Source organism: Aquarana catesbeiana, linkage group LG04 (genome assembly GCF_042186555.1).
Source record: "Aquarana catesbeiana isolate 2022-GZ linkage group LG04, ASM4218655v1, whole genome shotgun sequence".
NCBI lineage: Eukaryota > Metazoa > Chordata > Amphibia > Anura > Ranidae > Aquarana > Aquarana catesbeiana.
In genome coordinates, this window is record NC_133327.1 from 659,461,418 (window position 1) to 659,705,210 (window position 243,793).

The 243,793-nt window shown below is 44.4% G+C and overlaps 2 protein-coding genes and 1 long non-coding RNA gene across 3 annotated transcripts; 2 read left to right on the forward strand and 1 right to left on the reverse strand.

Annotated features, from left to right (window-relative positions):
- Positions 1-34,356: 34,356 nt before the first annotated feature.
- On the forward strand, positions 34,357-49,566 carry EPCAM (epithelial cell adhesion molecule). Its single transcript, XM_073628512.1, has 9 exons — positions 34,357-34,774; positions 41,272-41,385; positions 42,028-42,271; positions 43,957-44,019; positions 44,105-44,168; positions 45,780-45,881; positions 46,357-46,554; positions 47,687-47,728; positions 49,053-49,566. The coding sequence occupies exons 1-9, from the start codon at positions 34,699-34,701 to the stop codon at positions 49,092-49,094; spliced, it is 945 nt and encodes a 314-aa protein (XP_073484613.1). The 5' UTR covers positions 34,357-34,698; the 3' UTR covers positions 49,095-49,566.
- Positions 49,567-62,798: 13,232 nt separating this feature from the next.
- Positions 62,799-240,372, forward strand: MSH2 (mutS homolog 2). The gene is made up of 16 exons (XM_073628513.1): positions 62,799-63,094; positions 68,739-68,887; positions 71,098-71,376; positions 74,146-74,292; positions 75,329-75,478; positions 85,603-85,736; positions 117,890-118,089; positions 134,029-134,138; positions 153,447-153,570; positions 162,282-162,432; positions 179,140-179,237; positions 196,918-197,163; positions 204,798-205,002; positions 217,070-217,317; positions 232,091-232,263; positions 240,070-240,372. The coding sequence occupies exons 1-16, from the start codon at positions 62,887-62,889 to the stop codon at positions 240,238-240,240; spliced, it is 2,793 nt and encodes a 930-aa protein (XP_073484614.1). The 5' UTR covers positions 62,799-62,886; the 3' UTR covers positions 240,241-240,372.
- On the reverse strand, positions 90,156-92,908 carry LOC141141621 (uncharacterized). Its single transcript, XR_012244171.1, has 3 exons — positions 92,527-92,908; positions 92,363-92,387; positions 90,156-90,354 (listed from the first exon to the last, which is right to left on the reverse strand). It is a non-coding gene; the product is annotated as an uncharacterized lncRNA (long non-coding RNA).
- Positions 240,373-243,793: the final 3,421 nt, after the last annotated feature.

Sequence of the window (243,793 nt, forward strand, 5' to 3'; positions counted from 1 at the left end):
GGTAAAATCGCCGCATGACGATCTACAAAATGTCCAGTCCCCCGCCCCCCCCCCCCCCCCCGCTGCCTTCTGGGACACTAAGAGGTTCCAAAAAGCAGGACCATTCAGAGAGCGCAGCGCAACTCCCACATGCGCAGTAGGAAACAGGCTGTGAAGCCACAAGGCTTCACTTTCTGTTTCCCTTACTACAGAGCACCACTGAGCGGGAGGGTGGGAAGTTTATCCCTCATCCTCTGCTTTCACATTGCTGGAAGTTTTCTCAATCCCTCCTTGGCATCATTGAAGAAAATTAAGCCCCTCTTTATTCCCATCATATCCAGGTAAGTAACCTCATATCTCCTGATTCCAGATGTTAATCCCATATATCCTTGCTTCCACTGTTCACCTAGACATGTCTACCCTTTGCCTTTTTTTTTTTTGGCTTCGGGTCTATTACAATGGCAGCTGAAGGCATCCACTGTGTCCCCATACCAAATCCAGCAAGCAAACTATAGAAGAATGGCAACCACCCCAATTTATAACTAGCTTTTGAAGTAAGATACTTCCCGATACTTCCCCGAACGCTTACCAATTAGTCCGCAAAAAAATAATATATATATATATATATATATATATATATATATATATATATATATATATATATATATATAAAACTGGCAATGTCTTACAATTACAGTACAGTCTTCTAGAATTTGACCTTCTGGAAGGTTAGGACTTTTTCCAGGTAATCAAATTTACAGTAATCGATCTCTTTCAGCAGATAAGATATTTAAAGCATCAGTTGTGAATTAGTCTACACTATCAGAAAGCTACACAAGGAATATTTTTCCACCTCTAGAGATGAATGATGAAACATTTAGCCACTTATTGTTTTTTGCTAACATGTCTTCTATTTGATTTAAAGCGACTGTAACCCTGAAGTGTGTCTTTTTTTTTGTTTTTGAAAAAAAAAAAAAACACGTCATTTGTACATGCTCTGTGCAATAGTTTTGCACAGAGCAGGCCAAATCTTCCTCTTTTCTGGTTCCCTGCTGGCACTCTTGGCACCGGCAGGCTCAATCCCAAGCCACACTCTGTGTGTCCACTGACACATAGGGATTGATTTACTAAAGATAAATAGGCAGTTGCTCCAGAGCTCAGTAAGCAAGCAGAGGCTCTGCTGACTTCCATCATCCAATCACGTGCAAGAAAAAAAATCAGTTTTTTTTTATTTTCCTTGCATGTGATTGGGTATTCTTTGCAAAGTGAAGCTTTACCTTATTTACTAAGCTCTGGAGCAACTTTGCAAAGTGCACTGCCTATTTGCCTTTAGTAAATCAACCCCATAGTAAAGGTGAATGCCTTAGTGTTGGGACACAGACAGCAATGGAAAAATAACAAGGATTTTAACACTTCCACACTCTATCCAAAAGTTTTGCTTTAGATACGCTTTAAAGTATATAATGATTAGTATTCAGTATATACTGTAAATTCCCAGATTTGTATCACACATGTGTAATTTGAAATTTTTCCACATTTACATGCAGGCCAAGCTGTCCAAACAAAGTGACAGGGGTTGAGAAAATCTAGAACACTTTGAGGGGTGCTTAGAATGATTATCTTCTATTCTTATCAATAAAACCTTCTTTAAAAACAAAATGGTTTTCGCCTGAACTGTTTAGGTATCCCTAGTAGTATTATAGTTTGTCCTAACCTTGTCACTTTTACTGGATCTCCAGGAAACTGTGAAAAAAATGAAAGCCTAAATTACTTTTTTTTTTTTTTTTTTTTATTAAATCAGCACAAGGGATGGTACCTACATTCAATGAGAAGTGTCCCTTGTGCTGGTGGCTGCTGTCCTAAGCCTCGTACACACGATCGGACTTTACGACGGGAAATGTTCGATGACAGGCTGTTGGCGGTAAATCCGACCGTTTGTACGCTCCAGACAATTGTTGTCAGACTTTCCACAGATAAATGTTGGATGGCAGGCCTTAAAATTTTCCGCGGACAAATGTCTGTTGTCGGATTTTCCGATCGTGTGTACACAAATCCGTCGGACAAAAGTCCAAAGTATAAACACGCATGCTCAGAAACAAGGACGAGCCGGAAGCGGCCAGTCTTGTAAACTAGCGTTTGTAATGGTGAATTAACATTCGTGACGCACCAAATTATGAAATCTCGAACTGCAGCGCACAATTCTCTTCTTTAATGGGATAATAATGAAGCTGCTTTGCTGGTGTTACTGATGGAGTTATTGCAAACAAATTTTCAAAGGCTTTTTTTTTTCTAGTGATATCAAGAATAATATTATTATGTTTTTTTGGGGGGGGCAAGTTACCACAACACCATTATCTTGTAGTTTTTAAGGTCAAAGATTCAACTATGTTGGTGTCCCTTGTCAATTTTACATTGTATTTTTTAAAATGTAACTGTCTACTCCCAAACTGTCATTTGAAGTAAAACACATAGCCAAGTATTATTCTCCACAATTTTTTATTGTGCATTAAAAAAAGAAAACAAATAAAATTAGACATGATATCTGCAAATAGAACTTAACCAAAAAGTGCATTCTATGCATCCAAAAATATAGAAAATATACCAAATCAAATCATTATTCATCCAAAAAAATAATGTCAAAGCAATAACTCCAAGGCCAATAATAAATAACAAGTTATCTCCTCCGATTCCGCAACATGTCTGGTTGACGAACGGCCATTCATAAACGAACTGAAAAACACGAAATGAAAAGTGCGAATCGACACTCACCAAACTTCTACTACCGGTAACACAAAATTAGCAGAAGGAGCCCAAAGGGTGGCGCTAAAGAGCTGAAAAACAACATAGTAGGTCACCGTGTTTGTATTTGTTGGCCAACAATTGTGTGGCCGTGTGTATGCAAGACAAGTTTGGGCCAACGCCCTTTGGACAAAATTCCACGGTTTTGTTGGCCAACAATCCGATCATGTGTACGAGGCTTTAGTTTAAATCTTCTGTCCATACCCCCACAGTAGGGGTTAGTAAAATTCCTAGACCTGTCATAGGATCTCATCCAGAATGCTGGCTGTGCCTGCCCTGTCCACCCCCCTCCTCCATGTATAGAATCTGTACTATAGCTTCCAGCAATACAAAGCTCTTGGAGCATGGGTGGATAAATGAAAGGTCTGCTTCCTTCATTCATAGATTACTTTTTATTGACGCTATAGTACAGCTTCTATGAATTGAGGAGGGTGGTGAAAAGGGCGGGCATAGTTGGCACTCTTGATGAGTGCATATGACAGGTCCAGCAGCTGTATGAACCCCCCACAACACCAGAAGAATACTGCTGCGAGGGTATAGGGTGGCAGAGGATAGAAGATTTCAACTAAGACAGCAGCCACCAGCACAAAGGATGCTCACTGAATGCAAGTACCGTCCTTTGTTGCATTAAAAAAAAAAAAAAACTTATTTTAGACTTTAACCCTTTCATGCCTAAGCCTATTTCTGACATTTGTTGCTTACAAGTTAAAATTCGTAGTTTTTGCTAGAAAATTACTTAGAATAGAACCCTCAAACATTATATATAGTTCTTTTAGCAGAGACCCTATAGAATAAAATGGCAATCGTTGCAATATTTTATGTCACACGGTATTTGTGCAGCGGTCTTTCAAACGCAATTTTTTGGGAAAAAAAGACATTTTCATAAATTAAAAAAAAACAAAACCGTAAATTTAGCCCAATTTTTTGTATAATGTGAAAGAGGCTGTTATGCCGAGTAAGTACCCAACATGTCATGCTTTGGAATTGCACACACTTGTGGAATGGCGACAAACTATGGTACCTAAAAATTATCATAGGCGGCGCATTAAAAAAATGTAACAGTTACCAGGTTAGAGTTACAAGGGAATTATTTTGCTAGAATGTTTGCTCTCACTCTGACGATTGCAGTGATACCTCACATGTGTGATTTGAACACTGTTTACATATGCGGGCGTGACTTATGCATGCTTTTTCTTTGCTGCGTGAGCGCGGGGACACAAAAAAAAAAAAACATTTTTTTTCTTATTTATTTTTATTTTTTAATTTTCTTTACATTGTCCCTTTAAAAAAAAAATTCTGATCACTTTTATTGCTGTCACAAGGAATGTAAACATCCCTTGTGACAGTAATAGGTGGTGACAGGTGCTCTTTATGGAGGGATCGGTCCAAATCTGTCCTTTGCAGTATTCAAATCAGGCAAAAATGCAGATTATGAATACTGTCATTTTTTTTTAAATCGGCGCCATTGGCAGCCAAGTAAACCGGAAGTGACGTTGTGGCGTCGCTTCCGTGTTTTTACATAGGAGACTGGAACGCAGTGGCGGACTGACCATTTGGGCACTTGGGCACTGCCCGAGGGCCCTATGCCACTAAGGGGCCCCATCAGGGTTGCCAGCCTCAATAAAACTAAGGACAGTGTGTAAAAAAATGTGTTTTTTTAAAAATCCCAAGATTATAGCTGCCCCGCCTCTCCAGTACCTTTTCAGTGTGTGTATGTGTATTCTGTGTGTGTATACTGTGTGTATATTGTGTATTCTGTGTGTGTATACTGTGTGTATATTGTGTATTCTGTGTGTGTATACTGTGTGTATATTGTGTATTCTGTGTGTGTGTGTGTATACTGTGTGACCCCATAATCTATTGCCCGGGGGCCCCATAATCTTCTCCTATTGCCCGGGGGCCCCATAATCTTCTCCTATTGCCCGGGGGCCCCATGAGTTGTCAGTCCACCCCTGCTGGAACTAAGCTGTTTCTGGCTTTGTTGCGGTCTCAGCCTAGCCAGCGGAAGTGCCGGATTGTCTCACCGGGAGACCCGGGAAGAGTGGTGGAAGGTGGCGGGAAACGTCCCCTCCTGCCGCTTTAGGATAACAGCCTTGCGGCTTTTAGTTGTTGTCACTAAAAAAGCTGACCGCAGCTGCAGGCATCACCCCGGTATAACCCCTTCAAGCCGAGGCTGCATATGTGCATACGGTCAGCGCTAAGGGCTAAAGTGGTTGTACACCCTCTCATATACCCAGTGAAATGACTGGTCTCAGGTGATACACAGAGATGAAACAAATCCTCCTACATAAGTTGTACCTGTTTAGCTATAACCGTATTTCCCCTACATCCATTCAAAGTACAGAATTTACACAGGATCTCCCAGCTCTGAAAAGCAGGGGGCGGAGAGCTGAAGTTACACCAGTGAGGAGAGCTCTGAGAGCTGATTGGAGGGAAGGGGAGGGACACACCCCCCCCACCCACCCTTTACACAGTGCACAGGAACAAAGCAGCAGCTGTCAATCAGCTATTGATCCCTCCCCTGTCACTTTTTTTCTTTCTGTGTCAGGAAAACCTGTCAGAAGTGATTAATGCTGATATCAGAGGAACAAAGCAGCAGACAGAAATGGGGATATGCTTTGTTCATATTTCATTTCTGAGGTTTACAACTGGAAACAAAAAAAAAAAAAAAAAAAGAAGGAAACTAATATACAGAATACTTTCACTAAATGTATTGACCAGCTTGTTAATACCAAATAATTTAGTTCAGATACTGTAAGGGGGTTGATGAAGGGCCTGTTCACACATAAATGTGCATTAAAATGCATGAAAATGTTTTAAAAATTATTATTATTATATTATTATTATTTTATTATATAATTATAATATATTATATTATTATTATATTTTAAAAATGGAAGTGCATTGCCTTCCATTGGTCGTGCATTTTTATGTGCATTGACTTATTGCGCGTTGACATGCGTTTTTATGCACATTAAATTGCTATGAGTCCTTGTAAGGACAAAATCCTATAAAGCTTTTTTCATTAGTAGATTTGCATAGGATTGATGTGCATTTACATGCATTAACATACATTGTAACGTATACGTAGCATTTTAACTCACTGCACATGACACCAGCGTTGTGGCGTGAGCCGGACACGCGGAAATCTATTTTTTTCTGTGTCCTTGCGGTGACCTGTGTTCTTCCAGTTCAGTAAAACGCAGGTCACTGCAGTATATGTGAGCAGGGCCTACTGAAGGAGTACATGTTTATTGTGCCTCAGTGAAGCTGTATTTTCTTCTATGATCCAGTTATGTTCAGTTGAAATTCCTGTTTGTTTGTTTTTTTATGTTTTTTTTTTCTATTGATTGTGTTCAGATCACTTAAAAACAAAACAGGTTCTCCTGGCTACATCAAAAATGTACTTCTTTAGTAAGTTTCTTCGGAGGCATCCAATATTTGCAGTTTTATTCAAAGGTGTGGAATACATGAATATAAAATATATTGGGGGTTATTTACTAAAGCTGGAGAGTGTAAAATCTGGTACAGCTCTGCATAGAAACCAATCAGCTTCCAGGTTTTATTGTCAAAGCTTCATTGAACAAGCTGAAGTCAGAAGCTGATTGGTTACCAGATTCTCAGTGCACCAGTTTTAGTAAATCTCCCCCCATTGCGTTTTACTAAAATACTATAATTTGTTCTAATTTTAAAAATACTTAAAAATCTAATTAAAGTATCAAGCATTATCTGATTAAACCACAAGAACTCTTAGTGCACTCCTGTTAACATTTTTTTTTTCATTTAATGAGGTGGAATGTACAGTATATAAAAGTGCTCTGTACTGTGCCAGCACTATATAAAATGCCTGTAACAAATATAAAAAATAATAAATCTATTCCATATATCAATTCATCTGTAGAAATGATCACACAATCACAGAGTTGCATTAATGATGAAGCACACAACAAATATAGAGGAACATTTGTCAGAGTATATCAGACACAGATCACAAAGGTCCAGTACTTCTGCAAGCTTTATCTGATGTGCTTGCTGGTGACAATGACAAACATCCTCCGATTTTCAATTATTGATGAAGCTCTGAGTGATCACATGATAAGGAATCTCCCAGCGCAGATCTGACACACAAGTCTGAGGATTTATTACTGCTGCTGCCTCAAGAAAAGGTATTATATAACAACAAAGGGTTGGTTTTGGTTAGTTTTGCGATAAGCAGACCATACATTAAACAATTCTCTTTCCTTCGACCACAGGTTGAATGAATGAAAATTGCTCAATTCCCCCATCAACACAGTCAGTGCTGATAAGGTAATCCCTCCCGCAGTGCTATTAAAGTGTTTGTTACCCCAACACTTCATATTCCTGATATGTGGCTGCTGTACCAGGTACTTGTATGAGAAAGTCTCCTGTTCTCTTTGTATTGCTACCTTTGTGTGACATCCCCGGTGTTCCTGCCAGTCCCTCTGCTTTCCTATTCAAAACTGACCACACTAAGCATGAGAGCACAGCGTGGTCAGTTCGCTAGCTGTGCTGGGAACTCAGCCTGCTCACTTCCAATGATCAGACTTGCCCTGACACCCAACACCCCACCGACCCCCCCCCCCGCTAACAACCATCCACTGGGATGCTCAGTGTGCTGCACTTTCTCCTCCCCTAGCTTTTATGCAGCTGAGTAGAGAGGGAATGTGATCACTTTTTAAAAAGAGAAAAAAAAAAGAAGGTATTTATAAGTGGCGGCTGGTGATATATGCACCCACAGGGAAGCTGTGGGTGCAGTGTTCCTAAAAAAAAAAAAAAAAACTACCAGCCGCCACGGATAAATACCTTTTTTTTTTTTTATTATCTCTTTTTATAAGCGACCCCAGTTGGTCACTATCCCCACACTTACTCATCTAGGTCGCAGGCAGCGCTTCTTCCGGTCGGCGGCTTCCCCTGCGTCTCCTCCTCCTTGGCATCACGGTGACTTCCGTCATGAGTCTCCTTCCTCCTCCTCCCTTTTCCTAGGCGGCCAATAGAATCGCTTCATCTCTCGGCCAATCGGATGGTGGGTCTCAGGACCCACTTCCTGATTGGCTGGGAGGAGAATCAGGAAGACAATAGCGAATATTAATTCGCTATTGTTACACAACTGGGCGGGCTCTGCGCCCCAAGCCCACCCTTTGTTGAAGGCTATTAGAGCCTCTGGCTCTAATCATGTGCTTAACAAAAAAAAAACTATTGAAATCCATGCGCCTGCGCCCTGTATGTGGATTAGAGGCGCATGGATTAGTGGCCCCTGTGGAAGGGCCACCAATGATATGTACAATGTATTTTTATATATAAACCAAAAAGGTTTTGCCTTTCATTTCTATTTTAAACTAAATGGGTTGTTTTACAAGGTGATCGTTTACAATCACTTTAAGTTCTTCCAGCAAGGAGCATGGGGCGCCTTCCCCACTGGCAGAATACAATGATCCCTGCCGGAAGCTAAAGCCGCTAGGTCAGATCGCATGAAAAAAAAATCTGACAGGCTGGTTGTACTGAGGTCAATCGACAACCAGCCTGCCCATAGATGGATTGAAATTCAGCCAGTTCCTGTTGAACCAGATGAATTTCGATCCGTTTATGGCTAGCTTTGAGACTGTAGCTCGTCATACACAAGTGAAATTTCGTTTGAATGTTTGGACAAAAATTACGAAAAGTCATTCATTTTTTAAGAGTATTCAATACCCTGTTTCCTCGAAAATAAGACCTAGTGTGATTGTTGGTGATGGCTGCAATATAAGCCCTACCCCCCAAATAAGCCCTAGTTAAAGTCCTTGTAGGTCTTATTTTCAGGGTAGCGCTTATTTTCTGGGAAACAGGGTAGGGCTTATTTGGGGGGTAGGGCTTATATTGCAGCCATCACTGACAATCACGCTAGGTCTTAATCCCAGGGAAACAGGGTAGTACCATTGTGATCTCTGTCAGCCAAGCCAGAATTCAGGGATCAAAGTAGTGGAACAGCAAGCAGGATCTGGAGCCAGAAGGGATGTCAGCAAAGCCAGTCTTTAAACAGGAACGCAGGAGAATGTTTCTTGTGATGTGACCAAGGCGAAGGGAGAGCTCCTCTGGACTGGACGGCTTAAGGGTCCTTTCACACGGAACAAGTCCGTGATGATCCGCCCCGTGAACATCCGCTTGCTCAGCGGGGATCGCTCCGTGGATCCCCCCTGAGCAGGCAGATGACAGGTCCATCGCTGCACACTGTGCAGCAACGGACCTGTCAGAGTGCCGCTCTCCCCTATGGGGGATCGGATGATGACGGACCGTAGAGTCCGTCGTCACCCAATCCGATCCAAAAACAGATGGAAAAGTAGGTTTTTTCCTCCGTTACAGTTTTTCGGATCGGAGCGGGTCAGATGTCAGCGGACATGTCACCGCTGACATCCGACGCTCCATAGAGGTCTATGGAGGGTCCATTTAGGTCCACCTAAAAAACTGACAGGCGGACCTGAACGGATCCTTCATGTGAAAGAGGCCTAAGTAGGCAGGACTGACGAGCAGGATCATCAACAGCTGAGTAATGGTGGAGTGAGATGGGAGCTGGCAATTAGCGGAGGAGAGGAGAGTAAGGAAGCCAGCAGCACTACTGGTGAGGAGAGGGGCACACAGGGGGGGGTTGACAGCAGGGGAGTGGGGGTGCAGATACCAATCCCAGTGCAGCCAGTGGAAGAAAAAGGAGGCAAAGGTGGCAGAGCTGTAAGGGGAGGGGGGGTGTCACGAACGTATGTCCCGTTCCAGAAGGCGTACGCCTAGGCGCATGCGCGAGTCACGGACCGCTCGTACGAACGTACGCATGCGCGTTCGTTAAGACGCGCTTTGGCGCCCAATAGCCTTTAAAAGATGCTCAGTGGCGCTGCCTCCTTGCGGTTTGATCTGCTTCTGTTCTCTGTGTTCCTGTTCATACCAGTACTCTGTTCCTGTATTCTGACCCGGCTTCCTGACCCTGCTTTTGTCTCCAATCCTGACCTCGGCTAGTTTGACCCAGCTCTGTTACCTGCCTGATTGCCTGTTGCCAAGACCCAGCCTGGACTTTGACTACTCTCTGCTTGCCGTTTCTGCTGTATTCCTTGATGTGTATGACCCGGCTCGTCTGACTCCGCTTCTGTCTGCAAACCTGCATCTGCTGACCTGCATCTGCTGATCTGCAAACCTGCCCCTGCTAACCTGCATTTGCTGCTCTGCAAACCTGTACCGGCTGACCTGCATCTACGACCACTCCTTTGCCTGTAATCACCTTTGTGGATCATAAGGAACTTCTGAGCCTGAATGCTATTTCCTCTCCTCTGTTTCCAGTCATCCTTGGCTTACCTTGGCTGCAGGCACACAATCCCCAGATTGATTGGGGAACCGGAAGTGTTAGATTCCAGTCACCTTACTGTCTACACCATTGCGTGCCATCATGCCCCAGTACCTCTGGTCCATTGTTATGCCTGGAACCAGATCCTGAAACTTGCTCTGCTGTGCCCAAACATTACCATGAGTTCTTGGACGTTTTCAGTAAACGTGGGGCCGAAGTTCTTCCACCTCATCGTCCATACGACTGTCCAATCGAGCTTCTTCCCGGTGCTGAGATCCCTTTTGGACGTATCTTTCCCTTATCTGAACGGGAACTAGGGGTACTGAAGGAATACGTTGATGAGAATCTTAAGAGGGGCTTCATCCGCCCTTCCACCTCTCCAGCAGGAGCAGGAATCTTTTTTGTGGAAAAGAAGGACCACTCTCTCCGACCTTGTGTGGACTACCGGGAACTGAATAAGATTACGGTTAAAAACCGTTACCCTTTACCCCTGGTACCTGAACTCTTTCAAAGACTTAGAACCGCTTCTGTATTTACCAAGTTAGACCTGCGGGGGGCTTACAACTTGGTACGCATCCGTGCAGGGGATGAGTGGAAGACTGCCTTTCGTACTAGGTTTGGCCATTACGAATATCTAGTAATGCCTTTTGGGTTATGTAACGCCCCAGCCACATTTCAGCACCTGATTAATGATGTTTTTAGAGACTGTCTGGACATTTATGTAGTTGTCTATCTAGACGATATTTTGATTTTTTCTTCTTCCCTCGAGCAGCATCGAGTTCATGTCAAGAGTGTACTCTGTCGCCTTCGTCAACACGGACTATACGCAAAACCAGAAAAATGCGAGTTTGAGCAACAGAGTATCCAGTTCCTTGGTCTCGTGATATCAACAGAGGGATTCAAGATGGATCCTCAAAAAGTTGCAGCCGTTCTGGATTGGCCTGCACCTTCAGACAAGAAAGGGGTGCAGCGGTTTGTTGGTTTCGCAAACTTTTATCGGAGATTCTTTAAGGGCTTCTCTGCTATCATCTCCCCAATCACGCAGCTGACCAAGCAGAATGCCCGGTTCCAGTGGACCCCCGAGGCACAGACCGCCTTCACAGACTTAAAAAGACTTTTCACATCAGCTCCTATTCTGAGTCATCCTGACCCTGCGCTCCCTTACCTACTTGAAGTAGATGCCTCCGAGACAGCGGTTGGAGCTGTCATCTCCCAACGCCAGGGTCTCAAGGACTTGATGCACCCCATAGCTTTCTTCTCTCGGAAGCTTACCCCATCTGAAAAGAACTATGACGTTGGGGACAGGGAACTACTGGCCATTAAATCAGCTCTTGAGGAGTGGAGGTATTTGTTGGAAGGAGCAGCGCACCCCATACTCATTTATACAGATCATAAGAATTTAGAGTATCTGAGAGCTGCCAAACGTCTGAGACCCCGCCAGGCACGATGGGCATTGTTTTTCTCTAGGTTCTCATTTCATATAACTTACCGGCCTGGCTCCAAGAACACCAAACCAAACGCTCGAGCAATATCTCCGATGCTTTACCTCCTTTGTTCAGGACGACTGGGTGTCATTACTACCTCTGGCAGAATTTGCCTTTAATAATGCCAGTCATTCAGCTACAGGTCAGTCGCCATTCTTTGCCAATTACGGGTACCATCCAACCTTCCTACCTGATCTCATCCCGGATTCAACAGTACCGGCAGTCCAGAGTACTGTCGATTTCCTGACCCGTAATAGCAAGATATTACAGGAAGCCATGACCAGGGCACAGGCAACCAATAAGAAGATGTTTGACAGGAAGAGGAGGGGGGAGTTATGTCTGCAACAGGGCGATCAAGTATGGTTATCCACCACTAATCTTAAAATGGCTTGCCCTGCAAGGAAATTGGCACCCAAATTCATTGGTCCTTTTCCAGTAAAACGGAAATTAAATGATGTTTCCTATGAACTTGTCTTACCGGAGTCTTTGAAAATCCATCCGGTATTTCATGTCTCATTATTGAAACCCACAGTGCCGGACCCCTTTCCTGACAGAGGATCAAGACCACCCGAACCTGTGATCATTAACGGAGATGAGGAGTTTGAAGTAGAGGCCGTGTTAGACTGCCGAAGAAGAAGGAATCAGCTACAGTTCCTGATCAAATGGAAAGGTTACGGCCTGGAAGAAAATTCCTGGGAACCCCAGCGAAACATTCACGCTCAAGAATTGATCCAGGCCTTTTTCCGTAATCATCCCCAGAAAAGAGTTCTCTTGGGCACCCGGAGGTTGCCCTTAAGGGGGGGGCACTGTCACGAACGTATGTCCCGTTCCAGAAGGCGTACGCCTAGGCGCATGCGCGAGTCACGGACCGCTCGTACGAACGTACGCATGCGCGTTCGTTAAGACGCGCTTTGGCGCCCAATAGCCTTTAAAAGATGCTCAGTGGCGCTGCCTCCTTGCGGTTTGATCTGCTTCTGTTCTCTGTGTTCCTGTTCATACCAGTACTCTGTTCCTGTATTCTGACCCGGCTTCCTGACCCTGCTTTTGTCTCCAATCCTGACCTCGGCTAGTTTGACCCAGCTCTGTTACCTGCCTGATTGCCTGTTGCCAAGACCCAGCCTGGACTTTGACTACTCTCTGCTTGCCGTTTCTGCTGTATTCCTTGATGTGTATGACCCGGCTCGTCTGACTCCGCTTCTGTCTGCAAACCTGCATCTGCTGACCTGCATCTGCTGATCTGCAAACCTGCCCCTGCTAACCTGCATTTGCTGCTCTGCAAACCTGTACCGGCTGACCTGCATCTACGACCACTCCAGACTGTAAGGACTCAGGCACCTTTACCCCGCTGTGCTCTTACCGCCACTGTTCCCACTCCAGTGGTCTCCGAGCCAGGGTGGTACGGGAGGTCTACCTCCACACGTCAGGCTCACATCCCAGGTACGTTACAGGGGGACAGACACAATAGTTGGCAATAAGGCAGGGCAGTGCAGCCATTGCTCCTGCTCAGGAGGGATCTGGGCCCCCCTTTTGAACTGATGGGGCCTGGGCCAGGTACAGGAGGGCTGGTTGTACTGCCTTATCTTCAGCCCTGGGCCCCATGGTTTCCAACAACAGCATTGCTCATTTACACCAGGTGTATTGGGACTTGGCTGGGCAGCCTTACCCTGCACAGTCCCAATGCAAGACAAGGCAAAAAGGTTTATCCCCTATGAGGTCAGTTCATACCACTTTGTTTTTTTGGCACAGCTCGGTGTGATACAGTCCTCCACCTCACAGTGCCTTATCACCAACAGAACTGAATAAATTGTCATGTAGCACTAGGGCTGGGGAAAAAATCGATTTAAATCTTGAATCGAGTTGAGAGGTCAAATCGATTCAAAATTTAAGCAAATCGATTTTTAAATTTTTTTTTTCACCGCGCCGGTCCTGAGGCGCTGCGGGCATGAGTTTTTAGGCGAGGCTGTGGCTTTGGCCTAGTCCGCGGCGTCGGCCGGATGCCGCGGACTAGGCCGAAGCCGCGGCCTCACCTAAAAACTCATGCCCGCAGCGCCTCAGGACCGGCGCTGACACCGCCCCGGTGCACTGCCCTGCCTTAGTGGTAGGGCTCTCCTTTGGCCATGGCTGCAACACTAGCCCACATAGATTTTTCTTGCATTATATATTTTTTTGCATTGTGTCATATATTCTTATATTTTTCTTGCATTATATATTTTTTTGCATTGTGTCATTATTCATCCTATTTGTGTTAGTATATGCATTTTTGCTTTGCTATATTCAAGCAGTCACTGTTTCACAATTACCGTTATATATTAGGCTTTGTCTGCCCGCAACATTATAGTCATGTTGATCAGCTACATTGCACTGCACTGCATCCCCACCATGTTCTTTTAGCATGTAGGATCCATTCATGCATTGGCCCGTTTCTGCTTTTTTTAGTTCACTTTGCCACTTTAGTCATCTTTGTAGCTTCCCCCCCCCCCCTTCATCACAGCGCAACTACCATCTTCCCCCACTTTTGCAACAGCAGCCTGTCGCAGTCTCTGGCCATCTCTCTCTCTCTCTCCTCCCCACTTCCCATGAAGCCACCCCACACGATCGTGGCAGGGAAGTTGGGTGGCTATGCAATCTGTCACAGGCTGATTCAGGCGGCTGTGGCTCAGGAGCGCTGCAGACTGGGGTTATAGTCACTCGTAACATTTCAACTAAGTTCTAACAAAATAAAAAAGAAACTTTGCAATGTTCTGGGATCAGAAAATTGTACGAAAAATACATCTTTTGAAGCAATTGTACGACAATCTGATTGTTAGTACACCTTTCGAGGCCTGATCACAACAGTTCATCCAATATTAACCGATGGGACAAGCAGGACAAATTTTTCTCGTCCGAACCCCTATGCGTTCAGCTCATCACTTCCAAATAATTATAATGAATCTTTTTTTTTATCATTCTAACATTGGGGGTGGAGATCAGCTATCAGGTTTAAGGGCGTGGCAACCCATTTTTATTAAAAGAAACAAAATAAAAGTTTATACACAGGATCGCCCATAGGGGTTCTTCTCCAACAAATGCAACAAATGAGAAAATGCCAAGCCACCTGGCTCCTGGGCCTACTTTGCCTTGACTTGTAGTTCCTCGCTGAACCGGCCTACTCCTGGCTCTAACAGAATTCTCCAGCCCCCCTGGGTTTGCTCACTGTCCCCAAGACTTCAGGACTTCCTTCAGCCCCCTTGGACTTGCTAGTAGCCTCGGCTCTCCCAGCCTCCCAGACCCTTTTCTGGTTTCCTAGGCTCCTGTAGCAAGGGCCGTCTTAATATCATCATAGGTACCTGGGCAAAGTAATGCTCTGGGGCCCCTACAATGGAGACAGTGCAGGTAAACAGACATCAGGTAGGTAGGAAGCAGACAAGCGGAGGGGTGGAGCTCCGCTTTACCTACATAAACAATCATTCTGTACAGCAAAGAAACAGTGGAAAAACACTACATACATAAAGTAACAAAGCTGTCCTGTGCATATAATATATCTGCTAGAATGATGCTCAGGACAGTTGTAAGAAGTATAGACACGGCCGCCAAGAAAAATCATGAGGCACCATCCAGCCTGACAGGGCCTCAGATACCCCCAACATTGTAACCCCTCTACATCTTATATACATCCAGCACTCCTAACTCCAACCCCCCCCCCACACACACACACGCACCAGGTTTCCCCCTACCATTGTTATCCTGTTACCACCTCCATGCCCCCTGGATTCTCAACCCCAAATACCTCCCCAGCACTATGGCCCCTCTACCCCAGATATCCCCCCAGCATTCTGACCCCTCTACACCTCAGATATCCCCCAGCACTCTGACCTCTCTACACCCCAGATATCCCCCCAGTACTCTGACCCCTCTACACCCCAGATATCCCCCCAGCACTCTGACCCCTCTACACCCTAGATATCCCCCCAACACTCTGACCTCTCTACACCCCAGATATCCCCCCAGCACTCTGATCCCTCTACATCCCAGATATCCCCCCAGCACTCTGACCCCTCTACACCCTAGATATCCCCCCAGCACTCTGACCCCTCTACACCCCAGATATCCCCCCAGCACTCTGACCCTTCTTCATCCCAGATATCCACCCAGCACTCTGATCCCTCTACATCCCAGATATCCCCCCAGCACTCTGACCCCTCTACACCCCAGATATCCCCCCAGCACTCTGACCCCTCTACACCCCAGATATCCCCCCAGCACTCTAACCCCTCTACACCCCAGATATCCCCCCAGCGCTCTGACACTTCTACACCCCAGATATCCCCCCAGCACTCTCATCCCTCTACATCCCAGATATCCCCCCAGCACTCTGATCCCTCTACATCCCAGATATCCCCCCAGCACTCTGATCCCTCTACACCCCAGATACCCCCCCCAGCACTCTGACCCCTCTACATCCCAGATATCCCCCCCAGGACTCTGACCCCTCTACACCCTAGATATCCCCCAGTACTCTGACCCCTCTACACCCCCGATATCCCCCAGTACTCTGACCCCTCTACACCCCCATATATCCCCCCAGCACTCTGATCCCTCTACATCCCAGATATCCCCCCAGCACTCTGACCCTTCTACATCCCAGATATCCCCCCCAGCACTCTGACCCCTCTACACCCTAGATATCCCCCCAGCACTCTGACCCCTCTACACACTAGATATCCCCCCCCCCAGCACTCTGATCCCTCTACATCCCAGATATCCCCCCAGCACTCTGATCCCTCTACACCCCAGATATCTCCCCAGCACTCTGACCCCTCTACACCCTAGCTATCCTCCCAGCACTCTGACCCCTCTACACCCCAGATATCCCCCAGAGCATCAATGGCTCTCCGGCCCCGCCCCTCCCTGCTGCCTGTGAAATAATAGGTATCGTTCTGCACAGCACAGCTCACCGCTGCCAGCCTGCCTTCCCTGTGTATCCATCACCCTCAGTGCCAACATGGTCATGGGGTCCCCAAATTTTGGGCAGCGTGGGCTCAAGGATCAGCTTCCTTGGGGAAAGTTCAGGGGCCCCCCCATGCAGCTGGGGCCCCTGGGCAGTGCCCAGGTATGCCCGCTTATTAAGCCGGCCCTGCTTGTAACCATCCAGACCTTCCCTGTCCTTCAGACAAGAAGTCCCCCCTCAGCAGGGATGTAGTCTCTCACAGGGCAGACAGTTTTCCTGACAAGGGTCTGTCTTTCAACAGCAGCAAGCTGCTCACACTCCACCTTCACCTCCTACTGCTCTCACCAGCCCCTCATTATATGGGCTGTGTGCACCTGGGCACACACCCTGCTGGCTGTCCACAAGACCTGGAAACAGATCTTGTTCCACCCAGGACTCTTAAGAAACTCCAAACTACAGAGCCCCATCCGGCGATAGCAAAATCCAGAGAAAACTGCCAGGCAGTTTTCTCCATTTCAAATCTGTGCTCTAGTTTTGCTGTCAGCAGACATGCAAACTCTGTGACCTTTTCCAACCTATTTCCATAGGGACAGAGCCTCACTCTGTCACATCATACATAGTGTTATGCAAAAGAGTATACACCAATCAGCCAGAACATTGTGACCACCGACTATAACCTGTTGAGGTATGGACTCCACTAGAATAAAAGAAAAAGAACTTTTGCGCTAACCAGACAAATTAAATTAGATAAAATATTAGGTGCAGCTGCTAGTGTTAGTCAAAAAAATACAAAAGACCCTAATACAGTACATATATAGTGACAAGCGCGCATCCTAACACAGTGTATATTATACAGTGTATGTAATCCATAGTGGTTTGAACCCTATAGGTGTGATATTGAATAATAAATATCCAAAATAATTTATGTGAAAAAAACTTATTTGAAGAAATTGCTATAGTTCCTCTGAATATTAAATTAACGTGCTCCAAACAATATTGTGAAAATAATATAGTAAAATATAGTGGTATAGTGACACCAGCCACAATGTTGCTAAAAAAACTTTTTAGTCAGCAACAATGTAGCATCCACTCATTACTCAAAAAATAATATTGTGAACATCAAATAGTGAAATATAGTGGTATAGTGACATCAGCCACAATGTTGCAAAAAAAAAGGACTTTTTAGTCAGCAACAATGTAATATTACCTCAACACCTCAAAAATAGTGCTAGAAAAAAACAGTCTGTCAGTGGGAACTTCTCCCCCCTGAATATCCTGTGTAAAAACTTAAACAGTAAAAAAATATGTAATCAAGCTCAGTCCTCATAGAAACATATATTATGCTGCCGATGAAATAAATCTTCTACTGGAATACAGCGATGATCTTCCCATTCAGAAATATAGTATGCCCCGTACACACGGTCGGATTTTCCGATGGAAAATGTCCGATCGGAGCGTGTTGTCGGAAATTCCGACCGTGTGTGGGCTCCATCGGACATTTTCCATCGGATTTTCCAACACACAAAGTTGGAGAGCAGGAGATAAAATTTTCCGACAACAAAATCCGTTGTCGGAAATTCCGATCGGGTGTGAACAAATCCGACGGACAAAGTGCCACGCATGCTCAGAATAAATAAAGAGATGAAAGCTATTGGCCACTGCCCCGTTTATAGTCCCGACGTACGTGTTTTACGTCACCGCGTTTAGAACGATCGGATTTTCTGACAACTTTGTGCGACCGTGTGTAGACAAAACAAGTTTGAGCCAACATCCGTCGTAAAAAATCCTAGGATTTTGTTGTCGGAATGTCCGATCAATGTCCGACTGTGTGTACGCCCTAGTAGAAGAGGCCCCTTACCGGATCAGATGGATCTCTGGTTAGGGAGATCAAACAAGTTTGTTGCATTAGCCTGCCGGCTTCCTTGATTACCACCTGGATGTCAGTCGCAGAATCTTCATCCACTTAACCCGATCCACAGAACAGGTATCCTCTGTTTTTGGTATGAAAGATTTCCACAGCTCCAGAATAATTTAAATCTTTGATTTATCCATAATATAAGCCGAACACCTCAGTGGGAACAAAGCGGGAGAAACTCCATAGTGCAGATGTGTATTTCAACAAAATTTATTTAAAAAACTTTTTCACAGTCACTTCAACAAATTCCACTGCAGTTGATCACAGCAATGACACACAGCACTCTCGGATCCGCAAATCAACAACTTCAAAGGTGCACAGCAAACGGGAACCAGATAAAAAACAGCTAAAAAGTTCAACTGCAGATTTTAGCAGACATGCAGCGAGGGAGCAAACCGACTGACTGCATGGGGAAAAAACTAAAAAAACGTGATGGCATCACAGCCTCTAGCTCCACCCGACGCGTTTCCCCTAAACAGGTTTCCACTGGGAACGGAGACATGGCTGGATATTGACACATCACATTTATATACTCACAAGGCAGGAGAGACACCGGAAGTAACATTTCCACACTTCCTTCTTGTTGTCATTTAGTATATGGTCATTTTCTTTCCAGATTTACTTTAAAAACTAAAAAATTATTATACCTCATCATCTCATATGAGGAAAAAGGGGAAGATGAAACTAAAAATTACTATTAAAAAAAGAAAAAAAAATTTCCTCAAAAAACATTTTTTCAAAAAAAATCTCTTTTTTAAAATGGGTTACCACAAATAGAATATTACATATATATATATATATATATATATATATATATATATATATATATATACGTATATCTAGGTATATTAGTGTTCTTGATTTGCGTTTCCAATTATTATATACATACATATAAATTCAACTTATTATATTCTTCATAGGGGTTTTTCATAGGGAATACTACATTGTTGCTGACTAAAAAGTCCTTTTTTTTGCAACATTGTGGCTGATGTCACTATACCACTATATTTCACTATTTGATGTTCACAATATTATTTTGAGTAATGAGTGGATGCTACATTGATGCTGACTAAAACGTTTTTTTAGTAACATTGTGGTTGGTGTCACTATACCACTATATTTTACTATATTATTTTCACAATATTGTTTGGAGCACGTTAATTTAATATTCAGAGGAACTATAGCAATTTCTTCAAATAAGTTTTTTTCACATAAATTATTTTGGATATTTATTATTCAATATCACACCTATAGGGTTCAAACCACTATGGATTACACACACTGTATAATATACACTGTGTTAGGATGCGCGCTTGTCACTATATATGGACTCCACTAGACCTCTAAAGGTATTCTGTGGTATCTGGCACCAAGCAGTCAGTAGCAGATCCTTTAAGTCCTATAAGCTGTGAGGTGGGGCCTCCATGGATTAGATTTGTTTTTTCAGCACATCCTGAAAGGATTTGGTAGAGACCCTTTTATATTCACCTCGCTTTGTGCTCTAAATGTGACTTAAAGGAGAAGTCCAGCCTGGGCTTGTTTGGCTGGGTTTCTCCTAAGGGTCACAGGAGTGCAATTAGTTTTGTACTCCTGTGACACATTTTCAGCAGAGAACAGTCTGAAGTCCGCTCTCTGCTGACGTCACCAAGATGAGTCCAGGCCATGCAACATCCCGACTTTGGAAGTCTGGATCCGTCAGATGCCTGGACTGATAGCCGTCTCAGCCTCTCAGCGAGCCACTGAGAGGCTGAGATGGCCGCTCCCCGCCCCTCCACAGCTCAGCGCTCCAGTGAACGTGGAGGAGCAGAGCAGGAGAGTTGCTGATTGACAGTCAGCTGCTCTCCTCTTCAGAAGCCAAGAGAACCGAGCCATCGGCAGTGTTCGATGGCTCGGTTCTCAGTGCAGAGACGCCGGGGGACCGATGCTGCATTGACCTAGGAAAGTATGATTATGGGGAAAAAGCCAAACCCAAACTTCTCCTTTAACAGAGAAACATTTTAACATACTGTAGGTTTAGTTAAAATATTAAGCAATAAATGTCTAAAGAAAAGAGGAAGTTAAGGTACTGAGCAGTAATGTGGTGAGATGCCTAGAAGCTGTGGTCTGTCTGAAGTAACACAAAGCTTGTGATATGTGTTTATAACATATTTGGGGGTGTATAAGACAGGCCCATGTAGAAGGGTCTGTCCCCTATTAGTGGTAAAATTATACGTGGACAATCTCTATTGGTTTAACATTGCCCGGTCATATCCTGTTTTTGACATTGTATTTACTGTAATAATGTACCATGTCAGAAAATAAACAAATGGTGTATCAATTATGAAAAAAACAATCAGTGCCATAATAAATTACCTCCTCCTATAACAGGGTAAATGTATAAAATCCCCAATATATGTGACTGCACAGCTGCTGAACACTAATGCTGCGTACACACGGTCGGAATTTCGGCTCGCAAAAGACCAATGAGATTTTTTCGTCGGAAAATGCGACCGTGTGTATGCTCCATCTGTCTTTTGCTGGCAGAATTCCAGCCAGCAAAAGATTGAGAGCATGCTCTCAATTTTTCGGTTGGGAAAAGTTTCTATCCGAAAATGCGATCGTCTGTGGCAATTCCGACACGCAAAATCCCTACACATGCTCGGAAACAACTCGACGCATGTTCGGAAGCATTGAACTTCATTTTCTCGGCTCGTCGTAGTGTTGTACCTCTTGAATGTCGTAATTTCAGCGAACTTTTGTGTGACCGTGTGTATGCAAGGCAAACTTGAGCGGAATCCCGTCAGAAAAGCTGTCATACCTTTTTCCGACAAGAAAGCCGATCGTGTGTACGCGGCATTACAGTGATACACCACACCAAATTCCATATTGTTTTCTAAATAGTGCAGCGCTGTGTCTCATTAAATAATGTGCATACAAAATTTATATTAAACATTTCATGATCAAAAAATATTTTAAATTAACAAATGAAAATGTCAAAAAATTAGAAAAAAAAAAGTTCATCTGTGTCAATGCTTCCAAAACAATCACTGCTGTGTGTGTTCGTCCTCAAAAGGACCAATATCCAGTGCACACCTTCACCAGCTAAAGTGCCTGCTCACCTCAAAGATGAATGTAAAAGCATAAACAAATCACTCCTCGTGTCCACCACAATGGATAATTTTTCACTCTCCAATGGTAATCCTACAGTCTCCAGAATGCTCCTCTGTGTGGGTAATCAGCGTTTGTGTTGCCGTCAGACAAACCTTCCTTCACTTTCTCATAAGTGCTTAATCACGCTATTACTTCCGTAGGTTATAGACATAAAACAACAAACACAAGTACCATAGGGTACTCTGTTTGCATATTTATTAAAAGCCCCCAAAACAAATCCACTTACAAGATAAAAACTTTAAAACAGCATGTCTCAAATCATCACTTCATTCACCGCAAATCTACACTCACGATGCTTCACAGATTCGGCTCCTCCCCTCTATAGAATGGTGAATGAGGTGATGATTGATGCCCCATCATCAATTCTGCCCCCCCCCCCTCCCCGGGCCGCAGTTTGGTGACCACTGCAATAAAGGCCCTGTGGGATGTGAAATCAACTATTTCTACTTATACCTCCACATCTTACATTATACAATACTGACCTTTGCAGGTGTTCTGTCAAAGTAGCCAATTCATCGAGATCTCCAATCACATCACTTGTGGTTACTGTAAAGCAGGGATCCTCAAACTACGGCCCTCCAGCTGTTGCAGAACTACACTTCCCATGAGGCATTGTAAAACTCTGACATTCACAGACATGACTAGGCATGATGGGAATTGAAGTTCCTGAACAACTGGAGGGCTGCAGTTTGAAGACCCCTGCTGTAAAGCATCAGTAATTGTAGATTTAGACGAGTTGTTTTTTTGGCAAAACACTGACAAGCGTATGCTTTGCAGTACACGATATTATGAGCAGACATTGTTAGTCCGCCTGATACTAACCAAAAACATGGCTGCCCCCAAGGCGGCGACAACTTTTTCCTCCTTAGTTGCTGTTCTGTCAAAACAGCAAACGCTTCATGTACCTGAGTGTACAAGCTTGCCAGTGTTGTGTCAAAACAGCAACTCGTCTAAATCTCCAATTACTGTTGCTTTACAGTAACCAGAAGTGACGTGATTGGAGACCAATGACACCAATGGGACCCAGAGGCATCACCAGGGTGGGGCCACAGGGGGCCCTGACCCCCCCAACATCACACTGGGCCCCCCCATGTGCCCCCCCCAAAAAAACGATCGGCACAGCAATTACAGAGCGATTCTTTGTAGGCTCTTAGCTGCTGGAGGGGGAGACACACAGAGGGCATCACTATGTAATTGCCGTCCTGTTGTGTAAACTTTACTGTCCGGGTCTCCTGCTTGTCATAATGACAGAAGACAGAGCCAGCTCCAGCAGCAGTGCTTCGACCTCTAAGCCCGCCCCTGTGTGTGCAAAACAACATCTCCGACTCCAACCTGTAATGTGTGGAGAAGTGCACACAGCAGTAAGATGCAGGGCTGCATGATATCAGTGTCCCGACTCCCGACCATCACAGGGAGAGGAGATATTTGCATCTCATCTCGTCAGCCAATAATGCATTGTCCGTGCTGCAGGCCCTCCCTCTTCCGCTACCACCCGCCACATTTTGACTACAGTTCCAGGAAGAAGAAGCCAGAATCAATCCTCAGCTTGCCTGCACCCATGTGCGTTTTTTTTTCTTTATGTTTACTTCAGGGAGGGGGAGAAGGAAGTTCTGGCACTACCACCTAGCCTGCCACTACCACCTAACCTGGCACTATTGTATATCACCTAATTTGGCACTATCACCTAACCTGGCACTATTGTATATCACCCTAACCTGTCACTATGTCACCCCAATCTTCCAGTATACTACCCTAACATCACTTGACATCGATGTACGGTGAGCTGCCTGTCCGCCTGGGGGGAGCGATGGCAGATATAGGATCCGCCCCAGGTGCCAATTTTGAAAACCATTTATCATTTTCCTTCCACTTCACAATTATGTGCCTCTTTGTGTTGGTCTATCACATAAAATCCCAATAAAATACATTTACGTTTTTGGTTGTAACATGACAAAATGTGGAGAATTTCAAGGGGTGTGAATGCTTTTTCAAGGCACTGTATGTGTGTGTATATATATATATATATATATATATATACACATACTGTATATATATATATATATATATATATATATATATATATATATTTTTTTTATAGTTGGCCCCCCTACTTTTTTCCCTGTACCCCTATGTGCCCCCCCTAAATATGAAAGCTGGAGACGCCACTGGTGGGACCAATCGCACCAATGATAGGGCACAATTCCTCCCAATGACACCAATGATGGGGCACAATTCCTCCCATTGACACCAAGGATGGGGCATTGTTTATTCTTACTGACATCAGGACCTCTTCTGCTACCAATGACCACAGTCTGGCCCCCCTTAAGTCTGAAGGACAATAAACTGGCCTTTTGTTTAGAAAGTTTGGAAACCCCTGGTCTAGACGACTGGGTCAGAGCAACTCCAAAAGTGCAGCTCTTGTGGGTTGTTCCCGGTCTTCAGTGGTCAGGACCGACCAAAAATGGTCTAAGGAAGGAAAACCAGCAAAGCAGCGACTGGGTCATGGGAGGCCAAGGCTCAATGATGTACGAGGGGAACGAAGGCTGGCCTGTATAGTAAATCCAATGGAAGAGCTACTGTAGCTTAGATTTCTAAAAAAGGTAATGCTGGTTCAGATAGAAAGGTGTCAGAATGCCATGGTCTGTAGACCCCCCCCCCCCCCCCAGGATCCATGAGGCCCAGGCTCATTGATGTACATGAGGAACGAAGGTTGGTCACAGTAGTTCAGTCCAATAGAAGAGCAACTGTAGCTCAGGTTGCTAAAAAAGTTAAATCTGGTTTCAATAGAAAGGTGTCAGAATGCCATGCTCTGTAGACCCCCAGGCCACCCATGGATCCATGTCATGGTCTGTAGACCCCCTAGACCACCCTTGGATCCATGCCATGGTCTGTAGACAACCCTAGGCTAACCATGGACCCATACCATGATCTGTAGACCACCCCCTCTCAGGCTACTCATGGATCCATGCCATGGTCTGTAGACCCCCGTCCCAGGCTAGCCATGGATTCATGCCATAGTCTGTAGCCCCCCCCCCAGGCTACCCATGAGGCCAAGCCAATGACAGCTGATCATGTGATGTAAACAGAGCCGGTAATCGGCTATTTTTTCTCCTCACGCTGACGATCACCGGCGGCCATCAGTCCCGATCACGGCGATCATCTGTGCCCCCTGCCAGTGTCACAGCAATAGGCAGCAGTGCCGCCTACCAGTGCCCACCAGCGTCACCCATCAGTGCCCACAGTGCCATCCATCAGTGCCCACAGTGCCATCCATCAGTGCCCACAGTGCCACCCATCAGCGCCCACAGTGCCACCCATCAGCGCCCACAGTGCCACCCATCAGCGCCCACATCAATGCCACAACAACAGTGCTGCACATCAGTGCCACCCATCAGTGCCCATCAGTGTCACCTACCAGTGCCCATCAGTGCCGCCCATCACTGCCCATCAGTGCCACCCATCAGTGCCGCCCATCAGTGCCCCCCATCAGTGGTACCTATCAGTGCCCATAAGTGCCACCTATCCGTGCCTGTGCCTATCAGTGCCGCCTTAACTGTGCCTATCGGTGCTGCCTTAACTGTGCCTATCCGTGCCCATCAGTGCAGCCTATCAGTGCCCACCAGTGCCGCCTCATCAGCGCATATCAATGAAGGAGAAAAATTACCTGTTTGCAAAATTTTATAAAACTATGAAACATGATTTTTTTTTTTTTTTCAAAATGTTCCACCTTTTTTTGTTTGTTTAGCAAAAAATAAAAATCCCAGCTGTGATTAAATACCACCAAAAGAAAGCTCTATTTGTGGGAAAAAAATGATAAAAATTTCATTTGGGTACAGTGTTGTATGACCGCGCAATTGTCATTAAAAGTGCGACAGCGCTGAAAGCTGAAAATTGGGCTGGGCAGGAGGGGGGTTTAAGTGCCCAGTAAGCAAGTGGTTAATGCACAATAAAAAAAATTGTGTAGAATAATACTTGGCTATGTGTTTTACTTCAAATGACAGTTTGGGAGTCGGCAGTTACATTTATAAAAATACAATGTAAAATTGACAAGGGACACCAACATAGTTGTATCTTTGATCTTAAAAACTACGGGATAATGGTGTTGTGGTAACTTGCACAAATAAAATAAAAAAAAAACATAATAATATTATTCTTGATATCACTAAAAAAAAAAGCCTTTGAAAATGTGTTTGCAATAACTCCATCAGTATCACCAGCAAAGCAGCTTCATTATTATCCCATTAAAGAAGAAGAGAATTGTGCGCTGCATTTGGAGATTTCATAATTTGCCGCGTCACGAATGTTAATTCTCCGATACGAATGCTAGTTTACAAGACCGACCGCTTCTGCTTCCGAGCATGCGTGTTTGTACGTTGGACTTTTGTCCGACGGACTTGTGTACACAGGCTTGGAAACACACATTTGTTGGCGGAAAATTTGAGAACATGCTAGCCAACATTTGTTGGCGGAAAGTCCGACAACAATTGTCCGATGGAGTGTACACACGGTCGGATTTACCGCCAACAACCTCACATCCAACATTTCCTGTCGTAAAGTCCGATTGTGTGTACGGGGCTTAATCCACTCCATTTCTCACCCCTTGTGAACCAATTTCTGACCCACATATATAATGTAAAGTCATACAAAAAAAATGCGCCCCCTTTAAATGGGATCCTCTGGGCTCCAGCTCCTATTTTTCTCCACCAAAAACCACATTTTTCTCCACCACTCCATTCCTTTGTATAGCAGGCTCCTTATATTTTACACTCCCCCAGGGTTATAGCATTAGAGCAAAGACAAAAGCTACATAGTGCTGTAAACTTTTAGAACAAGAGTCTCCAAACGTTCTAAACAAAAGGCCAGTTTACTGTGCTCCAGACTTCACGGGGGCCGGACTGTGGCCATTGGGAGTAGAAATTATCCTGGTGTCAGTGGGATTAAACAATGCATCTTTGGTATTAAGGGGAGGAATAGTGCCCTATTGCTGGTGTCAGTAGGAGAAATAGTGCCCCATCATTGGTGTCAGTGAGAGGAATAATACCCCACCATTGGTGTCAGTGGGAGAAATAGTGCCCCATCATTGGTGTCAGTGAGAGGAATAATACCCCACCATTGGTGTCAGTGGGAGAAATAGTGCCCCATCATTGGTGTCAGTGAGTGTAATAGTGCCCCATCATTGATGTCAGTTTGAGGAATAGTGCCCCATCATTGGTGTCAGTGAGAGGAATAGTTCCCCATCATTGATGTCAGTGGGAGAAATGGAGCCCCATCATTAGCGTCAGTGGGAGGAATAGTGCTCCATCATTGGTGTCAGTGGGAAAAATAGAGCCCCATCATTAGCGTCAGTGGGAGGAATAGTGCCCCATCATTGCTGTCAGTGGGAAAAATAGTACCCCATCTTTGATGTCAGTTTGAGGAATAGCGCTCCATCACTGGTGTCAGTGGGAAAAATAGTGCCCCATCATTAGTGTCAGTGGGAGGAATATTGCCCCATTGTTGGTGACAGGCGGACGAATTGTGCCCCATCATTGGTGTCAGTATGAGGAATGGTACCCCATCATTGATTTCAGTGGGAGGAATAGTGCCTCATCATTGGTGTCAGTGGGAGGAATAGTGCCCCATCATTGGTGTCAGTGAGTGGAATAGTACCCCATCATTTGTTTCAGTGGGAGAAATAGTGCCCCATCCTTGGTGTCAGTAGGAGGAATAGTGCCCCATCCTTGGTGTCAGTGGGAGGAATAGTGCCCCCATTTTTAGTGTCAGTTTGAGGAATAGTGCCCCATCGTTGGCGTCAATTGGAGAAATTGTGCCCCATTGTTGATGTCAGTGGAAGGAATAATGCAGGGGTCTCAAACTGGCGGCCCTCCAGCTGTTGCAAAACTACAAGTCCCATCATGCCTCTGCCTGTGGGAGTCATGCTTGTAACTGTCAGGCTTGCAATGTCTCATGGGACTTGTAGTTTCGCAACAGCTGGAGGGCCATCAGTTTGAGACCCCTGGAATAATGTCTTGTATCAGTAGAAGGAAAAGTGGATAAAGGCAAGCAAAGGGTCGCATCTGGCCCCCCGAGCCGCAGTTTGGATTCCTTGTTTGGAGACTCAAATCCTTACGCTTGCCAATTTCTTCTGCGTTTAGCACATTAACTTCAGGGACAACATGTTCATTTGCTGCCTAATATATCCTACCCACTTTATGTGCCATTGTAAGGAGATAATCAATGGTATTCACTTTACCTATCTGATTGGTGTACCTCTTGTATTATCCACTTGCCAACCAGTCACATACCTGGTACATCAAGTGGTTATACCGGGATGATGCCTGCTGCTGCTGGCAGGTTCTCTTGTAAAACAATCCTAGCAACTAACTAGCTGCTGGATTGCTTTCCGTGGTTTTACTGAGATCTCCCATCCCCCTGGAAGCCCCGATCAACCAGCCGGCGCTTCCAATGACTGAATGGAGAGCCGACCAAAGTCCGGATCGGCTTTGTTTGCCTCTGGGCTATGGTAACCCAAAAGCGATGACCTGAAATCACTTCCAGTTTCTCTGGATGTAAACGGCACCATTTTCAAAAATCAAAAGCATTTAACCTCTTGCCTACCGCCTCACGCAGATATACTGCAGCAGAAGGGCATGTACAGGCAAAACCACATACCTGTACGTTCCCCTTTAAGAGGCGGTCAGTGGGCGCACGCCCGCGGCAAGCTCCGTGAGTCAGGTCGCGGGTCCCGCGGACTCGATCCCTGCGGGGATACCCGCGATCGCCTCATGGGGAGGAAGAACGGGGAGATGCTAATGTAAGCAAGCATCTCCCCGTTCTGCCTAGTGACAGTGTCACTGTTCTCTGCTCCCTGTCATCGGAGCAGAGATCAATGACGTTTCACACACAGCCCATCCCCCTGACAGTTAGAAACATTTCCCAGGACATACTTAACCCCTCCCCGCCCCCTAGTGGTTAACCCCTTCGCTGCCAGTGTCATTTACACAGTAATCAGAGCATTTTTTTTTAGCACTGATCGCTGTATAAATGACAATGGTCCCAAAAATGTGTCAAAAATGTCCAATGTGTCCGCCATAATGTCGCAGTCACAATAAAAATCGCTGATCGCTGCCATTTAAAAAAGAAAAAAAATTATTAATAAAAATGCCATAAAACTATCCCCTATTTTGTAAACGCTATAACTTTTACGCAAACCGATCAATAATCGCTTATTGCGATTTTTTTAACCAAAAATATGTAGAAGAATACGTATCAGCCTAAACTGAGAAAAAAAATTGTTTTTTTTATATATATTTTTGGGGGATATTTATTAAAGCAAAAAGTAAAAAATAATGCGTTTTTTTTTCTAAATTGACTCTCTATTTTTGTTTATAGCGCAAAAAATAAAAAGCGCAGGGGTGATCAAATACCACCAAAAGAAATCTCTATTAGTGGGAAAAAAAGGACGTCAATTTTGTTTGGGAGCCACGTCGCACGACCGCGTAATTGTCAGTTAAAGCGACGCAGTGCCTTCTTTGTGAAAAAAAAAAAAGCGACGCAGTGCCGAATCGCAAAAAGTGCTCTGGTCAGGAAGGGGGTAAATTCTTCCGGGGCTGAAGTGGTTAAACACACAAATCTTGGTGTGATCAAATGCTATTAAGTGCAGAGGAGGTATTTGGGGTCTTATAGACCCCAGATCTTTCCATACAGAGTACCTGTCACATGCCTATTACTGTCATAAAGGATGTTTACATTCCTTGTGACAGCAATAAAAGTGACCGAAAATTTTTTTTAAAGCGTCGGTGTAAAAATAAAAATAAATTAAAGTGCCCCCGTTGCCCAGGCTCACACGCAAAGGTGAACGTGTGTGTCGGTCTCACAGGCATGCAAACAGCAATCGTCCCCACACGTGAGGTATCACATGTACATATATCACCGTAAACGTCAGATCATTGTCAGCGATTCTAACACCAGATCTCCTCTGTAAATCTAAAGTGATAACCTGTAAAGGCTTTTAAAGTGTTGCCTATGGATAGTAAAATATAGCTTTTTTGTCACCATTGCACAGGCGTGCGCAATTTTAAAGCGTGACATATTTGATATCTATTTACTTGGCGTGACATCAGATTTTATATTTTACCAAAAAATTGGGTTATGTATTGGTTTTCTTTTTGCATTAAGATTCAAAAAAGTGTATTTTTTGCCCCAAAAAATTGCTTTTGAAAAACTACTGCGCAAATACTGTGTGACATAAAAAAATTGCAAAACCCACCAATTCATTCTCTAGGGCCTTTGCTTTAAAAAAATATATAATGTTTGGGGGTTCTAAGAAATTATCTTGTCAAAACATACTGATTGTAATGTGTAAACAAAAAGTGACAGAAATACCCTGAAGGTCACCAGTGTCTCTGATCGCCAGTTATATGATGACACTGTACAGCTCTGGTGACAGTATGTAAAAAATAAATAAATAAATAAATAATAATAATAAAAAATAATACTTTATTTAACCACCTCCGGAAGATTTACCACCCTTCATGACCAGGCCATTTTTTACGATACGGCACATCGTTATTTTTAACTGACAATTGCGCGGTTGTGCGACGCTGTATCCAAACAAAATTGACGTCCTTTTTTTACCCACAAATAGAGGTTTCTTTTGGTGCCATTTGATCACCTCTGCATCTTTGTTTTTGTTTTTTGCGCTATAAACAAAAAAAAGAGCGACAATTTTGGAAAAAAAAAATAATATTTATTACTTTCTGCTATAAAACATATCCAATAAAAAAATGTAAAAAAAAAAATCAAATTTCTTGATAAATTTAGGCCAATATGTATTCTGCTACATATTTTTGGTAAAAAAAAAATCCCATTAGGCGAATATTGATTGGTTTGCGCAAAAGTTATAGCGTCTGCAAACTATGGTGTATATACTGGAATTTTTATTTATTTATTTATTACTAGTAATGGCGGCATTTAGCAACTTATAGCAGGACTGCGATATTGCGGCAAACAATCGGACACTAACTGACACTTTTGACACTTTGTGGGAACCAGTGACACCAATACATTGATCAGTGCTAAAAAATATGCACTGTCGCTGTACTAGTGACACTGGCTGGGAAGGGGGTAAACATCTAGGGAAATCAAAGGGTTAAATGTGTGCCTAGCCAGTGTTTATGTGTACTATGTGTGCTGCTTTTACTAAGGGATGTGATGGATTTTATTCCCTGCATTGTGGGGAAAGAAAATCAATGACTTCCCTGCTGACAGGACACGGCTGTGCCTTGTTTACATAGGCAGGGCTCTATCCTGTGTAAACTCCAGACGATCGGCACGTGCTGGCGGTAATCCATTGGCTGGCACTTGCTGATCTGATCGACATCTGCTGTGTCTAATCACAGCATGGCCGCGTCGCCGGCAGCATGCGTGCCCCCCTACCCGGAGGTGCCAGATCATGTACCTAGTGTACTTAGTACCCAATGGTGGCCCTTTTATACGGGGCGCAGGGGCGCAGCCCCCTAATCCATGCGCCCGGACCCTAATTTACATGCAGGGTGCCAGACGCATGGATTCCAATTGTTTTTTTTTCTTTTGTGATTAGACGAGTCGGAGGCTTCAAAAAGGGTGGACTTGGGGTGCAGAGCCCCCCCACTTGTGTGACAGTAGCGAATGAATATTCGCTATTTTCTTCCTGATTCTCCTCCCAGGCCAATCGGGAAGCAAGTCCTGAGACACGTTTGGCTGAGAGGAGAAGCACAGGCTTCCATTCTCCTTCCTCCCTCGTCATCCAGGTGAGCCTGGCTTCGGCTCGACTCCCCTGGTCTCCAGTCCCACTTCCCGCAGGGGTAAGTGCGGGGCTGGTGGGGCAGACGAACGAACGAGCAAGCGACAGGGGGAGAGGGTTTGGTGGGGGACTGACCGGGGTGGGGGGGTGGGGGTGGTTTGTTTGCCGCCCCCCCAAAATGGAGCACCAGCCACCACTACTAATATGTGTTCTGGCGCAGCAGAGGTATATCAATGTTATTCGATCAGCAAGCGGTTAAAGTAGATCTATAAGCCAAACATTTTCTTCATTCTGGATAGAGTAAGGGAGGGTTGTAACCCCTGCCAGATTTTTTTTTTCGCCTTCTGTGTCTGATTGTGAAGATTTCCTGTCCCATAGCCAAACAGCAAGTGAGAGGAAATCCCTGCAAATTAAGGGAATCTCTCTGGGTCCCCCAGGTCACCAGATCTAGTGTCCCCTCTAGATCTGGGTCCCCAGATTGGAAGATTTCTCCCTCTATTACTTTTCTGGGGACAACCCAAAATGTGGGATTTTCTTTTACTTTCAAAGATAATGGTAAATAGGACAAATAGAGAGGGTGAATCTTCCTAACAGGGTACCGGACACAGGGCCGGATTTGCCACAAGGCCACCGAGGCCAGGCCTCGGGGCAGCAGTGGTGCAGGGGCGGCGCCGCTCCTGCGGTGACTTCGCGGCCGCCCCCCCCTTCAGGCTGCCCGTTAATGTCGATTAAGGGCACCGGTGCCCTTAGAAATGATGGCCGCGAGCCGCCCACTACTGCGCATGCGCCGTTCCGAAGCCGGCCGGGCTCGGGAAAGCTCGTATGCGCTCGGCTGGGCGGCGCATGCGCAGTAGCGTGATTGCGCTGCCCGGCGCCATTTTTGAAAAGATCGAGGAGTAATGTCAGCGGTGCGGTGGTGGGGGGAGAAAGATGACATCTCTCATTGCCCGCACCGCTGTTCCACCCTCCTCCATCTGGTGGCAGCCAGGCAGCATGGCAAGTGACATCAACATGTGGTGGCTGCCAGGCAGCATGGCAAGTGACATCTCCATCTGGTGGCAGCATGGCAAGTGACATCCCCATCTGGTGGCAGGCAGCGTGGCAAGTGGCATCTCCATCTGGTGGCAGCGTGGCAAGTGACATCCCCATCTGGTGGCAGGCAGCGTGGCAAGTGGCATCTCCATCTGGTGGCAGCGTGGCAAGTGACATCCCCATCTGGTGGCAGCGTGGCAAGTGGCATCTCTATCTGGTGGCAGCGTGGCAAGTGACATCCCCATCTGGTGGCAGCGTGGCAAGTGGCATCTCCATCTGGTGGCAGCGTGGCAAGTGACATCCCCATCTGGTGGCAGCGTGGCAAGTGACATCCCCATCTGGTGGCAGGCAGCGTGGCAAGTGGCATCTCCATCTGGTGGCAGCGTGGCAAATGACATCTCCATCTGGTGGCAGCGTGGCAAGTGGCATCTCCATCTGGTGGCAGCGTGGCAAGTGACATCTCCATCTGGTGGCAGCGTGGCAAGTGACATCCCCATCTGGTGGCAGGCAGCGTGGCAAGTGAAATCCCCATCTGGTGGCAGGCAGCGTAGCAAGTGACATCTCCATCTGGTGGCAAGTGACATCTCCATCTGGTGGCAGGCATAGTGGCAAGTGGCATCTCCATCTGGTGGCAGCGTGGCAAGTGACATCTCCATCTGGTGGCAGCGTGGCAAGTGGCATCTCCATCTGGTGGCAGCGTGGCAAGTGACATCTCCATCTGGTGGCAGCGTGGCAAGTGACATCCCCATCTGGTGGCAGGCAGCGTAGCAAGTGACATCTCCATCTGGTGGCAAGTGACATCTCCATCTGGTGGCAGGCATAGTGGCAAGTGACACGCTCAGGGCTCCCGATGATTCTGCATTATGGTGAATTGAACTATTTCATTTTACATTACAATGTAATGATAGAAGTAATGTGTTTCAATTATCCTGACACCATAACAACCATGGTGCCGGTGTTCTGCCATATAGTGTCCTCGTATCAGATAGTGTCCGCCTCGTACTGCGCAGGCGCAGCGCCTGCGCAGTACGGAGGAGCAGGAGATGCCGAAAATGCCCGAAGTTGATCAGCTGACCATCAGCTGTACACGGCGCTCGGGCACCTGTTAGCGATGGCAGTGTAAGAGGGCCCCTCGCGGGCTCGCTTCGCTCGCCACGCTTCGGGCACGGCCTCGCTGCGCTCGGCAAATATTTATTCTAACTCTATGTCCACTTGGATAGTAGGGAATGATCCTGGACATAGGGTAAGAATAAATGCGCAGGCGCCGTGTACAGCTGACGATCAGCTGTTGAACTTCGGAGACTTTCGGAGTCTCTTTTGTCCTCCGTACTGCGCCTGCGCAGTACAGGGAGGACACTATATGATAGGGGACTGAATTCGATAAGACACCGGGGATGATTGAAGCACTAACACCAGCCATTGCCCTGAAAAATTGCCAGCGAAAAATCCTTACCCCTCGCGCGCTTACCCTGAAGTATTTTTAGTCTGTACAATTAAAGTCAGTTATTTTCAGTGTTCTCGTGTGTGGAGATATGTTTTTAACTGATCTATTGTAGCAGTCATCGATAAAGGACAAGACTGGTGGTGTGTGTGTGTGTGGGGGGGGGGGCGGCTTTGAAGGACCTGGCCTTGGGGCGGCAAAGGGAGTAAATCCGGGCCTGACCGGACAGCAATATAAACTGACAGGGGGTCTAATCCCTCTCCACTATAATGTTTTCATTTTCCAAAAAATTGTGACACAGAAGAAGACATTCTAGGAGGTTTGTCATAGAGAGATCTAAGATTGGGACTTCCCATGAATTTGGATCTAGTTGTATAAATTGCAGAAACTGAGACTTCCTAATGAGTGACAGTCCCAGTTTCCCTCTCGGTGGGCGGGGTCATGACATCACCCAGCACAGGATCTCTATGACAAAGCCAGGTTAGTACCCGCCCCCCTGCCCCAGGTGTGTCACTAAGTTTCGCTGGGTAATAAGTGACGTCACTCCGCCCTTGTATATATAACTCGTGGGGGAGAAGGAGAAGAGCTTCACATTGCACCTCCAGCCAGGGATCATTGAGGACATCGATCGGGAGGATCGGAGAGTCTGTGTGTGATTCGGGAGTTTTTATCGTCTGCTCGGTCTCCTGTGCACGGCGCTGGTTTCGGGGGGGAGGGGGCTGTGCTCGGTATCCAGGTGTAACCAGAGAGTCGTCCTTGTTTGTGAATAAGGCAAGGACCTGTCCGACCGGTCTGACCTGGTCTAGGGGGAGGAGGAAAAAGGAAGTGACTTAGGTGAGGACTGCTGAACAGAGGAGCACATCGAGGAGAAGTCCACCGATCGCTCCATGAAGACCTTCACCATGCTGAGCCTGGCCGCTGCCCTGATCTGCTTCACCCTCCTGGGACAAGCTCTGAGCCAAAGTAAGTGTCTCCAGACCTGGGAGGAGGATCTATGGGGGCTTCTCTTTATTGTACAGGGTCACTAATGATTCATGGGGGTCACTGGTCACCTACAGGTCATGGCTTGTCTTTGATAAGTTCAGGAAGAGAGAGAGATAAATATTGGTCTCGTGAAACTACAAGTCCCAGCGTGTCCACCCATGTCAGAAGCTGTGGTGTGTGTGTGTGTGGTTTTTTTTTTTTTATATATATATATATATATATATATATATTGGTTCATATTGACCGATCTGTCCAATTTTAGGGTTTCCAGTCATAGAAAGTCTGTCTTGGGTTGTGGTTCCAAATGGAACCACAAGTGCCAGCATGCCCTGGCTACTCGATCTGTTAGAGGTAGAAAGGTGTCTTTAGGAGACAGAGACCCAACCATGCTCAAATTATTGATCCACGGGTAGCTTTGGGGGGGGGGGGTCTGCAGACCTTGGCATGGATTCATGGGTAAGCTGGGCTTCAGACTATGCCACAGATCCATAGTTGGTTGGGGGGGGGGGTCTACAGACCACGGCATTGATCCTTACTTTTTTTTTTTTAGGCTGGACTTCAAAGACCATGGCATGGTTCCATGGGTGGCTTGGGGGTCTACAGACCACGGCATTGGTAGCCTGGTCTTCAAATACCATGAAATAGATTCATGGGTATACCTTGGGGGGGGGGGGGGGGGAATCTAAAGATGTAGTTACATAGTAGGTGAGGTCAAAAAAAGACCCAAGTCCAACCAATGTATGACATGGCATAGTTCAATTGATAGACTGGGCTCTAAAGACTGACATGGGCAGGCTTGGGTCCACAGACCGTGCCATGGCGTTGATTAATTTTTAGGCTGGGCTTCGAAGACCATGGCATGGTTCCATGGGTGGGCTTGGTGGTCTACAGACCAGACCCTGCCATGGATCAGTTTCAGAATACTTTATTATTCTCAAAGGAAAAAATGAATCCATGTGTTCTCCTGGGCTTCAAAGACCATGGCGTGGACCATGGGTGGCCTGGGGGTCTACAGACTGGTAATGTCGAAAGATGTAAAGCCCAATCCAGAAACTGGCTGGCACCTATACAGTGCTCCTGGTAGGCAGACTGTTATGTGTTCTATGGCGATTGTTTAGGATGTGATTGTTTCATTGTTTCTGTAATCAGAGATACGTTATCGGGCGATAAGGTGATTTATGTGTAGGTGCGGTATCACAAGGCCAACACAATCTCTGATAAGGACTTTACCTGATGGAAGGTCAGGGCTGAATATTCCGCTATTCGAAGAGATGCAGTGGGATCTGTAGAGTGCTCTTCAGAGGAGGTCACCACTGGATGGGTACTTCTGATAGGAGTGGGGGTGCTGGTAGGGGGCGCACCCGGTACTCCCCAATGTCCGATCACCATCGGATCTCCTGCTGGGACCTGTAGTGCTGATAGAAGGGACACCTGGAGGTCTCAGGATGGGGTCCGCTCTAGGGGGAGACTCCAATCAGCAGATGTGGGGTGTAGACTAGAGAAGTCCTTGTGATTGGGGTTCAGAATTTGTTATAAGCGGACTGATTGTGACGTTGTACCTGTGGACATTGTTATCAGAGGATACATTGTATTTTATTGTGAGTTGTATCTCGGTGGATACAATGTAGCAGCTTCTCTTAGAAGTATATCTGAGGATACATTGTATAGAAGTTTTATCTCTCGGATATACATTATGTACCTGTTTGGTAGAAGTATCTCTCGGCGCATACATTGTATAGAGGTAGTTTCTGTCGGTGGATACATTGTATAGAGGTAGCTTCTCTGTGCATACATTGTATAGAGGTAGTTTCGGTGGATACATTGTATAGAGGTAGTTTCTGTCGGTGGATACGTTGTATAGAGGTAGTTTCGGTGGATACGTTGTATAGAGGTAGTTTCGGTGGATACATTGTATAGAGGTAGTTTCTGTCGGTGGATACGTTGTATAGAGGTAGTTTCGGTGGATACATTGTATAGAGGTAGTTTCTGTCGGTGGATACATTGTATAGAGGTAGTTTCGGTGGATACATTGTATAGAGGTAGTTTCGGTGGATACATTGTATCGGTGTGCGGGGAGTTGTATAATGGAGTTCTTCCCGCTCTCTATGGAGGGTGAGGCGCGGCTCTGTGACAAGATGGCGCCGGGGTGGGCTGTCCTCACCTGTCCCTCTACACACCTGAGTGACGTAACAGGGCGTGGCCGTGACACCGGGGAGCCGTTTTCCTCCGTCATTGCTTTAGTTTGCGTGAGGGGCCATTTCTGGGAAAATGGAGGGCAGACCTGTAATGGGAAGGGAGGGGGGCCTCAATGTACTTCACCTCAGGAAAAACCTTGCTTGTACAAGTGCTTCTACCAAATGTGCCCTTTTGTGAGGGGGGGTTTCCAAATGTAGTGCCCTTTTGTTTGGTGCCCCTCCCAATGTAGTGCCCTTTTCTGTGGTTTCCTGTAATGTATCACTATTGGGAGTCCCCCTTCCTGTATGGACATCTGTCATGAAATAAAGAGAACTGCCCAGAGGATCTAACTCTTCCCCATGTTGTGTATAGGAGGATTAGCTGGAATAGGGCTCTCATGACTTATAGTAAAAAGTGTACTAAGCCGCTGATATGAACTAGTAAATAAGTGACAAATAGAAGATGACCAAATAATAATATAGCTGCAATTTACTGTGTATGTGAACTAATGTCTCAGTGTTTGTGTGTGTCAGTGTGTATATATTCAAAATGTATAATGCGCTAATATTAACCTCCCAATATAACACGGTGTGATCTCTTAATGATTGATCAGTGAATCCTGTGCAAAATAATCAAATAGAGCCGATTATAAATAACATCCTTCACCATAACAAAATCCTATAACTAAATATCAGAATAAATCACATATGGTAAGGTCGGTTGCATACAGCTAAGTGACCTTACCATATGCGATTTTATTCTGCTGAAAAGTGAGTGAATTTTTTACCCTTATTATATAGGGATTACATATCGCACTGCCTGTGCAATGGTCTTTCTTTGTTTCATGCTGCGGAAGTTCTTTGAAAGCCAGAAGCCAGCCCATACTAATGAGCAGCTGAATATATGAGCAAGCCAGCTATCACTGGGGATAACTCATTGAAATCTGTCTATATTCATCAAATCACCAAAGACGTTATATTCATTTCACAGCTGTATGCTGTCCTATTGAGATACCTGTGCACTGTGGTTCATCACATTAATATCTTTATTTTTCTCTTTTTAATTGTGTTCAATAATCACATTGATATTTAGTTATAGGATTTTGTTATGGTGAAGGATGTTATGTTATTTATAATAGGCTCTATTTGATTATTTTGCATATGATTCACTGATCATTAAAAGATCACACCTTGTTATATTGGGAGGTTAATATTAGCGCATTATACATTTTGAATATATACAACTCTCATGACTTTATGTAGTCCTTGTCCTGGGCCAGACGTGTTTTCCATGGTTTGGGTTTTTATCCCTCACTGGGTGCATGCTTGTCCCAGGTCCTTGAGATGAAAGGTATTAAATCAGAATGATGGGGGGGGCAGAATGTAGGTGAGCTGTTCTGGCCATCCAAATGTGCCTTCACAAATGTTCAGCAGAAGGGAGTTTCTTCTGATACAGGGGTGGATTTTGGGAGAACCTGTCAGGATAGAAGCTTGGGAGTTGTTGGGTCTGAGCTTTGTAGTGGTCACTTTTATCAATCTACACTCATCAGCCATAACATGACCAGTAAAGTGAATAACCTTGACCACCTCTGCATATGCAACTGAAAGTAGGCGGAATATATTGGGCAGCAAGTGAACATGTCCCGGAAGTTGATGTGTGGGAAATATTGGCAAGTGTAATGATTTAAGTGATGTCTTGGGCCAATCTGGAATGACTGGGTCAGAGCAACTCCAAATCTGCAGCTCCTTGTGTGATATTTCTGTTCTGCAGTGATCAGCACCGACAAGTGGTTTAAAGACGAAAAAATGGAAACTGGTCAGGGCTCACTGATGCAGGTGGGCTTGTGCAGTCCAAACCAGAGCTGCTGTAGCTCCAATTTCTGAAAGGTAATGCTGGTTCTGATAGGTGTCAGAACAAAGTGCATAGCGGTTGTGCATGGGACTGTGTAGCCATGGACCGGTCAGGGTACCCATGCTGACCCGTGTCTACAGCCAAGTGCTGATGATAGGCACGTAAGCATCAGAACTGGACCACAGCAATTTTAATATGGCTGGGTTTGTGTCTTACCTATGGAAGAGATGGCACCAGGATGAAGCCTTGCGGCTTCACGCCAAGAACCCTGCTGTGCATGTGCAAGGCTCCGCTCCTCTTACTGGCCCAGTGATAGGAGGAAGCTGAGCGGTGACATCAATAGCCGCAGCTGTGGATCCTGGAAGTGGGAACAGGATACCTGACAAATGTGGCACTGGAGGGGGGGGGAATCCCTGGTCTCTTCAGAACTTGGCCCTAAAATGTGAAACTTGTGAGCTGGAAGGAGTTTATTACAGAAGAGATGCTAGGTCTCTAACTCAGAATCTGGTGCAGCTGTGCATGGTAGCCATTCATATTTATAATATTCTACACAGTATACAATGCAGGCAGTGTACTGAAGTGGTTAAGGGGAACCCTGCGCCAAAATGTAAAGGCATGGGGGCCCACCAAAATCAATGCCAGACCTTTAGCAGAGTATGCAACCTGGCAGGCCCCAGGAAGGGGGATGAGAACGGCCCCCCCCCCTCCTGAACTGTATCGGACCACATGCCATCAACATGGGGAGGGTGCTTTGGGGCCTAAGTAAAAAACAGACAGGTTTTTGACAATTCCTTAAAGGTGTCCCGCAAAGTAAATCAATCTTCAATCACGGTGCCAGCGGTCCCGGGGGAAAAAAACTCCGCCTCCACGGGAGGCATCCCACCAACTGCAGCTTTTTTGCGGTGACAGCTGTTATATAGCCAAGGGCAGGGCCACCCAGTAATGTCACCTGGTGGCCCCGCCCTTGCCTATATAACAGCTGTCAAGTTGGCAGGATGGCCTGTGGAGGCGGAGTTTTTTTTTTTTTTGGGCTGTCAGTGCCACGCTTGACAATGGATTTACATTATGGACACTTCCTTTTTAAAGTCAAACTGTCACATTACTTTTTTGACACTTTTTTGGTGAATGGGTAGGGGTACAGTGTACTCCTACCCATTTACATGGGGGGGGCAGCTGGGGGCCACCTTGTTAAAGGGAGCTTCCAGATTCCGATAAGCCTCCCTGCCCACAGACCCCCACAACCACTGGGCAAGGGTTGTGCAGATGAGGCCCTTGTCACCATCAGCATGGGGACAAGGTGCTTTGGGGGGACCACAAAGAATCCTCATGTTGAGGGCATGTGGCCTGCTATGGTTCAGGAGGTACAGTAGGGCTCTTTTGTCCCCCTTTTCCTGTTGCATGCTCGGATAAGGGTCTGGTATGAATTTTGGGGGACTCCACGCTTTTTTTTTTTTTTTTTTTTTTTTTTTTTTTTTTTGTATTGGTTACCCTCAATATCCATACCCCAATGGACTGGGTGGCAACAACCCACACTGTTCAATGTTTTTTTTATGTATATTATGGGAGTTGGCAATACATTTAAATTACAGCCGCAAGCAATTTGAAAGTACATTTTCCTTTAGAAATGTCATTTTTGCTGTGGTACTCGCCTAAACATGGTAGAGGCGCTACTTTACAGGCAGATTAAGAGGGCCCCCAAGACATGATATTTAAAGGAATATTTAATTTTTTTTATTTCAGTTTAAGCATTATTAAAATCACTGCTCTGGAACCCGGGGGTGTTCAGCTCAACCCTAATCATCATTAGCTTGTTCACTTAAGATTTCACAGTAAAACCTAGAAGCTGATTGGTTTCTATATAGAGTTGCACCAAATTTTGCACTCCAGCTTCAGTAAATAAAATCCACGGTGTCCGCATGAATGAACTTCCATGTGCAAATAGTGTTCAGTTCTGCTGTAGGCCTCATGCAAGCAGGTGCCTGGGGCTGTATGATGTACACTTCCCTACTCAGGAGTCACAGGTGCTATACACAGCCACCCAGAGAGATCAGTGGCTGCATAATGTGCAAATGCATAGAGGTGCAACCCTGAGTGCAGACATGATGGATGCAGATTGTTTACCCCTGTACAGCCATTGACGGCTGTTATGGAGCACCTGTGCCTCCCGGGAGGGGGATATTGCCCTCCCCAAACTTTACATTTTATGGCCCCTTTAGGCCTAAAGAATGTTGGCCTTGATCTTGCACCTACCAAGTCAGTTTGGCAATGGCAGTTATCATATTACTCTGCTGATATCAACACATAAAGGCTTGTCATCACTAGGTACTACATGGCTTTTTGATTGGCTCTCCCTGGCTTTAAGCCCTACCTACACATGTATGGTAGGTGCTCATAACTAAGTTGTGTTCTGTCATCTTGGGTGTTAATTTTGCATCTGTCTTTTCTCCTAGGTTGCAACTGCAAGAACCTTGTAAATGCAAAGTGTGAACCAGATGGTACTGGACAAAACTGCCAATGTTCCATTCAACTAGGTACAGACTTGAAGCCGGTGGACTGTAACAAATGTGAGTGTACCAAAAAACAATTATATATATATTTTTTTTGAACAATAGCTTTGTAAAAGTACACCCAGGCTGTTTTGATTTGCTTTGTGAGAAGTGATAAACCATAGATTGTTTTAAGATTTTCTGTAAGGGCTTCCCCAGTATAGAAGTGCAACAACTGTGACAGCACTAGAATTAACTTTTATTATAGTGCTGTCACAATTTTGGCACCTCATGCTTTTAGTGACTGCAGCTGGTGATTGGAGAAGGTTTTCGTATAATATGTTTAAGAACCAAAGTAGTCTTAAGTCTTCTTTCCAAAGAGTTTAAAACAAAATGCACAGTGCTGCTAATCTGGGAACTAAAGTGAAACCTAAACTCCTACCGGAGTTCCCTGGACTAAACTACTGTTTTGTATGTTTTTGGAGGAGTTTCCAAGTCAGTTGATGCTGTCGGACACATCTACATGTATTGGCTTGAAATGGCTTCTGAGCTGCTTAGAATAAAGCATACAATGCTTGTATACCACCAGCTCATCCTGTTGCCTTTCTGTATCCCTTACCTCCTATTTTAGCATGTATGGTGCTGTATTTTGGTCAACCCCCCCCCCCCCTTAGTTAATGTCTGCTTTGTGTGTTTTGACACTTTACTTGCATTTTCCAGTGGTACCCAAATGCTGGCTAATGAAGAGAGAGAGCATTCCAACCAAGGCTGGAAAAAGACAGAAACCTGCAAGTGCTCTAGTTGATAATGATGGGCTGTACAATCCAGACTGTGAGGATAATGGCACCTTTAAAGCAAGGCAGTGCAACAACACAGACACATGCTGGTGTGTTAACTCAGCTGGAGTTAGAAGAACCGACAAAGGAGACAAAAACTGGAAGTGCTCTGAGCTGGTTAGAACATAGTAAGTAATGGGTCTTGAGGGGGGGTTTACATAGCCTACATAAACATTTTAGCCTGGGTTCACACTTGTGTGGCAGGCACTGCATGTGATTGGCAAAAGAATCGCTGCATTCCTGTTAAAATCACATGCAATGTCTGTGCAGTACAATTTGAGCCATTCAGTTTGTGGTTCAAATCGCACAGCATCTGCACCAAAATTATACAGGGCCGATTTAATTTTCCACACCTGAATCGGGTCGCATGGGTTTCAACTCGCACAATCAGATTCTGGCAATTGCACAGCATTTTGAGAACTGTTTCAGAGTGGTGTTGAACATTGACACCTGCAACAGATCACATAAACAGTGTGCTTTTCAAAGTGCTGCGGGATTTGCCTTTTCCCACATTGCATCAGTGTGACCCTAGGCTTCCAAACTTTGAACTCAGATGTTTTCAAGATCACTAGTTTAAAATTTGGAAGCCTCCATTACCCTCTTGTATGTAAAGGTGCAGGATTTGGTGGTTCTTTCCCTTTCTCCTTCGTGGACTCTGTAGTCTGAAGGTGCAACTTGTGATCTGTATTCATGTCAAGGATTTTATAACTGAACTACTCTGCATTTGTGCACCACAAACCGAAAAGGTTCTAAAGCTGTAAACCATGTCCAGGATTACCCCCAGTTCCACCCTACACTTGAACCTAACTGATCCTGTGCTGTGCACAAGAGCAGTGGCTCTCTGCGTGCTCCCTCCTCACAGGGAAGATTGGCAGTGGGAGCCATTGGCTCCCGCTGCTGTCAGTCAAATCCTATGACAGGAGGGCAAAGCCTTGCTGTCAGTCTATGGATGCAGGGCTTGGGAGCAAGTCCTAGCAAGTGACTTGTTAGTGGTACTCGGAAGGCGGGAGTGCTGGAAGGGATCACTGAAGAGGTGGATGGGGGCTTCTCTGTGCAAAACCATCACAGAGCAGGTAAATGGAACAAGTTATAAACCAAAAGTTTTTGAATCCCTTTTTATTTTTATTTATTTTTTTTTAATAAAAGCAAACTCTCAAATTCATCCATCTCTCTGCCTTTTTTTTTTTTTTTTTTTTTTTTTTTCCCTGAGAAATCACTTTACCCCACACACTGCTTTCCTGGGAGAGGCCATCTTGGGTAAGAACAGATAATTCATGTAGCATTTACTTCCTGGAATCCATCTGTCCTTTAGCCTCAGGCATGTAGGCAGAAGGGTGTGGTTAGCTGAGAACCCCTCCTGAAGACTCCTGGGACATAGGACATAATTTACCTATGCCTAGAATGTAACTGATGTGGTGTGTGTAAATATAATCTACCTTCCTTTACAAATGCTAACAGCATAAGGATTAAAAAGCAGTCAATGTTAAGTCATTATGCTTTAAAAGCCAAAGCATGAGGAGTCACAAATGTAGTGAGAGGCCGTGTTGTAGCAAGGTGCTGATTCTTGGTTTTAACGAAAATATTTGGGGTCCACCCCAAGTTATAATACTTGAAGGCGGCATATGTAATCAGACTGTACGATGACTTTGTAGCAGACTGTTCCTGGTCTGTTAAGTTGTAGGATTTATTTTTGCAGTACCAGGTAACTGCTCCCCAAATTTGTCTAAATCCAGCCCTCACTGGGCAATTTGTTATACTTTTATTTTATTTTTTTTTTTCCCATTTTGTAACATTTAATGTAATCTCTTTACAGCTGGGTGATGGTTGAGATGAAACGCAATGACACTGATAAAGTGGCAGATGGTGCTATTAAAGGGTAAGTACTGCAGTCATGTGGGAGATTTATTTATTTATTCCATAAACATGAAAAACTTACAAAAATTTGTTCCCCTCCCAAACAGGGCTCTGGAAAGCCTGATTACTTCCAGATATAACCTGCCTGCAAAATACATTGATGCCATTGAGGTAAGCTGCTATTCATACTTTGACTGACCTTAATCCTACAACTGTACCGTGACTGTTATCCTCATTTCAACCATAGCTTTGTGATTGCTTTTGTAGTAAACTTTCTGGTTTACCTTATTGGCTTCTGGAACCACTTGAGTGGCTGTTAACTGTTGCTTCAAGATTTTAAAATGTAAAAAAGTTAACCTCCTATAGTTTTGCAGCAGTTAACCTTGAGGGCCCATTCACATTGCTTTGCAATAATGCATGCTACAGGCATTTGTCATTAAGGACACACCAGTGTACCTTAATGTGTTGCACTGTGGCATGCTGCCAGAAGTGGTACCTGAACCATGCTTGGTGCATTAGTAAGCCTATGAGCATCCTTACTACTGCAGTAGTGTGAATGGGCCCTTAAACAAAATGTACTACAGTCCTATGTAGTGTTTAGTGCTATGCTGCAGTTACATTGGAGCTGAGCCATCTATTCTGAGGGGTGCTTCACAGCATGACATGTGGCTTTACCCTAACATGATATGCTACACAAATGCTTTCAAGGAATAGGCAGCCTTAACTTAACATGTGGCCCAGCCTGCATGAACCCAGCTGGGCAGGATGAAACTTGGCTAAACTACAAAATGCAAGTCTGATTATTGGAGAGCAGATTAATGTCCCAGAATAGCTAGAGAATTGACCACAATGTGTGTGTTCTCCATAGTGTGGTCAGTTTTTAACAGGAAAGCAGAGGTACTGGCAGGAACCCCAGGGATTTCACACAAATGAAGCAAAACAAGAACAGGATCATTTCTCATTGAATGCCCTTGTATATCCTCCCCATCCTATATTACATGTATTTATATAGTACTGTCAATTTAAACAGCACTTTACATATATTGAACATTTCACATCAGTCCCTGCCCTCAAGGAGCTTACAATCCGAAGGTCCTTAACTTGCATTTATGCATACCGGGGCCAATTGACATAACAGTATATATATTTGGAGTGAGAGGAAACTGGAGTACCCAGAGAACCCACACAAGCAGAAAACGCAGACTCCATGCAAGTAGCACTGCAGTTGGGATTTGAACTGACAATCCTAGTGCTGCTAGGCAGAAATGCTAACCACTTGGCCACTGTGCAACCCCATCCTATATAGATACTTATTTTATTCTAAACCCTAATAAACTTCCTTAAAGAAACAGGCAGGAAAGACTGACACAATTAGGAGGCACATTGCACTGTTCCAACCTAATCAACCTTTGAGCATAAAGCTTTAAATTAAAGGTCCCAAAATCCTCTGGTTCCATATGATCCAATGGGTCCACCTGAAGCAAAATACCTCATGTCTATCATAAGGTAGCAACCTTATCTATCTTTCTCAAAATTGCTCATTTCTATTACACATTCCTCAATCGTTGATCAGATAGACTGCTAGTGTCTTGGGAATAAAGCTCTGGCCATGCTAACAAAACTGAGTACTTAATTGCGAAATTGTACCAGGAATTACTGAGTGGTACCATCTTGGGTGTCTGCTAAATGACTTGCTTAACCCACCCATTTGTTTGTTCGCATGCTAATGTTCACATATGTAGATGGGCTGAGCTAGTATTATCATTCTAATGCTTTTTGTAGGTTGAAGACAACTTCATCTACATCGATCTAAAGCAGAATTCTTCATCAAAACAAGCCAACGATGTGGACATTGCTGATGTTGGCTACTACATGGAGAAAGATGTAAGTATAGACCTAGGGTAGGTAATTTCCACAATGGAGAAATACCACAATAGTTAAACCCAAGTTTTTACATCTTAAAGCCCAATGGAATACTCTAGAACTGTAATGTTGTGAAGCTGAATATACATAAAAACACTGCTCTGTTTCCTGAGTGCTGCAGAATGGATTGATGCCTGGCGCTGGAAGCACCTTGTATGACTATAATTGCAGTGGCCTGTCATCAGTGGTCCCAATGCACACCCCTGTTCTAGGCAACAGTGTTAAGGGAACTAGAAAAGCAGTTGAGGCAGTATGCAGGAGAAGTGTTGGGCTTGCTGGAGCCTTATTGTATTATACGAGAGAATATTTCTTAGCAACTGTTACTTTGCTTCACTAATCCTGATTTGTGTCAGATCCAAAAATGGTATTTCTCTAGTTTCACACTACACTATAAGCCAAGGCTGAGTTTTTGGGGTTTTTTCTCTCCATTATACAGATCAAAGGAGATCCCATCATTTCGTCAGATGTGCCATTTCAACTCACTGTCAATGGCAAGAACTTTGGTGTAAAAGAGCCTGTCATCTATTACATTGATGAGAAGCCCCATGAAATCAGCATGAAGCATCTGACCCCCGGTGTGATTGCAGTCATTGTGGTGGTGATCGTGGCGATTATTGCAGGAATAGTAGTCTTGGTGAGTTTTTGAAACTGGAAAAATCAGGCTAGTCTTTCTTTCTGAAGAGAGAAGTATAGTTTATTCTTCCAGTTGGGACAAATTATACTTTTTTTTTTTCTGCAAATATTCCAGCTATATTAAAATTAACGTATCTTCCAGCTTGGCCATTGAGATCAACTGTATTTAGATTCCGGTCATGTGGATTTGGGTCTTGTCCTAGTATTGCAATCACTAGTACAGTGAATTCTGGCCTGTTACATCAAACCTAGAAATAAAGCTCAACTCTAGACTATGCAACATGCACATGTGCTGATGGATGCCTGAATGAGATGCTGCTCCTCCACTGTTGGTCAGCAAAGATTTGCGGTCTAAGATGCGGCTGTCGAGCAAGGATAATGCCCTTGTGTATAAAGCATGCAATGTAGAATAAACTCTTTATGAATGGGTCGCCTTTGACTTTTCAAAAATCTTGTTGCTTGGCTGCCATTGCTGACTTTGGCTTCATCCCTGACCCATGTATTCTGGGTCAGTGACTCAAGAAGCCAAATTGAAGTGCTAATATTTACCAAGAGGTTTTCACTCGCCTCATTTGTCATCTCCATCCCACAACACTGGTCCTTTTCATGCAGATAGTCACCAACCAGGTGAGGACGATTAAGTTTTTCCCAAGGAGTAAATATTCCAAACCCAATGCATTTCTGCCTATGAAGGCCTTGCACTTCTAATACTGGTTGCCAACTTTATCTACATAGGACTCTTAACCATTGATCGTGGTTCCCAGATCTTATGAACTTTACTTTGCAATCCCTTTCAAGAATTTCCAGCACTGTCCAGGCGCCTGACCTGTAATTCAGAAAAACTTGGTTGTACAAGAAATAGCCAGTGCTACTTTTAGGCCCTCTACAGTGTTCAGCTTGTCTATCCCTTTATCAGTGCTAATGTCATGTATGCCACAGCATATCCTGTGAAATAGACTGCTTTTCCCAGGTAATCAAGCCAAACTAAATCATAGTACCACAGGTCTTTAGGTAAACCTTTACCAGTCTGAATACAACTTTCTGGGTAACCCATGCCAATTCTCCACTCAATGTACTGATATGGGTTTACAAAGCTTTAACTTTTTTTTTTTTTTTTTTTTTTTTTTCCCCAGGTTCTGACCAGGAGAAAGAGGGGTCGCTATGAAAAGGCTGAAGTAAGTAATTTAGATTTTACCATAGTTAAAATTTTAAGCTTTGTCTATGGATAGTAAAACTCATCAAATCCGCATAAAACAAAGGGGTAACATTTGAATAGAAATAAGGGAGTTGACATGCATCGCTGGATTGTTATCATTCACTAAATGAAATTGGCTTGTACTCATTGGGCATCGTAACACATCACTGGCTTATGATTTGAGTTAAAGCAGAGCTCCAGGCTCCTTCAGAAAAGTTGGAAACTGCAAATACTGTCCAGGTATCCAGCGGTGTCACCCATGGTGATTGGGTGCTGCTGCCACCGCCATCTCATCTAAGGGAAACAAGCAGTGAAGCTTTGTGGCTTCACAGCCAGCTCCCTGCTGCCCCCCCTCCCCGGTGCCAAATGACAGCAAGGTGGGGAGGAGGCAGACAAGTGGAGTCTCCCATTATGGATGGAGCTCTACTTTAAAGTGGTTGTAAACCCTCATATTAACCAGTGAAGTGACGATCCTCAGGTGATTGAGATTAAACCAATCCTACAGAAGTTGTATATCTGCAGTCTTCATCAATTTTTAAGCTTGAGGCAGGGAGCTGATGTTACTCTGCAGAGCTCAGTGAGTAGAGCTGATTGGAGGGAAGGCGCTGCCCTTTCACACGCACAGCCAAGGCGGTCAATCACTTGGAGATCCCTCCCTTGTCACCATTTTTCTCAGTGTCAGGGAAATTTCGTCAGAAGTGACTTGTGCAAATGGCAGAGGAAGGAGGCAGCAGACAAAAATGACACTTGGACACTAGGTTTTGTTCAGTGTCTGAGGTTTACAACCACTTTAAGTGGTGACACAAGAATTAAGTGATTGCTTCGGAATTCTGTTTAAAACTACTTTATGGACCACTACTCTAAATATCAGTTTATATCTACTGATGGGAAATGTCCTTGAATGACTATATGCAGTTTGGATCAAATGGCTCCATATATCTTATAATTTTGGAGGCATTGTTGGCCAGGGGAAAAACGATTTGTAGGACTCTACTCACTAATCTAACATAAAATAAACTCATTTTCAAGGTTTCTGATAAGTGAGACACGGTTATCTTCTATAGAAGGTTCTACTGTGCATTGCTTCTGTTCATCGGAAAGAGATAGATAGAGAGATAGATATATATATATATATATATATATATATATATATATATATATATATATATATATATATATATATATATATATATATATATATATCTCTCTCTATTATATAATCTGCTAAAACTCGTATGTATTTAATTTGCATAAATTTCTAGTTAACATGTTGGCAGTCCTAACATCTGTTTTTCTTTTTTCAGATGAAGGAGATGAATGAAATGCAAAAAGAACTCAACTCGTAGATCTGAAGGTTCAACTAAATCAAATCTTTCAGGGACCCATGTGACTGGTGTGCTGAACACTTGCATACTAGGTTCATTATGAAAGCAAGCTGTGTAACTGGATTTAAGAACTGAATGTATAGAGCTTTGGAGACTATTTATACCAGGAGACTTCATCTTGCACCTGCATATGTTGACTGTTTTTGTTCTCGTTTCTTGTAGTATGTGAGCCTGTCAAGTATGAGTTAGTTTTTTGTAATAGAAAGTTATAGGACTGAGTCCTTTTCAACAGTTCTATTTTATCAGATCAAGATTCATCTCTTCAAGCAACTGGCTGAAGATTCTCCAAAGGGCTTTTGTAAAAGGGGGTGGGGGGGTGGGAGGGGAATGTTTAAGATGCAACTTTTTTTTAAGACTTGTAAATATTCTGTATTGAGTGGATTTTTTTTAATGTAACATTGAATTCAATAAAAGAGGAAAACTTTTAAATTTGGACATTGAGTGGTGTGAGAACCATTTTAGATCAAACTATTCCATTCAGCTAATGTGGAGAGGGTATAATACAGCTGATTATAAACCCAAATGTGAGTTCATAATTGGGCTGCCACACACTGCAATGGGACAAATTCCTAGGTTCTCCCATGAATGGGTAAGGCTGGCCATACTTTTTTTTTTTTTTTTTTTTTTTTTTTTTTTCTTGTACAATTTATGTTTTTGGTAAATCTAAAGGAAAAGATGATTTCAAAATGAAACCACTTCCAATTAAACTGGCCCTTGCACTACATATTTTAAGGTAAATCTAAAGGGAAAACTGTACAAGAAAATTGAACATGTATGGCCAGCATAGCACTTTTGAAGAATTTGTAACACCTGTCTGATTATGCATCAGATTATCCTGCTATATAAAGTGCTCAGTTAAAATCTTAACAAAAGCCTGGAGCTAAACAAGTGTAACGACAGGGTTGGAATGGTGCTGGGCCCACGGGTTTGAGGCCTGATTGGAGCCAAATCTCAAGGGGAGGCTGCAAAGGACTTTTTTTTTTTTTTTTTTTTTTTTTTTTTTTTTTTTTGAAGGACACTAATTCGAAAGTGGCACCCACCCCCTTTTGGCTCTCCATAAAGCATCTGAAGGCACTCCTCTTCCTCTAGCTGCTTTCATGGAAAGCCATAGAGGTGCTTGTAATTGCCCCCCTGCTCATTCCTGCAGCCCCCTTGTTCTTCTCCCCCCCCCCCCCCCCCCCCCCCCTTTCCTGCTGGCTGCTGCAGGGGATGCCAGGATAGGGAACAGGGAAGGGTTGGTAAATGTCATTTACCAGCTCCTTCATTGTCTGAACAGTCAGCGATCTGTTACAATCACTGACTGTTTATAGCTGAAGCACCGAAAACTGTTTACTATGCTATTTATGCATGGACAGGAGCCTCTGTCTCCTGTTTGTTCATCTGCAGTGCAGCTGAGTATTTAGAGACTAAGGGAAGATGTTGGTCCCTTTCTGTTTCTGTTTAGACCCCTGATATCTCACTTGTAAAATAAATAAAACTGATAGCATCCACTGTTGCACAAAGACTGTAAAATCTTCTGTGAGCAACAGTAGACCCCTGCAACAAAATGCACCCCAGCAACAAATAAACATCCCCCCCCCCCCCCCCCCCCCCCCCCCCCCGGCAACACATTTCCCAGCTTCAATAGATCCCCACCAGCAACAACAATACTCTCCTAGCAACCAGGATTAAGATTCTCAGCACACCATGTCATTGCATACGTTTGTTGCTAGTGGTGCCGGAACTAAATTCTCACTGAAGAAAAAGCCCTCTGCAGAAGTCTAACAGAGGCTGCACACAGGGCCGGAGCACTTGCACGAACCTGTACACCAGGCTGACACCCTACAGCATCCAACAGAGGTGGCTGGAAGGCAGGCCACAATAGGTACTGGGAAAAAGGGAGGCTACTATCAAGCACATAATGTCAGTCCCTATTCGGTCTTTCCTCCCTAAACCCCCCCCCCCTTCACAGGGACCTGACCATTTGCAAAAAAATGCACCTACTGAAGGATAGTCCTATTTGTTGTAGTGCCCACAATAAAGATGGCTGCCAAGGGTCAACCAGGGCAGCAGCATCCAATTGGACAGCTAGTCCTCTGAACACCTAAGGAGGCCTCAGGAACATGGCTTCCTCCCCTCCCTCTACATGGTGGCTGCTGTACAGCACCTCCTTTGCATGCAGGCCACACTGCACCTACTTACAATGTTTTCCAGGCACACTATAGAAATCTTTCTGATTACGTGATGGTACAAACAAAACTAAAGACCACCTCCTGAAGTATCAAGATACAGCATTACTTTGCTAATTAGTAGGTATTTAAATGTCGTCAAGGCCCAAAAACAAAAAGCTCAGTCTTTATGGGTCAGCAGTTTGAGTCATGCAAATCAGTCCTTTTAGCCACCTGTATATAGCAATAGTCTTGGTTATTGTAGCCGCATTAATGTTTTTGTTGCACGTACAGTTTTGATACTTTGTGCCAACATCCAAATTTTTAAGACATCTCTAGTTAGAGATGTGTTCTGTGTGGGGGTTTTTTTTTTTTTTTCTTTTTTTCTTCTGTCTATAAATTGTCCCTGTAAGTTTTGCTGCTGTCTGCCCCTATTAAAGAGATTCACTTTTTTTTTTTTTTTTTGTCCTACTTACCATTAGTAAAGGTAAAAAAAATCCCAAATTTTGGGGTTGTCCCAAGAAGATTAATAGATGGGGAATCTTCCAATTGGGAACCCACCAAGTACTGTGAGATATAGAATTAATGTGCTCACCAAGTCCTCACTTCCAGCACAGAACCCCAAAAAGCTCAGTCCTTGCTTATGGATAAGCGGTTGTAGCCATGCAATGCATTCCTGTTTGCCCATTTTAGCCATCTGTGCATCCAGAACTACTGGTGTATAGCACTGAAATGGCCATTTTACAGAGCCCTCATTGGTGCAAGTTATGGCTTCACTGGCTCTATGGCGTAGGGCTTGTAAGTCCAGGATAACCACCATTAAAGTGGTTGTAAACCCTGCTTTGTGATTTTTACCTACAGGTAAGGCTTACCTGTAGGTAAAATGAATACAGGGCTGGTGCAAGGATTTTTGACACCCTAGATGAAATCTCATTTTGCTGCGCCCCCCCCCCCCCCCATTGGCTCCTGCCCATGTATACCCCACCTTTTTAATGAAGCGTCCATTAAATGCAGTCTCGCCAGCGCCCCTCAAACGCAGCCTACCAGTGCCCATCAATGAATGTTTGCATTCATTCGGGGGGTCGGTGGGCACAAGTGGCTGCATTTGATGGGCACAGTGAGGCTGCAATTGATGGTGGGGGGGGGGGAGGGGGTTTCAGTATTTTTCAGTTTGTTTGCGCCCCCCAAACATTTTGAGCACCAGCCGCCACTGATTCACAGCCTTTGTTCAATACTTTGGTGAAGCACCTTTGGCACCAATTACAGCCTCAAGTCTTTTTGAGTATGATGCTACAAGCATTTTTTTTCTTACAGCTAGAATAAAGCCTCGTACTCACAATCAGATTTTTGGACGACCGTTCGTCCGTTTTTTTTGTTGCATGCTAGTCTCATGTCGAAAGTGAAGAGGTTACTCGTACGTAGGGTTGCCACCTGTCCGGGATTCACCCGGACAGTATGGGTTTTGAAACATGTGCCCGGGTCTCTGTCTGCCTGAGACCCGGGCACATTATTCATTTCAGACCCGCCAGTGGCTCCCTGTGCCAAACTGTGTCGTGTCTCTTAGATTTCTGCTCTTGCTCAGCTGTCTGAGTGCGGGATAGGAGTCAGGACACAGATGCAGAGGCGGAGCATCCATTTTGCCAGCCGGGTACTCTCCTCAAATCCTCTGGCTGCCTGTAGAAGGGACAAGGAGGTGGGCGGAGCCTCCCCATTCCCTGCTGTTCTGCTGGAATGTGTGCAGAGATGGCGCTGGGACTGGAGCCCAGCTTGAAAGGTAAGTTTTTGCCATGTTAGGATTTCAAAGTACTCTCACCTCTCCTCCCCCCACCATACACTATACATACAGTTCTGCCGCCCCCCTCCCATATACCATCTATATATATCTATATATATATATATATATATATATATATCAGTCCTCCCCCATATATACAGTCCCCCCCATACACCATCCATATATACAGTCCCCCCCATACACCATCCATATATACAGTTCTCCCCCCTCCATATATACAGTTCTCCAGCCCCCCCATATACCATCCATATATACAGTTCCCTCCCCCATACACCCTCCATATATACAGTTCTCACCGGGTGACACCATCCACTGCCCTACTGACACCGTCCACTGCCCTACTGACACCATCCACTGCTCTACTGACATCATCCACTGCTCTACTGATACCGTCCTCTGCTTTACTGACACCGTCCACTGCTCTACTGACATCCACTGCTCTACTGACACTGTCCACTGCTCTACTGACATCATCCACTGCTCTACTGACACCGTCCACTGCCCTACTGACACTGAACACTGCTCTACTGGCTGACAGTGTCCACTTTTAAGGTAGGCTATTTTCATTTTTTAACTGACATTTCTTTTATTAATCGAATCATATTTTATGGGTACACTAATGCTTTTGTTTTATTTAACCATGCCCCTTTAAGCCCCCCCCCCCCCACTGTTAATGCAATTTGGTCACAGCCACTGTTCACCATAGCACACCTCATTACTACTCTCTTTGGGTAACCCAAGGTATTTTACAATCCTATAGCGTGTACTACAAAAAAATTGCCGTGCACCGCGAAAGTGTTCGGGTTTGGCTTGAAGAAAAGGTGGCAACCCTACTCGTGCGACAGAACACAACTTCAGAAGTGATGTAATGTGTTCACTAGTTTTGTGTGTTCTTGCATTTCTGAGCATGCGTAGTCTTGCTCTTACGATTTTGTTTCATACGAAAACCGTACTAATTAACCACTTAAGGACCAAGCCTCTTTCTGAGATTTGGTGTTTACAAGTTAAAAACAGGTTTTTTTGGTAGAGCATTACTTAGAACCCCCGAACATTATATATAGGGTTGTCCCGATACCGATACTAGTATCGGTATCGGCACCGATACCGAGCATTTGCCCAAGTACTTGTACTCGGGCAAATGCTCCCGATGCTTCCCCCGATACCTTGAGAGTCAGCAGTGTTCGGCGCGTGGGGGAGTTACAAGCTTCTCCCCCCGCGGCTTTCAGCTGCTACAGCGGTGATCGGTGCTTGTAACTCCCCCACACGCGATCACTGCTCACTGTCACCGCATCCTCCATGCCCCCTCCATTCCGCTGTCCCCCTCCGTTCCTCTGTCCCCCTCCGTTCCTCTGTCCCTCTCCGTTCTGCTGTCCCCCTCCGTTCCGCTGTCCCTCACTCTTTCTCTGTCCCTCTCCATTCTGCTGTCCCCCTCCGTTGTGCTGTCCCTCTCCGCTGTCCCCCTCCGCTGTGCTGTCCCCCTCCGTTGTGCTGTCCCTCTCCGCTGTCACCCTCCGTTGTGCTGTTCCTCTCCGCTGTCCCTCTCCGTTCTGCTGTCCCCCTCCGTTCCGCTGTCCCTCACTCTTTCTCTGTCCCTCTCCATTCTGCTGTCCCCCTCCGTTGTGCTGTTCCTCTCCGCTGTCCCCCTCCGCTGTGCTGTCCCTCTCCGCTGTCCCCCTCCGTTGTGCTGTCCCTCTCCGCTGTCACCCTCCGTTGTGCTGTTCCTCTCCGCTGTCCCTCTCCGTTCTGCTGTCTCTCTCTCTTTCCATGTCCTCCTTTGTGAATGGACAGAGTCAGCTGAGTCAGTTTATGAATGGATAGGAGCCACTGTCTTCTCTCCATCCATTCTCAGTGCAGCTGAGGCTGCAGAGAAAGGGACTGGGGAATCTCTATCCTCGGTCTCTTTCTCTGTCTCAAGGGGGAGATATCAGGGGTCTGTTAAGACCCCTGATATCTCACCAAAGCCCCCCAACAGGGCTGATTAAAAAAAAAAAAAAAAAACACATATTGCAATAAATAATAAAAAAAATATTATTGTAAAAAATAATAAAAATGTAAATAAAAAAAACACACATGACATTAAAAAAAAAAGTATCGGTATCGGCGAGTGCTTGAAAAAAAGTATCGGTACTTGTACTCGGTCCTAAAAAAGTGGTATCGGGACAACCCTAATTATATATATATTTTTTTTTCTAACACCCTAGAGAATAAAATTTGTTGCAATACTTTTTGTCACACCGTATTTGCGCAGCGGTCTTACAAGTGCACTTTTTTGGAAAAAAAAATCACTTTTTTGAATTAAAAAATAAGACAGCAGTAAAGTTAGCCCATTTTTTTAAATATTTATATTATAAAAGATAATGTTACGCCGAGTAAATTGATACCCAACATGTCACGCTTCAAAGTTGCGCCGCTCGTGGAATGGCGACAAACTTTTACCCTTAAAAATCTCCATAGGTGACGTTTAAAAAAATTTTACAGGTTGCATGTTTTGAGTTACAGAGGAGGTCTAGGGCCAGAATGATTGCTCTCATTCTAACGATCGCAGCGACACCTCACATGTGTGGTTTGAACATAGTTTTCATATGTGTTCGCTTCTGCACGCGAGCTTGGCGGGACAGGGCACGTTTAAAAATTTTTTTTCTTATTTATTTTACCTTTTATTTTTAATTTTTACACTGTTTTAAAATAAAATTGGGTCACTTTTATTCCTAATACAAGGAATGTAAACATTCTTTGTAATAGAAAAAAAGCATGACAGGACCTCTTAAAGCGATAGTAAACCCGCTGATTTTTTTTTTGCCCTACACCTGTAACCGCATACTAGCTCATTATGAAATACTTACCTTAGAACGAGACGTCGGTATCTCACCCGGAAGACATGGCGAGGCAAAATGTCAGCTCCCTCGGCGCGTCTTCCGGGTTTTGCGGCTCCGGCGCTGTGAGTGGCTGGAGCTACGATGTCGTCACTCCCGCGCATGCGTGGGGGAGACTTCTTTCCGGCAAGGTCCAAGAATCCCTGGAGCACATGCGCCGCTGAAGTCAGCGGCTCATTGCATGGGGAGTAACCGTACAGGTAAGTAAAAGTTAAAAAATGACTATACAACCACTTTAAATATGAGATCTAGGGTCAAAAAGACCTCAGATCTCATATTTACACTAAAATGCAAAAAACATTTTTTTTTTAATGTCATTTAAAAAAAAAAAAGTCCATTTAAGAGCATTGGGTGGAAGTGACATTTTGACGTCGCTTCCACCCTGCAATGATATGGAGACGGGTGGGGGCCATCTTCCTCTCACTCCATGTCAGGCTAGAGAGAGGATCCGATCGCCTCCGCCGCTACCGACGGCTCCGGTAAGCGGTGGAGAGCGGCGGATAGCACCGGAGAGCAGCGGGAGGGGGGCCCCCTCTCCCGCCGCCGATAAAAGTGATCTCGCTGTGAATACGCTGCAGAGACCACTTTCATCTTGAAGCGGACCGCCCGCTGAAGAAGAGGATACCGGGGTTATGGTAGTTAGCCGCTACCATAACAACGGTTTTCCTCTTCAAAATAGCGACGTAAAATGATGGTGGGCGGTCTGGAAGTGGTTGAATGAAAATCAGACATTGAGTTCACATACAAAATTTTTTTTATAGTCTGCACATTCAGCTTTTGTCTGACGAAAAACCGGAATCGGCTGTCGAAAGTACCATACTAACTATCCGAAAATCGGCAGACCGTTCGTCGGACCAAATTTTACTTCCGATTTTCGTATCGTGTGTACGGGCCTTTAGGCTCCAAAGTTGCGCTGACTTTGGAGTGCAACTTTGGATGGGTTCGACTTGGATATGACTGGGGCTTTGACCAGTGATCATGGACAAATGTTGCACACAAGTTGCATTGTATAACATTCAGGTACGAGTTTCATGCAACTTCTGAGGGTTGACATTGAAGTCTATGGCCCTCAAGTTGCATGAAACTTGGGCCAAAGTAGTGCATGAACTACTTTGAAGTTGCTGCAACTTTAAGTTGCGCATATGTAGCGGTGTAGTTGCACACTAGTAACAGACAATCCACCAATTCACCCCGCTGCCAGACTTCATACATCACTTTCAGAGACAATGAACAGTCTTTTGCTAGTTTTGTTTTTGTTTTATTGGGAGATACAACTTCGTTGGGGAAAAGGGTATATGGGATGCTCATAGAATAGTTCAATTGCCATCATATTTTAGAATATTGTAATAGTCAGCACATTGTTAGAGCCAGAAGAGATGATGTGCATTTATAATTGCTATGATTCTTCTTCCTGCATCACCCTGCAGACATATTGCTCCTCCTCTGCTTAACTCCTGCAGAGTATTGCTTCTAAGAATTCCCCATCCATTACCGTGTAAAGAATGAGGACATTACCCTTGACCGTGTAAGAAGAATGTTCCCAGAACTTCTTTCCTCCTGCACAAAACGTATCCTGAAGTAAAGTAATGTCACATCCTCTTCTGTGAGTTTGAAGAACCCACTCTGAATAAGTCTTTTCGCAGGCTCTGGCTGCTCGCTACTACTAGGCCAGAGGCCTGCAGCACCTCTCCCTGGAGGCCTAGTAGGTTAAAAGCAACTGATGGATAGTAGACTACTGTTCCATAGTTGCCAACATTGTAAAAAAAAAATGTGGGACACTTTTGTGGCTGTAGGCGGAGCCATACAATAATTAGGGGTGGGGCATTTGTTTGTAGGCGTGGTTTAGGAAAAGTATACAAGTGCAGCGCGTGAAGCGCACCGCGGTGAAAGATGAGCGTGGTTTACGCGACATAGTGGGCGTGGCTTAACTGGGCGTGGCTCAAGAGGGTGTGGTTAGAGTCTGAGATGAATGAGGGATGGAGAGGGAAAGGGGGAGAGGGGGAGAGGGGGAAAGGGGGAGAGGGAAATGACGGGACAGCAGCCCTGGATCCTACACAATAAAAATATGTGTATTCTAGAAAGTTTAACAATCAGCAGATAAAGATACTCCAAGCACCTGGTGTTAGCACTTCAATCATCCCGGCACCATGGTTGTTATGGTGTCAGGATGGCGAAAAATGGGCGTGGTTTACGTGACATGGTGGGCGTGGCTTAAATGGGCATGGCTCAAGAGGGTGTGGTTAGAGTCTGAGATAAATGAGGGATGGAGAGGGAGAGGGGGAAAGGGGGAGAGGGGGAAAGGGGGAGAGGGAAATGACGGGACAGCAGCCCTAGATCCTACACAATAAAAATATGTATATTCTAGAAAGTTTAACAATCAGCAGATAAAGATACTCCAAGCACCTGGTGTTAGCACTTCAATCATCCCGGCACCATGGTTGTTATGGTGTCAGGATGATTGAAGTGCATTATTTCTATTATTACATTGTAATATAAAATGAAATCATTCAACTCACCATAATGCAGAATCAGTGGGATCCCTGAGCGTGTCACTAGCCACGTCGCCTGCCACCAGCCGTCCATCCTTGCGTCAGATGTCCCAGCAGAGTCCCTCCTTGCATCAGGTGTCCCAGCAGAGTCCGTCCTTGCATCGGGTGTCCCAGCAGAGTCCGTCCTTGCATCAGGTGCCCCCAGCGGAGCCCCCCTTACATCAGATGTCCCCAGCGGAGCCCCCCTTACATCAGATGTCCCCAGCGGAGCCCCCCTCACACCAGGAGTCCCCAGCGGAGCCCCCCCTCACACCAGGAGTCCCCGGCGGAGCCCCCCCTCACACCAGGAGTCCCCGGCGGAGCCCCCTCGCACACCAGGAGTCCCCGGCGGAGCTCCCCCTCACACCAGGAGTCCCCGGCGGAGCCCCCCCTCACACCAGGAGTCCCCGGCGGAGCCCCCCCTCACACCAGGAGTCCCCGACGGAGCCCCCCCTCACATCAGCTGTCCCCGGCGGAGCCCCCCTCACATCAGGAGTCCCCGGTGGAGCCCCCCTCACATCAGGAGTCCCCAGCAGTGCCCCCCCTCACATCAGGTGTCCCCGGCGGAGCCCCCCTTCACATCAGGAGTCCCCGGCAGAGCCCCCCTCACATCAGGAGTCCCCGGCGGAGCCCCCCCTCACATCAGGAGTCCCCGGCGGAGCCCCCCCTCACATCAGGTGTCCCCGACGGAGCCCCCCTCACATCAGGTGTCCCCGACGGAGCCCCCCTCACATCAGGTGTCCCCAGGGGAGCCCCCCTCACATCAGGTGTCCCCAGTGGAGCCCCCCCTCACATCAGGTGTCCCCCAGTGGAGCCCCCCTCACATCAGGTGTCCCCAGTGGAGCCCCCCCTCACATCAGGTGTCCCCAGCGGAGCTCCCCCTCACATCAGGTGCCCCCGGCAGAGCCCCCCCTCACATCAGGTGTCACCAGTGGAGCCCCCCTCACATTAGGTGTCCCCGGCAGATCCCCCCCTCACATCAGGTGTCCCCGGCAGATCCCCCCCTCACATCAGGTGTCCCCGGCAGATCCCCCCCTCACATCAGGTGTCCCCAGTGGAGCCCCCCCCTCACATCAGGTGTCCCCAGTGGAGCCCCCCTTACATCAGATTCCCACAGTGGTGCACCCCCCCCCACCTCAGAGGTGTCCTAGTGTAGTAGACAGTGTCTGCTGGCTGCATGGCTAGAACCCCCGCCCCTTTCCATAACAGACTGGCAGCGTGGCGGGGGGGTAGGCAGGGCGAGGTGGAGCGGGACGGAGGGTGGGCGGCGACGCAGGAGTGAAGAACCGGATTTCTCGGGACATTTACCGGGACATCACAAATTCGGGAATGGAGTCTAAATCCCGGGCATGTCTGGGGAAATCCGGGACAGTTGGCAACTATGCTGTTCCCAGGCAGCTCAGCTTGCAAATCCTGTGCCCTCAAGGCCACATCGATTTGACACATATCCCCACAGTCTCTCCTCTTATCCACGACTCCTCATCATTCGCCGTGTGAATGATGAAGACTTTGCTAATGACCGTGTAGAAGCAAAGTTCCCTCTCAGACTTCCTGGCACATCCAGCCCTCCACTGTGGTAACACTCACCGACCTTTCTCTGCCCTGAGTCCTTGATGGAGAACTTGACTGGACCGTACGTTCTGACAGCTTCACCTGCCCCTCTGCTCCAGGAGTTCTTTACCAACGACCGTGTGATGATAAAGACATAATATCACCAAAATTGTCCTCTCCGCTCTTCTCAAGACCTCCTACTCTCAAGCTCTCTCGTCTCCTCCTCTCATGCTCGTCTCCAGGATTTCTCCAGAGCCTCTCCCATCCTCTGGAACTCGCTACCTCCAGGCGATCCCTGAAAACTCATCTCTTCAGGAAAGCCTATCACGCCTCTAATCTTTCACCACTTCCATGAGCTCATTCCCCACAATTACAACCTTTTGTACCACCTGCCACACCCTATTAGATTGTAAGCTCTTCTGAGCAGGGCCCTCTTAATCCTCTTGTATTTTATTGTATTATATCTGTATTGTCTCCCTTTTATATTGTAAAGCGCTGCGTAAACTGTTGGCGCTATATAAATCCCGTATAATAATAATAATAATAATAATTGCAAATGACCGTGTAATGGAAAAGTTCCCTCACAGCTCTCCCTGGGCCTCCTCCTGCGATCGGCGCACTCCCCCCAGATGGGGATGCCCTCCTGCTGCTGCCTAGTATGCCATCCTCCACTTCACTCAGCCGACAACCCCCACAGTGGCATGTTACCTCAGCTTATACATACCTCGCAACATTTTGAGATGGGAATGAGGGACACCTACTAGCAAATGTATGTAGTCATAGGACACACCCCCTGTCACACCCCCTTAAAGGAGAATTAAGCAAAAAAAATGTTCATTAAATCCACAAGGGCTTTTTTTACCACTACTTTTCCTTTATATTGGCTTTTAAAATGTACAAATGCAGCAATTTAGAATTTGGATTAAAGGTTTAGCGCTGGGAAACACTTTTTGAAAGATTAAAAAGTGCATTTTATATACAACTATATAGATCAGACCAGAATGAGGGACAAATGAGGAGGAAAGGGACAGAGGGACATTGCTCCAAATCAGGGACAGTTGGGAGCTATGCTTATATAGGAGGCCTGCCCCCTGCCAATACCAGTTGGGGATTGGTCAGGGCTCCCACGTGAGCTGCCTGCCACTCCAGTTCTAGGCCCAGCCCCTTTTCCAGAACATTCTCCCTGGAAGCAGGGCAGGCGCCCCAGAACTGGAGCACAGGTGGTCACAACTACTGCTACTCTGACCAATCCCAGGCCCCAGATCAAAACAGACAGGCCTAGCTTGCAGCATAGGCCTGCATAAATTTGCCTGTGCTGACATTTCCTAGCAAAAATCCATTACTAGCACCTACCTATTGGTAGAGGGTGCTACACATATATGAATGGTTATCATTGAAAAACATAGGGAACAACTTGTGATGCAACTTTGATGTCCAAAGTTGCTTGACAAGTCGCAAAAGTGTGAATGGAGTCTAAATGAATATTCAGCCAATAGAGTTCATGTTTAAATGCTTCTAAACACCATATGCATGTAAACGCATATAAATATAAATGCACCTATATCCTGCACACGTCTACACAGAGAAGCCGCCGCTGACAGCTCAGCGTGGGACTGGACCGGAGCGGCTGCAGAACAGGTAAGTACAGCGATTTCCTCTTTACAGGGCTAGATAGGTTAATCTTAGCTTGTGGCTGCGAGTAGATTTAGACCCCTTTCACACTGAGGTGTTTTTCAGGCGCCACAGCGCTAAAAATAGCGCCTGCATAGCGCCTGAAAAAAGCCTAAAAATAGCTCCGCTTTACCGCCGACGCCCGGGGTGCCTCCGTGTGAAAGGGGTCTTAGAGTTATTTTTGGTTTAGTTTGGTTTTGGCTGAACTTCCAGTTTAAAGCGGAGTTTTACCCAAAAGTGGAACTTCCGCTTTAACTACTCCACACCCCCTTACATGCCACATTTGGCATGTCATTTTTGTTTAGGGGGGAGGGGGAGTGGGTACCCAGTTTTGACAGGTACCCAGCTCCCACTTCCGCTCGGGCTGCCTAGGCAACTCGGCGGAAGTACTCCTCTTTCCCTCCCTTCCTGCAATCTTCTGGGACATGTCAAAGGTCCCAGAAGATTGCCTGGCCATTGAGGCGCAGCACGACTCGCGCAAGCGCACGCGGCTGTGAAGCCGCAAGCTGTCACAGCTGGGTGCCCACACTTGAGATGCCGGCGGTGGAGGAGAGAGCCGAGGCTTTGGGTGGCCGCATCGCAGGATCCTGGGACAGGTGACTGTGTGTTTATTAAAAGTAAGGAGCTACACTCCGCTTTAGGAAAAAAAATGATGCTCAGCTGCACAATATCACTGGTTGCTAAGATGCAAGTGCTCCGGAGGCTGCCAGCACCCTAGCAACCAATGAAACTTGAGGGCACAGAGTCCTTGAGACCTGATATTAGATGGGGTGGGGGGGGGGGGGGTGCAGACACTACTCTTTATGAATTCCAAGGATGGCACGTCTCACATAATTGCCATTTTTAAACTTATGATGTAAAGTTTTAGTTTAAAATCAAGTTAATTTATTATAATAGGTATGCTTTTTAACATGCTGGTCAAATATTTGACTTTAACACAAAAACTGGCCAACTGTCATTGATATTTTAAACCTTTCCAGGGGCAAATATTTAAAACTCAGATCTGGTTATAGAAATAAACGGCGTTTATTTTGTGGGGAGCCACCTGCACTGCCCTTACACAACATGGCGCCCTAGCATCCCTGCCTCACACGCTGCCCTTTTCCTGCGTGCTGACGCCGTCACGCAAGCCGCGGCGTGTTGTCATCCTGTGTTGTGGCTGCTGCACTGTTGGCGGGAGATTCCAGCATGGCCGTGCAACCGAAGGAGAAGCTGTCTATGGACAGCGGGGCGGAGAGCGGCTTCCTCAGCTTCTACTTCTCCATGCCGGACAAGCCGGAGACCACCGTGCGGGTGTTCGACAGGAGCGACTACTACACGGTGCACGGCAGCGATGCCACCTTCGCCGCCAAGGAGGTCTTCAAGACTAACGGGGTCATCAAGTACCTGGGATCAGGTGCGGCCCTCGCTCCTGTCTGTCTATAGGACCCTAGACCGCGTGTGAGACTACAATTCCCAGCATGCCCTGCACAGAACAAGCCTGGTGGGATGCTGGGACTTGTAGTTCTGTCATAGAGATGCAGCCTGTGCTGGCTGCGTGTGTTTATATGGCTGAGATGAGGAATCCTCCATCCTCCATCATTCACATTCATTCCTTGTATTGGTGGGCTCTACACATCTGGGGACATTGTTATTGCAAATGATGTGACCTTTACTCCATACAATACAAGGCACGATTGCAACCCCCCCCCCACTAATCTAACATGGCTAGAAAAGGTTTTGTATTTATTTTTTTTTCTTATTTATTTAACTTTTTCTTTTTTTCACACTGTCCCTTTAAAAAAAAAAAAATAAATAAATAAAATTGATCACTTTTTATTCCTATTACAAGGAATCTGAACTTTTCTTGTAATAAAAGTTAGACTCCTTTCACACTGGAGGCGTTTTTCAGGCGCTTTAGCACAAAAAATAGCGCCTGTAAAAAGCCTCAGCTGCCATCCCAGTGTGAAAGCCCGAGTACTTTCACACTGGGGCGCTGCGCTGGCAGGGCGTCACAAAAAGTCCTGCCAGCAGCTTCTTTGCAGCGGTGTAGGGGCGGTGATTACACCACGCCTTCACCGCTCCTGCCCATTGAAAACAATGGGGCAGCGCCGGCAAAGCCTAGCCACGGAAGTAACGTCAGACATCGCTCTGGTCCTCCAAGGGCATAGAGTTGATTGGGGCCCATCTCTTGCCCTCACTCGACTTCCTGCGCCCATAAACAAAAAGACTGACAATTTATAAAAATTAAAAAAAAAAAAAATTAATATTTTTTACCTTTTGCGGCGGACAGATCGGACACATTTTTGGGACCATTGACATTTATACAGCGATCAGTGCTACAAAAATTTGCTGTGTAATTGTCACTGGCAGGGAAGAGGTTAACACTAGGGGGCGATCAAGGGGTTAAATGTGTTCCCTGGGAGGTGTTTCTAACTGTGTGAGATGTGACCTACTAGAGGATGAGCCAGTTTGCTGTTCCTACTTGGTAGGAACACACAATCTGTCTCTCCTCTCCTGACAATGGGGATTTGTGTTTACACACACACCTCTGTTCTGTGCCCGCGATCGCGCATGGCCGGCGGACATCGCGGCCGCACGCATCATGTCCCCCGCCATGCAACGGGCGCGCGCATGCTAGAGCTGTTTAAAGGGCAGCTACGGCGATTCGTGGGAACCTTCTGACCTGCTGCAATATGACAGTGGCTGGTCGGCAAGTGGTTAAAAAAAACGGGGTTATGGGAGGTAGCTGCTGCCATAACCGCGGTATAAAACGTCAAAGTAATGGTATGTGTGTGTATATGTGTATATGTGTATGTATATATATATATATATATATATATATATATATATATACACACACACACACACACACACACACACACACACACACACACACACACAGTGGGCGGTCAAGGAGTGAGGAAAATATAAAGGTTTAGGGTTGCACCAATATCGGTGCCGATACTAAGCATTTGCACGAGTACTTGTGCAAATACTCCGATACCTTTGCAGTGTGATTTTAGCCCAGTCAAAATGGGCTCAAATCGCACTGCCAAGAATCTGATGTGATTTGAACAGGCATGCAGTGTGATTCCAACCAGAATCGCATGCGGTTTCCCCCACTGCTCCTGTGTGAACCCAGGCCGAAGCGAGGGGTAAACTGCATGTGATTCGGACATGAATCGCAAATCCATTCCTGTTTAAATCACATCAGATTCTTTGCAGTGCGATTTGAGCCCATTCATTTCGTATGGGCTCCACTCACACCACAAAGATATTGGTAATTGGTATCGGCGAGTACTTGCTCTCTAGGGATGCACCGATACCTGTGTGTTTTTTTTTTTTTTTTTTTTTTTTTAGAGTACTCGCCGATACTGTGCGGTGCAATTTGAGCTCATACAAAATGAATGGGCGCAAATCGCACTGCAAAGAATCGCATGTGATTTGAACAGGAATACAGTGCGATTCCTGTCGGAATGTGCATGTGTTTTGCCGCTCCTGTGGGAACCCGGGCTTGTCATAGTGACTTCAGCCTGGGCTTACACAGGAGCGGTGCAGGAAGCGGCATGTGATTCGGACAGGAATCGCACCGCATTCCTGTTCAAATCACATACGATTCTTTGCAGCGCGATTTGAGCCCATTCATTTTGTATGGGCTCAAATCGCACCACACGGTATCAGTAATCGATATCCGCAAATACTTGAGAACAAGTTTCGGTACTAGTACTCTTAAAAAACAGGTATTGATGCATCTCTATGTAAAACTTTGCAGGGTGGGTTAGAGTGGGCGGGGGGGGGGGGGGGGGGGCTCACATTTTGCTCGTAGTAGGGCTTTAATGTTCATTTAACATTTTGAATGTTTGGTCCACTTTGCTTGGGTGCCGCTCTCTCATCATGGAAATGTAATGGGTTTAGCTTTGTGTTTATTGCTCGATTATGCAGCTGTTTATCCCCAAGCCACTTAACTGCCTTGTGATCTTCCCTTTTATCCTACCCATAGGTGTATTTATAAGCTGTACGCTGCAATGTAATGCTAATATCTCCAAGCACTAAATGGAATAAGCACAGACTCTTTGCATATTATGATGCTATGATTTGTATAATGTACTGCAATGCACGTCATTTATTTGTAAGATTTGTGTAAACAGTGCAGCTTAGGACAGCATTTCTCCCATCCTTAAAGCAGAGTTCCACCCATTTCTGTGTTTATTAAGTCAGCTTCAAAAAGTGTAGCTGCTGACTTTAAATAAACACACACTCGCCTGTCCCACGGTCCAGCGATGCGGCCGCCCGAAGCCTCGCTTCTCTCCTTCTCTCTACGGCGCCGGCATTGCAAGTGTGGGCACCCGTCTGTGACAGCTTGTGGCTTCACACAGCCGGGTGCGCACTGCGCATGCGCGAGTTGCGCTACACGTTCTGACTGGCCGGTAAATCTTCCGGGACCTGAGACATGTCCCAGAAGATTGCAGGGAGAGGAGGACTTTCGCTCTGTGCCACAGCGCCATGAGCGGAAGTGAGAGCTGGGTACCTGTCAAAACTAGGTACCCCACACACACAAATCTAACATGCTGAATGTGGCATCTAAGGGGGGTCAGAAATGCTTAAAGCGGAAGCTTCACTTTTGGGTGGAACTCCGCTTTAACAGCAGCAGTGTTTCACAACCCCCTCCCTTCCCCATCATGGAATCCTCTCATCAAATCAGAACCCTTACCCATGAGGTCACCTCTTCCCATCAGAGCCCTGCACATATGCCAACAGCATGGCAGAAAGTGGGAGGCAGACCACTCCACCCTCTTTTGTATGCTGGGGGCCACCCTGCATGCTATCTGCCTTGGAGCAGCATCATGCAATTCAGAGGTGCAGGTAGGACACTGTGAGGGTTGATTTTCATCTAGGCATCCTGGATCGCGGGCGGAATCGCCGCGATTCTGCCTGCGATCCCGAATCACGGGACGCCCTTGCGATCCCAGTCATTTCCAAAGGCACCCTGATTGCGGGCCAATTTTCGCCCGACGAATCGCAGTAAGATCGTGCAAACAGAATCGCGGTACACCTGTTTTGGGCGACAGGCATACCGAGATTTTGTTTGTGCAATTTTACCGCTATTCGGCGGGTGACAATCGTGGCAAAAACGTGCCGCAATCATGGTGCCAATGAAAGTGACGGGGATCGCAAGGGTGCATCCATGATTTGCCTCGATCTGCATGTGGTGTGAACTGATCCTCACTAAAACTGGAGAGTGCAAAATCTGGTGCAGCTGTGCATGGTAGCTAATCTGCTTCTAACTTCAGCTTGTTCAATTAAGCTTTGACAAAAATAAACCTGGAAGCTGATTGGCTACCATGCACAGCTGCACCATATTTTGCGCACTCTAGTTTTTAGTGAGGATCAGTTCACACCACATGCAGTCCAGTATTTTTTTTTTTCTGCATCAAAAGGCATTGAAAGTAGGTTATATTATTATTATTATACAGGTTTTATATAGCGCCAACAATTTGCGCAGCGCTTAACAAAATAAAGGCAGACATTACAGTTACATTACAATTTGGTACAAGAGGAATCAGAGGGCCCTGCTTGTTAGAGCTTAAAGTCTAAAAGGAAGGGTCAATTGATACAAAAGGTAATAGCTGTGGGGGGATGAGCTGATGGAGGAAGTAGAACAGCGTTAGTTAGAAGCAGGATAGGCTTCTTTAAAGAGAAGGGTTTTCATTGATCATTTAAAGATTGATAGGTTAGGGGACAGTCAGACACATTGGGTTAGGGAGTTCCAAAGGATGGGAGAAATTCTGGAGAAATCCTGAAGGCGAGCATGGGAGGAGGTGACAAGGGAGCTAGAGAGCAGGAGGTCTTGGGAGGACCGAAGAGAGCGGCTTGGTTGGTATTTTGGGACTAGGTTAGTGATGTAGCTGGTGGCAGAGTTATGGATGGCTTTGTAAATTATTGTTAATACTTTGAATTTTATTTGTTGGGTGAGCGGAAGCCAGTGGAGGGATTGGCAGAGAGGGGTGGAGGACACTGAACGGTTGGTAAGGTGGATGAGTCTTGCAGCGGCATTCATTATGGACTGAAGGGGGGATAGTCTATGTAAAGGTAATCCAATGAGGAGGGAGTTGCAGTAGTCGAGGCGAGAGATGACCAGGGAGTGAATTAGAAGCTTTATGGTGTCATTGGTTTAAAAGGGGCATATTCTGGAAATGTTGCGGAGGTTGAGGCGGCATGATTTGGACAGGGATTGTATGTGGGCCTGAAAGGACAGTTCAGAGTGTAAGGCTACCCCTAACACCCTGGTATGTGGGGACGGACTGAGAGATGTGCCATTGATCTTGACAGAGAAGTCAGGGGAGGGGGCACGTAGGGGAGGAAATAGATTCAGTTTGAGGAAGTGGTTTGACATCCAGGTTGATATGTCTGTTAGTAAATCAGTGATGCGTGAGGAGATTGATGGGGTGAGCTGAGGGGCAGAGAGATAGATTTTGGGTGTCATCAGCATATAAATGGTAGTGGAAGCCATGGGAGGCCATCAGCTGACCCAGGGAGGACGTGTAAATATGTTATATGGTTTCAAATGGCATAGTTCACACCAGTGCGGTCAGTTTCAGGGCATTCCAGTTTAAGGGAAAAAAGTAGAACATGCAGTGCATCAAAAACACACCACACCTCAGTACAGGGGAAAAAAGCATCCGGAAACACACAAAAAACACACCAGAACGTGTCAAACACACATGCAGAAACGCATCCAGAACGGATCTGGAGTGTGATTTTTGTGGCGTGAACTACGGTAAATCAACCCCAGTGTGTCTTGGCCTAGAGCATTAGTTGTTATGGATCTGGTGGCCTGCCTGTGTCATGGTAGCGCATGATGGTGATCAGGGCAACCTGTTTGAGAGACGCTGGTATAGGAAATGTCTGTTTTGCCCATAACAACCAATTGGAATCCACCTGTAGTTTCTGTTGCATCTTAGACAAATAGAAGGAATGTTCCAATGCTTCATGTCTCTTTATCTAGTATTTTTATTTATAGTGAATTTTCTTTTTTTCTTTTTTTTTCTTTTTTCCAGGGAACAAGAAATTGGAGAGCGTGGTACTCAGTAAAATGAACTTTGAGTCTGTTGTGAGAGATCTGCTTCTTGTTCGTCAGTATCGGGTGGAAGTTTACAAAAATAAGTCTTCAAGCAAATCCTCCAATGACTGGCACCTGGCATTTAAGGTAAAGGTTATTTTTCCCTGGAGATATGTGAAAGATACCAGTTCAAATGGGAGGATAATCAGTGTTAGGAGAAGGGCATCCTATGCCCAGGGAAAAGATGCCTCTTGCTATGGGGGCACTTGAGTAGGCTTGCTCCAGAGTCGTATACAACTTTAAGAAGTGCAGCGCTGGACTAACTGATATAAACAAATAGTGATAAATTCTGTTGATCAATGTAACAAAATGCAGTGACAAAATTCCAATCATTTGTGATTAAACAATATATAAGGTGCTCTCAAGTTTTAACTTTAAAGACACATAAAAACAAAAAAAAATGTTTTTATATAAAAAAGTGAATGAAATCATAAAAGTCCAAAAAAAGTTCGTTATGTAAATAACCATTCAGTGTTGCCCACCACCGGATAGTAAAAATGAAGGCTTACCGAAAAGCCTGTGACCGCCCTTATTCAGGGGGGTCAAAACAAGCTTAGTAGATGGAAATAGACCACCACAAGGATACTTCAAAGGGCACCGCTGAGCCGATACACCGGATTCCTTCCTGGATAGCCAGCCGACAACAGCTATGGATGCCTCCCACGATCTTATCCCGGGATGTCCTCTCATAAGGCAATTCGTGATGACTCCCACAGATCCAGCACAAAAATTATGTTAGGTGCTAAATTGTGTTGCTTTTCTCAGTGCAGGTTATATAAAAAAGGAACCATAAACCACTCCGTCCAGTGGGGCCGCTCATTGCATGGTGCACACAGTGGGGGGAGGAGTGCGGGATCTCCCGGTGACGTGGTGTGTCTGGTCTCGGAGTACAGGCCACGATGACACGTAGACTGGGCGCTCCAGAGTCGTGCTTCTGTTAATGGACATTGTCCATTTACTCACACAGCATGGCTCGCCCCCCCCCCCCCCACTTTCTTCTCATTGGCCTTCTGGCTGTGATTGACAGCAGCGGGAGCTAGTGGCCAATGAACCAATGGGGAGAGACAGCAAGAGACCCGGGAGGCCTGCTGCTTTTATGCACATAGCTGGATCAGGTAACGATAAGGAGGGTTTGGGAGAGGAGCTGTACCCAGAAGTTTTTTTTTTTTTTTGTCTTAATGCATAGAATGCATTAAGGTAAAAAACGTCTGCCTTTTTAGAATGTGTTATATGTACTTGCTCTGTATAATGGTTTTGCACAGCAGCCCAGATCCTTCTCTTCTGATGCTCCTGCCTTCCGAGTGTCGTCCTAGCAAGCTGTATGCTAGGCGTGCACTCATGCGGGCTTGATCCAGAGCCACGCTGTGTGCGTTTGTTGACACATAGTGGCACTCAGAGGGCCCTGCCCCTCACCACCTTGTCACTGGATTTGAGTGACAGAAGCAGGGGCCAATGCAGTAAGAACAGGGAGAGAGAGCAGTGCTGGATCAAGGTCGGGTCCAGGTAAATATTTAAGGGGGGCATAAGGGGAGCTGCACCCAAACAAAAAAAAAAAAAAAACACACCTTTTTTTTTTCCCTAATGCTGAGAATGCATTTGGGGTAAAAAAAAACATTTAGCCCTTACAACCACTTTAACTAAGGGGTCCTATGTGGCCCTAGGGAAGGGGAGGAGAGCTGAAGGGCTCTGAGGGAGGTAAGACAGCTATGAGATTCTTTTTTTCTTTTGAAGAGGAGAGGGAGGTCTGGGGTTCATTTGCTCCCTCCACCCATTTTATAACTGACCTTTCAGATCTTCTTCTCGTAGCGTCTGCCCTGGAATGAAGGCACTCCCAGTGGAAGCATGTATCAGGGTTTCCTCTGAGCATGACCCTTCCCTCCCTATTTTGCTCTCTTCTGCCCACTATAGGCTGCTATTGGAGGGACGAGAGAACAGAATCCTCCCTCCAGGAGCTATTGGGACCTCTGCTTTTGGCTGACAGGAGTGGCTCTGCCATTAGGCAGCTGGGGAACAGCACACTTTTGTATAGACTAGGGTTCCTGCAGAGGTTGTAAGGGGTTCCTTGACCAATGAACAAAATAAGTTCCTATTGATCTTTTTAGCTATCTGTAAGGGGGGTAGTTCTTCCCACTGACCATCACACTAATGTATCATGAATGGTAGATTTAGTTTGTTTTTAGCCAGGGTTTCCTGAGAACGATTATTTCTAGAGTTTCTCTGTGTTGGGAAAGGCTGGTATAAAATGATTGTCATTGTGCTTTCTGTACAAAGTGTGTATATTTACATTTTTGTTCCAGGCCTCTCCAGGAAACCTCACTCAGTTTGAAGAGATCTTGTTTGGCAATAATGACATGTCCTCTGCAGTTGGCGTTGTTGGTGTCCGTCTGGTCAGCTCTGAAGGTCAGAGAGTGGTCGGTGTGGGTTATGTGGATTCCACGCTGAGGCGGCTGGGAGTTTGTGAATTCTCGGATAACGATCAGTTCTCCAATCTGGAATCCTTGCTGGTTCAGATCGGGCCTAAAGAGTGTGTGATGCCTGGAGGAGATAGTGCCGGAGACATGGCAAAATTGAGACAGGTAAATGTATATCGGAGCAACAAAAACTTTTGACAGATATGGGAATACTTTGCGGATGTATAATAGTTTGTGTGGTCTTGTACTTGCCAAGGGTAAGCTATCAGTTTTGTGTCGAATTACTGCTAAAGGTAAGCCATACACTGCTCAGTTTTTCTCTTATTCAGCCTGCGGGCTGAACGAGAGAAGATCATGTGATTTCCCCATCCACGCTAAATGGCACAAATGGAGGAATGCCCACTGCTGGCTATTGTATTGATGCACCTGTGGCTGCCTGAATACAGTGGCACTCGTGAGCAGTGACTGCATCTGATAGACCAAGGGTTGTTATCCTTGGCTCACCCAGTGTGTTGCTGATCTGAAACAAGCATGTAGTCTACTGTCACACAAAGGAGGTTTATTATTCAGTGACTTCCTGATTATCATACTTTTGAACATTTCATCTCATTTTGGAAGAAGCTGACAGGGATTAGAACCCCTTTCACGTTTTTATTGCTGTCTGTACCCGCTAGGGAGATTTTTTTCCTCTTTGTCAATGGAACAGAAAGTGAGGGTCAATCCACGATTTTACAATTGTCCTTAAAGGTGGCCCAACTGGAACCCTCGCCTCCTGTTCTGGTAACAATAACTGTCATTTAAGCCAACCATAGATGGTTACAATCTTGGCGGGTTCTGCAGGGACCGGCCGAGATTCTAATCATTTATAAGCAGGCTGATTGTACCCAGATCAATCCATCAATCGACTTGGGTACAACAAGCATGTTGACTTTCTAGCAAGCGATTATTGCCAGCGGCTACAGCTGCTAGAAGTAATCGCTGTGTTCTCCTGGGTAGCAGGGCCAGTGTAGACAGGCGCATGTTGCTTTATAGCAACTTCTCTCCACATACGAGTATTTAGGAAAGCCGCTTAAAGTGGTTGTAAACCCACTTTTTGGACTTTTACCTATAGGTAAGCCTAGAATAAGGGTTACCTATAGGTAGTGGAAATATCTCCTAAACGTGCGCCATTTAGGAGATATTTCACTTGTCCGCTGGAAATTCCAACGGCGCATGCGCGCGGAAGAAACAATACTAAGTGCTGTTCCTTCCCTAGCCTATGCCGTTAATCGCGGCTCCCGTGTGCATGCGCGGGAGTGACTTCACGCGGCTCCGGCGAATCACAGAGCCGGAAGGAAAGGGGCCAGAAGATGGACGCTGCCCACACAGGGGACATCGGTGGATTCTTTTGCAGGTAAGTGGCACATAATGGGGTAGTATGCGATGCATACTACCCCATCATGCTTTTCATTTGCAGGCTGCAGCAGCGAGCAAAAGAGGAAGTAAAACCCATCAGGGTTTACTTCCTCTTTAAAGCAAGTCAAATGTATTTGCATTGATTTTGGTCTGATGCATCTCAAATGAAGGCTTGGCCATACATTGTACAATTTTTGTGTACAACTTTCCTTTAGATTTAACCAAACCATATATTGAGGTTAAACCTAAACTCTTTTAGCGTGTATGCAATCAGGCAGGCTCTTGCACTACATAGTCTAAGGTAAATCTAAAGGAAACCAAATAAAACATTGTATAGTGTATGGCCTGCTTAAAGTGGATGTAAACCCTCTTCTATATCCAGTGAAGTGAACAGCCTCAGATGATACACAGGGATGAAACAAATCTCCCTAAATAAGTTTTTTTTTTTTTTTTTTTTTTTTTTTTTTTTTTTTTTTTTTTACATGTATATCTGCTGTCTGCTATATACTGTTTAGAAAGTGCACGTCCTGTTAGAATTTTCTCTTCCTGATTCACTTGTGGGTGTGGATTCTTGCCATACACTGTGAGACAGCTGATTGGAGGAAAAGCACACACTCCCTCTACATATAGGCAGAGCTGTGCTGTGAATTGACCAGCTCTCTGCTATTTATAGCACCCACCCTGACACAAAATTCAGTCTGGTTTTATCAGTTCACAGAGAACTTGTCAGAAGTTGTCACGCTGAAACAGAACATCAGAGCAGCGAAAAGCCATGGGACACAGTGCTTTGAAGAGCACTAAAACACTGCAGTCATATGTGCCCAGCTCAAATTTCATGAATCGGGTTTACATCCACTTTAAGCCTTTAAAGCCTATCCACACAGGCCATTACTGCGTTTTTTTTTTTTTAGGCCAGTTCAGCGTGTTCTGTTATCAGTGGTGTGGGCAGAATTTGGGGGGGGCGGCAGGGAGTAGGGGGGTGGTGAAATCCAAATCCCCAGGCACTTGCTGAGAGTGTGATCAGAGTGGAGGGATCCAGGGATGTGACCAGAGTGGAGGGATGGGGCGGGGGATCTCGGGGTGTAAGCAGAGTTAGAGATGGGCTTGGCCGTGTTCGGTATCCTAGTCTTAACCCACCTGCTGCCCGATCCAGCCAGGAAGCGGACACTGCACACCACTAATCACAGGCCGTGAGACACTTCCCAGTCCGCAGCAGCACAAACCAGGAAAGGTGTCGCTGCCTGTGATTAGCGGTGTGCAGTGTCGGCTTCCTGGCTGCATCGGGCAGGTGGGTTGAGACTAGGATCCCGAACATGGCCGAGCCCATCTCTAATCAGAGGGGAGGAAGCTGGTTGGGGTTCTGGGGGTGTGGTCAGAGTGGAGGGAATCTGATCAGGGTGGGGATATTTAAAAGCCCGAAGGTTAGGGGGTGCAAATTACTTGCCTTGACCCGGGTGCTGACAACCCACTTTACGCCACTGTCTTTTGTTTAGGATTGGGGTCATAGTTACTCGGTAACCATTGTGTTGAATTGTACAGATTGTCCAGAGAGGTGGGATTCTGATCACAGACAGGAAGAAGGCAGAGTTCACTACAAAGGACAGCGTCCAGGATCTTAACCGTTTGTTGAAAGCCAAGAAAGGAGAACAAGTCAATAGTGCTGCATTACCAGAGATGGAGAAGCAGGTATGACCTATATTTACTGTTTTGGAACGTCTGCAGAAGTGTTTCCCCCACATGGCATTGCTCTGGCTTGGTGAGAGAACACTTAAGCACCAAGCGTTACATTTGGCTAGCCCTTTTCTTCTATCCAGTAGTCCGGTTTTGAAGGAAGTTTATGTAACCCTTTATGGTACCTGCTATCTATTTCCCCACTTGGTTTATATAGTTGTATTGACATTTGTTTACGCCGTAAAGTGTGCTGTCCCAAGGCAGATTTCTGCTTTCAGCAGGTTAATCAAGTCAGATCATTGAGAGTCCATTCATATTTGTGCATTGTGACTTTGCATGCTTTCAAAATGCATGGCAATACACCTGCTCTATCTGCAGTGCTTTTGTAGTGTCATATATTTTATTTTTTTTTTTTTTTTTTTTTTTACAGTAGAACATAATGCACTACAGTACATACCATGCACTTCGCTGCCAACAGGGGTCATGTGGTTTTCACTCATGGTGCGGTGTGAGGAGCTTGTAAAGCATTGCACCGGCAATCACCAGATAGTGGGTGTAATGCCATGCTCCTGCAGATTGTCTGTGTAGCTCTCACCTACCTACCCTACCTCCGATATTGGCAGGCAGTTACTGAATGACAGGAAACTCAGTGAGCGACCTAGAGCTCTCATCAGCGCTCTGGTAGGTCATTGAGAACTACAAGCTGACAGCTGCAAAGGCTGACGGTACTTGTATTTAATTAGTTTGCATAGATCTGTGAATCAATGACTTAGCTGTGTGGGCGGAGCCCCACTCGGCCACACTCTTTGAATTGTAACAGCGAGTATGGGGAGAAGATCCGCAGCTCATTTTCGCAAGGAAGTTGGGGACGGGGGAGAAAGGTCAGATGCTGAACGTGTTACGCTCTCTATATAGGGTTGTAACATGTTCAGAAAGGTGAACTTTATCCTTTTAGGCACCACACTTCTTACTCCCCTCTTTCTCTTAATTTACTTTTATTGTTTCTCCTTCAATATATATAATTGTTGGCACTGATCTCCCGTTTTTCTAGGTTGCAATGTCTTCTCTCTCAGCCGTTTCGAAGTATCTAGAGCTGTTGTCAGATGAATCCAACTTTGGCCAGTTTGTAATGACCAGCTTTGACCTGAGCCAGTACATGAAGCTGGATAACGCAGCAGTTGGTGCCTTAAACCTTTTCCCGGTGAGTGTTTACTAAATACACGAAGTACTGGGGTCTGGTTGGCTCAAATCCTATCCACGACACCACCTGGCTGGATGTTCTTCCTGTGCTTGCTTGGTTTTCCTCCGGGTACTCCAGTTTCCTCCCACACTCCAAAGACATGCTGGTAGGTTAATTGGCTCCTGTCTAAATTGGCCCTAGTATGTGTATGTATGAATGTGAGTTAGGGACCTTAGAGCAGGGGTCTCCAAACTTTCTAAACAAAGGGCCAGTTTACTGTTTTTCAGGCTGTAAGGGGGCCAGTGGAAATAAAAAATGCCCCAGCGTCAGTCAGAGGCAGAAAATTACTTTGTGCCAGTAATCGGTAGGGGGAGGAATAGTGCCCCTCTCATTGCCATTAGTGGGAGGAATTATGCCCCATTTCTGGTATCAGTGGGAGGAATTGTGTCCCATTATTGGTGTCAGTGGAAGGAATGGTGTCACTGGGAGGAATAGTGCCCCGAGGGCCAGATAAAGGCAAGCAAATGGTGGTATGTGGCCCACGGGCTGCAGTTTGGAGACCCCTGGCTTAGAGAGTAGGCTCCATGAGGGTGGGGACAGATGTAAATGTACAATATACTATATGTAAAGTGTTGTGAAAAATTGTCAGCGCTATACAAGTACAAGTTATATAAAAATTTCTAGCTCTGACTATTTCCCCCCTTTTTTTATTTATGTGTCTAATTCATATTTAGTCATCTTAGTGTGTGTGTGTGTGTGTGTGTGTGTGTGTGTGTGTGTGTGTGTGTTTTTGTATGGAGTATCTATTAAGCAGTAATTTACTTTAACCACGTCCCACCCATAAGCCGTCATATGACGTCCTGGACTCTGAGTGGAGACATCTGAATGCTACAGGCATCATCCAGATATCTCCTTTTTCAGCCGGCGATTCTGTGCACCGTAAGAACAATCATAGGGGCAGTTCAGCCTCCGGTGCTTCTCCCGGCTTGCCCCTGCAATTGGCGAGTCGGAGAATGAACCGTTCGCCGTCAGAAATTTACAATAGAGATTTCTGGTGACCAGCTGGTCCCCAGTCACCTCTGTGACCCTCGGAGTCCCCGGCGCGACGTTATGACATCTCGTCCGGGCCGGTGGAAGTAAACAAAGCCGAGGACACAGCTGGAAGGCCAAGAGTTTTATTTTTTGGATCTCAGCCTTTCCAGCCCATAGGAGAGATGTGAGGTTTTATTGACCCACATCTCTCCATAAGGAGGACCTGTCACGCACTATTCCTATGTTTACATTTATAGTAATAAGAATAAAAGTGATAAAAATCATTTTTTTTTTAAAGATAAAGTGTAAAAATAAAAGTAAAATAGATAATGAATAAAAAAAAATTAAAGAGCTTGCGCACAGAAGCGAACGCATACGTATGTTGCGCTCACATATGTAACAAATCACACATGAGGTATTGCTGCATTCGTTAAAGCAACAATTCTAGCCCAAGACCTCCTCTGTTACTCTAAACATGTAACCTGTAAATAATTTTTAAAGTGTAGATGTTTAAGTACTGAAGTTTGGCGCCATTCCACGAGTGCGCGCAATTTTAAAGCATGACATGTTGGGTATCTATTTACTCGGCGTAACATCTCACATTCTACAAAAACAATTGGGCTAACTTTACTGTTGTGTGTGTTTTTCTGTTTTTTTTATTCATGAAACCATTTTTTTTCCAAAAAGAAAACACGTTTAAAAAATCGCTGCGCAAATACCACGTGACATAAAGTTGCAACGACCATCATTTTTTATTCCCTAGGGTCTCTACTAAAAAAAATATAATGTTTGGGGGTTCTGAGTAATTTTCTAGAAATAAAATTATGATTTTTACATGTAGGAGCGAAGTGCCAGAATTGGCCTGGATGGGAAGTGGTTAAATTGTAAGTGGATAAAGGGAGAAAAAAAAAAACATGTTTAGCATACTGTGACGCTGCAAAACATGCACAATTTCCTAAAGTATATCCCCCCCCCCCCATAAATGCCACTTATAAAGAAAAATACTTGTGTATCTGTCAGAAATCCAGTGTGCTTCTAACTTCCTGTTTGAGCTGACAGCACAGTACCTCTGCTGCACTGACATCCCAAGCAGTGTTGTCAGTAGTCTTGCTGCTGTGCTTAACGTTTTAACCCCTTCCTGCCGAACGTACGCAGATGTGAGTACTCGGCTTTCTGGGGTTATACCGGGATGATGCCCGCAGCTGCAGGCATCATCCCCGTACTGTTTTGTAGAGCGGGCGATCGGCTTTCCTGGTATAACAACCGATGCAGCTAAAAGCTGCTTGGCTGTTATACCGGAGGAGCGGGAGGAGACGTCACCCCCACTCTTGCCGGGCCTCCCGTTCCATGGGGAGGCCCGATAACCAATCGGCCACCTCCGGCGGCTGGGGGCGGGCTGTAACCAAGCCGTGGGTGGCTTCGTTCCAGCCTCCTAATCGTAAACACGGAAGCGACGTCATGACGTCACTTCCCGTTTACTCGGCTGCCAATGGCGCCGGTTTAAAAAAAAATGCACAGTATTCAGAATCGCCAAAAACGGCGATCTGAATACTTTGAAGTGCAAAGGAGGGATCGGGGGGTCTTTTAGACCCCCGATCCCTCCATAAAGAGGACCTGTCACCACCTATTGCTGTCACAAGGGATGTTTACATTCCCTGTGACAGCAATAGAAGTCGTCAAAATTTTATTTTTTAAACACAATTTCTAAATATATAATTAAATAAAATAAATAAGAAGAAAAAAAAAAATTCAAAGCGCCCTCGTCCCCGCGAGCTTGCGCAGCAAAGAAAACGCATATGGAAGTAGCGCCCGCATATGTAAACGGTGTTCAAATCACACATGTGAGGTATCGCTGCGATCATCAGAGCGAGAGCAATAATTATAGCACCTCCTCTGTATCTCTAACCTGGTAACCGTAAAAAAAAATTTAAAACGTCGCCTATGGAGATTTTTAGGTACCGTAGTTTGTCGTCATTCCACGAGTGCGTGCAATTAGAAAGCGTGACATGTTTGGTATCTATTTACTCGGCATAACATCATCTTTCACATTATACAAAAAAATTGGGGTAACTTTACTGTTTTTTTTTTTTTGTTTTTTTGTTTTTTTTTTAAATTTATGAAAGTGTCCCTTTTCCCAAAAATTAGCGTTTAAAACACCGCTGCACAAATACCGTGTGATATAAAATATTGCAACAATCGCCATTTCTAGATTCTCTGCTAAAAAAAAATATATATATATGTATATGTGTGTGTGTGTATGTATGTATGTATGTATATATATATATATATATATATATATATATATATATATATATATATATATATATATATATATATATATATATATATATATATATATATATATATATATATATATATATATATATATATGTGTTTGGGGGCTCTAAGTAATTTTCTAGCAAAAAATACGGTTTTTAACTTGTAAACCCCAAACTTCAAAAATAGGCTTAGTCATGAAATGGTTAAAATGGTAGAAGCCGCCTCTGCTAGTGCTATTCTTAGCCTGGGTCCTTGCAGGGCTTCTATGATGCCTAAGACTTTCACCTGCTGGACCTGCTGTCACAGTTGTCCTATATGGAGACTGAGATAAATCCTGACAGGTTTTTGTCGCCCGACAGTACAGGACTTCTTGTGTTCCCCATTCAGCTTTAAGGAAATGATTTTATAGAAGGAAGAAAAACCTTATTTTTAGTTTTCCTGACATTGCGAAACACTGATCTACATCTCTCCGTGCCCCAGGAATTTCTCACCGTTGAGCCTTGTTGTCTTCTATATTGAAAGCAGCCATACAATATAAGAATGCTTTGATATGCGTCTTGTTCATGTGTAGACACAGTTCTCTGTACAAGTTTCATCAGGTCTGTTTATTCACAAAGCGATCCAACCGTGTTATGTTCTGGAATTTATGCAGCTCCTCTTCCTATTCTACAATGTATATGCCCAAAAACGCAAAGTACTATATAGATTTTTTTTTTTTTTTTTTTTTCTATTTAAAGCGGAACTTCAGTAATTTTATATATATATAGATATATATATATTTATCTTTCCATCTAAAATCTTCTGCCTTTTTTGTTTTAACTTTGGATAGTAAAACATATTTTTTTTTCTGCCAGTAAATACCTTTATACAGCCCACTTCCTGTTTCTTGTCTGGTAAAAAGCCTAGACTAATGACATCATGCCCAGCTCTCACTAATGAGTTCTCCAGGAAGGGAGGGGGGATGAGTCACACGAGGGCCAATAATAGCTGCAGAGCTGGACGTGTGACTCTGTGTAAATCCAGGAAGTGAACAGGCAGCAGCTTCAGCTGCCCACAGTTAAAAATTATTGCAGCCAGACTTGGTGGAGGGAGATTTCTGCAGCATTTTTTGGCAAGTACAGAATCGCAGTATATATAAAATAATATGCAATGTGGTTGGAGGGAAGCTTCAGAATGGCAAAGATGTATTCGTTACAAATTATGTGAGCAGACTGCAGTTCCTCTTTAAAGGGCAACTCCACTTTCATAGGGAAGAAAATGGCAAAAAAAAAAAAATCGCTTATATAATTGCAACACAAGTCATATTGTAATTGAATGTTGTTAAAAATTACGCTTTCAATCTGCAGCGCTGTAAATTTCTGCAAAATGCAGTATAGCAACCTGGAGGTGTTCTGTACACAGATGGTGTACAGAACGCCCCCCGAGAAATGTAATTTCCTGCTTGTGTGATTGGTTCACCGACTCTCCCAGAAGTCTGCACTAAGATGCAAAGCAGAATTTGGGCACCCCCTGCAACAAACATTTCATTTTGGTGAGATATTCCCAAAGGGAAATCACGTCTATAGGGATGCTAACTCTACAACTTTCCTCATTAGGTCCCTGCAAGTGCAGCAGCTGATTGATCATTCTAAAGTCGCTCTCATTCACTTTGCACATGGACACAAACTGATATTTCTTCAGAATAAGGTTGGAAACTGCAAAAAAGTTTGTAAAAAAAACTTCCAGTGTACAAAGATCACCTAGAGGGGAATGTTTTGTTCTTAACAAAAGTGGAGTTACAAATTTAAAAAGTGTTTCTGTAGTGCTTTTCTCCCTGGGGACACCTTTAATGGCTTTCACACCGAGCCGCGGTGGCCGTCGGCGGTAAAGCGGCGCTATTTTTTTTAGCGCCACTTTACTGTCGTTTTAGCAGCCCTATTCGGCTGCTAGCGGGGTGGTTTTAACCCCCCCCCCCCCGCTGGTGGCCGAAAAGGGGTTAAATCCGCCCGCAAAACGTTGGCGGTATCGCAGCGCTGCCCCATTGATTTCAATAGAGTTCACCGCTCCAAAGAAGCTGCTGGCAGGACTTTTTGTGACGCCCTGCCAGCACACCACTTCAGTTTGAAAGCCCTCGGGCTTTCACACTGGAGTGAATGGAGCCGCTTTTTTCAGCCTCTTCTTTTTTTTTCAGGCTCTTTTTTTTCAGGCGCTATACAGATGCTATTTTTAGCGCTGTAGTGCCTGAAAAACGATGGCGGTGTGAAAGGGGTGTTAGGAGGTGAGGCAGCCATCGCAGGTGCATTCAATTGAGCCAATTACCTACCAGCATGTCTTTTCAGTGTAAAAGGAAATCGGAGTACCTGGAGGAGACCCCTGCACACTCCATGCAGTAGCGTCCTGGTTGGGATTTGAGCCGAGGATCCTAGTGCTGAACCACTGTGTATAGAGGGTTATAATGTCCCATCATGCAAAGTTTATACAGTTTGATGAAATCTTTCCATATTTTAACCAGATTTATTTTTGGTAAACCATCTGTTCATTTATTCCCTTCTACATACAAATAGAACAAAAGCCTATCTGAAATCTATTAGAAGCATTTGGCTCTATTTCTTGGTGATTCTCTCAGCAGAATTAATGACATTACTGCTAGAAAGCAAAGTGTACCCAGAGAAATGAAGTAAAATGGCTATAGAAATGAAAGCTGTTCTTGTTCTCTCAGGTTATCCCTGATTGCTGCCAATGACACGTTGGTGCTGCAGACAGGTCCATTGATAGAAGCTTATAGTGGTCCTATCCATATAGCATCTTTTTAGCCCATTGGCTCGGATCAATTGGTGGGGTGCATGCAGGAGAGGGTGGGGAGGCGAGGCAGAAATTGGGCTTTACTCAATGTAATACACAAAGGAAAAAGGTCTGCTATAGAGCCAATGCAAATTGCATATTCGTTACTTTTTATGCGTATCACTTCATACTATCTACATGTTTTAACGCATTAAGGATAATTAAAGCCAAGAATACAAATGTAGACATGGAACATATTTCAGCTTACAAGTTCTTAGATAATGGTGACTGCTTTTGTTTTTAATACGTGGGGCGGAGAACAATTTTGGCAAATACATCAAACCATATTACTAATTCACCCTCCCCCAGGGGCGGACTGACCATTGAGCCACTCAGGCACTGCCCGAGGGCCCTGGGCCACTAGGGGGCCCCATCAGGGTTGCCAGCCTCAGTAAAACCAGGGACAGTATGTATACATTTTTTACATCTGTCTGTGTATACTGTGTGGCCCCATAATCTCTGACTGGGGGCCCCATAATCTCCTATTGCCCGGGGGCCCCATGAGTTATCAGTCCGCCCCTGCCCTCCCCCCTACTCCTCCCATGTAATGCAGAGGAACAATGGTAGATATTCTTGAAGGGCTGCCTCCATAGATGCAGTGGAAGAATGAGTGAAGCCACCTGGGGACAGGAAGTTTATCCTCTTCACGAATGCGCTATAGCTGAATGATGGCTACAGCGTGGTCGCACATTGCCAGGAGGGCATCATATGACATCCTCTCGTGACCGTGCTGCTCGTGTGCCCCCTGCGACGCAGATCCGCAGGCATCTGTGATTGCTGTGTCCTTGAAACACAGCTGATCACAGATCATGGTAAAGAGCCAATCACAGTGGCTGTTTACCACCTGATCAGCTGTGTCCATTCACAGCTGATCAGTGTAAACAGAATTTGCAGGTTATTAGCATTCTTCTCACACCAAAAGCGCGTGAGGAGAGCCGATAACTGGCAAACCCACATGGGACATCTACACCGATAATCGGGGCACAGATCTTCAGTGCAACTGCATCCCCAACAGTGCCAACCAGTGCTGCCTGTCAGTGCCATGTCCGCTGTGCTATGCAGACTGAACAGACACAATCCTGTTCTGCTCTATATGGAAATCAGATGGAAATGGACTGCATGTCTTTTTTTTTCCATCCGTTTGTCATCTAATCCGACCCGCTGGTCGGATGGCAAACGTATCTGCTTACGCTTTCAGCAGATTTTGTCGGATCGGATGCCCGGCGGATGTCAGAGGACAATGAGTGGCCCAATCGGGTCCCTCTGAAAAACAGGCAGGTGGACCCGATTGGTCTGCTGATGTGAAAGGGGCCTTAATGTGGTCTGTTTAACCAAAGCTTCCTGGTTCTTGCGTTTTTTTTTTTTTTTTTTTTTTTTTTTTTTCTTTTTTTCTTTTTTTCTTTTTTTCTTTTGAATTTTAGCTTTTTAAAAAAAATTTTTTACCACAATAGCCACGCTTAAGTAGAGTGGGTTGGCACCCAACCTGCTTAAAGCCCTGTTTGAAGATTTTTATTGGGTAATTAATTGCAGGATAACTAGGTGAAAAAAAAAGAATCGAGCCAGAAAAAAAAAGGCAACCAAGTACTCTTTCACGCGGATACCCAGAAGGCAGTAAAAACAGATGGTTCAGCTGCGGTTTTACCGCCAACCCTAAGCTTTACCCGAAGGCTGGAGGTAGCTGGTCACATGCCGTGGTCACACATTTAATGCAGCATGTCCGTAGCACAGCGCTGTACCTCCTTGGCTCACATTTGCAGCACATTAGTGCCATTGAAAATTGTCATGGGGGGGGGGGGGCAGGAATTGGCAGCATTAACAAACAAGGTGCATAAATATTCCTACTACAGTAAGAACTGGGTGGCATAGCGGTAAAAAAAAAAAACTTTTATGTGCTCCTTTTCATGTAGCCATTGGGAGGAAATGTATGTGCTGCACTAAACCTATATAACACACTTGTGCTGGAATGACTTTCATGCTACCTTTGACTGCGTGTCTAGCACACTTAATGTTATAACACATAGATGACAGTTTGTATGCAGTGTTCATGATCGGGCTGTAAAATTAAAGTAGCACTAAAGTCCACAGACACTTGTTGCTCAAACAACCCAATGTACGCGGCTTCTTACTGGAGCTGGTTCTTCAGCCATCTTGATTGGCCAGCGTGGGATGACTTAACCTTCTACTCATGTGCATGGGAAAATTTTAAAGTGATATTAAAGCCTTGGTTATTTAAAAAAAAAAAAATAACAAACATGTTATACTTGCCTGCTCTGTGTGGTGGTTTTGCGCAGAGCAGCCCAGATCCTCCTCTTCTCAGGTCCCACGCCGGCGCTCCTGCTGGGTGCACTCCTGACCTGCGGCTCTGTGTCCATTCACACGTGGAGCTGTGTCTCGGCCCTGCCCCCTCTCTCGGATCACCGACTGTGATTGACAGCAGTGTGAGCCAATGGTTTAGGAGTGAGAGTCCTCAAGGACATCGCTGGATCGAGAGGGGCCTCAGGCAAAAAAAAACCTTGTGCGTTTTGCATCCACTTTAGGGAGTATGTCAAGAATGTATAATGAGCTGTGCAGCTTGGTGTACATTCCAAAGAATGTGAGCAGGCAGGAAAGTTTTGTTGCAGAACAGACCTATATTGTCTCTTCCCAATATATATTATAGAGAAGACAGCCTACCTGCTCAGGACTTCAATCTGGTGATGTAGAAACACCGTTTTTTTTTTGTTTGTTTTTTTTTTATAGTGCAGGAGGCTTCTTCTCAATCATACCCACTGCAGGATCTTTACTTTTTCACATGCAAAAAATCTAATGGATTAATGTTAAACACCTTTTACTAATCTTGCAAAGGAAGCGCCCCCCCCAACCCTAAATAACAAATCTATAATTACCTGCTAAATGCCTGATGTTGACAGACGTTAGTCCAAGCTTGGGAAAGATCCCGACCGCATTTTTGGGATCCACCCAGATGCCTGGACTGGCACCTGGCTGAGTCTCTCAGTGATCCACTGAAAGCCTGAGCCACCTGCTTCCTCCACAGCCCAGCGCTCCAGCAAGCTCTGGGGGGTGGGTGGTGAGAGACGGTGACAGCCAGTTACTGACAGTCTTGGCTCTCTGCTCAGAGCGGAGGGGAGAACTGAGCAGTCAACAGTGTTTAATCACTCAGTTCTCACTGCAGACACAGCGAGGGACGGATACTGCATCCACCAAGTATAAATATTTTTTAAATGAAAAAAACAACCAACCTGTTACCTGCACTGCGCAGTGGTTTTGCACAGAGCAGCCCCGATCTTATTTTCTGGCCCCTCCCTCTTGTCAAGTGCCCCCACAGCAAGCAGCTTGCTGTGGGGACACCTGAGCCGAACCGCCGCTCTGTGTGTCCATTTAGACACAGAGCCGTGGTTTGGCCCTACCCCCTCTTTCTCCTTAATGGCTCACTGACTTTTATTGACAGCAGCTGAAGCCAATGGCGTCGCGCTGTTGTCAGCCAATGAGGAGGGGGGAGAGTCCCAGGCAGCCGAGTCTCTCCTCCAACATCACTGGATAGAGATGGTGCTCAGGTAACTATTAGGGGGGCTGCTGCGCACAGTAGGTTTTTTTTTTTTTTTTTTTTTTTGTATCTTAATGTATAAAGAGAAAAAAAAAAAACCTTCTGACTTTACAATCGCTTTTTAGTAAATTGGACGGCAACTTTTCCATTTCTGTCCAAAAGGCACACAGTTGTAGACAATATAATATGTTACAAAAAAGTGTGAGATATATATATGTGTGTGTGTGTGTGTGTGTATATATATATATATATATATATATATATATATATATATATATATATATATATATATATATATATATATATATATATATATATATATATATATATATATATATATATAATTTTTTTTTGTGTGTCTATATTATAGAGCAATATGGTAAACTTTATCATACTAATACAGATGTTTGGTGTCTAAAATATATATTACATTATTTTATTTTTCGCTTTTCTTTTGCGTTTCCCAAAGGGGACGGCTGAAGACACAAGTGGCACACAGTCTCTAGCTGGCCTATTAAACAAATGCAAAACTCCCCAAGGCCAAAGATTGGTCAATCAGTGGATCAAGCAGCCCCTTATGGACAAGAACCGAATTGAAGAGAGGTAAGGATCTTTTTAACCTAACTTGAAAATGAGATCTGGCTAGAAAAGTGGATACTTCCCAACCTTTGCTGTGGACTTGCCTAAAAAAACAAAACAAAAAAATCCCCCTCCAAAAAAACTTTCCTTTTTAAACCTTCCTTTTGCAGACCCAGTGGCGGCCCTTGCATGAATTGCAGTAATGTTGGCATGAATAACCAAAGAGGGTGTGGTTTGGGCATCCTGCAGTGAGGATTGAGTGTGGGGTAGCTTGTTTGTTTACGTGACCAGTAAGCAAACTCTTGTACATGTTTGCTCTTTTCAAGTGTAAAAATTGTGAGTCTCTTTTCCAGTTTATTAGTGAAAGAAGGAGGTCAAAGTCTGCCATGGTGTTGACTTGAGGCCTTGTAAACGCCAATCAGGTTTGAAGCAGGGCCGGGGTTTCTGTTTAAGGCGCTCTGTGTTTTATTACACTTGGCTTGCACTCTCTCCTGTATAGTGTCACACCCAGTTACAAGCAGTGGTGTGAAGGAATTAAACACATCTGAAAAGTAGGTTGTAACGATGCCTCACCGTTCATTCGAGCTGTTTATAGCTGTCGAGGGCCTTTGAGCTTCTTTTGCTGGTGTCATTATAAGATAATTCTGAAATCGTTTTCGAATTCATTGACAGGTGCATTTGACTGCTTCAAGTTGGTTTTGCATTCCTATAGGTTTGTATGGGAATGCAAAACCGGCTTGAAGCCTACAAAAGCTGGGGTCCTTAATCTTTTGGATTATAGTGCTATTTAGAATAACCTGTAATAAGGCTGCAGTCTGGGCTGCTTCCATTTAAAGTGATTGTAAGCTCCCTTTTAGATTGTAAGTTCTATCAAGCAGGGCCCTCTGATTCCCCATGTATTATATGGAAACTGTACTGTCTGCCCTAATGTTGTAAAGCACTGTGCAAACTGTTGGCACTATATAAATCCTGTATAATAATATTAAAGAGTTCCTTTAAAAAAAAAAAAGTTATACTTACAGTATCTGCCCTGTGCAACGATATTGCACAGAGGGGTCCCTTACTACTTCTTTTGTAGTCTTCTTCAACTGCTTCTTCCTCTAGGTACCCCTATAGCAACTCATGTGCTGAGGGGGCACTCATGAGGGTGTACACCTGAACAAGGCTGTGTGTAACAATAGGCGCACACAGCGCGGTTCGCCCAAACTCCCTTCTCACAGGATTTGACTGTATCAAGAGCCTATGACTCCCGCTGCTGCTTATCTCTCCCCGGCAAGTGATACTGCAGATAGGATAGCGTTGGATGGGCAGAGGAGTCAGGTAAGTGTTTAGGGATAGGGGGAGAAAAGCTGCCATTTTTAGTTTCTAAACATACTAGTTTGTCCGTTTGTGCTGATCCAATGGCTTTAAAGTGACATTAAAGCTTCATTTTGTTTTTTTTTTGTTTTTGTTTTTTTTTTTCTTAACCTCTTTAAGCCAGTGCCTCACTGCCTTTTTAAGGGATTTAGGATGCTGGGAGGCAGGGCGGGGTTTATGATCATGTGACCGCCGTAAATTGGTTGTCACGGTGGTCACATGATCGGAAAACTCCTGATCGCAAGCAGCGACTGGGAGCTTTCTGTTAGCCGCCGGTAACTGCCAGGAGCGTGCAGGGCGCGCTCGCTTGGCACAACTGTATTTACACTAATGAATGCAAATATGCGGGCGCCAAGGCCCACCCGCTGAGAGGCCACGTATTTGCGTGTGGCAGGCACCAAGAGGTTCAAATAACAAATGTCATACTTGCCTGCTCTGTGCAATGGTTTTGCACTGAGCAGCCCCGATCCTCCTCTTCTGGAGTCCCCCGCCGGGGCTCCAGGCTCCTCCTCTTCTGAACTATTTTACTTGGTGTAAGTGCAAGTTTAATCCTTAATCTTATTAAATCTAATGTACACTATCAGAGGCTCCTCTTTCTCTGTATCAGCTGGTGCTCATTCGGTCATGTGGGGGGGGAGAGGAGACACACAGCAGACAGACCTGACCATGGACGCTACCTTGCCATCTTTAGACTGAACCATTACTCCTACTACGAGCAGCTCCCAATACAGATATATATATATATATATATATATATATATATATATATATACACACACACACACACACACACACACACACACACACACACACACACACACACACACACACACACACACACACACACATATATAATTATATACACACATCAATTACCTTTTTTTTTTTTTTTTTTTTTTTTATATAATATTTTTCCACTTGGGGGGGGGGGGGGGGGGGGGGGATTTTATTCAGATCAGTTTAAAGGGGTTGTAAAGGTAATTTTATTTTTTTTTAAAAATAACTAACATGTTATACTTACCTTCACTGTGCAGCTCGTTCTGCACAGAGTGGCCCTGAACCTGGTCTTCTGGGGTCCCTCGGCGGCTGTTTCAGCTCCTCCCCGCAATAAATAACCACCTTAATGCGAGCTCCCTCGCATGGTGGTTAGTTGTTGCGGGCGCGCTCCCGTGATACAGCCGGCGGCTATAGCCGCTCGCTGTATCACTCGGCCCCGCCCCCCGGCGCGCCGCGTCATCGGATGTGATTGACAGCAGCGCGAGCCAATGGCTGCGCTGCTTTCAATCCATCCACTGCAGCCAATCAGCGACCAGGCTGAGCTGCAATAGAGATGACGAGAACGAGCAGCGGAGATTCGAGGCGTCAGGTAAGTAAAATGGGGGGGCTGGGGGCGGCGGTATTGTCAAAAGTTTTTTCACCTTAATGCATATAATGCATTAAGGTGAAAACATTTTTACCTTTACAACCCCTTTAAAGAAGCGTGTATTTTTATTGGCCAGAAAAGGGTTTTTTTTTTTTTTTTTTTTTAAAGGATGTATGACGATTATGTGAAAAAAACACAAATTGTACAAAACATGTGCGTGTTTTCAGTTACTAGTTAAGACGTAGCATATCCTCCTCTGCCTTTATATGGTACTAAAACTGTTTGTGACTTCCGCCGTCTGTTTGAACATATAAAACTATACATAAAGCCAATTGATGTCTCCCTCTAGTGGAGCTCAAGTGGAAGGGCAGAAAGCTCTGGAATTACGCTATTAGCTGAAAGCTTTGCCAAAAGACAGGCTGATTAGGTTGTGTGTACACGGGCTTTGTACGTCACTTCTATGACTTGTGCTGCCCGTAATAATAAATGACCAATTCTGTGAGGGCTCATTCACACCATGTCAGTTGAGCGGTGGTGTTTTGCATAGATCAACGCATGTGCAACACAAGGGCACATAGAAAACATTTGTTTTCTGTCTGCTCTGTCTTCACCCTGTTCTGCATCGAGGTGGGTTGTGTTGTGCTACGTAAACATGCAGACACATTGTACTGCATTGTATTTATGTACTGCATGTCACTGCAGCACAACACTCCACAGTGCGTAGATTCAAAAGAATTTTCATTTTGCTTAAACAAACAAATGACAGACAAAACCAAAAGAAAAAGTGCGTTGTGTTGTGACCTCACATTGCACTGCCCCTACACAACGTACACCAGCACCCACGCGTTTTAGCTATGCAGGCTGGTGTGAACGAGCCCTAAAACTTCAGGTAGCCTATACTGAACTTGTGCAAGGTAGAAAAAGAAAATTAGAATTAGAAGTAATGCCCCCATACAAAACCAACAGAGTGGGCTATGAAATAAACCAATAAATGTTTGACAAGTTCATTAAAAGTCCATGCGTAAAATGTGCCAGAACACATAGGGGTTTAACCAAGCTTCCTCTATATACACCTCTGTTACAGCTCCTATCGTGAGATCTTGGGTAATCTCCAACCCTCTGTTGTCTTCTCCCCTGAAGCTGTGCATAATCCAGGCAGGGTAAATCCTAGTCACTTTAATGCAAACCTCCCCAGAAGCAAATTGGTTTTCTTTCTTTTGCTCCCCCACCAACATAAGTGACAAGGAAAGCTTTGAGTAAGATGGCGGCTCATGCGTACAGCAGAGGAATGGTTGTGGACATCAGGCATAATACAGTGGATGGGGCTTAGAAGTGAGCATGGCTTGTCATCGCAAAACTGCCTTTTCATTGAAATATTGCATGACAATTCACGCTGTTCTCTATGGGGTGGTCGGATGCAGTCAGGGCAGTTGACTGTCATCTGATCTCCCAGACAGATGGGGAACAGATCCCCCATTTCTGTTTTTAGCAGACAGGATTGAATCGGATTTCAGCGGTCACATGTCAGCTGACATCCGCCGCTCCATAGCAATGCGTGGTCCGAATCAGGTCTCCCTTAAAATCTGACAGGGGTACCCGATCGGTCCGTTGTTCTGAAAGGTCTAAAAAAGAACCATCAAGCTAGACAAGAAGGTTGCCAACATCCCCAAGAGGAAAAAATAAAGATACCCCCAAAGGAAATGGGACTTTAACGGCAACACCGATATGTTAAAAAAGGCAATTTATTGGTACAAACTGACATATACAAACACATCAAATCATATAGAAAAAATAATTGTACAAAATATAGAACCATTTAAAACATGGCAGTGATACTTTGAAAGAACTCCAACGCGGCCCTACGCGTTTCAGGACTTGACAAAACGTCCCTTCATCAGGGACAATTTGTGAAGAAGAGTCACACTGTGTAGTAAAGTTAGAATGAAGAGAATATAACAATGAGTAATTGAATAAATACATTAAACAGTTGCTATTGCGTTACAGAACATTCTGCATAGTGATTCCATAAAAGAAAACATACCTAAACATATCAAATTGAAAATCCTAGCACTGGAGTCGTGGCGGTCGTTCTGAAAGGGGCCTTTTGTCTTTTGGCAAATCATCATAATAGAGTGGGACACATTTATTGAACTTACAAAAACCTCCCCTGAAGTAGCAGCCAAGTCGCAAAGAAACCACTTCCTTGTGACTTTAAAATTGCAGTCTATGGCACTCATGTTGCAAGGAATATATAGAAAACTATTGCAGGAACTATTTTTATTTTGGCTCTGCGTCGCAAAAATGAAGACTGCATCCATTGAAATTTGTTTTGACTTGTCTTGTGTCACTTGTCACTGCAGTGTGAACAGGGCTTAAAGTGCATGTAAAGACAATGTTTTAGAATTGCATGAAGGTAAAAAAAAATGTACGGCTCCCCCCAGCCCCCCCCTAATGCTTATCTGAGCCCCATCATGATCCAGTGATGTGCACGAGAACATCTGCTCACCGGGGTCTCTGCCTTTTCATTGGCTGAGACGACAGCAGGAGCCATTCAATCATAGCCAGTGAGCCAATAAGGAGAGAGTGGGGTCTGGGCCGAGCCATGCTCTGCGTCTGAATGGAGAGACAGAGCAGCGGCTTGGAAGCGAACCTGCTCAGGAGCCTCCAAAACAAGCTGCTTGCTGGAGGGCCGGCGTGGAACCAAGGAACCGAAGAAGAGGAGGATGTGGGCTTCTCTGTGCAAAACCACTACACAGAGCAGGTAACTAGAACATATACATCATCCCCATCAAATCATTCTCTGCAGCTGTTACCTTTTTGTACCACCACCCCCTCCCTTTTAGAATGTAAGCTCTACGAGCTGGGCCCTCCTGTACCTTTTGTATTGAACTGTACTGTAATTGTGTTGTCCCCCCTATACATTGTAAAGCGCTGCATAAACTGTTGGCGCCATATAAATCGCGTATAATTATAATATACAGGCATACCCCACTTTTGAGTACACAATGGGACCAGTGCATGCATGTAAAACGAAAATGTACTTTAAAGTGAAGCAATACCTTTTTTTTTTTACTTCTTAATGCATGTAAATACACTAGCTCTATGGAAAATCTTGGTCAGCTTGACATGACAGGGACACCAAACTTGGAGCACGTTAAGTGGACCCACGACTACGACATGGTAGATTACCTAGGAAAGCTGGCCGGCCCCAAAATCTGATATGCTGTAGTCCTGGGTTCCCCCTCACGGTGCGCCCCAAGTTTGGTGTCCCTGTCACTTATGGTTCGGGAGCAGTGCCATGTCAAGCTGACCAAAATTTAACAGACGCCATTGGTAAAAACTGAGAACTGTGCCAAGCTGACCAAGATTTAACATGGAGGCCAATGTGTCCGTACTTGTGAGGTGCTTTACGTACACCCGTAGGTATGTCTGTACTTGCGAGTGTACATAAAGCAGGGTATGCCTGTATTTGGCTTTTTTTTTTTTTTTTTTAAAGAAAAAAACTCTGCCTTTTAATTTAATAAAGTGTAATTAGTAGAGTAAGCTCTCGGCTATTAAAGGCAGAAAACTCGTTGGATTCCACTCGCTTGCTGACCTCTGTCCTTGGTTATTGGTTGCCCATGCAAACTAGTAAGGAGCCCAAATGATTGCTGCCCGGGTTGAAATAAATATCAGCCTTGTCTCTGCCAGACTGCTGATTTCCTAGTATTTATCACTAACTGAGTATTTAAAGCTGAGCAAATCGGCTGAAAAAAAAGCGCTAGCAAAAATATCTACATTGTCACTATCCTGGCGTCTTGTCTCCATAGCTGGGACCTCAGACGCACCGCGTGGTGCCTTGGGGTGTGATGGGTGTAGAGAACTGAAGCGTTGTGACGCTTGTATTCTAACAGAAGTTCTGTAGAATAATCTTGTAGGTACAGGCCCTTACCTGCAAGGACGACGTGCTGGTAAACCTATAATTAAAAAAACACAAAAAAAAGAAGCAATCAGAAAATAATTTCATAATTCAATTTTATAATTAGATGTTTAGTCTCTTCCCGGGATAAAGGTGGGAATGGTGACACCGCGGAGCGGACAGAAAAATAAACAGACCTGAGGTTGTGTTTTATGTCTTTGTCAGGTTGACTTGTGAAGTTGTCTGGTGTAGACATTTCTATGAGGGAGTATCAGTGTCTCTCCCCTCCAGGCTGGTTTCTGGTTTCACAAGTTGTCATGAATAACATGGGCGCGGCAGTTTCATTATGTGGAATTGTATTCAGTGACACACGCAAACCGCTCAATAGGCCCTGTGTGTGTTGTATGTATGATCACGTGACGCTCCTATGTACTGCGGGTAAACTCTGCTCTCGATTCTTGTTCCTTATGTTGTAATGGAAGAATCTCTAACAATATACTTTTCTCCTTTTTTGGTCTGTTAGGCTGGGTTCACACTGGTGCGATGCCAGACATTGCATGCGATTCGCACCGCATGCCTGTGTACATCACATGCGATGTCTCTGCAATGCAAATTCAACAATATGATACAGTTTGTGTGACTGAAATCGCATCGCATTCGTACCAAAATGGTGCAGGACCCTTTTTTTTTTTGGTCTGCTCTGGAATTGGATCGCAAGGGGGTTCGGACCCATGCGATCCGATTCCACAGTTCGCACTGCGTTCTGCGAACCGATTTTACTTTTATATTGACACCCGCAGCGGTTCAGAGCAGTGTGAACTGCCTAGGATTCAGATGCAATGCGGGAACCTGTACAGGAATCGCTGTGGTTCCCGCATCACACCAATGTGAACCGAGCCGCAAAGCTAAATTTAGGTATGGCAGTTTTTACATAGTTCCAGCTAAACATGGCTCCTTTGCTGCACTGAAATCTCAGTTTTGAAAACTGAAAGCAGTTTTTACCAGTGCTACTCAATTCCTTCTTTAAGCTACATAACACTTCTCTATCTTCTTATGCCCATAACATTGGGCTGGGGGGGGTTTTAGCTCCCTGAAACGCGGGAAGATTTTTTTTTTTTTTTTCAGGAAATATTAGCCCAAAGCAGTGGTCTCCAAGCTGCAGCCCGGGGGCCAGATGTGGCCCTTTGCTTGCCTTTTATCTTGGGGCACTAATCCTCCAACTGATAAGACACCATTCCTCCAACCGCACCAATGGGGCACTATTCTAACCACTGATACTAACAAGGGGCACTATTCCTCCCATTAAAACCAAAGATGTTGCACTATTGCACCCACTGATGCCAACGAGGGGGGGCACTATTGCTCCCACCGATGCCAACGAGGGAGGGGGCACGGTTGCTCCCTACCGATGCCAACGGGGGAGGGGGCACGGTTGCTCCCTACCGATGCCAACGGGGGAGGGGGCACGGTTGCTCCCTACCGATGCCAACGGGGGAGGGGGCACGGTTGCTCCCTACCGATGCCAACGGGGGAGGGGGCACGGTTGCTCCCTACCGATGCCAACGGGGGAGGGGGCACGGTTGCTCCCTACCACTCACCACGGTCTGGCCTGCTCAAAAGCTGGAGGACAGTAAACTGGCCCTTTTGCTTAGAAAGTTTGGAGACCCATGGCCTAGAGTAGCCTTTCTCAACCTTTTTATGCTGGAGGATACCTTGGAGTTTTCAGGTTTAGGGGAACCCTGCTATTGGCAATGGGGGTATCAGTGGGAAGAATTGCCTGCATTGAAGTGGTGGTCAGAATGCCAACCTTACAGATGGCTAAAAAGATCATGGGTGTCGTGCTGCTGGCTCTGCCAAGTGGTGTTGGCCCCCAGAACTATGCAGGCACCATCCAATGTCGGAGGCCAAATCTTAGTGAACCCCAGCAACCTCCTGGAGGAACCCTGGTTGATAATGCTGCTCCTCCATAGATGCAGTACAAGTGAGTGTCACCCTAAGACAGGAAGTACGTTCTGACAGTATCGCCAGGTAAAATTAAAGGAGCGGTATGGCCTAAGCTTTTTTAGCTCCCCTTCGTCACAGGAGTGCAGTTCTGTAATCCTGTGACCCAGTTTCGGTCGAAGTGGGTTAAAGTCCACTGTCAGCTGACGTTGTTCATCCTGTCCAGACTCTGGAGAGATCCTGACTTTGTCGGGATCCACTCAGCTACCTGACCGACAGCTGGCTCAGCCTCTCAGCATGCCGCTGAGAACCTGAACCAGCTGCTTCTGCCCACTCCAGTCTGACACTGCAGGGGCAGAGCTCTGTGCTCAGTGCGGACCTGAAAACTGAGTGATTAGCTATCTTTGATTGCTCATTTCTCGGTCTTAGAGGCTGCAGAGGACAGATGCAGTGTCCACCTAGGCGAGTATGAATGTTTTATCGTTTTAAAATTCCACACTTCCTTTTTAAAAGGCAATGAAAGGAAACAAATGCTTTTTTTTTTTTTTTTCCCTAGTTCCTAGGTTTATATACACTTAAGGGAAACCTAAAACTAATTTGTGTATTTACAATATGTGTGTAACTTTCCACTTACAAGTGGAATGGCATTGGTCTAGGGACTCAATGGCACATAGGATTTTCATGCCTTAATTGAAGTGTGTGTGTGAGTGTAACATGGATACAGCTGGGCTATGCCATATGCCTGGTGGAGACCCTCAAGTTTGTATGAGGATAACCCATGGCTGGGCTAAAAAGGGAAGCATTATGAGACTAAGCCCTGGTTGACATTTGGTACGATTTGGCATGCGATTTGACATGTCAAATTGCATGCCATATTGCCGGCAATAGCACCGACCTGATCAGTGCGGCGCTGCACCGACTTCCAAAAGTAGTTTCAGTGCAACATCCACAAGGAAATAGTAAAGTAAAAAAGTCACAAAAATGTGATTTATTTGAAAGCTGTGCTAAAAACATGCATATTCTTATTTCTTAGTGCTGCAAGTGATCATCAATCAGTGCTCAGCTCTGAGATGGGGGAAAAAAATGGCCTCATACCAGATAAGACCTTTTTAAGGGTCTAATCTCACCTTAGTGAGCTCACCCCTCACTGCGGGTATGTCTCCCTTTTTAAAATGGCCCATAGAGTATTGGTATGAAAGCAATCTCATACAAGATGGTATGGAGCAGATGAAAAGTAAAGCTCATTATGCAACATTTTATGCAACATGAGTTATTTTCAGCAACATTGTCCCTTACTTGTTTGCCATGAAGACCAGGGAACTCTCCAGTGTTTGGCTAGTGGTGCCTCTTGCTTAGGTGTTGCAGCCTCTGGGACCTTTCAAAAAGGTGTGTATATGTAATGAAAGATCATGTGACACTTATATTGCACACAGGTGGACATCATTTCACTAATTATGTGACTTCTAAAGGTAGTTGGTTGCACCAGAGCTTTTTATGGGCTTCATAACAAAGGGGGCATATTGGCACATGCCTATTTATCATTTTTTTATTTCTGAAAAATTGTTTTATGTATATATTTTTCTAATTTTACTTTACCACTTTATGCTATTGTGTTCTGATCCATCACATATAATTCAGATTAAAAAAAAATTGAACTAAAGACTGTAATGTAACAAAATAGGTAAAAAAAATGGGGGTGAATACTTTTGCAAGGCACTGTATTTCTCCCGTTCCGGAAGATCAAAAATTCTGAGGATTTTATTCTCACGTCTTTCTGGTAGTGAAGGCTTCCGGCGGCTTTCGGGTGGTCATCAATTTAAGCGTCTTGAACAGGTTCATAGTCTACAGACGGTTCCGGATGGAAAACATTTATGCTGTAAGGAATCTGTTATTACCAGGAGTGTTCATGGTAACCCTGGATCTTCAGGACGCTTATCTTCATGTACCAATCTGCCAGAGTCCTCAAACGTTCCTCAGATTTGCAGTTCTCATGGAGAACGGTCCAGGTCATTGGCAGTTCAGAGCCCTCCCTTTTGGTCTCTCGGCAGCACCAAGGATTTTCGCACAAATCATGGCCGAAGTCATGGCCTATTTTCAGGTACAGAGGGTATCGATCGTTCCATATTTAGATTTTTTTGGTCTTTGCCCGAGAGAAAGAGAGCCTTGTTTAGGATCAATTGATCTTGCAGACCTTTCAGAAATTGGTTTGGAAGGTTAATCAGCAGAAGTCTTGCCTGGTTGCCTTCCAGAGTATGCCCTTTTTGGGGTACCTAATAGATACTGTTGCCCAAAAGATATTTCTTCTGGATTAAATGATTTTTTGATTCTTCTCTCTGTGCAGAACTTCAGGTTGCTCCTGCAGGCCTCACTTCGTCAGCTGATGCAGTTATTGGGCTTAATGACTGCAGCCATTCCAGGGATACCATGGGCCCAATTGCATTCCAGGCCCCTTCAGGCGTTTCTTCTGCGTTATTGGGATCACAGAAAAAGCTCTATGAATCGGCTCATACAGCTGCCAAGAAAGGTGTGTTTTTTTTTTTTTCCCCAATCTGTCCTGGTGGGAGCAGCGGGAGCATCTGCAGGGAGTGAAGGACTGGGCACAGAATTCCCCCAATGAAATTACTACAGATTCAGTCTATGGGGCTGTGGAGTTCACTCGGGACTGGCAGGCCCAGGGAGCCTGGCCAGCAGAGGAGGCATCCCACTCATAGAATTTCAGAGAACTGTTAGCAGTAGGGAAGGCTTTAGTTGTCATGAAGGAGAGGGTCAATTCAAAGGACCTGTTGATTTTTTCAGACAATGCCATGACCGTGGCATACCTAAACAAGCAAGGGGGCACTCGCTCGGATACTCTTCTATTGTTAACCCAGCAGATTCTGTCCTGGGCAGAGAACAATGTCTCTTCAATCAGGGCGTCGCACAACAGTGGGACAGCAAATATGCTGGCGGACTTTCTGAGCAGAATAAACATCTGTGCCGGCAGTTGGGAACTGAATCAAGACATGTTCCAGGAGATTGTGTTAAGTTGGGGTGTTCCCAGAGTGGATCTTTTTGCATCCATTCTCAAGAAACTACCGGTTTTCTTCTCACTGGAAAGAGAGACAGAGTCCTTAGGAACAGATGCGCTCTCCTTCCTTTGGAAATTCACTCTAGCTTACGCCTTCCCTCCATTTCCTCTCACCGCTGGTAGTGCGGAAGATTGTTCAACATCAAGCAGAAATTATCCTGATTGCCCCTTGGTGGCCTAGGAGGAGTTGGTTCTCCTCACTAAGAGCTCTCTCAATAGAACCACCCTGGCCCTGCCGGAGCGGAGGGATCTTCTCCGTCAGGGGCTGGTGCTCCATCCAAACCCTCAGACCTTCCCATTCGACGACCTGGAGGCTGAGCGGCGCATCCTACAGCTAAGAGGGTTATTAGAGAGGCTTATTGAGACCATCCTGGTCACAAGATAGATCTATGGGAAAGTTTGGAAAACTTTTGTTTCCTGGCAGAAGACAGGAATATATTCTTTTTCTACTTCCTATGTATTAGATTTTTTACAGAGGGGAGTGGGGAGGACTTTCTGTCAGCACCCTTAGGGTTCAGGTTGCTGCCCTGTCTTTGTTTGCAGAAAAAAGACTAGCTGAGGACCCTTTGGTCAGGAGGTTCCTTTCAGCAAAAATTTGGTGTACACCCAGGGCTGTTAAACAGATTCCTCCCTGGGATCTGTCATTAGTATTAAATGCTCTGACTAGAGCTCCTTTTGAGCCATTGCATGAGGCCTCTCTGAAATTGATTTTCTTAGATTACCTTTCTTTTAGCTATAACATCAGGGAGAAGGTTTTCTGATCTAGAGTCCCTTTCCTGAGGATTTTTAGAGGACAGGGTAGTGATTTAGGCCCGATCCTTTGTCGTTACCCAAAGTTTCTTCCAGCTTTCACAGGTCCCAGGAGGTAGTTCTTCCTAGTTTTTGCTCCTCCCCCAAGAATGCGGAAGAGGAAAGATTTAGTTTTTTGGACTTGAAAAGATGCCTTCTGCTTTATCTAGAAAGGTCTAGTGAGTTTAGAAGATAAGAAATAGTGTTCAGTGGCCCCAAGAAGGGGACCAAAGCATCTAAAAGTTCAATTTCCAAATGGGTTAGGGAAACAATTTGTGAAGCTTACAGGGCGTCAGGTCACATCCATCCTTTCAGAGTTAGTGCTCATTCAACGAGATCTTTGGCCGCATCATGGGAAGAATTTTCTAAAGCTGCTGTCTGGTCCTCCTCTCATGCGTTCATCAAGCATTAGAGTGCAGATGCTCTCCAGCCAGGACCTTTCCTTTGGTAGGAAAGTGCTTCAGGCTGTCGTCCCTCCCTAAGGTATAGAATCTTGCTTATCCTCTCAAGTAGCTGTCCTGGAAGATGAGGGGGGGAAACCCCCATTAGACTTACCGGTAACAGTATTTCCATGAATCTTCCAGGACAGCATCTATAATCCCACCCTATTCTGTATTCACTGGTCTCCTTTTGTTTACCTGGTGGTGGTGTTTTAGTGAGTTTCTGTTATACCTCTGCCGAGTGCACTTTTGGTGGAGGTTTAAATTGGGTGTTAGGCGGCGACACTGGGACCAGTGATCTTTGACTTCTCTCAAGTTGTTCAGGTAGATCTTCACCTTTGTACGGTTGCATACCCCTGCTCTACATTTTGCTCTGTAAAAATCTACTTGCTACCAGTTTTATTATGACATGGCTTAAAAATAATCAAAGTACATTCCAAGAGGAGAGGATTAATCTAAAACAAAGACTGATTTATTTAGCTTAAAGGCGATGGATGCCCTGCAGCAAAAAAATTGGAATCAACCTCCAGACCTCCTTGTTTTATATGGCGGGTTTGAACAGCCAGACTATTACCGAGTGTTCTCCCAAGCCAGGTGGAAAGTACATGAACATTTTGCACTAGGGCTTTAAGCAATGCCCTGCAGCTATGTTCCTGATTAAAAATAAACCAAGTCAAAGACAATGGCTCCCCCACGCTTAGTTACTTATCCCAAGTACATGATATACAAAGGCTCTGTAACTGCACAGCAAACTGCATCTTTAAGCCGGGTACATATTAGTTTGCGGGTTGCACGAAAAAAAAAACTGCCAACCATGCAAGGTTAGTCCAGCTATCTCCCCCCAGCTGAGCTATTGTGTTCTGACAGAGGGACAACCCCCCCACGCCAAAACTCCCCGATCAGCTCTCTCTGCCATTGGCTGAGAGCGCTGATCGGGAGTCCATTGGCTACTGGTTTTCCAGCATGCTCGTCTAACATACACACGGGCCAAATGTCAGCCGGTATTTTTTGTACCGGTAAATGTCTCCCCACGTTCTGCCCATGTGTACGTGACTTAAGCCTGGTACTCACCAAGTTTTTTTTTTTTTTTTTTATTCCATTCAACCCAGTGGGTCGAATGGGAAAAAAAAAACTGTCAGAACCACTGTACTAATGTCTGATCTCCCCCACTGAGCTATAGTGTTCTGACATGGGGAAGGCCCCCCCGCCAGAACGCTTCGGTCGGCTGCTGGTTTTCCAGCATGTTCGCCTGACAGAAGCCAGCCATCTTCTGTTTGGATACACATGGGCTGAATGTCGGACGTTTTTTTTTTTTAACCGGCTGTTATCTCCCAACTCGCCATACATGGTTTGAATGTCAGCCAGTTCAGCAGGAACCATCCGAGATTACAATCCTTAATGGGCTGGTTGATTGATAAATCTTGGGTACAAACCAGCCTGCCAGATTTGCTTCCAATTATCACAAGTGGCTACGTCAACACAGTGAATCCCTCCTGCCGGGACATTGTCTTCTCCCGGCGGTGATGGCTTCCCCCACCGTCACTCTCTCCCTGGCCTGAAGAAGACAATGTCCTGGCAAGAGGAATTACCCTGTCAGCACTGTCTGTGTTTGATGGGTGAATCCCCTGTGAATTTCTTTCCTTCAATCCGTGGCTGCAGGAAAGAAATTTGCACGGTCTGTGGGCTGCCTTACAGTAAATGGCACAAAATTGGCTAACTATTTTCTTGCAATGCTAATGTCATATCATTGTATTTAAGCTTTTTTTCACTTGGCTGTAGAGTAACTTCTGAAATGCTGATGGAATCTAACCACTTGAACAATTGTAAATTAGGTCACCCAGTAAAATGTGGCCTTGGCAACTATTCAGCCACAGGCTGGAAATGTCAACTATGTAGAATGTGAACAATTTGTTACAGATGACGTTTCTCTGTTGTTTTTACCAAGTGCACATAATACTAGAAGTATGTGAGCAGAACTCATTCACAAAATAAATTGGAGATATTATAGTATGCCTGTGCTCAAATCCAAAAAGCTTGTATATACTTAACACATAAGGAGCTATAGGGGTGTGACCACATGTTGACACTGAAGTTTTTTTAAAAATCGCTCAATGCACACTGCTATACACCCTCACCTGTTTCAGGCTAACATTTGGATCTAAACAGGGATTCTCGGTTCGCTTATTGCAGCCATGCTCAACCCGTGGCCCACAGAGCTGTCTGATGGGGCCCACGACCCCAAACCTATGGCTCCTTCAGGTGCACGACACTCTACTGAACTGATTGTTGGTCCCCCATGTTCCCGGGAAGCTGTCACACGCAAGCCGCTATTGTGGGCGGCTTCCCACTCTTCTTTTTCTTTACTAACTACACAGACATCGGTAGAGGAGCCTTTAGCCAAGTTGATCACTTCTGGTGGCACCCACTCGAGTTCTGAAGGTGGATTCTCAGTTGTGTGAGGAGCTTGGTGTCCTTTCAGTTGCATGTGAGTGCGTTATGTGCAGAGCTGCATGGTCGTTAAGAATCGAAATTGTGATCTTTTTCCCCCCTTTTTTTTTTTTTCTCCCTGCAAAGCAGGAAGTAAAAACAAGCGCAGCACACAGTAAACCTTGTTCGGCACACAAGTAACCATTTTATTACTCCTAAATGTTAACCCCTTCCCAGCCAGTGTCAGTGCAATGACAGTGTATAGTATTAGCACTGATCACTGTATTGGCGTCACTGGTGATGTCAGTTCCCACAAAGTGTCAGTGCAGCGGGTAATCTGGCACGTTCGCAGTCCCTCTTTAACCACGGAAGGTGTACCCCCTTCATGACCAGGCCATTTTTTGCGATACGGCACTGCGTTACTTTAACTGCTATTGCATGGTCGTGCGACGCTATACCCAAGTAAACTGTTTTTTTTTGTTTTGTTTTTTTCCCCCACAACTAACTTTCTTTTTGCAATATTTGATCACCTGTTTTTCTCTCCTTAGTTTTTTTTTTTTTTTTTTTTTTTTTTCAAAATAGTTTTTGCTTGTAGAGCAAAAAAAACCCCAAACTTTTATTTCTGCTATAAAACACATTTAGGGCGTTATATATTCTGCTACATATTTTTGGTAAAAAAAAAATCCCAATAAGCGTATATTGATTGGTTTGCCTAAAAGTTATTGCATCTAAAAACTATAGGATATATTTATGAAATTTTTATTTCTTTTACTAGTAATGGCGGCAAACAAAAATTCAAAATGCTAACCGCAACATACAAGGCCATCCACAACCTCGCCCCCAATTACATCACCAACCTCATCTGCAGATATCACCCAAATGCTCTCTAGCTCCCTTGTTACCTCCTCCCATGCTCGCCTTCAGGACTTCTCCAGAGCCTTTCCCATTCTCTGGAACTCCCTGACCTGGTATATCCGATCAACCCCTAACCTGTCTACCTTTAAGAGATCCCTGAAAACTCATTTATTCAGGGAAGCCTGTCTCACACCCACCTAACTGTCCCTGAGCCACCCCCATCAAATCATCCACCGCAGCTATTACCTTTTGTACCACCACCCCCTCCCTTTTAGACTGTAAGCTCCATGCGCAGGGCCTTCCTGTTGCTTCTGTATTGAACTGTACTGCAATTGTGCTGTCCCCCTCTACATTGTAAAGCACTGCGTAAACTGTTGGCACTATATAAATCGTGTATAATAATAATCAGCAACTTATCGTGGGACAGCGATATTGTGGAGGACAAATCGGACACGAAGTGACACTTTTTGGGGACCAGTGACAAAGTGATCAATGCTAAAAATATGCACTGTCACTGTACTAATAACACTGGCTGGGAAGGGGGTGGTTAAAGGGTTTAATGTCTGCCCAAAATCTGCTTGGTTACACTTTGGGAGGTGTTTTTACTATGGGAAGGCAGAGATCAGTGTCCCTGTTTTGCAGAAACACAGAACCACTACCTTCCCTACTGACTTTGTTTACACAGGCAGACTGCCGTTCTGCTTCTGTCCCGAGCGATTGGTGGGTCCCTGCCGACTCTGGCTGTGTCCAATCACAGCGGAAGCAGGTCACTGGCGGTTTGTGCGTGTGCCCCGGAAGTGCACGATCACATATTGGTTACATGACCCTGCGCAGTATATGGTCGGCGGCTGATCACTTATCATTACTAGTATAAATAAAAATTCCAGTATATAACCCATAGTTTGTAGAAGCTATAACTTTCACACAAACCAACCAATATTCAATTATTGTGGTTTTTTTTTTTTTTTTTTTAACCAAGATCTTGGGGAAGTAAACCAAGAAGACTACAGTGGAGAAAAGAGAGGTCTCCGGGCTTGCTGGTTTTATGTAACAGGGCTGTGTAAATCTCAGAACCGAATGGACAAACGCACAATCCTTTGGCAGATGCAAAACAGCTTTACCTGTTTGCTTGTCATTTTATAACTTTAAGCATTGCCCGCCAGACCTGCCAATTGGGTCTGGAGGCCGTTGAACTAGAAAAGCTCTGTTATATTGTATGGAGCTGCAGGATCTGAGTGGTTGTCAGCATAGTGTGACCGAGGAGAGTGGATCGGTGTTGACAATCATTTTCAGCTCTACATTCATCTGAGTTCGGATTTACAACTGCATCGTAGTTGAGCACTAGATGTCAGCATAAGCTCGGTGTTCCCTGACTGCAAATCACTAAACTTTTTTTTTTTTTTTTTCTTACATAACAGTTTTAGTATCCTCTGCTGTTCCTGAGTCTGTAATTGAATTCCCCCTTTTTGTCTTTTTTATTAACTTATCTTAAAAATGTTTAGTAAATTTGTTTCTATTGGTTTGTTTTCGATGTAATCTTCCAGTTGTATCATTTGCAAGACAAAACATTTATTAGTTGTATATTGCATAACCCTCTAGCCATGTAAATGAATCCAGTTTACATCTATTCTTTGCAATCAGAAATGTAATTTGCATTTATTAGTGTGGTTTGCTTATGAAATGGACTCCATATACGTGTCGTCCTAAAATAAGCACCTAGCATACTGAGCTAAATGTTATACCATAGATGGTTAAAAAACAAAACAAAAAAAAAAACTTTGGCTTATAGAACCACTTTACCTTAAAGAGGAACTGCAGTCTGCTCACATAATTTGTAATAAAAACATCTTTGCCATTCTGAAGCTTCCCTCCAACCACTTTGCATATTATTTTATATATACTGTGATTCTGTACTTGCCAAATATACTGCAGAAATCTCCCTCCACTGAGTCTGGCTGCAGCCATTTTATCTGTGGGCAGCTGAAGCTGCTGCCTGTTCACTTCCTGGATTTATACACAGAGGCACAACTCCAGCTCTGCAGTTCTCATTGGCCCTCGTATGACTCCCCCCCCCCCCCCCCCCCCCCCCCCCCCTTCCTGGCAAACTCTCATGAGAATGAGAGAGCGAGCTGTGCATGTCATAAGTCTAGGCTAATGACCAGACAAACAGTAAGTGGGCTGTATAAGGTATTTTACTGGCAGAAAAATGTTTTAATATATATATTTTGTTATATGTTTTAAATCTAAAGTTAAAACAAGAAGGGCAGAAGATTTAATAACTGGAAAGATGAAAAAAATTACTTAAGTTCCGCTTTAATACATTTTATGCCATAAAGTAAAAAACCTTTTGCATGCAGCTCCCTACCCCAGCCCCCTTTTTATACTTGAGCCCAATCTCGATCCAGTGCTGTGCCCAAGAGCAGCAGCTCTCTTCTCTCACTGGACAGAGGCAGCAGTGGGAGCCATTGGCTCCTGCTGCTGTCAATTACAGCCAGCGAGCAGGGGGCACGGTCGAGCTGTGCTCTGAGTGCAACTCGGGATCGAACCCGCAGGAATGCCCTTTATAACAAGTGGCTTCTTATGGCGGCACTTGGCAGGGGTGCTGGTGGGGGGGAACCCAAGAGGAGGATCAGGGCTGTTCTGTGCAAAACCATTGCTGACTGCTCACAGTAAATATACGGCGGGGCGGTGGGTGGGTACAGGCATGCACACATGTATGAGTCTGTCTGCCTTCTGGGTTGGCGCCCACTGTGGACCTGTGCTGTGACTGGATACAGCTTGTATGATTTTGAATGATTTTGGCTGAAACATGCTGATTGCCTGTGTCCAATCACACACAAAGTTTTGTGTTTACAAGCACAAAGATTTCTGTGTACATAGGAACAGCGATCTGGCTGGATGTTCTCCTCCCTGAAAAGCAGGGAGAAAAAAAAAAGCCAGATCGGTAAGTAAAAGAAAAAGCAGCACATTACACATTGTTAGGCATACCCCAACCCAGCCAGTGTCAATGTACAATATCACTGTTTTAGTGTCACTAGCTACGGCAGTGTCAGTGACGCTCCCAGACATTGTCTGTTAGCGCCAGATTGCCAGCCACACTTTAGCTGTCACCTGATAAGCTGCTGATCACCGCTATTACAGTATAGCATCTATAGCTGCGTAAATTTTAGTGTGTGTATATGTGTGTATATGTGTATATATATATATATATATATATATATATATATATATATATATATATATATATATATATATATATATATTATGTGTGTGTGTGTGTATATATATATTTTTATTATGCAGGCTGCAAGTCCAACCAATAGTGATGCGCTAGATCCCCTGAGTGTGCATCAGAGATTCCACTCCTCTTTTCCACCAGACCAAGTGGTTCCTCCAGAGTTGGAGTCCACTCATATGCCTACAGTGTTTACAAAGGCAGATTGTCGTTCGGCCTCTGTAAGGAACGATCGTGAGTGACCTGATGTCCGCCAGACCCACTGATTGGCCTTTTCTATGTCCAATTGGCGTGCATTCACACTCACCAATGTCTTTTACATGAAATGACATAGAGGGTACGTCGTTTCGCACAAAAGAGACGACCTGCCGCAATAAACGTGCGGTAGGCGGTCAGCAAGTGGTTAAAAGGGCTGCGAGAATATGTGGCAAGACGGAAACCTTTTCCTATGAAGAAAAACATTCAAGCCTGGCTAAATTTTGCAAAAACACTTCTGAAGTCTCCCAAAAGCATATGGGAAAATGTGTTGTGGTCTGATGAAACCAATGTTGAACTTTTTTGCCATGATTCCAAAAAAGATATGTTTTGGTGCAAAAACACTGCAGATCACCAAAACATCATACCCACCGTGAAGCATGGTGGTGGCACAGCATCATGCTTTGAGGCTGTTTTTTTTCAGCTGTAACAGGGGCCTTAGTTAAGGTAGAGGGAATTTTGAACAGTTCCAAATACCAGTCAATATTGGCACAAAACCATCAGGCTTCTGCTAGAAAGCTGAACATGAAGAAGAACTTCATCTTTCAGCATGACAACAACAACATAAAGCATACGTCCAAATCACCAAAGGAATGGCTTCACCAGAAAATCAAAAGGTGCTTCAACAAAGTACATTATTAGTTTAAGGGTGTGCACACTTATGCAACCATGTTTTATTTTTTTATTTATACTTCCCTCCACCTAAAAGATTTCAGTTTGTTGTTCAGCTGAGTTGTGCAGTTTATAGATCATATTAAAGGTGGAAAAAGTTCTGAAATGATTTATCTTTTTCATTTTTTTAACATCACAGAAACCTGACATTTTAACAGGGGTGTGTAGACTTTTTATATCTACTGTATAGTGAATGTTCCAATTGAACCTTTATGCTGCCCTATAGACTTTCCTTCATGGTCGAGTCTTTTCGGACACCAATATGAAGTGATAAATGAGTTCACCCCCCACAATCTGCTGCAGGAACTAAACCCCTTCCCCAGGTCATGCTTGTCTCCGTCCCTTACCCACCTCCTAGAACTGCCCCTTGTCTCCACCCCTACCCACCTCTTGGCACCGCCCCCCATAGAGAACACTGAGCCAAGTATTTTGATGCCCACAAGTCGCAGGTACAGTGGGCTACCAGCATCCCGTAGCAATCAATGCCAGGCTGAAATACACAGAAGCTGTATGCATGCATACATGCATCCTAGTAGTACTTGCATACAGGGACAGATGCATACTGACTGTTCTGAGCATATGTCCCTGTACACATAGTTGGGGACGTGCGTCAGCCACTGTATTTCAGTGCTCTACTGGCAGCGGCGCCAATAGCTGGTTCCCGCCTTCAGCGGCGCCAATAGCTGGTTCCCGCCTTCAGCGGCGCCAATAGCTGGTTCCCGCCTTCAGCGGCGCCAATAGCTGGGCTCCCGCCTTCAGCGGCGCCAATAGCTGGGCTCCCGCCTTCAGCGGCGCCAATAGCTGGGCTCCCGCCTTCAGCGGCGCCAATAGCTGGGCTCCCGCCTTCAGCGGCGCCAATAGCTGGGCTCCCCCCTTCAGCGGCGCCAATAGCTGGGCTCCCCCCTTCAGCGGCGCCAATAGCTGGGCTCCCCCCTTCAGCGGCGCCAATAGCTGGGCCCCCCCCTTCAGCGGCGCCAATAGCTGGGCCCCCCCCTTCAGCGGCGCCAATAGCTGGGCCCCCCCCCTTCAGCGGCGCCAATAGCTGGGCCCCCCCCCTTCAGCGGCGCCAATAGCTGGGCCCCCCCCTTCAGCGGCGCCAATAGCTGGGCCCCCCCCTTCAGCGGCGCCAATAGCTGGGCCCCCCCCCTTCAGCGGCGCCAATAGCTGGGCCCCCCCCCTTCAGCGGCGCCAATAGCTGGGCCCCCCCCCTTCAGCGGCGCCAATAGCTGGGCCCCCCCCCTTCAGCGGCGCCAATAGCTGGGCCCCCCCCCCTTCAGCGGCGCCAATAGCTGGGCCCCCCCCCTTCAGCGGCGCCAATAGCTGGGCCCCCCCTTCAGCTGCGCCAATAGCTGGGCCCCCCCTTCAGCTGCGCCGATAGCTGGGCCCCCCCCTTCAGCGGCGCCAATAGCTGGGCCCCCCCCTTCAGCGGCGCCAATAGCTGGGCCCCCCCCTTACAGTGGCGCCAATAGACGAGGTCTCCCCCCCCCCCCTTACAGTGGCGCCAATAGACTAGGTCCCCCCCTACAGCAGCAGGGGACTGACCATGCTGTGTTCTCATGCCTAGCATGATCAGTTTTTAATAGGAAAGCAGAGGGAATGGCAGGAAGATCAGGGCTTTTCACACAAAGGAAACAATACAAAGAGAACTGGATATTTACTTTCATGCAGGTACATATCAGGAATATAAAATGTTAGAGTAACCTATTCTTTAAAAGTGTGTTATTACTGAATAATACTCCCTGACACCTACATTAATGTGTAAAGCTGAAAGCTGTGTGCTTTCTCCAGGGCTTAGCTGTGGTCGGAGCTCATGTGGGCTCTATGAAGGGTGAAGGCACAGGCAGGTCTAGCCAATCTGTGATCTGCCTGAAATTTTTGTTCTTTGGCCATTCCTGAGCTGAAACCCGCTTTTCAGCAACTTGAACTCCATGGACCGACACGCATTGGTGACCAACCACTCGACCTTTAACTGCGGCCATAATAAGTCTACTAGAGGCCGTCACTGCAGAACTGCGAAGGGAAGCTTAATAATTATGTGCTGGTTAGTGTCAGTGAGAGAAGTACTGCACTATATTATTATATGGAAGACGTGTAAAGAGCAAAAAGATTTGAAAGATGAATACAAAAGTCTCACACAAATGGTTGTATATAATTCACATTAACACAATGATTAGAGGGAATAAAGTACCAGCAAATGAGCAAAGTGATTAATTAGAAGCAAGATTACATTCACCAGCATTGCAGAAGAGAAGATTCATGTAATTGAGTTGAAGGCATGATTATGTATGTTAGAAAATTCATCCATCTTTAGATTGCAGCTGATTGTGAACCACAGAATAGACCTTTAAAAGTTGATTAATGAATTGCAATTGGAGTTGTATACAAATACTGTATATGCAACGATTGTAAGGTGGAACACATGCTGGCAGACCCAATACATCTAATTGCTGAAAGCAATAAGGACTTTAAGTTTCAGGGTAATGAATGTCGCATTTGCCTTGTTGTTATATTGTGGCGGGGAGGATTTAAAGGGATTGTAAACCATCACCATGTAAAACCACCCATTCAGTTTAAAATACAGTGGAACCTTGGATTACGAGCATAATCCGTTCCAGGAGAATGCTTGTAATCCAAAGCACTCACATATCAAAGCGAGTTTCCCCATAGAAGTCAATGGAAACGAAGATAATTCATTCCGCATTGACTTCTATTGCATGCAATACCGCATGTGGCCAGAGGTGGGGCGCCGGAGAGCCTTGGAAATACTCGGGGACAGCTCGGCTGAACTTGGAAACCCTCAGGCTCTGAAAGGGAGTATTTCTGAGTGATTCAAAGTATTTCCAAATGGCTCCGAACCATTCTGAGTGTCACCGGCGCCCCCGCACCTCTGGCCAAATGCGGTACTGCACACCCCATTGGCTTGAACTCTGCTCGTTTTGCGAGACAACACTCGCAAACCAAGTCAGGATTTTTAAAAAAAAAGTTGCTCGTCTTTCAAAAGGCTTGTTAACCGCCTAACTCTTAAACCAAGGTTCCACTGTGGAAATAAAAGGCAAAACCTTTGTGTAGATCACTTTTTTTTTTTTTTAAATATATTTTAAATCGAGAGAGAGAGGTCTGGAAACAAGGCTGGTAGATAGGGGGGCTTGGGGGGGGGGGGGGGGGTGGTTGGGCGGGGGGGAGGCATAAGACTCAGCCTTGGTACGGGGAATTAAATGTATCTACACTATAAATTTCCAATACAAAAATAAACGGGGGTAAGGGGAGCTTGCAAAAAAAAAGAGTAAGAGCTACTATGACGTGACTTGAGCGGGGAATAGAATGAACTGATAAGGTGAATCAAGTACCCCAAAAGAGCTGAAGTAGCAATAAATAATATATTTTGTGTGATCACAGGCCCTCTGTTCTCAGCTGCCTAAGAGCTGGGGGGGGGGGGGGAGCAGCAGCACACTGAACTTGCCAGTGAATGGCTGTGTAGTGGGGGCGTGTCAGAACCAGTCTGGTCACTGGAGGAGAGTACACTAAATTCCCAGCATTGCTAGAAAACTAACTATGGTGTGTTCTCCTGCTTAGCGTGGCCAGTTTTTATTAGGAAATCAAGGAGAATAGTGGAGATGCCAAGGATTTCACATACATGAAGCAATACAAAGAGAACAGGGTACTCATACAAATACATGGTACAGTAGGCACATATCGGGAATATGAAGTATTGAGGTAACAAACGCTTTAAGGGCCGGTTCATACTGCTGCAAATTCTATTGTGAATTTGAGCCGTTGCGATCGCTCAAATTCCCAAGTCATTTAAATAACATAGTTTTCCATTAGTGCCGTTCACATCAGTGCGTTGCGAATCTAAGCTGTGTACAAAAAGAGTCCTGTGCGAGTTGGATCCGTGTGCGAATTCAATGCAATATTTTCCGTAGAATCGCAGTAGATTCGGCCGAACATAAAGAATTCGGAACGAAAATTCGCAACGCAATCGGATCAAATTTGCGCAAAATTCGCACCGCAGCAGTGTGAACCTGCCCCTAAAGCTAAATCATAGTGTGTGTGCATACAATACCATCCCCCCCACCACCACCAGTTATTTTTGTTTTTCAATAATGACCTCAGACTCACATCAGTGGGGGTCTCTGTTTGCTCTGATTTTGGTGGGAGGGGCGACATTCTTCTGTATAGCTTGCAGTATTCTGCCTTTGTTTTTTGTTTTTTTCAAAAACATTAAGGCCCCACTCACACCTGAGCTTAGCATTTTTAGGCAGAAAGTTGTGCGATTTTACCACATTTCTGCTGCGATTTGGTACAGGTCAAAAGGTCACCAATGTAAAAAGTAGAAGAACGCCTGTAATCTGCCTAAAAAAAAAAAAAAAAAAAAAAAAAGTTCCAGAACTTGTTTGAAATTCAGGTGTTTTGGAGCTTCTGGCTTCAAGCGTTTGAGTGGAGATGTCAGCCATCTCCATAGAGAATCATTTATATTTTCCCCCTCCAGCGTTTTGTAGCTTCAGGCTATAAAACGCTCAGGTGTGAGAGAACACTTCCCGGGAATCCCTTTTTTTAGATGTGCTTGCTCCTCCCTGCTGGCCACTGGTTGGCAGACTTAAGTTGTACAGTCTGCTGATTGGTTGCTTGATCTTGCACATCTAAAGGGATGCCAGAAATGTGTTCTTACAAATAATGCTTAAAAACAAAAGTTGATGGCAGAGCCAATTGCTGTGAGATGGGGACTATAGAATGATTGATTGAAGGCGGGCTCAAGATAGCTGCAGCAGATTCAATGGGTTATATTGTTTCCATGCAAGTTTGCAGGGAATTGAGTGTGATCAGTTGCAACACAGGGCAGGACTTGCTGCTAGTTTGGGGGAAAAGGGTAAGGCTGAAGTTCATCTTTAGGCTGGGTTCACATCTATGCGAATCGGATGTGTTTTTTTGTTTTGTTTTTTTTTAAACTGGCTTTTAATGGAGCCGATTCACACATGTCCGAGGTGGCCGCGGTGCGGTTTCAAAAAGGGTCTTTGGGTCCGGTTCATGTGAAATGTTGCCTGCAGATAGTTACGGTTAGCTGCGTTTAGGCTCATCAGTGGTTTCTGGCCCCATTCTTGGGGGGGGGTTACCCCCCAGGCACCGCCTTTTCCACTTTCTTGGTAGATTTCTGAGCAAGGTGAGAGAGCTGTAATCCAAATTCAGTGCAGAGCAAAGCTGGTGATTCCAGTTGTGTGCAGGCTTGAGAGGAGAAGATGAATGAGGGCCAATAATCACGCACAGCACTATTAAAAATGGCACTATAAAATATAAAAAATTACTATTTAAATGTGCAACTGAAATGCAAAGGACACAGCTGATCACTGATCACTCAATCGGCCTGCTGCCGGTATCATGTGATCACTGTGACCAATCACAGCAGATCACATGGCAATTGTAAACAATGGATGGCTTCCTTTCATGCCATCCATTGTATACAATTGTGTTGCTAGCTGTGATTGGTCAGTGATCACATGGTACAGACAGGCCGATCACAGCCCATCTGTACCATGTTTTTTGCATTGACCAATCACAACAAAAGACACTGAATCCGTTTTATTCAGTAAAAATGGTTGCCTATACCAATTCAGTTAATTGATATAAGCAATACTAAATGTAAACGTAAAAAAATAATCCTTCCCCAGAGTAGTACAATGTTACTACGGTTACTGTATTGCTTTGGTCACAGTATGTTATAAAAAGTATATATAATATTACATATTATATATATATATATATATATATATATATATATATATATATATATATATATATATATATATATATTTTTTTTTTTTTTTTTTACGTTGACTCACCAGTCCGTGTCTCTGATCACCCCTACATCAGTTATAATGCTGTACTGCGCTGGTGAAAGAAAAAAAGTGAAAATTTTTATTTATTTTTGTTTTTTAATTTTCCAAATAATTGTGATGAAAAATTACATTTGGGGATTTGTACTGTCCTGGCATTTTCAGGGCTCAAGAACATGGTCGTCTGCATATCAGGATTCATCGATTTCATATATAGATATATCTATATCTAGATATAGATATAGATATAGATATATATATATATATATATATATATCAATATAACAAAATTATACAGCGGATTATTTTGACCTAAATATATGAAGAAAGATTATTTGCAAAACTTTATAACGAACGAAGAAGAACATGTTTTGTGTTTTTTGTTTTTTTTTTTTTCGTCTTTCATTTATTTAGCAAAAAATAAAATACCCAGTGGTGTTGAAATACCACCAAAAGAAAGCTCTGTTTTTGTGTGAAAGTCATTTGGGTACAGAATTGTATGACCGCGCAATTGTCATTCAAACTGTGACAGCACTGAAAGCTGAAAATTTGGTCTGGGCAGGAAGGGGTGAAAGCGCCCGGTATTAAAGTGGTTAGAGATGCATTTTTCTACCTTAGTTTTTCAGTTAAAAAAAAAAAAAAAGTGTGAAAGGGCCCAAACACCGTGCGCGCTTAGCTGCGGATAGTCGCCTCTGGGTGCATCGCTTTCCTTTTCCCAAACGCAGTTAAACCTATCGGCAACTAAATATCGCCAATCATTATGTTTAAATAATATTACTTTGCTTTTTGAGTCCAGCTGCTTTTAGAAAAGTCTCTTCTGAAATATGGACACCCGTGTGAATGCAGCCCTAAGCTGTACGGATCGGAGCGCAGCGTTTGTTACACCTGTGTGCAAAAGCCCAAATAGTAAGGGGCGCACAGGACGTTTTTTAAAACTGCTGCACTAAAAGCACCAGTTTTTTATTTATTTATTTTTTTCCACATTTAGCTGCATTTTTGAATTGGCGTTCCACGTTTTTTGCGCGTTTTCCCGTGTTTTTTTGGCGTTGGTGTTTTTTCATTAACACCCCCTATAATGTAAACGGCCAAAAAACGCTATATGTGGCTTGACAAGTTTAGCCGCATTTTTTGCCGTTTTTCGTTTATAGCTTGTTTTTACTGCTGCTGGAAGCACACTGTCCTTTTTTTTTTTTTCTACTGCCCCTAAGGCCTCTTGCACACGATACTCCTGTTTGAGCATCTACTTTTTTCAGACTTTTTTTTTTTAATGTATTTTCACGCATATGTGTTGGTGCAAATTCATGCACAATTCTGCGTAGGTGTGGTAGCTTGTTATTGCATTGAGTGTGTCAATGGACAAGCGCATGCATGAGGTGTAAATTGACCAAAAATGCAGATTTTTTTTTTTTTTTTTTTTTCCTGAAGGATACATGGCACTTGTTTATGCGCCTGTGTGCATAAGCACATTACAAATAATGGGCTGTATGAGCTTTTTCAAGCTGCAGTGTGCAAGAGACCTTTTAAAGTGGTTTTAAACCTAAAAACAAATCTAACCAAAAAAAAAAACCCTGCAAGACAAAGGCATAATGAGCTAGTGTGCATAGCATACTAGCTCATTATGTATTACCTTAGATCGAAGCCCCCCACAGCGGTACTTGTTCATCGCTCTGGCTGGCGGCATCGCTCTCTCCGGCGCTGTGATTGGCCGGAGCCGCGATGACGTCACTCCCGCGAATGCGCACGGGAGCCGCCGGTAAAGGCACAGTCTAAATGAAGCAACGGCACGTACTGCCATTGCTCCAGTGCGCATGTACCGATGACGTTGGCACATCCAGATACAGGGGATGTCTCCTAAACCATGCAGGATTAGGAGATATCCGGGGTAGCTACAGGTAAGCCTTATTATAGGCTTTCCTGTAGCAAAAAGTGGTTGTAAAGGGTTTACGACCACTTTAATGCTTAGAGCCCTTTCACACTGTAAACGCCCCTGGCGGTAAATCGGTGCTTTTTTTAGCGCCGCTTTACAGTCGTTTTAGCGGCGATATTCGGCCGCTAGCGGGCCAGTTTTAACCCCCGCTAGCGGCCGAAAAAGGGTTAAAACCGCCTGCAACATGCCGCGGCGGCGGCGGCTTGCTGGCGGTACGGCGGCGCTGCCCACTGATTTCAATGGGCAGGGGCGCTATAGGAGCGGTGTATTCACCGCTCCTATAGCGCTACAAAGAATCTGCTTGCAGGACTTTTTGTGATGCCGTGCCAGCACAGCGACCCAGTGTGAAAGCACTCAGGCTTTCACACTGGGTTTGCAGCTGAGGCTTTTTACAGGTGCTATTTTTAGCACTAAAGCGCCTGAAAAACGCCTCCAGTGTGAAAGGAGTCTTGTGCCTCCAAGCGTCTGACTGTGTGGACACATGGGTAACATGGAGGGGTATTTTAGAGGCCGTTAAAAGAAAAAAAAAAAAAAAAAAAAAACGCCCCTAACAGCAGCTGTAAAAGAATGTTCCGTGTGCATGAGCCCTAAAGAACGACCATAGATATTTGAAGGTGAAAAGTTCATTTTATTTTCACCCTGGAGATTGCGTTCACCTCTAAGCTCCCTCCTCCTCCTCTGTCGTCCTTCAAGATCCTCCATAAAGAGAGAAGATAAGTGTGAAGTGTGCTCCTCTTCATTATAAAGGAGGATTGAGCAGATTGTGTTGATCTGGATTGTGTTCTTTGTGGAAGTGTCAGAGTGACGGTTGGCTCCGGCCCGACTCCTTTACTAGAAATCCATTGTGTGTTGTGACTGCAGCAAATCTCCCCCCCCCCCCCCTGCATTGGAGTGTGTTTAGGAAGTGAAGATAAATGACATTGCTCGCTGTTTCCACGCTCGCTATTATGTTGGTGTCTTACCGGCTCACACACCTTGGGATGGACCTGTTTATAAGCATGAACTCGGGGTAGAAACCAAAGCCTTCTTTACCTTTTTTATTTTTTTGCTCCTAGAAAGAACGGAATGTTTTGTAGATTGGATTTGAGGCTTTTAGCCGACTAACATCTCACAGCAGCAATTGCCGTTCATAAAATAACCTAAAGGCTAAACGATTCTCCAGACTTATGGGGGCTCTCCTGTCAGAATCTGTTTCCTTGGCTGCCTGACACTCATTGTAGAACACGGAGGACACATCAGTGTGTGTGTTTTTTTTTTTTTTTTTTTTTTTCAGGGGATACAAGCTGTGATTTTAAGAGTTTGCGAACAGGGCCACCTGCTGGTGAAAGCTAGCATAGCGGTGTGATCATTCACGACTAGAACTGGTCACCTATTCAAGCATTTTCACGTGGTAATCGGTATTCTATCTGGTTTGCATTCCGTCCTTAGGCCTCTTGCACACTGCAGCTTAACAAAACTAAGTACAGCTTGCTTTTTTTTTTTTTTTTTTTTTTCTGAGCTAAAATACAGCCCATTAATTGTAATTCGCTTATGCACACAGGCGCCATGCATTCTTCAGTAAAAAATAAAGATACAGTGGAACCTCGGATTACGAGCATAATCCGTTCCAGGAGCGAGCATAATCCGTTCCAGGAGCATGCTCGTAATCCAAAGTACTCGCATATCAAAGCGAGTTTCCCCATAGAAGTCAATGGAAACGAAAATAATTAGTTCCGCATTGACTTCAATGGGATGCAATACCGTATGCAGCCAGAGGTGGGGGGGGGCGCCAGAGAGCCTCGGGAACGGCCGGAAAGGCCCGAGGACACCTTGGCAAACTTCGGAAAGACTCAGTTCCCGAGGTTTGCAGAGCTGTCCTCAGGCCTTTCCGTGCATTTCCGAACGGCTGCAGTCGGCGCCGGAGCCCCCCCCCCCCCACCTCAGGCCAAACGCGGTACTGCACTTTGGCCTGAATCGTGCTCATTTTGTGAGACGACACTCGCAAACCAGGTTACGATTTTTAAAAATGCAGTGCTCATATTGCAAAACGCTCGTTAACCGCAATACTCACAATCCGAGGTTCCACTGTAAATAGAAAAAAAAATCAGCTTTTCTGGTCAGTATTTACGCCTCGTGCGCGCAAATGCTCATTTACATATTGTGCAGAAAGAGAATGCGAGAATACATACTTAAAAAAAAAAAAAAAAAAAGTCAGGCTTTCACACTGGGTTTGCAGCTGAGGCTTTTTTTAGGCACTATGCAGGCGCTATTTTTAGCGCTGTATTGCCTGAAAAATGCCTCCAGTGTGAAAGGGGTCTAAAGAATATAGAAAGCTGAAGACAGCAGATATACAAGTAAAACTTATGGAGATGTTTCATCCCTGTGTATCACCTGAGGCTGTTCACTTCACTGGATATAGGAGAGGGCTTACATCCACTTTAAAGGGACATCTACACTGATAATCAATGCTCTGATTATCAGTGCAGCCTCATCCGTGCATATCAGTGAAGGAGAAAAATTTCTTGTTTGCTAAATTTTTATAACAAACTATGAAAATCGTTTGTCTTTTTTCTTTTTTCAAAATGTTCCGTCTCTTTTTGTTTGGCAAAAAATAAAAAACCCAGTGGTGATTAAATATCACCAAAAGAAAGCTCTATTTGTGTGAAAAAAAGATAATTTCATATGGGTACAGTGTTGCATGATTGCGCAATTGTCATTCAAAGTGTGACAGCGCTGAAAGCTGAAAATTGGCCTGGGCAGGAAGGGGGTAAAAGTGCCCTGTATTGAGAGAAAATTGGGAGGGATTTTTCATCCAAAGCACTTCCGTATGACTTTCGTGTAGTGTGTGCACAACTTTCAGCAGCCGATTTCGACTATTCGTACAAAATCTCCCGCCAAAACGCCAATATTTTTCTCGTACGGGAACAGAACGAACAAATTTCATTTTTAATGTGTACCATTTTTGTACAAGAAAAATCCAGAAAAAGGCGGCGCGTGATCGGAAACAAACGACGAAAATCCTTTGTCGTACGAGTGTACCCCACATTAACGCATTCATCCGCTGCTCAGTCCAACCTTTTTATCAAATATACGGCACTGTAGCTTCCAGGTAGCGCCATTTTGGAGATGCAGCTACCACTAGACTTCCTATTTTGGACCTAAGCCCTGATGACACTATACTGATGTCAGAATCCTGGTGAGAGTAGCTTGTAATTGGAAATTCTATTTTTGTTTTTTTAATTGGTTAGTGTTAGGGATGCACCAATATATCGCGAGGTTGCGTCCCGTTGACGTCAATGCGAGGTTGCGTCCCGTTGACGTCAATGCGAGGTTGCGTCCTGTTGACGTCAATGCGAGGTTGCGTCCCGTTGACGTCAATGCGAGGTTGCGTCCCGTTGACGTCAATGCGAGGTTGCGTCCCGTTGACGTCAATGCGAGGTTGCGTCCCGTTGACGTCAATGCGAGGTTGCGTCCCGTTGACGTCAATGCGAGGTTGCGTCCCGTTGACGTCAATGCGAGGTTGCGCCCCGTTGACGTCAATGCGAGGTTGCGCCCCGTTGACGTCAATGCTTTTTAAAAAATAACTGTTCGTTTCGTTTTCCGGCCAACTGCATCCTGAATTTCTGGTTTCGGCACTGGAATTTACTTTTTGATGCACCACTTAGTTAATGTGTCATATGGAACTGTGCAAATGAATCCCTGTTAGATGACCAGACTTTTGGATTCTAAGTACAGGTCCTTTATGGTTACGGTTTATTTTGTACTGGCTGAATGCAGTAGTTTATCTACTTGAAGAATGACAATTGACTTGCAGCAAGCATGCCTCCATTTAATATAGCAGAGTGCAATCACCAGAGCTCACACATCACCTCATCTGTTCTCTTAAAACCCCCCTGTGCTCCTGCTATCCATAGAATGGAAGATCCTGCTTCTCTAAACCATGGGAGAAATACACTCTATATGGGAGAACTAAAAGGACTCCTCCTATAACACAGGTGAACACCAATAAGGGGCAATGATGGGGCGGGTTTCTCAAGTCCAAAAGGATTTTGTCAGAATCCATACAATAGACAAAGATTTGGGGGGCACACCCTAAAAGATGCGTGAAAGCCTGCATTGCACTAATAGAAGTTGCTGTTCTTCAGGCTGAACTTGGTGGAGGCGTTTGTGACCGATGTGGAGCTCAGGCAGAGTCTTCAGGAAGATCTTCTACGTCGTTTTCCAGATTTTAACCGGTTGGCGAAGAAATTCCAGAGGCAGAATGCAAACCTGCAAGATTGCTACAGGTTGTACCAGTCGGTGAACCAGCTGCCCAATGTGGTGCAGACCCTGGAGAAATATGAAGGTCAGTGTCACTACTTGCAATGAATGTGATTTGTATTGCTGGTGATTGCAGTGTACCAGATAAGAACAATGGGGGGGGGGGGTTTAAGGGTAGGTAGTCTAACACCGGTTATATAGAAGTTATCATGACAAAGGTCTGCCTGCAATACTAGAACATCTTCAGCTGATCAGCTGGTTTTAAAGTGGTTGTAAAAGATCAAGTTTTTTCACCTTAATGCATTCTATGAAGAGTAGGGGCTTGGAGTGCCGGCAAGGGACCTCAGAAGAGGAGGTTCAGGGCTGCTCTGTGCAAAACCATTGTACAGTGCAGATGGGTATAGGGCTGAAACAACTAATCGATTAATCGACAACTAATCGATTATGAAATTAATTGATTACTATTTTCATAATCGATTAATCGGCCAGTAACATAATGGGGTTAAAAAAGCTAAAATTAGCCCTATATAGTACAAAAAGAGCAAATAATATCTACTGTAAATATTACTTTCACTGTTGCACAGTAAAAAAACTAATTTTTTATTTATTTTTTTAAACTCCATTATGTTACTAATTGTGTTAGGCCTGGTTCCCACCCATGTGTTTTTTGGTGCTTTTTGCAGAAATGCACTACAGTTCATTTAACGTTCACATCTATGCTTTTTTTCAGCTGCTGTGTATTTGGAAAGGGTCAAGGACCTTTTTCAATGCAAAACGGTGCTTTTTTGGTTCAATATACTTCAATGGAGAAGCTGAAGAAAAGCATGTAATATTACAGTTGTGTTTGAAAATCTGCAAAACAGTCTAGAATTTTTTTTTTCTTTAAATAAAAAAAGTCCAGATTCAACCTCTAATAGTATATACAGTATATCTCTTCTGTCTGTTATTCTCAGAGAGGATTAAAGATTTTACTCCCTAATCATATAGTTGGTTATTTATATTTACCCCTGTATAGAAAGATATTTAGGAATAAATTGCCTTTTTTTAAACTTTACATATTAACTCAATTATACACCACTTTCTTTTAAGGTTATTAACCGATCAATCGATTAATCGAAACAATAATCGGCCAACGAATCGATTATGAAAATAATCGTTAGTTGCAGCCCTAGATGGGTAACATGTTTGTTATTGAGGTGGTGATACAGCACCGATGGGGGGGCACTGAGATACTGCACCGATGGGGGGGCACTGAGATACTGCACCGATGGGGGGGCACTGAGATACTGCACCGATGGGGGGGCACTGAGATACTGCACCGATGGGGGGGCACTGAGATACTGCACCGATGGGGGGGCACTGAGATACTGCACCGATGGGCAAATGCTGGCATAATAAATGATGAGATGAGCGAGACGATGAAAATTCAAACGAATTGGAAAGGAAGGATTTTGCAATGTTCGTAGTAGTAGCCTAGTATAAATGCTACGACGTCCATCTTTGTACACCCTGCACTCACAGCCGCAGTAAGCCTAAAGTCAGAAGGCAGCAGCTGACATCTTGTTACACTCAGCCCATATAGTTAGTGAACTATATGGGCTGGGTGTAACAAGATGTCCGCTGCAGGCTTACTGCGGCCGAGCACAGGGTGTTCCAAGATGGGCGTCGCGGTGTTTAGCCTCTGACGGAGACATGGAGCGTCACTTCCGTTACCGAATGTGATGGCCCGGTTCGCCGATTCTGACGGAACATGCGGCTGTGGCCCACACCCCTGCCCCCCAGCCAGCTTACCGTCCACTGCTGTCATCCTGATGACTCGCTCTCTGCTGCGCCCTCTCCGCCCACTGACTTCCAGGAGTGCCTCTTTACTTCCAGGTATCGGATCAAGCATCTGGAGCATTTGCACGAATAAAAGTAATCGTGCAAATGCTTGAGATTGCCGCCGATACTAGTATCGGTATCAGCGCAACCTTAAAAGATAGTTTTCTTTTTAAGATACAATAATTTAGTTTATCCAGCATGAAATGGAGCTTAGTTATGTAGCATGAGGCTGTATATTCTGCAATATTTAAATTTTTGTTAAACTCAATGAATCCAAGCTGAGATAACATGCACTGCATTGATGCATTCACACAATTTGACAGGAACCATGAGATAAAACAAAGTTCAGGAATATTCCTTTATCCCATAGTTTTGCAAATCTATGTACACTACAAACTGATTGAATCGGTTCTGATATCGCTGTTTTACTAACCTGACAGCTGCTTATTCTAAATAGGAAACCTTCATTTTGTTTGCAAATAATAAAGATTCTAACTACCAGCAAGAATGAGTCCTTTTATTTAAAGAGCACCTGTCATTTCAGATCCATCATGGCAGCGCCTGTTAGCGGGCATCCACTCACCTGCTGCCGCCACCACGTCCCTCACCTTGTTGTCACTGCCGCATCACCAGCCGTCCCATTATAGTAAATGAGACTGACGGTGAATGAACAGCGGGTCAGAGGAGGAGCCACTTCGGGACAGAGATGACAGTTGTCTTTTAAAAATCAGGATTCAAATGAAATCCACCCTGCTTGTTTTTATAAAAAAAAAAAAAAAAAAAAAAAAAGGGTTTACATATGGAGGAATGGATTACAGATCATTACTTGTACATTCTGGTGATTAGTATGAGTACAGATTATTCTTTGGTTGGTAAAAAGGAAGTGCTGTGATGTCACATCACTGCTTCCTTTTTTTCTTTTTTTTTTCTTTCTTTTTTTTTATATTTAGTGGTCAAGGAATTTGGCAATATAAATAGAACATAATATGTTCACATCCGCACTGAAAAATATTGTCTGCAATAACAGATGGACAACACAAGTAGGTGTATATATAATATAACCAGCAGTGTAAAATACTCAGATGTAAGGAGAGAAGGGGTTGTGGCACTAAACATAGGCTGCGTAATATGCAAGCAAATTATCGATCGCATTGAATGTTGAATGCCAAGGTGCTATATTTAGAACGCCTTATAAGAGAAAGCTGGTGTGGTTCCTTTTGGTGACAGTAGGGGAATGTCCCTGCTGGGTTTGTATCAGGTTGAGTTCACTTAACCAGCAAAAGCATCATTGATTAGTTGGAGGGGGGCTATGACAGGAGTTTTTTTTTTATGCTGCTTTCACGCTGATGCAATTTTTCTGCATTTTTACTGTGCTAAAAGTGCAACCCCCCACTCAGTCCCTTTTAAATCTTATGGGACTACTGCGTTGCGTGTGCGGTGCCTTTTGGAAAGTTGTGCATGCTGCATCTTTTATGCAATTTTCAGAGCTACACAAAGTGCAGGTCCCCATTGGAATGAATAGAAAAGGCATCAAAACTCCCATTCATTGCATTTTTGCCCAAGTTTTATAAGTGCATGCAGGGTAATAGGCACCCAGAAAACACAATACAAGCTCATCAAAAACACAAATGCGTTTTTTACCGCCTTTTTGCAATGGAGCAGTCTGAGAGCAGACTCCATGTGGAATCTATATTTACGTTTCCCACACTCCTATGCCTCCGCAACCCTAAAAATAAGCCAGTTATTTATTCATTTTAATTTTTTTTTTAAATCTTGCCAGTGCTGGAGCCCGTTGATTGGCTGCTCAGACCCTGAGCACTGCGCTTTGAGGACCAGGGGTGAAAGTAAGATTTTGCTCGGTTTCCAAAAGTACCAGGTTAAAGGAGAAGTATAACCAAAGCTATTTTGGCTATACTTAAGTGGATCACAGGAGTGCAGTTCGTTCTTCACTCCTGTGATCCCTTCCTGTGAGCCCGCTGTCGGCTGATGTCAGAGCCAGTCTAGACTGCCAACGATATGGTTGGGATATGCCCAGAAGCCTGGACCGACAACTGGCGATCCAACCTGAGCCAGCCCCTTCCTCCACAGCCCAGCACTCCAGTGAGTACTGGAGGGGCAGAAACTGACAGTCACCACTCTCTGTTCACAGAATGCTGAGAACAGAGCGATCAGATGTTTTTGATCACTCAGTTCTCAGTGCAGGGCTGGCAGGGGGCACCTAGATTTTTTTTTTTTTTTTTTTTTTTTTTTTTTTTTTTTTATTCCATACTACTTTTAACTCCTAGAGCATGCCAATCCTAGGCAAAGTACCTGTTCACTTTAATAAATGCATAACATCATTCACTAACTCCTTGTGTATCTGCAGTAAATTACTGGCTCATAGAGAATTTATGACAGTCCAGCTGGCCATAAAACAAAGTCTCTTGAGAAAGAATAAAAAGTGGATGAAGTCCATAAAGATCACTGGGCTGTGAAGGGACTCATAAGCTAGGATGGTGTATATGGGGGACACCTGCGTCTGCTGTCCTTAGAGATGTGGCGGCTCTGTGTAGATGAAAAGAAGCATAGGAGAGAGGGAAGGACGTTCCAAATAAGTGTAGCATTCCAAGGTTTAAGGTATAAAAATAGGATTAGGAACACGTACAAGAAGTACATGGGTTAGAGCTGATCTGTGTGTAGATCTCTTTGCTCTCATCGTGATGTGTGCGGTTGGTGGATGCGGTGGTTCCAAACGCTAGATGTAGAGGTAGAGAGGCAGTTCCTGGAGCCTCGAGGATCAGGAAGTTGCGCTGTGACAGCGTGGACCACCCCGCAGATATAACGTCACCAGAAGAGTCGGAAGATCACAGACAAGTGTGGAATGGTAGGCTACGCACTCTGAGCAATTGGATCCTTCTACAGGCCTCTAGAAGGAGCTGAATGCTCGGAGCGCGTAGCCTACCATACTACACTCAGGTGGCGCATCCTTCCCTCCCTCTCTCCTATGCTTCCTTTTAACCTTGTATATCTGCCAGGCGTTAAATTTGCTTAATCATGCAATGTAAGTATCGGTGAAATGGCTATATTATTTCTGATGCAGAGTTAAGTAAAACACTTTGGAATGATAACGACTGTATTGATTACCATTTAAATAAACCTACAAATTGAAGCTTTTTCTTGTTTGCTCTTCATTCTTGTGATTAGTTGACATTGTTTCCAATGTTACTAATGTTTAAAGCAGCGTGTTCCCCATTAAGAAGAGTTACATCATTGTATGCCAGAGTGCTGGTCATTCATCAATCCCTGAGTGACGCGGAGTGGCCTGGTGTGCGGTCTTCTGCGCCGTTACTAATAAATTGACTTTTAAGAGCGGGCACACGGCCAACCACAATGCAGTTTTGTTTTTTTTTTCTTGTTTCTGCCCTTGACCCATCTCAGACTTCTAATTTCATTTTGCGGAAATAATTTTCCACTTGCAGTGTTGTGTGCAACCTTGAGAATCATTTTTTTAAGTTTTTTTTTTTTGATTGCACAAATCCCTTGAAGCGGCTCGAAATCAGAGAAGTGTTAATATTGGCATTCCAGGTGGATGGGATGGTTCATTTCCTACATGTGAGCTGAATTTAGTTCTAGTAACCTTTTCATTCTGTAAGTTATTAATAGTGGCGGTGGTGACCTCTGGTTCCTGCAGGCCTCTACAGTTTGGTCTCTTTATTTTTTCATGGAAGAGATGATTTCAGTTTACTGATAGTCGAGTGGGTTGCCAATAGGAACCAATTTTCCTTCCTTTCTGGAAGTCTTCTAGTGCAGGTTACAAACGCAAAACATTAAAGCTTATTGGTTTGATTTTTTTTTTTCTCCCAAAATTTAAAAATTAAGGAGCAATTAGACAATGTAAAAGCAAACCGTGCACTATTGATACTGCCAGCCAATTATGCCACTGTGCTAAATAAATTCACTTCACCTTAGAATTATACTCCACGTGCAGACAGTTTACAGGCCCCCCCCCCCCCCCCGGTGACATCATCTGCATGCGTTGCGGTCCAGCTTCATCCCCTCTGCTTGGCTTTCCACCTGAGGACTTCCGCCTGGACTCCTCCATGCAGCAGCGGGCCCTGGCGGTCCACACCGCGAACATCCAGTGCTGACATCTTGGACTCCCCTTCCTGATGAGCTTGTTTTACTTCACTCCATGCGAGTTGCCCCTTGTATTTTATTGCACCTAATAAACCTGTAAACGATCTGCACTTGGAGGCACTTTTTCTTCTCTCTCCTGCCTGTCATTTAGAGCCTGCTTTTGCCAGTCACAACTGGAGTATAAAAAAAGAGAGGAGCCTCTAAGTGTAGCAATATGGTTACATTTAATGAAGGTACAACATTTAGCAACTTGTTGCTACACTTAGAGGTGCCTCTGTTCTCTTTTATACCTTGTAAAAAAAAATGCTTTGATATACAAGTGTTTTGGATTACAAGCATGTTTCTGGAACGAATTATGCTCGCAAACCGAGGTTTTACTGTACATCAGATTTTGCCATCTCTGGCCATTTTGATTAGCCATATTGGGATGATGTAACTGCCGCATGTGTGCATGAGTTAGCGTTGTAATGATCTTGGTTTAATGACACCATCAGTGAATGCCGTATTACATGCTGTTCATATTCGCTCAGTGTTCTCTATCTCCCACTTCTGTCCATGACCCCATTGCAGTTGGGGATTTTACAGAGCAGTGTTGGCAGTTAGTGCACATGCTCAGTTTTTAGTGAGTTTCTACCCTGAGCATTTCCTCCCTATCACATCTGAGCAGCCTATGTGACTATAAAATCACACGTGAGTTTATACACAGTAGTAAATGACAGCCCACTCCCTCCTCCTCCATGCCCACTAACCAGCTAAACACAATGGGGGGTGGGATCTTACATCTTGATTGATGGAGGTTTCACCTCCCTGTTAGTCTATGACATGGTCTGGCGGGGGGCATGACACAGCCTGAGACTGCCGCCTACACCATGTAATTGCCGAAAAAATAATAGATTTAAAATATTTGCCTGACAATTTAAGAGTTTTTGATAGTAACTTATTTTTACTCTGTATTCCAAAGAGCTGGGTCAGGTGACAGCTGTGTATTGATTGGGAAAGAAGGTACTTCAATGGTTTTTTTTATAATTAAAATTACAATGCCATCATCCACATACATAAAGAAGGGATAATGTAAATAGTGTGTGCTTTAGTATCAATTGTACCTGGCATATGCTGGATTTTGTGCACTGTGCTGGTCATTCAGGTAAGACTCCTTGCAGTAGAGTGTATCTCCTACCTGTCCATATTAAATTACCCTGTTCACAGGCTGACAGTGTTGCAGCAACTACATTGCAGAAAGGAAGTGGCATACCCAGTGGATCTACTGGCAGGATCAGCAGGTAATGAAACTGCTGATCCTGCCAGTAAATCAGTCTGCATATGCAGTAAAGCATGCTGCTTATACTCACTGTGAAACCTAAGGGCTTATTCCTCTACATTGTGTAAAACAGATGTTTGATCCCATCTTCTCTAATTTTCCCCTTCTTCCACTGTCCCCAATCTATCTGCTGATAGAACATAGTTTTGGGGACAAGCTGCACATGCTCAGTTTGGTGTGTATTGCTAGAGTTTTTTTTTTTGGGGGGGGGGGGGGAGGGGGGGGGAGTTGCATGTGATCAGCACAGGGCCAATCCACACTGGCCAGACAGAGGGTCAGGGGTCCTGCAGCCTCATTTGACAGTCGGAGGAGAATGAAAACTCCTACAAGCTTTAACCAGATACTGATAGAAGTCACAAGACTGCTATATACTGCTGATGAGAAAAGGTTTTTAGCCGTTTATATTTACCAAAAGCATTTCCATGTACTGTGGGAGACCAGATATAGTTAATGCAGGCTCTTGGGTTTTGTATCACTTTAAGGGGTGATTCGGAAAAAAACTGCTGTTAGAACTCATTCACACTTTGCCGTTCTTTTGCATTGCATTTTACATGCTCTGTGCAGTTTGAATGGGCTGCCAATGCACAAGAACCCACCAGTGCACTACACTATATGATTGTGTGTTACTGTGCACTGCATTGCATGTACTGTACCATGGAGCTGTGTTGACTTAGTACATTGAAGTGGCTTTCGAGATGAATGGAACCACAATGAACAAACTCCTGTAATGAGTTGCAGTAGAGAGGCTACATGAGAGATCGATCTAAGATTGAATATTGTTTTTTGCATAAGCCCAGTCCTAATTGTTCCTCCTTAGGATAGCATTTGATTTGAAATCTGCTTTGGCACATATTGGTAAAATAATTGTAACTCATATCTGACATCGGGGTGTGTGTATGTAGGATGGATTGTGCGGTGTTGTCCCCCTAGCACAGAGCATACTCCCCAAGCGAAGTTCCTGATACAGATGTTCAGCCTTGTTTACACGCCACACTCCAGAAATGCTTTCTTTTGCTAAATTAGCTGCTGAGTTCGTAATAGTTTATAAAGCATTTCTTCTAAACCACCTTCCCCCCCGCAGTGCAGACTGATGGCTGCAGGATGTTGGTGCAGCAAATTATAGATAATTAAGCTTGATTGGGTCAGTACAGCATTTTTATTTGACACCTTTATGTTGGCATAATAGATCTACCCTGTTGCGATTTTTTTTATTTTTTTTTTTTATTTCCCTGAATGGGCATAATATGTCTTATTTATTTTCAAACCGCATTTGTTACTCATTTAATTTAATACCATAGTGATATATAACCTGGGCAGGTTTTAAAGCAGCCAGCTTTTTACCGTGTTGCCTTTTTTAATTTAAAGGTATATTCCAGTTAAACATATAAATGTTGCTTTTCAGCCAATGCACAGAGAACACAGACTCTGCAGACTCTAATTTTCATCCTGGCATTCATCTTTTGGCACCTGACTGCCTCAATAGATACATCCTTGGATTTCCTTTGGTTGGTCATGTTCCTGAGTCGGTGGGGAGGAAAAAATAATGGCAGTGCATTTCCGGGTTCCTAAGGGAGGAACCAGAAGTCTCTCTGCGGCTAGAGAGGTAGATTGTATCCTGGTCTAGGCAGAATTTCACATTGCAGCCTTATCAGCCATGTACATTTTAGGTGTAGACAGGGCGTAGATATAGCAAGTTAAAAAATCATGCTATTAGTGAAATCGGTAAGACTGAACAAAATTGAGTGCCTAATTCACAAACCAAATGAATGCAAAAAAAAGTCCAAAGTGAATAAATATCTCAAATGTCAAAATAAACAATATAACTATAAAGCTGAAAAAATTAACAATATTGTATTTTCCAAGAGATTCAAGTAAAGTCCACAAATCCGTATATGTGAGAGAGGAGGTACACCACCCCATTAAAAGTTTCCAGCTGTCACGCCACCATGTCAGTGATAAAGATGCAGGCTTACCAGCTTCACATGACCTTTCTAATGAAAGAAAAGGTCAACGGGGCATGCGGCCATACAACCCCAGGCCAGGGTTTTCCCCAGATAAGTTCAGAGAAGGTCTTCTCCCGAATAGAATGGTACTGGTCCTCCAAAGCTTGCTCCTAGAGATCAATCCCCATGGGTATACTCCCAAGATATGGAAAAAGTGTTCCATATAGTGTAAAAATCCTTACTGAGGATTTATTTAAGCGAAAGATTCCACTTACATCAATGTAGCAGATAATCACATAAAATCAGTGTTTTGCCGGCCAGCGTACATCAATGCAACCTGCACGTCCGGGAACTGGGACAAGCGATGACGTCACCATGCCGCTCCGCTTGGTGATGTTGTCCGGGGCACGGGGTGTTGGGGAGTAGACTCGCTCAGCTGGCAATGCCTGTACCCAGGCGGGAAGATCTTACACTTGGAGGTGTTCAGGACCTGTTTAGCAGGTGGGTGATGCTGGATTTTAGACCAACTGGCCTCCAGGTTTACCAACAAACTGGACAGGTTTGAAACCATGGATCCTCTAGCACAGTGGTTCTCAACCTGGGGGGTCGGGACCCCCTTGGGGGTCAAATGATGATTTGCCAGGGGTCACCGAATCCTGGGCTGCTCCTGAAGGCCGCACCGCCTTTTTGTGGCCGCCCAGCGGGTCTGTTCCTGGAGCCCGCGGCTTCCCACTCAGCCTCTTCGCAGGCGCCCATTCAGTTCACGGCATGTCTGGGGGGGGGGGGGGGGGGGCAGAGACTAAAGGTCAGCTGACTGGTGAGGAATGAGAAGTGGGAGGGGCTGGAGGAGATCCTATCTCCTGATTTCAGCATTGGTGTCACTGCTACGAGACACCACAAAGTCAGAGACACAGTGGGTAACACATCCTGTGATTATAGTTGCCATTAAAAGGCCTCAGGGAGTGCTAAATGTCTGCGAGTTTGGGGCGCAAATTACTTGTCTTGCCTTGGGTGCTGACAACCCACGCTATGAAAATAATTTTACTGTTAGGGGTCCCCACAACTTGGGAAATTTTATCAAGGGGTCACAGCTAGTAAGTTGAGAACCACTGCTCTAGCAGAAGCATTGAATGCACTGGTGGCTCTTTGGGATCATTTCATTCTGACCTAGGTCTGTCTTTCCCCTGAAACTTTTCCTAGTCAGCTTTGCAGGATCTGAAATTGGGGCAATTGATGATCATCTTTGACCTAGACTAGCCTAGGTTGTGCAAGGCTTTGCCCCAGTCTGAGAGACTGTCTACCATTACCTTTTGTGTGCTGCTGCTGGTAACCTTACGCCCGCTATTTTCTGAACATTTCTATTATCTTCTGGACTTCAGTTGGACATTAGCCATGAGAGAAATGGGTGGTTTTTAGATTTAGATTAATGGCTTATTTTCTGAAATTTGTTAATTTTAGTGGAGTACTATGTTCTGAAGAAGGGTGTGGTCCACATAGCCAGGACAGTTTGAATCCATTGTAAACATTCTCTCTGCTCCCGCCTACAAGATGGTTTTCCTTGTAGGCCATTACCCCTGTGAGGCCAGTGCCTGAATTGGTGACCTTATCCTACATGGAACCCTTTCTGGTTTTGCATACTGACATGGTGGTGTTAAGGCCGAGGACCACTTTCTTGCCCAAGTTTTTTTTTTTTGCCTCTTTCCTCAACAAGGTTAACTCCAGTCCTCCAAAAAAGGAAATTTCCTTCCATTGTCTGGTTGTGGTTTGAGCTCTTTTCTTGGTCCTTTTCTTTTTCAAGAAGACTGATTCTCTGCATGTCAAAAAGACCACCGATCTCATATTTACACTAAAAATAAAATAAAAAGTAATACAAAAAAAAGGCCCTTTAAGAGCTATGGGCGGAAGTGACATTTTGAGGTCGCTTCCACCCTGCAATGATATGGAGACGGATGGGGGCCATCTTCCCCTCACTCATCTCCATAACATGCTAGGGATAACATCCGATAGCCTCTGCCGACAGCATTCGGTAAGCGGCGGGGGTCACTGGAGCGTGGCATGAGGAGGGGGGCCCTCTCCCGCCACCGAATAAAAGGGATCTCACTATGAATCCACCGCAGAGACCACTTTTATCTTGAAGCGGACCGCCCGCTAAAGAAGATATACCGGGGTTATGGCAGCTAGCTGCTGCCATAACGATATTCCTCTTCAAAGTACTGATGTATAACGACGGTGGGCGGTCCGGAAGTGGTCATAGTATTAACCAATTTTTAGAAGTCTGACAGCCCCTCTATTAGAGGCTGGCATAGCACACTATGTAAGTTGTTTGTTTTAAAAAACGAGACTTGTAAATATTTTGAGCTGTCTTCAGGCCGGTCACGTGACTCGCGGCCACTTTACAGTTCCCATGGATGGCTTCTTCGGGAGGGGCCGTGATCTCCCTCTGACAGCCGGGGAGATCACGTGGCCGCTCGTTTCCTCCTGCAGAGGCCCTGTCTAGTAGCTGTAAAGTGGCCACGAGTCACGTGACCGGCCTGAAGACAGCTCAAAATCTGTATTCAGAACGCTCGTTTTTCAAAACAACTTACATAGAGGGGCTGGCAGCAACTTACATTTCAAAACAACCCACTCTAATAGAGGGGCTGGCAGTGACCATATTAATTTTTTTTTTTTTTTTGTTTTTTCTGTTTTTTTTTTTTCAATAAGAGCGGCGGAGGAGTGGGGCGGAGACACACAGAGAGGGAACTGACAGGCAGGAAGGAGGGGGAGAGAGGAGAGCAGAGGGGACAGCAGCGTATGATGCAGAGACGCACTCTGACCACATCGGTCAGGGCTCAGCAGCTCTGATTTTCGTGGTCAGCGCAGAGAGAGGATACAGGAAGTGGCAGGTTCAGGAATTTTTTTTTTTTTTTTTTACAGTTTAAAGGGGGACAGATTACACCGCACAAGCACTGTGCAATCTGCTTTAAGGTAGTAGCATGAGTAGCACCCGCATATGAAAACGGTGTCCAAACCACACATGTGAGGTATCACCGCGATCGGTAGAGAGAGCAATAATTCTAGCCCTAGACCTCCTCTGTATTTTTTTTTTTTTAAGTGTCGCCTTTGGGGATTTTTAAGGGTAAAAGTTTGTCACCAATCCACGAGCGGGTGCAATTTTGAAGCGTGATATGTTGGGTATCAATTTACTCGGCGTAACATTATCTTTCACAATATAAAAAACAATTGGGTTAACTTTACTGTTGTCATATTTTTTTAATTCAAAAAAGTGTATTTTTTCCCAAAAAAGTGCACTTGTAAGACTGCTGTGCAAATACAGTGTGACAAAGTATTGCAACGACCACCATTTTATTCTCTAGGGTGTTAAAAAAATGTATGTTTGGGGGTTGTAAGTAATTTTCTACCACAAAAAACTGTTTTTAATTTGTAAACAACAAATCTCAGAAAGAGGCTCGGTCCTTAAGTGGTTAAGCCTATATTGATTGGTTTGCACAAGTGTTAAAAGCCACTACAAACTATGGTGTCTATATCCTGGAATTTTTTTTCTTTCCTTTTTATACTAGTAATGGTGGGACTGCAATATTTTTGCGGACAATCTGACACTGGGAACCAGTGACACGGATACAGTGATCAGTGTTAAAAAATATACACGGTCACTGTACTAATGACGCTGGCTGGAAAGGGGTTAAACATCTAGGGCAATCAAAGTGTTAAATGTGTGCCTAACCAGTGTTTTTGTGTGTACAGTGTGTTGCTTTCATTAAGGGATGTGCTAAATTTTATTAACAAAATCCAGCATGTCCCCACTGACAGGACCGAGCTCTGCATTGTTTCCATAAGTAGAGTTTCTTCCACCAGTGTCTCTCCTTGCCGATCAGCAGGTGCCAGTAGTCATCCATTGGCCAGCACCCGCTGATCAGCTTCTGCTGTGACTAATCGCAGCAGAAGCCGTACGCCCCCTACCCGCAAGTGCAGAATTTGTGTATGTGTGTATATGTGTGTGTATGTATGTGTATATATAATTTAGATTGTGTGTATATGTGTGTGTGTATATATATATATATATATATATATATATATATATATATATATATATATATATATATATATATATATATATATATATATAAAAAAAAATGTGTATGTATGTATAATATATATATCTCATATATAAAAAAAGTGTATGTATAATACATACATATATATATAATGTGTGTATATTATTTACACACACACACACAATATAAATTATATTATAATATATATACACACACGCTATATTGTCAAAAGTATTGGAAGTATATATATATATGTGTGTGTGTGTGTATATGTATATATATATCTCATATATATATATATATATATATATAGATATATATATCTATATCTATATCTGAATTCTGCAGAGAGTGGCCGTCCTATAGCAGCTTTGCACTGTTTAGCACAGTGTTTCTCACCTCCAGTCCTCAAGGCGCCCCAACAGGTCATGTTTTCAGCCTCTCCATTATTTTGCACAGGTGATTTGATCAGTTTCACTGACTTAGTAATAACCACAGCCGTTTAATCTGAGGGAAATCCTGAAAACATGACCTGTTGGGGTGCCTTGAGGACTGGACTTGAGAAACACTGGTTTAACGCTCCATAAACAAGGAGGGGGGCAAAGCTTAACTGGGAGTGAAGTGGATGCTCTATATCAGGGATATACAATTAGCGTACCTCCAGCTGTTGCAGAACTACAAGTCCCATGAGGCATAGCAAGACTCTGACAGCCACAAGCATGACAGGCAGAGGCATGATGGGACTTGTAGTTTTGCAGCAGCTGGAGGTCCAGTAATTGCATATCCCTGCTGTATATAGATACAGATTGCCATTTATTCTATCCTGGGCCTAGATCTGCCATACATGGACTGGTTTGAAGACCGGTGTAGCCGTGTACTTCACACATTATTGGGCTTGACAGGTTCATTTTAATGCTGTTGCTGCCTGTTGAATAATCCATTTAAACACTGGTGCGATTCTGCAGTACTATTCAGACAGGGCTGTTGTATACAGCAGCTTCTTGTCAGGCTTCCTTGTGTATTCTTTCATACTCGGATATCTTTATTCAAGTACCTTGTATAACAGCAGCTTTTCTTCCTGAGAGCATTGTGACACTGATGGGTTTCATTCACGCTCTTTGCTTTACAGGCTGCTTTTTTTGCAGCTGCTTTGTGAAGTAGTGAGGAACTGAATCTCTACATCCCGTGTATAAATATTTAATACAGTCATTTTCCAGGATTGCGTCTATAAAACAAAAGGAGGCTCGCAGGCACAATTCAAACCTCGGTCCTTGTGCAATTCTGAGCATCGCATGCATATCATTAGTCATCCTGGTGTGTTTGACAGCAGACATCTGCATGGGAGGGACACTGACCAGGGCCCTTTTTTCCTCTGCTGTCTTTGTGTTAAAAATTTAAAAGGAATCTGTATTCTGTTGTATTCTTTTCCCACCTACATGAAGGCTAATAGCAAGCGTTAAAATACACCTTAGAAACTCCTACACCGATCGGTCATAAAATTATGACCACCCACCATAACCCATTAGGGCAGGGATCCTCAAACTACGGCCCTCCAGCTGTTGCAGAACTACACATCCCATGAGGCATTGTAAAACTCTGACATTCACAGACATGACTAGGCATGATGGGAATTGTAGTTCCTGAACACCTGGAGGGCCGCAGTTTGAAGACCCCTGCATTAGGGCATGGACTCCACTAGACCACTGAAGGTATCTGGGACCAAGCCATCAGTAGCAGATCCTTCAAAGCGAAACTCCACCCAAAATGGGAAGTTTCCCTTTAAAGGATAAAGTAAGTTCACCTTTTTCCGAAAAAATAAATTCACATTTTTATTGTACCTGAGCTCCAGGCAAAGTTACCGGCGGCTAACGGTAAGCTCCCGATCTCTACTTTGGTAGCTTTCCGATCATGTCATCGCTGTGACTGCCAATCATGACGGTCACATGTTCAGAATCTGCCCTGGCCTCCCAGCATCAGAAACCTCTTAAAGGGCAGGGAAGCACCGGTGTTAATCCTTAAGCACCTCCCACTGGTCACGACACGCTATGCTCTCCTCCTTATTCTTCTCTGATGGCTGCCTGCAGGTCAGTAGAAGGGGTTGGAGAGGCCTGTCGGGTAGATTGTATGTGGCCTCGTGTTTTCTAGTAACTGCTCTGATCCTGAGTATATGTCTGATTACGAATATCAAAATATTTTCAACGTTCCTATTTTATGTCAAGATAAGGTAACCTAAAGCAGTGGTTCTTAACCCTGTCCTCCAGTACCCCCCAACAGGCCATGTTTTCAGGTTTTCCTTAATCTTGCACAGGTGCTTTTTAGATCGGAATCAAAGGCCTGGTATTTTGTACAGCTATTTTATCTAAGAGAAATTCCCAAAACATGGCCTGTTGGGGGTACTTGAGGACTGAGGTTGAGAACCACTGACCTGAAGGAATCGCATTGTACTGCCAATACAATGCTAACAGGTTGATGGTAATTTTTAGACAGTCACACGGTCCCATAAATATATATTGGTCTGCTATGCCTTAGCTGTTTCTTTTGAATTGTTTTTTTTTTTGTTTGTTTTTATTTTATCAAAATAATAGAAAAACAAAAATTTCAAAATAAGATTGAAAAGTGACTAGCAGTGCGTGGCCTGTTGTCTATTGTTTCTGCTTTATTTATCCTTATCGGTTTCTCTCATTTTTTTTTTTTGGCTTTATTTCCAGTCTTCACAGTGCCTTCAATTCCCAGAACAATGAACTTAAAGTTTCATTTTTTTTTTCTTCAAGGGTCTCACCAGATGCTCCTGCTGGCCGTTTTTGTTACTCCACTCACTGATCTTTCTAGTGACTTCTACAAATTTCAGGAAATGATTGAAACCACTATGGACATGGAGCAGGTATGTTGTCTGTACTAAATATTTCTATGGGGCTCTGGAGCACCTTGCATTTCCATATAAAAAGGTGATGAATACAGTGCATCCGGAAAGTATTCACAGCGCTTCACTGTGAAAGAATTTTGTTTGAAATCTTTGTAAATTTTCTTAAAAATGAAAAAAATCCCCATGTACATAAGTATTCACAGCCTCTGCTCAATACTTAAAGTGGAGTTCCACTCCTAAAATTAATTTTGCATCAATCAGCTGCTTTAAAAAGGATTAACATTTGGGAAAAAAATTTTTTTTTACTCACCTCTTAATGCCTGTTGCTAGGGGGTCCCTCGTAATCTGCCTCCTTACTCACCTCGGCTCCTTACGTCGCTTCCCTCGGCGCCTCTGCTCGCTACTGCTCCTGGTGGATGTCATCATTTCCCAGGAGTCAGTGGGCTGCGCTGAGGGCTAGGTTTGCATAACGGGCGGGCACTTCCGATGACGCCGCCCGTTGTTATGGCAACCTGAGTAGGTGACGGCGCTCCGATAATGGATGATTGCGCATGCGCGAGATCGGGGAGAGAACGGGCAGTGCATGCTGGTCACTCAGCGGCACCGTATCCCGGAAGAGGATGCTTGTGGGCTTCACATGCCCACAGGCAAGTTGATAACTTTCAGGAAGAAATTATATATAAGTTGCTTTTTGATGCGAAAACGGACATCGGGGGATATTTTTCACCAAAAAAGTGAGTGGTACATTTTGATTAGATCTTAGAAAAAAAAAATTATACGTTGCAACTCCGCTTTAAAGTACCTTTGGCACCAATTGCAGCCTCAAGTATTTTTGAGTATGATGCTACAAGCTTGGCACACCTATTTTTGGGCAGTTTCTTCTATTCTTTGCAGGACCTCTCAAACACCATCAGGTTGGATGGGGAGCATCTGTACATAGCCATTTTCAGATCGCTCCAGAGATGTTCAATTGGGTTCAAGTGTGGGCTGTGGCTGGGCCACTCAAGGACATTCACGGAGTTGTCCCATAGCCACTCCTTTTATGTTGGCTGTGTGCTTGAGGGCGTTGCCCTGTTTGAAAATGAACCTTCGCCCCAGTCTGAGGTCCAGAGCGCTCTGGAGCGGGCTGTCATCAAGGATGTCTCTGTACATTGCTGCATTCATCTTTCCCTCAATCCTGACTAGTCTCCCAGTTCCTGCCAATGAAAAACATCTCCGCAGCATGATGCTGCCACCACCATGCTTAACTGTAGGGATGGTATTGGCCAGGTGATGAGCTGGTGCCTTGTTTCCTCCAGACATGACGCTTGCCATTCAGGTTCAGTCTTTGTTTCATCAGACCAGAGAATTTTGTTTCTCATGGTCAGAGACCTTCAGGTGCCTTTTGGCAAACTCCAGGCGGGTTGTCATGTGCCTTTTGCTGAGTAGTGGCTTCTGTGTGGCTACTCTATAATACAGGCCTGATTGGTGGAATGCTGCAGGGATGGTTTTTCCTGGAAGGTTCTCCTCTCTCCACAGAGCAACGCTTGAGCTCTGTCAGTGACCAATCGGGTTCTTGGTCACCTCCCGGACTAATGCCCTTGTCCCCAGAACGCTCAGTTTGGCCGGGTGGCCCGCTCTAGGAATGGTCCAGGAAGAGTACGGATGATGGAGGCCACTGTGCTCATTGGGACATTCAATGCTGCAGAGATTTTTCTTTGCCTCGATACAATCCTGTCTCGGAGGTCTACAGACAATTCCTTGGACTTAATGGCTTGGTTATTGCCCTGACATGCACTATTAACTGTGGGACCTTATATAGACAGGCGTCTGCCTTTCCAAATTATGTCTGATCAAGTTGTAGAAACATCCCAAGGATGATCAGTGGAAACAGGATGGACCTGAGCTTAATTTTGCCTGTCAAACAAAAGGCTGTGAATACTTATGTATATGTGATTTATTTTTTTTTTCTTCATTTTTTGATTTTTAATAAGTTTGCAAAGGTTTCAGACAAACTTATTTCACGTTGCCATTATGGGATTTTGTTTGTAGGATTTTGAGGAAAATAATGAATTTAATCTATTTTGGAATAAGGCTTTAACATAACAAAATGTGGAAAAAGTGAAGCGCTGTGAATACTTTCCGGATGCACTGCATCTGTGAGGAGTTATAGGCATGATGAACATAGCAAACTACAGTCTATACAGATACTGTTGAGCTGTGTGTAAATATCAGTGTTGAATAATCTTCAGCCTATTAAATCATCAGTCCCATCCAACTTATCAAAATATCAATATGAAAAATAGGAAAATCATAAAAAAAAAAAAAAAACCACCACATGTGAACTGTTCATAAGTCCATAAGTGCATAGTGTCATAATAAATGCTTCTGGTCACACACAGCCTTTTACCAAAATCCAAGACCCCATATCATAGGTGGTCTAAACAAGCTCAGAGGTGTGCAAGTCCATAAAGACATGGATGAGCGACTTTGGTCCTGACCTCAACCTGATAGAACACCTTTGGCATGAATTGGAGCGGAGACTGTGAGCCAGGCCTTCTCGTCCAACCTCAGTGCCTGACCTCACAAATGCGCTTCTGGAAGAACGGTCAAACATCCCCATAGACACACTCCTAAACCTTGTGGATGGCCTTCCCAGAAGAGTTGAAGCTGTTATAGCTGCAAAGGGTGGACCAACTCAATATTGAACCCTACGGACTAAGACTGGGATGCCAATAAAGTTCACGTGTGGCAGAGCTGTGCCAGATTTTGCACTCTCCTGTTTTAGTAAATCAACTTCATACTGTCTCTAGTGCAATAAAGGACTTCTACCCTCCTGTTCCTAAGATTCTTTAGAACTGTAGAAAAAAAATATATATATATATCTCTATCATCTCTACCATCTCTATCTATATCTCTACCTATATCTCTACCATCTCTATCTATATCTCTATCATCTCTATCATCTCTATCTCTATCATCTCTATCATCTCTATCTATATCTCTATCATCTCTACCATCTCTATCTATATCTCTACCATCTCTATCTATATCTCTACCATCTCTATCTATATCTCTACCATCTCTATCTATATCTCTACCATCTCTATCTATATCTCTATCATCTCTCTATATCTCTATCATCTCTATATCTCTATCATCTCTATATCTCTATATCTCTATCTATATCATCTCTATCATCTCTATCTATATCATCTCTATCATCTCTATCTATATCATCTCTATCATCTCTATCTATATCATCTCTATCATCTCTATCTATATCTCTTAATATATTTTTCTTACATTTCTAAAGAATCTTAGGAACAGAAGGGTAGATGTCTTTTATTGCACAAGAGAGACAGTATTAGGTTGATTTACTAAAACCGGAGAGTGCAAAATCTGGTTCAGCTCTGCATAGAAACGAATCCGCTTTCAGGTTTTACTTTCAAAGCTTAATTGAACAAGCTGAAGTTAGAAGTTGAAGTTTCTATGCAGAGCTGCACCCGATTTTGCACTCTCCAGTTTAAGTAAATCAATCCTACGGTGTCTGCAATAAAAGAAAAAAAAATCTTTCTGCTTGCAAATTTATTTTCTTTTTTTAGCCAAAGTTCTTCTGCTTTAGGGAAAGGAAGATAGAAGCAGGATGTTACTGCAGTATTAGATATGGTTTTGAACATCACATAACTGACTGCTTTGGAGATAAGGACTGACCTCTTATACGACATTTGCATTTTATAGAGCTCAGAACAGAGAAGGCCCTTCCTCAGACTTTGCCTCAAGGTCGGAAGAGCACGATTGTCTGAAATGTCTTTGAATCCTATAGTATCCTTCCCTGGGAACACCTGAACTCCTATAGTGCACATGGGGAAAGTGATCATACTTTGTTATACTCGGGTGCTGTGGAAGAACTTCTTTGGTGTCTGAATCGCATTACAAGAGCAGATTATCCTCTCTGCAGGGAGAGCTTTTATCAATACATCATTGTGTGAGTGATTGTCTTTCTGTTGCAAAAGAACATACAGTATGTATTACCTGGACATAAATTTTAAACTAGCATCATCTGGGTCATTGGGAATGTATTGGGAATGATATTTCTTCTGTTCTCAGCATTTTAATTAGTTCTGGCTGCTCTGTTTGCTGTCCTGTCAAGGGTAGCCTTGCTGTTCATCATGACGGCCCAAACACGGCCATATTGCTTTGTGTATTCCCTGCTTTATACTTCATGGGGTCGGTGGCATCCAGTGGTCACCCTTAATCTCCCTGTTCTTGTGCTTAGGTTGTCTGACAATATGACACTTCACAGTTTGATTCTCAAGGCTGATCTGCAGGAAAATGCTGACCGTTTCTTTTAGCTTCTTGCATAAAGCTACTTGCAGCAGCACACTTATGTGGTACATTGTTTTAAAGGGATAACCTCTTCAATTTTAAGTAGTACATTTATGTAAGAAGTGGCAGCTGGTGCTCCTTTTTTTTTTTTTTTTTTTTGGGGGGGGGCGCAAACAAACCAAACCCAAACACCACCCCCCGCCCCCCTCGCCAGGTTGTGGGTGGCTTCCACGGCTTCTCCTCCTGGCCAACCTGCTCCCTGTCCTGATTGGCTGGGAGAAGAAGCAGCAAGACAATATTGAATGTTAATTCGCTAATGTTACCAATGGGAGGGCTCGTGGTGCAGTGCCCCGAGCCCAACATTTTTGAAGCCAATAAGAGCCACAGGCTCTAATCATGTGCTTCAAAAAAAAAAAAAAACTTGTAGAAATCTATCTGTCCGGTGTCCTGCATCTAGATTAGGGGGGCCGCGCCCCTTATGGACTGACCGCCGCTTTTGTAAGAGACATTTTGTACTTTATGTTCGTGAATGCAGCTATATTTGCTCATTACATTTGCAGGCTGTTCTTCCTTCTTTGCAATATTACAGCATGGCTGTGCTTTACTGCTCTGTCCAAAAATGCAAGTCTAAATTAGTCTAAAAACCTCTGCATTTTAAGACGAAGGAAGGCCAAAGCTATTTTGGCCCCACTTATCCTGTAGTTGACAAGAGGGCACTTCATTCTGCACTCCTGTAACCAATATTTAGCCAACATCGATCTAAAGTCTGCTGTCGGTTGACGTCACTCAGCTTATCAAGACGCTGGAGTTATCCCGAATTTAAAGTGATATTATAGGTATATTTTTATTTTATTTTTTTTAAATAACAAACATGTTATACATACCTGCTGTGTGCACAGAGCAGTCCCGATCCTCCTCCCTCCTCCTCCCCTCACCCATCCATCCATCCCCTGCCGGTGTTCTATCGATTTGTGCCCTCCATCGAAAAGTGCCCGCGCATGTGCAGAACGGAAGGGCACTCCAGCTGATTTGCCGATCACCTGTAGTGATGCGCACATCGTAGGAGGGCTTTTTCGACTGGAGATATCATTTCACATGCACAATTGAAAGCTATGCAAAGAGTGGAGGGACACTGTAGATGTCAGTTTGTGCCTCGCTGTAAACCCGCGGCTCAACAGTAAGGCACAAAATGACCCATACGGTATTTACATAGAATTTCATGGGCACAATTTAATGCTATCTCCTTCGATAATAGGCTCCTATGATGTTCGCATGAGCTATGGTGATGTCACTCCAGCTGGTCAGGAAATCGGCTGGAGTACCGTTCCGTTCTGCGCATGCGCGGTCATTTTTCGACGGGCACATATCGACAGAACACTGGCAATCCTGGCTCTTCCTTTTCTCCGACTGCCCCCACTTTAAGCTGCTGCCAGTCCTTTAGACACCTAGAATAGGGCTCGGCTTCCACCCCCTGCCTCCACATTGGCTGTGAGCTCTGATTAACAGCAGAAGGAGCTAATGACTCCCGCTGCTGTCTTTTGGCCAGTCAGGTGGCAGAGACCCAGGAGAGGAGCCGCTCTCATGCACATCAATGGAGCGTGATCGATGCATAGAATGCACAGAGGTAAAAATTTTCATGCTTTAGGACCACTTGAACCTCTTGGCGCTGGCTACATGCAAATATATGGCCTCTTTGCCCTGAGCAGCTGCATATTTGTGTGCATTAGTTCAAATACAGCTCTGCCAAGTGCACGCTCCCTGCACGCTCCTGACACAGTTGCCAGCGGCTAACGGAAAGCTTGCGATTGCTGCTTGCAGTCAGGAGCTTTCAGATCATGTGACAACCAGTCACGGTGGTCATTTGATCATAAGCCCCGTCCTGTCTCCCAGCATCCTAAACCCCTTAAGGGGGCTGGGAGGCGCTAGCTCTAAGGGGTTAATGTTGATCCACCCAGATTCCTGACAGGTAGCTGGCTCAGCCTCTCGGCACGCTGCTGAGAGGCTGAGCCAGCAACTCCTGCTCCCTCCACAGCCCAACGCTCCAGAGAGCGCTGAAGACAATACTCAGAGATCAGCGGTCTTAGATTACTCAGTTCTCAGTGTAGATGCGGCAGGGGACAAATGCAGCATTGGATAAATGCCACACGTTTTGTATATCTGCAGTGTGAGATATAAGGCACTGCTGCTGGCCAAAGATGATTTGGTGATGTCATTACTGAGGTTACTGTTGTGCTTGCTGGAGGCACAGACTTGAGGAAGCAAACCTCTGTCTCTACCAAGTTGGCCGCCTCCACAGAGATGATGTAGCGCAAGGCCCTCTGCTTTTTTTTTCCAGAACAGTTTCCAGGGTTCAGTTCTTCTTCTAAAATTAATTTAATATCACAAATGTTGTGATAAACCCCAAAGAAAACGTATTTTTTTTTATTGCAGATTACCTATTTTTAGATGTGACAGCTGTATTAGTTTTCTTTTTAAAGCTTTCTTTCCTTTTGTTTTCACCTGATGCAGCCAGCAAGTGAGTTGTTCAACAGAACAAGCTGTCTAGCAGATGTAGCAGTTACAGGGCTGAGACAAACCATTTACCACTGACGGGCGCTTAAAATGATCCACTTTTGTTTACCGTATGTATCGGCGTATAACACACACTTTTTTCCTCATAAAATCAGGGGAAAATCGTGGGTGCGTGTTATACGCCATCCCCCCCCCCCCGCTGATTGTGAGCGAAGGAGCGAGCGCCGCCGATATACATATAGCCGAGTGTACTCGACTAGGCTCGGCTCCGCTCAGTCCCGCTCAGTCCCGCCCTATGATGGACATAACACAGGGACTGGGTGTGACTGTGAGCGGAGGAGCCGAGCCTAGCCGAGTACACTTGGCTATATATGTATATCGGTGGCGCTCGGCTCCGCTTGCAGTCACGCCCAGTCCCGCCATTGGACCTGTGTTATGTCCATCATAGGGCGGGACTGCGAGAGGAGCCGAGATACACAGGACCGGCTCTGTGTATCTTGGCGGCGCCATATTTAAACTGCAGTGACACTGACAAGGCTTCAAATGACACTGGACAAGGCTGCAGATGGACACTGATAAGGCTGCATTGATGGGCATTTAAATGTAAGTTTTTTTTCCCTAAAGTTTTTTTTTTTTCCTTAAAATTCCCTCCTAAACTTGGGGTGCGTGTTATACGCCGATAAATACGGTATGTAAAACCTTTATCCCAAAAAGAAAAAAAAAAATGCTTTAACTGCTTATACAGTATTAGCTGAAGGTCAGCTTTAGTTGGTGTATCTCAGTGGTTCTCAACTCCTGTCCTCTGGACCCACTAACAGGCCAGATTTTAAGTATTACTTTGGGGAGATGCAGACTAGAATAGTGCAATCACTGAGCAGCAAATGATATCACCTGTGATGTATTTCAGTTATCTTGCAAACCTGGCCTGTTAGTGGGCCCTGAGGACAGGAGTTGAGAACCATTGGTGTATCTGAATCTGCTGGTGCAACTAACACCCCCCCTCCCCCAGATTAACAATGCTGTTGTCCAAAGGTACCCCCTGTGCTCCTTCATCCGGAAGGGAGGCACTCGCATAGAGGAGGTGTCACTGGCCAGATCACCAGGTAAAAATAAAGAGAAAAAAAACAAACGCAGCCATCACATCTAATGACTGGTAAGCTGCAATATGTTATACATTTTTAGTCTTGGGCTTAATACTACTATGACATTCCCTTTAATCTGATTGTAAAGGCTCGTTTTTTTTGTTTGTTTTTTTTTTAAATATATTATACTTGCCTGCTCTGTGGATTTGTTTTGCACAGGGGTGCCCCGATTCTCATCTTCTTGGGTCCTCCTTCTGGTGAGTGCCCCCACAGCCAGCAGCTTGCTATGGGGGCACCCGAGCCGAGTCAGAGCTCCCTGTATCCATTCAGACACTGGGCCCCAACCCAGACCCGCCCCCTCTCTCTCCCGTAATTGGCTGTCTGATTTTGATTGACAGCCGTGGGAGCCAATGGTGCCGCTGCTGTGTCTCAGCCAATCGGGAGGAGTGTCTGGGACAGCTAAAACACTTGTGGACATCACTGCAGAGAGAACGGACTCAGGCAATTAATTAGGGGGGGGTGCTGGGGACACTGCTACCCACAGAAGGTTTTTTATCTTAATGCATAGAATGCATTAAGACAAAAAAACCTTCTGCCTTTTACATCTCCTTTTAAGACGATGTTTTCATAGCTAGACCATGCTGCTTGTTTACTGTGTACTTGTACTGTACATTAGCTAATTACTTTCTAGCCTTTGCAGTGATCACTAGTTGGCTTTTTGTAATTTGAATGATGTATTGCTCAATAATGAAACCAATTCTCTTTTGTTATTTCTAGTATGTATTTTATCTGGGGAAATTTGAAATCAATCTTTTAGGTTTGGTGTTCTTAAAAGAGAAGTATTGGTTTAGGGGTTATTGTAGAATCATACCTACCTAGGTGGATGCAGCATCTGTCCCCCGCCGCCTCTTCACTGAGAACCGAGCCACCGAACATCGCCAATGGCCTTGGTTCTCTGCGCTCCCCGGGCAGAGAGCTGCTGACTGTCAATCGGCAGCTCTCCTGCTCTGCTCCTCCAGACTCTCACTGGAGCCCTGAGCTGTGGAGGGGCGGGGAGCTGCCGTCAGTCCAGGCATTGGTGGATCCAGACTTTATTGTCGGGGTGACGCGGTGCCTGGAACTGATTCCTATGACGAGAGCGGACGTCAGAACGCTCTCTGCTGAAAACAGGTCCCAGGAGTGCAAAACGAATTGTGACCCTTAGGAGAAGCCCAGCCAAACAAGCTCAGGCTAGACTTCTCCTTTTTAAACATTCTGCATGATGCAGGGTAATGTGTTTTTTTTTTTTTTTTTTTTTCTTTTCCTCTGTACAATTTGTAGTTTGTTTTGGCTTTTGTGATCCAAGTCTTTCCAGATAATTTGACATTTATCAGCCCTGATGTTCTCACTGCCCATCTCATTTCTTGAGCCCTTAAAATATCAGCATGGTACAGACACCCCCAAAGTGACCCCCTTCTTTTTTTTTTTTTGAAAAGTAGATACTCTAATAGTTTGACATCGTGCGACTTCACTTAAAATCGAACGATTTTAAAGCCGCCTGTCCGTGCGACTTCGTGCACAGTTGTCTATGCAAGTTACACTTAAAATCGCCAAAATAGCGCAGGAACTTTTTTCAAACTGGTGCCGCACCGCAAAGTAGGCATCGCACAGATTTGAGCAGTTCCATTGCCGACAATAGGGTGCAACTTGTCTTGCGATTTGGACCTGTCAAATCGCTTGACAAGTCGCACCGGTGTGAATGAAGGGTGGTAAGGCTTCTAAAGGACATAAATTTACTCCTGATTACCCATCACATTTTTCAATAAGATGTCCTGCGCTACCCGTGCTTGCCACCTCACTGGGGTGTACCACGCTGCCGGTGCTGGAACTGGAGAGAGTCCAGAGAAGGGCAACAAAGCTAATAAAGGGGCTGGAGGATCTCCGCTATGGGGAAAGACTACAAGCATTGAACCTTATACTCTCTGGAGAGGAGACACTTGAGAGGGGATATAATGGCGCTGTTCATACACCATGCTGGCGACCCTAGCATAAGGAAAAAACTTTTCAGTGAAAGGGAATGTAGACACGCGGCCATTCACTAAAATTGGAAGAGATTCGGTTTAACCTTAAACTGCGTAGCTGTAGAGGATTCTTTACTGTCAGAGCGGTAAGGATGTAGAATTCTCTTCCACAAGCAGTGGTATCGGCAGGGAGCGTCCATAGTTTGAAAAAAAACTATTAGATGGGCACCTTAACGATCACAACATAAAGGGGTATACGATGTACTATTGATATAAACACACACACATCATAGGTTGAATTGGATAGACTTGTCTCTTTTTTTTTTTTTCAGCCCCACCAACTATGTAACTGCGATTCAGTAGGATGTTCAGTGCTTGGTGACCCTAGTGTGCTAGACTCTTGGTGCCGATTCACACAGGGGCAACACGACTTCAGCACTACTTTGCAAGGCAACTTCAACGCAACTTCAGCACGACTTTAAGCAGTTTACGACGCAACTTCAAGTCGCCTCCAGGACAGGCGACTTTGGCTGTGGCCAATCACAGAATAATCAGCTCTCTGGGAGGGAGGGGTTTGCCTGGGTAAACTAATTTCTTTTCCTGTAAAGTCGCTTCAATATAGATGGAGATCCGACTTGAAGGCGACTTCCATTGAATTCTATGGGTACACGTCGCCTAGAAGTAGTACAGGAACCTTTTCTGAAGTCGGAGCGACTTCAGTAGTGTGCATTAAGATGCTCTCATTGACTATAATGCATTTCCCAAAGTCAAGCGACTTGAGGGCTGCCAAGTCGGATCCCAAGTCGTTGTAGTGTGAACCGAACCTTAGAAGAGACCCCCTTCATCCTCTGAATCAGTGGTGGCTGTTAATGAACCTCTGATTTCCATAGGTTCATACTCTGAATCGGACTGTGAGATCTCCTAGCTGCTCTCATCAGTAGTTAATTTTTTTTTTTTGGGGAGTGGCTATACTGGTAACTGATGACAGTGGTACTGGTGTTGGTGATCAAAACGCCAGTTCCAGCTAACAATGGTACTAAATGACTGGTGTGCCTGGCAATGGGGACACTGTTGCTGGCTTAATTGGTGATCAGGAATACGGTTTCTGGCTGCACTGGTCTGGCGACACGCACTTGGGTGGATACAATCGGGATTTGGCTTACACCAGCTCTGGTGACACTGGTACTGATGTGGCTAGTGATCAGGAAGTCTTTTGCTGAATTAACTGGTTTTGTGACCCTGGCACTGGTGTGGCTAGTGATTTGGAACACTGTGGCTGTACTGGTCTGGTGACACTGTAACTGGTGTGGCTAACAATCGAGGATACTGTGACTCACTGCACTGGTCTGGTGACAATCTGATTTGGTGTGGGTAGCGGCCAAGGGCAATGTGCCCGGCTCTGGTGCATTGTAGAAAGTGCTGTGGCCGATCATTGTAGGAAAACCCTGTTTCCTCCACAGCTGGTCAGAGTGCTGGCTGCAGAATGCAGGCTTTGTTGTGGTGTTGGTCACTGCAATCACAGGGTATGGGGCCAAATCATTGGTTCTGTACCCTTGTTTTGTGATCTGCTGTGTCCAAGTTACACAGCGATCACAGTTCATGCCCTTTAGTGCATTCATGATCACCACAAAGGGGAAGCCCTTTTACATGGCCTCTCGCCCTCAGAACACATGAGTGAAGAAGGTGTCTGGGGAGTTAAGTTTACCATAATTCTCCCTAAACTGAGCTGCAGGAGGTTCATGTTCGGTTTTCAAACCTAATTCCCAGGTTTTGGCTGCAGTTCCACTTTAATCTTTCCAGATAGCGGTGATTGGCCGTAAACCTTTTTGATTCACCTGCGTTAACAATCTCCTTTCTAAAATCTGTAACGGATGTCTTGGTTGTTAAACGTTCATTGACTTGAAGAATAGACCATATTTCTTATCCAGATTGCCGTTCCCTGCTTTTATCTGTGGAATATGAGCAACATGAGCCATAGCTGGGCTTGTTCTGCAGCATCAGGCTGATTACTTGGCGTTACCAGTGTGTATGTGCAGTAACTCAAGCAGACGACATCCCTTTTTAATGAGATTTTTGTGCACTGAGCTATCAAGATGGGTCATTTTTAGACATATATTATTGGCAAATATGCATGATCTGTAGCTTAGGGATGGAAGCGAGGTTAAAGATATTCACTTTCTGGAAGGCAATTTTGTCCAAGTTCAGTTTTTCATGTATTTTTTTTATACTAAATGGAGCTCAGATTATAATGCACACAGTCCATTCCGCGTAAAGCTGACGTTCGATCTGCTTGTATGTAGACTCCTTAGGTTCCTCTCCCTCTGCACCCCCATGGCAAATGAGGAGCCCTGCCGTGTATATGGCGCATGGCCCCTCCTTGTATATGGAGCGCGGCCCCCTCCTTGTATATGAGGGGCGCGCGCCCCCCCCTCCTTGCATGTGGCGCGCGCCCCCCCCTCCTTGCATGTGGCGCGCGCCCCCCCCCTCCTTGCATGTGGCGCGCGCCCCCCCCCCCCTCCTTGCATGTGGCGCGCGCCCCCCCCTCCTTGCATGTGGCGCGCGCCCCCCCTCCTTGCATGTGGCGCGCGCCCCCCCTCCTTGCATGTGGCGCGCGCCCCCCCTCCTTGCATGTGGCGCGCGCCCCCCCTCCTTGCATGTGGCGCGCGCCCCCCCTCCTTGCATGTGGCGCGCGCCCCCCCTCCTTGCATGTGGCGCGCGCCCCCCCCTCCTTGCATGTGGCGCGCCCCCCCCTCCTTGCATGTGGCGCGCGCCCCCCCTCCTTGCATGTGGCACGCGCTCCCCCCCTTCTTGCATGTGGCGCGCGCCCCCCCTCCACCTCAGCCGCATCTTTGGAGTGGTGAAGGAGCGGTGTATTCACCGCTCCTAAACCGCTCCTGCCCATTGAAATCAATGGGACAGCGCGGTAATACCGCGGCTATAGCCGCGCTATACGAGGGGTTTTAACCCTTTTTCGGCCGCCAGCGGGGGGTTAAAACCACACCGCTAGCGGCCGAATACCGCGGTAGCGCTGTTTTACCGCCGACGCCCCCTACCGCCCCAGTGTGAAAGGGGCCTTATCCTTCCACAGACATGAGATGGGGCTCATTCCTTACACTGACACCAATGATGGAGCATTTTTTTTCCCACTGACACCAGCGAATGATGGGGTGCCGATCCTCCTGCAGATGCGAATGATGGGGCGCCGATCCTCCCACTGACCAGATGCTATATAATTTTTTTACTCCCACTGACATCGGGGCATTTTCTACTCCAACTGGCGACAGTCCAGCCCTCCTAAAGTCTCATGGACAGTAAACTTGCCCTTTGTTTAGAAAGTTTGGAGACTCATTTAAACAAACAAGTGCGCTGCAAGTCCCCACCTGAGAACTTTTTTTTTTTCTTTTTTTTTTTTTCTTTTTACATATTTTACCCTTATGGGGTTAGTTGTAGAGATGGGCTCCAGGACAGGCTCCTATGTCCAAGCACCTGGGGTTACCTGTAGCTGAAGGGAACGTTCAAAGTGGTATTTAACCCTAAACCAAAAATGAAATACATTGCAGCTTACCAATCATTAGATGTGATGGCTGCATCAGTTTTCATTTTTAGGCTTTTTGTTTTTTTTTTGTTTTTGTTTTTATAACCTGTTTTCACCTGGTGATCTGGCCTGTGACACACCACCTGTATTAGAGCGACCCACCGTGGCTGAAGGAGCACAGGGGGCACATTTGGGCAGCGGCATTATCCTGTCTTGGGGGGGAGGGGTGTTAGTTTATTTAAATCTGAGTATATCCAACAAATTAAAGCCAAACTCCAGTTAATACTTTTTTTTTTTTAGCAATTACAGCATTTTTTTTTTGTGTTTTTTTTTTTTTTTTTTTTTTTTTTTTTTTTTTTGGGGGGGGATAAGGGTTTTACATAAAAGCTGATCATTATAAGCACCCCTGCCAGTGGTAAATGGTTTGTCCATGTAGCTGATGCAGTCTGCAAGAGAGCTTGTTCTGTTGAAAATCAGACTTACTGGCTGGAATCACCAAGTGAATATAAAAGAAAGGAAGCCTAAAAAAAGTAAACAAATGCAGCCAACACTTCTAAGAATTGGTAAGATACGGTGTAATGTTTGGTTTTGGGTTTAATACTGCTTTAGGTTTTGGAGTGGTGTTGCCTTTCTGTATTTTTTTTTTTTTTTTCATTTTTTAAACATTTTCTTTCTGTAGTAGGATATATTTTAGGCCCATTTTATGTATTTTTAGAAGCCTGATTTAACGCAGTGTAGAAATGTCTTATTTGGCTGTTATTCTGTGCGAGGATTTTTATTGCTCCTCGTTTGTTGGAAGCACCTTCCCATAGGTCTATGAATTTTTCATGCCATTCTGCTCTGACCACAAAACTGCGGCTACGTTTTAACTATCCGAGCGAGCTGCAGCCCCGGGTCATACAGAGTATAGTGTACAGTACCATCTTCTTATCAATCATTTATCAAGTGACAGCAAAATGGTGCAGTAGTTACTTCCCAATGGTGCCACTGGGCTTTGTAGTAAATCAGCAGCCATTCCACACTTGAGCTCCTGTCTTATAGGGGGTCCCCCCCCCCCCCATAAGGAAGAAAGAATACTGCAACAAACAGGAGTGTAAAGTAACCAGATCTTATCCATTAGGAGATATAGAAATAGGAAAACGTTCCAAAAGGTCTTTTCTTTTTTTTCAGTTGCTTCCAAGGTAAAGTATGTAAATAGGATTACACCAATACCATTTTTTTTTTTTTAATTAGAGAGTACGAGTACTGATACTTTTTTGGTCAAATACTTGCTGATACTGGGCACCGATACTTTGTGGTGCGATTTTCGCCAATACAAAAAAAATTGGCGCAAATTGCATGCAATTTGAACAGGAATGCAGTGCGATTACTGTCTGAATCGCATAAGATTTCCCCCACTGCCCTTGTCTCTCTATCTCTCTCTCTCATATATATATTTATATATATATATATATATATATGTATGTGTGTGTATATATTATATATATGTGTGTGTATATATATCTCTATTGATATATCGAGATATAGATATATATATATATATATATATATATATATATATATATATATATATATATATATATATATATATATATATATAAAAAGGTAAAAGCACCATCTAGTGGGCAGTTTATTCAAAATGTTAGAACTCACAGAAAATATCCATCTGGTCAAATGCAAAATCTGCATAGGTCTCCTGGTCGCGCTGTTGATGGCAAATCACAGCCGCTGGAGAAGTTCCGGGACCCCGTGGGTATAGTGGGAAGCGATTTAACAGCTCTGTGGCGGACCGCCTCTACATCTCAAGTTTTGTGAGCTCCTCCAGCGGCCGTGATTTGCTATCATCGCCGGGACTGGGGCACCTGTGCAGAGTTTGCATTTTTTTTTCCAGCTATGTACTGTGAGTTCTAACATTTTTAATAAATTGCCCACTAGATGGTGCTTTTTTTCCTTTCTACACACACACACACACGGAAATCGCATGTGATCTGGACAGGAATCACACCGCATTCCAGTTCAAATCGCATGTAATTTTTATTTTATTTTTTTGTAGTGTGATTTGCTCCCATTCATTCTGTATTGACACCGCAAAGTATCGGTTTTGGTACTCGCACAAATGCTTGGTATTAGCACATCCTTATATGTAAACCCAGTCTTTAATCATCTAGTCTTTAACATGTTCATATATTTTCAAAAGTTGTCACTTTTTTTTTTTTTGTCAAATCTGCAGCTTTCATTAAAATAACTGGCCATGTAGGTCTTTGTTTAGGCACTTCCTGTTATGGTGTGACAACACTGCGCCCTTGTCTCCTTAGCGGGCTCCTGTGTTGTCACCCTGTGATAACGGCTTCAGATGGGGATTACAAGTGGCAGTTTCAACACACATTACGCTTTCATGGTCCATTGTTGCCACCATCAGGAAACCTGTCCTGAGAAATGTTACGCAGCCATCACTGAAGTGTATGTAGATGGGAAGTAACTGCAGGAGATCAGCAGTATTAGGATGCATTAGACAGTGAAAAAGGTACATTGTGCTTTAGCAAGGTAAATCCCATTTAGTGAGAGTTTATATTTAATTTATTTTGCTTTGCTGGATCCTTATACCCTTGTTACTTCAATGTTGAGACATCTGTGCCAGCATTTTCAGGTCTATTTCACAAATGGACAAGGACCCCCCCCCCTCCCTGCAGGGCTACACTGTTCTGACAGCTGCTGTCAGAATACCCCAACAGTGGCTGCATCTTACTGGATATAGTCACAATTCTTCCATCAATTTTCTGCCCGCTTCTTTGAATTTTTCCTTGTCAAGAAGGTTTATTGAGTGCACAATAAAATGAAAGTCCATTGGTTACATGTACAATTCCTTGAATTTTTCAATGGAAGGATGTCAGCCAGGAGGGGGCCACTGATGAAGTGAATTTTGCACAATGTATTGCCAGCTGAAGCAGCAGCCCAACTCTGGTTACCATGTGACAGCATTCAGGCTTAACGATCGTCTGTTCAGACACCAATCATTGCACCTGAAATCTGCTAGATTTATGCTGGGTTCACACCTATGCAGGCTGCATTTGATGCATTTTCCTGTTGTGTGTTGCAATTTTCCCCTAATGGTCTTTCAGGACAGCCACCTGAGAGCTTGGCTCCTCCCCTCTGTTGGAAACACCTGCGCCAGCTAATATAAATTTCCTCCTCCCCTGCTGGCTCCGCAGTTATTTGTGTTTCCTCCAGAGGGGAGACACCACAGGAACCAGCCGGGAGAGCCAGGGAGGCTCAGGCAGCATGTCCTGAAAGAGTAGAGACTCCTAGGACAGACCAGGGGGAAAATGTTAGTGTATACGCCCGCAGCTGCATTTGATGCATTTCCTGGTGTGTGTTGCAATTTTTGTTGATGCGTTTTTTTTTAATGCATTTTCCATTTTTGGGAGGTGTCCTCATGTAAGAGAAAGTAGCGGAAACTAATTTAAAAAAACACAAGCACTACATTTGTAATGTTTCTGCTGCGTTTACATTGAAGTCTATGGGACCAAAAATGTGCTGCCCATGCCTTCTGAAACGCAGGGAAAAGAGGCCTCTGTGGCAGTTTTTAGCCCAGACATGTGTGATTTCTAGTGTGTGCCACAAGAGCCAATGACCTTCCGTGATAGAAGGTCTATGTGACCTGGTAAGCAAGCGCTCTGAATAGGTGGTGGTGCTTTAATCGATTTCACATTCTGGATGACGGATGGTGGCGATTTTCATGGACTGACAATATTTTCACCTCTGAAATTAATTCACTATTCTGGACTTTAATTTCTAAATGTCACTTATTGTTATGTATGGGTTAAATGCTCAGCGTGACTGTAGATTTTTTTTAAATTTCTAACCGTGACATTTTGTTCTCGCTCCAAAATCCAATGTTAAAAACAACAAATATTTAATTTTATAAATATCGCCATGGGCGCAAGAATGAGAGAAATAATTCTCGCACCAGACCTCCTTCCTAACGCTAAACTGATGACCTGTTAAAGGGCTTTTAAAGCATTGCCTATGGTAAATATCAGGTTGTGAAGTTTGTCACCATTTCACAGGTGCACCCAAATTTAAGGTTTTGATATGTTTGAGTATCTATTTACTGAGTGCAACCTCGGCTTTTATATTTTACGGGGGAAAAAAAGAGGTAATTTGTGTTTTTTTTGTTGGTTTTTTTGCTCATTTTCACTTGCTTCGGAAAGGCTTTGTCAAAGCTCCTGTCACTAAATAAAATGATTGGCTTACAGTCCTATTTACACCTTGCGTTTGTTTTGCTTCAAAAATTATACTCCATGTAGCTTCAGTGGTGGTTCAAAGCCTCCATAGAAGTCTGTGGCAAAGCTCGCTTGAAGCCCCACTGAAGCACCAAGCAAAAGCAAGGTGTAAACGGGACTGCAAGCTAACCATTTTTTTTAGTGATCGGGGCTTTGACTGGCATTCAGAGACCTTAAACAAAGAGTGTTCCGAAGCCATGTTTTGAAGCCAGTGTAAACTAGCCCCTAAAAGATGAGTAGTTTTTCGCTGTCAACCAACTAATAATATCAGCTTTAAATATGCAAAAAGTGACATTAATTCCTGTGCAATGGTGCAAACAATATTACTGTGTGTCTCAAGGATGGGCACAAATGAACACACAAGCTAGAAAACAGTATCAATATCCGTGAAATATACAATTCCTTCAATAGTATGCGTCCTTATTGTAGTCTCTAATGAATATTCGTGATGTATCTTTTCACCATTGCTTGTGAATGTCCATAATAATGGGTGACTTCTTCCCTTTCTTCCCGTGCCCTCTCGCCTGAGATATGCTTGATATACGGCATAATGTATTGGTAGCTCTCAGAAGTGATGTAATTTGGTCGGGTCGTCTCTGGGGGTCCTTTGTCTGTTTTTCCCAGCACTCTGCTCTTTGAAATAGTAGTGTAGATTCTGCATTGTCCCTACGGGGTCCTTTCCTACATCCACCATACAGTGGAGGATAATGGGATCGGGGTCCTTTCCCTATATTCACCATACAGAGGAGGATAATGTGATCGGGGTCCTTTCCCTATATTCACCATACAGAGGAGGATAATGTGATTGATGTGACAAAGAAAGGGGAATGTAATACCAGATACCTGGATGGGAATAATTCAGGTGAAGACTAAAAGTGACACTAAAGGTTCCTTATTTAAAAAAAATAACAATCATGTCATACTTCTCTCCACTGTGCAGCTCGTTTTGCAGAGTGGCCCCCTGATCATCCTCTTCTGGGGTCCCTTGGCAGCTCTCTTGGCTCCCCCCTGCATCAGATAACCCCCTGGGAGAGGCGCTCTCCTAGGGGATTACCTTGCGGGCCTGCTCCCGCGAGGTAACCCCCGGGGTCCATAAAATGCAGGACTCGGCCTCGCGCCCCCCCCCCCCCCCCCCCCCCGGCGCGTCATTGGATTTGATTGACAGCAGCCAATGGCTGCGCTGCTATCTATCCAATCAACAGCCGAGAACCCGTGGGACAAGTTTTTGAGGGTTCAGGTAAGTATGAACTGGGGGGCCGGTCACTGACGGGTTTTTTCACCTTAATGCATGCTATGCATTAAGGTGAAAAAACGCGAACCTTTACAACCCCTTTAAGTCTTTATCTGTCCAGCTTTCATTATCACAGCATATTGCTGCTATACTGGGATAGCACTCAGCCCTTGTGTTTTTTGTACCTCCTAAACTTTACTTTTAAAGTGTGTTTTTTTTTTTTTTATTGAAATTTTGTTTTTCCTAGACCTTTGCGGTAATATCGCTTGACATAAAAAAAATTGTAACTACCGTGATTTTATTCTTTAGGGTGTCTGCTTTCAGAAAATATATAATGTTTTGGGTGGGTGTTTTTTTTTTTTTTTTTTTTTTTCAGGTAGAAAACCATGAATTTTTGGTAAAGGCGTCCTTTGATCCAAACCTGACGGAACTGAGAGAGAAGATGGATGAACTGGAGAAGAGCATGCAGGCGTCTCTTAACAGTGCGGCCAGGGAGTTGGGTGAGTGTCATCTCCGGGTATGAGGCATCTGGAGTTTATCTCACTTCTGTGGTCGTTAGATTGACCGTGTCATAGAATAGATGTGAAGTACATCGTTCTTGCGGATTCACATCTGTTAAACCCTCCAGAGAATGCCAGACTGTTCAATACTAAAGTAAATCTTGTTTTTTTTTTTTTTTTTCCCCAGTCCCCTCAGCCATATTTATTACAAGGATTTTTAGTAAGCTTTGTTGTACTTGCCTGTTTCTGCTCTGTAGATGAGGATTTAAAGTGTCAAGTCGGTGAAATCCAAGTGCATTACCTTATTCAATAAAACTTTCTAAAGCTGTATTGGCAAACTAGTTATTGTAACCATTATTGATCATGGCAAGCCTTGATTGTTACTGTTTTGGGAAACTGTTAAGGCTCTTTCACACCATGGTGCAGAGATGTCAGTTTTTCTGCACATGTTCTACAAGGGCACAACAAAAAACAATTGTTCTCCATGTGCCCTGTTCACACCACAATACTGGTATCGCGTGCAGATTTTTTTTTTCAACATGTAAGCAGTTTTCTGCACGGGGAAGAAAACTGACATCAAAGGGGGGAGAGCAAGGGGGTGGGACTTTATATGAGGCATGGGCCTGCACGCCAGTTCGGGTTTCTTTCTTTCCTGTAACCAGCCCTTTTTCATCACAGGTAACCAGTCACCACCTTCACCTGGTCCTCACTTCCCCGCTCTCACTGGCGGTCACTTGCTCTCTTCAGCCTCCCTCATTTCTCACTTCACCTCACATTTCAGCCCTTGGCTGCCAGTCTTCACCAATCTCACAGTATGGCTCTCTTCACTCACTTCCTCACTCTCCCCTATGCAGTTAGCTTTGGTTCACCCCCAATTTCAACCCACTTCCAGGTCGCCGTGCCTGCTCCTGGTTGATGCCTGTTGGGGCGCTTTGGACGAGATGCCCGCCGCAGCTCCCGGTGGGAGCACTTTTTCGGACGGTGTTGATACCTGGTATTACACCACCACCATACGGACTTTTAAGAGTCAACAGATATTTGGTCTGAGGGTTTCACACCCCACCGTTATACATGTTTCCCTATATCATTTCATCTAAGCTCAATTTTTTACTCATAGATACACCTTGTGCTCGCTCCTGATGAGTGGCCTCCCAGCCACGAAACGCGTAGAACTGCCATACGCCATGTTTTCATATAACGCTATCCGAATATCAAGTTTACTTTCAATACCCTCATTTAGGACCAAGAAGTTCATAGGCTCTGCAAGTACCATTATGCAATACTGTTTTATCTAACATTTGCTCTGGTGAACTCTGGAAGGCTATATATTATGTGATACTGATGTTGTGACTTTATGTACTATATTACCATAATACCATTATCATGTGTATTTACTTGTTATGCTTGATTGTATCCTCTGGCAATCAATAAAACCCATTATGTTCACTAATTTACCTTTTTTGCAACCACGTGCTTCATATAAAGTCCCACCCCCCTTGCTCTCTCCCCTTTGACTCATGATAGGGATGGAAATGTGTGACCTTACCAGGCTACAATTTCATTCAAAGTCCCAAGGGATGGAACTGTGGGCCTTACCAGGCCATGCGTTCACACAAAGTCCCTTAACTCCGTTCTTTAATTTTATCTAATTGAAGAAAACTGACATGACATCAACATTGGTGTGAACAGGGCCCATAACTGACTCATGAAAACTGATACAAACTAATGTCTCTGCAAGCGAAATCTGTGCGGTTTTCCCTCCTAGTTTTCATGCACATATGGTTTGAATGAGCCCTTAAAGTGGAACTAAACCCATCGATTTACCAGTTTAAAAAAAAACAAAACATTAAATTCCTGACCTGCTAGGAATACTAACTGTCACATCTGCTTGTGCTCTCAACCAAACTGTCAAACCATCAAATGGCTGGTGCATAACTGATCACATGTGCAGCACCATGACAGTTACAGATCAAACAAGCTAAGATGGGCAGCTTCCTTGGCTGAAAAGTATAGATGGGTTTAGTTCCACCTTAAATTAGAATTGTTAGTTACTAGTGTGTAAAATGGCTGTCATAAGCAATCATATGTATGCCAACTGCAGATCAAACAGATGCTAAGATGGCAGCTTCCTTGGCTATAAACCATAGGAGGATTTAGTTTCACTTTAACCACTTCCTGACCGCCATATAGTAAAATGACGGTGGACGGGATGCACTATCGTTCTGGGACGACGTCATATGACAGCGTCCCAGGGCCGCCACTCGTGGGGCCGTGCAGCGTGGCGGTCGTGCCATGTTCCTAGGACACGGCGCAATCCAAATCTCATTAAAGAGTCGATGACGCGGCTCTTTACCCTTGTGATTGGCTGTGTCCAATCACAGTCACATGTAAAAAAAAAGGTAGTGGCGTTGATTGGCTCTCCTTACCTGACAGTGTGGGGAGAGGAGGTCCGCCAGCTGGCCGGAGACCCGAACAAAGCTAGAATCGGCTTTGTTTGGATTTCCGATGTAGCAACCCGGAAGCGGCATCACAACGTTGCTTCCGGTTTATTGGAGTCTTAAAGGCTCCAGTTTTAAAAATGTTAAAACGTTTTGAATGCTTTCAGGTGCGGAGGAGAGGTTTGGGGTCTTATAGATCCTTCCATAAAGTGTACCTGTGTCACTGCCTATTACTGTCACAAGGGATGTTTACGTTCCTTGTGACCGCAATAAAAGTGCTCAAAAAAAATTAAAGGGACTGTACAAAAAAATAAAAAGTTAAATAATAAAAAAAGGTAAAGCGCCTCATCCCTCCGAGCTTGCGCTTAAAAGTGAACGCATACGCAAGTCGCGCCCGCAAATGTAAACAGTATTCAAACCACACATGTGAGGTATCGCCGCGAACGATAGAGCAATAATTCTAGCACTAGACCTCATCTGTAACTCTAAACTGGTAACCTGTAAAAAAAAAAAAAAATTGTTGTTAATGGAAATTAAAGTATTGTAGTTTGTCACCATTCCACGAGCATGCACAATTTTAAAGCATGATATGTTGGGTATCTATTTACTCGGCGTAACATCTTTCACATTATGCAAAAAATTGGGCTGACTTTACTGTTTTGCTTTTTTTTTTAAATGTAATAAATTGTATTTTTTTCCCAAAAAATTGCGTTTGCAAGACCACTGTGCAAATGCAGTGTGACGTAAAATATTGCAACAACCACCATTTTATTCTCTAGGGTCTCTGCTAAAAAAAAAAAATTTGGGGGTTCTAAGTCATTTTCTAGCAAAAAATACTGATTTTAACTTGTAAGCAACAAATGTCAGAGGCCTGGTATTCAAGTGGTTAAATGTTTTTAGCAGACTTGGAAACATTCCAAAAACTGAACATCACACTGTCACTGAATGAGACTGGGGTTCACACTGGTATGACTGTGGATCCGACATTGCCCTGCAACTTAAAGTCCAACTTCCATCCGACTTCAATAATCAAGTTCCAACTTTGCTCCCGACAATACCAGGCCCTTTGAGTCTGGTATAAATCTTTAGGTGAAACTCCACACCAAAAAAAAAAAACACAGCACAGGGTTCCCCCTCCAAGACCATACCAGACCCTTTGGTCTGGTATGGATTTTAAGTGGAACCCCCAGGCCAAAAAATGGTGTGGGGTCTCCCCCATAATCCATACCAGACCTATATCCAAGCACACAGCCCAGCAGTTCAGGAAAGGGTTTGGGGACGAGCGAGGCTACCCCCGCCCCTCCTGAACCATACCAGGCCACATGCCCTCAACATTGGGGGTGGGTGCTTTGGGGCAGGGGCTGCCCCCACCCCAAAGCACCATGTCCCCATGTTGAAGGGGACAAGGGCCTCTTCCTGACAACCCTGGTCGGTGGTTGTGGGGGGTCTGCGGGCGGGGGGGCTTATCGGAATCTAAAAGCCCTGTTTAACAAGGGGGCCCCCAGATCCCAGCTACCCATTGTATGTGAATGAGTAGGGGTACATTGTACCCCTACCCATTCACCTAAAAAAAAAAGTGCCAAAAATAAAAACAGCACACAGGTTTTTGACAAAGTAATTTATTAAAGCAGCTCCAGCGTCTCTTCTTCCAATTCCTTCTCCCTCCGGCAATGGCTTCATCCTCCGCTGATGTCTTCTTCTGCTGCCGGTTCTCCCCTCTCCTCTGCCGGTTCTCCTCTCTCCGCTGTCTTCTCCCTCTGTTCCCCCTTTGATGTTCTCGCGGCGCTCCCTCCCACTGTAATGCTTGGGCCGCTGTGTGCCATTACTTATAGCCATGGGGCGTGGCCCTATAGCAGTGACGGCGAACCTTGGCACCCCAGATGTTTTGGAACTACATTTCCCATGATGCTCCACTACACTGCAGAGTGCATGAGCATCATGGGAAATGTAGTTCCAAAACATCTGGGGTGCCAAGGTTCGCCATCACTGCCCTATAGTGACGTAATCAGGAGGCCCGTCACCAACCTAACATGCCCAGGGCAGTGATGTTACAAAGGGGCGGGGCTTCTGGAAGAGGTCACCATGGGGCCACGCCCCATGGCTATATAAGTAATTGCACACGGCGACCCTAGCATTACAGCGGTTGAGAGCATCAAGAGATTTTATCAGGTAAATGTTAGCACAGCCGAGGATTCGGATTTCTTTTCTTCATACCTGTAAAATCCTTTTCTTTGAATACATCACGGGACACAGAGGTCCCTCCCCTCTTTTGGGAATTCAGTGCTTGCTACAAAACTGAAGTACTTCCTGTATGGGAGGGGTTAAATAGAGGCGGACTTCCTGTCTAAGACTTTTGGTCTACCAGTGTCCATTCACCTAGAGATGGCGTATAACCCAGTAAGTAATGAATATTAGCCTGACTCTTGATGTAGTCAAAAGGATTTTACAGGTAAGTATGACGAAAAAATCCTATTTTTTATATCCACTGTATAAGTGGTGTAACAGAGTTTACTACCACGTTAAACGTGTTTTTCTGCACTCTGCTGCACATACATGGCACATAGAAGACCGTTGTTCACACCTCATACATGTGCAGGGGGAAAGCAGAAAAACGCAGCTCAACGGATATGGAGAGTGAGCAAGTTCTGTGTGTTCCCCTGCAGTATAAATGCACATGTCCTGTACTGGATTGAGAGCAGTGGGTGTTCCAGCATCACCAGATCAATGGGATGGACCCTTGGCTGTACAGCAAAGTCAGATGAAAGTAGAGCTATAGACAACTTTTTTTTATTTTTTGGAATAGTTTGGGAGGGTTATAACCCCTGTGGGTTTCTTTTTGCCCTCTTTGTCCCATTCGGGAGATCTACCTTCACTTCCTGTCCCATAGCCAAGACAGGAAGTGTGGAAATCCCTGCAAATTAAAAGAATCACTTGGGGACCCCCCAGGTTACTAGAACTAGTGTCCCCATTGGAAGATTTCCATTCTATTACTTTTCTGGGGACAACCCAAGATTTGGTATTTTCTTATACTTTCTCTTTCAAAGATAATGGTAAATGGAACAAAGAGAGGGTGAATTTGGGGCCGAATCTGCTCCCATCAGGGGTCCTCTGCGTCCTGGTTCACTGTTTCAGGTCCGATTTCAGCCTGAATTTTGTGTTGAATTGGGACCTGAAACGGACCAAAAGACGCACAGGACCTCTGTGCAATTTCGCATCGGAGATATGTGAATCTGCTCCCTAAAGAGCCAGTTACATTCTCCTGCTATTGTGAATTGGATGCGGAGATGCCGCATCCAATTCGCAATAGTGTGAACCCGGCCTAAAAGCCAAGCCTTTAATACCACTTTCAGGTCCATTGTCTGCACTAGTGGTGTACTCAGATGGGTATGGAGGTGACATTTTTTTTTCAGTACCTTGCAACTGCCAGACAGGCAGGAGTGGCACTGTAGCGCAGCACAGTGGCTAAGTGGTGAGCACTTCTGCCCAGCAGGACTGGGGCTATCGGTTCAAATCCCAACCACGACACTACCTGCCTGGAGTTTGCATGTTCTTCCTGTGCCTGGGTGGGTTTCCTCCGGGTACTCCGTTTTCCTCTCACACTCCAAAGACATGCTGGTAGGTTAATCAGATCCTGTCTAAAATGACCCTAGTATATGAATATGAGTTAGGAACCTTAGATTGTAAGCACATTGTATGTATATTAGAGCTGGGCGTTTTTCTCCAAAAAGAAAATCTGCGGTTTATTTATTTTTTAATTAATTTATTTTTTTTGGACACTGCGCTGGTCCTGAGGAGCTGCGAGCAGGAGTTTTTAGGCGAGGCCACGGCTTCGGCCTAGTCCGCGGCGTCTGGACTACGCCGAAGCCGCGGCCTCACCTAAAAATCCCTGCCTGCAGCTCCTCAGGACCTGGTGAAAAAAAAAAAAAAAAAATCCAAAAAAATCGATTTGCTGAAAATTTGAATTGATTTGACCTCTCAACTCGATTCAAGATTCAAATCGATTTTTTTCCCCAGCCCTAGTGTGTGTGTATATATATATATATATATATATATATATATATATATATATATATATATATATATATATATATATATATATATATATATATATATATATATATGTATATATATATATATATATATGTGTTTGTGTGTGTGTGTGTATGTAGATATATCTATATGTAGATATATCTATATGTAGATAGATATATAGATATAAATAGATATATAGATATAGATAGAGATATAGATATATTATAGTGCTGCGTAAATTGACAGCATTATAGGTGCCTGTAATAAAATATTCTACATCCTGGCTTCTCGGGGTTAATTTTTATTGTCACTGAAGTAATAGATTTTTTCTGTATCATTATCCATAAGTAACATTTGGCTGTCAGCATACATAGGCACTTCCAATACTCTTTGATGTAACTATAGCTTGTACTGTCATCTGCCATTCCCATGAGACGTGTTCTATGTAGCATTAGGGCTGTCAGATGATGCTTTGTTTATATCGTGGGAATATCATTGCTTAGACCTTAAATGTAAGGTGACAAGGATCGGTCAAAATATAGTTCATCTTGTATAGAAATAATTATAAGTGACAGGCATTTGTGTAATGCAGGTCAGCTATGTAAAGAAAAACAAATTCTAGTTTAATTTAAAAGATAAAACGTCCAAAGAAATGTATAAATAGTATCAGTTACTAATGGGGAAGATTTACTAAAACCTGGAGAGTGCAAAATCCTGGTTCAGCTGTATGTGGTAGCCAATCAGCTTTTAACTTCAGATCAATTAAGCTTTGACAAAATAACCTGGACTGGAAGCTGATTGGTTTCTCTGCAGAGCTGCACCGGGTTTTGCGCACTCCAGTTTTAGTAAATGAACCCCATTGTACATCTAATCAAAACTTTTGCTAGACAAACTAGGAGATTCAAATCTATTAGACGGATTTCCTGTGTCTCAGTAGAATTGTATTTACTACAAAATTTTAAAGTGTTTGTTTTTAAACCAAAAAAACATTTGCTAACTTACCTTACATTTTAGTGTTTATTTTTTTTAATTTTTTTTTTTTTTAATTGTCTTATTTTTTTTTTTTGGATATTCGGACATACACTATATTGTCAAAAGTATTGGGACGCCTGCCTTTACACGCACATGATCTTTATCGGCATCCCAGTCTTAGTCCGTAGGGTTCAACATTGAGTTGGCCCACCCTTTGTAGCTATAACAGCTTCAACTCTTCTGGGAAGGCTGTCCACAAGGTTTAGCAGTGTGTCCATGGGAATGATTGACCATTCTTCCAGAAGTGCATTTGTGAGGTCAGGCACTGATGTTGGACGAGAAGGCCTGGCTCGCAGTCTCCACTCTAATTCATCCCAAAGGTGTTCTGATCTCAATCTGATAGGACAGTCAAGTTCCTCTCCCCCCCCCCCCCCCCAAAAAAAATCGCTCATCCATGTCCTTATGGACCTTGCTTTGTGCACTGGTCCAAATCATTTGGTGGAGGGGGGATTATGGTGTGGGGTTGTTTTTTCAGGGGTTGGGCTTTGCCCCTTAGTTCCAGTGAAGGCAACTCTTAAGGCGTCAGCATACCAAGACATTGTGGACAATTTCATGCTTCCAACATTTGGGGATGCCCCCTAAAGACATAGAGGAGTGAGTTTGGGGTGGAGGAACTTGACTTTCCTGCACCTCAACCTGATAGAACACCTTTGGGATGAATTAGAGTGGAGACTGCGAGCCGGGCCTTCTCATCCAACATCATTGCCTGACCTCACAAATGTGCTTCTGGAAGAATGGTCAAACATTCCCATAGACACACTCCTAAACCTTGTGGACAGCCTTCCCAGAAGAGTTGAAGCTGGTATAACTGGAAAGGGTGGGCCAACTCAATATTGAACCCTACGGACCAAGACTGGGATGCCATTAAAGTTCATGTCCGTGTAAAGGCAGGTGTCCCAATACTTTTATACCCTAACCCCCAAATACCTTTTTCCTGTTGTATTATATCCAGTCCCATGATGTCTCTGCTGCTCCCTCTGGTGGCGGGTGGTCATTCTTCCTGAACTGAGTGATGCTCACATAATAACATTGAGCCCTGCACGCCGGGTCTGTGTGATGTGATGTCCCATAGGGGGTTGTGTAAATGGCATGCTGGGCTCACACACAGGAAATTGGCAGAATGACATTAAATCACTTTATAGGTTTTTATTTAGCTAAAGCTTCTACCTTGATTGAATTTTTCTTTCCATGTTCTGTTTTCTTAATTAGGATTGGATGCTGGAAAAAGTATCAAACTTGAGTCCAATGCTCAACTTGGGCACTATTTCCGTGTGACCTGCAAGGAAGAAAAGGCTCTGAGAAACAATAAGAAGTTCTCCACCATTGACATCCAAAAAAATGGAGTGAGATTCACCAACAGGTAATGGCATGTAGTATGAATCGTGATGACAGCAGTTTACAAAACTCTTGCCACTGCCAGTTTTGCCTATGAGCAAATGAGAGGATGTCTGCAATTAAATAATGTCGTTCTACCTTTTTAAAGTGGTTGTAGACCCCTACATATACCCAGTGAAGTGAATGGCCTCAGGCGATACACAGAGATGAAACAAATCTTCCTACATAAGTTGTACCTGTTTATCTGCAGTCTTTATAAAGCTTGTCTGAGCTGTCAGAAAAAGGGGACAGAGAGCTGAAGTTACTCTGCAGAGCTCAGTGAGGAAAGTTCTGAGCACTGACTTGCTGAAGGAAACACACCCCGTAATACAGCACACAGGATCAGAGCTGAGGCTGTCAGTCACAGGCTGTGTGCTGGAGATCCCTCCCATGTCACCTTTTTTTCTCTTGGAAAACTTTTCAGAAGTGATTCACGCTGTTGGGAGTGGAACAGAGCAACATAAAGAAATTTAGACTTGGTGCCCTTAATTTAGACAAGTACACCCTATAGAGGGATATGCTTTGTTCATATTTCATGTCTGAGGCTTAAAACCACTTTAACCTCTTTCCGTCCGTTCTATAGCCGAATGGCGGCTACAGCGCCGACCTACTTTGCCGGGAGGGCGTCAATAGACGTGCTCGAGCGGCCTGCGTGCCCTGTGAACAGCGAGTCTGAGACTCGGCTGATCACAGATCGGAGTAAGGGGTCGATCCCGGCCCCTTATCACGTGATCAGCTGTCAGCCAATGACAGCTGATCATGTGGTGTAAACAGAGCCGGTAATTGGCTATTTTTTTCTCCACACACTGATAGCGTGAGGCGAAAAAAAAAAAAAAGCCGATCACCGGCGGCTGTGAGAGGGACATCAGTTCCGATCGTGGAGAGCCTATGCAGAGTCATCAGTGCCACCTACCAGTGCACAATTAGTGGCCACAGTGCCACTTTTAAATGTCACTAATCAGTGCCTCATCACCAGTGCTGCCTATCAATGCCACCTACCAGCTACATCTATCAGTGCAGCCCATCAGTGCCTATCAGCGAATATCAATTACGGAGAAAAAAAAACATGTTTGCAAAATTTTATAACAAACTATGAAACTTTTTTTTTTTTTTTCCAAAATTTTCTTTTTTTTGTTTAGCAAAAAATAAAAACCCAAGAAGTGATTAAATACCACTAAAAGAAAGCTCTATTTCTGTAAAAAAAAATGATAAAAATTTAATTTGAGCACAGTGTAGCATGACCACGCAATTGTCATTCAAAGTGTGAGAGCGCTGAAAGCTAAAAATTGGTCTGGGCAGGACGGGGGGGCTTTAAGTGCCCAGTAAGCAAGTGGTTAAAGTGATCCTGTCAATTGGTTGGAGAGTTTTTTACATTAGCAACCTTTTGTAAAAGAGGAGGAATACTCACCTCCTTGAAGCATCACTCTTGAAGTGCTCTGGGGAGCCCCTGTTGTTCAGCACATCTCAGTATATTGGATTAGTGTGTCAGTTCTTCTTCAGACTCTTACGTCACTACAATATAAACATGGATTGTTTGTCATGGGTGTGAATGAAACGGTTAATGTTTCTTAATGGATAAGTTCACCTTTTTAGAAAAAAAATAATAAATGCACATATTTTTGCACGAAAAGAAATGTACATTTTATTTTTTTCCTGAAGAAGCCTGAAAAGCATCGTACTCATTATCAGGGATGCAAAGTCAGAATTCTGCAAACCTGCCCCACAGCTTTCTGCCCATACCGCCATATGGACTGTCAGATAGAAAGCTGCAGGGGTTGAGAATGATCAACAACGGTGCTCATCGGTTCATTCAGAACTACAAAGCTGTCTGCTGCGGTGGCCGACAGTACTTGTAGTTCATTCATTCACAGGAAACTGTGAATGAATGATGCGATTTTGTGGGTGGAGCCTTCGTCCGCTGTCACACTGAGGTGGGGGGGGAGAGGCAGCAGGACCTGGAACATGTTGCATATTCCACCCCAGGGCTCCATGTTCACTAGCAGCTCCTAAACTTGAGTTTAGGAGCTTTTGGTGTTTTTTTTTGCCAAAGCTCCTAAACACAACTCCATAAAAGCCTATGTGTCCATGTATACCCGGCCTGCAGTCAAAGTAGTTCAAGTGTACATGAAGCCTAAATGGGGGGGTGTAAAGTGTTAGTTTCCAGAAGAAGAACTTATCATTTAACTTCACAACCTCCATCAGCTGCTTTCAGTTTGGGAATTAAAGTGGTTGCAAAGGCAGAAGATTTTTTAACTTTAAGGGAATCTATGCATAAAGATAAAAATTGCAGCAGCCCCCCAGCACCCCTAATACTTACCTGAGCCCCCTCTCTATCCAGAGATGTCCACGAGTCCCTGGGCCGTCCGGCACTTTCCCTCCTGATTGGCTGAGACACAGCAGTGGAGCCATTGGCAATTCAATAAAACTCAGTTAATCAGGTGAGAAGGGGGGGGGCTGGGCAGAACCGCAGCTCGGTGTCTGAATGAATACACGGAGCTGCAGCTTAGCTCAGGTGCCCCCATAGCAAGCTGCTTGCTGTGGGGGCACTCGACAGGAGGGAGCAGCACCGAGGAACCCTAGAAGAGGAGGATCCAGGCTGCCTTGTGCAAATCCACTGCACAGGGCAGGTAAATATATATATATATTTTTTTTTATTCGAAAAAAAGACTTTACAATCACGTTACCGCTTCCGGACCACCCTACATACATATACTGCGATAGGGCGGCCCAGCTGTGCAAAATTATGTACGGCAACCCGCTCCCGCTGGGGACTGTGTCTGCCTATGTAGACAAGGCAGATCACCGTTCTGCCAGAGTGGAAAATGGAGAATCTTGTGTTTCTGCTAAGCAGAAACGCGGATCTCTGTTTTCCTCCTGTCAGTTAGAAAGTACTCCCTATGAGCACACTTAACCCTTTGATTGCCCCTGATGGTACCCCTTCTCTGCCAGTGTTTTTTTAAGCTGCAATCACTGTATTGGTGTCACTGGTACCCATAAAAGTGTCAGATTTGGTTTCAGGTTTGTCCGCCACAATGTCGCAGTCCTGCAATAAATCGCCGATTGCTGCCATTACTGGTAAAAACAAAAAAAAAAGTCTATAAATCTATCCCATAGTTTGTAGACGCTATAACTTTTGTGTAAACCAATCAATATACGCTTATTGGGATTTTTTTTATTTACCAAAAACATGAACTAGAATATACACTGTGGCCTAAACTGATGAAGAAATTAGATTTTTTTTTATTGGATATGTATTATAGCAGAAGTAAAAAATAGGTGTTTTTTTTTTTTTTTTTTTTTTTTTTTTTCAAAATTGTCAGTCTTTTTTTTTTTTTGTTTATAGCACAAAAAAAAAACAGAGGTGATCAAATACCACCAAAAGAAAGCTCTATTTGCGGGGAAAAAATTACATTGGTTTTATTTTAGTACAGTGCCACACAGCCAAGCAATTGTCAGTTAAGGCGAAGCAGTGCTGTATCTAAATAAAAATGGCCTGGTCAGAAAGGGGGAAAATCCTTCTGGGGCTGAAGTAGTTAAAGTAAGGCCAGGTTCACATATGTGAATTGGATGCATTTTTAACGGCATTCAAATTTGCATAATATGTGAATGTGATCGGCTCTCAATGGTACCAGTTTACACATGTCCAGGGCAGCCATGGTGTGGTTTTGAAAAGGGTCCTGTGCGTTTTTGGGTCAGATTCAGGTACAAATTCAGGCAAAAAAATGCATCTGAACCGGTGAACAGAAACGCACTGAACTGCAAACCTGCAGCCGGACATGTGTAAACACAGCCTAAGAAGAGGCTTTTAATTTTAAACACGCAGGTTACAAATGCTGCATTCCTTTCCAAGTTATGACAGATTAATCCCCACTTTTCACACTCTGATCATAGGAAGCCGACTTTCATTCTAACATTTACATGTTAGACTGACCATTTATTCAAGCATATCAACACTCCATAAAGCTCTAGACAATACCGGCCCCCCCAGCCCCCCCGTTTTACTTACCTGACCCCTTGAAAGTCCTGCGCTTGCCCCCGACTTCCTCTTCGCCACGCAGCCTGGCCATTGATTGGTTACAGTGGATGGATTGAAATCAGCGCAGCCATTGGCTCTTGCTGCTGTCAATCACATCCAATGACGCAACGCGCCGGGGGCTGGGCTGAGTGATACAGTGAGCGGCTATGGCCACCAGCTGTATCACGGGAGCGCGCCCGCAAGCACTCAACACCATGCTAGGGAGCTCGCATGAGGGTGTTGAGGCCTTATGGGGGGGGGCGGAGCCGAGACAGCCGCCGAGGGACCCCAGAAGACCAGGTTTGGGGCCACTCTGTGCAAAACGAGCTGCACATTGGAGGTAAGTATAATATGTTTATTATTTAAAAAGAAAAATAAAAAATTCTCTTTAGTGATCCTTTAATTTAAAGATATTCATTCAAAACAGGATATCACTACTCTTAAAGATTGGGCAAGGAATCAGTCGTTGGGTCATCCAATATTCAAGACTTTTTTTTTTTTTTTATGGATGTGCCATATTTGTGGCCTGTTCCTGTCTTGTACACCTCCCTAGATTTTTGCCTTTTAGCAGGACGCCAGATCTAGCAAATTAACCTGTACTTCAGAGGATGTTTATTGGCTCAGTTGTCACTTTAGAACATCACTGTAAGTTGGAACGATTTTTCTTCTCTTGTACAAAGAGGTAGAACATAATAGGAAGCAGTATTTAATTGGCAGGGTAGCGCTTCCAGGAAACCTGCCATGAAAGAATCCACTCCAAAAGTTTAAAACAACATAGCTTCCCTCGCCAACAGTTGCAATTGCTTATATCAGAGGCTGTGATTGATGCAGCTTTGTTTTGGAATAAAACCCTCCCAACCCTTTCTGTGATTCTCCGCTCTCCTGTGGTGCCTGGGCCACGGAGAAAACCTATTTTACGAAAGTCTCAATAGTCCCAAGCATGCTGCATTTCTCATTGATCACTTTTTATTGGAACACGATTTGCTTATGTTTTTTTAGTATATAAACCATTGTAGCCTACGTCTGTTTCACATTGGCTTTAGTCAATGGTGTTTTTATTACATCAATGAACAAAAAACTGCCCCAATAGACAAGGATCTCAGTAGGTGTGATCCCTTTATACTAGGGGTGCCCAGCCGCCGGCCCGTGGGCCACATGTGGCCCGCGACCACCTGCTTTGGGATGGCGGGTCAGTAATCCCAGATCGCGGGTTCCCAACCCGCCATCCCAAAGCAATCAGTGTTCTAAATGGAGCCGCAGCTAGAGGAAGCACGGCTGCGAAGGGGGCAGAGCCGCATAAGCCAATGCTTCCTGTATAGCATCAACTCCTGCCACAGGCGGAGTGATACCAATTGCACTCCGCCTAGGACAGCAACAGCCAGCAATACCTGTAGCAAGGGAGATTCCTGAACAGAAGATTTTTTTATTAAAGGTCAGTTTATATTATAAAATCAGTGTGTATATGGGCATCTCTCTCCTGCAGTGGTTACTAGGCTGCATTCAAACTGAACCGCAGTGCACCTGCGGGTTACCTGTACTGAGCCATAGACTTCTGTCATTATCTGCGGGTTTGGTGTGCTTTCAGAAAGTGCATCACACCTGCAGGATATAATTGAAGTCTATGGCAAAGCTCAGCTAATCTGCAGTAGAGGTACAGGTAAGCGCTGATGTGTAAAAGCAGCCTTAGGCCCCTTTTTACATGACTGGTCTGATCGGGTCTGCCTGTCCGTTTTTTCAGACAGACCCAATCGGACCCTCCATTCACCTCCTATGGAGCAGCATATATAAACAGACTTGTGTTAGTTTACATCCGCCTACCTCCAATCCGATGCACTAAAAAAAAAAAAAAAAAAAAATGGAAAGGTATACTTCCTCTTCCATTGAATCGGATGGCCCATAGAGTAGAGCGGGTGGACATGGACCTGTCATCCGCCCGCTCTGCTCATTGTGGCCTGTGACCGGTTACCAAATCGCTTAAGTGGCCCTTGCTCTTCTGAAGGTTAGGACACCCTTGCTTTACGCTTTTTTTGCCACCATAAAGGAAATGGCTGCTGTTGCTCACTACCTCTGGAAATATCTGTCAGTCATACTGAACCTCTGGCTTCAGTACATTGCAAGTCACTGATCGTGTATTCTGCACGTGAAGTCAAAACTCCTGATCTACATATTTGTTCAATGATTTACAAAGTGCTTCAGCTGTAAGATCAGCATGACAGCCAGGCAGCTAGTATTTTTAGAATGACAATCAGAAATTGGCCAATATAAAAGGATAGACCGCATCGTATATACCCTGTATTGTTTGTGAAGAAGATATGCATAGTTTCCCTCACATTACCAGCAAATGACAAGTTATAGGCCATGGTGGATTCATGCTGATAATGTGGCAAGTATGGTGGTAGAATGACTTTACAGTGAGGCTACAAATTGGCCACCTTGCCAATACAATTGCCTGTGGAATGTCATTTGGGCTGACACACAAAAAATACTTGTATAACTTAGTATCTTAATATTCTTAGCTCTCCTGATTATCACATGGGGTTTGGTTGGCTGATTTGGGTTGGCTTGATGCACACCTTTTGGGTTTCCATTGCACATATAAAATCAGCTGGGTTAACCTTGATGCATATTGCCAATTAGATGTATCCTGTCCGTCTCCTGAGGAAGTGGTCTATGCAGTCCATGATGAAACGCGTTGAGAAGGAGTCACTCATCCCTCACTGCTAATCTGGAAAATTAAAGAAAATCAGTATACCAGTTGCTGATAGAAATGATTTTGCTGATCTATTGCAGCTTTCAGACTTTCACAAACTAACCTGCATCTATACTTTCATGTTGGCCAGACTGCAGGCGAATCTGCAAGTCACAAATATTTTTATCTCCAAATTTCCGGGTTCTTGTTTAAAGAGGAAGTAAACCTTCATGTATTCTTTGTACCTATAGGTAAGCCTAGAATAAGGCTTACCTATAGGTACTGTAAAAATCGCCTAAACGTGCGCCGTTTAGGAGACATTTACTGTATACTGCGCCGATGGCGTAATCGACGCATGCGCTCTGAAGGAATGGCTGCCGTGCCGTTTCTTTAGAAGCATGTTCCCTGACCAGCTGTTCCCGCATGCAAGCGTGGGAGTGATGTCACGTGACTCCGGCCAGTCACACAGCCTGAGAGTCCGTGACCGTGGAAGTAAGACGGGCGAAGATGAATGCAGCCTCTGGCGGGGACGACGATGGCTTCCTTTGCAGATACGTTTAACATACTAGGACATTATGATTTTACTTTACAGGTAAGAAAAAAGGGTGAAAAAAAACAGCATTTTAGACTATCTGGGCGTCAAGCTGACCCCCTCTTACGCTTCCCTTTTCTCCGCCAACTACTACCCACTCTTACGTACAATTACTACTCTCATGTCATCTTGGCGATTCCCCTCCTTATCCTGGATCGGACGTATCCATGCGGTCAAGATGACCATCCTTCCGAAGATTCTTTATTTTTTCCGAACCCTTCCTGTCCAGGTCCCTACCTTCTATCTGAGGCTGCTTCAGAACAGACTTCTCGCCTTTATTTGGGCACATAAACGCCCCAGGGTTTCCCGATCTACGCTCTATGCTCATAGGTTACGGGGTGGGCTGGGCGTTCCGGACGTTGCAAAGTATTACCAAGCAGCCCAAATCTCCCAACTCTCCATGCTCCACGCCACTTCTGATGTCTCCTTATGGGTTCTCCTGGAGGTACCCAATTGCGCGCCTGTCCCCATCTCCGCACTATTGTGGCTACCCCCCAAAATGCGACCGCCTTCTGCCAGCCCCCTTATGATACACAGTCTGAAATTATGGAACTCGATACGATACTCGGGCAAGCTTATGTCCCCATTTTTACCGCTGCTTCCCCTCTTGAATAACCCTATGTTTCCACCTGGCCTAGAACAACCCCACATCTTCTCATGGTGGCCCACCCATGGGTTTTCCCTGGTTCGCCACTTTCTTCATACCCGCGCCTTTCCCACGTGGACCTTGTTTCGAGAGACCCATGAAGCCCCACCTGCCGAACTCTTCCGTTATATCCAACTATGACATTGGATAACTTCCCTTCGACGCCTGGGCTCCTTCCCGTACCAAGTGACTGCCTTTGAACACTCCTGCCAACATTGCCCAGGTGCCTGTGGCACCATTTCCATGATATACTCCTTACTAACTGCCGGCAGCAATTCCACTACCCTCTCCTATACGCTAAAATGGGAACGCGACCTATCCCCCATAGATCCCGCAGATTGGAGTAAAGCCTGGTCCAGCATAGCAAAATGCTCCTTTAACACTGCCACGCTGGAGGCGGCCTATAAGGTCCACCTGCGCTGGTATTGGGTTCCAGCCCGTATCGCCAAATCAAATCCATCATACAACGACAGGTGCTTTAGGGGTTGTGGTCAACGAGGGGATGAACTGCACACGTGGTGGTCCTGCCCCCGTCTTATAGGTTTCTGGTCAAGGGTCTTTGGTCTACTCTCCTCCCTATTTCATGCTCCCTTCCGCAAAGACCCCAAATTTGCATTACTCCATTGCCCGCTCCCGGGCCTCTTTTCTCATCAACAAAAACTAGCCACATACTTATTTATTGCCGCCAAACGAACAATAGCGAGGGCTTGGAAAAAACCCTCTGTCTCATTTGCAGAGGTGAAGAATTCCTTGACGACCCTCATGATTCACGAAAAAATGTCCAGCATCCTCCACGACTCCCATGCTAAATTCCTTAAGGTATGGGCCCCGTGGTGGTCCTACACATTCCCCAATCTAAATCCGACTAGTCTAGGTCTGTAGATCCAACTTGAATCAGCCTCCAGCCTAAGGGACCTCTTTTTCCCCCTCCCACCCCCTCTTCTTCTGGACCTCTTGTCCGCCGCTCTCGGTTCTACTCTTATATCTCTTCCTCCTTCCCCCTCTGTTGCTGTACATGTGTTCTTTTCTCCCTTTTTCTCCCTTCTTCCCCTTTTTTTTTTTTTTCTTTCTTCACTCCTCTTTCCTCCCTTCTCATGCTTGTTTGTCTCCCCCTATCCTGTTTTGCGGATAACTCCGTTCACTTTTGTCCGCCTTAGCCCCTGGGCCTTACAGCTTGGGCATAGCGCACTGACCACCGGCCCTGGCCGAAGGGTCAATGTCAGAACGATAAAATGCACTTAAAAATGTTCATTATGTGCTTTTATGTAAACCTGTTTCCTATGTTTCTGTACATATCCCCTGCGTGGGAACTCATTATCTGGGGTTTTTCCCTTTTTATATTTCAATAAAAACATTGTACCAGAAAAAAAACAGCATTTCATCTTTTTAAGCTGCATATGTTCTGCAGTCCTCATGAACTTTTGCTCATGTGCCCTATTATCTGAAGTAGGTCAAGTAGAAATCTCTATTATGAGGCTAGATCATATAATTACATTGCAGCTAAATGCATTCTATACAATATAGTACTGCATATTAGTGCTTTTATGGGTCTTAAAACAGTCTTGTCAGTAACTCTGCCATGTACCTTTTTGTTATTAAACAGCTGCCCGTGGATTCCAGTAAGTCACTTTTCCTTGAGTAGGGTGATGTCACCAGTCCACAGCAGGTAGCATTTCCCCAGTCTCCTATCCCCCAATAATCTGACTGCAATATTGTAACTTTTTAGCAATTGACTTAGTGAGAGGCTGCAGGTGAAGGCTGATCTGTGTCAGGCTGATGACAGCTGAAAATGCCAGCTGATTGTGCACACAATCGGTCAGCCCTGAGCAGCGGCGGCCAGTAGGTCACTGAATCTGGGTAAGGATTTTTATTGGCCAGGGCTGCATGACTCATCCTGGCAGCTCTCTGGTGCCTCCCCCTGTTTCTAGAATGTTGGAGAACATTCTAGAACAGTGATGGTGGACCTTGGCACCCCAGAAGTTTTGGAACTACATTTCCTATGATGCTCATGCACTCTGCAGTGTAGGTGAGCATAATGGGAAATGTAGTTCCAAAACATCTGGGGTGCCAAGGTTCACCATCACTGTTCTAGAAGTGGGTGGAAGCTAGGAGGAGTTGCCTTGAATATTTAGGGGCCCTTAGCCAATATCTAGGAAGTGGGCCTGGCAGGGAACGAAGGAGCCCTTAAACCAGGGGTCTCAAACTGGTGTCCCTCCAGCTGTTGCAAAATTACAAGTCCCATCATGCCTCTGCCTGCGGGAATCATGCTTGTAACTGTCAGCCTTGCAATGCCTCATGGGACTTGTAGTTTCGCAACAGCTGGAGGGCAGCCAGTTTGAGACCCCTGCCTTAAATAGACATGACCCATTCCAGCAGGGAGTTGGGTGGAAGATGGAGAAGCAGTGCTGAGGAGAGGCTGTCTTTGGTCCTTGAGGGACCCCTGCCAGGGAGGGATTTTACCTTGGGCTGGAGCTCGGGAGACTGGCCTGGAAGGATCCCACCACAGGAGGCAGTTGGAGGGACCCTAACCGGAGAGGCAGCGGGAGCAAGGAGGGACAGTAAGTAGATCTGCATGGAGCAGGAAGAGACGGCCAACTGTAGCAGGTCTCTCTTGAAGACAGCATTGTGCCAAGTCTTTATCCAACCTTAGTCTGGAGAATCTCCTTGTGTATGTCAGTCAGGAGAACTGGAAAGACAAAGCAGCCAGGTGGGCTCGTGGCAGCCAGGTGGGCTAGAATTTCTGCAAGCAGTAGAGCGGAGTTAAGTTTCTACAGGGGAGCAGAAGGTGGTGCAAGATGTAGTTCACTCCACATGTGCTACTTCACAAGTTCCTAGCCTGTAATGGGCTCTTGCTGAGCTAGTTGGAGACAGTTCATTCCCAAAAGAGTGAACCCAGCAGTAGCTGTGCAAAGGAACAAAGGAAGAGAAGGAATCTTTCAATAGGGAGGAAGTTGTCCCTGGTTCTGTTTTTTTTAGATTTTTAGAATGTAACCTCTAATGAGCAGGGCCCTCTGATTCCTCTTGTACCAAATTGTAATTTTAACTGTAATGTCTGCCTTTATTTTGTTAAGCGCTGCGCAAACTTGCGCTATATGAAACCTGTATAATAATATAATAATATACATTTTCAAGTTGGGCATCCCATAATCCCCTATCCCATCCAAGTTATCCCCTAATAAAAAAACTACAAAAACAAGCCAAAGGTCTGATTTCTGTGTCTGATGCAAGAAGGAAATGCTTTTTGCCTGGCTGTGTAGCAGTGGGGAACAATGACATCAGCAACTCCTATGGGGGTAGTGCTACACTAGTACTAACGTTACATGCATAAACCATAGGCCAACTTTAAATTGGGATCCTGCTACCAGCCAGACCCTTCGTCTGTGTGCATTAGCCCATTAAAGGCCTGTAAATGCATACAGTAATGCGTATCATAGCATATTCAGACTGAAGGGCCCTTAGCAGGCCCACTTTCCTTGTCTAGGCTCAAGCTCTGAAATTTCTCAATAGCAGCGTAAAACCTAGCCATTCATGTATCAGACTGCTTTATTGCACTGTAACAAAATTATGTCCGCTTTCTGCAGCAAATGACTTATTTCTGAAAGATTTCTTTTGTGAAAGGCGTTGACTTGTATAGACAGCTGGCAGTTCCTCCCCATTGACTGCAAGTGTAGCATCGAGCGACTCTATTGTGGGGGTATTGGCATTGCACACAGCAAATGATGATTTACTGATAAGACTAAATATCCAGGTCTGCTGACGGGTAAAGCAGCAGCGAGAGTCGTACAATGTGGAAACGGCTGATTAGTATATCTTTCAGGACGTTATTTCTGCCCAAATGAGCGTGAACCCCGGCTAGTGTTATTATTCCCAGGAGACACTTGGCCACCTGCTCGGAGCATAGCCGCTTTGTTCAGCTGCCAGGTGCTCTGTGTGCAGGCGAAACCTTCTAGTGTTATCTTGATCGTTATTTACACAATATGTCCATGGAACATAACGAGATGGTGTTCTAGCAACTGCACAATAGAACGGAGTGATGACAGCACTCTGTGAATTATTAAAATGAAACAAATGCCTGCTTCCCCGAGGAAAATCTGACTAAATGCGTTTTCCCCAGCTGCTGTTCAGGTTGGAGGGATTCTTTTTGTCACACACAGAACAGATCACCGGCTTCCCGTGTCTGCGAGAAAGAAAACGCTCTTGGTTCTGTTAGTGTATTAGATTTAAAGCTGAACTCTAGGCGCAATAACTATCTTTTAAAGATCTTCCTGTATAGGCCACAAAGGATACACAGTATCTCACAAAAGTTTTATTTATTGAGTAATATTTTATTTTATCTTTTCATGTGACAACACTGAAGAAATGACACTTTGCTACAATGTAAAGTAGTGAGTGTACAGCTTGTATAACAGTGTAAATTTTGCTGTCCCCTTAAAATAACTCAACACACAGCCATTAATGTCTAAAACACTGGCAACAAAAGTGATTACACCCCTAAGTAAAAATGTCCAAATTGGGCCCAATTAGTCATTTTCCCTCCCTAGTGTCATGTGTTGCAAGGTCTCAGGTGTGAATGGGGAGCAGGTGTGTTAAATTTGGTGTTATCGCTCTCACTCTCTCATACTGGTCACTGGAAGTTCAACATGGCACTCATGGCAACGAACTCTGAGAATCTGGAAAAAAAAAATTGTTCTACATAAAGATGGCCTAGGCTATAAGAAGATTGCCAAGACCCTGAAACTGAGCTGCAGCACGTTGGCCAAGACCATACAGCGGTTTAACAGGACAGGTTCCCCTCAGAACAGGCCTCGCCATGTTCGAACAAGGAAGTTGAGTGCATGTGCTCAGCATCATATCCAGAGGTTGTCTTTGGGAAATAGACGTATGAGTGCTGCCAGAATTGCTGCAGAGGTTGTAGCGGTGGGGGGTCAGCCTGTCAGTGCTTAGACCATTCGCCGCACACTGCATCAAATTGGTCTGCATGGCGGTCGTCCCAGAAGGAAGCCTCTTCTAAAGATGATGCACAAGAAAGCCTGCAAACAGTTTGCTGAAGACAAGCAGTCTAAGGACATGGATTACTGGAACCATGTCCTGTGGTCTGATGAGACCAAGATAAACTTATTAGGTTCAGATGGTGTCAAGCGTGTGGCGGCAACCAGGTGAGGAGTACAAAGACGAGAGTGTCTTGCCTACAGTCAAGCATGGTGGTGGGAGTGTCATGGTCTGGGGCTGCATGAGTGCTGCCGGCACTGAGGAGCTACAGTTCATTGAGGGAACCATGAATGCCAACATGTACTGTGACATGCTGTGGCAGAGCATGATCCCCTCCCTTCGGAGACTGGGCCGCAGGGCAGTATTCCAACATAAAGACCCCAAACACACCTCCAAGACTACCACTGCCTTGCTAAAGAAGCTGAGGGTAAAGGTGATGGACTGGCCAAGCATGTCTCCAGATCTAAACCCTATTGAGCATCTGTGGGGCATCCTCAAACTGAAGGTGGAGGAGTGCAAGGTCTCTAACATCCACCAGCTCTGTGATGTCATCATGGAGGAGTGGAAGAGGACTCCAGTGTCAATCTGTGAAGCTCTGGTGAACTCCACGCCCAAGAGGGTTAGGGCAGTGCTGAAAAATAATGGTAGCCACACAAAATATTGACATTTTGGGCCCAATTTGGAAATTTTCACTTAGGGGTATACTCCCTTTTGTTGCCAGCGGTTTAGACATTAATGGCTGTGTGTTGAGTTATTTTGAGGGAACGGCAAATTTACACTGTTATACAAGCTGTACACTCACTACTTTACATTGTAGCAAAGTGTCATTTCTTCAGTGTTGTCACATGAAAAGATATAATAAAATATTTACAAAAATGTGAGGGGTGTACTCACTTTTGTAAGATACTGTGTGTGTGTGTGTGTATGTATATCCCCTTCAGATCTGCGCTGTAGCCAATTGACGGCTACAGCGTGGATCTGCTTTGACGGGAGGCCATCCATAGACGTTCTCCCCTTTGCACGCTTGCCACGCCCCCCTGAAGGGCGCGCACGCGGCGCCCGCTGTGATTACCCGAGTCAATGAGGCTCGGGTGATCACAGATTGGAGTAAGGGGTTGATCCCATCCCCTTACCACATGATCAGCTGTCAGCCAATGACAGCTGATCACGTGATGTAAACAGAAGATCAGTAATTTATTTTTATTTTTTTTCTCACGCTGACAGCGCGAGAAGAAGAAAAAAACTGATCACGGCTGCTGTTCAAGGGACATCGGTCCCAAAGAGGAAGAGGTGAAGCCGCCTCATATGTGCCCACCAGTACCACCTGCCAGTGCCAAGAATCAGTGCCCACCAGTACATAAATGCCACCTATCAATGCCCACCAGTGATGTCAATCAGTGCCGCCTGATCAGTGCCTATCAGTGTAGCCTCATCAGCGTACATCAATGAAGGAGAAAAATTACATGTTTGCTAAATTTATTAACAAAATATAAAACTGTTTTGTTTTTTTTGTTTTTTTTAATCGGTCTTTTTGTTTTGTTTTTTGTTTTTTCTTTTACCAAAAAATAAAAAACCCAGAGGTGATCAAATACCACCAAAAGAAAGTTGTGCTGCAGTTGTGCTCATAAGTTTACATACCCTGGCAGAATTGGCTATTTTTCAAAGAATATGAATGATAACACAAAAACATTTCTTTCACTCATGATTAGTGTTTGGCTGAAGCCGTTCATTATTAATCAACTGTGTTTACTCTTTTTAAATCATAATGACAACAGAAGAAGATACCCAAATGACCCTGATCAAAAGTTTACATAACCTGGTGATTTTGGCCTGATAACATGCACACTGACGTTTCTGGATTATGAGTGATGAGGAAAGCAAAAGAATTGTCAAAGGATCTGCGGGAAAAGGTAGTTGAACTGTATAAAACAGGAAAAGGATATTAAAAGATATCCGAGGAATTGAGAATGCCAATCAGCAGTGTTCAAACTCTAATCAAGAAGTGGAAAATGAGGGGTTCTGTTGAAGCCAAACCATGGTCAGGTAGACCAACTAAAATTTCAGCCACAACTGCCAGGAAAATTGTTCGGGATGCAAAGAAAAACCTATAAATAACTTCAAGTGAAATACAGGACTCTCTGAAAACATGTGGTGTGGCTGTTTCAAGATGCACAGTAAGGAGGCACTTGAAGAAAGATGGGCTGCATGGTCGAGTCGCCAGAAGAAAACCATTACTACGCAAATGCCACAAAGTATCCCGCTTACAATACGCCAAACCGCACAGAGACAAGCCTCAGACCTTCTGGCACAAAGTCATTTGGAGTGATGAGACAAAAAATTTAGCTTTTTGGCCACAACCATAACCCTTCATTTGAAGAGGAGTCAACAAGGCCTATGATGAAAGGTACACCATTCCTACTGTGAAACACGGAGGTGGATCGCTGATGTTTTGGGGATGTGTGAGCTACAAAGGCACAGGAAATTTGGTCAACATTGATGGCAAGATGAATGCAGTATGTTATCAAAAAATACTGGAGGAACATTTACATTCATCAGCCAGGAAGCTGCGCATGGGACGTACTTGGACATTCCAACATGACAATGATCCAAAATACAAGGCCAAGTTGACCTGTCATTGGCTACAGCAGAATAAAGTGAAGGTTCTGGTTCTCAGTCTCCGGACCTCCATATCATTGAGCCACTCTGGGGAGATCTCAAACGTGTAGTTCATACAAGACGGCCCAAGAGTTTACAGGAACTGGAGACTTTTTGCCAAGAGGAATGGACAGCTTTACCATCTGAGAAGATAAAGAGCCTCATCCACAAATACCACAAAAGACTTCAAGCTGTCATTGATGTTAAAGGGCGGTATTATACAGGGTATTAAGAACTGGGGTATGTAAACTTTTGATCAGGGTCATTTTGAGTAGTTTGTTATTATGATTTAAAAAGAGTAAACACAGTTGATTGATAATAAATGGCTTCAGCGAAACACTAACCATGAGTGAAAGAAATGTTTTTGTGTTATTCATATTCTCTGAAAAATGGCCAAGAAATTATAAATTATGCCAGGGTATGTAAACTTATGAGCACAACTATGCGTGTATATGTACAGTATGTGTGTATATATATATATGTGTGTGTGTGTGTGTGTGTATATATATATATATATATATATATATATATATATATATATATATATATATATATATATATATATATATATATATATATATATACACACCACACACTCGCACTGACACAAGATTGTGATCCAGTTTGTTTAACGGATTATAGTTTATATGATTGTAGATGTTACTAAAGATTGTATGATTCTATATGATTGAGTTCTGTCCTATGTAGCCACTAACCTCCTGAACATGTCAGATGAATGCCCACCTATGCAGTTGCTTTCCCCCCATGAATACAAAGGTGTGCACTCTCACAATGCATGTGTGTATTCAACAAATTGTGATTGTGCATATCTCTGGACACTAGGGTCTGTGCCACTGCTTATGTATACATTATACTGCCAAACATGCACTGATCTGTCTTGGGGCAACAAAGTGTACCTGTAGTTTAAGTGTAATGACCTGCTACTGGGATGGCATTGCGAACACTTCAAGGTGCTTCCGCATTGCGCCTGTTATCTTTTGAATCACCTTAGAAACAATTTCAGTTTTAGTAACTCTTTTAATCCTTGGTAAATAGATATAGTACTGATACTGTGCAGTAATGGGGTTTATTCTTGTTTTTTTTCAGCAAGCTGAGCTCATATAATGAGGAATACATGAGGTACAGAGAGGAGTATGAAGAGGCTCAGAACGCCATTGTGAAAGAAATCATCAACATCTCTGCTGGTGAGTACAGGGCAGCTGTGAAGGTCACATACACTGAAGAGACCTCCTACAGAAAAGCCGGCCTCGGGGCCAAGATTTAATTAAAAATTTAGGAGTCAGTCTGACCGTTCTTGTAGCTAGGAAATATAGTTATCCTCTGACAATAGAAAAGGTCTCGGAAAAGCTCCAGTTTGGAGAAGTTTTCTACCTTGCTGCTAGAAGTTCTCCAGCCTTAAAGTGGAATTAAATGCAAAACTTTTTTTTTTTTTTTTTCATTTTGGATCGAATAAGGGAGGGTTAGAACCCCTGTCAGGATTTTTGTCATCTGTGTCCCATTGGGGAGATTTTCCTTCACTTGTCCCATACCCACAACAGAAAATCTCTCCAAAGTGAGGCAATCCCTGGTTGTCACCAGAAATTGTATCCCCATTGGAAGTTTTCCTTGAAATTTGCTTTGGTTCAGCTTGCAGAAATCTGTGTGTGGCTAGGTTTAGGTTGGCAATATATAGACCTATTCCCCAAGAACAGTATGTATTCAGATATGAAGTAGGTGTTTTGGCAGTAGATTTTCATTTATAGACCTTAATCATAAAATATGGAAAACGCGCTGGCATATGCAAAGGAAGTCGTTGGCAGAGACAATCGGACACACTGTGCACTCAACAAAATAAACACGATTCTCCCGCGCTAATAGTAACTCAAACCACATTTCTTTATCGTACATCACAGGACACAGAGACGGTTATTTTCACAACTATTTGGATTATACGCCACCTATAGGTGAAAGGACACTGGTAGATCAATCAAACAGGAAGTCCTCCCCTTATATAACCCCTCCTATGCAGGAAGTACTTCAGTTTTTTTGGCAGTGTCTGTAAGGTGGTGGTCACTGATGTGCTACATGTGCTTTTGGAGCATACTCGGAGGTCTGAAACGGTTCTACTGAGAGTCAAGGACTTCAATCAGATCCATTCTAAAAAGCTCTCAGCCAAAATGGGTGGTATCTGAGCCTCATTGAATAGGAGAGAAGATTCCTTGAGGTTTGCCTGTAATGCAGCCTTACAGCACTAGACACTGCATAATGGATCCCTGTGCAGTGTTCTGACCAAGGTGCTTTCCTGCAGGGTGCTATACACATCCAGGGGAGTGGACCCCAGATTAAGGGGAATCCAGCCCCTGAAGGTATTTTATGACAGAGCCTGCCATGATGGGTGAAGGTTTTACTCCTGTTATGACTGAGTCCTGCAGCAGGAATGGTATGTCTGTATTTTACAGTTTAAAAAAAAAATCTGACCGTCTCGTCTTTTTCCAGTGGCCACTGGGGGTAGTGGGGCAGGTGCAGCACAGTATACCTGCTTGAAAACTGGTTGCGTAAATGCATGTTTGCAAGCTGGCATAAACGCATGCTTGCTTAAACGCATATTGCATAAACGCATGTTTGCGTAGACGTGTGTTTGCATAGCAAGATCCATAGAGACATGGATGAGCGAGTTTAGGGTGGAGGAACTTGACTGGCCTGTACAGAGACTTGACCTCAATCCGATAGAACACCTTTGGGATGAAATAGAGCGAGACTCCGAGCCAGGCCTTCTCGTCCAACATCAGTGCCTGACCTCACAAATGCACTTTTGGAATAATGGTCAAACTTTCCCATAGAGACACTCCTTGTGGACAGCCTTCTCAGAAGAGTTGAAACAGTTATAGCTGCAATGGGTGGGCCAACTCAATATTGAACCCTACAGACTAAGACTGGGATGCATGTGCGTGTAAAGGCAGGTGTCCCAATATATTGGCAATATAGAGTATATTCACCACGTAGGCCATCACCAGTAGTTAGATGGACTCTTACCAGAATCTTTGGACTCTATTACGGAGTCAGATAGGCCTGCAAACTATATCCTAGTATTCAGTACTGAGACCCAGGTGGTTACATCTGATCCCTCCTACCTCCGGTTCCTCAGGATTATAATGGATGGATATATATATATATACAGTATATATAGCCACGATGATGGTACAAGATTCTTCAAGCCACATTCAGAAGTGTAACTCCACAGTCCCTTAGTATATGTTCATGTTCTCTTTTAGTGGTTTCCCCTCACTGGGCTGGTTAGGATGTCCCTCGTTTTACACTAGAACTGCCATGGAACCTGACAGTGGGAGAACCAGGGAGGATCTGTTCAATAGCAGGGCTAGCCTAGAATGAGGGACATCCTAACCAACCAGTGAGGGGAACCCACTAAAAGAGCATGAACATACACTAAGCCGTGGTCTCCAGCTCTCAGGTCCATGTACTTCAATTAGGTTTTTTTGGGACGTTTTTAGCATGCTCACTGTCCTCAACTGGTTAATTTGTCTTAATAAAGTTTATTTAAAACTACCTGTCTATTTCAGATTACTCTATCCACAGGGTGAAAGCATTGCTGTGTGATTTTACTGCAGCAGAACAAACAGCATTGTCACCCTATTAAAGGACGTGGAAAAAGGACAGATCTACTAGCAGGATAAATAAACAAAAGTAAACTGTTAAGAGGGTCTCCGAAAATCAAAAAAGGTTGTGTTAACGCTTATGGCAGACTGCATCATATATGGAGTTTTTACATCTGCCCCATAGTCTTTTAAAACTCTTGTCTAGTGTCAAGACATGACAGGAAGTGAGAGGAAATCTCCCCCTCGGGAACATAGAGTGAAACCTGACAGGTCTTTATCCAAAACTAAAAAAAAGTTTTGGTGGTTCTGCTGTCTTGGTTCACACACTGTGTGCTAAGAGCAGGAAATGCTGAATTCGTGATATGAATTCTCTTCTAGTATTTCTGCCATTGTAAAGTGTACAATTTATGTTCACAGTGGTGATTTTTCTGTAATTTTAAACTTATTGTACCCCTCAGCCTGTGTTAGTATGTGTACATTTGATTTTCCTTGTCTCTTTTCTGCTATTATGATGTTTTGTACTAAATTTACCAGACATCCGACAGGGTTATTTAGAGCTCTGCATGCCGTGATTCAAAAATATCGTTGATAGGTCGATTTAAAGAGTTAGCTAACCATAAAGGCCAAGTTCACCTTTTACAAAAAAAAATTAGTGTACCGTATATACTCGAGTATAAGGAGATTTTCAGCCCTTTTTTTTTGGGCTGAAAGTGCCCCCCTCGACTTATACTCGAGTCACCACCTTCTGCCTACATGATCAGCGTGTCATGCAGGCAGACGGCGGCCAGCGTGTGCTATTACTATTCAGCGGCCATTCACTGTTCAAAAGCCGTGCCTCCTCCTCGTCTGTGATAGGCAGAACACTCCATTTCCCAGCAGTCAGTGTACAGCCTATCACGGACATTCTCTCATCCTCGTCCATGGTATGAGGATGAGAGAATGTCCGTGATAGGCTGACCGCTGACTGCTGGGAAATGGAGTTTTCTGCCTATCCCAGATGAGGAGGAGGCGCGGCTTTTGAATAGTGAATAGCCGCCGAATAATAATAGCACACGCTAATTGGTGCAGAGCAGCACATGGAGGCATGCACAGGACACGGGTAGGATGCACACATACACATGCACGTATGCACAGGACACATGCACGTATGCACAGGACACATGCACGTATGCACAGGACACATGCACGTATGCACAGGACACATGCACGTATGCACAGGACATATGCACGTATGCACAGGACATATGCACAGGACACATGCACATATGCACAGGACACATGCACGTATGCACAGGACACATGCACGTATGCACAGGACACATGCACGTATGCACAGGACACATGCACGTATGCACAGGACACATGCACGTATGCACAGGACACATGCACGTATGCACAGGACACATGCACGTATGCACAGGACACATGCACGTATGCACAGGACACATGCACGTATGCACAGGACACATGCACGTATGCACAGGACACATGCACATATGCACAGGACACATGCACATATGCACAGGACACATGCACATATGCACAGGACACATGCACATATGCACAGGACACATGCACATATGCACAGGACACATGCACATATGCACAGGACACATGCACATATGCACAGGACACATGCACATATGCACAGGACACATGCACATATGCACAGGACACATGCACATATGCACAGGACACATGCACATATGCACAGGACACATGCACATATGCACAGGACACATGCACATATGCACAGGACACATGCACATATGCACAGGACACATGCACATATGCACAGGACACATGCACATATGCACAGGACACATGCACATATGCACAGGACACATGCACATATGCACAGGACACATGCACATATGCACAGGACACATGCACATATGCACAGGACACATGCACATATGCACAGGACACATGCACATATGCACAGGACACATGCACATATGCACAGGACACATGCACATATGCACAGGACACATGCACATATGCACAGGACACGTATACAGCTGCAGATGGGCATTGTTGACCCTCTTTTTCCACTTACAGTAGCTGCTGCATTTCTCACCCTCATCTTATACTCGAGTCAATAAGTTTTTCCAATTTTTTTTTTGTGGTAAATTAGGGCCTCGACTTATACTCGGATCCACCTATACTCGAGTATATATGGTACATATTTTTGCAGGCAAAAAAAAACGATTTTATTTTTTTTACTCCTCAGCCTGTAAGGCATTGCACCTGCTATTAGCAGATTATGGGTGCAATTCCTGAATCCTGCAGACTGTCAGTACACTGTCTGCCCATACCTCTCATACAGGCTGACAGTTACTGAATGGCAGGAGGGATCAATGGACTACGAGAGCACTCACTAGATACTTTGCGGTTGATTGAGAACAAGAAGCCATTGGCTGCACAGGCTGTCGTAGTTCATTCATTACAGAACTTAGTGTTACTAAACCGAGGACCCTGCATTTACTATATCGGGTCTCCCACAGAACATGGAAATGCAATTACTGTATTTATCGGCTTATAACACGCACTTTTCTTTATCGTACATCACAGGACACAGATCACCATAATGATCACTAATTGGGTTATACGCTACCTTTAGGTGATTGGACACTGGCAACCAATAGAAAGGCGGTTCCTCCCATATAACCCCTTCTATACAGGAAATACCCCAGTTTTTTTCGCCAGTGTCTTGAAGGTGATGGTCATGGCTGTTGAAGCTCTTCAAAATTCTTCAAATGTCCCAGTGATGATGTTATAATCGGATCCATTCGGATGGCATAAGAAAGCTAAAGTGGATGGTACCCGAGCCTCGGTTCAAGAATGAGGTTTTGCTTGTAATGTGTCCTATATGGTGCTGGACCCTTGTTAAAGCTGGTATTCCTGGTCATAACTTGCCCAAGGTAAACTAGAAGGGTACCTTACAGGTCCAAGGGTGGGGACCCGGTCCTTGAAGGTCCTCTGAGGCGCTACTCGCCGTGATGGGGGAAGATTGGGCCTGGTAAAACAGTGCGTACTCCCTTTGGGAATTTTTTTATACACATATTCCCTCTGTTACACTGGTAACCTTATGCGTGTGTCTGGAAGTTACAGATGGCCGGTATGGCGCACACTTATGGCGGGTGTGCGCCGTTGTGCGCCTCTGGTGTGCGCGCCATCCGTGTGCGCGTGCGCCGCTGCTGTGCGCTTCACAGGTGCGCGGCGTGCGTCTGGGCACGGCGGAAGCGCCGTGCAGCGTGCATGCCGCTGGTCACGCGGGTGCGCGCATGTGCTCAGTCCACTGCCAGGTTAGGCTTTATAAGAAGCTGGAGCTCCTGGCATGTGCTGGGGCAGCACAGAGCGATACTTGGGTACGTAAGTCTGGAGGTTTTTGGACACAGTTGCGACAGGTTAAACGCTGGTTACAGCTTGTGGGGAGTACTTTTTTCCTCGTATGTAAGCAATGTCTTCCAGAAAACGAGGTACAGGGAGCAGGGCAGGCACAGGGGTAAGAGTACCTCCCTTGAAAACAGGAGACCAGCCCCATGCTGATGCAGCCTCAGTCTCACCTGAAAGACCTGCGGCATCTGGCTTGGCTGAGCCATTGCATTTGTCATGCATAGTGGCCACTACCAATATTCCTGCCTCGGCTTATGTTACTAAGGATGATTTGGCATCTGCATTAGCGGGCCTTGAAGGCAAAATAGCTGGCATGATTTCTTCTGTAACACTGGGACGGAAGAAGTGGTAATAGATCTCCCTCCCCTGAGCCCGGGCCAAGTGGAGAATCACTAGAGCACCAGGACTCTTATAGCCAGATGGGTCCAGGTGATCTGGAACCAGAGTGGGTAGAGGATTTGGAGGAGGAGGCCGTAAAGGATCGGGAGGAAGGAGAGGCTGAAGAATCCTCAGCTGAGGACTCGGGTTCAGAGGAGCCAATTTCAGCCTCCCATTCCCAAAAATTGTTTATCCGATCTCTGACTGAGATGGTATGAGTCGGGTTTAAGTTACCCCGGGTTCAGGAGTCTGGACTCTCCTGTTCTACTTTGGGATCCTTGCGACCTCAGCAGGGTTCCCAAGCGTTCCCAAGCGTTCCCTTTGCATCCATTATTGGAGCAGGTGGTTTACGCAGACTGGGATCATCCTGACAGGATATACTTACCTCTAAAAAGGTTTTCTATCTTATATCCTATGGAGGAAAAGTTCAGGAAGAAATGGGGTACACCTTTACTGGACGCCACCATTTCTTCAGTGAATAAGAATTTAACCTGCCCAGTGGATAATGCCCAGGTATTTAAGGATCTGGCCAATAAAAAGCTAGAGTCCTTATTGTCAAAGTTCCGCACGAGAAAGATTCAAGGGGTTTTACTCAAACATTTTACCGTGCCAAAACCAAATGGGGAAGTAAGGCCCATTTTGGACCTCAAGGCTCTCAACCTCTTTGTAAACGTCCGGTCCTTCCGTATGGAGTCAGTTGGTTCAATAATAAAATCTCTGAGAAAGGGAGATTTGGCGTCCATAGATATCAAGAACGCGTACCTTCATGTACCGATCTTCCGACCACATCAAAGGTTTCTGCGTTTCGCAGTAGAGGGCCGTCATTTTCAATTCGTGGCCCTGCCATTCGGTCTAGCCACAGCCCCCAGGGTTTTCACAAAGATTCTGTCCCCGGTGTTGGCATCCTTAAGGTCCCAGAAGATCTCCGTGGTAGGATATCTGGACGATCTTCTCCTGAGGGATTGCTCTTGCCCCATCCTGATCCAAAACGTGTCAAGAACAGTTCGGGTTTTACAACGCCTAATCTCTGGGGATAGTATATTGCTCTAGATACATGATACTGACAATATCCTCCGTTTCAAATTTTAAGTTTGGCCCCATTTCAGGCACTAGACATCCTGGGAGTAATACGCACACTGTACATATGTTTCTGGAAGGTTAGAACGGATGTGAGACATATAATTTATGGTCTCTGGTTTTCAGCAAGCAGAGGGAGACTCTGCATAGAGTTACAGCAGCCTTTGAAATTACTCTATTGGAAATAGATATTTAACGGATGTGACACATACAATTTTTAACTTCCGCTTTTTCAGCAAGAGGAGTGAGACTCTGTTCACTCACATTTATATCTACATCTGTGTTCATAATTTATAGTTCCCTCCCCCGGAACTGTTTGCACTTTTTTTTTTTTTTTTCCCTTTTATATTTTTACGTATATGTGTGTGTGTGTGTGTATGTATATATATATATATATATATATATATATATATATATATATATATATATATATATATATATATATATATATATATATTTGTGAATGTACTTTCTTTTTATGTTTGTACTGAAACTTTTCTCCGTTGGAGATAAATAAAACCGTAACTGTTAAAATGTATGATAGTCACACCATTCCATATAGGGGTTCATGTTTAGAGTAAGTCGGCTCAGCAATGACAGATTGCTAGGCTAGATTTCATCTTCAGAGTCAGGTATATTATCAGCAACGAGTACAAGGAAATGTGAGGTCCAAACCTAGCAATACTGCTCCACCAATATATACATTTCAACAATTTGGAACATGATCAGGTAGTGGCCATTGTAAGATCGCTCTTCATGGCTCGTAAGCTAATGGCCTCTTGCTGGGTTTAACCCGATCCTCCTATCCTTGGGGACTGTATAAATACATAACGTTTAAGAAATACACTTGTGTTCAACATAATGCTTCTCAAAAGTTTGAAAAAATAAGGAACAATGGATAGATGCACCAATCCAAATTTATAATAAAGAGTGGAAATGCTTGCTCTTCTTTGTTCTTTTTTTCTTTTCCGGGAATGGGTTGGCCTGTCTTAGAAAAATGCTTTATATTCTATATACGGTTAATAATACAGTATATCAGTAGCTCTGGAATATTTTTGAATATTTCTGAAAACCCTTTGAATATTTTTGGAAAGCTAGCAGATAACAAATTAAATGTACTGTTGACACTGTTTGCACTTTTGACTTTTGGTTCTTAGAGAGAAGAAGATGAATACATACAGGCATTTGAGTTTGTAATTTCAACGTTTTTATAACTCTATAGTTTGTTACTGAACCGTCTAAATTTGGGAGCATCTGTAACATTTTCAGACAGTCACCATTTGGGATGCATACTGCATTCACACTGCCGAAATGGTTTCTTTATTTATTCAATTTATCTGATATAATTCAATGCTATCCAAATCGTTTGGGTATGCTCATATTCTATACCGCATTTACATTGCCGAAATGGTCCTTTATTTATTCAGTTTAATCTGATGTAATGGAATCTAATGCTATCTAAATCTTTTTGGTATGCTTATATTTTGAGTGTTCTATCACTGCATACTTTTATCAGGTCGTATTTGGCCATCTTTATATTACATTATTTATATTTGTTGTTTCGGCAGTGTCAGTGCAGGAAGCTTTATTACTTATTGCTCATGGTTCACCGTCTGCAGGTGTCCTCTCTATGAGCCTGTTAAAGTTTCACATGTTATTGTACTGCTTCTAGGATGGTCATGTTCATATTTAGGGTGAATATATATTTGTTTCTGTTCAATGTGAACATATATGTATATATACTTTGGCAGTGCCAATATACATGTTTTTTTCTATAGGTGTTCTTCACTGTTGGGATCTTTGTTCTATGGGATGTTCCGCAAGTGTGTCCTTTTACTAATTATTGTCCATTGATTTAATTGATTGCTTCACCAGTTTCTTATTGGTGGTTTTTTACTCTTTTGTTCTATTTAGTTGTGTTTACATTCATCTACCTTTTAGCATTAGCTATCGCTATTCTCCTGTCGTATCTGATGACTTTTGTTGGATTTTAATACTTTTTGAAATAAAGATGACCGTTTTCAGAGTGCAGCAGTCCAGGATTTCCTTGCTACCATTTTACAACGCTTAGGTTGGATTCTAAATGTGGCACTTTGTCCGACCCAAGCCTTGGTGTATCTGGGTCTGGTCTTAAACACCGCCCAAGAAAAGGTGTTTTTACCCCCCTTGAAGGTCATTTCCATAGTGGAACTCGTCCAGAAGGTTAAAAAAGAACCAAGACCTTCTATTCGCCTGTGCATGAGGTTGCTGGACAAAATGCTGTCATCCTTCAACGCAATTCCATATGCACAGTTCCACTCCAGGGTGTTCCAGAACAGTATTCTGGAAGCCTGGGACAGGTCTGCTCGAACCTTAGATCATCCTATGGTTCTGTCCCCACAGGTACAATGAAACCTCTCTTGGTGGTTAAAAACCAGCAATTTGAGAAAGGGAAAATCCTTTCCTCCAACAGCTTGGAGAGTAGTAACTACAGACGCCAGTTGTCTAGGCTGGGGAGCAGTCCTGGAGGAGGCCTCTGTCCAGGGAAATTTGGTCCCAGGCAGAAAGGCCCCTGCCCATCAATCTATTGGAGATTCAGGCAGCTTGTCTGGCTCTGCGCTTCTGGACGTCCAGGTTGCGGGGTCTCCCCATCCGAGTCCAGTCCAACAACTCCACGGTAGTGGCATATATCAACCACGAGGGAGGTACTAGGAATCGAGCAGCCCAAAGAGAAGTAAATTACATATTGACTTGGGCAGAAAAACGTGTGCCGTTTCTTTTAGCAGTGTTTATACCGGTGGTGGACAATTGGGCAGAACTTCCTAAGTCGCCAAAAATTGTTGCCAGGGGAATGGTCCCTGCATCCTGAGGTTTTTCTACAGATCTGCCAACACTGGTGGACCCCAGATGTGGATCTACTGGCATTCAGATTCAATGCCAAGCTGGACAGGTTTGTATCCAGGACCAAGGATCCGCTTGCTGTCGGGATAGATGCATTAGTAGTTCCTTGGGATCAGTATTCTCTGATATATGCCTTCCCTCTGATCCAAATTCTGCTGCACTTACTACGCAGAATACAAGGGGAACGGAAGCCAGTGATCCTAGTGGCCCCAGCGTGGCCTCGGAGATCCTGGTACTCGGAGATTGTGAAGTTGGCAGCGGGGGACCCATTGGTCCTTCCGTGCCGTCCAGACCTGTTGTCTCAAGGACCCAAATTCCATCCTTCTTTACGGTTGCTGAATTTGATGGCATGGCTATTGAGACCAGAATATTGAAAGACCGTGGTATTATGGGTTCAGTCTTGTCTACTCTGATAAATGCTAGAAAGTCAGTTTCTAGAGCTATCTATTATAGAGTCTGGAAGTGATCCTTTCCTTACACCAAGAAATGTAAGTGGAACCCTCGTAGGTATACGATCGGAAGAGTTCTGGCCTTTCTTCAAGCAGAAGTAGACTTGAAGCTGGCTTTAGGGACTATTAAAGGACAGATTTTGGCCTTATCGGTATTTTTCCAAAGACTAATTGCATCCCATTCTTTGGTACGAACCTTTGTCAAGGGAGTAACGCACCTGAGGCCGCCGGTTAAGCCGCCTTTATGTTCCTGGGACCTACATTTGGTGCTGTCAGCTTTACAGAGTCAACTGTTTGAACCTATTGCACATATTCCGTTTGTCCTATTAGCCAGGAAATTTTTTTTTTGGTGGCTATAACGTCGGCTAGAAGGGTGTTAGAATTGGCCGCCCTTTCTTGCAAAGAACCCTTTTTTGATTCTTCATCAGGACAGAGTGGTCTTGCGCCCTTGTCCGGATTTTTTACCAAAGGTAGATTCCAAATTTCATTTGAATCAGGATATCGCTCTACCTTCCCTTTTTCCAAACCCTAAAACGAAGGAGGAAAGGTCGCTTCACTCGCTTGAAGTGGTGAGGGCGATCAAAGTTTACTTAAAGATGTCAGCTTCTTTTCCATATTCCATAATCCATATTTTTTTCCCCTTAAAATCGTGGGTGCGTGTTATACGCCAAACCGCTGCCTTGGAGGGGAAGAAGGGAACGAGCGCTGCCGAAAAAGACAGAGCCGAGTGTACTGTGTACTCGGCTAGGCTCGGCTTCACTCGCAGCCACGCCCAGTCCCGCCTCCTAGCCTTTACGTCCCGCCATTGGACCGGTGTTGTCCATCATAAGATGGACACTGATAAGGCTGCATTGATGGGCATTTAAATTGTAAGTTTTTTTTTTTCTTAAACTTGCCTCCTAAAAGTGTTTTTCCATTAAACTTCCCTCCTAAACTTGGGGTGCGTGTTATACGCCGGTAAATACGGTATTTTAGTATACGTAAACTGATAAATACCTTTACTCATTAGCAGTATATAGCAGTCTTGTGACTTCTATCAGTGTTTGGTTAAAGCTTGTAGGAGTTTATATTCTCCTCTGACTGTTCTATGAGGCTGCAAGACTCTTGACCCTCTGTCTGGACAGTGCTGATTGGCCCTGTGCTGATCACATGCACCCTCCCAAGAAAAAAAAAAAACTCTAGCAATACACACCACACTGAGCATGTGCAGCTTGTCCCTAGCCTCTGTTCTATCAGGAGATGGATTGGGGAAGAAGGGGAGGAACAGAAGACGGGATTAAACAGCCTTTTTACACAAGGCAGAAGATTAACCCCTTAGGTTCCACAGTGAGTATAATAAGCATGCTTTACTGCATATACAGACTGATTTTACTGTTGTGGGTTTACTAACACTTTAATGAATGATGCGGGCTGCGCTGTTTTTAAATCCTGACGGGGTGCAGGAAGTAGATCCTCCGCCTGCTGTCACGGGGGGGGGGGGGGGAGGGGAGGGAGAGGACGCAGGAGCTGGGACGTGTTGTAAGGTTCAACCGTAAATACAAGGGGTACATGTAATATGTTCCAAAGGTGAACCTACCCTTTAACCACTTGCCGCCCGCCCACCGTCAAATGACGGAGGGACAGTGCAACTCTCGTTCTGCGTGGAGGTCCTATGACTGCACACCCGAGGAGGCGAGCAGTGCGGCGGTCGCACTATGTTGCTAGGACGCGGCACGATCACAGTATCCGCAAAAGACCGCTGATGCGGCTCTTTATCCATGTGATCGGCTGTGTCCAATCGCAGCCATTCACATGTAAGCACGGAAGTGCCGGTAATCGGCTCTCATCGCCTCACACTGACAGAGTGTGTGGCGAGGAGAGCCAATCAGCGGCATCTCCTCGCAGGGGACAGCAAGAGATGTAATTGGGGCACTGATCATCAGTGCCCTGATTACAATAAAGTGCCACCCATCAGTGCTGCCTATCGGTGCTCATCAGTGCCCATAAGTGCAGAATATTAGTGCCTCCTCATCAGTGCCACCTAATCGGAGCTCATCAGTGCAGCCTCATCAGCGCACATCAGTGAAGGAGAAAAATTGCTTACGGTATTTACAAAATTTTATAATAGAAACTAAGAAAAACATTTATTTTTTCCAAATTTTCATTTATTTTTTGTAAAAAAATAAAAAATCCAGCAGTGATTAAATAACACCAAAAGAAAGTTCTATTTGTGTGCTAAAAATGTCATCTGTGTACAGTGTTGTATGACCGCACAATTGTCATTCAAAGTGTGACAGCGCTGAAAGCTGAAAAATAGCCTGGACAGGAAGGGGGTGCAAGTGCCCGGTATTGAAGTAGTTAAAAGGCATACTTCAACCTTTGCAAATGTGTAATAAATGCACATATTTATAAATGAAAAAAATGTGCATTTATCAAATTTTTGGAGTCTGCAGAGCATTGCAACTGCTAAAACTGTCTTGACTATAAAAATATTTTTATTTCTTTTGTAATACAATTTTTTTTTTTTCATCCCCTGCACACCAGCTAAACTTCAGAACAAGCATGTCAGTGATAGTTTGCACACGGGCTGTAGTAAGAAGTCAGATAAGTTGAGCCAGAGGTAATAACCTCTGTGTCTCATGATAATGTCATATGCTCTATGGAAGTCAGCGAGTGTTGCTTAGGCAGAATTCAGGAATTTTTCCAATATTAGGTGCCTTACCTTAAAAGATAAGTTTGCCTTTAGCAACGTTACACTCATATTTAGGTGTAACATTGCCAGTCCCCCTCACCCCCTGAGGGGGGAGTACTGATGCAGTGTGCCGTGATGTTGCCCCTTTCCACCAGCCATGATCCGCCTGCATTGCATAGAGAAGCACAGAAAGAAGTATAGTGAAAATAGAAGTTTCATAAATATTTTCATGGCGGGGTGGAGCTGGGCTGCTTGGAACCAGGGAAGGCAAAACTATAAGCAGATTAAATTTTGCCTTATAGCAAAGTTTAAAGCGTAACTCCACTTTTGTTGAGAGAAAAAAAAACATTCCCCTCTGGGTGATCGATGTACATTGCAGGGATTTTAACAAACTTTGTTGCAGATCCTTTACCTTTTTTGTTCTGAAGAAATCCCTGTGTGTGTTTGTCTGTGTCCATGTGGTAAGTGAACCTAATGGGAGTGGTTTCATAATGATCTATCAGCTGCTGCATCTGCGGGGCTCTGAGGAAAATTGCAGGGTCTGCATCCCTATAGACATGATTTCCTATTGGGAATATCTCACCAAAAATTACATTTTGGTTGTAGGGGGATGTCTGATATGACTTGTATCTTAGTGCAGACTTCTGGGAAGATCAGTGAGCCGATCACACAAGCAGGAAACAATGTTTCTGGGGGGGGGGCGTTCTGTACACATTCTGTATACAGAACACCTCCAGGTAGCCATATTGCATTGCACTTTGCAGAAAATGACAGAGCTGCAGATTGAAATGGAAAGAATTTGTAATAACATTCAATTACAATATGACTTGTGTCGCAATTGTATACGCTATTTTTTTTTTTTTTTTCTTCTTTGCTATTTTTACCCTTTAACCCCCCCCCCCTTTTTTTTTTTTTTTTTTTTTTTTTCCCATGTGCCCCCAGAGGCTGTTAGCCATAAAGTTCTAGTATGGACAGCATATTCATACATTATGGCAGACTTGCCTGTAAAAATGATCCCCTCTAGCGCTGTGCTGATGGCATTTCCGCTGTTCAGGGGCACGCTTCCATCTTCCCCCCGGTCTTCCTTTTGGGTTCGGATTGTTCCACTTTAATAGTAGGGACATGATTACACCATTCACACATGTGCACGGAAGCCACATCGCGGCAGAGTGGTCCGTAAAAATGTATGCTTAGCTGTGCCTTCGTGGCTCAGTGTATGTTACTGCTGATTGGCAGAAAGAAGCAGTTATGTCAGAAAGGACCAATAGGGTCTCTCCTGTCCTAAAAACCCTACCAGTCAGCTGGTTTTCATTTTTTAGGTTCATTTCTGCTTTAACGCTGCCACGTGGGTGATTTTTTTTTTTCCCTGCGTTTAAGTAATGATAGAAATTTCAGCAGGTGTTAAATTGGGTTAAATTACCGCTAGCTTTGTGTCTCCGATGTCTTAATCTGCGCCAGAAATTGCCGCATATCTGTTTGTGTTTTCTCAGCTGGAGACTGGCTGAATGATTGAGTTGTGGGTTCTTTTTCACTAATGATCGCCTTCCAGCTGTGTATTATGATGTCAGTGTAGACCTGGGGGCTCCGTCTCCCAAGAGTGCCGCTCTACTAGACCTTCAGGAGAACAAACATAATGAATATGAATAGTTTGGTGTTTAATTCCATTAATGAATTTTTTGCACATTCAAATGTGTGGGGTTGGTGGGTGATCAGGCAGTGTGTAGAGCGTTATAATGACGAGATGTTTTTCTGTCAATCATACTTATTACTCATTCACACTTGCATGCTAGAAATGATTTTGGCAACAACATATGATGAACATTATGTCAGTGGGTAGCAGAGGACACCTTGAATGATTGTTCTTCCGAAATGGCTGATTAGCCAGGGTAGATCCAACTGCTTCTGTGTACCTGGAAGTAAAGATGGTTTAAAAGGTGTGGAATGATACTGCTGTGTATGTGTCGGGCTGACATTTAACCAAACAAGATGGATGATGCCGAGCACAGAATGTATTTCTGAAAGCACTTTAGATCCATTAAGTATGTGAGCAAGGCCCACTGATCCTGCACAGGGGGGTACCTTTTGCTCATCAATGATCGGGACCAGGCGGAGACTTCGATCATGTGAAAAATCTAACATTAAAGGAGAAGTACAGCCAAGGCTCGATTCACTGTACTTCTCCTGTGGATCACCGGAGTGCAGTTCATTCTGCACTCCTGTGACCCGTTTTCAGCAGACAGTGGGCTGAAGCCCGCTGTCGGCTGACATCATAGAGCCGGTCCAGGCTGGGGCAAGATCGCGACAATGAAGTTGGGATCCGCCTACATGCCAGGACCGGCACCCGGCTCAGCCGATCACAGGCTTGATCTCACAGTGGCTCTACATTCATTCATTGCTGCCAAAGAACTGCTGGTTTGCATTCTTGGGAATAATATATTTCAGTGACAGAGGGTGTGTGCTGGCATGGTGGTGGGGGGAGCATATGAGAACAAGGAATCTGCTTTAAGGACTTGGTCATGGTAGCTGGAGTTATCTGACTGCATACCACAATGACCATCCAAGGTTTTCCCATCCTGCAAGATTGCCTGGCCTACCCAGGTCTGAACAGCATTTACAGACTGTAATTCCACCTTTCCCTGGCATAGTATGCTAGTCCCTGTATTCCTAACTTTACGCCTATCTAAGGCATTTTCATACAAATGAGTTTCTCTACTTTGTGAATTTCAAGTATAATTGGACCCTGCTCTTGTTACAGGGCCTTGAAAAAGTATTCCTACCCCTTGAAATATTCCACACTTTGTCATGGTATATCCAAAAAGTACCGGTAGATGTGTTTTATTGGGTTTTTATGTGATAGACCAACACAAAGTGGCATGTAATTGTGAAGTAGAAAATGATAAATGGTTTTCAGATTTTTTTAAAAATATGTGAAAAGTGTGGCGTGCATTTTGTATTCAGCCCCCCTGAGTCATTACCTCGTAGAACCTCCTTTCACTGCAATTACAGCTGCAAGTCTTTTTGGGGATGTCTCTACCAGCTTTGCACATCTACAGAGTGACATTTTTGCCCATTCTTCTTTGCAAAATAGCTCAAGCTCTGTCAGATTGGATGGTCTGTGAACAGCAATTTTAAAGTCTTGCCACAGATTCCCAATTGGATTCAGGTCTGGATTTTGACTGGACCATTCTAACACATGAATATGCTTTGATCTAAACCATTCCATTGTAGCTCTGGCTGTATGTTTAGGGTCGTTGTCCTGCTGGAAGGTGAAGCTCCTCCCCAGTCTCAAGTCTTTTGCAGACTCTAACAGGTTTTCTTCTAAGATTGCCCTGTATTTGGCTCCATCCATCTTCCAATCAACTCTGACCAGCTTCCCTGTCCCTGCTGAAGAAAAGCATTCCCACAACATAATGCCACCACCATGTTTCACGGTGGGGATGGTATGTTCAGGGTGATGTGCAGTGTTAGTTTTCTGGCACACATAGTGTTTTGCTTTTAGGTCAAAAGTGTAATTTTGGTCTCATCTGATGAGAACACCTTCTTCCACATGTTTGCTGTGTTCCCCACATGGCTTCTCACAAATGGTACTTCTTATGGCTTACTTTCAACAATGGCTTACTTCTTGCCACTCTTCTATAAATGCCAGATTTGTGAAGCACACGACTAATAGTTGTCCTGTGGACAGATTCTCCCACCTGAGCTGTGGATCTCTGCAGCTCTTCCTGAGTATTAAGCAAAGGGCCATGGAAAATACCCATGTGCCCAGAGGCTTTAAACAGAAGGTTTTGTAAGATCAACCCCTCAGCTACTGCTATAGCCCTTACATTGTTCCATCAAAGCCCACAGTAAAAACCTGGTCCTTCCGTATGGTGGAGCATGTGACCCTTTCCCACAATACATTGCTCAGGCTTGAGTAGCCAATTGCCAGGGTTGAGAAGTGTCACATGAGAAGGAAGATGTTGCTATTCACTCTGTGTAAGCTTTGACATAATCGGACATGAGGGTTGCTTACGGTAGGAAAGAAAGCATCAGGTAGTGGCTTGTTACAAGAGAATCTTTCACTTTAATGGCCAAAGTAGCGTAGTCTCTTTTTAATATACTTTTCCTAAGGGAAATATCATTGCTGCCATTGCTGACCTGAACATTCTAGTTTCTTGGCTGTCATGCTGACATACTTGCTTCAGTACTTTGTAACATTGGAGCAAGTATGCATGTCAGAAAAATTTAGATTAAAGTTAGTCTTTCAATACTTTTTCGGGGTTGGCAGTCAAAATATTGAAACCAATGTGGTCAACTTCAGAGCCAGGGAACTAGGATTTGCTATTCAGAGCCCCCCATGTTTTCTAGAGACCTGTTTCTTCACTGTTTGCTTATAAAAAAATGCACTTTAATGAAACATTTTTCTTTGTTTTTATAGGTTATGTGGATCCAATTCAGACACTGAACGATGTAATAGCTCAGCTAGATGCCATTGTCAGCTTTGCCTTTGTTTCTAATGGAGCGCCAGTACCATATGTTCGTCCTATCATCCTGGAGAAGGGACAGGAACGTATAGTGCTGAAATCTGCCAGACACCCGTGCATTGAAGTGCAGGATGATGTGGCGTTCATTCCCAATGATATATCGTTCGAGAAGGAGAAACAGATGTTCCATATTATCACTGGTAAGCCGTCAGATTCTCCCAGATTTCTATTCTACAGCCTTCCAATTGGCAGTACGAGTCGACTCAATATAACCTTGCCAAAACATTGTCCTGCATTTATTGTCAGTTTTAAAGTGGAGCAAAGTGAATTTAAATGTGTTCCCTCCTTATGTCCCAGAGCTGCATTTGACAATTTCTAAAGAGAGCCGATATATCTGCTTTTCGGTGGAACTATTTTTCTTAAATGTTTACAATTTTGGACAACACAAGTGGTGTGCGATTATCTAAAACTTTTCTCTTTACCAGGGAACTGACTTCCTGAAGTAGAACTATAGGCAAAACTTTTTTGATTGTTTTTTTTTTTTTCCCATGTTGTATAGGGCTCGTGTTCGTTTTTTGCCATCACTGCACCTTTGGGGAGATTTTCATTCTCTTCCTGCCCTATAGCCAAAGCAGGAAGTCAGAAGAAATCCCTCCAAAGTAAGGGAATCTTGGTTGTCACTAGAATTAATGTCCCTATTTAAAGGGGTTGTAAACCCTCATGTTTTTTCACCTTAATGCATTCTATGCATTAAGGTGAAAAAACTTCTGTCACTGTCGTCCCCCCAATACCCCCCGCCTGTTTACTCACCTGAGTCCTGTATTCCCCTCTTCCTCTCTGTCCGGCGTTCTTGGCTCTTGATTGGATAGATTGATGGCAGTGCAGCCATTGGCTCCCGCTGCTATCAATCAAGTCCAATGATGTGGGGGCGGGGACGCTGATTGCTGGTCTCGGGAACGCTGATTGTTGCTCTTGGGAACGCTGATTGCTGGACTCGGGAACACGCCCTCAAGGTAGCGCTTCTCCTAGGGGGTGATACGATGCGGGGAGGAGCTATCAGCGCCGCCGGGGGACCCCAGAAGTCGAGGATTGGGGCCACTCTGTGCAAAACTAACTGCACTGTGGAGGTAAGTATGACATGTTTATTTTAAAAAAAAATGTAAAGAGTCTGCTTCTTGAAGGCCTGATCAGTGGCAGCTGGTGAAGTTTTAGAATGGGGGGTGCCAGACCCGGCCCTTCCTTTTTGACCTCTCCCACTTCTCATAAGCCCCACCCCTTATAGAATCCACCCACTCCGTTCCCCTGTATTCCACTTGCTTCCACCCTTAGTGTCAGAACTCGTATACAGCTCAGACAGAGTATACAGCCTAATAGATGTTTGTGGTGCGGTTTTAACTCGCCAAAAACGCTTGTTAACCACGCTGCTAACGTGCATAGGGCGTTTGGGGGAGCGTTTTTAATGCTCATTAAATGCTTTTCAAAAGGACTTAACGCGCATTAGGTGCGTTTGGTAAGCGTCAGTATTTTAAGCAAGTGTGAACAAGCTCCCCCACCTCCCTGTGACAGCGGGCCAGGGATCTTCTCCCAGCACCCGCTGTCACTTTTTGAAAACGGTTGCTATGAATGAATGAACTACGAGTACCAACAGCCTTTGCATCTGATGGCTTGTAGTTCTCAAAACTACCATGGTGCTGTTGAGTGCTCTAAATCGTTCACTCATTTTTCCTGCTTACACTGACAATCTGCAGTAGTCCTGCATTGCATGTGCAACCTGGTGCAATACTTTCCAGGCTCCTACCGAAAAAAAAAAAAATGGTAAATGCACATTTGTTTTACCTACAAAAAATGTTTTTTTGTTTTTTTTTTAAGGTGAACTTATCCTTTTAAATCTATTTTTGTACTGGCAGTTGTAGTTGTGTCCTGTGGGGTGGTGGTGGGTGAGAGGTGAGTTTGCCACATTGTATTTTATAGGAAGGCTTTTTTGTAAAGCATAAAAATGCGTTCAGAACAGATGTTCAGAGTCATTTGAAACGCCAAATGCCTGTAACAGCTTGTAAACGTGGTAATTTGCAAAAAAGAAGAAATTTATATATATATATATAATTTATATATTTATCTTTTTTTTTTTTTTTTTTTTTTTTAAACGCTTCTAAATGCAGCATGTAAACGCTGCAAAACGGACGTTTTTAAACGTCGTTTACGATCTGTCATGTTAAATCGTTCAGGCGAGGTTGTAAAACCTCCCCTGTACATTAAGCCTTAGCATCATTCCTCATAGAGCACTGTGGATAATTCAGAAACACAGAAGGTAATTGATAATTTTTAGGGTTTATTAAAATGTCATGAATTTTTGGTATATTTGGAAATAAGAATAAGGTTCCAGTAGTTTTCAGGCCTGTTTTTATTGGGTTCTTGAAAATGAGTTCTACACAATGGGGTTGATTTACTAAACTTGAAGAGTTAAAAATCTGGTGCAACTGTTCTAACTTCAGCTTGGCCAAAAAAAAACCTGGAAGCTGGTGGGTTTCTATGCAGGGTTGCACCAGATTTTGCACTCTCTCCAGTTTTAGTAAATCAACCCCAGTGTGTTTTTATCTAGCTGTGATACATCCATTTAATTTCAGCTCCAAATCCAATCGCTGTCCAAACCTTGCAGAGATTACCTCCGTAACCTCGCCAAAATACGCCCCTACTAAGGAACTCATTCACTCCCTTGCTATCTCTCGCCTTGACTATTGTAACGCCCTCCTCATTGGCCTTTCTCTCCGCAAGCTATTCCCTCTTCAGTCTATCATGAATGCCGCTGCCAGACTCATCCACCTTACCAACCGGTCAGTGTCTGCCAACCCTCTACTCCAATCCCTACACTGGCTTCCCATTGACCAACAAATAAAATTCAAAACAATAACATATAAGGCCATTTACAACTCTGCCCTGAGCTACATCACCAAACTTATCTCCAGATATCACCCAAACTGTCCTCTCCGCCCCTCTCATGATCTCCTGCTTTTAGGCTCCCATGATCTGCTCTCTAGCTCCCTTGTCTCCTCCTCCCCCCATGATCTGCTCTCTAGCTCCCTTGTCTCCTCCCCCCCATGATCTTCTCTTTAGCTCCCTTGTCTCCTCCTCCCCCCCATGATCTGCTCTCTAGCTCCCTTGTCTCCTCCTCCCCCCCATGATCTGCTCTCTAGCTCCCTTGTCTCCTCCTCCCCCCCATGATCTACTCTCTAGCTCCCTTGTCTCCTCCCCCCCATGATCTTCTCTTTAGCTCCCTTGTCTCCTCCTCCCCCCCATGATCTGCTCTCTAGCTCCCTTGTCTCCTCCTCCCCCCCATGATCTGCTCTCTAGCTCCCTTGTCTCCTCCTCCCCCCCATGATCTGCTCTCTAGCTCCCTTGTCTCCTCCTCCCCCCATGATCTGCTCTCTAGCTCCCTTGTCTCCTCCTTCCCCCCATGATCTGCTCTCTAGCTCCCTTGTCTCCTCCTCCCATGCTCGTCTCCAGGACTTTTCCTGAGCCTCTCCCATCCTCTGGAACTCTCTACCCCAATCTGTCCGGTTATCTCCTACTCTGTCCACCTTTAGGCGATCCCTGAAAACTTATCTCTTCAGGGAGACCTATCCTGTCTTCAGCTAACAACCAACCGAATCTTCTACTTCCCTCATCAGTTCATCCCTCAGTTACTACCTTTTGTTTCACCAGCCCCTCTCTATTAGATTGTAAGCTTGTAGGAAAGTTGAATTGTATTGTTGCTGTATTGTCTCCCTTTATATTGTAAAGCGCTGCGCAAACTGTGGGCGCAGTATAAATCCTGTATAAAATGAATAATCTAGTAGCAGTAAGGATCCGACTTTCAGATCAGGAAGCCATTTTGGAAACTGCTGTCAGTTTAGGCCCTGCAGCTCTCTATCAAATAAGACCACATAACCCGATGATAGTAATGCATGGTTTCAAGTTTTTATCCTGACTGGAATTCTCCTTCAGTAAGCCAAAGAACCCCCTAGAGGTACCCAGCTAATAAAACTCTGAGCATTTACTTCTGTCTGTCAGATACATCGTTTAAAACACATTTGCTGTAGTTTGTATAAAAAATTTCCTGTACCCACATCTGCATTAAGGGAAGAAATTGTTTTTCGTATTTTCATTTTGATCCTTCGTTTGAACGCTGTAAATAACGAGCAATTGCAAATAGGCCTCCACATTTTGGATGACATATGACTTTAGGAATAGCTGGTGTGATTGATGCATTAGAAGCATTACAATAATGAGCGGGAGAGATGATGCCCCTCTTCCTGGTGCCTCTGATTTAATCAAACGGAAATTTTGTTTCAAGTTATTCTGACAACCGGTCCCTGTTGTGTCTGGGAAGCGGCTTTTAATCCACATTGCATTTGGCTTCCAGTCAGACTAAGGATTTGTGTCAGTCGGAGATATACGCTGAGTTCTAAACGTTTTTCTAATTTCCGAATATCAGAAACTTAAAAGTATGTCTGTCTGAAGCAAAAAACGATTTTTAGTTTTGGGTAGCTTGGGCATTAATTAAAACATCTGTCAGGTTTCAATCTGGGCACACGCTGTGCTGGTGACCGTGGTGGGAACCTAAAATGTTATCGAAACGGGAGGTGCGGAGAAAAATTGTCCAATCCTCCATATTTTTCACACGCGTAAAAAAAAAAAAAAATCTATAAAATGAACCCCCAAACCTTTATATATTTTCTGCAAGCTGAGGCCCTGTGAAATAAAGTGGTGGCTGTTGCAATTTTTTTTCTTGCCTGATATTTGTGCAGCCATTTATCAAATGCAACATTTCAGGAATTTTAGTGCACACAAACCATATAATACCCAATTTTTTGGTAAAATTATAGAAGATGATGTTTAGGGCTGCAACTAACGATTATTTTCATAATCGATTAGTTGGCCGATTATTGTTTCGATTAATCGGTTAATAACCTTAAAAAAAGGTGTGGTGTATAATTTAGTTAATATGTAAAGTTTAAAAAAGGCAATTTATTCCTAAATATCAATACGCAGGGGTAAATATAAATAACCAACTATATGGTTAGGGAGTAAAATCTTTAATCCTCTCTGAGAATAACAGACAGAAGAGATATACTCTATATAATATTAGAGGTTGAATCTGGACTCATATCAAGTTTTTTTATTTAAAGAAAAAAAAAATTCTGTTTTGCAGATTTTCAAACAGAACTGTAATATTACATGCTTTTCTTCAGCTTCTCCATTGAAGTATATTGAACCAAAAAAGCACCGTTTTGCATTGAAAAAGGTCCTTGACCCTTTCCAAATACACAGCAGCTGAAAAAAGCATAGATGTGAACGTTAAATGAACTGTAGTGCATTTCTGCAAAAAGCACCAAAAAACACATGGGTGGGAACCAGGCCTAAGACATTTAGTAACATAATGGAGTTAAAAAAAAAATTCGTTTTTTTTTTTACTGTGCAACAGTGAAAGTAATATTTACAGTAGAGATTATTTGCTCTTTTTGTACTATATAGGGCTAATTTTAGCTTTTTTAACCCCATTATGTTACTGGCCGATTAATCGATTATGAAAATAGTAATTGATTAATTTCATAATCGATTAGTTGTCGATTAATCGATTAGTTGTTTCAGCCCTAATGATGTTACATCAAGTTAATAGATGCCAAATGAGTCAAGATTTTAAATTGCACACGCATGTAAAATGGCAATAAACTACATAAAATTGTCCTTAGTTGAAGCTTTAAAAGCCTTTACAGGTTATCAGTTTAGAGTTAAATGATGGCCCTAGAATTATTACATTCACTCCTGATGTTCAAGGCGATACCTCCACGTGTGGTGCAATCACTGTTTACATATGTGTGCCGGACCTACATGCATGTTTGCATTTTTGTTTATGTGCAGGTAAGCAGTGGTATTTTTTTATTTATTTATTTATTTTTTTTTCATTTAAAATTTTATTTATATATTTTTTTTTTAATTCTTTAACTGTATCGATCAATAACGGCACCGCAAGGCACTTTTCGTGATTCAGCAAAAAAGTGACATGGCCAGTACAGGTTGTTGAAATATTTATAATTCTTTTTTTATTTTACTTTTTTGCTATCAGAAGAGGGCTAACACACACACACACACACACACACACACACACACACACACACACACACACACACACACACACACACACACACACACACACACACACACACACACACACACACACACACCTTGTGATGGCTTTGGGTAGTGACAGGTCCTCTTTATGGCGACATTAGGGATCGATTGGAGCCCATATGTCTCCCCTGTTCCTTCAATGCAGCTAACCAATGGTGTTATATGTTTCACCAGATTTAATCATGACATATTTAAAGGCATAGCGTAGCATTTTGGTTTAATGTTTGGATATCTCATATTTGGATATTTTGTGTGTAGCTTCTCTGTGTGATTGGAAAAATTTTTTGTTTAGTACAGCGCAATACTGAGCGCAGAGTTGATACATTTTAAACTGTGAAGCATGGTGGAGGTTACTTGCAGGTTTGGAGCTGCATTTCTGCATGTGGAGTTGGAGATCTGGACAGAATTAATGGTGTCCTAATTGCTAGAAGTACTAGCAGATACTTATCCATCATGAAATACCATCTGATCTATCCCCGTATTTTTTCTGCAGCAGGACAAAAGATACAAGCCAAAATCGTAAAGAACTATCTTCTCAATGTCGAGTCTATGAGGTGACAAAAAGCAACTGAGGCAACCTAAATCCACAGCAGAACTGTTAACTGTTATTACAATATTCAAACCCTTGGTTATTATTTAAAAAAAAAAAGTTTATACTTGCCTGCTCTGTTGCAGTAGCTTTGCACAGAGCAGCCCGGATCCTCCTCCTCCTCCTCAGGTCCCATGCCAGCGCTTCTGGCTCCTCCCTCCTGCTGGGTGCCTGCTGTGGGGGGGCACCCAAGCAGGCGCGCTCCTAACCTGCAGCTCTGTGTCCATTCACACGTGGAGCCACGGCTCGGGCCCCCTCCATCCCCTGATTGGCTCACTGGCTGTGATTGACAGCAGCGGTAGTCAATGACTGTCAAAAGTCAATCAGGAGTGTGAATCCCTGGAGAGGCAAGGTTCTCCTGGATATTGCTGGATCGAGATGAGGCTCAGGTAAGTATTAGGGGGGGGACTGCTGCACACAGGTTTTTTTGTTTTTTTTACCTTCATGCGTATAATGCATGAAGGTAAAACACAAACTTGTGCCTTTACAACTACGTTAATTAGTTCTAGATGTTTACAACAACCTACCTGCTGAGATCCTTTAAAAAAATGTGCGAGTGTACGTAGGAGAATTGATGCTGTTTTAAAGGCAAGGGTGGATACACCAAATAATTTTTTCTGTTTTAAACCTTTTGTACTTGATAAAACTATTGCAGTATTTTTGAAAGCATCCTTGCCTTTACAGCACTTTTTTTTTTTTTTTTTTTTTACATATTATTGTGAAGGCTAAAAATAAATCCAAATTTTGATGAATCTCGGTCAGGTGAGTATACGATGTTGCATAAAAAAAGTATACTTTTATCCAACCAGTAGGTGGAGCTCTGAGCTCCGCCTGTTATTTACAGAGCTTGAATAGCTTATAGTAAACTACTATGCCTACACACAAGTGAGAGTGCGGGGTCATTCGTCCCTTATCAAATGGGTCTCTTCCAGGTTTCTGTAGGAGAGATTGCTCTTGAAAGTTAGCAACATTTGCTGTGCTGTCTCTTTTTAATAACAAAGGAATTTATCTGATTATTTATACGTTTTAATTAAAAAAAAAAAAAAATTAAGCCTTTCCACTATGTTTTACTCTTAGGTCCTAATATGGGTGGAAAATCCACCTATATTCGCCAGACTGGAGTAATAGTCCTCATGGCCCAGATTGGCTGTTTTGTACCATGTGACTATGCGGAGGTGAGCATTGTGGATTGCATTCTTGCTCGGGTCGGAGCTGGGGACAGTCAGCTCAAAGGAGTGTCAACCTTCATGGCTGAGATGTTGGAGACGGCTTCAATCCTCAGGTATTGTCTTTTGCTGTCTAATCAGTGTAATGGCATCTCAGACATTTGTTGGCCTGTATGTTGCGTTCTTGCTAATACATTAGGAAAGTGGTGAGTTCCCCAGTACAATCAACGCTGTATCCTGCCTAGGCCGACAAGGCCCAGGCCTAGGGCAGCACTTTGCAGGGGGGGCAGCATGTAAAGAGTCCGCGCCAGCTTACACTGTTAGCCTAGCGCCAGTCTTATGGGGCGGACTGGGCTGAGAGGCAAATTAGTCTAGTGCCCCCATAAAGCGGCCGCACTGCTTCCAGTATGCGGGCAGCTGGCACTTCTAGTTCTCTGCTGCACCATTGGCATGGTTATATCTTCTTAGTCCTCTCCATAAAATTATCAGAAATTTGTGCTTAAAGTAGAACTATAGGCAACACTTTTTCATTTTGGATAGAGTAAGGGAGGGTTATAGCCCCTGTCAGTTTATTTTTCACCATCCCTGTCCCATTGCAGAGATTTCCCTTCACTTATTGCCCCATAGCCAAACAGGAAGTGAAAAAAATCTATGCAAATTAGCTTCAACTCTTCTGGGAAGGCTGTCCACAAGGTTTAGGAGTGTGTCTATGGGAAGGTTTGACCATTCTTCCAGAAGCGCATTTGTAAGGTCAGACACTGATGCTGGACGAGAAGGCCTGGCTCGCAGTCTCCGCTCTGATTTATCCCAAAGATGTTCTATTGGGTTGAACTCGCTCATTCATACTATATTGCCGAAAGTATTGGGCCACTCCTCCAAATCATTTGTTAGAGGGGGATTTTGGTGTGGGGTTGTTTTTGAGGGGTTGGGCTTGGCCCCTTGGTTCCCGTGAAGGGAATGCTTAAAGTGTCAGTATACCAAAATATTTTGGGCAATTTCATGCGGGCAATTACTTTGTGGGAACAGTTTGGGGATGGCCCCTTCCTGTTCAGACATGACTGCGCACCAGTGCACAAGCAAGGTCCATAAAGACATGGTTTAGTTAGTTTGGAATGGAGGAACTTGACTGGCCTGCACAGAGTCCTGACCTCAACCTGATAGAACACCTTTGGGATGAATTAGAGCGGAGACTGCAAGCCAGGCCTTCCTGTCCACATCGGTGCCTGACCTCACAAATGTGTTTCTGGAAGAATGGTCAAACATTCCCATAGACACACTCCTAAACCTTGTGGACAGCCTTCCCAGAAGAGTTGAAGCTGTTATATCTGCAAAGGGTGGGCCAACTCAATATTGAGCCCTACAGACTAATGCCCCGTACACACGGTCGGACATTGATCGGGCATTCTGACAACAAAATCCTAGGATTTTTTCAGACGGATGTTGGCTCAAACTTGTCTTGCATACACACGGTCACACAAAGTTGTCGGAAAATCCGATCGTTCTGAACGCGGTGACGTAAAACACGTACGTCAGGACTCTAAATGGGGCAGCAGCCAATAGCTTTCATCTGTTTATTTATTCTGAGCATGCGTGGCACTTTGTGCGTCGGATTTGTGTACACACGATCGGAAATTCCGACGGATTTTGTTGTCGGAAAATTTTATATCCTGCTCTCAAACTTTGTGTGTCGGAAAATCCGATGGAAAATGTGTGATGGAGCCCACACACGATCGGAATTTCCGACAACAAGGTCCTATCACACATTTTCCGTCGGAAAATCCGACCGTGTGTACGGGGCATTAGACTGGGATGCTATTAATGCGCTTCATGTGCGTGTAAAGGCGGGTGTCCCAATTCTTTTGACAATATACTGTATATGTGCTTGGTTCCAATATCATGAATGGGGTATACAACCGATTTAATGTCCCTTTTTAAGAAGTTTGGGACAAGCTGGCCCAAACAAACGATTTACTAGCACTAGGTGTGCTTGCTTGAAGCACTGTATGAACTGTATGTAGCCTCAGCTACATACAGCATACGGGATTGTGTGTTGGCAGTGGGATTGGAACTTCCTATCCCACGCCTGGAACAAAATTTAGTGCGGCTGAGCGACTCTCAGTAATTTAGAGGAAGCTTTGTTTTCTATGGATGATCACAAAGGTTCCTCTCATTGGCTGAGTTGGAGATCTTGACCTCATCTGCCCGCCTCTCCACCGCAGCAAATCAGAGGAAGCTTTGGATTAATTCATAGAAGCTTTCGGGGAGTGGCGCTCAGCCCGACTCTCTATTTTGTTCCAGGTTGGTGGAACACAGCGCTGTATACTTGTATATAGCTGAGGTCACATACAGTTCATACAGTGCGCCCAGCAAGTGCACCTGTTAGTGCAGTACATTTATTTTGGCCAGCTTGGACCAATCAAATGAAAGGAACAATAAATGTGGAGTTAGGCTTTTAATCAGTTGCCTGGAATTTCACTGTAGGACACTGGATCTTTTATAACCTTTTTTTTTTAAGGGGCTTCTGGGAGACACAATAAGGCTACTTTAACACTGGGGCGGGCGGGCACTGGCGTTAAAGCGGTGCTATTTTTAGCGCTACTTTACCGTTGTTTTAGTGGCGCGGTTTTAACCCCCGCTAGCGGCCGAGAAAGGGTTAAAACTACCCGCAAAGCGGCGCTTTGCCGGCGGGTTTGCGGCGCTTCCCCATTGTTTTCAATGGGAAGATGTGCTTTAGGAGCAGTGAATACAACGCTCCTATAGCCCTGCAAAGATGCGGCTTGCAGGATTTTTTTGACCGTCCTGCAAGCGCACCGCTCCAGTATGAAGGCCCTTGGGCTTTCACACTGGAGACACAGGAGAGGTGCTATACAGGCGCTGTTTTTAGCGATGTAGCGCCTGTAAAGCACCTCAGTGTGAAAGTAGCCTAAAGTTCTCGTATAGAGTAAAAATCAATAGCAAGATGCAGTTCACCATTGTGCATTGCTAGACAGACTATTCTGGTCTCCACACATTTCTATAAATGAAGAAAGCTGTCATTGGGACTTACATGGAGGGCAATAAATAGGTGCTCCTTACCTCTCATATAAACAATCCCATATTACAATTATAATTAGCGCAGTGATAGCGTGAACGTGTGCATTACTTGATGTAAAAAAAATGAAATCTATAACAGTAAAACTGAGCATGTGATGGTGGCTTCAGGTGGGCGAGTCACAAATGTATCACTTATAGGTGAATAGAACCTTTTAATGACTTGCGAATAGAATTTGGAACATTCCATTCTGTTTTGTCTGTCATTACTGAGTGTACTTCCTATACTTCAAGTAGATTGCACCTACTGTTATTAAATAAAACCCATCTCATTATGAAATAACAGTAGCAGATGTTTCGCCTTATGTCCAATAGTTTTGTGATTTACAGATGACTAATGCATTAATACCAGTAGACAGGTACATGCAGAGGAAGACGTTCACCATCAACCCGCCTCTGATTAAACAAAATACTCAGATGATTTTTGTGCCATTTTAAAGCAAAACTAAACCCTGCTAACCTTTTACAGCCAAGGAAGCTGCCATCTTAGCCTCTGATTTGATTTGCAGTTTACATGTGATTAGTTATTACACCAGAGATTTGATAGCTTAACAGTTCGATCGAGAGCACAAGCACATGTCAGTTATCATTGACTGCATTCCTTGAATTAAACTGTTTTGGAAAACCATTATGGAAATTAAAATCTCTGTGACAGACCTATCCGGGGCAGGGGGTTTTGGAGAGGGCTGAATGCTAGCCTCTTGCCAAACTTCACAGAGTTCTGCCCAGCACCAACAGCCGCATCTGTGGAGTTACAAGGAACTTCCCCAGCTGAAGCGCTGGCCATGGGACAGAGGGTCCAAGACCTCTGCCCCCACTTCTGTGGCAGTTCCGGAGGCTCACAGTGAGAGGGTGGCATTAATTTCCCAGCAGCCAGATGAGGGTAAGGGAGATGGAGCAGACGGCACCACAGCATGATGCCACCAACCCAGCAGAAGAGCTGGCAACCGAGCAGAATGTTACTAACCTCTGCCCAGCACTGACACCTGGGTTGTTCCAGGGAGCCGGGGCAGTCTGCCCCTCTGCCCAGCTACAAGCTGATGTAGTGAAGCTTCTACTCCCAGCTGAATCACTGCCAACAGGACAGAGCGCCGCTGGCCTCTGCCTCGCACCTACAGTGCCTCCACAGCTTCAGGAAGCTGGGGCAATTGGCCATTCTGCCCAGCAGCAGACCGAACCCCGGAATGTTAAAAACTACCCAGATAAAGCGCTGGCAGCCGGACAGAGTCAATGACCTCTGCCCCACACCTACTGATGACAACTATTCCTTGCAGCCAAGAATGGAGATCATGCGGACTGACTATGTGAGTTCACTCTGCCCGAATAACGCATGTCCAGACCAGGTGGAGGTCTGAGACCTTGTTAGTAGACAGGTATAAAACATCAATACATGTGGGGTTCAATAAAATTGTTAGCAGAGCATATTTATAAATGGTTTTGCTGGTCATTTAATATCCATATACATGAGGTGGTCAGTGATGGATGTCCTATCCCTACATGTTTCATCAACATTGGCTTCTTCAGGGGATTTTTATGGACCACCACTTTCCATACAGCTCTCGTAACAATAAGATCATATACAGGTTAGCATTTGTATTTATAAATACAGCAATGAATGAAAATGATCATATATCATGGTTCACATGTCCCCTCTCCCACCAAGGGAGCCTCCGGGGACGGACACCAGGCCGATCCACTAATTACGGAGGGGGAGGTTCTGTGACCACAGGGGATATATGGGACCAGGCTACAGAAAGGCAAAAAATTATTGTCTTCCAAAAGACATTGCACCATCCTTCTGTGCATACCAGTTGCTGTTTTGAATTATGCTTATGGAAGAGAGGGTAGAATGGGGGGGGGGGGGTGACTGATTTGATCATCTGCCGCTCCGACAATATAGGGGTTGATTGGAGCACAAAGGCAAATAGACTATGCACTTTGTAAATTCAGTTACTCCAGTGCTTTTAATAAATGAGATGACGCTTCACTTTGCAAAAAATACCCATTCACATGCAAGGAATATATAGAAAAAAAAAAAAAATACAATTTTGCCTGCACATGATTGGGTACTGGGGGTCAGCAGAGCTTGCCTTCATTTGCTAACCTTATTGAAGCCGTATTAGTGCAATTGTGACAGAAAATTGAGTACTGTCCGTGATACTTTTTTATTTGTTCCGAGTTCCTCTGTTATATCCACATTTTCCATCAGGTCGGCATTTACGCAAGGGATACGTTGGGATTCTGGATTGCAAATAAAAAAAGAATCACGGACAGTACTCCATTTTCTCTAAGCTCGGGAGAAACTGCACTTGCAGTCTTTATGCCTTTAGTAATCTACCCCGTAATCATGCATGCAGTGCTGCTGGGAGGGACATGCATTTAGACTGAACAGTCCAAGACCACAACATTTTTATGCATATGTAAGCAGAGCTGAGTCGATCAAGATAAAAAAAATAAATAAAAATGAAGCCTCAGAGAATGGGAGTCTTTGTTAATATCCATATTGCACAGGGGACATTGTCAGAACCCGACGTCTAGCTACGCCCAATAAGTACAAGTTATTATGGTTGATGGACAGCTATATTTTCTGTTCAAAATATCTCCTTCTATAAACCTGCTTGTTCAATCCCCCCAAACATCTCACAGAGCTGTGGAGTATCCCCTGCAGTGTCCATCACAGATTTTCCAGGTTAAAGCTTCAACCTAATTAAAGAGTGGTAGGGGAATACTGGGTAGTAGAATACTGTCACAGAAGACATTCACTGCTGAAGCAAAATGTTAAACATCTTTGAATAAGAGGAGATCTTACAGTACAGTCACTCTGCTGACACCGCTGAGAATATATACAGCATTGGAATTTTATAATGATGTGTTTAGCTTTGCCATGTCTTACTTCCTTTTTGTCAGCTCCTGTCTGCAGCTTTCTGTCAATCAAATGTATAAATGCTGCCAAGAGATTCTCTTCAATTAGGAGTAATGACTAAAGAATACTGAACACACCCAACTTGGCCCCCCCACTCCATTCTATAGGTTTCACAGAGCCAAAGGGTCTCAAAGATGGTAGCTAATCAAGGGTGATGTGAGGCCAAGCAGCAGAGACCATTTCCTTTACTTTTCTACAGAAAGGAGAGACGGCACGAGGGCTCTACTGAAAGTAATGCAAAAGTGGACAGAACTTGGGTCACTCAAATGTCATGTGGAGTTACCCTTCCTCTGTAGCAGTGGTTCTGAACTCCTGTCCTCAGGACCCACTAACAGGCCAGGTTTGCAAGATAACTGAAATACATCCCAGGTGGTATAATTTGCTGCTCAGTGATTACAGTATTCTAGTCTGCATCTCCCCAAGGTAATAAAATCTGGCCTGTTAGTGGGTCCTGAGGACAGGAGTTGAGAACCACTGCTCTATAGTAAATCCTCTTCTTTCCCATCGCAGGTAAATAATGGATTCCAAGCAGAAGAAATGTGCCATCGATGAGTACTTGATGAAGGAGAATTGCAGGCTTTTTGACATTCACAGGAGGCTACAGAATGTTTATGCAGATGACACACTGACCAGACTATTAAACACAGATAAAGTTTTTAAAGAAGGGAGAACCCACCATTAATGTTGGACAGTCTGCACAACTCCATCAAGAACTCAATGATGTCACTCTGCTTCTGCTTGGAATCCATTATTTACCTGCAATGAAAGAGAGTTGTTGCTATGCAGGAAGAGTAATGCCCCGTACACACAATAGGATTTTCCGACAGCAAATGTTGGATGTGAGCTTGTTGTCAGAAAGTCCGACCATGTGTGTGCTCCATAGAACATTTGTTGTTGGAATTTCTGCCAACAAATGGTTGAGAGCAGGTTCTCAAATTTCCCGACAACAAAACTTTTTGTCAGAAATTCTGATCGTGTGTACACAATTCCAACGCACAAAAGTCCACGCATGCTCGGAATCGAGCAGAAGAGCCGCACTGGCTATTGAACCTAATTTTTCTCGGCTCGTCGTACGTGTTGTTCTTGACGTTCGGAATTTCCGACATTTGTGTGACCGTGTGTATGCAAGACAAGTTTGAGCCAACATCCTTTGGAAAAAAATCCAGGGTTTTGTTGTTGGAAAAGCCTATCATGTGTGCAGGGCATTACTCTACCAACATGTGAAATGTAATCACATCCCGCCCGGCTTATAGCAAAATGATGGGTGGGCGGTGGTTTAAATGTTCTGGCCTGATTTCCAATTACGTCCTTTGCGACATGCTGCTCGTGCGTGACCCCGGGGGCTCGCAGCGTGGCGATTGGAGGTGTGGCGTGTCTTCGACCATGGAAAAGAGCCTATGATGTTGGCTCTTTACCATGTGATCAGCTATGTCCAATCACAGCTGATCAGTGTAATTAGAAAGTGCCGGTTACCGGTGTTCTGCCGAGAAAGTTACGCTCGACGGATAAGGACCCCCCTCTACTGCGCCTGCGCAGTAGGATCCGGCGGTAATAGCCGAAGGTTAGGTGAAAATCAGCTGTACACGGCGCCTGTAAGAGGGCCCCTGGCGGGCTCGCTTCGCTCGCCACACTTCAGGCACGGCCTCGCTTCGCTCGGCTCTTTTTTATTCCCCCTCTAGGTCCACTTGGATGGTGGGGAAGGAACCTGGACCTAGGGCGCAGGCGCCGTGTACAGCTGATTGAAGATTTTTAGCTTCGGCGATCTCCAGCGGCTGATAGTAGTTCATACTGCGCAGGCCGGGGGGGGGGGTCCTTATCCGCCGAGGGAACTTTCTCGGCAAGACACCGGCATTCCTCTACTCATGCTGACTGCGCGTGCAGTCAGCATGAGTACAGGAGAGATGATAGGCAGCTTTCCTGATGGGGGATCTGCGCTGATAATCACTGCAGCCCCACCAGTGATGCCCACCAGAGCCTATCAGTGCTGCATATTAATGCCGCCTCATCGGTGCCCGTCCGTGCAGCCTTATCAGCGCACATCATTGAAAGGGAGAAATTTATTTTTTACAAAATTTTATAACAAACACTTTTCTTTTTTTTTTCCCCAAAAAATTTTCAGTCTTGTTTAGTTTTTTGCTAAAAATAAAAAAAACTCTGATGAATAAAGACCACCAAAAGAAAGCTCTATCTGTCTCACACCCAAGGAAAAAAATGTCACTCGTTGCATTTTACCATTGCTTGGTGGCTACATCAGTTTCTTTCAGGCTTTTTATTTATTTTTTTTTTTTTTTACTTTTTTTTTTTCTTCACCTCTGTTTTTTCCAACTAGTAATGCAATTTCTGCCCTAGGGTGGGAACAGTCATTGTACTGTATGTTTGCATAAGCAGAGTTGTCACCCTAAGATAGGAAGTTTAGCACTACAGAGCACATCTCCCTCTTCATTGCAGAGTTTGCAGAAACTGATTGTATTTCTGATCTCAACAGGTATTTTTTTCACACTTCTCAAACGGATAAAACAAAATGATTTAAAATCTATCCTTAGAAGACCAGCACAGAACAAATAAGTTGAGTTTGTTGTTGGGGTTTACATACAATTTTTAAAGTGAACCTGTTGTCATGTTAGGAGGTAGTAGAGAACTTAAAGAACTCCACGTTTTGGCATTTTTGGCATAGTTATGCCAAAAATGCCCTGCTTGGATCAATGTAACTATGCCTTTACCTTACCTGTGGGTCCCCTCTAGAAGCTGAAAATCACTCTTGTAGACACTGTTACTCCAGTGATCTCCACTAGCTTCCACTTCTGTGCCAAGCGGCTGCCCTGTTGCATTTTGTACACACGTCATATGCTCGGCTTCATTTTCTCAGTGAATACAAAGCTTTCTCTGATTGGATGAGGTGGAAAGCGTGATATCGCCTCTCTGCCTCTCCACTTAGTCCATTCGGAAGACAATTTGGATTCAGTAAGAAAATACACAGCATTCTCTGAATGGCGCCTGTATTGAGCTGCGGACCAAAGTGTTGGGAATGCAGCAGGGCAGCCGCTCAGCACAGGACCCATAAGCTAGTGGAGATCACTGGAGCAGTGGGGACTACTACCAGGGCTTGTGCAAGGATTTTTGACACCCTAGGCGAAACCACATTTTGCCACCCCCCTCCACACCTGACTCCACCCCCTTTGCCCTGCCCATGTATACCCCTTTTTAATGAAGCGCCCATCAAATGCAGCCTCACCAGCGCCAATCAAATGCAGCCTACCAGCGGCCATCAATGAATGCTTGCTTCCATTATTTCGGGAGTCGGGACACCGACACAGTACTCCACCACCGCTGAGCCTCTGACACTATGTGCAAATGGAGCGGCGGCTGCCCGCTGATGCTCAGACTTAGTTGCTTGCTGCAGAGAGAAGAGAGTAGGAACACCAGTGGCCAGGCGCCCTAGGCAGCAGTGCGCCCTAGGCGGCTGCCTAGTTTGCCTAGAGGTAGCAGCGGCCCTGACTACTACAGTGATTGCCAGCTTTTAGAGGGATCCCACAGGTATGGTAAACGTTAGTTACGTTGGCCCAAGCTGGACCTATGTAAAAACTACTACACCTGGAATTATTCTTTAACCACTTGCTGACTAACGGCTACAGCGCAGCCGGCTAGTTCTGGGAGGCCGGGCAGTACGCTCTGATCAGTGTCCGGAGGACGCTGCTGATCACAGATTGAGGTAAAGAGCCAATCAGCGGCTCTTTACCATGTGATCAGCTGTGTCCAATCACAGCTGATCATGGATGTAAATAGAAGCCGGTTATCGGCACTCCTTTCCTCATGCTGGCAGCATGAGAAGAGAGCCCATAACCAGCTTCTCTAAAAGGGGCATGTACACTGATGATCAGTGCAGTGCCAATCTGTGCTCCCAGTACTGCCAATTAGTGCCACCTATCAGCCCCCCTCAGTGCCTCCTCATCAGTGCCCATCATTGCAGCCTATTATTGCAGCCTCATCAGCGCACAGCAGTGAAAGGGAAAAATTACCTGTTTGCAAAATTTGATAACAAACTATGAAAACGTTTCTTTTTTTCTCTATTTGTGTAGAAAAAAATTGATAAAAATGTAGTTTGGGTACAGTGTAGCATGACCGCGCAATTGTCATTCAAAGTGTGATAGCGCTGAAAGCTGAAAATTGGCCTGGGCAGGAAGGGGTAAAAGTGCCCAATAGGCAAGTGGTTAAAGAAGTTTGTGCTTTGCCAATGGAGGGAGAACAACAGATTTGCTTTAATGCTACCCACCCCAATAGCAAATAGTCATCTGGGAAAGGGAAGGGCCAGCACTAGGATCCAGTCTGATTCTGCTGACAGTGAACATACTGACAGGAGGAAAGATCTGCAACACATTTACTACAATCCATTTATAAGTGGTTATCTGCTGGGTATACTGTGCCAGAAGGTATGTGTAAGGAATTGTGGGTGAATGTAATGGCTGTTCATTCATGACACCACATTAGATTTAAAGAGGAACTGCAGTCTGGTCACATAACTTGTAAAAAAAATCTTGCCATTCTGAAGCTTCCCTCCAACCACTTTGCATATTATTTTATATATACTGTGATTCTGTACTTACCAAATATGCTGCAGAAATATCCCTCCACTGAGTCTGGCTGCAGCCATTTTAACTGTGGGCAGCTGAAGTTGCTGCCTGTTCACTTCCTGGATTTAGACACACATAAAAACACACACCTTGAGCTCTGCAGCTCTTTGGCCCTCTTAAGACTCACCCCCCTCCCTTCCTGGCAAATTCTCATGAGAGTGATAGAGCTGTGCATGATGTCATAAGCCTAGGCTTTTTACCGGACTAACAGGAAGTGGGCTGTATAAGGTATTTACTGCCAGAAAAAAAATTTTACTATCCAAAGTTAAAACAAGGGCAGAAGATTTAATAGATGGAAAGTTGAAAAAATGACTGAAGAGCTGCTTTAAAGTGGAGTTCCACCCCAAAAAAAAAAGTCATTTGCGTGCATAAAAAGATTAAAAAAAAAAAACATTTGGAGAAATTTTTTTTTTTTTTTTTTTTTACTCACCTCTAAATGCCTGTTGCTAGGGGGTCCCTTGTAGTCCGCCTCCTTCAACGCCTAGGCTCTTGACGTCAGTTTCCTCAGCGCAGGAAGGAAGATCAGCTCTGCCTCCTCCCTCTTGTCAATCATCTGGGACACATCACAGGTCCCAGTTGATAGCGCGGCCAATCGCGCGCCGCTCGCGCATGCGCAGTGGGTGCCCGGCTGTGAAGCCACAGCTGGGCACCCACAGTTACAATGCTGGCGCCGCCGTGTGGAGGGGGAGACGGGCAGGGGCTTCGTTCCCCTGCATCGCTGGACCCTGGGACAGGTAAGTGTCCGATTTAATAAAAGTCAGCAGCTGCTGACTTTTAACTTTTTGTTTTTTTAAGCGGAACTCCACTTTAAGTAATTTTATAGGTGAGACCAATAAGAAAAATGTTCTTTGTTTTATGTGCAGGTATTGAAACCTCCTGTGTAGTATCCTAAGAAAGCTGACCTGTTCTTACACCAAATGGAAAAAAATTCAAGCTCACTTTAAAGGGGTTGTAAAGGTTCAGGTTTTATTTAAAAAAAAAAAAAAAAAATGTTATACCTCTACTGTGCAGTTGGTTATGCACAGAGTTGCCCCGATCCTCCTCTTCTGGGTTCCTGCCGCGGCGCTCCTCCTCTTCTCGAGTGTCCCGTTGGAGAAGCGCTCTCCTATGGGACATCTGTGCCTGCACGCTCCCGTGTCCTGCTGCTGCGTCTGTTGACACAGACAGCAGGACTCGGTTCCACCCCCCTGGCGCCCGCATCATTGGATTTGATTGACAGCAGCAGGAGCCAATGACTGCGCTGCTATCTATCCAATCAGGATACTAGAAACTGGCTGGAGCTGGTGAGCTCTTTCCCGTCACGGGAATTACGGGGCTCAGGTAAGTAAATAGGGGGGGCTCTGGGGCGCTGCTGATTGATGGGAGGGTTTTCACTTTAATGCATAGAATGCATTAAGGTGAAAAACGCTGAGGGTTTACAACCCATTTAAAACACAAAAGAAAAATAAGTTAGATTTAGGATCGCTTATCTCTATGTTCTCTTATTCGTCTCCTTTCTGTACAGAGAAGCTGAGAGCTGTCTTTTATCATTTTATCTTACAGATCAGCAACCGAGAACTCTCTGATCATCATTGATGAGCTGGGCAGAGGCACCTCCACCTATGACGGTTTTGGCCTGGCCTGGGCAATCTCCGAGTACATCTCTACTAAAATCCAGGCCTTTTGTTTGTTTGCCACTCACTTCCATGAACTAACCGCACTGGCTGATCAGGTGCCCAGTGTGAACAATTTACATGTCACGGCGCTTACAACAGATGAGACCCTGACCATGCTCTACCGTGTCAAGAAAGGTGAGGAAGAAATAAAAGATGAAATCCAAATACACAATAAAAATCAATTTTGTCACAAAGATGCGACACAACTAACATACTCCACTTTTCTTAGCAACGATATGGAGGTTTTTCCTTTTTTATGAGTTTTCTGCAGCTATAGCCAAATCCTCTAAAAACTATTAGAAGAGCTACGTGAATTTGTCAGAAACCACAATGTAAATGTCAGACGGGTTTCACGAATTTGATGCATAGCTCCCGACTACATCCACCCTGCCAGAAATGTGTCATAAATGCCTCATCTAATCACTCCCAATGTCAGTTGTTCTTGCTGCTGCTTCTTGCATTGTTTTTCTATATTTGAGGATCAGTCATTGCTATAAAAATACACAACCTTCATTTAGAAGTGACATAAAAGATAGTTGCAGTGGAAAACTTTTATTGCTTAATGTATTCAAAGCAGATCTTCACTGCATCTGAGCACCAGAAACCAATAACGCTATTTAATTCATTTTTAATATTCAAAGCAAAATCCCCCATCCATGTCCGCTTTATTTTGTTATGAAATCATTTTGAAAAATACCCCCTTGCATTTCTGGCTGGTGGCCATTTTGAGTAAGGGTAGATTCATGTAGCATTTACTTCCTGGAATCAAATTGCCCTTAGCTCAGGCATGCAGGCAGGAGAGTGTTTAGTTATGAAAACCCCTCCTTCTTTTTTCCTGAAGACTCCTGGGATGAATGACGACATTTGCTTAGGCAAGAAACCAGAAAGTAACTGAAGAAATGTAAAAAAAAAAGTTTAAAGCCAGTAAATACGATATACCTTCCTATCTACTAATGCTAGCATCATGTTGATTGGGAGAGTGAAGTTCCACTGAGGCCCCCCTTTCACACTTGTGCAACTGGGGCCTGCAAAGTCGCATGACAAGTCGTACCCCATGATTTCCAATGACTACCATTCATACCTGTACTACTTTGGGCCGACTTTGATGCGTGTTGAGGTCCATAGACCTCAAGTTTACACAGGCATTCCCTGATATCGCAGCAAAGTCGCGCGACTTTCAAGTTGCGGCAGTGTGAAAGGGGCCTAAGGAGAAGTTTAAAAAAAATAAATAAAACAAACTCCCCTCCATTATAAGGCACACGTGAGTGGATTGAAGTTTGCCTGTGTACCTTGGTATCCTAACTATTGCACAATGATTGGTTTTTTCTCTTATCTGCCTGTTTATGATTCTCACATTGGTTGTGAATAGAAGCAAAAAGCACATTGTTACTATGAAGGTCAATGAGCACCTTGATTAAGCAAGTGTTTTTAAACAGCTTTGCTAGTGATCAAAAGCTCTATACCAATCAGGATTCTACACCTGTATAATTGAACCTTCTGAATACATCCCTATATATTTATTTTTTATGTGAATTTTTTTTACACATTTGGTGTCACTAATTTTTTATAATTTTACACTATTTTGATTGCTGGATTTTTTAGGAATTTTTACTCACCGCTGGATTTATTTTACTATTTATATTTATTCTTATATATTCATTTTCATGCACATTGTGAAGCGCTTCAAATATCATTATTTAAACTCCCCTCCATGCTGCAGCATCAGCTGATTCTGGGTCACAGGAGAGAAAAAGTAAGTGCACTCCTGTGACCCAGAAGAGCAGTATGGTCTAAAAAAAAAATTTATCTTTTAATGCTTTCTTCATAACTTTGCAAGGGCGTTTCCACAAATTGTAATTATTTCAGCTCAGTTATCAAATAACTCTTAACAAACCTGAAGTTATGAAAAAGACTTAAGGTACTTTTTTGGCAATTCACCACAACGCATCGAGCAAAATACTGTATGTGATGCCTCGTGGCTTTGATCTGTTTTGCAATGCATACTGTGTGTTCATTGGGATACTATTCGGAATGAATGGCAGCAACGATATACAGTGCAGCCTTGCAAAGAGTTGTTGAGCCTGCACTATTCCAGTGCATAGCAAACTCCAAAAAAAAAAAAAAAAAAATGGATTTGATTCAGGATGTAGACACATTACACTACTGCCATGCCTTCTATACCAAAACTTTGGTCGCTTTTTTTTTTTTAAATCTTGAATACTGCAGTGTGACAGGTTGTTTTAATAGGTCACCTGCCCACCCACAGATTTTTATCTCCGGCAAGGGCTTAAATGCATTCTATGCATTAAGGTGAAAAACCTTTAGTTATACAGCACCCCCACCAACCCCCCCCAGAGCTCCCTTTTTGCTCACCTGTACCCGATCGTTCCAGCGACGGGGTCGAGTGCAGCCGCTCCAGCCTCTGTCTCGGGTTCTCATTGGATAAATTGATGGCAGCAGGAACCTTCTGCTCCCGCTGCTGTTAACCAAATCCAGTGACACAGGAAGGGGCGGGGCCGAGTCCTGCTGTCTGTGTCAATGGACGCAGCAGCAGTACCTTGGGAGCACGCCCGCACGAGTGCCCCGAGGGAGAGCGGCTGTCCGTGGGGGCACTCGAGAAAAGGAGGAACCAGGAGTGCTGCGGGGGGGGACCCCAGAAGAGGAGGATCAGGGCCACTCTGTGCAAAATCACTGCACAGAGGAGGCAAGTATAGTCATGTTATTTAAAAAAAAAAAAATAATACGAACCTTTACAATCTAAGGCGGATACACACTACGTTTTTTTTTGTTTTTTTTGCATGAAAAAAGTGCAGTGATCTCCCCCGCTGAGCTGTTTTCTGACAGAGGGACGCCCCCCCCCCCCCCCCCCCCCCCCACCAGAACACTTCGATCAGCGCTCGCCACCATTGGCGGGGGAGCTCTGATTGGGAGTCGATCGGCTGCTGGTTTTCCAGCATGCATGTCCGACAGACCAACATAACACGTGGCAGAATGTCTGCTGTTTTTTTTTTTTTTTTTTTATTTTTAATGGCAAATGTCTGCCGACATTCTTCCCGTGTGTACACGGGGCTTAAGAGTCCAAACCCTGTGTGGGTTCTGTGTTGAAGCTTACACTGGACTAGTGACCTTCTTGGACATTGTTCTGTCCGAGAGATTGGCTGCCTTGAATGGGCAAAATGACAGATTCTCTTTATTGTCCATATTTGGTTTTCAATTCTTCATGATCTGGTTGACCCAAGGTGTAGTAGAAGGGTGTCTCTCTTCTAAACCGTTTGCTCTAGTGAGTGCTCACTCCACTAATCCACCCAAAGTCTAGGGGGGGGGGGGTGTTTTTATGTTGTAGCCATATTTCGAGCTGCCAATGAATGGTAGCCATAATACTGAATTTGTCAAATAAGACCGGAGTGTTTGCTTTAGGGGTAAAGCCATGTTGGTGCAGTGTTCATTAATCTGTTTAAGACCTGCTGATAATCGAGTTTTCTGAGGACTGCAGTATTTGACAAACTGGTGTGCAAGGTTTGTGCTAGGACTCCAATATAAATAGGGACGGTTACACCTGAGCTTATGCAGGAATTTTTGGTTTAAAATGGTAATTTCTTATACTTATGAAAGATTTGTTTTCCACTTTTATGTAGCTTTACTTTCTTTTTCTAAACCTGACAATTTGGCTTGAGCGTCAGAGGATGTGAAGGTGATCTGAATGCATTCCAGCCAATGTCCATTGTTTTCTGAGATGGCTGACACTTGCTGTACTTGCTAACATCACCTGATGTTAACCTGCGTGTTTGTATACCTTTTGGTCTGTGACTGGATCACTTATGTATGGACAGCTACATTCCACAGTCTGTATATAGACATAAACCTTAAAAAATACCAGCAATAAAATAGTTTGCCCATAAACCTGCACATCTGCTCTCGATAGAAGCCTCGATAGAACTGACGAGTGGAGAGAGGTTGGAGGGAGATGTGAAAGGAAGCAGAGTAGAAGCTTCAAGCTGTGACTTTGCACGGGGGAGTATCGATAGAGATCAGTACAGGGCTTCTTGCACCCTTTCCTACAATAAAAGGCTGGCTCCATCTGGGATCACTCAGACTAGCAGTCCTGTCGCAGTCCTATCTAAAATTGATGAAGCAGGTGGATGTCATTTGCTGTCTTGTGGATGCCTTTACATTCCAACACAAGATGAGAACTTTATACCTTCAGGCTACATTCACATTTATATAGATTCTAGTGCTGCATCAATCGTGCTGTGTTCAGCAATGTGTTTCCTTCGTATGGTTTAATAACCCATGTTAAAGTGTTACTAAACTCAGGATCTTGCATTCACTAGATCTGGTCTCCCACAGAACATGGAAGTGCAATTATTTTAGTAAATATAAACGGCTAAATACCTTTTCTCATCAGCAGTATATAGCAGTCTTGTGACTTCTGTCAGTGTCTGGTTAAAGCTTGTAAGAGGAGTTTTCATTCTCCCACGTTTTGTCCTATGAGAATGCAGGACCCCTGTCCTTCTGTCTGGACAGTGCTGATTGGCCCTGTGCTGATCACCTGCACTCTCCTAAGAAGAAAAGATAAACACACCAAAGCAATACACACCAAACTGAGCAATGTGCAGCCTATCCCCTGGTTCTGTAAATATCAGGTTATATTTTGGAGACATGGAAGAAGGGGGGGGGGGGGCTCAGAGAAGATAGGATCGAACAGCCTTTTTACACAATGCAGAGGATTAACCCCTTGGGTTCCACAGTGAGTATAACAAGCATGCTTTACTGCAAATACAGACTGATTTTACTGTTGTGGGTTTACTAACACTTTAAATGCATCTAAAACACACCTAACTGCAGAGAGGTGAATCTAGCCTTATTGTGATTGCTACGCACCCAAAACCTCAGGGAATTTTTCATTCATTATAATTAGTCACAGCACGTGGTGGGCAGGAAGCGATTTTTAACCACTTCAGCCCCGGAAGGATTTACCCCCTTCCTGACCAGAGCACTTTTTGCGATTTGGCACGGCGTTGCTTTAACTGACAATTGCGCGGTCGTGCGACGTTGCAGCCAAGCAAAATTGACGTCCTTTTTTTCCCACAAATAGAGCTTTTTTTTGGTGCTTTTTGATCACCTCTGCGTTTTTTTTATTTTTTGCGCTATAAATAAAAAAAAAAAGAGCGACAATTAAAAAAAAAAAAAAAAAAAAACAATATTATTTACTTTTTGTTATAATAAATATCCCCAAAAAGAATATAAAAAAAAAAATAGTTTCTTTCTCAATTAAGGCCGATATGTATTCTTCTACATATTTTTGTTAAAAAAATATGCAATAAGCGTGTATTGATTGGTTTGCGCAAAAGTTATAGCGTCTACAAATAGGGGATAGATTTATGGCATTTTTATTAATTTATTTATTTTTTTTATTAGTAATGGCGGCGATCTGCAATTTTTATCGTGACTGCGACATTATGGCGGACACATCGGACGCTTTTGACACTATTTTGGGACCATTGTCATTTATACAACGATCAGTGCTATAAAAATGCACTGATTACTGTGTAAATGGCACTGACAGTGAAGAGGTTAAACACTAGGGGGAGATCAAGGGGTTAAGTGTGTCCTAGGGTGTGATTCTAACTGGGGGGGGGGGGGGCTCACTACAACATGAGAGATCACTGCTCCCGATGACAGGGAGCAGTAGATCTGTCACGTTGCTAGGCAGAACAGGAAATGCCTTTGTTTACATGGGCATCTCCCCATTCTGCCACTCTGTGACACAATCGCGGGCCCCCGGCGGACATAGAGTCCATAGGCATGGTCACGGAATATGCGGCCGGCGCGCGCCCACAATTTAAAGGGGGGACGTACCTGTACACCCATTTGCCCAGCCGTGCCATTGTGCCGACGTACATCGCCATGCGCTGCAGATTTGTCGGCTGCACATCCATGATGCGAATCTCCCGTTCCACGACATCCCAAAAGTGCTTTATTGGATTGAGATCTGGTGACTCTGGAGGCCATTGGAGTACAGTGTCCTCATTGTCATGTTCAAGAAACCAGTAGTGAGATGATTGGAACTTTGTGACATGGTACATTATCTTGCTGGAAGGCGCCATCAGAAGATGGGGACACTGTAGATCGTAGGCTTTTAACCACTTCCCGCCCATCCTATAGCAGCTTGATGGCCGGGCGGTGGTTCAGTTATCCTGACTGGGCGTCATATGATGTCCAGCAGGATAACAGCCGCCGCGTGACCGTGCATCGCGGCGATCGGTGGAGCGGTGTGTCAGTCTGACACACCACTCCACCGATCTCGGTAAAGAGCCTCCGGCGGAGGCTCTTTACCACGTGATCAGCTGTGTCCAATCACGGCTGATCACGATGTCAATAGGAAAAGCTGTTGATCGGCTTTTCCTCACTCGCATCTGACAGACGCGAGTAAAGGAGAGCCAATCTGTGGCTTTCCTGACGGGGGGTCTGCGCCGATTATCAGCGTAGCCCCCCACTTTGGATGCCCACACTAGACCACCAGGGAAGCCGCCAGGACCACCAGGGAAGGGGGCAACATGTGGATGGCCAGGTATGTACCCCATGGCCATCCACATGTGCAAATTATGCCCAATCAGTGCCCACAAATGGGCACTGACTGGCACAATTATATATCAGTGATGCCCATCAGTGCCGCCTATGAGTGCCCATCAGTGCCGCCTATGAGTGCCCATCAGTGCCGCCTATGAGTGCCCATCAGTGCCGCCTATGAGTGCCCATCAGTGCCGCCTATGAGTGCCCATCAATTTAAAGGGGGGACGTACCTGTACACCCATTTGCCCAGCCGTGCCATTGTGCCGACGTACATCGCCATGCGCTGGTCGGCATGTGGTTAAAATTCAGATTTCATGGAAAAATATCTCTAAGCATTGGTCAACGAGCACCAATCATGTTGGGGATTTTGCAAAACTTTAACTTTTTGACCTTTTTATTATGTTTATCTTTCTCATCCTTTAAAGGGACACAAAGTATTAAACCTTCAGGTTATTTTTCCATCTACAGGAGGATTGGACACTGGCAAAAAACTAAGCCAGTTCAGGGTTAAACCCCTCCTGCTACCAACATGCCTTACGCTGGCCATACAGTATACAATTTTCTCGCACACTTTTTCTTTAGATTTACCAAAACCATACGATATGAGGTCACACCCAAACACTGGCAATTTGTATGCAATCAGGCAGGCTCTTGCACTACATAGTTGAAGGTAAATGTAAAGGAAATTTAAGAAGAAAATTGTATAATGTATGGCCAGCCTTAGTTTTATACTTGTGTCCTAGGAGAATGGACATCTTTTATTCAGCTCTGCTGTTTTACGAAGACTTTTTTTGGTCGAGATAGGGTTAAGGTAAGAATTGAGGGATGGGGGGGACTGCTGCACAGAGAAGTTTTTTTACCTTCATGCATAGAACGTCTTGAGCCTTTAGAACCACTTTAACCTACCAGCATGTCTTTGGGGGATGGGAGAAAACCCACACAGGCACAGGGAGAACATCCAAACTCCAGGCAGGTGATGCCGTGGTACGGATTAAAACGGATTCCCTTTCTTCATTCTGGATTCCGTTTTTTTTTTCCCACCATTTCAACCTGACTAAGACAGGCAAGCGCCTCTTAGGCTGGCCATACATGGGTCAAATTCCGAAAATAATTTTCTTTCGAAAATCTTATCTATGAATTTTCATTTGTATTTCACACCATTAGTGGGCCGCAGCAATCTCCTATTCTGGTGGAGTCTTTGAATTTGAGTAATTGGGCATGTTGGAAATTTTTTGAAACACTAACGATTTTCTAATCAGTGATGAGAGACTCATGTGAGAAATTTATTCGAAATAGAAATGCGCATGAGCAGAAGAAAAAAAAAAAAATCCCGGAAAAAAAAAATTTCCAGTCACAAATTATTTTTTGTAGCAACATGAGGTGAAATTGTAGTCTCAGTTGGTCGAATTTCGAAGTCAATAGTGGCATCATTGAACCACGAAAAACACATAAAATTTTTGAAAGTAAACTAATTTGGAATTCGAGCCATGTATGGCCGGCCCGCATAAGGCTTTTGTTTTAGGCGTTAGTTTCCCAGATTTGTTGGGCTGCCACCTGGTCTTTTGTTAGCATGATTTTTTACCGGTTGGAAGTTTCAACCTCATCTGATGCCAGTTTGTAGCATAAGTTCCCTCACACAGCTCTCCTGTTGGCAGTTTTTTTTTTGTTGCTCTTTTGCCCACCCCTCAGTTGGACTGCTTTTGGGTGTCCTGAGGATTTAAGATTCCCTGTGCCTACTCCATGGACGAAGAAGAAAGAAAGAAAATAGGATTTTATGTCAAATGCAAAAAAGTTAGACTTCCCATGTCCTTTAATGGACTCCAAGTAAAGTATTTTACAGTAGGTACAAAAATCCTATTTTTGTCATAAATGACTTGTTTTCTAATTTAAATGCAGTTCCTTGACATTTCGACATGGCCAGCACTTGGTGAGGACCAGCACTGGGCAGCTTCTCCTAGAACTGGCCACAGGGACACATTGTGGTAGATCAAAGCAGAATAACTGCTCTGCTGCAGGCAATGTACACACAAATGAACCTATAGTCTTGAAGAAGAGAGTGGAATCCTGGCAAATACTTATGGGAAATAATCCTTTTATGAGGATAGGTCTCGGGTCTGCTGTAATTCTGGAGATTTTGATAATTTAGTGTTGTTCTGCTGCTTAGCTGGCCGTGTAATTAAATGTCACTGGATTGTAGCCTATGGCGCATGGTATAATCAGGTGTAGACTGGTTTTATAGAGTCGTCTTTATCGCAGGCTTGACCTCAGGAGAGACATAAAGTACACCTATATTAGTTTGTGCTTTTCAACTAATTTTGTCTCTACAGAAATACTTACTAAAGAACACATGCCCTAAACATTTAGGTGGTTGCCTATTAACCTTTAAAGTAAATGTTCGTTGCCTGGCCATTATGCTGTTTGGCTTCAGAGCTTTAAAAGTTAGTGACTTGTAAGAAGTATACAGATGAGTAGTGCCCGAGAAAATTTAGAAGTCTTTATATGAATACTAGAAAGTATGAAATACAAGGGCCAGTTTGACCAGGAAAGGCCACTTCTGTGTTTCTTATGACGGGTTCCCTTTTATGAGGACACACAGATCAAAATCTATAGTATCATGCCGAAAATAATGCTAATGCTACCCGGAAAAATCTCAGTGTGGCAGTTTGATGTGTGAAATACTTTAAACCTGAACTATTACATTGAATACTACTGATCCGGCTTTGAGGAGCAGCAGAAAGCATGCTGCATGTTTCCCCATAAGTACCAACAAATTGCTAAGGCCGGCCATACACGGTTCGAATTGTTCATGAGCGGGCTTGAGTTTGCCAAGTTGATCAACCAACTTTGGTACAACCAGCCTGCCGGATTCTCTTGCGATTTAGCGGCAATCTTGGTCTTCTCCTGGCGGGGATGGCTGCCCCCACCGGGAGAAACAATTGCCGCTAGAGATAAATCGCAAGAGAATCCAGTAGGCTGGTTGTACCAAAGTTGATTGATCAACTTGACACATTCAAGCCTGCTCATTAACAATTCGAACCGTGTATTGCAGGAAAGAAATTTGTTCCATGTATGGCTGGCCTAAGATGACGAGTGGTGGGGAACATTGGATTGGAGGTGCGGAACTGAAATCTGATAGATACGAATGGGCTCATGTCATAACTTATACATTCGGTTACACTTGCCTGCTAGGGTGTTCTCCTTCAACAATGGCAGGTCAAGGTCTGTAGTCACAGCTCCATCCCCTGGCATCCTCTTCTCTGCCTCTTCCCAGTCCGGTATTGCTCCTTTTCAGCAATTGGGCTGTCAGTGATGTAACTCCTGCACATGTGCACAGGAATTACAACTTCCTTTGTTTTCAGGAGTATGTGCTAAAATAATTTGTCTCCTCTACCAAAAAACTCCTACTCGTAGCAGTTTTTACATTTATGGGTTTAATTCCACTTTAACACTCTGCTTAAAGTCTCTCCTGCAACGTGAACCTGTCAATTGGCCCAGTATGGTCAAAACGTATGGTAAACATTCACTTTGGACCAGCCACAGGTGTCCCTTGAATATACACTCACTGGCCATTTTATTAGGTACACCTTGCTAGTACCTGGTTGGGCCCCATTTTGTCTTCCAAACTGCCTTCATTCTTCATGGCATAGATTCAACAAGGTGTTGGAAACATTCCTCAGATTTTGGTCCATAGTGACAGGATGGCATCACACAGTTGCTGCAGATTTGTCGGCTGCACATCCATGATGCGAATCTCCCGTTCCACGACATCCCAAAAGTGCTTTATTGGATTGAGATCTGGTGACTCTGGAGGCCATTGGAGTACAGTGTCCTCATTGTCATGTTCAAGAAACCAGTAGTGAGATGATTGGAACTTTGTGACATGGTGCATTATCTTGCTGGAAGGAGCCATCAGAAGATGGGGACATTGTAGATCGTAGGCTTTTAACCACTTCCCACCCAGCCTATAGCAGCTTGATGGCCGGGCGGTTGTTCAGTTATCCTGACTGGGCGTCATATGATGTCCAGCAGGATAACAGCCGCCGCGTGACCGTGCATCGTGGCGATCGGTGGAGCGGTGTGTCAGTCTGACACACCGCTCCACCAATCTTGGTAAAGGGCCTCCGGTGGAGGCTCTTTACCATGTGATCAGCTGTGTCCAATCACGGGTGATCACGATGTCAATAGGAAAAGCTGTTGATCGGCTTTTCCTCACTCACATCTGACAGACGCGAGTACAGGAGAGCCAATCTGTGGCTTTCCTGACGGGGGGTCTGCGCTGATTATCAGCGCAGCCCCCCCCCCCCTTTGGATGCCCACACTAGACCACCAGGGAAGCCGCCAGGACCACCAGGTAAGGGGGCAACATGTGGATGGCCAGGTATGTACCCCATGGCCATCCACATGTGCAAATTATGCCCAATCAGTGCCCACAAATGGGCACTGACTGGCACCATTATATATCAGTGGTGCCCATCAGTGCCGCCTACGAGTACCCATCAGTGTCGCTTCCGAGTGCCCATCAGTGCCGCCTACAAGTGCCCATCAGTGCCGCCTAAGAGTGCCCGTCAGTGCCGCCTACGAATGCCCGTCAGTGCCGCCTACGAGTGCCCGTCAGTGCCGCCTACGAGTGCCCGTCAGTGCCGCCTACGAGTGCCCGTCAGTGCCGCCTACGAGTGCCCGTCAGTGCCGCCTACGAGTGCCCGTCAGTGCCGCCTACGAGTGCCCGTCAGTGCCGCCTACGAGTGCCCGTCAGTGCCGCCTACGAGTGCCCGTCAGTGCCGCCTACGAGTGCCCGTCAGTGCCGCCTACGAGTGCCCGTCAGTGCCGCCTACGAGTGCCCGTCAGTGCCGCCTACGAGTGCCCGTCAGTGCCGCCTACGGGTGCCCGTCAGTGCCGCCTACGGGTGCCCGTCAGTGCCGCCATATCGGTGCCCGTCAGTGCCGCCATATCGGTGCCCGTCAGTGCCGCCATATCGGTGCCCGTCAGTGCCGCCATATCGGTGCCCGTCAGTGCCGCCATATCGGTGCCCGTCAGTGCCGCCATATCGGTGCCCGTCAGTGCCGCCATATCGGTGCCCGTCAGTGCCGCCATATCGGTGCCCGTCAGTGCAGCCATATCGGTGCCCGTCAGTGCAGCCATATCGGTGCCCGTCAGTGCAGCCACATCGGTGCCCGTCAGTGCAGCCACATCGGTGCCCGTCAGTGCAGCCACATCGGTGCCCGTCAGTGCAGCCACGTCAGTGCAGCCACGTCAGTGCAGCCACGTCAGTGCAGCCATGTCAGTGCAGCCATGTCAGTGCAGCCATGTCAGTGCAGCCATGTCAGTGCAGCCATGTCAGTGCAGCCATGTCAGTGCAGCCATGTCAGTGCAGCCATGTCAGTGCAGCCATGTCAGTGCAGCCATGTCAGTGCAGCCATGTCAGTGCAGCCATGTCAGTGCAGCCATGTCAGTGCAGCCATGTCAGTGCAGCCATGTCAGTGCAGCCATGTCAGTGCAGCCATGTCAGTGCAGCCATGTCAGTGCAGCCATGTCAGTGCAGCCATGTCAGTGCAGCCATGTCAGTGCAGCCATGTCAGTGCAGCCATGTCAGTGCAGCCATGTCAGTGCAGCCATGTCAGTGCCCGTCAGTGCAGCCATATCAGTGCCCGTCAGTGCAGCCATATCAGTGCCCGTCAGTGCAGCCATATCAGTGCCCGTCAGTGCAGCCATATCAGTGCCCGTCAGTGCAGCCATATCAGTGCCCGTCAGTGCAGCCATATCAGTGCCCGTCAGTGCAGCCATATCAGTGCCCGTCAGTGCAGCCATATCAGTGCCCGTCAGTGCAGCCATATCAGTGCCCGTCAGTGCAGCCATATCAGTGCCCGTCAGTGCAGCCATATCAGTGCCCGTCAGTGCAGCCATATCAGTGCCCGTCAGTGCAGCCATATCAGTGCCCGTCAGTGCAGCCATATCAGTGCCCGTCAGTGCAGCCATATCAGTGCCCGTCAGTGCAGCCATATCAGTGCCCGTCAGTGCAGCCATATCAGTGCCCGTCAGTGCAGCCATATCAGTGCCCGTCAGTGCAGCCATATCAGTGCCCGTCAGTGCAGCCATATCAGTGCCCGTCAGTGCAGCCATATCAGTGCCCGTCAGTGCAGCCATATCAGTGCCCGTCAGTGCAGCCATATCAGTGCCCGTCAGTGCAGCCATATCAGTGCCCGTCAGTGCAGCCATATCAGTGCCCGTCAGTGCAGCCATATCAGTGCCCGTCAGTGCAGCCATATCAGTGCCCGTCAGTGCAGCCATATCAGTGCCCGTCAGTGCAGCCATATCAGTGCCCGTCAGTGCAGCCATATCAGTGCCCGTCAGTGCAGCCATATCAGTGCCCGTCAGTGCAGCCATATCAGTGCCCGTCAGTGCAGCCATATCAGTGCCCGTCAGTGCAGCCATATCAGTGCCCGTCAGTGCAGCCATATCAGTGCCCGTCATTGAAGAAGAAAACGTACTTATTTAAAAAAAATTTTAACAGAAACAAAGAAAAACTTGTTTTTTTACAAAATTTTCAGTCTTTTTTTATTTGTTGCGCAAAAAATAAAAACCTCAGAGGTGATCAAATACCACCAAAAGAAATCTCTATTTGTGGGAACAAAATGATAAAAAAATTGTTTGGGTACAGTGTTGTATGACCGCGCAATTCATTAAAATTGCCACAGCGCTGAAAGCTGAAAATTGGCCTGGGCAGGAAGGAGTCTAAGTGCCTGGTATTGTAGTGGTTAAACGATGCTCAATTGGTACTAAGGGGCGCCAAGAAAATATCCCCCCCACCATTACACCTCCACCAGCCTGAACCGTTGATACAAGGCAGGATGGATCCATGTTTTCATGTTTACTCCAAATTCTGACCCGACCATCTGAATGTTGCAGCTGAAATAGAGACTCATCAGTCCAGGCAACATTTTTCCAGTCTTCTATTGTCCAATTTTGGTGATCCTGTGTGAATTGTAACCTCAGTTTCCTGTACTTAGCTGACAGGAGAGGCACCCAGTCTGCTGATCTGTTACAAGGTTTTTGTGCATGAAGATTCCAGCAGATCAGCCGTTTTTGAAATGCTCAGACCAGCCTATCTGGCACCAACAACCATGCCACGTTCAAAGTCACTTAAATCTCTTTTCCTTATTCTGATGCTCGGTTTGAACTTCAGCAAGTCGTCTTCACCACTTCTGGAGTTGCTGCCATGTGATTGGCTGATTAGCAATTGAACAGGTGTGCCTTATAAAGTGGCCGGTGTGTGTATACATCGCAGTCTCTCCAAGTTAGAACTGACACTTATACTTAAAGTTAAATGATATTACAACCAGCTCTCTCCCCTCTCCCCCCCTTTCTTTTTTTATCACAACAAATTGGATCATATTGTGCTTGGGAATGGATGGCTATAAAGCCCAACTTAAATGGTATTAAAATTGGAATGCAATGTTCAGGCAGTCCTTCTGATTTCTCTGTGTAGCTGAAGTCACTTCATTGTAGAGGTAATTGTACTCTGCGGAGTCCACGGGTCAGTGCACATCTTTTTTGATTGTAGTGAGCATAGAATCACAATGCCTTAACTGTTTAGGTTTAAAGAGAATTTATAGGAATTTTGTGTATAATTTCTTTTCTTTCTGATGGTCAGAAGTAAAAAAAAAAAAAAAGTTTTTTATTTTGAATAAATATGACTATTGTGTATTGGGGCTTGTTTACCCCTGTGTACCCACTGAATGATCCACGGTGGACTGCTCTTCAGAGGGCATTTGACAGGTGGGGGAAGAGGCGTTATAAGGTGGTGAAGAGGTATTATTTTGTGATGTGTCCTCTTTCAGGTGAAAGGGTCGGCCTCGGCAGGTGGTACTGCCCGCTGAGCATGACTGCAGGATAATTTTTCGATGGCAGGTACACCCCCTGGCTTTAAAACGTAAAGGAGGTGTGCTCACTGTGACCTAAACTAAATTTGGAAGGCTCCACCGGTTCCTCTTGGCAACCAGCTACTTGTAGCGCAGACAAGGACAGAGCTCGTCCCGGCTCTAGACATCTAGTGGAAAAGTCCTGGAAGTCGCACATCTCCCGTAAGGTGTATGAAAGCCTCAGCCCAGGCTCCAACCCGGCCATGTTCCCAACGCGTTTCACTCTGTCCACGGAGCCCAGTCATGTGTTTGGGGGCGCAACTCAGCCATTTGTTGTTCAAGCTGTGTTGTCTCTTTATATAATCCATAATGCCCAGAGAAACCCTTATATTAAAATTTAAATTGTAAAAGATAAACCTAAATATAAAACACAGTTGCCTGCACAATATACAGTATATTCCCTCTTCATTGTCTTGCAGGTGTCTGCGATCAGAGCTTTGGAATACATGTAGCGGAGCTGGCTAACTTTCCGAAGCACGTAATCGAAAATGCCAAAGCAAAAGCATTAGAGTTGGAGGAATTCCAGTTCATTGGGGCTTCAGCAGACTCTGAGGATGAACCAGCCTGCAAGAGGCGCTACCTAGAAAAAGAGGTTTGCCATTGTTTTTAATTACATATTGTAGAGCTGCATGATTAATCGTTACAAAGCGAGATCGTAGCCTCTTTCTGTGAAAAAGGGGACTACTGTTTCAAATCTATCCATGATTACTGGTGTATATGCGCACACACATTCCTACCGCATTCATACTTATACCACTTCAGACCTATTTAACTTGCAATATTCAAACGGTTCTCCTAGATCAGGCATATGCTGGTACAATTTAGGATTGGGTCTTCTGAGCAGACTTTATCGGACCAAACTTATACTGCAAACCTCAATGTATAAATGTATACACAAAAAAAACTCAACTCCTAACTCAACGAGCCATTAATAGATTTATATGGCAGAACAAGACCCCCAGATACGGAAAATTGTTCACCGATAGGCCCTTATCACAGGGAGGATTGGGATTACCTAATATATGGCTCTATTATTTAGCAGCTAAATTGGCACAAACAGCCCCCCCACACACACAGATTCCCTGGCTTTTGTTTGAGGCTATCTCATTTATATATACCGCTACTATTTTGGAATGCTAAAAAAGGACCCAGGGAGGTCAGTTCTCAAACTAGCATAGTAAGCCAAACTATTTATGGACCCTGTACCACCAGAAATTCAATCTGAGATCATGCAGACCTCCCCTAGCTTCATTTCTGGGAGATGCAAGATTCCCCCAACGTATGAATCTCCCGTCAATTTTCTATGGTGGGAAAGAAATGCTCTCACTACTCTTAAAGCCCTAACCCATAGGTCACAATTTAGACATCTTCTCGCACCTCCAAAGCCAGTTTGATATTCCAAGATCCAAGTTTTATAAATATCTCCAAATAAGGCACTTTTTTGAATCCCTATACTCACTGAACGATAGTCCCAGACTCTCTCAATATGAAACAGTCTGCTACAATTTGTCTAGGGAGAAAGGGACCATTTCAGTGGTCTATAAGTACCTTAATGAGTTGATTTTACCAGAGAAATCAACTGCTATGACCCATTGGGAATCAGATCTAGGCCAAGAATTTTCCTCAGAGGAATGGACAGACATGATTCATAAATGTTCTCGCTCTGTCTCCAAAGGAAACCGTAGTAAAGCTCCACACGGGATGGTACCTCATCCCAGATAGAGTACATAGATTCTACCCAGAAGTCCCAGATACATGCTTTATGGGCTGCCAGACAGCAGGAACATTGCACCACACATTTTGGAGCTGTCCTCAACTGAAACATATATGGAGTCATACAGCCTCAAAGGTAGCACAGATGACTGGGTCGCTGACCACACTGACAGCACCAATGTGTCTACTCTATACCCCCATACCCGATATCCCTCCCCCAAACCAAAAACTAGCACATACGCTTTTCTGTGTTATCTTATGGGCCATAGCCTTGAACTGGCGCTTACCCACGGTACTCTGGGCTCAGGTAATCCAAAGAATGGAAATCATTAAACTAATGGAGCGTATTCACCATAGCATTCTCGGTGCTATGCATGTTTTCAATAACAAATGGTCCGGATGGACTGCATATGGTATCACACAGTGAGACAGTGGAGATCTATCTATCTATCTCTCACCTTTCTCCTTGGTGACATGATATTTCTAAACACATTCAATACTGCCCATAGGCTTGGTTTTGGTTACTTATATATATAGATATGAGACATGTAATTTTGTCTGTCTTTGTCTCTTGACTCAGCACAACTTTATCTTCTTAAGTTTTCCTCTTTGATTTTATTCGTTATTTTATTGGTAATGGAATGCACCACGATACGGTGCCAAAACCCAGATAATGTACTAAGGTTTACAATTGGAAAGCGGTACCGTTGTGACTATGAATATGTATTGCATGTATGTTTTTAAAAGCAGGGTTGCATCCCGACATATGCCTTAACTTCTATGTTAACTTTGTATTACCTTCTCATATTCTCAAATAAAAACATTTGTATTAAAAAGAAAAAACTCAACCCCATCAAAACTAACAATCCCCACATATCCATTGCAAAGCAATACTGCACTATTCCATTTAAGATTGGTAGAATATATCCTGATGGTACTGAAGTCTATATGACTGAGTGAATAGCGTGATAATCAGAATGGCAAGCTTTAAGGAAAAGCCATATGGTACGTATTAGATAGCCATAGCAAATAATGATGTAGTGTCACATCCCAGGAATTCCTTTTCTCAATTATAAAGAGTGAATATGACAAAGTGTCTATAATGCAGCGATTTAGAGCCAGAACTTATTACTTGAAAATGTCATGAAGTCCTGGTTACAATGTCTTGACAGTTTATCCTAAAATGGGTTCTAAGAGAGACCACTATCCATCGCTCCTCTGTCAGACATGTAAGAATTATTTTGCCTACAGTTCAGTTTCCCTATAGTTAAAGAGGAAGTAAACTCTGCTAAAAGAATGTTCCCCATTCCCTGCAAAGTAAAGACATAATGTGCTAGTATGCATCGCTTACTAGCACATTATGTGACACTTGCCTGCAAACGAAGCGCGCGTCGTCCCTTCTGCAGGCTGCATCCATCTTTGCCTGTCTTAATTTCGGGGCCATGGGACTGGCCAAAGCCACGTCATGTCACTCACGCGCATGCGAGCCAGGAGCCGCCAGTCACGGCCTTCGCTCCTGGAGAAATGGCACAGGTGGCCATTCCTTCAGAGAGCAGGTGCCGATGACCACATCAGCGCAGTATACATTTAAATATCTCGCATTAGGAGATATTTTTACAGTACCTATAGGTAAGCCTTATTCTAGGCTTACCTATAGGAACAAATTACATAGGGAGGTTTACATTCTCTTTAAGGTAATACTAAAACTTCAGGGAGTTTTTTTTCGAAAATAAGAAACATGTTATACTTACCTGCTCTGTGCAATGGTTTTTCACACAGAAACCCCAATCCTTTTCAGGTCCCTCGGCAGCACTCCTGGCTCCTCCCCCTCGAGCAGTGCCCCCAGAGAAAGTTGTTTGCCCTAGGGGCACCACTGCGTACTCCCGAGCTGCTGTTCTATGCGTCCATAAGATACATAGAATTGTGGCTCGGCTTCCACTGCTTTTTCAGCCAATGAGGAGTGAGAGTCCCCATCCAGCCAAGGCTATTGTGAACATTGCTGGATCAGAGGGAGGCTCTGGTAAGGATTGGGAAGCTGGGGGCTGCTGCACATAGGTTTTTTTTTTAACCATCATGCTTGGAATACATGAAGGTAAAGCACCTTCATCCTTTAGAACCACTTTAAATTCTATTCAGAGCAAAGCAACAGGTTCACTTACTTTCCCACCAACACAACATTACCATTGCTCCTCCTCTGACCAGTTTGTCTAAAGGAAGCAAGGGATAAATCATGGGCAAATTTACAGGTTCACTTCAAACCTATTATTGTCAAGGGGGATTACATGAGGCTGTGTTGCCCAAGGGGTTTTCTTAAACGTACGTGGGATGTAACAAGATTGAGATTCTTTGTTCCTTTTCGTAGCTATTTCCACTCTAGTGTTATCAGTAGCAGAATCTAGGGTGAGTATAATCTAGCTTGATGTACCCACTTCTGTGGGCTCAATGGGTGTTTTGCAGTGTGCAGTTGTAAGACAATGGTCCATCAGGCTGGCTAACTTGAGATACAAATAAAGGGGTATTGAGTGAGGAAATGAGTTTATAGAGAAATATTTGGTCAATTCTGTACTGTGACAGACAGATATTGCGTGTAAAGCAGTGATTTGACATTTAAGTGGGTGGTATTCACATTCCACATCCTTGGTGCTCATCCTGCAGCCCAGGGGCCATATGCAGCTCTTTGGCACTTATGCCTTGTTGAGCTGCATTTTGTGCGCACCACCCCATATGCATAGTGTAAACAAGGCATATAGTAAACTGTTTTGTATGTGCCCTGTTTACACCATACAGGTGCAGTAATGCAGAAATATGCATTGTGAACCAGCCCTTAGTGTGCATCCCACAAGTCCCCTCTAAACAGTAGTCTGTTCTTACTCAGTCTAATGAAGGAATAATATACTTTATTCTAGGTTCTGTTAACACTATCCTAAATTGTTTCCATGCTGTCTGTCACTTTACCTTTTTAATAATGAATCTTGCTGAGATAAATATCAAATGTGGCACAAATAAAATTAAGAGGCTATAGGGAGCGCACATGTGGAAGCATTCATTTGTAAATGGTCTGTTATAGCTGCATCCTCTAGCAGGGAGTAATATCAAATTTAAACTTGCGCTGAATAGTGAAAAAACAGTGAAAAAGAAAACTAAAGCAGCTGCCACACACAAAGTGCTACTCACTAGAAATGTAAATTTATGGAAATGTGGCGCTCGCAAATTTTATTAGACATGTGACCAAGTGTAGATGAGTGCAGATGTGAATATACAAAGCAAAAAAAACATGTAAATAAAGTCCAAATAAACATGCTGAATGTTCTGATCCGCAATGGGAAAAAAAAACTTTTGAAGTGCAATGGACCACAGATGCACCAGGATTTTTCAGGTGCAGAAACTCCACCCCCACATGGGTCCCCATTCACCAAATGGCGATGACCCCCAGCTTTGCAGTCTGGGGGTCACTTCAGGCTTATGTGATGGTATCCAGAGAAGCTCAGGAGTGGTGTTGTGCACATCAAATCAAAGGATTTCTTGTTGGAACTTCTCAGCAGAATCGCCAGGCACCAAAAAAGGAAAAAATGGAACTAATAGTGAAAAGTACCGCTTGAAAAGGGATTTATTCCATATACAAATGGGTACTTACAAAATAATTGATAAAAACAGGCATGTAAAGGGATTAGAGATGGATCCGGACGCTGCTCATTGCGTGCGTTCCCGAAACCAGGAAGTGTGTTCCAAGGATCAGGGAATGATGTCAGTGCCATCGGAAATACGTCATTTCAGACTTCCTGTGAAGAAAAGCACCAGACGTCCCTCGTTTAAAACCTCAGGGACTGCTTCCTCAAATGTGTCAGCGTCAAGGCTGTTCCACCACCAACGGGGCGCTGGGGGCAGGCCATAAGGCCAGGGCCAGAAAAAGCCCGGGGGTCCAAAATTCTTCTAAACCCAGCACCAAGCCCTCCTTTTAAAGGGGACGCCCCCACTCCATCGGGTGGGGGGAAAGCTGCTGCACTTTGTGGACATTTGAAGAACAATAATTCAGGAAGAGTGGGTCACCTCAATTATATCCCGCAGTTACAAGCTGGAGTTGCGGGGGGTTCCCCCTCAGAGGTTTTTAAAATCCAGCATTCCCTTGGATCCTCCAAGGGTGTCTCCCTCCCCTCAAGGCTATTGCTCTGGGACGTCCCAGCAGGTAATGAATATTAGCCTGACTCTGTGTCCCATGATGTATGAAGAAGAAAATAGGATTTTTTTGTCATACTTACCTGTAAAATCCTTTTCTTTGAGTACATCATGAGCCACAGATCACTCCCCTCTTTTTTGAGGTTTCAGTGTTTTCTACAAAACCAAAGTGCTTCCTGTGTGGGAGGGGTTATATAGGGGATAACTTCCTGTCTAAAGACCTTTGGTCTACCAGTGTCCATTCACCTGGAGATGGAGTATAACCCAGCAGGTAATGAATATTAGCTTGACTCTGTGTCCCATGATCTACTGAAAGAAAAGGATTTTATAGCTAAGTGTGATGAAACAAAACCTATTTTTCAGCATGATGGAGCACCTTGCCATAAGACAAAATTGATAACTAAGTGGCTTGGGGAACAAAATATGGAAATTTTGGGTCCATGGCCAGGAAACTCCCCATACCTTAATCCCATTGAGAAGTTGTGGTCCATCCTCAAGAGGCGGGTAAACAAAAACAAAAAAAAACACAAACTCCAAGCATTGATAATGCAAGAATGAGCTGCCATCAGTCAACATGTGGCCCAGAAGTTGATTGACAGCATGCCAGGGGGCAAATTGCAAAAGTCTAGAAAAAGAAGGGTCAACACTGCAAATATTGATGCAATGTTGAATATTTATTGCATAAACTTAATGTAATTGTCAATAAAAGGATTTGACCCTTATCAAATGCTTGTAATTATACTTTAGTATTCCATAGTAACATCTGACAAAAAGATCTAAAAACACTGAGGCAGCAGACTTTGTGAAAATTAATTTTGTCATTCTCAACTTTTGGCCACCGCTGTAGTCTAAGACTGGATCCAAAGTCTATTTCCTGAAGCGTATGCCCTATCTCAAGCAACATCTTTAGCATATTTGCAGTATGACCATCTTCTGTAATATTGCAGTTCCTGACCATCTTTTCTAACATGCCCATAGTCTTTGGCTATCTCCTGTTGCATGTCTGCAAGCTTTCTGTAGCAATACATTCAATAAATATTTTGTACGGTTCTATGGTGATGTTGGGCCACACTTGAGGCTCTCTAAATTAAGAAAGTTGTCCACCGCTACTCTACGTGTTTTTTGTTTTGTTTTTTACTGCTGATTCACAATTGGCAAAAGTTTAAAAAAACTGACACCTGGGGATTTCTGTTTAAGCATAAAGTGTAAGGGTGACCACAGATGGTCAGAAGCTTCCCTGAGAACTACAGGTGGAGAGATCTTTCCATTTTAATCCAGTTGGGCAGTAGCACCAATGCAATGCTGTCACATCTCATGCTCACTATAGAAGTTCAAAGAGAAGCTGAACTGCTGCAGGCTCTGTGCACAGTTCTCAGATCCTTAGGCAGCCCAAAGATGAGTGTTTTTTTTTTTTTTTTTTTTTTCATTCAGTCAGTGGGTTGAACGAAAAAAACTGACTAGATTTTCCCTATCCACACGCTTGATGTGGATGGGGGGGAATACTCCCTGCTGAGCTATTGTGTTCTGACATTGGGGAGGCTTCCACACCATTTAGAATACATTGATCAGCTTTGCAGGCAACCGGACAGGGTGGTTGTACAGAAGTCAATCCCTGCCCATACGAGGATTGAAATTTGGGCAGTTCCTGCTAAACCGGCCAAATTTTGATCCATGTATGGACAGCTTTTGCTGTAGCAGGTGATGGCTTCTAGGAGCTCATCCCACTTGCAATCGATATCAAGGCAGAAAATGAAGCCGCACTATGTAGGCATCACACCATAATGTTTATTCAATGTAACAGGCTTCATTCTGATCCTCCTAAGATCTCGTTCAGTGTGTGGGCACGGCAGCCCATTCATTTAAAATGCCACCTGAAATGCAGGTAACAGGTCCCTGCTCCATTTTTGAAATTGCAGCCCGCATAGGAACCACAAGTGTTATGCCGGTTTCCAGTGCATGTAGCGTACTATTAAAATTAATGGCACCTGCACACATCTCCTGCGTTATTCTGCAAGAACAGGTGCGGTCCCGCAGCAGCAATCGCCTGTACAGATGTGAACCTAGCCTAACAGAGTTAACACGAGGGCTTGTTATTACAACAGTTTGTTTACAATGTTCTTTGTTCTTGTATTGCTTTTAATTAATTATTCAGTGGGTGTAAATGTCATTTAGTCCCAGCCATCCCTACCTCTACGAATAGGCTTAATTGGGGTGAAACGTGTCACAGGGCAGTGACTTGGGGCGGGAACCATGCCTTTTCCTCCGCTCCGTACTTTAGACACAAATCCATACCTGCTCCAAGTGGGACGTGTATCCCAGGTCCTTACTGTCCAGTGAGAGCAAGACTTGCCGGGAAAAGGGAGCAATACTGCCTGTCAATGAGCAACCCGAATTCTGTATAATTTATATTTCCAGCACTGGTCCTGCAGTTTAAACTAACATTTTTACCAAGTGTAACAAAGATGGGAATGTTTTATTTGTTAAATGAACCTTTTTTCTTGTTTTCTTTCAGGAAGGGGAGAAGATAATTCAGGATTTTCTCGCCAAAGTGAAAGCTCTTCCACTTACTGAAATGTCTGAGCAGGAAATAAAAACCAGACTGAATGAGCTGAAGGCTGATGTTCTGGCCAGGAATAATGGCTTCGTCAATGAAGTTATCTGCCGCACAAAAGCTGCATGCTGAGCTCTGGGAGGAGCAGTGTGTGTCTGGGGAGGTGATCTCTGTATCTGGCTGTTCTTACAGCTCTCTGCAATACTGTAGAAAATAAACGACTCGCAGCTATACTGTAAAAAACCAATAAAACAGTGTTCTTTTTTTGTACTCGTGTGATCCAGGGTTTATTTTTAGAAATATTGCAAAATTTTATAACTGCTCAAACTCATCATCTGCTTTTTTTTTTTTTTTAAATAGAAATATAGCTTCCCTGAATGACACAGGCTTAATTCACATGGTCGTACTTAAGCATACACCTGCATCTGTCCATATGGGGATGCAAATGTGTTCTGTGCATCCCTATGCAGGCGCTCTCATTTATGTCAATTGGGACATAGCTGCTGCCCCCAATTTGGCAGCCGTGCGGTTGTGCACCACCGAATGCAGACAGTGTGCGTCCGTGGGCCACGCACCCATGTGGCTGTCAGATTGGTAGTAGTGGCTGTGTCCTTGCAGCCATTTCGTCCCAATTAATGTGAAAGGGACTGCCTGAACAGGGATACACAGAACACCTGTGCTCCCAGTTCAGGCAGACATGGCCCTCACATGGGTGTACGCTCCTGTGAGCGTGGCCATAGATGAGATGGGTCACTTAGGCCTCTTTCACACTTGTGTGACTTGGGACTGAAAATTCGCATGACAAGTCGTACTCCATGATTTTCAATGAGTACCATTCATATCTGTGCGACTTCAAAGTAGTCCCTGCACTACTTTGGTCCCACTTTGAGGCGACTTGAGGGCTCTAGACCTCAGCATTACACAGGCGTTGTTTCAAGTCGTGGCAAAATATCGCAACTTTCAGGTTGCACAAGTGTGAAAGGGGCCTTACTCATCTCTAACCAGTTGTTTGTGAGGCACGTTAAAGAATATGTTAAGCTAACATTTCATATTTCTGAGATTTTCCTGCTGTACCATGCACTTGTTTAAGAAAAAAAAAAAAGGTATTCTTTTCTTTCTTTTGCTTCCTTTGTGTGAAATCCCTGGTGTTCCTGCCAGTCTCCCTGCTTTCCTATTAAAAACTGCCCTCCCTAGGCATGGGAACACAGTCAATTTTATGGCTGTGCTGGTAACTCAGCCTGCTCTCCTCCAGTGCTCACACTTTGTGCTCGCCCCTTCCCCTACCCCTGCACAGCTATTCACTGAGAAGAATAGTGTTCTTCTGTTTCTCCTCCCCCAGCTCTCTAAGCTCCTCATGAGGCTGGTAGCAGAGGGTATATGATCACTTTAAAAAAAGAAAAGAAAAAGGTATTTGTGTTTTTTTTAAATATATATATTTATTTAAATCATGTGACTATAGAGGCAGGCTGCAATGCCTTATGGGAATGGTTCTTTACCACATCTCTCTGAGGTATTTGTCCTCTTATAAGAAACCATTTTTTTGAGACTCCACAACATAAGAAACAGGTGTTGAGCCACACCATCTAAAACCAAAAATATTGCTTTTTGTTCGACTGACCCTTTATTTTATCTTTGTGAGATCCCTGAAAGACCTTAACATTGATCTTTAGTCTCGGTATACCTCCAGAAATGTTTGCCTCTTTACTAGTAAGTCAGAACCAGGGGAAGACTTCTTTTGCCCTGAACCAATACTAATAAGATACAGTGCCTTGAAAAAGTATTCATATCCCTTGACATTTTCCACATTTTGTCATGGTACAACCAAAAGCATAAATGTATTTTATTGGGATTTTATGTGATATGTGCCACTTTGTGTTAGTCTTATTGTGAAGTGGAAGGAAAATAAATGGTTTTCAAATTATTTTACAAATATGTGAAAAGTGTAGCGTGTATTTAGCCCCCCTGAGTCAATACTTTGTAGAACCACCTTGCACTGCAATTAAAGCTGCAAGTCTCTTTGGGGATGTCTCTACCAGCTTTGCACATCTAGAAAGTGAAATTTTTCAACATTCTTCTTTGCAAAATAGCTCAAGTTCTGTCTGATTGGATGGAGAGAGTCTGTGAACAGCAATTGTCAAGTCTTGTCGTAGATTCTCAATTGGATTTAGGTCTGGACTTTGATGTTAAACCATTCCATTATAGCTCTGGCTGTATGTTTGGGGTCTTTGTCCTGCTGGACGAAATGTCCACATGACAAAATGTGGAAAATGTCAAGGGATATGAATACTTTTTCAAGGCACTGTATGTTGGGTTGGTAGTCCTGAATGGAGATACTTCACTACTCAAAGTCTTGAGCTGGAAATGTTTTCGTTAGACATGTTGGGCATTATGTTAGATACCTGACCTGCTAACTATTTGGACTTGCTATAACAGTTTCTGGCAGAGGGAAATCGTCCAGCTGCATACTGAAGTTTTTTTTTTTTTTTTACCTTCAGCCTTTAGAATTACTTTAAAGAGCATCCACATTTCACCATGCCCTCCAGTCCAGGAATACATAAACAATAATTAGTGTAGCGCTCAAAATGGTGAAACAAATAAAATGAATTAAAAATGAAAACCGATGTATAAAGGAAGCATAATGAGACCCTTATGCACAAAACTTTGTCTCTACTATGAAAGGGCTAGTTGGTTCCATTTGCCTATCAAGCCATAGATTCCCAGTCCTTCCCTGGCCAGAGCTCTGTATGGAAGTCGATATTTACTTATTGAGACCAGTGGCAGCCCGTCCATTAGGGATGCCCGGGCGTTGCCCCCTCTATCCATGGCAGCCACATCTTAATTGATGCTCTATGATTCATGTCCGCTACCCCCTATTCATGCATCAGGCCCCTTTCAGGATGCCGGGCGAATGAATTACAGCAGTGGAGGTTTTTTTTTTAAGCACCTGATTAGAGCCAGAGGCTCTAATGGGCTTCAAAATAGGGTGGGATTGTGGTGCAGAGCATTGCGCCATGAGCCCAGGTGTTACAACTGCGCATGAATATTCGCTGTTGCAACACTGATCCTCCTCCCGGCCAATGGGGAAGCGGGTCTAATACCAGTCACCCAATTGGCTTAAAGGACAGGCGATCCTATTGAATGCCTAGGAGGAGGGGGGGGAGAAGACAGATGAGCTGCAGCCTGATGTCTGCCGATCCCTGCCGCTGCCCGATGTGCCGCCGCTGCCCGATACCCGCTGCTGCAAGATGTGCCCGCCACCTAGATGGGGTAAGTGCCGGTGGACCGGCAGACAGCGAGTGAGGGGGGTGGTTGTTTGCCCCCCCCCCCCAACAAAAGACCACCAGCAACCACTGTTGAACTCCAGTCTGTTAGAGGCCCCTTTGTTCTTTTTGCTTGTTAGATTCACCTAATGTTATGTAAGCAGTTATGAGTGGTTAGCATAGTTTTTGAATGTCTGTGATTGCAGAGGTTAGTTTCTCCGGGCTCTGGCTTGAATATTTCTAGCCCTGTGAGTCCTTTTTCACCCAGTAGTTATTTCCAGTAGTTATTTCCTATGTAATCATTCATAAGTGTAGGCTTCTCTTGAAATGTGCTGCATCAAATTGTAGAGTTGATTATTCTTCATTCAAAGAGATGTGCTGAAACCTCTGCTCCTAATAAGACTTTTAGCTGACTCCATGTCATC

Excerpts from the sequence above, each read along its gene's own strand:
- EPCAM (XM_073628512.1), top strand. The coding sequence starts at position 34,699 with ATGAAGACCTTCACCATGCTGAGCCTGGCCGCTGCCCTGATCTGCTTC. Across the intron at positions 34,775-41,271 it reads GGGACAAGCTCTGAGCCAAA|GTTGCAACTGCAAGAACCTT; the intron begins GTAAGTGTCTCC and ends CTTTTCTCCTAG. Across the intron at positions 46,555-47,686 it reads TTGCAGGAATAGTAGTCTTG|GTTCTGACCAGGAGAAAGAG; the intron begins GTGAGTTTTTGA and ends TTTTTTCCCCAG.
- MSH2 (XM_073628513.1), top strand. The coding sequence starts at position 62,887 with ATGGCCGTGCAACCGAAGGAGAAGCTGTCTATGGACAGCGGGGCGGAG. Across the intron at positions 68,888-71,097 it reads ACTGGCACCTGGCATTTAAG|GCCTCTCCAGGAAACCTCAC; the intron begins GTAAAGGTTATT and ends TTTTTGTTCCAG. Across the intron at positions 217,318-232,090 it reads GCTCTACCGTGTCAAGAAAG|GTGTCTGCGATCAGAGCTTT; the intron begins GTGAGGAAGAAA and ends ATTGTCTTGCAG.